Source organism: Emys orbicularis, chromosome 4 (genome assembly GCF_028017835.1).
Source record: "Emys orbicularis isolate rEmyOrb1 chromosome 4, rEmyOrb1.hap1, whole genome shotgun sequence".
NCBI lineage: Eukaryota > Metazoa > Chordata > Testudines > Emydidae > Emys > Emys orbicularis.
This window is the reverse complement of record NC_088686.1, coordinates 75147671-75424332: the sequence shown is the minus strand read 5'-3', so window position 1 is coordinate 75424332 and position 276662 is coordinate 75147671. Positions and strand designations below refer to the sequence as shown.

At 46.2% G+C, this 276662-nt stretch overlaps 2 protein-coding genes across 2 annotated transcripts; one reads left to right on the top strand and one right to left on the bottom strand.

Annotated features, from left to right (window-relative positions):
* Positions 1-3558: 3558 nt before the first annotated feature.
* Positions 3559-114191, bottom strand: LRP4 (LDL receptor related protein 4). Its single transcript, XM_065402622.1, has 38 exons — positions 113987-114191; positions 59891-60037; positions 41863-41979; positions 38418-38531; positions 37833-37949; positions 35410-35538; positions 34793-34912; positions 34540-34665; positions 31769-31894; positions 31158-31292; positions 30840-30965; positions 29675-29905; positions 29267-29423; positions 28452-28669; positions 27882-28058; positions 26659-26784; positions 25665-25873; positions 24876-24957; positions 24133-24238; positions 22794-22995; positions 22258-22447; positions 21872-22003; positions 20974-21114; positions 19896-19982; positions 19508-19679; positions 19246-19408; positions 18743-18968; positions 17183-17486; positions 16205-16423; positions 15677-15811; positions 15358-15466; positions 14891-15035; positions 12494-12607; positions 12028-12151; positions 10261-10328; positions 9588-9675; positions 5882-6023; positions 3559-3894 (listed from the first exon to the last, which is right to left on the bottom strand). Exons 1-38 carry the CDS (start codon positions 114189-114191, stop codon positions 3559-3561), a joined length of 5865 nt encoding a protein of 1954 aa, XP_065258694.1.
* Positions 114192-127890: 13699 nt separating this feature from the next.
* Positions 127891-270605, top strand: CSTPP1 (centriolar satellite-associated tubulin polyglutamylase complex regulator 1). The gene is made up of 9 exons (XM_065402688.1): positions 127891-127994; positions 148471-148573; positions 173579-173709; positions 254730-254814; positions 261422-261507; positions 263142-263337; positions 265114-265223; positions 269600-269663; positions 270425-270605. The coding sequence occupies exons 1-9, from the start codon at positions 127949-127951 to the stop codon at positions 270603-270605; spliced, it is 1002 nt and encodes a 333-aa protein (XP_065258760.1). The 5' UTR covers positions 127891-127948.
* Positions 270606-276662: the final 6057 nt, after the last annotated feature.

Genomic DNA, 276662 nt, shown 5'->3' with positions numbered 1-276662 from the left:
CCAACCGCAGTGCTCAGTGAGCAGAGATGAGGTTCTATGCAAACAGGGCCTGGAGCTCCTCGTCCTCCAGAGGGAGCCAGTATAACATGCATGAGTCACAACCCAAAGCCAAGCAGAGTGATTAAGAAAAGCTAAAATTTATATTAAATTATCAACTCCTAAAATACTGAACATAGTGGTTAAATAACTCCAGAAAAGTCCAATCTCTCCAGTGAGTAACATTAAAATCATTACACAAGAATGCAGGGGAAATCACTGCCATTAGCTCAGGACAGACAGGAGAGAGAAGTTTGCTTTTTACATAGTAAATCAGTGCTCAAGAGATCATCCCCCAGTTCTGGCCTTTCTACATTCTGTATAGCCCTTATGCAATTAAGGCCTTTTCCTCCCCAGAATGGGAAAATGCAACGCACCCGCTAGGCAGCATCTCACAAGGGCTGTTTGCTCACATTGGGGAATCTTATGTCTGCTCACATCAGTAGTGGAACTAGGGCTGTAGGAGATTTCACTGCTCCATCTCCCCAATGTAGCAGACATATGACCTCTGGCAGGGTTGGAGGGGAAGGGATGGGAAAGTTTAGAGAGTAGCTGTGTGAATGGTCTTGGGGCTGGAATGTACAGGTTTCCTTCCTAGGAGTAGGAATGTGCATAGTTTCAGGCAGAGTTTGAACACCAGTAGCTGTTGGAAAGACTGATTGAGCTTTTCCTTCTATTCTGCATTCTCAACTCAAGCAGCTATTATTTCCATAGGTCATTGAGTCCCCACTGAGAGGAATGGGTGGATGTTTCCAGTCCCTCTTCCCCACACACCTGGATGTTTAATATGCAGTGCAGAGTGATGCATTCACATAGCTCATCAGGGGAGAAGAGAGGTAGGGCTGTTCTCCCAAGATGTTAGAGCCTTTTCCAACACAGGCTAGTTCCCCACCCTACTTCTACTGCCCTCCCTAACCCCTACACACAGGCTCCCTCCTAACTGTGGTCTTCCTCCTACACTTGAGCCCTTGCTCTTGCCCCTGTGTGATGCAGCCTGGCTAGCCCAAATCCATGTTAGTGAGATGGCGAAGCTCTGGCTCCTGCTGCTCTTTCTCCCCACTGAATCCAGACCTTGGAGTCGCTGTCCCAAAGTGCATCTGCAGCTAGTACCACACAAAGCAATAGTGGCATCTAGACCAACAACTCCTAGTCTGGAGCCAATCAAATAAATTAAAATAGAATTTTAAAATATTCACTCTGGGAGCAGGAAAGAGTCCCATATTAACATGGAAATTCTCAAGCCCTAGCCCTAACTCACTTCCCACATGGAGTACACACCAGCCAGACTAATGGTGCAAGTTATAGATGGAGTTTCAGGCCAGGCTTGCAAATTTATGATGAACCTTCCCCTGCCTTAACTGCAGAGGTATCTCTGGGTGTAAGTAGTATTGCGAGCTTGTTGGTAACTGCCACTTTCTCTGGGCAGTACCAGGGTTTCTGGGATTTGAGCAAGGCTAAACAGAAGCAGGAGGGACTCTCCTCTGTTCACTAGATGAAAAAATATTGCCTGGGTATCCCATCCACAGCTGGGTTCCCCCTACACCATGGATGGGAATGCACATGGCCTTTCCACAGCAGGAGGCAAGGCTGGGATTGTCACAAGGGATCCCTCCTTGGGACAGTTCTGTTTCCAAACACCTGGCTTGGGATTTCATTTTTTACTTTAGATAAAATTCCTATGAATGAAATGTAGGGACTAAACCCTCTTTTGGAAGGGGGAGAAGTTTTTTTCCTTTAGATGTGGCAAGTCAAGAGAGCACTAGAGCTTCAAATGCTGCCAGGGATGTCTCTCTTGAAGCTCAAATAATTAGATGTGTGGGTTTTCCACACCCTGCCTTCCCTGCTCTCTCCTTCCCTCCTAAAAAATGAGGATTTGCAGAGACTAGTTCGTATGTGGTTTGTCTGTGGGTTCCCATGAGCCCTATTCCATGTGGATGTCTATGTCATGCCTGGGACACCACTCAGCACCCAGGCCCAAACACACCCCAAAGCTACCAGGGCCCAGCAGGAAACCAACCATGCACTGTGTATGGGAGCCAGATATAAGGGAAAGGCCTCATAGGCTGCAAAGCCAGAATAGAATTGTATCCTCATACAGCTGAGGGGAAGAACATAGACCGCTGCAAGAATTATTTGCCAGTAAAAAATGGAGCTTAAAGCACAGCTCTAGTTCAGGGGTTCTCAAACTGGGGGTCAGGACCCCTCAGGGGGTTACGAGGTTATTACATGGGGGGGTTGTGATCTGTCAACCTCCACCCCAAACCCCGCTTTGCCTCCAGCATTTATAATGGTGTTAAATATATAAAAAGTGTTTTTAATTTATAAGGGGGGGTCGCACTCAGAGGCTTGCTATGTGAAAAGGGTCACCAGTAAAAAAGTTTGAGAGCCACTGCTCTAGTTGATAAGTGACTATTCAAAAAGGGCCCCTAGAGCTCCATGGTTATTTTCTCTGATTCCATGTCAAATGGGCTCAGTTTACTAATAGAACGGTTTCCCCAATCATCCCATTTCACACATCACTAGTAATAAAAGGTTCTACCGGCCACAACAGACCCTCAGTGACATCTAGTCAGCCCCATGGCCTTCCATAGGTTTGCACAAGTGTAACTGGCTGGCCTTCTGATTGGAACTATATGAACAGTTTTGTTGATGATGTAAAAGAAGGAATAGACTCCAGACTCTCTCCCTCTGAGCTGAGTTTCCTCTCAGTAGGCCTGTGGAGCTAAGAGCAGTAAAAATATACTCTGTCCCCTGATCTGGCAGCTCTAACTCCAATATACACTGAAAGCAGTTAGGAGAGTCCTATCTGCATTCAGTTACTTTTTGAAGTGGGTGATAGCAACAAGGTGAATAGGAGCAGCCTCCATTGCCAGCAACAGACACAGTGCTCCAGCACCAGGCTTCATCACTCCTGTAGAGATGTGCCAGAATGTGGGGGAAGTGGCAGTGACATTCTAATGACATCAATCACAAGAAACATAGCAGCTGCAGTTGCTCTCTTTATCCCCTTAGAAGTGACCTGCTGCTACATTGTCCCCTCTTTCAGCCCTCCACCAATTCCCTAAAGTAGAGAGAGCAGAGCTGGCCTCTGAATGAATCAGGGGCAAGAGGTGCTGAGCCTGATGAGAAGCTGGCAGTGGAGAAGCTCTGCTCTCCCAGAGGCATGAATTGTGAGCTTGACAGTGCAGGACTCGCAGATTGCCAGAGGGGACATAATCTGAATTAGACTCAGCCCAGAGGGGTCACTGCAGAAGTTATCATGGCAGCTTCCAGGAAAAGGGAACATATAAATAAACCACAAAACAGTGAGAATGAGCCAAAAGGGTCTCTGGGGTCCATTTCCCCCTGCCATGAGGGAACAGTCTGGCCCCGGCTCCTTGCTGAAAGGCAGCCAGTCTCTGGGCTCCTTGCAACACGAAGGCTAGTCTCTGGGCTTCTCCCTGCATGGCAGAATGAGTCCCGTCTCATTCATATGGAACAGGGGCTGGGGAGGAGCTGGGCATCTCCAAGGTAGTGCATGCTTTAGACCTCACTCTCCGTGGAGGGCTTGCATTGGTGTTTCCAGCCTGTGTCTGGGAGTGAGCCACGTCGTTCTGGGGTGGCTGCTGCCGTGTTGACACTGCTGCACTCAGACTGCTCCTCCTGCAGCAGCTGCTCAGTTTCGGTGTCATCCAGCGAGCCAGAGCTGGCCTGGATAGAGACAGTGTCAGTCTTCATGCAGACATGGTCCCGGAGTATCCCTCCCCGGGAGCTCCGTATCTGCTTGATATCATCCCACTCAGACTCGTCACCGGACAAAAGGCATATCCCTTCCACAATCTTGATCTTTTCCTTGGTGTAGCAATGATCGTGACCAGCCTAGCAGGGAGACAACAGAATGCAAATACCCACAGAGCATCAGTCACTTCTAGCCAAAGAACAAAGCAGCGACTGGAATGAGGACAGGCAAAGAAGCAAGCAAAGGGATGGCCCTCAATGAAAAGAGTAACTGGTTGCTGCCATCAGGACAGGAGAGACCATTCTAGGCTCCCCCTTCACAATGCTCAGCCTAGCACACCAGCCCTCCCCAAAGGAATACCCATTCCAATCTCCAGGCTCCTTCAATCCATGGGAAAAGGTGAGGGAAGATGGCTCTTCTGCTTCACTTGGACAAATGGAGCCAATGCTATTTGGGGGCAGGAATAATACTAGAGCCAGAGCCTGAATAGGAAGGAGAAACCTGGGAAGCAGGAACAGCCAAGAGAGACTCGAGGGCAATAGGCAGGAAATCAGGTAGGAGTTTGCAATGGGATAAGGCTGCTAAAAAGGTTAATCAGTTTGGGAGATGCATATGCAGTGGCTTTATATCGCAAAGCAGGGAGAAGCAAGTTGCCCTCTATACACATCTTGAGACAGCTCACCTGGGCTACTGTGTTGGGTTTGAGCACCTCATTGCAACGAAAATAATGGAGGAAGTATAGAGAAGAACAACAGAAATGATCAGAGGGCTAGAGGGACAAAGTTATGAGCAGAGATTAAGAGTGAATTCTGTCTAGCTTGGCTCAGTGATGAGTAAAGAGGCATGGGTGTAGACATCTGATAGGTGTTTGTAACCCCCCCCCCCGAGGAGAGAAGAATTGTGTGTGTGAGACACATGGGTATATCTAAGCAATGGGACTAAGAAAAAAAAAAGGGAAAGATTTAGAGTGAATCTCAGGTAAACCATTCTGACAGTGGGGTATTGGAGGCTGGGAAATACAGAGGAAAGGTTGGGGGATCTATTTCTTGGGGCATTTAAAACAATACCACTAAAAATTGTCCTATATGGAACATCCTATCCTGGCCCCTGAGAAAGGGAGTCAGTGGTATAACAGGCCATATCCATCTCCAGGGTCTACAAGAATCATAACAAACGCCCCCAGGTAAGTTATTTTCTTTAAGTAGCATAAACTGCAAACCCTTAGCCACACAACCAAAGGACCTGTGCTAGAAAATTCCCTCTCCATCCCCAGCCCAGGGAGGTAGTTGAGCTAGTTCAAAGGCACAAAACAGAGACACATGGGAAGCCAGCCGAGCAGCAATTAGTACATGACAGTGTTAGAGCCTTTCAGTGCTGCAGAGTGAGGGAGGTGGGGGTCACTCACACATACACATACCCACATACAAACAGTGCAGTGATACCTGACGTGAGGATGTGAGCAGAAATCAGAAGAAGAAAGATGAGAAGCTATCAGGGGGATGAGAAAGTTGCTGAGGAAACAAAGAGGAGAAACTAAGTGCTACATGGTAAAATAGATACAGCCCTATATGGGGCCCATACCAATGCCCTGGTCATCAGCATTTTCAGTTCTCCTCTCCACCCTGCCCCTCCACACGGTGCATAGACAAGAGCTGCGTCCTTTCTAGCCAGACTCTTCCTGGTTCTCTCCGTGACTACCCAGGGCAGCGTTAGGGTGAGTAGGGAAGGACAGGGCTCAGCCAAGGAACGTGGGTCCAAAGGTAGAATTTTCCCTTTAAACCCAATAGCCTGGTGGCCAGCAACACTGTAAAAGGGACACAGGAGACTACAGGAATGGAGGGGAAAGTTGGAGCCTCAGGCAGGTATGTGCAACTGGGACACAATGAGGAACTGAGAGATGCTGCTAGTTAAGCCCTGTGAGTCTTGCTTGGTAGCTTACTGCAGCTGCCCTCACCCATCCCAGGGATCTTCTTGGGACAGATGGTGGAGAGCTCTGGGGATGGGGATGTTTTTGGGGTTCAGGCACCTGCCAAGAACCAAGCACAATTCTCTCTCACTATTTACATAGATTTGTAATGTTAGGACAGTTTGAAGTTGGTCCTTGAGGCCTCTACCAGCAGCTCTTACCTCCTTCTTATAGCACAGCTGGTTGTACAAGGTCGGCTTGGGAATAGTTTCGATCTTCACCTCTTGGGTAGATGTCCGGTATGACGGGTTACTGTAAGTCAGGTTCCCCAAGCCAGAGTCTGTGAACTTAGACTTCTTGTGTCTGTAGGAGGAGAAACCAGGAGGAGGTGGAAGAACAAATAACAGAAATATCCAAAACACATGACCTGGTAGTAATGGGAGACTAACTACCCAGATATCTGTTGGCAAGGTAACACAAAATGTCCAGTAAGTTCTTGGAATGTGTTGGGGAGAACTTCTTGTTTCAGAAGGTGGAGGCAGTAACTAGGGACACAGCTAGTTTAGACTTGATTCTAAGTAACAGGAAGGAATTGGTTGCTAATCTGAAGGTGCAAGGCAACTTGGGTGAAAATGACCATGAAATGATGGGCTTCATGATTATAAGGAAAGGAAGAAGTGAAAGCAGCAGAATAAGGATGATGGACTTCAAAAATCAGACTTTAACCAACTCAGAACTGGTAAATAAGGCCCCAGGGGAAGAAATTCTAAGAGGAAAAAGAGTTCCAGGAAGCTGGTAATTTCTCAAAGAGACAATATTAAAGGAGCAACAGCAAACTATCTTGATGGTAAGGAAAGACAGAAAGACTAGTAAGAGGACAGTATGGCTCCATCAGGGGCCTTTAATGACCTGAAAATCAAAAAGGAAACCTACAAAAAGTGGAAACACGGACAAATTGCAAAGGAGGAGTACAAAAGAATAGCACAAGCATGCAGGGACAAAGTCAGAAAGGCTAAGACACAAAATGAGTTACACCTAGCAAGGGACATAAAAGGCAGTAAGAAGAGGTTCCATCAATACACTAAGAGCAAGAGAAAGACAAATGAAAGTGTAGGTCCTCTACTTAGTGGTGAAGGAGACCTAACAGAGAACTCCAGAAAGCTGAGGTATTTAATGCTTACTTTGCTTCAGTCTTCACTAAAAAGGTTTATTGTGACCAGATGCTTAATAGAATTAATTTAACAACAAAGGGGAAGGAACACAAGCCAAAATAGAGAAAGAACAGATTAGAGAATATTTAGACAAGTGAGATGTATTCAAGTTGGCTAGGCCTGATGACATTCACCCTAGTGTCCTTAAGTAACTAGCTGAAGCAATCTCAGAACGGTTACCAATTATCTTTGAAAACTGATGGAGAACAGGTGAGGTTCCTGATGACTGGAAAAGGGGAAACGTAGCAACTATATTTTAAAAAGAGAAACACAGAGCACCTGGAGAATTATAGAGCAGTCAGCCCAACTTGGATTAGGAGAGAGCAGGGTTATAAGGAATAGTTAAAATGGATTTGTCAAGAACAAATCATGCCAAACCAAACTAACTTCCTTTTTGACAGGGTTACTGGTCTAGTGAATAGAGGGGAAGCAATACTCATGATATATCTTGATTTTCGTAAGGCTTTTGACACAGTCCCACATTATATTCCCATCAACAAAATAAGGAAATGTGATTAAATTACTATAAAGTGTACAACTTGTTGAAAGACCGTACTCAAATCGTAGTTATCAATGGTTCACTGTCAAAGTAGGGGGACATATCTAATGGGGTCCCACATGGGTAGTATCGTTCTGGGTCTGGTACTATTCAATATTTTAATTAATGACTCTCATAATGGAGTGGAGAGTATGCTTATAAAATTTGAGGATGACACCAAGCTGTGAGGGATTGCAAGCACTTTGCAGGACAAGTTTAAAATTCTAAATGACTGACAAATTGAACTGAAATCAACAAGATGAAATTCAATAAAGTACTACATTTAGGAAGGAAAAATTAACTGCACAACAACAAAATGGGGATAGTACTGCTGAAAAGGATGGGGGTGGTTATAGTGAATCACTAATTGAATATGAGCCAATAATGTGATACACTGTGAAAAACGCTAATATTTTTCTGGAGTATATTTACAGGAATGTCATGTGTAAGACATGGGGGTAATTATTCTGCTCTACTTGGTACTGGTGAGGCCTCATCTGGAGTTCTGTGTCCAGTTTTGAGCGCCACACGTGGATAGATTGGAGTGTGTCCAGAGGACAGCAGCAAAAATGATAAATGGTTTACAAAACCTGACCAATGAGGAAAGGTTTAAAAAAAACTGGGTATGTTTAGTCTTGAGAAAAGAAGACTGAGAGGGGCACCTGATAACAGTCTTCAAATATGTTAGGGGCTATTATAAAGAGGACTGTGACTGATTGTTCTCCATGACCACTGAGGGTAGGTGAAGAAATAACAGGCTTAATCTGCAGAACGGGAGACTTTGGCTAGATGTGAGAAAAACTTTCTAACTATAAGAATATTTAAGCACTGGAATAAGTTATCAAAGGAGGTTGTGGAATCCCCATAAGTGGAGTTTGTCTAACCCTGTTCTTAGAAACCACCTGTCACAGACAGTCTAGATTTACTTGGTCCTGTCTCAGTGCAGAGGACTGGACTACATGACCTCTTGAGGTCCCTTCCAGCCCTACATTTCTATAATTCTGTCAGTAGAGAGATAGGGTCCCATTGTCAAAAGGTCCATTTCTACAGACAAGGCCCCAACTCAGAGACCAGAAAGCGCCAATGATCTGTTTGTTCCCTCAGGCCAAAGGAGAGCCTGTTTCATCAGGTACAGGTGTTCCCTTCAGCTGCCTGTACAGCCACCATGCACCAGTGCAATGCAGTCAAGTTGTCTCTCGCTTATACCAGTATAAGTCAGAGGTGACTCCACCACTAGGCAATGAAGTCATATTAGTGTAAAACCCATCAGAGCAGAATCAGGTCATGGACTTGACAGAGATCAGTAGAAGGAAACAAGTCCCCCTTAGGAGAGGGTCAAGCTCTGAAAGAGCTTGAAAGAGCAGCTGGCTGAAAGCATTTGGAACTCAGAGATTTACTAGACCAGGATTTCTCAAACTGCAGGTCAGGACCCCAAAGTGGGTCACGACCCCATTTTAATGGGGTCGCCAGGGCTGGTGTTAGACTTGCTGGAGCCCGGGGCCGAAGCCCGAGCCCCACCGCCCTGGGCTGAAGCTGAAGCCAAAGGGCTGCAGCCCTGGGCGGCAGGGCTCAGGTTATAGGCCCTTTGCCTGGGCTTCGACTTTGCCCCCGCCATCCCCCTTCCCCCAGGGTGGTATGGCTTGGGCTTTGGCTTTGGCCCCCCAACCCGGGGCAGCAGTGCTCGGGTGGGCTCAGGCTTTGGTCCCCCGTCCTGGGATCATGTAGTAATTTTTGTTGTCAGAAGGGGATCGCAGTGCAATGAAATTTGAGAACCCTTGTACTAGACAAGGTCCAAAGCCATGGTGATACAAATTCCATCGCACTCCTGCATATGATTTTCTAGACTCTCTATAAAATAGAGCCAAACCGGATTTTGCAGAGCGGGGAGCAGGAGGGCTGGGTGGACGCGCAGAGGGTGGCTCGTCTCACATGCTCTTTATAGGGAGGAGGAGAACTTTAGGGCTGCCCAACAGTTCAGTCTGCTCCCCGAGGTCCATGTGGGGCAGGGGGCTTTGTAAATAAAATGAAGTAGTTATTATTACTGTTTCCAGATAATGAGATACTTGTAGCCTCAGTGATGAAGGACCTCTGTTGAAAGTCTCCTTCAACCAAAAAAGACTCAATTCACCAGCAACAGGGAAGAAGGGGACAGGATGGGAAGTGGGGGGGGTCAGATACCTGTATATAATTAGAGCAGCAATAAGCAGCAGAATGACCAAGACACTGAGGAGGCCTCCAATAATGTAGCTGACATGCAGCCCTTCTCCTGAAAAAGAACAGCAAGGGTGAGAGGAGGCCCTTTCTGTGCCACTGGACTATGTTCAAAACTAGTGTAGCTGTGTGTGCATGCGTGTACCCACCTATGTACTGGGGTTTAGCAGCCCAACTCTAGGGTGGAGCTTGGCACAGCTTGAGCCCATTCTCTCCCCCTCAGGGAATCTGGAGAAGACTTCTGAAGTAGGGGTGATATTATTTCTCAAAGATAGGGGCAAGTTAACCCCCTCCTGCTACCAGGTTACTCCCTGCTACGGGGTCAGTCTTCCTCACCAACCAGACTAGAGGGGGAAAGCACCCTATGGGAACTAAGCTTGTTCCGCCTGAGTGATGAATTTGGGGGTTGGGGAACTCTGCTGTCCTTCAAACTAAAATCCTCTCCTCTGGCCACCCAGGGAAGAGCCTGTTTGGGGCTGAAAGAGAGCATGACTGATTTTCATCCTTGGGATACTCCTTGTCTTGCTCAGAATGAGATTGAAGAAGGTCACATTTGAGTCCTCAACACCTTGGAGCGAAAGGCCCTGGCATAACCTGGAAGAAAGGTTCAGCTAGCAGAGGGTAAGGAAGAACAACTCACCTGTGGTTGCCAGTACTGCCTCATTTTTCCGGTTGCACGGGCCTTGGCCAACATCTTTGTCAGAGCAGCTGAAGGGCACAAAGATACAGAGTTATCATCTCACTGCACAGAGCAGCCAGTCATCTTCTGGGCATGGATGGAGCCATGTAGGATAGGGCAAGCTGCAGCTGGGAATGGAGGGTAAGCTGGGGGGTAGAGAAGGGGCACTATGACAAGAGCTTCCTTTGCCTACTCAAGTATACCCTTCTACCCAGATGTGAGAGGTTTCTCTGGACCCAACTCCGTAGATCCTAGAGTGTCCACAGTCTTCTGTCTCGCTACAAGTGAAGCTGGAATCTTTGGACAGCTTGTGCACGGGACATATTCAAGAAAGGGCATTAGCGCTGAGCAGTCACTCTTCCTCTTCCCTCTGCAGTGAGACTACGTAATGCTAATCTCTTAGGAAAGGAACAAAAAAAAAGCCAGCTCTGCAGAAAAAAAAAATTCTGCAAGGATTTTTATTCCCAGCAAAGAGAAAGTGGTATGTCTTTGCTTGGAGTTAATACCCCAATAGGCGATGGAAGAGGTCGCCCTGCTGGGCAGGGGGAGAAGTGGGCCAAGGGAGAATGGCAGAAAATACTTTCTATGCATTGAATCATAAAAGTAAGACCTGCAGACATGCTGTTTGGTCCCATCCTAGCCATCCCTTCAGGGTCAAGGCAGGACTGCTCCCAGGGCTCTGCCCAGTCTAGTTTAAAATGATCAAAGCAATGGAGCTCCCACCCCATCCCCTGGGAAACCATTCTCCAAGTTAAGAGTTCAGCAGTCATACATGTGAAGCACAGGGTACCATGGGCAGGTCCAAGAGGATTCCTGCACCTTGCACAGTCAATCAGGCTAGCAGGAACATTTGAATGAAGTGGGTAGCGAGGTCTATGCAGCCCATGCCAGCTCCAGAGAGATACAAAAATGTGGATCCGCATCCGAAAGAATCAACTTGTATCCAACCTGCAATCCGCACTCTATCTTGTATCTGCAGCCGCACCAGCAGCACGCTATCTCACAGTGCCTCCCAGGAGGAGTGTCTGTGTGCGAGTGTACTGTATACAGGATCTCAAAAGCGGGGAAGCAGCAGTCTGCAGCTCATAGCCTATGAGGCTGCTTCCTCACTTTCTAGATCCTGTATTCCTCTCCCCTTCCCGCCCCCATACAGAAAAAGGGGAGGAGATAGATCAAGAAGCATCTATCTGCAGCTCATAAGGCTTCCTGACTTACTTTGCAGAAGCAGCTGCCTCCTTCTCCAACTGACCTGATATGGCAATACTGAAGTCAGGAGTTTCCTAAATTGCTTGGCTGCTTAAACTCCGTCAATAGGAGCCTGGGGGATTTTGCTGGCTGCCTTGATCTATCACCTTCCCTTTCTCTGTATGGAGCGGGGAGAGGGAATATAGGATCTGGAAGGCAGGGAAGCAGCCTCACAGGCTATGAGCTGCAGACAGCTGCTTCCCCATCTTTGAGATCCTATATTTAGAGCTCTGCGTGAATACAAAATTTGTATCCGCATCCAATCTGCAAAAATGGTCCTCGGATATCCACAGATTTGCAGGGGTCTAGTGCGTGTCTCTGTCTTCATAGACAGGGTCTTCTGTGGCTATTTACAGGGTGCCTAGAGGTTGTATGGTCTCACTCCATCTTGGGGTGGTGTGATAGGGCGGTGGAAGGTGAAGGGGACATGCGCATCCTGCATTCAACTCTCAAGTCCAGATTGCAAGCTGCAAAGTCACTCACTTTCCTTCCGTTGCTTCTAGGGATGTGTGGGGTTTGGTCGTTGAGGAGCCTGATCTGCCAGGTGAGGTCTGGCTCCTCTCGCTCACACTGGTTGTTTCAGGAACACGGGGCACCATGCCAGGAACTAAACAATACAGACAGAAAAATAAATAGGAGCCCAGTTTAGTGAGACAGATGGAGAAGTCTGCTAGACCACAGATCATTTCCTAAATAGTGAGACCAAGAATTTGTGTACAGAGCTCAGACACCCCATGCCCATACTTTCCAGCAGGAAGCAATGTAAGAAAGATATTTGAAGCTCACAGCTGCTTGACTTACAGTATAGAACATTGTAGGGACTTTTGTAGGTTGTGGAGACGTCCCAGATACTCTGATTCTCAACAGGAGATGCTAAAGGCCAGGGTGGGAGTGCTGGCTGTGGTTCATATATGGATGCTATTACCCCAGAGAACCTCTCTGAACTCACCAGTGGAGCAGGGTCGTCCATCTGGTTCATCTGGACATGCACAAACAAAGTCAGAAACCCTGGCGAAGCAGAGATGGGTGCAGCCTCCATTATTCACTCCACAGGCATTTGTACCTGAAGGAGACAACCAAACCATTAAACCTGGAGCAGGTGATCAGGTGAGGCCTTGATGGAGTTCAGGAGCCTCACTTCCCTTTCAATCAAGATAGACTGCCCAGAAGGCCAAGGAATTTCTGTGCCACATGAACCAACCCCTCTACCCCACAGTGCTGAGAGAATGATGGAGAGAGTCAGGCACCAGCGGATTACAATAACCATGTAAAAAAGGGGCTAGAATCTTCTGGGAATCAGCAGAGAGGACCAACCAATGCAGCCAAACAGTAGATCTTAGGAATAGACTCTCTGTGTTACTACAGAGAATTCTTTCCCAGGTCTCTGACTGGAGGATCTTGCCCACATGCTCAGGATCTAACTGATCGCCATATTTGGGGTTGGGAAGGAATGCCCAGGCCAGATTGGCAACGACCCTGGGGCCTTCCTCTGCAACATGGGGCATGGGTCACTTGCTGGTTTGACCTAGAGTAAATGGTGGATTCTCTGTAACTGAAGTCTTTCAATCAAGATTTGAGGACTTCAATAACTCAGCCAGAGGTTATGGGCATATGGCAGGTGGGTGAGGTTCTGTGGACTGGGATGTGCAGGAGGTCAGATTACATGATCATGATGGTCCCTTCTGGCCTTAAAGTCTACGAGTCTAAACTGATTGTTTAATGATTTCTTCCAGGATATCTTCCAGGTATCAAAGTTAGGCTAACTGGTCTATAATTCCCCAAGTCCTCTGTTCCCCTTTTTAAAGACAGATACTATACTTGCCTTCTCCTGTCCTCTGGGAACTCCCCCTCCCCTCCATGAGTTCTCAAAGATAATTGCTTATGGTTCCCAAATTGCTTCAGCTAGTTCCTTACAGACACTAGAATGAATTTAATAAGGTCCGGCCAACTTGAATACATCTAATTTATCTAAATGTTCTTTAACCTGATCTTTCTCTATTTTGGCTTGCGTTCCTTCCCCCTGGTTGTTAATATTAATTGTGTGATGCATCTGGTCATAATTAATTCTTTTAGAGAAGACTGAAGCAAAATAGGGATGAAACACCTTAGCCTTTTTCCAGTTGTCTGATATTTGCTCTCCTTCCCTGCTAAGTAGAGGTCTACACTTTCCTTCATCTTTCCCTTGCTCCTACCCGGTTTATAGAACCTCTTCTTATTGCCTTTTATGTCACTTGCCAGGTATAACTCTTTTTGTTCCTTAGCCTTTCTGGTTTAGTCCCTACATGCTTGTGTTATTATTTTGTAATCATCCTTAGCAATTTGTCCATGTTTCCACTTTTTGTACATTTCTTTTTTGATTTTCAGGTCATTAAAGAACTACTGATGGAGTCATATTGGCCTTTTGCTATTCTTCCTATCTTTCCTTCACATCGAGATAGACAATATCAAAGGAGCAACAGCAAACTCTTTGAGAAACTACCAGCTCTCCAAAACTCCTTTTTCTCTTGAAGTTTCTTCTCATTGAACCTTACCTACCAGTTCTCTGAGTTGGTTAAAGTATGATTTTTTTTTTTTTTTAAGTCCATCATCCTTATTCAGCTGCTCTCACTCCTTCGACTCATGAAATCTACCATTTTATGATCACTTTCACCCCAGTTGCTTTCCACCTTCAGATCTGCAACCAATTCCTCCATTAGTAAGACTCAAGTCTAAACTGATTGCCCCCTGGTTACTTCCTCCACCTTCTGAAACAAGAAGTTGTCCCCAACACATTCCATGAAATTACTGGCCATTTTGTGTTACTTTTCCAACAGACATCTAGGTAGTTCAAGTCTCCCATTACTACCAGGTCTTGTGTTTTGGTATTTCTGTTATTTGTTCTGGACATGCTTCATCCTTCTCCTGATTATGGTCTGTAGTAGTCTCCTACCATGACACTGCTCCTGTTTCTCTCCCTCTCTCCCCCCCCCCCCCCATCTTCACCCAGAGACTTTCAATGGGTCTTCCTCTCACCTCCTTCTGGACCTCAGAACAAGAATATATATTCTGGATGTACAATGCAACTCCTTCTCCCTTTTTTCCCTGCCTGCCCTTCCTGAATGAGGAAAGACAGGCAGCTATAAGGAAGTTCTGGTGAATGGGGCTTCCTCAGCTGAAATCTCAAAGAGGCAGAGAATGTGCCCCAACAAGACTGAGGGAAGAGTCACAGTTTGTAGGGCACACAGAGAGGGGTGGGTGGAGGGTAAGGGCTCTCTGGGTAGACTCTGCACTCATTAAATATGCCAGGATACCTGCAGCCTGCTTGACACCAACTAGCAGAGGCAGCAATTAGGATCACCCCATATACCTGTCTGCCTCTGTGGGGAGACCACAATGATATCCATTAGCCCCTCAACATTGGCCAGGACAGTCTCCTTGTTTCGGCCTGAGTATTTGTCCACTCGCTGGATAGATTTGGTTTGCCAGTCAGTCCAGTAGATCCACCTGTCCTGCTGCTCAGAGGGAAAAATCAAATGCATTAGAGCACTTGGCCAAGTATATAAAAGAACTGCACAGAAGAGTATTCATGGGGCTTAGGGCTCCAGACAAAGCCCCTTCCCAGCTTAACTTCCCTCTTCTCAATGTCAATCAGAAGCTTCCCCCACCTCCTCGAGCCGCTTAGCCTAGGAACAGCCCTAGGTAAATCCCAAACCAGAGAAGCACACACCAGATCCCCCACTACCCCATATATACCCAAGAAGTCTGTACTATCCCCTAAGGAGCCTGGCTGTACAGCAGTCACTGCATTCACCACTACCCTGGGCTCCTCTTTACCTGTGTCAGGGCAAAGGGGTGCGACACCTGGCTGACCAGCACCTGGCGTAGCTTCCCATTGAGATCAGCACTCTCGATACGGTCAAGATGTGCATCCACCCAGTATATCCTGTACAGACAGGGAAAAGAGATGAGACCAAGCCCCATGGTTAGTCTTCCACCCATACTCACACTCCTCACTTCTGAGTCACTCACTAGCCCAAGATGCCTCACATCAGGCAAAACACTTCAGAGGATCGAGCTAAAAAGGCTCAGGTGCACTACATATCTTACTCAGTTCTCCTGAGTAGGACAGCATCACTCCCACTCTTGCACTGACCTTCTAGTATCATAGTCTAATGTCAGTCCATTGGGCCAGCCCAGGTCAGTGTTGATTAGAATTTTGCGCTCAGAGCCATCCAAGTTTGCCCGCTCAATTTTAGCGATGTGACCCCAGTCCGTCCAGAAGAGGTACCTGAACAGAAAAAACGCAGATGCAAGAGACAGGTAAGCCCCTGGGGGATGGGGGAGGAGGCAGAGGGACAGGTTTGAGACTTTGCATTATTAAGTCCACTAAAAGCTTTACTTGTGGACTAAAACAGCTGAGTCTACATTTTTCACTAAAGTTCCAGTTTTGTTCATTTACCGCACCCCATTTTCCCAATCTTGGGCCCCATCACTCCCAGCTGGACCTAACTCTTCCCCAGTTGCTATCATCATCCCACTCCATGCACAAGCAGCCCAGTCTCCGGAAACCTGCCAGACTTAGACCACACATCCTTCCTTTCTCCCAGATCTCCCTCCCATTGAACTGGCCTTGTACAACCTGACCTCCCCCATCTTCCCCTCCACTTGGGCCTAGACCTACCCCTTCTTGGGAAAGGCAGCAATTGCTCGGGGTTCATCCAGGCTGTTATTAATAAGCACTTTTCTGCAGCTGCCATCCAGTCTGGCCACTTCAATGGTGTTGCGACCTGTATCCGTCCAGTACAGGTTCCTGGCAACCCAGTCCACTGCCAAGCCATCCGTCGTCTTCAGCCCGTGACCAATGACCGTCTCCATGCTGCTGCCATTCAGGTCTGCCCGCCTGGGGGAATCAGTGCCAAACAGGATAAGGCATAAGAGGGCTCCTCATGATCCTTCAAGTCTCCCTGTGCCATTCTTCTCTATCAATGGGACCACCAGTCCCTACCCCCAGTTACTATGAAGGCTAAATGTGCCTCCAACAATTAGTTCAGTAACACAAACTGCTCTGTGTGCTCTCGGCAAGTATCATAAGAACATAACATAAGAATATAAGAATGGCCCTACTGGATCAGACCAAAGGTCCATCTAGCCCAGTATCCTGTCTTCTGACAGTGGCCAGTGCCAACTGATCCATCCCCTGTCACTCATTCCCAGTTTCTGGCAAACAGAGACTAGGGACACCATTCCTGCCCATTCTGGCTAATAGCCATTGATGGACTTATCCTCCATGAATTTATCTAGTTCTTTTTTGAACCCAGGTATGGTCTTGGCCTTCACAACATCCTCTGGCAAGGAGTTCCACAGGTTGACTGCGTTGTGTGAAGAAATACTTCCTTTTATTTGTTTTAAACCTGCTGCCTATTAATTTCATTTGGTGACCCCTAGTTCTTCTGTTATGAGAAATAGTAAACAACACTTCCTTATCTACTTTCTCTGCACCAGTCATGATTTCTCTGCACCATCACTACATTCCCAGCCCTTCAGGCAGGAACCACCTCCACCTACTGGAAAAGTCTAATCTATAAGAGCAGCCAACAATGCAAAAAATCTCAGCCTGAGAGGCTGCGTGCCCAGCAGCCACTTACCCCTGGGCACCTACCTGATGACATCAAGGAAGACATCTGTGTAGTAAATCTTGCCGTCCACACTGTCATAGTCCAGAGAGATGACATTGTTCAGCTCTGGGACAGGGACATGCACATCAGTGTGATCATTTGTGTCCAGTGAGATGCGTCGGATAGAGCCACGGCTGGAGAAGAGCAGATAGGTCTCTGGAGAGGGGTCACAGGTCTGCTCATCACTCTTCAGCTGGATGCCGGTGGGGCAGGCACAGGAGAAGCCAGCAGGGTGGGGCAGGCAGAGGTGGGAGCAGCCACCATTCCTTATGCTGCACTTGTTAAAGCCTTTGGGAAAAAGGGAGAGGAAAAATCAGCCTGACTCCATGTTTCCAGAGACCTAAGCCTTCCATCTCTTTACAGGGCATGAACACACAATTCACTGGCAACCTGATATCATTCCAAGCACATCCTTGCTAGGACTAGATTGTAGGGACATTTACCCAAAGATTCAACTGTGCTCTGCAGGGATCAGTGGATGTGGGGGGTCCAGTAGGGATAGCCCCCTGGCCTGTACCCCTTGATATCAGAATTTCCCAATGGAAGAAACAGTAAACAGCTGGTTTCCATTGGCCGGCTGAGGATCATGTGATTCCAGTTTAGCTCTGCTATTTGCAATAACAGCAACAAGACCCTAGCTGGGAAGAGTGCAGGAGTGGCATAATAAGCCACCCCTAGCCAGTCTGGCCCAGGAGTTTCCATTCTAAGTTAGACACATGCAGCAGGGGTGCTAGGTAGGCCCACATTAAGCTAATGGCTTCTTAGTGGGTTTGGATATTTAGTTTTAACATGGGAGTAGTCAGACTTTTTTAATTAATAAATCTATATATATTTAGTGTAAGGGCGGAAAGTCCAGCAGAAGCAAGGGGGAAGGCAACAGGTATGGGACAAGGGCGGTGTCAGGGCTGGAGTAAACATGAGGGAGTGGGGCTGGGATGCTGACCAAAAGCAGCACGTCTTGCGGAGGGAGTGGGGTTGCATACTGCACAGTGTTACAGAGGATGTTCCAGCCATGTGAGAAGAGGCCAAGAGCTGCCTGTAGGAGAAGGTAAGGAGGCACATTCCAGTGAACCAAGCCAGCAGAGTGAGGGAACAGAAAGGATGGGAAATGAACTAGAGACAGGGAATGGCTGTCCACGCCCCAGAAGGGTAGGGTAAGGAATTTTACACTGCCAAGGAGACATTGGAGGAGGAGGAAGATGTGATGAAAACAGCAGTTTAGCAGCAGTAGACTTGAGTATTTGCTGTGTCTGAGAATGGGCTGGACTGAGTGACAGCCTCAATGTAAGGAGAGCAGGGGAAGCAGGAGTCAAAAATGACACCAAGACTGTGCACCTGGGTAACTGGGTGGATGATGGAAACAGTCAGTTACTGTGGGAGGGGGTCAGGGGAGGGACTGAGGTTGGAGAAGGAATTTATTTTCGGCCCTGCGTGATCTCCCAATGAAACACCAGAAGATCCCTCTCAATGACAGCTTCAAGGCCCCTCTAGTCATTAAGGCCTGATGATGCTCCTGGCTCCAAGGCAGCCTGGAAACTCACCACCAAGCTGCCGTGTCCTGTCAACAGCTTGAATGTCCATCAGGCCGGGCAGGTTTGCCCTCACCAGGATGACGTTGGCACCGGTGTCCTTGTCAGCCCTGTGAATGCTGCGGGTTTGCCAGTCAGTCCAGTAGATGTATGAGTCCAGTAGGGTGAGACCATAGGGATGCTGCACTGGGGACAGCAGGGTGTGGCGGTTTGCACCATTTAGGTCTGCAGCCTCAATGCGCTAGAGAAGGGGCAAGAAGGAACGCCCTGCTCAGTCCTTTCCCTTAGATAATGTCCTGAGCAAAGACAAGCATGCGTGAAGCTGGGACTGGAGTCCAAGCAAGCAACATGGCTCTGGTCCACCATCCCCAACAGCCCAAGCCCACAGGAAGCCTCAGAGTGCTTCCACACAGTCCCCTTCTCTTCTGACACCTTACCCAGGGGCTTCAGAAACGGCCTCTAGGATACCAAGGCTCCAATGTTAATCCCATAGGAATCGTTAAAGAGAAGACACCAACCTCTGTGTGCGCATCAGCCCACAGCAGCTGCGATCCAGCCTTATCCACTGCCAGCCCATTGGGCCAGCCCAGGTTGTTGCTGATCAGCACCAGGCGTCCTGAGCCATCCATGCCAGAGCGCTCCAGCTTGGCGTTCTCACCCCAATCTGTCCAGTACATGTATCTAGGGAAAAGGGGAAAGCCAAGAACACATCAGAGAAACAGCAAAGAGGTTAATGCCTCCAGGCCTCCTCCCTCAAGACAGTTCCCTGCCAGCACTAACCCCATCTCGTGATACAATGCAATTGCTCTTGGGCTGTCCAAGTTCTGCCAAATCAAAACCTTCCTCATTGATCCATCCAGGTTGCCCACTTCAATCCGATTGGTTCCCGTGTCTGTCCAATATACCTTGCGGCCAATAGCATCCACTGCCAGCCCATCTGTGGTCAGCAGACCTGAGAAAGCAGAATTGTACTAAGGTAACTTCTCATCCTTCAACACCGATCAGATAACCCAGGAGATTACCCCTGCTCACCACTCAAGTCTGGGAGCGCTCCCCCTACAATACCTACAGGACTTCCATCTCTGACCTCTCTAGAGCTGGAAACCCAAGGAATCTCCCTCCAGGCTGCCACATGAAGATATGGTGCACTCTGCAAACCATCCCTCACCTGTGGTGATGATGTCCTCATACTGTGAGCCATCCAGGGCAGCCCTGCTGATTTTCCGCAGCGTGCTATCTGACCAGTAAACCTTTCCTGGTAGGGAAATAGGAAAAATTAAAAATCAGCAAACTCCTTCAAATAGCCCCAGGCCTCCTTGAGATTATAGGCACCTGGATTACTTCGAAGAGCAGCAGGGTCATGCAATCCAGTGGTCTGTCAGAGTCCAGCGACACAGGACACAGAGCCACGGTAATCCAGTTAAAAGGATAGAAAAGCCACAGCTCCTCCAGTTCCAGCCTCTCCCAGAGGGAGGTGCCATAGTGAAAGGTGAGGAGCACTGCCTCTGGGGAGCTCCCGGCTGCTCTTGAAAGGGTCCCTGTACAGAATGATGCAGTTTATTATTTAAAATGTTACTGACCAATAGTGTAATCAGACCCATGTCTGGTTTTCAGGAGGGTCCCAAAGGACAAAAGTCAGACATTCTAACCCACCACACAAAATGGGGTTCAACCCAGACATATAATGCCAGATACACAGGCCAGATCAATCCTCAAAATTTAAGTCAAACCAGTTAAATTGCTCAGGGGTGTGAAAAATCCGCAGCCCTGAGCAACAGACAGAATTCTTCTGTTAACTGAGCTACTACGCCTCTCAGCAAAGTGGATTACCTATGCCGATGGGAAAACCACTCCCATCAGCTGTGCTGCTGTAGCATTTTGAGTGTACACAAGCCCTCAGTGTAAACCAACAGCCACCAGCCCAGCTCTCTTTACATTAACAAGACTTAGATAGGAGAGCAAATTATTTAAATTCAGACTATGTGAGCCTGTCTCAGTGGACCAGCTAGTTGGGGTTTTAGCCCTGCATGTCAGCCAGCTGGAGCCTGTCTTAGAATCACAACAGTGGTGAAGGAAGGGAATCTATGCAGCATGCATTGGAGAAACTGGAGCCTACATCTGTCCACGTTTATGACACTGAGTGAACCACTGGCAGTGCCTTCCCTCAGAAAGACACTGCCAATTGAGAGCTGCAGCCCTGCAATAATCAGTGTTGAATGTGGTTAGATATACAAGGCAGTTCAGACCTTCCTGGGGATCCACCCCAATGGCAATGGTGTTTTTCATAGTGACATTGACTGAGACAACGACGTCTGCAAAATACGGGATATCCAAGGAGACCATGCGGATGTCCGTCCTTCTGGCAAAGATCAGGAAGCTGGTCATCCCTGCAGAAAGTTGAGGATAGACCAACAGTGTCAGTGAAGGGCAGGGAGAAGGTCAAGCCAACTGTCCCTGGGGCACCGTCTGCTGAATCATATCCTTGAGCCACCCAAGAGACAACTTCAGCCTTTAGGGAGAAGGGAAGATCTTAGATCTGAAATACCACAAGCAGAAAGACTCTTCCACTCCACTGAATAACACAGAACAGTTCTCTAGTTACCTGTGGGGTGGGAAGGGAAAGCCCTCATAGAAGTGTTAATTGTGCGGGAATGGAAACCAGTTTTCCTACTGAGGTGAACAAGATGGGACCCATGCAGAGTTATTGCTTCAAAGGCCTGAAGCCAAGACTCTTCATGGTACTGAAAGGGAAGGTGGCTGTGAGGGGAGGGGTAGGCTTTATTCAGCCGTACTAGAGAGTACAGCACCATTCCAGGAAGGGACTGAGCCCACTTCAAACTCAAGACAGATCTATCGGAGAGACTGACATACAGATGAACCATATGGCATCACATTGGTGAAGTTTTCCTTTTGGACAATTTAATCTCCCCACACCCCTCCCGGGGCACCCCAAGCCAACCCACAGATTTTTACCACCAGTCCTGAGGGCACAAGCACCACACGGGCTTCTCAAGGGGCCGAGGATGGTGAAGTCACACCCAAGTCCCCTGAGGAGTGGGTTCCAGTAATTTGTGCCAAGGGGCCAGGAGTGGGATGTGGGGCCTGAGATCCAACTGCAGTGAGAACCCTACAGAGGAAACTTACCAGATGAGCAGGTCTTGCCATCAGCTTGGAGGTTGATACCAGTGGGGCAGGTACAGCTATAACCTTTAGGGAGAGGAGCCAGGAGGCACAGGTGGCTGCAGCCACCATTATTAACTCCACATGCTGTGCGTACTGAAGGGGGGGGAAAGGAGAAAACCATCAGGCACAGGCACACACCTGAGAGCTCAGCATTAGGTTCGTGGAGGGACGGTCACTATCAAAGTGGGCAACAGCTATAGAAATGCAGGCTGGGGGTATGGGAGCACACTCTCTTTCAGAGGCCAATAGGGATTTATTACACACACTCACTCCCTCGCCAGATGTGCAGGGCAGCAGGAGCCTGGGTGAGTTCAGAGCTCCCCATGGGGGTGAGGCTGACTCTGTACCTGTAGGTCTGTGCCGGTGGAAAACATGGATGTCCATGAGGTTCTCCAAGTTATCCTGCAGTGTTTCACGAGCCTGCCCCGTCCTTCTGTCTGCACTCTGGATGCTCTTGGCTTGCCAGTCTGTCCAGTAGATCCGCTCACCATAAAGAGTAAGTCCAAATGGGTGGGGCAGATTGCTTCCAATCAGCACCTGTCAGCCCCCAAAACAAAAGTCCTCAGGAAATCACATGGTGGTGCTTCCACCCACACCTCCAATCATTCCCTAGAATGGATGGGGCTTGGAGAACAACAAAGGTGATATGTAAATGGCCTGGTAGCATCCAGGTGGGGAAAGGTTGGTGTGGGAGAGGTGGCTGCCCACATACTTTGCACTCATAAAGGGGGCTCTTTTCTCTCTGTACAAGTAGCTGACAATGTCTTGATTTGGGAACTTTACTTCCATTTGACCCATGCCATTCTTTCTTGCCAGCACTTTGTCCTCTAGGATAGGCACTCAGCATCCCAGCCTCCCCTTCCCTCTAGCCTGGTTCTCTTACCTTTCTCTCACTGCCATCCAGGTTGGCATACTCAATGGTCTTCATGCCAGCATCCGCCCAATACAGGCGCTGAGACTCGTAGTCAATGGCCAGCCCGTTGGGCCAAGTCAGATTGGAGGAGATGATCACCAGGCGGCTGGAGGCATCCATACCGGCACGCTCAATCTTCGGGCTGACTCCCCAATCAGTCCAGTACATGAACCTGAACACAGGGCCCAAAGGGAAGTGAGCTCCTGCACTCCTACTCCTGCTCCCACAGCTGCTCACCATTAGCCAGAGAAGTCAAGTGTCTTGGTGCCTTCAGCAGCCAGAGGGAAACAGTGTCAGGCTAACGTGATCTGTATTTCCATCTCTAGGGCCCTGCCATCTTTTTATACACATTGTCCTGGTCGAGAATTCATAGCCCCTCCTCTGCCAAGAACCTGGCAAGGAGGAGAGAGACGGTAAGACTGAAAGAGGATGCAGAAGCAAGTTGGCTTATTGTTGCCTTAAGAAGATATTTCTTAACTGTCTTCAAATCCCTGCAATCATGAGATGGAAGCAAAACTGCTCTGCATCAGCCTCCCAGTAAACACCAAAGAAGAGAACGGTGCAGATTTATTCCAGCCTTCCAGCACTTGGGAAGTAAGAGCTGCTGGGCTTGTGCCCAGCCACCCAACCTAGTCTGATGCTTGGCTCTGCAAGGTCCTGTGGCTCAAAGGCAGAAGCTTTTATTACAATTCACTTCCTACAAACCTGATATTTTGAGATTTTCTTTCTGTGGGAGAATGAAACCTTGGAGACACGCTCACTGGATATGATATTCCTGGGCGCATTGATTCTGCAGCTCACTTGGGACCAAAAATGTTTGCACTAATTTAGCTGGTGATATGCCACTGTAATTCACTTCTGTCTTCAGATTGACCTAATGGCCAAGCAGATAGCAGGGCCCTCACAAGAACTCAGCATCAACATGGAATGAAGAACACACTATATAAATAAATAAAAGCCCTCATTCTCTTCTCAAACTTATTTTACACTAGTGTAACTATATGGACTTCAGTGGGTTACTCCTGATTTACACTGTGTGAGTGGGATGAGGCCCAAAATAACAGCTATCACTCTGAGCTGCTTGTTCTAGAAGTGCCTGCTGCTTGTCTTGTCAATGCCATCAGCATCCACAAGTCAGGCTCTTCTTTTCAGACCTTGGTAGACCTGTTATGGAGGCCTTTCTAGGTGTGGGTCTCTCTAAAGCCCCAAGGTGTCCGATATAAGGGCAATGGCACAATGAATCAAAACCAAACAATTCAGAGAGACAGAATTTATTGCCATGTAATCCCAAGAGGAAAGAAGTTCTCACCCTCCAACAGGATCCACCACAATATCTCGTGGTCTATCTAGGTTCTCCCAGATCAGTACAGTCCTCATGGTCCCATCTGTGTTGGAGACCTCTATCCGGTCTGTTCCTACAGAGATCAGGAGAGGGGGGGTGAGAGAGAAGGAGAGAAAGATCAAAGACCTCTGGAACCTCAGGAGACAGAAGAAACCAACATTGATACAGTGATTCAGTTTCCCTGCCTGCCATCCTCTCACCTGACCTGAGAGGCCTGAAGTGAGTGCGGAACAGACTTACTCAGCAGAGAACTCTCACGTTCAACTTCCCAATCCCAGCAACTGCTGAAACCCAGTGCAGCTGGGAGGAAGTGCTCTACCAGACCATCACAGGCATCTGGCTAGGCCCCAGAGGATGTCTAGGGGGATACATTCCTGACATACCTCAGAACTCTAATTCTCTGGCAGAAATATCCTCCAGATTCTAACCATTCTGTCCTGAGGTACGTGGTTGGAAAACTTAAGTGAGAGCCCTCTGCAGCGAGCAGCTGTTGTCCTCGGACATACACTAGCAATGGGGTTAGAGCCCCAGTAGAAGTAACACAGGAAGCCAAGTTGGTTCCTGCTTCATCAGAAAGATGGGGAAGGAGGACCCATGTTTGCCAAATGGAGAAAGACAAAATTGAAACAGATCAGGCTGCCAAGCTAATACTGAGTTTTTATGAACAGGGAAGAAGATTACACCCTGTAGAGAGCATAAGACCCCAGTACCTGCATCAGTCCAATACAGCTTGTTGGTGACCCAATCAATAGCCAGTCCAGCTGGGCTTTCCAAGCTGGTATCCACCACAACCTGAGCAAGAACCAAAACAAAGGTCAGCAAACAAGAAACTCCCTTGAGAAAAGTCCTTGAGCCTGGCTCTCCGCCTGTCCACTGCCAGCAACACAAACAACTCAGGCTAGCAAAATCCAAGCAGGAAAAATCCACGAGAAAAAGTGTTGAGGACTTCAGAATTCAAACATGTCAGTTAAAGAATGGCTTTTGGACACCCCCATTTTCTACCTTTATTTCATTCCCCAACCGTCAAACTCTTGAGCTCTGTCAATGGCAGCCTGAGCATGAGCCAAAGGGGATGCCCAGAAAGTAACTCAAGGGAAAGCACAGTCCCTGCCACGCTCTCAGTTCCTGCTGAGCCAGGGAAAATGGGATTTAGAACCTTGTTCATTTGTGTTTTATTGAGACTCTGCCTGTGAAAAATCGAAGCCGTAGCTGGGTATTTACAAATCAGTTTTCTCTCTTGCCCTAACTGCAGGGAGTCCCAGACAAGGAGGTGCACACACAGCACACACAAGGGTCTAAGAGCTCACCTTGGATCACCAGTGATTAACACGAGCCAAAACTAATGTGGGCATGGACAGGACCAGGGTAGCAGACCCCCCAGAAGGCTGATACAGCCCCTATGGTTCATACAGAAACCTCAAGCCAGATTCACAACACAGAAGGCTGAGATCCCCAGAAGCTGCTTGGCCCGGTAACCTCACATCTACAGAATATTGTACCTTCTGGCCTGATCCGTCCCATTTTGCTCTGCTAATGGAGTCGGTGCTGACATCTGTCCAGTAGACATAGTCATCCTTTGAGTCCCAGTCCAGAGCCACAGCACTGCGCACATCAGCCAGGGGGATGACATCATCTGACAGGTCTTCTGTGTCGAAGCTGATCCGACGGATGTCCATCCTTCGGGCAAAAAGCAGGAACTTGTCAAGACCTGATCAAAGGTCGAAAGGTCTTCTTTTAATTTCTCTAAGTTCAACAACATAGTGACAAACACAGACAATTCTCCTGTTACATCGGAGCTCCACTGCATACACACCACTCAATGCTGATTCACAGGCCAGGCCCTCACTGCTGGGAATGGGGGGGGGGGGAGAGGGGGGAATATAGTAATGGGAATCTGTTTCCTGGGGGTGGGAAAGATCACACTGCATGGAACAAGCCCATCAGATCTGGAACCTACATGGAACACAGATCTGACCTACAGCAGGTAGCTTTGCCATCATCTGTGATTCCAGGAAACAAGGGGGCTCATTCTCCTGTAATTGAGCACACTGTAAATCAGGAGCAACTCCCCTGCAGTCCTTGGAATTAAGCTATTCATTGCTCACAAAGGCCAAAGGGTGCAGTTCATGTGGGAGTTTCCAGGTGACACACCCATTCAGCTGTGGACACACACTGTGGCATAAGCACTACCTCAGCTGTAAGCAGGCTGGAATGGATATGCAAAGCAAACACACATCTTGCACCAATCTGGTGCTCAGTAGGGGGATGCAAAAGGATGACAGGATCTTACAGTAGACCTCTTATGTTACCCTACCCTCCTCTAAAGGCTTTTTCTGCTGCACCCCTCTCACCCCGTGCCTGGAAGTGACACAGCTGCTGCTTACGCAGATTTCTGACCCACTTCTACACATGGGACGCGGGGCTGCGTGAGCACATCTGAGACTGGGAGCATTTGGGACTGTGACATGCAGGCTCCGATCCCACCCCACTTACTCTGAGCACAGGTGTGGCTGCTGGTCTTGCGGAAGCCTGTGGGGCAGGCACAGGTGTAATCCTTGCTGTTTGGCAAGCACAGGTGAGTGCAGCCCCCATTGTTGGCCCCACAGCGGTTTTTCCCTGCTCAAATAGCCAAAAACAAAAACAACCACGCATAAGGCAACCAGTAAAGAGAGCAAGAGACATAGCAGGGGTGAGGGCAGGTGGGAAGGGCAGAGAGGGACACGTAGGTGCACACGCAAGAGCTGGGAAATGTTCTACTTTGGGGTAGCTATTTGGACCTCCTGCCCATTCACATAGACCAGCCCCGCAGGGACATGGGCACAAACGGCTTGTCTACATAGGAAAATTATTCTGGAATAGGGTAGGGAGTGAATTTAGAGTGGTGTAACTATTTCAGAATAACTTGTGTGTAGACAAGCCCTAAACTAGTGGTCCCCAAACTTTTTTGGTCGCATTCTCCCCTTTCCTGGTACACATCCCCCCGCCAGGAGCTGCAGTTGGGGCTGGGAGCCATAGTCAGGGCTGGGAGCCATGGTTGGGAGCAGGGCCAGTGCTGCAGCTGAGGTCGCGGCCGGGAACAGGGGTGCGGTTGAGGCTGGGAGCCGGGGGCCACGGTCGGGAGCAGAGCTGTGGCCGGGAGCAAGGCCGCAGTCGGAGCTGCAACTGGGGCCAGGAGCGGGGCTGCGGTCAGAGCTGCGCCGTGGCCAGGAGTGGAACTGTGGTCAGGAGCCAGTGGCTGGGGGTGGTGCCAGAGTGGAGCTGGGAGCTGGGCGGGGCTGGCCCAGGCCCCACTGCACCCCCCCCCCCCGAACATTCCTCCGCACTCCCCTAGGGGGGTACACCCCACAGTTTGGGGATCACTGCCCTAAACATTCACGATCAGAAAGCAACTGTCCCCCTGTGCCAGCCGGGGGGGGGGGGGGGGGAGGGGGGAGGAGGGGCGGCTGTGGTACACCCATCCAACAACTGGAGAAAGAGCCTTGAAATAACATCAAACCAAAAGTTGCTGGATGGAGAAATTAGTGCTGGACTCTGGTAGCAGAGGTAAGCTTGGGGTTGTGCATGGGCCTCACGGGGGAGATAGTGAGTAGTGGATAGAACAGTATCCCTGAGTCACAGGCCTGGACTCTCCCTGCCATAGAAGCTGGGCAATGACAGGTCCCCAGCTGGTTGGCTTTCCCTCTGCAGATGTGTCTCCCTGCCCCCTCTGCAGTTACCTGCTGGCTGGCGCTGAGGATGCAGTGTGTGGATGTCCATGGGGAAGTGGAGCTTGTTGCGGATGATCTCCTGGTTCTTGCCGGTGAATTTGTTGGCACTATTGATGCTCTTGGTGTGCCAGTCCGTCCAGTACAGGCTATCCTCAAACACTGTGATAGCAAAGGGGTGTGGGAGGCCTGCAGCAAGAGTCCAGCACAGACATACAGGTTAATTCAGACCCCAGGAAAGCCAGACTAGCAGAAAAGCAGAGGAAAGCCCCTGAGCCTGTCCCTCTGGGGCGCTCCTGCACACCCAGGGGTCTCTGACCCTAACAGACTCAGCAGAGCCAAATCCAGCGTTCACCAAAAAGAACTTTGCTTCTCTTCAAGGGCTGGGAGGAGAGGGGCAGAGCCTGTCCCCAAGGGATGGGAGAAGTATGGCAGACTCACTCCATGGTGGTGTTTGGGGAGTTGGGGGAATGGAAAGTAAATGTAGCAGCCCTCATACAGGTTGCTCCAAAGCTCACTCTGTACTGCTATATCTTTCCTGATGCAGCATAGCTCTCCCCACAGCTGAAGCCTAGTTCTCACCTTGGCTGATAACAGCCTTCCTGTTCTGCCCATCCAAGTCAGCCCTCTCAATGACATGGTGCTTGGCGTCCACCCAGTACATCCGGTGCCCAGCATAGTCAATGGTCAGCCCGTTGGGCCAGAAGAGGTGCGTATCAGCAATGATGCGTCGATTGGAGCCATCCATGCTGGAGTATTCAATGCGAGGTGTGTTGCCCCAATCTGTCCAGTAGATGGTGCTAGAGGAGGGAAGGAGAGGCCTGAAGGCTAGGAAATTGAGGCCCTAAGAATGGCACCAGGCATCACTTCACAGCAAGGGAGAGAACAAGCTGGCTCTGTAACCTCAAGCCATGGGACTGGGTCTCAGTCACAGGGGAAGCGAGAGCAGCCCCAGCCTGCCATGCAACACTCTTTGGATTCAATTTGCAGTGACCCAAGGAAAGGGCAAGCATTTCCCTGGATGCATCCTGGCCTGGAGCCTCCTGCTTCGTAAGGCTCCCTAACCCTGTGATCAAAGGCAATACTGTGTGCACAGAGGAGGCCCTGGGCCAGGAAACAAGGAGAAGTCTAGATCAAGGATAGGGCCCTCACTGCTCAGTCCCATGTATTTGGAACAGTACTTAATTTGTAAAGAAAGAGGTGCCGGGGCTCAACCAATTAGGTGCCAGGGCTCAAGCAATTTTTTTACTCTCATAAGTGACGCGACAAGCCCAGAGATGCCAGGGCTATGAACTTCCAAGCCTAGAGGTGTCGGTGTCAGCCCTGGCACAAATTAAGCACTGATTTGGAGGGTTCCCCCAATAGTGGAGTTAGTGGAGCCCCATGCCCCCACTCACCCCTCCATGGGGTGGAGCGCAATTGCTCGTGGTTTCTCCAGGTTCTCCCACAGAAGCACCTTTCTGTGCGTGCCATCCAGATTCGCCACTTCAATCCGAGACGTCCCAGAGTCTGTCCAGTACAGCTTGTCATGGATCCAGTCAATGGCAAGTCCACCTAGCCAAGGGGAAGAATTAATCACAGACCAAAACCAAGAAGGGCAGATTATGCTGCTAGGAACAATTCCTCTTCTCCTTCAATCCCTCAGGCCAAGCCTCAAACTCCAGGAGGAGAGTACCCTCCACCATCCCCATTCAAGGAGAGCCATACACAGGGGACACATCCCAGCTGTCTCTCTCTTCCTCCACTCCCACATTGTGTGGTCTGGTCAACTTCCCATGCCTTGGCCCTGATTGCTGGCCACACACCTGGGCTCTCCAGCCCTGTGGACACCACCTCCTCTACGTTGCTGCCATTGAGGTTGGCCCTCATGATGCGGTCCAGTGTGACATCAGACCAGAACACTAGCTCCTTGCTGTGGTGGAAATCAAGGGCAATGGCATTCTCCAGGTTGTTCAGGAGCAAGGTGTACTCCGAGCGGTGAGGCAGCACCTGCCGGATGTCAATCCGATTGGCAAAGAGCAGCACTGGCTCTGGCCCTGAGGGACACACAGAAGAGAGCATGAGGAGAACCTGACGTGGTCACTCCCTGAGCCAACTGATGGGTGTAAAGGACTGGGAAGAGGAGACAAGGTGAGTGTTCCCACTAATGACACTGGGATGGGCAGCTTTGAAGCACTTTGCAAATGCTCACCAAGAGCTGATCAACCCCATCCCCTGCCTGAGCGTCTCACATCAGCCCCATCAGCCATTCCCCCAGACACAAGCACCTGACATCACAATCATATGGTGTACTCCGCCCTCCCCTTCTACAACACTGCTTACAGCCTGAAAGGACAGGTGAGACAACAGTTACAGTCAGTCCTAGACAGCCAGAGCAAGCTTAGCAGAGAGGGGCTGCCTTTTTTGTTTCTTTTTTTGGTTTTGTCTTGTAAGTAGGTGTACAACAGCACTTGCTGAGCTATGCTACATTAGGGGAGCTAAGGAACCAAGCTAAGGTGAAAACAATGTGTGTCTTTAAAAGCACACGTTGTCCACACTCAGAGAATGAAATATGCAAACATAAAGCAGAGTCTTGCCAATACAGAATCAGTGATCATGAGTCTGTTTCTATTTCTGGTTACAAAGCACAGTCCAAACCCATAGAGGAGCGACTGTGCAACCAGCATAACAGAGAAATTCTTTCTGCTGCAGGGTCTGGGACACAAGAGAGCCAGAAGGAGAGGAGCTGGGCTTGACTCTAGCGGAGAGAGAGTTGTGGCACTACACAGCTACCAACCACTGGGCAGTAACGGAGGGTCAATCTCTGTCCTAGGCAGATCATACCATCTCTGACACAGACTTGAGAGCCCCACCTCTCTTACATATTGGTAGGACTTATCCACCTAGCCAGGTTAACAAAGAATTACTGAACTGAGTTACCAGAGTATGCACACGCATGCACACACTCTAGAGCTGACAGTTCCTTCTTACCCAGAGCTTTGCAGCTGCGCTTGTCCGGGCGAAGCTCATAGCCTTGCTCACACCAGCACTGGAAGCCACCCTCACTGTTGGTGCAGCCCTGGCTGCAGTAACCCTCCTCAGCACATTCATTCACATCTACAAAAGGGCAACGGAACAAAGTTACAATTAGGTCACCAAGATCCCACCCCTACCAGGAGCTGTCCACATCTCCCTGCTGCTCTGTCTCTATGTCCGTATTCCAACTTCCATCCCTGTCATAGACCTCCAGCTGCAAGTACCTTATTGCTGCAGTGAGGAGAGATGGAATGACTGACCCTGCCTGCTCACCTTGACATGATCGGCCGTCCTCCAGCAGCCTGTAACCTGTGTGGCAGGTGCACTGCACCGTCCCTCGCACCATCTGGCACTTCTGGGCACAGCCCCCATTGTTGAGATTGCAGTTCTCCTCACCTGTCCGTGGACCTGTAGGAGCAGCATCATGTAAAGAGGACAGAGATGAGACAAGGCAGCTGCTATTATGCTCAGCTGTTAGACAACAGCAGGCTTGTGGAAAAGGCTAACCCTGAAGGGAGGAGACACGTCCTGCAGAAGGCTGCATCCCCTTAGGTGGCAGCAACATTCCACTCAGACAAAGGGTAACAACTCCTCCCAAGATCTGTGCATTGACAGATGGAGCAGGAACCTTTGGGATTCACTCTCTGAAAAAACATTCAGCTGTTTGACAGCACAGGATTGATCTTCCTATTGCTCCCCCCACTCCCTCCTCTAAGCCTGCACATCAATCACCCCAGAGACCATTGCTGGGGTCTCTTCCTCAGAACTCCTATTAAGATCACTAGGATCGCTTTCCCTAGGCACATGGCTCTCAATAACATCACGGGGGTTGACCCCCACCTTACCCAGCTCAACCATGAGGCGCTGGGAATGGGGAGACTTACGGCAGTTTTGGTGAGGACTCTCGTCGCTGCCATCTCCACAGTCATTCACACCGTTGCACAGCTTCCTCTGGCCAATACAGCGCCCGTTCCCACAAAGAAACTGGTCAGGGGCACACTGGGGACTCCCTGTGGGGGCAGAAGGGAAGTCACATACCCAGAACTAGGATTCAAACAAGTTCAGCTCAGCAGAGGTTTGCTGCACAGGACAGCAAGTCCCACGGCAGAAAGAAGAAAAGAGGAGTGCATAGTCCCCTTACCCCTTGGCTGTGCTACGTTACTGCATCTCCATCACATTCATTACAGTCTTCTCTTTTGGAATTAGATTGAACCTATTGTTTTATGTTTCTGTGGATCCTAGGAAAGCAGCTTAGGTTCACTTTACACTCCCCACTACTGCCTCCTCCCTTGTGTTGCTTCAGAGGACCTCAGATTCCCCTCCAGACTGTGCCAAGTATTACTCTATAAAGAAGTCCAGATATTTTATTTCTCTCAGATTGAGTGCAAGATCATGGTTTAATTCCTGTTAGTGCCAGATTCCACAAGCGTCCTGGGCCCCTTCTCAACATGTGTCCGAAGAGCTAGCCTCCACGCTTTCCTCCCACTTTAATCATGTGAGATGTCACCCTAATGCAATCTTACGTTTGTCAAAAACAGAGTTTTACCCTGTTCTAGATGGAAAGCTCTTTGATGGATTTGGACTAGGGTTTACACAAAGCCTTGAAAAGTCATCTGTGGAAAGAGGATTTCACAAGTGAGCCACACACTTCAGTTTCTGCTGATGGTAGGGAGATGCTGTGCAGTTTTATCCAGGACCTTCCTTTCTCCTTTTATTATCTGAATTTAATTTTTACTGTAAAAGAGCACTATATAAAATGGGATCATCTTAATCATCAGAGTCAGATCTGATGAGCCAAGTTACTAAAATATGTTGTGACTGCTGTTTACTCCAGTTAGCCTTGCAGAACCAACCCAGCTCAGAGGGAGGGAGCTGGAACCGATTCCTTCTTGTAAATCATCAGCATAATTGGTTATGGTAACACCTGTGCAAAACCATGAAAGGCAATGGGGCTCTACAGATGTACTGATGAAATAATTTGGCCTCCAGAACCTTTATTACAAGTGATGTGTGAGAAGAAAAAAAATCAAGAGACTATGGTGATGGGCACCAATACAAGATCCAGATAGAGACACAAACCTGGAATCCAACAATATATTTACAGAGTCGCTTTTCAGAGCAGAGCCACAGTTTAAATGAGCCATTTTGACATCTGAAACTTGTTCATTATAACTGACAGAAAGATGCCATATTATTTCTGGATTTGTGATTTCAAATAGCTGACTAGACAGACTAAAGCAACACCAACTGATCAGCTTTGTCGCACTGGCAATTACGTGTCTAGAAGGTGCTTGTGTCCTAAGTTTTTTTCATAGCTGGTAAGACTAATTCTCCACTGAGCCAAATTTCAGCACCAGTTTTGGACTCTTAAATGTCAACTTTACTATAAGTCGCTGAACATTAGGTAACATTCCTGGCCAGACAAATCCTCAGACATTTTACAGTGTGTGTTGTGACAGACCCAGACCAGTGGGGTACAGGAATCTGGTAGAGGGCAAATATACTGGTCACTGGATGAGTAGTTTTCTGTTCCCTGAGTGACCAGAGCAGGGACTGCACTAGAGTAATCAGGAACCTGCTAAGGCAGGCAGGCTAATTAGGACACCTGGAGCCAATTAAGAAGAAGCTGCTAGAATCAATTAAGGCAGGCTAATCAGGGCACCTGGGTTTTAAAAGGAGCTCACTTCAGTTTGTGGTGCTAGTGTGAGGAGCTGGGAGCAAGAGGCACACGGAGCTGAGAGTGAGAGGGTGTGCTGCTGGAGGACTGAGGAGCACAAACGTTATCAGACACCAGGAGGAAGATCCTGTGGTGAGAATAAGGAAGGTGTTTGGAGGAGGCCATGGGGAAGTAGCCCAGGGAGTTGTAGCTGTCATGCAGCAGTTACAGGAGGCACTATAGACAGCTGCAGTCCACAGGGCCCTGGGCTGGAACCCGGAGTAGAGGGCGGGCCCGGGTTCCCCCCAAACCTCCCAATTGACCTGGACTGTGGGTTCTTCCAGAGGGGAAGGTCTCTGGGCTGTTCCCCAACCCACATGGTGAATCTCTGAGGCAAGAAAATCCGCCAATAAGTGCAGGACCCACCAAGATAGAGGAGGAACTTTGTCACAGTGTGTATTGGATCCCATCAGTTAACTGTTATCAGCTGACCTTCACCATATTTATGGTAGGTCTTGGCTGTTTAATGAAGAATCTCCAAAAAGTTGGCTTTATTATAGTGTTGGATGTATCAATTCATCCTAACCCTGATATTTTATTTCAGGGGTACTGCAGGTTTGGTTTGGTTTCTTGGTGGTCATCATTCCTTTGACTTTTTGTTTAGATACTTTCATTACTGGGGTGAGGACCAGTGGTGTTATCAGACTCCTTGTAGTTGTGGTTACATGTGCAATTGCGTTTTCAGGATTAGCATCTCCTGCACAAAGGTACCTATAACAGCTGATAGCTCTAAAACAATCAGCATGGACACTTGAACTTCAGTCAGTATCTACAGGGATGTTATTGACTAATACAGTAAGTGCAGTCTCCATACCAGAAGTTGTTGCTGAAGGGAGGGCAAAGGAGGAGGTGGAGGAATCAATGCTTAGCTACCTATGATGTCTAATTCAGAGCCATTAGCTGTAACAAACAATGCAGCTTCCCCCTGCCAAGACCTACCTGTGTTCTCACAGCTCTCCTCATCACTGTTGTCAGAACAGTCATCCTCTCCATCACAACGCCATGACAGACGGACACAGCGCCCAGATTTACAGCGGAATTGGTCAGCTGTGCACATGGATGTGGCTGAAACAAAGGAAAAACAACGATACAGAGCAATTATAATCTAACCCACCAGCCTCATACCCTAATTCCCTTCCACTCCATAACACCACCACAGACCAGGCCTCTGCCTGGCATCCCAGGCACTCACTGCAGTTCTTCTCATCTGACTGGTCATCACAATCAAAGTCGCCATCACACCGCCAGCCTGCGTTGATACACAAGCCACTGTTGCACATGAATTCCCCGGAGCGGCACGGCTGGTGAGATGCTGCAGAGAGGGCACAGCACATTAGTACCAAGGCATTTCAATTCCCCCCCAGGCCATCCTCACGTCCAACTGGCATGAACGTGAACCCCATGCTCAGGGCAACCCTAAATCTTTGACTGCCAGAAGCAAGAAAGGGAACTTGGGTGGATCACTCCAGCTGCCCTGTTCCGTACACTCCACATGAAGCTCTGGTTCTGGCCTCTGTTGGAGACAGGATACTGAGCTAGATGGACCATTGGTCTGACCCAGTAGGGTCGCTCTTATGTAATTGACCCATTCAGGAATGCTTCAGCCCCTGTATCTAGGGCTCCTGGCTAGACAATGACCCTGCCACCCAGGCCAACAAAACCAACTTTCCTTCTAGGCAGTGTCCCTCCCCAACCAATTCCAGCCAGGGCACTGGGGAGGGACACCTTCCCCAACTCCAGCCAAATTCTCCCATTTGGATCAGCTACCGGGGGGACCCAGGGGATTACTCTCCCTTGCTGCTGACTCACAGCAGTCGGACTCATCAGACCAGTCCCCGCAGTCATCGTCTCCATCACAATGGTAGATGTCCAGAATGCAGCGTCCGTAGGCACACTGGAACTCCTCCAGGCTACAGGTTGTGGCTGGAACATCTGATGCTAACAAGGAAACCAAGAGAAAGGAAAGGCTAAGGGCAGGGACCAAGCCAGTTTATGCTTATGTTGGTGGGAACAAGAGGAGCCTGGCAGGCACCCAATGCAGCAGGTGCAGTGCATGTGCACAAGTGGCTCGCTCGCTCGCTCCCTCCAGCCCTCAGCATATCCACAGCACTGACAGGGACTCAAACACTTCACTGGAAAGCTGTTGACAGCTGCATGCAATGGAACCAACCCACTCAGCACCACCCGGAGATCCATCCTTATCTCCAAGCTTATCTCTGAGTTACAGATGGGGAACTGAGGCATGGAGAGGTGAAGCAACAGAGGGAAAGCCAGGGACAGAACCTAGAAGTGCTAACTCCCTCATTCTGTGGTCAAAGCACTAGATCATACTGCCCTATAATAAAAGCTTATATAATACCTCAAGGGGTGGGAGTAGGGTGAGGGGTGGATTCAAAGCAACAAGCCTGACCCAACCCTATACCTCTTAGAATAAAGTCAGCCTTTGTGGTGCGATGAACCTCACCTTATTGAGGTTCAAGGTAGGAGGTCAGACTGCAGGTCTGAAGTATGGCACTGTTCCTTTAAGGACTCAGAAATGTGATGGGAAGGTAAGCAGTGGAGCAGCAAGGTGCCCGGGTTTGCACCAGGCCTTTGAAGCGTTGCTTCCCCTGACATGCTGCCAAAACAAACTGCTCCAAATCGCTGAAATCCTTCCCAGCAGACTCTGACCCTGTGCAGGACCTGGCACATTCAGAGTCAAGAATTTGCCCGCTGCCCTGCTCTGGGACAGCCGGGTGCTGCACAGGAAGGTGCCCTCGCCAAGAAATTCTTGGAGAGTTCAGTGCAATGGAGACTGAATTCCTCTCTCACTCTGGGCAGGGAGCCGTGGGGCACTGTCCAGAGAAGAAAATGCAACATTTAAGCACATGGAGGCTGAAGAACCCAACTAATAACTTGGTGATCTCTGGAGTCATGGAGAGGCTTTGGGATGGGGACTGGACTGAAAGCTGCCACTGCTAGGAATTCATCGAGAACTGCCCCTCCAGCTGGGAGCATGGGGCAAAGGCAACAGACACCCAGTAAGAGCTTTATTTCATGCCAGTGTCTGATATCCAGATGCTGAACAGGAGCCCAGCTGACTGGCTCCAGGTACTCTTCTAGAGAGCTGAACAGGCAGGCAGTGGGGTTCAGGGAAGAGAGGGCAGCTGGCAGCCCGGGGGAGGGGGATAAAAGGAGAAAGGGTAGGAGACCGACCCTGCTATCCAAATAAAATGCTTATCTGCAAAACAGTTAGAAAGTAGAAAAGGGGACACCATTTCTACCCCATCCTGCCATGCAGCAGGAAGTTGGAGGTCTCCCTCTCCCTTCCCCAGGGCCTGTCCACGGCCAGCAGGGTAAGGACAGGCAGGGGAGCTGGAAGGAGGGAGGGAGGTTGGCTTCTTCTCAGAGCTCTTTCCAGGCTCAGAAATCTTTGCAGCTCTGGCTCCCTGCCAGCTCTCATTATCTGGAGAGATAAAAGACAACTCCCCCTCCCCCTTCCCCGCATACCCCCTCCCGCCCTTCAGGAGCTGGAGGCCCTGATCCCCCTCCCAGAGCCTTTTGAAGTTTCCTCCTATCTAGAACAAATTCTGCAAAATGCCCTTGAGAGCGGAGTGGGGGAAGGGAGCTCTGCAACTTCCCCAGACACTAACTGCCGCTCAGAGACTCAAGAGCAAGGGGGTGGGGGGAGTAACAGGATCCTGCCCCTGTTGCTACAGGCCCGTAGAACGGGGACAGCTGCTTCTGGCTCCCCCACACTCCTGAGAACTGCTCCCAGCTTTTCTATCCACTTAGCTAATACTGGACAAAATTTTCAACAAACTATCCCAGTAAACAGATGAAGGTCGGGGGGACCCCAAAGGGTGTGCAGGCATGGGGGGCTCCTTTAGAATTCTCTGCAGGAATCAAAGGAGGAGGTGAGGGGAGGGATCCTTCCTCTCCTTACCCACTTCATGATATGGCCCATCTGTGGTGCACAGGATCCCTGGCTCTGGCTCAAGGTCACACCAGCCTGGCAGCAGAAGGGAGAAGCAGCCAGCCCAGGTTACCACCCAGAGAGAGACATACAGTACTTGTCTGCACCATGGGGCTGATGATGGCCCCCAGCACCAGGGATGGAACACAGCAAAGCTGCTAGCACAAACAGGGCCAGTTCATTTCCAGCATATATTACAGAAGGCACACTAGGCCCCAGGTTTGTAGCAGGAGCAAGCAGCTAGCTCCCAAGGCTATGAGGGAAGGAGGATACTCACGGCAGTTCTCCTCATCCGAGCCATCCTTGCAGTCTGTATCGCCATCACAGAACCAGTGCTCGGCTATGCAGCTGCCATCGCTGCAGCGGAATTCCTTCTCTGAACATTTCCTCATGTCTGCAGGCCAGAGACAGCAATGCAATCAGAGCCCACGTCTCCCAGAACACCCAAACACGCCTGTGCCACCTACTGAATCCCCCAGGGCTCCCAAACACACCCATGCCCTCTGGTGCCTGGGCACACCAGCAGTGCTCATTCTGTTTAGCATTGGTTGTTGGATTAGAAAGGAATCCTCAAGAATTCAGAGCTCTATGTCAAGGAACAACAGGTCCCAGCATGGACAAATGAGACCAGGCTGGGCTGCTGGTTGGAAGAGAAGCCCCACAGCCTCAGGTCCCAAGCAGTAACCCTGGTAAGCATGTCCCCAGCTGCTCATCTCAGGCAATCCAACTATGTGGCCTTACCATACTTTAGGAGATTAGCACCCAGTGGATGGGAGTGGATGCAAGCCCCTTTGTAAGCAGCTGTCCTAGGCCGACTGCGCAGGCACCCCATTCATGGCATTCACATGGTCATGCCACTCACCACACTGCTCATCGCTGTTGTCACCACAGTCATTGTCACCGTCACAGTGCCACAGGCTGCGGATGCAATATCCATTCTGACACGAGAACTCATCCTCCTCGCATTCCCGTGGTGCTACAAGGACACAGCCAAGAGTGAGCTGAAGACAAGCTGATTTACCTTACAGAGCCAAGTCTTCAGCCCAGCACAAATGGGCCCTTTGGAACAATGCCCTCCAAGAGGGTGCCACCATGAAGGGAAAACTCGTCCCCCATCACACAGCACAACATGGGGTGGTTAGAAAGAGCCAAAGCCAGCCCAGGATTCCAAGTCATCGCTTCAGATCCCCTCCCAGAGATTTCCGTGCAGGACAATGAGGAAGGGACTGCAGTATCAGCAACTTTTCAGGGGGACCCTTCCCCCATTGAGAGGAACTGGATCCAACAGAACCTTTCAGCTAGGACAAGAATCTCCTGTACTGCAGACTGGGCAGCTCACCTCACTGACACAGCCCACACTTCCTGAGAGCTCACGCACGTAGTCAACTTTGTCCTCCTCCTTCCCACAGTTCTAGGGTTACCATACGTCCGGATTTCCCCGGACATGTCCGGCTTTTTGGTGCTCAAATCCCCATCCGGGGGGAATTTTCAAAAACCCGGACATGTCCGGGGAAATAGGGAGGCATAAGCCAGGGTCCGCCCGGCCCCAGCACGATCCGCCGGGTCCGCAGCGCAGCCCAGTCGCACCGGCTATATTGTAGCGAGCTCGGGTGGGGGAGGCTGCGCATCCGCAGAAGGGGCCGAAAAGCCGCTGCTGCCCCCGCAGGCCGGGCGGACCGCGCGCCCCAGCCGAGCCCGCAGGACCACAGGGAGGCTGGGCCCAGCCAGCGGTTCGGGCTTCCCTCGCAGGCGGGGACCCCCCGGCCACTGGGGGACCCTTCCCGCGGCCCCGGCGCCAAGGGAGCTGTTCCAGCAGGGACAGGCCGGGGAACGTGCTCGGCGGCGGCAGGAAGGAGGCGGTGGGGAGTGCGGCATGTGCTGGGGCTGCAGGGACCCGCGCCGCCTCGGTCGCCGCTGAGCCTCTGAAGCCCCCGCCAGGCAGAGGCTGCCGGGGGAGCGGGGGAGCAGGGCAGGCGGGGGGGATGCAGAGGCTGCAGGGCGAGGAGGAGTAGGGTAGGTAGGGGCATAGAGGCTGCAGAGGCAGGGGGGCGCAGGGGCAGGGCAGGCAGGGGGCACAGAGGCTGCAGGGGCGGGGGGGGGTGCAGAGGCTGCAGGGGGGGCAGGGGCAGGGCACGCGGGGGGGGGCAGGGGCTGCAGGGCGAGTGGGGAGCAGGGAAGCACTTAGCAACCCCCAACCAAGATCAGAGCGGGAGGGGGGAGGGGGAATGCAGGGTGCTCAGAGGAGGGGGCAGAGTTGGGGCAGGGACTTTGGGGAAGGGGTTGGAATGGGGGCGGGGGCGGGGAAGGGGCGGAGTTGGGGCAGGGCCAGGGCCCCCATGGAGTGTTCTCTTTTTTCAGTGTTGAAATATGGTAACCCTACACAGTTCCAAATCTCTCTCTTTCCCCTTCCCTACTCCCTGGAAAGGGCCTATCCACAGCCCATACTCCTCCAACACCCAACTCAGCATTTCAGTGGAGGGTGAAAGGTCAGCACAGCTCAGACCTGAACAAGTTAGCAACAGTACATGCCAAAGCCCACAGCAGAAATAATCTCAAGCAAGCTCTTGGCTTCAGGTCCAGAGAAGTCTGCCCTATTCCACAGCACTGTGCTCTGCATGGGATAAAGCTGCTTCTCATCAACACGTCCCTTTTGTGTGTTATCCCCATACAGGAGCAAGAGTTTGCTGCTGGATCCTGCACATAATATTGGTTTGTCAGGTCTCCTGTTTCCCCTAGATTTGCTGCCATGTAACAGTCATGAGGAAGGGTTCCTCTCAGTGACACCGGATTTGGTGTCAGAGTTCCCATTAAAATCACCACCCCTGCCTTGCCGCTCTGATCTCCCAAGGTGGGGTAGGGGGATGGAACCGGAGAATATTGCCATAAATGACCAAACACTTGCACCCCAAATCTATGGGCATCCCCATCTCTGTCTAGAGGAATGTCCATGTGAGCTGGCCCTGATTAATGAGCTCTATGGATTGAGAAAGGCATGGAAAAGATGCCAGAAAGCTGGACAGCCAAACTGTCATACAAAATCTTGAACCTACAGAGCCCTAATTCCACACTCCCCCACCCCCAGTCTATATACGAGGTAGAGATCAGAGTGTAGCCCACATTAAATAGCTACAGTCCCATGGGGAGCATTCTGAGGGCTGGCAAGAAGGCACTAGGTGGGCATGAGTTAAGCTCTGCAGTTGTCTGGGAGGTGGAAGGGGGTCATCAGGGAAAGCATCAAGTCAGGTGCTCTGGGAGCAGGCTCAGGAGCACATACACATGGATCACCCTGCACACTCCTCCCCCATTGCTCAGTGTACCTGGGGAGAAGTGTGTGTCGAGGAGCTGAGAGCACTAGCCTGACAGCACACATCTCAGCATCTAACAGCAGCCAGACACCAGCCCTAATGTCAGGTGCAGCTCCTGAGAGCTGTCATTGATGTGTGCTGCAGGAAAAGCTGGTTCTCTGGCACATGCTGACAGTCACTCAGATGGGTGCAATGAGGCAACCACAGAGCAGGGAGGGGCACTTTAATCACTTTACTTATAAAAAAAAAAAAAATCCCCAAGTAACCCCTGTCCCCAGCACGGAAGGAAGAGGGTGGAGCTGCAAGAGATCAGGTATATTTCCATTCACATTCTGTTAACTTTACAGGCATGACAACAGCCTTAGGTGCTGCCAGAGCTATTGTGGTACGGTAAAAGTGGATGGGCTCTCTCATGTGGTGCCAGGTTGCCATGTCTCAGAGCAACTGGGCCTCTGGCCAGGGCAATATCCCTGCAACACTCTCCTCAGTGAAGCTGTTTGAAGGGAGAGGACCCTCAGGATGGCCCCACACAGCAGCGGAGTCAGACAGTGGAACCTGAGGCCACAGGAAACCAGCCAGACAAACAGTTTAGTGGGATTTAGCAGAGGTTAGGCATTTCCATGAACAAGGAGCACACGAGCAGCTCGGCTCCCTGGGAAGCTTGGGGAAGTGCTTCATGGGACATTAACTAGCAGGCTGCAGGGCATAAACTGTTCTCCAGCTGGGACCGGGAAGCATCCCCTCCCCCAGGATAAAGAGCTACACAATTATCTGGCCAGGTGCACTGGGGGAGGGTCACCCTCCTCTGAAGCATCAGGTACTGCAGCATATGGAATTATGTGGGCCATTGGTCTGATTGAGTGGAAAAACTCCCATGTTCCTGTGTCAACAAAGTTAACACTGGTTAACCATTTGGGTGCCAGCTTCCCAGAGGCCTAGCAAGCCTATGTGGCACCCATCCTTTCAGCAGCATGTCATCCTCCCCTTGAAGGGTTAACTTACGGCAGTCCTGTTCATCAGAATCATCTTCACAGTCATTGTCTCCATCACAGACCCACGAGCGACGGATGCACTTCCCATTGTCACAGTGGAAATCCAAGGGTGAGCAAGTAGGCAGCACTGGACACAGGAGAAAGGAGTCAACTCACTATGTGCCTGCAGCAGCGTTCCTATAAAGACCATTTTCTCCCTCTCCCCCGCTAGCAAGGGACAAGCCCCCAAGCGACAATGAAGATGAGTTTCGAGTTATCAGTGAGAACAGACCCTGGGAACCTGTGGCTGAGCAGTGCTGCATCACCACAGGAGCACCAACCTTCCCAATACAAGGGCCGAGCCACATTACCCCATTCAGCTTCTCCCTTTCCCATCCCCTACACAAGGCAATTCTCCCCATTCCAGTCCCCTCCCTGTAGTTTCACATCCTTCCGGACGTTCGAAAGAGAGTTAGCAACATAAAAATATATCTAAATTCTTCCCCTCCCTGCGTGCTCCCCCAGTGCATCCTGTCCTCCCTTGTCTATTACACGGGAAGCATCTCTGAAGTGATGCTGTTGAGCAGTTGGGTTTCTGAGGCACATGCCCAGCCTGCCATAGCATGTGTGTGAGGGGGGCTCTCCCAATGAGATGTTGTTTCTAGGGCTCATAAAAAGGAGTTTAAGGCAGCAGATGAAGATGCTACCCCCTGCCCCAGGCACAGTATATGGCAGAATCCAGGCCCTGTAGGAAAAATAGGAGGATGGGGGAGGAGAGGAGGCACCTTTATGAGTTCAATAGAGTGGCAACAAAGTGGGGCTGCTGGACTGTGGCTTTAAAGGGGTCTGTGAGCATCCACAAGGCTGGAATTTGAGGTAGAGCATAAGCCCAGCCCTGCCCTTCCCTCACAGGTGAGAGGAACACTCTGAGCCCTGGGAGGTTCATGCTTTCAAGTGCTGCCAGCTGCTGTGGGAAGGAGGCTTACACAGGGCTCTGCTTCTGACAGGTGTCTTCTCCAAAGAACAATGTTACCTTAATGATACAAAGAGGAGCAGAGCAGGGAGAGGCTGGGTCTCTGAAACCCTTTCATCCCAGCCCAGCCTGCTGATAGCATCTCCCAGCTGTCACCAGCCAGGCCAGTCCTGCTCTGCTAGGCTCATAACTCCTCCCTTCCCTGCCAAACACTCTGGGTGGGGGGTGAATACAGCAGCAACACAATAGACAAGGGAAGGGGCAGATCCCCTGTGGGCTAGAGAGAGAACATACTGGATGGCAACACTTTCCGTTTTCCCAGCCCCCTCAACCCTCCGGTCCCCCACAGCTCAGAATTGTTGCCAACATCCTGTGTAACCAGTGCAGATTAGACGGCGGAACCCCAGGGGCTCTTTTACTTAATCAGACGCACCTGGGACTGTAACAGGATTAAACTCAGCATGGGAGAGCACCTCCTGCAGCTTTGCAGAACCCACAGAGCAAGTGCCTACACCCCTGGCTCCCAGAGCTTCACTAACCCTCCTAACAGGCCTCTCCATAGGACCCAATATTCTCCCTTCTCAGCAGGAATATTAGGTACCTAAGCCCAGAAACGTGCATGGCTCTCTACTATAGGTGGAAAATGGCAAGGAACCGAGCGCCTGTCCAGAGAGTTCCCAAGATAACAGCACAAAGGTGCAAGAGGTCTAGGGCCTGCTCTGCCTCACAGACACATGGTTCCCCCTTCCTAAGTGCAACTTCAGGTCCTTTTGCTAGGTCTTTTCTCTGTTTGGTGCATCCTGGGACAGGGTTCATCTCCTAACGCAGGGCACCTCTGCAGCTCATCCCAATTCCTCAGTGCATAGCCCCTCTGCATCCCAGCCTGTTTGTCACCCTTCTCTAGCTAAGGTAAGGCAGCTAGCACCCTGGTATTTAAGTGCTGAGTGTGCTTTTTTGACCACCTCTCAGGACTCCCACTTTCCATCCCACTTTTACTCTCTTAAATGAGCTAAATCACTACAACATGGTTTCACCCTTAAACACCATCTACTGAAATGCTAGCCCCTCCAGCTGACAATGCGGTTCCATGGAGGAAACTGAAAAGAAGAACAGTTCCCCCTTCCATTATAGCAAAAGCCACATGGGATGGCAGACTAGGCACAGGGCTGGAAGCTAAGAGGACCTGAACTCTAATCCCACCACAGCCACTGACTGGTCTTAGAGATACTTTGTAACTAAACAAAAGCTGTAGGTACAATACAACTTTACAGAAGTTTAGGGGACTCAAAACAAGACATCTGTTGAAAAGAACATTCACAATGGATATTTCATTCACCCCTATTTAGAGTGATACATAGGGATATAAGTAGGTGCAATGGGCTGAAATTAAGAGGGGACAAGTAGGCCAAATATGAAGGAAAACTTCCTGACAATGAGGTATCTCAGGGTATAGGATATTCTCCCCAGGGAAGGAGCAGAAGCCCCACCACACAGAGCATTTAAAACAGCACTGGACAAATCTCTACAGAATCCTGCACTGGCCCCAGAGAGACAGACTGGAGGATCCAAAAGGCCTTTTCCATTTTTACTGCCTAGGATTCTACAAAGACCTGTGTTCAAATCACACCTAGCCTTTTCGGATACATCTCCACAGCCCAGAGCAGCAAGTCTCAGAGCCCAGTCAATGGACTTGGGCTCACAGGGCTCATGCTACAGCATTAAAAATAGCTGTATAAATATCGTGACTCAGGCTGGAGCTCGGGCACTGATGCCCACCACCCTCTAAGGCTTCAGAGCCCTAATGTCAATACAGCAATTTTTAGCACTGTAGCACAATTCTGAGTCTATTGACCCAGGCTCTGAGTCTTGCTGCCGCAGGTTGCCTCTCCATGTGTCGACGTAACCTCCCACCTGTCTGAGGCCTGGATGGAGAGGAAGGCACACATACACGTCTCTACATTTACCAACCAGAGACTCATCAGCAGAGCAGGTTTTCTAGCTGCTGGTTTGTTTCCTTCAAGGCGGGTGCACACCTCCAACAACCTCCTCCTAGAGAATCCTAGTGCTGACTGAACATGGAGACTGGCATTCCCCTCCTGCCCCATGGCAGGAAGAAGGGGCCACACCCCCTCCCCAAATTTTACTCCCCAAAAAAACCCAACCAGGAAGTGCAGGTTCTCGGATCTTGAGAGACAAGACAAGCCCATAGCTCTGCCTCTCTCCCATCAATGCAGCCTCTGTAGACTGCACACAGACCAGACCCTTCCTGGCCTCAGCAGCAGTTTCAAGGCTAAAACCATCCGCCCCTCCCATCCCCCCCCCCAACATATGCATTACTGTCTGCTCTCCCCAGTTCCAGCATGACTAATCACCAAAGGGCTGCGCAGGAGCTGCCTGGAAGGGAATTTGCATACTGACTCTCTAGGGAAGAATTTTTCAGGCTCCCAGAGGTTTAGGCCATTAGCACTGGTTCACAGCTGATACCAACATCCCATTGAACTCCTGCTTCTCTTCATGAGGTAACTGCGCAAAATTAAATTCCACCCCTACAGGGAGCAGTTCAGCCAATTTCATACTCTCTTTAAATATGAAAAATAAGCTTGAGGAGCTAGGAAAAAGAAAATGACACACAGAAACTGCTACATGCAAAGAAGGGCCCCATTCCCACCCCAGCAGACAGCAAGTGTGTCTCCGAGCCCAGACAACACCAGGGCACAGATAGAGCCCGTCTCTTCAAGAGCCTCCTGTAAAGAAACCCAAGGCTGAAGTTTCACAGAACATAGGAATTGCCAGCTCAGACCAGACCACTAGTGTCCATCTAATCCTGGGGCTGGGAGAAAAAGAGAGTTAGCTAACATGGATTTAAAACAGCAGCAAAAACACAGCAACTGAACTTTCCACTCAGGTTAACAGCTTGAGTTCAAGCCTAAAAACTGAGTTGCCATATCTCCACTGAATTAGCCAACAGTAATGCTAGCTACTTACCCCGGTTAAGAACACCTTTTTGCGGTGTGGACCTATCCTGACAGTGGCCAGTAGCAGATGCTTCAGAGGAAAATGTAGGAAACCCCCCATGTGTGCCATTATGCAACAGCATCCCCAGAGGGTAAACTTATTCCTAAACTCACTCCCTTCTACCTCTCATCAGCTAATTTTATGCATTAATTTTATGTACTGTATTTGTAATCCTCTGTAATGTTACTGTGGATGTTCTCACTAACCATATATGGCTAATCCTTTTTTGAATCCTCCTTAGCCTCAGTTGGTACCTTGTGGTAATGAGTTCCACAGGCTAATTCTGCCTACTGCCAGTGACCAACACAAAAAGGCCTTTGAACTCCTGACCAATTCCATACTAATCCCTATTGCACAATCACACTGGAAGTCATCCAAGATTCCAGCAGAGCTAGATCTACCGTAGACATGTTGTATCCACTACTTCCCGCTGGTTTTTATGGTGCTGGGGGGAAAAAGTCATGAAAGATGAACCGGCTGAATCATGTCCCACAGTCCTTGGAATGCTCTAGCCCTGCTTTGTGCTGCTGCAGAAATCACCTGGCACCCAGGAAAGCAAGTGCCTCACAGTCCTTACCAGATGGGCTGTTCGCTTGACACCAAGAGAGAGGTTGCTTTTTATATTCTTCACAGAATCTACATTAACATTTCATAACACTATCTCCAGGCTGGGTTTGAGCCTCACAAATAACTCAACATGCTGCTCTCCAGCTGAGAGCCATCATCATCATCATCATCAGCTATCCCTCGTTACGAGGATGATGTCTGCCGGGGGGGGGGGGGGGGGTCATTACTTAGACGTAAGATGGCTGAGGAGTCCAATCCATGCTCTACAGGTTTTTCCACATATTTGACAGGTGGTTGCTTGGAGAGAGCACAACTGCTGGCTGGGATACTGTACCCTTTCCTTCCTCCTCTGCCATTTCTCAGCCTCTCAAGTAAGGCAATTCTCTCAAAACGGGCTGAGGCTTGAAGTATGATGCAATGCCAGCCAGCTTGTCCCAATTCATGGGGTCAACGCCTCCCTTCTGAAGATATACTTTCCTGGTGTCTTTGTAACATTTCTGGTCCCCGCGAGTCCTCTTACCATGACTAAGTTGAGAAAAGAGAACTTGCTTCTGAAGAAGAGTATCCCCCCATCTGCACATAATGGCCAGCCCAGCAAAATTGATGGTTCATAATCTTTGCCTCAACATTGGTGATGTTAGCTTCAGAGAGCGCGCTGGCATTGGTGCGACGATCTTCCCATCTGATATGGAGAACCTTCCTAAGGCAGCACTGGTGGCACCATACCAGACACTTAAGATGGCTTCAGTATGTCACCCATGTCTCACAACAAAAAAGAATAGTGGGGATAACTACTGCATTGTAGACAAGGATCTTAGTTTCCATCTGCAGCTCTCTATCAATAAAGCAACATTTCAAAGGACACGCTGGCATAATGGATCCTATGTTCGATCTGCACATTAAGATTGTCTGTCTGGGAGAGGTGGCTACCAAAGTAAGGGAAATGCTCAACGTTTTCCAGGAGTTCACCACCGATGACAATTGTGTGAGAAGGGAGGCAACCTGCACTGGGACAGGCTGGTGGAGAACCTTAGTCTTCCCAATGTTGAGGGAAAGTCTCAGGATATGAAAGGCCTGAGAAAGGCACCTGAGAAAAGATCTAGGATGGACTGCAAGTCAGCCTTGGTGTGCGCAAGGATAGCACAGTCTTCAGCATACTGAAGGTTGGTAATAACAGTCCTGCTGACCTTAGTTTTAGAATAAAGACGTCACAGGTTGAAGAGCTGGCCAGCCACGCAATATTCAATCCCAACTCCAGAAGAAAGGCAGCCATGAATAAGAATCAAGATCACAGCAAGGTAGATGGAAAAAAGGGTTGAGGCAATAACACAGCCCTGCTTAACACCAGTACAGATGGTAAACAGGTCTGTCTACAACCAATTACAAAGGACGGTGGCAGTCATCTCATCATGAAGTAGCCTGAGAACGTGAATGAACTTGAATGGACAACCGAACCTAAATAGCACTTTCCATAATGCTTCATGATTGATGGAATCAAAGGTCTTAGTTAAGTCAATAAATGCCATAAACAATGGCTGGTATTGTTCTCTTGGATCTGTCGTGCAACAAAAATCATGTCAGTGATGCCCCGAGACGGTCTGAAACCACATTGGGATTCCGGAAGGATATCTTCGGCAAGAGGGAGGAGATGGTTCAAAAGGATGTGAGCAAAGATCTTCCCCGCAATGGAGAGGAGGGCAATGCCTCGGTAATTCCCGCACATTGACTTGTCCCCTTTCTGAAAAACAGTCACAATATTGGCATTCTTTAGGTCAGGTGGAATTTCCTCATTAACCCAAATTCTAACAAGAAGTTGATGAAGTTTTTGCACGAGTGCTATTCCACCAGTTTTGAAGACCTCCATGGGGATACCATCTGGGCCTGGCACCTTGTTGTTTCTAGTCCGAGTGATGGCTCGCCAAACTTCCTCAGAAGATGGGGGTCAGCAAGAGATTCTATTACTGGCTGCTGGGGAACGGACTCAATGCTGGCAGCTGAGACTTTAGATCCATGGTTTAATACAGTCTCAAAGTGCTCCTTCCAATGTTGCTTGAGAGCTACATTGTCCTTAAGAAGGGTGGAGCTGTCCTGAGATTGCAGAGGGGTTGTGCCACTTGAGGTTGGCCCATAGATGGCTTTCATTGCTTGAAAAAAACTTCTCATATCATGTTGATCAGCGAAGTTCTGGATCTCCATGGGCTTTGCATGCCACCACTGATTCTTGATGTCACACAGCCTCCTTTGAGCTACAGCTTTAAGCTGATAAGTCTCTTGTTTTTGCTGGTTAGAGGGTTCATTTTGCCAAGTGCAAAATGTGCTTCTCATCTGAAGAGTCGGTGCTAGGATTTCCTTGCTGTTCTCATCAAACCAATCCTGATGGTGGTGAGTGGAGTATCCAATCGATTCAGCACATGCCTTGTGAATAATGGTCTTGAACTCCTCCCAATGTGTTTGGATATCACTGCTGTTGTCAGGTAGGTCAGAGAGCCTCTCAATGAGGCATTGCTGAAGGGTCTCACGACTAGCGTGATTTTGAAATGCCCTAATGTTAAATCTCTTCCACATTCCTTTCGGTTGTTTTGGTGTTGTGGTGCAAGCCACGTGTTCATAATTGATCTGACTAAACAATGCCCTGTCCAGCAGACATCCATACCTTTCATCGCTCTTATAATATGGATATCAGTACAATCATGGGCTCCAACGATGACATAGTCAAGAAGATACCAGTGTCCAGAATGTGGGTGTTTCCAAGTGGTCTTATATTTGTCCGTCTGTTTAAAGATGGTATTTGTGATAAGCAATCATGCTCCACGCATTTGCTGAGGAGGAGAATGCCCTTAGAGTTGACTTTCCCCACCCCTTCTTTCCCAGTGGTGCCTCCCCAGAGTTTGGGGGACCAGCTGAGAGCACATCACACAGGTCTGCTCCACGCACAGAGGCCAGGGACACCGTGCCTTTGTTAGTTGCTGATGCTTTCTAGCTAAAGGAAATCAGCAGAGTGTGCAGCAGGCCCAAGATAGAAGACTGAGACCCTTAATCCAGCCTTGAGCAGAAATCAGGATGCTCAGCAGGGGCCACTACATTTTGCTGTTATTTCTCCAGAAACCAAAATAGAAAATACTCCCTCTAGTGGTATCATTGAATTCGATGTTCAAATGTACTGTCAGAAAATCTGGACTCCCACACAAGCTGTGCAAAAGTGAGACAGAAATAGAAAGGGACCATCTGTGACAAGCACCAAATCCTTTGCAATCCTGAAGTGGCAAGGGCCAGTGCCTGGGAGCACCATATCTTCTGTGATGTGATTTGTCTGTTAGTTTCAGAGATATGAATTAAGCCAACTGCAAAGCCAAAATCCCCAAAGTAGGGCAGATGTGTGGCTGGTGTCACTTTGGGGTAGAGGTAATGTAGGTTGTGGACTTTATTTTGAATTTCCAGACTTTCAAAGGTTGGGGATTCTTTTAAGTTTAACCTGAACTCTTAACCATTGCTCAAAAATCAGGAATTTATGTAGTTTATGGAGTATGTGTGTTTTTTTATTTACACACTAACTACAGCAAAAGGCTGCTGTAAGAATTTTTACCCTTAGCATCACCTCACAGTTTTGGTCTGGGACAGATTAGTTTAGTAATCTCACACACAGCCCAGTTCTCATAGGTGAAAAGAGACACAGAGCCCAGGAAAAGGTCTCAAACAAAATGAGTTACACACTCCTGTGGCTCAAGAGAAGCTGTCTACACTTCCTACTGGGTTCAGAGCAGTGGAGTTTTATCCCATTTTCAATAACCTAGGACGAAAAGAGTAACCAGTCCCCCACTCTCCTTAAGCCCAGAAAGTGTGGCACAACAGGATGTTGGGTCAAGCAAGCAAGTCCCAAAGAGCCGACCGTTCAAAGGCAGAACGGGGCCAATACAAGCACAGGTGGAGTATGTTCATCAGAGCAGGAAGACTCCATGGAAAAGGGGACAGCTGGGATGAAACAAAGAAATCTTTCGGGAAGCAGCCAGTTTGTCAAGGCTGAGGCTGAATTTACTCAGTTCTCCTCCCACCTTGGCCTCATAAAGTGGTACCCACATGTACCAAAAAAAAAAAAAAAAAAAAGACAGACAGAAATATTCCCAGTGACTAGGAAAGGCCCAGGCTGCACTTGAAAGTGAATGCAGACAAGACCAGTCTTCTGCCTACACTCTGCTTTGGTTAGCAACAATCCCAGGCAGCCTCTGCTGGGCTAAGGTGTGTAGGCAGCTGAGCTGCTTTGGCACATGTAGCAAGTGGTTCCAAAACAGATGCTGTCATGGAGCCAAAGAGCTGACACCCGAAAGAAAGTCTATGAAGCTGGCATGACAGCTGCGAGGGTGCTTATTACTATTATTACTACAGCACTTTGGCTTCTAAACATGAACCAGAGCAGGAAGCAAATATGAAATGGACTAATTGGCTCCCGTAATAGCAGGGGTTCAGCTTTGGGAGGGAAGCAGTCCCTGCCACAGAGAGGTAGGCAGAGAACACATATGCTGGTAGAGGGTAGGTTCTCCTTGCCCAGGCCATTACTGATCCTCACGGCCAGGGAAATACCCTGTGCAAGTCAGATACACCAGTTACTCTGATGCAATAAAAATGAGCAAAGCCTCAAGGAAGCCAGGCAGGGGCTGGAACAAGAAGGAAGGGTAACAAGTGGGGAACAAAGGAAGAGTGACTAACCCAGAAACCATGCAAACTTGCTTCATAGATGGAAATGGAAAAAAAGGCTACTCCAACGCCTTTACTCACTGGTGCATTCATTCTCCTTAAACTGGAAATATAGGGGAGAAACTCTACACACACGCACACACACACTTTGGGTATGTCTACACTGGCAGAGTTACATCATCGCTCAGAGAGCACTGAAAAGAAACCGTGGTTGTGTGTTCACACTGTCAGCTGCCTGCACAATAGCGTGTTCACACTTGTGGCACTTGCATCGGTATTTGGAGCAGTGCACTCTGGGCAGCTATCCCACAGAGCATCTCTTCCTCTTCTGCCGCTAAGACTTGTAGGAAGGCGGAGGGGGTCGTGGGGCATCCTGGGTCCTGTCCCAATGCCCTGTGATGCATTGCTTCGTATCCCAGCAATCCCTGTGCTTCCATCTGCATTTGGCGCCATCTTTCTATGGTTTGTGTATTGCGCGCTCTGCCTCTTCAGTCTGCAGGAATGGATCCTGCAGTGGTGACCAATATGCTGCTCGATCTCACTAACACGTGACGAGTGGCAGTGGAGTTATTCCTTAAACTACAAAGGCAAGAGGAGTGCGACATTGATCTTGCCACGTATAGTAGCTACGACACAAGATTACTTGTGGCATTCACGGAAGTGCTGACCACAGTGGAATGCCGCTTTTGGGCTCTGGAAATAAGCACTGAATGCTTATTTGTCATGCACGTCTGGGCTGCAGTGGCTGCAGAACTTTTGGATGAGGAAAACCACATTTATGGGACTGTGTGATGAGCTCGCCCCAGCCCTGCAGTGCAAGGACATGAGAATGAGAGCTGCCCTGTCATTAGAGAAGTGCGTGGCGATTGCACTGTGGAAACTGGCTACTCCAGACTGCTACCGATCGGTCACTAACCAGTTTGGAGTGGGAAAGTCGACCGTTGGATTCGTGTTGACGGAAGTGTGCAGGGCCATTAATTGCATCCAGCTCCGAAAGACCGTGACTCTTGGCAACGTGCGTGACATTGTGGATGGTTTTGCACAAATGGGCTTCCCTAACTGCGGAGGGGCGATAGATGGCATGCATATTCCAATTCTGGCACCAGACCACCTAGCCACTGAGTACATTAATCTGAAGGGGTATTTCTCTATGGTTCTCCAAGCGCTTGTGGATCACTGTGGACATTTCACGGACATTAACGCAGGCTCATCCGGAAAGATGCATGATGCACGCATCTTTCGGAACATGGGCCTGTTCAGGAAGCTGCAAGGAGGAACTTTCTTCCTGGACCAGAAGATCACCGTAGGAGAAGTCGAAATGCCCATTCTGATCCTGGGAGACCCTGCCTACCCCGTAATGCCGTGGCTTATGAAGCCATATACGGGAACCTTGACAGCAAGGAGCAGTTCAACAACAGGCTGAGCAAGTGCAAAATACTTGTTGAGTGTGCTTTTGGCCGTTTAAAGGCCCCGCTGGCACTACCTATATAGGAGACTGAACCTGGCTGATGACAATATTCCTATGCTTATAGCCGCATGCTGTGCACTCCATAATATTTGTGAAGGGAAGGGTGAAAGCTTCACTCAGGGCTGGACCGCTGAGGCTCAGCACCTGGGGGCTGAATTTGAACAGCCAGAGACCAGGGCTATTAGTTGGGCGCAGAGCGGGGCCACAAGGATCAGGGATGCCCTGAGGTAGCAATTTGAAGCTGAAAGCCACTAATATTTGTTGCTATGCTTGGGAGTGCAGTGCTTGTAATGCTAGGAGGTGATTGTGATTGGTGCAGACGATGCACTGCGGAGATTTAAGAAAATTGCCTGTTGCTTTGCAGGGCTCTGTTTGGTTTCAATTAATGGAATAAAGATTGCTTTCAAACCAAAACAATTCTTTTATTAAAAAACAACAACAGGAGGAGAGAGACAAACAAAAAACACATCAGCACTGTGGGGGATGGCAGGGTCTCAGGAGGAGGTGGGGTCCCAGGACCGTTAAAGATTTGTGTATGTCCAGGTATCATACGCAACCTTCTCCTTTGGAGTACAGTGCAGCAGGTACTGTTCTTCAGCAGAGGGGCTGGTGTTGAGTGCAGCGGGTACTGGGAATCCGCAGGGCTGGACTGTGACTGGGCAGGAATGGAATGCAGCAGGTACAGACTGGAGCCAGGAGGTTGATAGTGTGTTGGCGGCGTCTGTGGGGGGAGGGGGGGGCGCATGGGAGTGTTTTGCGACAACAGTTGCAGGGGAGGGCGGGCACAGAGCTGCTCGGTTTGCAGTGCTAGTAGCGCCTGGAGCGTGTCCACTTGGCACTCCATAACGTTTAAGAGCCACTCCGTGGCTTCGTTCTGGCGCGCCACGTTCTCCTTTCGGTCCCTCTTCTCGCTGCCCCGCCACTCCATCAATTCTTGTTTTTCAGCCATGGAGTGCATCGTGACATCACGCAGAAAGTCCTCTTTAGTTCTTCGTGGCCACTTTCTAATTCTGCGCAGCCGTTCAGCTTGCGATAACAAAGAGGGAGGCTGCACTCCCAAGGTCATATCTGTGAAGCCAAAATGCAACATTTTACAGAAGCAGTATTGTTTCCAACACACAGACCACTGATTCAGTGATTTAAAACACAGCCACTATTCACGTACCTGTCACTAACTGGCTGACCCCAGGCAAGCACACATGAGCCACAAGACCCCCAAAATGGTGAGTAGCCGCAGGAGCGGCAGAGGAAATCAGTGTTCCAGGACCGTGCTGTACACTGGGCATGTGGCTCTTGGGGAGAGCCACCACTGTAGGTGGGGGCCTTATAATCATTACTGTCCCCATATTTTCCACAGGCTGTGTTAATTATGGAAGATAGCTCGCTGCTGAGGGTGAGCAGGGAATTAAGGGAGGGTCTTCTCCAAGACTGTGGCTTCTGCCCGGCCCTTATGCAGCTCGCCTGTGTGCAGCATTGGTCGTCCCCCCCACCACCCGCCAGTGACGGCAGAGTGGCGCAGGAAAGTTACCCTTAAGGGGGCAAGAAACAAAGCAGCTCTGCCAAAGAACCTGCGGCAGTGGATTGCCCAGTATCTCCATGAGAGTTTCCTGGAGATCTGAGGCAGATTCCCATGAACTGAGGGAGTCAATCAACACCCTGTTCCATCGCTCAGACTGGGCATGTGGTGGTACACGCATCATAAAGACAAAAGCCTGCTTTCTGCAACCCCCCTGCCCCCAATAACTTACTTCAGCAATTCCCAAAATCAAACCCACTTACCAGGGGCCTCCTCTCCTGTGCTTCACCAAGCTCCCATCGCTGTGACTGCTTAGCCTCCTCTGGGGTAGAGAAGAGCTCCTGGTTGCATGTATCTCTGACCTCTGAGTCATCCTCTGCGTCCCCCTCCCCCTCCACATCCTCGTCCAAGATTTCCTCCTCCTGGCTCAGTCCACTCTCAACTGGCACGTGAGCCACCGAAGTATCCACAGTGGCCTTCACAGAGGAGGCGGGGTCACCACCGAGTATCGCGTCCAGCTCTTTGTAGAACCAGCAGCTCGTGGACGCAGCACCAGAGCGGCGGTTTGCCTCCCGTGCCTTGTAGTAGGCGTTCCGCAGCTCCTTCACTTTGACCCTGCACTGCAGAGTGTGCCGGTCATGGCCCCTTTCTGACATGCATCGTGAAATCTGTCTGTAGGTATCATAATGCCTACGGCTGGAGTGCAGCTGGGACTGGACAGCCTCCTCTTCCCAAATGCTGATGAGGTCCAGCAGCTCGGCATTGCTCCAAGTGGAGGATCACCTGGTGCATGGAGCAGGCATGGTCACCTGGAAAGATGCGCTGAGACCACTGCACGCATCACCGAGCAAACAGGAAGGGGTCTTTCAAAATTCCCAAGGAATTTAAGGGATGGGGCTCATGGTTGATCACCTAAGGGCAGGGCAGTAGAGTTCAAACCGATAACCAGAGAGGCGAGAACAGGCATTGTGGGACACCTCCTGGAGGCCAACTGCAGCGCTGTAATCGACCAGGGTGTCTGACTGGCACTGCGACACTGTAGCCCCGGCGCAGAAAGCTGTACACCTCTCGTCGGGGTGATTTTTTTACAGCACTGCAACTGCGCCGTTTCTGCGCATTAAGTGGCTTGGCGGTGTGTACACCTCGGGAGTTACTGCGCAGAAACTTGCCAGTGTAGACATGGCCCTAGATTTGGGGTGAGAGTTAGATTTCCTGCCTCCGGGGGAAGATTTAACAGAAGGTTCGTAGCCACCATAGTTAGACAGAGCTGAAAACCTGAGACAAGGCCCACTCGTAAAGGATGACATGTTCTCCTCTGTGCATCCCTTTCCTGCACCCGCTTTGGGCTGACACATCCCCTTTCATTGCTGCATGTCTTGCTTTCTTGTTCACCTTCCATTTCAAGCCCTCCCCACAACAATTAGCACGTTACCACTTCAAAGGGGTTGACAAATGGCACTAATGTAAAATTAGTTAATTGCAATTAACTAGCTCAATTACTCCAGCATACACCACACTTTATCGACACAGATCCCATCTCAAGAGCTGAGACCTTTGGGTCTGGGTCACTGTTTGCCTTTGGGGTTATGAGTTCTAAAGTCCCCACAGTCCCCTGCCTCTCGGGAGTTGGGCATGACTCTCTCAGGAGCTCATCAACATTACTTCATTGATTGGCCAGAGGAGGAGCTATAGCACCATACCTTGCCGAAGGCTCGTCCCTGTACTTTCTTCTCCGTCTCAGATGGGAACACGCATGTGGCTGCATAGAACTAGATACATGGACCAAAACACATCATATGGCTCATTCCAGTCTGAATCCTAGTTCCATGGTTTTCAAGGAACCTCAATGATGTCTTAACTGGGTCTTTAACTTCTGGAAGGGAAGTGTGCAATCCTATCCCACTGCCTGGTACTTATGCCTATAAAAGCTACCTGGGAATTCAGGAGTTTTAAACATGGTGAAAATGAGCAGACAGGAAATAGGGTAAGTTCAGAATAGGAGACAGTGAGAGAGGGGAGCTGGAAGCAGACAAAATCCAACAGGAGGAGGAGGAGGCGGCAGTGGCAGGAACTCTAACTGGGACAGAATATGGATCTTGAAGAAGCTGCATGAACAGTGGGAAAATGGAAGGAAGGAAAGGGTTAGGCTGTGATGGGAGTGCTCTTAAAGGTGCTTTGCCAGGAGCTTGTGAGAATCCAGCACCTTCAGACATCTCTGGGAAGACTAACAGGTAGGCTAGGAAAGGGATTCAGCAATATTGGCTTTAGCAAGGAGCTTTCACCATAAGAATGGGAGATTAATAAAGAAAGCAGTCACCAGCACCCCACATCACAAAGCTGTCCTGTCCCGTTCCTAACAGGTTAGTAATATCACACAGCATGATGCATGCTAGACAGCCACTCAGACGACTCAGCAGCCTCAATGGAGCAGAAGTGTTCCAAGTGCCTCTGTAAGTCTGGCAACTGGGAATGCTCGGTTCCTTTCAAGTCCTTGTGAGAGTCACCAGCTCCTCAGCTCCAGCATCTAGCTCAGGGGTGGGCAAACTTTTTGGCCCAAGGGCCACATTGGGGTTGCCAAACCGTATGGAGGGCCGGTAGAGAAGGCTGTGCCTCGCTAAACAGCCTGGTCCCCGCCCCCTATCCCCCCCAACTTCCCGCCCCCTGACTGCCCCCCTCAGCACCCCTGACCCATCCAACTCCCTTCGCTCCTTGCCCCCTAACCGCCCCCCAGGACCCCACCCCCTATCCAACCCCCCCGCTCCCAGTCCCCTGACTGCCCCGACCCCTATCCACACCCCAGCCCCCCAGGACCTCACGCCTATCCAACCGCCCCTGTTCCCCGTCCCCTGACCCCATCCACACCCCCGCCCCCGAGACTCCCACACTTATCCAACCCACACACACGTTCCCTATCCCCTGACCGCCCCCCAGAACCTCCGCCCCATCCAACCGCCCCCTGCTCCCTGTCTTCCCACCGGGACCCCCGCCCCTTATCCACCCCCCCGGCCCCCTTACCATGCTGCTCAGAGCAGCATGTCTGGCTGCTGCACTACCTGGCAGGAGCGCGCAGCCCCGCCGCCCAGAGCACTGCCTGCGCGGTGGCGTAGCTGTGGGGGAGGGAGGACAGCAGGGGAGGAGCCGGGGGCTAGCCTCCCTGGCCGGGAGCTCAAGGGCCAGGCAGGACGGTCCCATGGGCCGGATGTGGCCCGCAGGCCATAGTTTGCCCACCTCTGATCTAGCTTCTGCTTTTGCCTTCCTTCCTACCCTGGCTGTGAGCTGAAGAATTCTTTCCCTTTATTTACCCTGTTTCCTTGTAGGTATTTATAGAGGCAGATCATTTTCCAACCCCTCCCCTCAAGTTACTTCTACCCTGTATAAATTTAGCTCCTTCCAGCTCGTCTCCCATTTTACCAGTTTTGTTACCCTTCTTTGTATGCTCTAGCAGTTTGTCTCTCTCCTTCTAAACTGTGGAGACCAGAACTACACACAATAGTCTGGCAGCAGGGGGTCTAATCACTCCTGTCTCAGACTTGCTGTTTTCCAGAGAGCTGCCCCCAGTTTGCAGCTGTGTTATCTCCCCTCCCTGAGTGTAAAGGGTCAGTCACTCAGACTGATTCATGTTGATGGCTTGAGATTCCCAGGCTTTATAGCTCACTTGGTTGCCTGCAACTGCCATGTTTATTTCTTCTCCCTCCCAATCATAGGGAGGTCAGCCAATCTGATCACAGATCAATTTTCCACCCCTCCCCAGTTTGTGTGAAGCCCAAGTAGACCCTGTCTCCCTTGTATCTCCATCCTGCCTCAGTAAGTGCACTGGAGGCCAGCAAGACCAATTTTCAAAATCAGCCCAGGGTGTTTGGTTATCAGATATTCCTGCCTCAGCTCCCCTATTCTCAACCTGAGACAGGCAACTGGTGGGTTCCTGTTTCTCTCCTCCCACCCTTTTCAGGGATCGAGATTTTCCCTGGCTCCCGGGCACCCACCCCCACAGCACATGAAAGTTCTTCTTGGAGGTTTTGTGCTTTTCTCCCTTGGGCCCAGTCCTGCAGGTCTAGGCAGATTCTATCCCCGTTGTTCCACTTCCTCCTTTGTTCTTGGACTCTCCAAATATTGTCTCAGATTATTTCTCTGCTTCCTGCACAGGGTTCTCAGGTTCTCTTCCCACTGGTCACCTTTATGTCAGAGTCCTGCTCCCTTTATTTTCCTGAGGGCCTATTTTCCCCCTGTGAGTTTCCCATGTTTCTAAATATTCTGTCCAGAGATGCAGGAACCAAGGTTGGGGAGGAAGGTAACTTCCCTACAGGAGTGCAGGATTCTCCCACACCTACGCAGAGAAGCAAAAGGGGGCAGAGAAACATCAGTGGGATTCCCCAATACTCCATTCCGCAAGGGGAATGAAATTTTCTCCTGCACAGATGTCAGAACAGCGGGAACCAAGGAGAGGTTGGGTAGGGACACACGTCTCAATGGAGAAAGATTTCCCCACCTCCACTAGAGAGAGGGGCCTGGATTCCCTTTGGATACTAGGTCATTTGAAGAAAAGTAATTCTTCAAGTTGAGCTTTTATCCTCCAATGGAATCTGTGAAATCCCAGGAGGTGAGTAAAGGAAGCAGCTGCATTTCCTTGTGGTCCTAGGGAGAGGACTTCTGCATTCTAATTCTTTTCCTTCCTGCTAGGCCCACTGGGAGCCCAGCTTTTCATCAGTTCTCATCTGTGCACACAGCTAAACAGACACGGACATCAGTTGTCAGATGATCTCGCTCACAGGATCCTACAGCAACAGGTGAATGAATGACAGGAGTGTAGCTTAGAAGGGCTGCTTTCCCCTCCCCTCACAGAGCACCCAGGGTGGGTAACATTGCAGCCCACAAGATGGAGGGAGGGCACACTTATCCAGAACATACTCACACCACACATTTGTTTATTTTCTCCACCTATATAGCTCAGCTACACAAACCAATTTACTGGGCAGCTGCCCCTTTCACATGAGGAAGAGGACACTCCCCCTCCCCCACACAAACACAATTCCTCCCACATGATCCCAACCAGTCCAGAAAGCAAGAATGGGCCTTGCACAATGCCCAAGGTTATTGGATTTTGGCTTTGTCAGACCAGGGAATATGGGAGCCTCAGAGTCCAGAGCCCCACAGATACTAGCTCCCTAGCTCTGAAATCTGATGACTATCATCTCAAGCACCTTAGTGAACCTCAGCTGTTGTGAATATAAATGGAAAAGCATCTCATACAGTCAAGGCCACTGGGGCTCCCAAAAAGGAGCCAGCTGGTGAAGGAGACACATTGCCCAAGGGCAACTGATTTGAAGGGAGGGTGGAGCAGAGAGGTAGGCTGATTGGGTGTGTGTCTGTCTGTTCACAGGTTTTACATTTTAGTTCAAAACTATTTTCACCAGCTCAAACAGAATTAAATCAAAGTTTGTTTGTTTGTTTGTTTTTAAAGCATGCTGGGGACTGAACATGGGCATAGTACAGAGCAAGCCTCCTCTTTGACTTCTACTCTGACTACAGCTGCCTCCTCTATTCCCATCCTGCGCTACCTATACACATAGTCCTGACCAATAGCTCTCTATTATTCCAGAAATAGGCCTCAGTCAAAAAGGACAGTTAGCACGTGGGAAACAAACCAAGACAAACTCATTGTAACTTCTAAATCAGACAAAGAGTTCTCAGGTCCATAGAGGAAAGTTAAAACCTTCATATTCAGCCTTCTCTCTCACACACACACACACACACACACACACACACACTCCTGCCTGCACATGCCCGCTAGCGTGCTCACCCACATGTACACACAAAAGGAGTTATTTCCTTACTGCAGCCATCTTCATCACTGTGGTCCCCACAGTCATTGTCACCATCACATTGCCACTGAGCCGGGATGCATGTGCACTCGCCAAAGGCACTGACTGCACAAGTAAAGTGATTGCGTCCACAGGAACAGTCAGTGCTGCTTGTTACACCTGCAGGGGGAGAGAAAGAAAATAATCAAATGGTCAGAGAGAGGGAGAAAGGACCCCATCGTTTTAACGTAAGTGCAACAGCTTCCAAACATCACAATTATTCCCCACATACACAACACACATGCACACGTGTGCATACACATATACAACCCATTGCAAAAAGAAAAACACCTTCCATCCTTGGTCTCAATTATGTGCACAGATTCCCGGAGTGACACTATGTGGAGGTAACAACACAAAGCAAGCAGCCAGGAAGAGGCCTAGGGATCAGCACAGCAGGCAGATATTTGGGCTTCCTTAAATTTAATTGTAACTGCCACCTTCTCACTGGTGCATCTTTGTTATTTACTTGAGTCTAGTTCATCTAAGAGCAGACCCCTACGGATCTAAAACGGTTCACTGTAATTCATCTGCTGACATTTGCTGTCACACCTCGTTGTGGAGTTCATGGAAACAAGAGAAGAACACAGGACCCATTTAAGAGAAAACGGAACAAAAGTTAACATGGGTGGAATCTTCCAGAAGATCTGTAACAGTGAGATGGGTGAGGCTGTGGCATCAATTTCCAAGGGATAAGGTGGGAGCCCTGTCACCTAGGACCACAGAAGGGAAGACAAAGGCCATAGTGAACAGACTACAGGGAATATTCCATCACTAGACCCAAAGGAATGGGTGGACAAGATGGCTTAATAGGTATTTGCATCTTTAAATTTCTATGATTTGTGAATTAAGAACTCTTCCAATTTTATCCCAAGTCTTGCGATATTGTCAGGGGTGCTAAACAACCATATGAGTTTCTGATTTCTGCCTTCAATCTTGTGAAGTTTTATCCTTATCCAAAATGGCCACCAGTCTCCCTGATGATAATGAGAAATGAAACCACAGACTGCCCTCAGCAAGTTGGCCACCATGTCTTTTTAATCTGTGCGTGCAAAAGTGAGCTGACTGTCCCCAGGAAAGATGGTCACCATCTCCCAGGAGGATGCAGAGGAGGCGGGAATGAAACTACAGTGACAGCAGGGAGGGCGAATCTGTTACATAACAGAGTGTTGCCTAATCCTGTAATATTTGATATTTTATTTAAAGCCCTCCTGGCATCTCAATTACATGAGTATCTCAGTTTCTAGCCTCTTGCGGAGAAAAGCGTTGACATGGGACTCAAGTGCATCCTAAGGGCTTACAAACCAGGAGGGAAATATAAACAAAACTTTTATTTTAAAGTCTCATGATCTTTAGGAGCCTGTCTCATGATATTGAACATTTGGGTTTGGTAATACTGGAAATGGGACCGGAAACTATGTGGAGTTGGGGAATGTGGGGAGCAGAAGGAACAGAGTGGTGTGCTTAGGGGAACATAACATGGCAGAGAAGGAGAATGTGACTGGTAGGAGGCTGTGAGGGGAAATGAAGCGAAGTATAGAAGGGGCAAGAGAATTCAGGGCCAGGTGGGGAACGCCAGACCGTGGGAGAGCAGGGAGGCAGAGTGAGTGGGACAGCCAAACTAGGGAGGGGGACAGAGTGGCAGTTCCCCACCCCCTCAGCAACAGAAGGGGATACGCAGAGCCCCCTTTGAGCAGTGAACAGGGAGAACTGTATTTGTGTGGGGGGGTGTATTTAAGGGTCAGTTTTGAACCTAAGTTGATGGCGCACAAATTGGAGAAGGAGCTGGCACTTCTCTTCAAGGCGAAAAACCAGAAGGGAGGCAAAAAACGACGAGTATTAATCTTTAAATATCTCAATTTTTAAACTAATCTCATGAATTTGGGGGGTCTGGTGCATGATTATTGAACATATGAGCTGGCAATACTGAACACTTGCTGCAGACGTTCCAGCCCCCCCCACACACATACAGAGCACTCCAGAATGACTCAGTAGGAAGGAAAACAAAGGAGGCCATCAGACCCAGAAAGTGCTGAGCTAGGGTTGCCAGGCTTCCGGTTTTCAACCTGAACACCTGGTCGGAAAGGGACCCTGGCAGCTCCAGTCAGCACCGCTGACCAGACCGCTAAAAATCCAGTCAGCGGCACAGCGGAGCTAAGGCAGGTTCCCTACCTGCCCTGGCTCCGCGCTACTCCCGGAAGCGGCCGGCATGTCCGGCCCCTAGGCGCAGTAGTGGCCACGGAGACTCTACGCACTGCCCCTGCCCCAAGCACCGGTTCTGTAGCGCCCATTGTCAGGCAGGCGCAGCGTGCAGAGCCACCTGGCCACCTCTGTGCCTAGGAGCCGGAGGGAGCTGCCAGTTGCTTCCGGGAGCTGCCTGAGGTAAGCACCACCCAGAGCCCGCACCTCTCACCTCCTGTCCCAGCCTGCACCCCAAACCCCTCATCCCCCAGCCCCACTCCAAAGCCCGCACCCCTAGCTGGAGCCCTCACCCGCTCCTGCACCCAAACCCCCTGCCTCAGCCCGGTGAAAGCGAGTGAAGGTGGGGGAGAACAAGTGACGGAGGGAGGGGAGATGGAGTGTGGGGGGCAGGGCCTCGGAGAAGGGGTGGGGCCTTGGAGAAGGGGGTGGGGGAAGGGTGTTCAGTTTTGTGTGATTAAAAAGTTGCCAACCCTATGCTGAGCTAATCAGCAACACCAGCAATGGAGGTTCCATGCTATCTGAAGTCAAACACCTACTAGTGCTCTACAGAGTCCTTAAAGGAAAAAAAAGAGGGTTGATAAAATCTGAACTTCTAGTGTATCTGTTTTAAATTAAAGCCTCCTAGACCTTCTTTAATAGAACATAAGGAGAGTTGTGGGGAGGAGGAGACGAGACATACAAGCTTTTCCCCTCTCCCCTGCCTCCTTTGCACATAACTTTTAAAAGACTTCATGAAAACATGTTCTGAGAAGGAATTTTAAAGAATAGAGAATAGTCAACATTTGGTGCAAAAAAGAAAGAAAAAATGCTTCAAGAGTGAAGGGCTGGGACAAAGGTGCAAAGATGAAAGACTGGGAAAAGGAGACCAAGGGAATCATAGACTCTAAGGTCAGAAGGGACCATTATGATCATCTAGTCTGACCTCCTGCACAACGCAGATCACAGAATCTCACCCACCCACTCCTGTATCAAACCTATGTTTGAGCCACTGAAGTCCTCAAATCATGGTTTAAAGACTTCAAGGTGCAGAGAATCTTCCTTGCCCGACGCTGCAGAGGAAGGCGAAAAACCCCCAGGGCCTCTGCCAATATGCCCTGGAGGAAAATTCCTTCCTGACCCCAAATATGGCAATCAGCTAAACCCTGAGCATGTGGGCAAGACTCACCAGCCAGACACCCAGGAAAGAATTCTCTGTAGTAACTCAGATCCCACCCCACCTAACATCCCATAACAGGCCATTGGGCATATTTACCGCTAATAGTCAAACACCAATTAATTGCCAAAATTAGGCTATCCCATTATACCATCCCCTCCATAAACTTATCAAGCTTAGTCTTGAAGCCAGATATGTCTTTTGCCCCCACAGCTCCCCTTGGAAGGCTGTTCCAGAACTTCACTCCTCTGATGGTTAGAAACCTTCGTCTAATTTCAAGTTTATGGCCAGTTTATATCCATTTGTTCTTGTGTTCACATTGGTACTGAACTTAAATAATTCCTCTCCCTCCCTGGTATTTATCCCTCTGATATATTTATAGAGAGCAATCATATCTCCCCTCAGCCTTCTTTTGGTTAGGCTAAACAAGCCAAGCTCTTTGAGTCTCCTTTCATAAGACAGAACACCATTCCTCGGATCATCCTCGTAGCCCTTCTCTGTACCTGTTCCAGTTTGAATTCATCCTTTTTAAACATGGCAGACCAGAACTGCACACAGTATTCCAGATGAGGTCTCACCAGTGCCTTGTATAACGGTACTAACACCTCCTTATCTCTACTGGAAATACCTCGCCTGATGCATCCCAAGACCGCATTAGCTTTTTTCACGGCCATATCACATTGGCGGCTCATAGTCATCCTGTGATCAACCAATACTCCGAGGTCCTTCTCCTCCTCTGTTACTTTCAACTGATGCGTCCCCAGCTTATAACAATAATTCTTGTTATTAATCCCTAAATGCATGACCTTGCACTTTTCACTATTAAATTTCATCCTATTACTATTACTCCAGTTTACAAGGTCATCCAGATCTTCCTGTATGATATCCCAGTCCTTCTCTGTATTGGCAATACCTCCCAGCTTTGTCTCATCACAAACTTTATTAGCACATTCCCACTTTTTGTGCCAAGGTCAGTAATAAAAAAAGATTAAATAAGATTGGTCCCCAAAACTGATCCCTGAGGAACTCCACTAGTAACCTCCCTCCAGCCTGACAGTTCACCTTTCAGTATGACCCCTTGTAGTCTCCCCTTTAACCAGTTCCTTACCCACTTTATCCACCTTTCAATTTTCATTGATGAGGTGGGAAGTGATAGCAGAGCAAAGGGGTGGGGGGAGCAGGGGCAAGGAAACAGAAATGTAGGCAGTAGCAGAGTATTACAGAGCCCTGAAGATGAGGCCAAGCTATGAAACTTGAGCATGATTCAGAAGGTGGGGAAAGCCAGTGACGGTGTTCAAAGAGGAAAGCAAGATGTCATCCATGGAACTTGCTTGACTATTGGAAGTTAATTATTTGGGGTAAATAATCAGCTTGCCAATTCAAAATTAAGTTTACAAGACCAAGCACCCCCTTCAAATCTCTTCACCAACCCACACTGAGACAGAAAAACACTCAAACTGGAAACTTATGAAAATTCTGGGCAAACCATCTTCTGCTGGGATCCTATCACTGCCTAGAAAGGCAGAAACCTATTGCATTTGGTCTCTGTGCTCTCAAGTTGTCCTTACCTAACCCCTTCCTATGGTCAACTTCACAAAGCACCAATTATTCTACCATTTTGCCCAACGGTACCTGGCCACTCATCTGAGCTAGTTTGAACTCTGACTGTGCTCTAAGGGAAGACACAGCAGCACCCCCAGCTTCCCCCTTCCATTCAGCAACAATCTGGGAGGTAAAGGAAAGTGGATGAGACTTTACAGTTTCAGTGTTGTCCCCTGCTCCACAAAAAAACAGAATAAAAATATAATTCAACAGAGGGCTAGGCCTAGAGCAAGTTTGAGCCAGTCAATTTGAGGTGGCACCTGCCAACAACAAGAGGTAAAGTGTCAAGACAGTCAACTCCCAAACTTGGGGGGAAACTTTTACAAATTATTTTTAGATGAATGGCAAATCAGAGGTTTATTTTTATGGGGCATTAGTTTTGCTGCCAAATATCAAGATGGTGGTGGAGCTTAGAGAGCTGAAGGGGAATAACTACAGCTGTCTAGTAATATTAAGAATTCACCGTGTGTGCTGCAACTTACTCTGCTATATTCCCAATTTTATTATCATCTTTAAAGTTAAACTCTGCTATTATTCATAGAATCGTAGAAATGTAGGGCTGGGAGGGACTTCGAGAAGTCGTCAAGTCCAGCCCCCCGTGCTGAGGCAGGACAATGTACACCTAGACCATCCCTTACAAGTGATTGTCCAAGTAAATGTACTTTGCGTGACCTAAACTGATACAGTACATAAAATAGTTAAGCCACATGCCTTTTATTATCTTCAGTGGCCTAATACTTTGTGGTCTGCGATCTTTAGTCTTACTGGCCTTGTGGTTATTTCTAGTAGTGTCTTTTATAAACCCTGCTTTACCCTGACAACACTGCAAGCTGAAGACACTGCACCCTTGTACAGATACTATAACCCCTCACTCCAACACTGAGAAATAGGCTTAAATTTTTATACATAACTAAATCGCAATTAATGTGTGTCAAAGAACTAACCACAGCTAGGTGGACCGTATCTCTCTTCTACAAACACAAAAGGTAAAATCCCCCTTCCCCTCCGAAGTCAATGAAAGTTTTGCCCTTGATTTCAATGAGGCAGGATTTCAGCCTCCTGTGTCCAACACTCTGCTCTATCCTCTCACATACAGCACACTCGGAACTTTATTGCTGCTCCCCTCTGTAACAGGAGACACCTAGAAGACTAGGGATTAGTCTCCCCAGAGTACCAAATTACCCTGAGGGAAAGTAGAAAGAGTGCAGTGGGTGTGAGGAGACTCAATGAAGCGTCATTCCTTGCTGGTGAGTGCTCTCTCTAAAAATAGGGCATGTGTGATAGGAAACTAACCAAGTGCACATCAATGTGGAACATGACCCCGTCTCACGTTTCAATCCAAATCAGCTAGAGGAATCTGGAAATGGGCCGGAAGTCAGGGTGTCTCCCCTCCGGGTAACTAAATAAGCAACCAGGCAGAAACATCCCCTTATAACCACATTAGAATGTCACTCACTTGGGCTACGGCAGACTCCTCTATAACAGGCACACACACTGGCATCCCCAATCTTGACTTTGCTACAACATTTATCTAGAATTTTTCATTGCCAAGGAGACCAAGACACTTTGCCTGTCTCTGAAGCAAAATGGAAGCTGTTTAACAGTGCACAAAAACTCCCTAGCCACAGAAAGATTGTAAGAATGTTGACTCAGTGGGCTAACTGCACCTCTGACCCCTCCTGCTCTCTTTGAGAGCACCACCTCAGGTCTTGGGCCTCAAGCTGTCACCTCTCTAGGGGTAGAATCACACAATTTTCCCACTCTCAGACCAGCCCCTGGGCTGCAGTCCCTGTGACCAACCGCAATTAGCTCAGCAGAACAGACTTTTCCTCTACCTGCAGTTCTGTTCCCTCCAGGAGCAATGATAGTGGTGCCCAGTAATCAAGCAGCCTTCTTAAAGCAAAATTTTATTTATTTAGAATGAAAGCATTATAGAGAAAACATATCTTAAAAAACAATCAACCATCCTATATGCAGGCCTATCTACCTAGAGTTTATCATCCAAAAAGCAGACTTTAACAAACTCAGAGAACTGGTAGGTAAGGTGCATAGGAAGAAAATTTAAAGGAAAAAGCAGTTCAGGAGAACTGGCAGTTTCTCAAGGAGCCAATATTAAAGATATCACTGCAAAGTATCCCAATGCAAAGAAAATGCTGGGATGAATAGTCAGAGGCCAGCAGCGCTCCATCAGGAGATCTTTAATGACCTGAAAAATCAAAAGGAAATTCTACAAAAAGTGGAAACCTGGATGAATTGCTAAGGAGTACAGAACAATAGCACAAGCATGTAGGAACAAAATCAGAAAGGCTAAGGCACAACATGAGTTACATCTAGCAAGGGAAATAAGGCAGTGACAAGAGGTTCTTTAAATACATTAGGAGCAAGAAAAAGATGAAGTTAAGTGTAGACTTAGCGGGGGAAAGGAGAGCTAATAACTGATGATATCAATAAAGCTGAGGTGTTTAATGCTTATTTTGCTTCAATCTGCACTAAAACGGTTAATAGCACCTGGATACTCAACACAATTAATACTAATGACAAGGGAGAAGAAACACAGGCCAAAATAGGGAAAGAACGGGTTAAAGACTATTGAGATAAGTTAGATGTATTCAGGATGGCAGGGCTTGATGAAATTCATCCTAGGGTACTGTGACAGACCCAGACCAGTGGGGTACAGGAGTCTGGTAGAGGGCAAATATACTGGTCACTAGATAAGTAGTTTTCTGTTCCCTGAGTGACCAGAGAAGGGGCTGCACTAGAGTAATCAGGAACCTGCTAGAACCAGTTAAGGCAGGCAGGCTAATTAGGACACCTGGAGCCAATTAAGAAGAAGCTGCTAGAATCAATTAAGGCAGGCTAATCAGGGCACCTGGGTTTTAAAAGGAGCTCACTTCAGTTGGGGGGGGGGGGGTGAGAAACTGGGAGCAAGAGGCGCAAGGAGCTGAGAGTGAGAGGGTGTGCTGCTGGAGGACTGAGGAGCACAAGCGTTATCAGACACCAGGAGGAAGGTCCTGTGGTGAGAATAAGGAAGGTGTGTGGAGGAGGCCATGGGGAAGTAGCCCAGGGAGTTGTAGCTGTCATGCAGCAGTTACAGGAGGCACTATAGACAGCTGCAGTCCACAGGGCCCTGGGCTGGAACCCGGAGTAGAGGGTGGGCCCGGGTTCCCCCCAAACCTCCCAATTGACCTGGACTGTGGGTTCTTCCAGAGGGGAAGGTCTCTGGGCTGTTCCCCAACCCACATGGTGAATCTCTGAGGCAGGAAAATCCACCAATAAGCGCAGGACCCACCAAGATAGAGGAGGAACTTTGTCACAGTACTTAAGGAACAAGCTAAAGCAACCTCAGAACCATTAGTAATTATCTTCAAAAACTCCTGGCGGATAGGTGAGGCCCCAGAAGACTGGAAAAGGGCAAACATAGTGCCTATCTTTACTTCATTTGAGAAAGAAAAATCAAATGCACAACTACAAATCAAGATAAATATGAGTCAACAGTGTAACGCTGTTGCAAAAAAAGGAAACATCATTCTGGGATGTATTAGTGTTGTAAGCAAGACACAAGTAGTAATTCTTCAGCTCTACTCCACACTGATTAGGCCTCAACTGGAGTATTGTGTCCAGTTCTGGGTGCCACATTTTAGGAAAGATATGGACAATTCTGAAAAAGTCCAGAGAAGTGCAACAAAAATTATTACAGGTCTAGAAAACCTGACCTATGAGGGAAATGGAAAAAAATTGGGTTTGTTTAGTCTGGAAAAAAGAAGACTGAGAAGGGACACAACAGTTTTCAAGTATGTAAAAGATTGTTACAAGAAGAAGGAAGAAAAATTGTATTTGTTAACCTCCGAGGATAGGACAAGAAGCAATGGTCTTAAATTGCAGCAAGGTCAGTCTAGGTTGGACATTAGGAAAAACTTCCTAGCTGTCAGGGTGGTTAAGCATTGGAATAAATTGCCTAGGGAGGTGGTGGAATTTCTGTTATTGGAGATTTTTAAGAGCAGGTTAGACAAACACCTGTCAGGAATCAATCTAGAGAATACTTAGTCCTGCCATGAGTGCAGGGGACTGGACTAGATGACCTCTCTATGATTCTAAAGTGGGGAATAACTGGCTATGTGGTAGTACTGCTGAAAAGGATCTGGAGGTTGTAGAGGATCACAAATTGAGTATCAGTGAATAATGTGATGACTAAAAGGCTAATGTTCTGGGGTGAATTAGCAAGAGCATCATGTGTAAGACACTGAATGTAATTGTTACATTCTACTCAGCACTGGTGAGGCCTCTGCTGAAGTACTGAGTCCAATTCTAGGCACCACACTTTAGCAAAGATATGGACAAATTGGAGAGCGAGTCCAGAGGAGGGCAAAAATGATAAAAGGTTTAGAAAACCTGACCTATGAAGGAAGGTTACAAAAAAATGGACATGTTTAGTCTTGAGAAAAGAAGACTGAGTGGGACCTGACTCCAGTCTTCCAATATGTTAAGGGCTGTTATAAAGAGGACAGTGATCAATTGTTCTCCATGTCCACTGAAGGTAGGACAAATAGTAACTGGCTTAATCTGCAACAAGGGAAATTTACTTTAGATATTAGGAAAATCTAACGATAGTGGTAGTTAAGCTCTGGACTAGACTTCCAAGAGGCCATAGAATCCTCATCACTAGAGGTTTTTAAAAACAGGTTGGAGAAACACCTGTCAAGGATGGTCTAGGTTTACTTGGTTCTGCCTCAGTGCAGGGGGCTGGACTTGACTTCTTAATGTCCCTGCCAGCCCTACAGTTCTATGATTCTATCCCTCTCATGTTAGTCTGGCAGGCCCAACTTCTTCAGAGCTTCTCAGTGTCAACTAGGGTTACCATACGTCCGGATTTTCCCGGGCCTGTCCAGCTTTTTGGTCCTCAAATCCCCGTCTGGGGGGAATTGCCAAAAAGCCGAACATGTCCGGGAAAATGCCGGCATTACTGAAGCAGCTGGGGAGGGGAGTGTTTGTTCCTTCATTCCCCAGGGGACATATTTGTGTCTCTGCATTTTCAGAGGAGTTGCGGGGAGGATTGGAACTTTCAACAGGACGCAGGTCTGGGGAGGTGGCATGTGATCATGGGAAAGCCAGGCGTGGGGGCGGGAGCAAAGGCAGAGATCGTGTATGCTCTGCTCGCCGGGACCTGGCTTGTCCAATTCCTCTGCACCTTTGGCACCAGCGGGGCCGAGATAACGTGCCGCGCCTGCCTGGCCCCGGGGAAGCCGCCTCGGCCGCAGCGGGGATTATTATTCATGCCCGGGTGGCCGGGCTGTGGGTGAAGAGGCGAGGCGGTTCCCAGCAGCTGGCGGGGAAGTGACCTCCCCGGCTGCTCCCAGCCAGCCCGACCCCAGCGCGCTCCGCTGGCCCTGGCCTGCCCCGAGCTTTCCCCGGGGGACTGCGCCCGCCCTGCCAGGCCGGCGAGGCAAAGAGTGGACCCCGGCTGGGCGTGCACCCCACGGCAGCCGGCTGAGAAGGAGCCAGGCGGTAACCCTAGTGTCAACCTGTCCCCTTGAACAGTCCCTGACAACTGATCCCCTCTTCCTCTCCTGAAAGAGCTTTTTAACTGTTTAGTGTCCTGTTGATCTCTAGTTTCCCAGCCTGGCAAAACAGCTGTGCAACATCAGGCTGAAGCCTGGAAGCATGCCATTGTCCTGTAATTGCACACCAATGTGTGTTGGTAGGTTTGCTTTTCTCTAGCTCCTATGTTGCTTTCCTGGTTGTTTCGCCTCCTCCACATCCCAGTTCCCTATTAAGCTAGATCAATACATTCATATAGGAAAGTCTTATAACCCAACATACAACAACTTTCCCTTACTGACCAGGTCACATTCAGCGTTCATAAAGTTATTACATTTCAGTAGTCTGAGATTATTACATAGCAGCTCCACATCAGTCACAAATATAACATCCATTGGAATTTACAGGGGAATTTAGGGAGTCAGAATGTAATCACCCAGACTGGACTTTGCAGCCCCCTGTTTTATTAGAGGTGTCCTTTTTCAGATGAGATTAAAATTCTTGCTTCATTTAACTTCCCATGGCCCTTTTCCTTCCAAGGGTAGGGATGTTAATTCCAATTTCAGCAAGAGCATAAGAATGGCCATATTGGGTCAGACCAAAGGTTCATCTAGCCCAGTATCCTGTCTTCTGACAGTGGCCAATGCCAGGTGCCCCAGAGGGAATGAACAGAACTACAGAGATTATGTGGCTATTCTTATTTCAAGTCTGTTGCTGGTTCATCTTCCAAAGACTATTGCTTAAAAAAGTTCCCCATCTGTGGAGGCTGGCCTCTGAAGTGAACAGCTAGTTGGCTGATCAGGATGTGGAAGCTCACTCTGGAATGGCGGCATTTTCTAGTAATCCCTGAATAAGGTTGAAGTTGCCTCAGTGGACATGGGCTGAGGGTAGCACATGTAATGATGCTGCTATGGATCCTAGGTGGTCCTCAGGAGTACCCACATTCCTTACTCCCAGACACACAGGACCAAGTGAGTAAGCAGGGTACTGCTTCCCACCCCCCAAAAAACACCTTTTGAGTTATCTATCTAAACCGAATAGGACTCTACAGAAACTGGCAGACAACAGTTTGCTTGTTGGGTAGGAGTGATGCATTTTCCCATGATTAGCTAACCATTATGTTCTGGGTACACATACATCTAGACCTTTCATAGTATTGCAAATTTGAGAGATTTTTGGTGAGGTGGGATAGGAGTACTGATATAATGCTCTGAAAATCCAGAGAAGACCATATCTGCCTGGGTTTACTGCCTGTATAAACTATTCAGTTTTGAACCACAAGAATCTAGGAAGAACAATCATTCTTTAGGTCCAGGACTGAGTGTCACAGATCTGGGTTATATATATATATATATATATATATATATATATATATATATATATATATAGACAAAGTTCCTTCTCTATCTTGGTGGGTCCTGCGCTTATTGGCGGATTTTCTTGCCTCAGAGATTCACCATGTGGGTTGGGGGAACAGCCCAGAGACCTTCCCCTCTGGTAGAACCCACAGTCCAGGTCAATTGGGAGGTTTGGGGGGAACCCGGTCCCACCCTCTGCTCCAGGTTCCAGCCCAGGGCCCTGTGGACTGCAGCTGTCTAGAGTGCCTCCTGGAACAGCTGCACAACAGCTACACTTCCCTGGGCTACTTCCCCATGGCCTCCTCCCAACGCCTTCTTTATCCTCACCACAGGACCTTCTTCTTGGTGTCTGTTAATGCTTATACTCCTCAGTCCTCCAGCAGCACGTCCTCTCACTCCCAGCTCCTTACACCCACACCACAAGCTGAAGTGAGCTCCTTTTTAAAACCCAGGTGCCCTGATTAGCCTGCCTTAATTGATTCTAGCAGCTTCTTGATTGGCTGCAGGTGTTCTAATCAGCTTGTCTGCCTTAATTGTTTCCAGAAAGTTCCTGATTGTTCTGGAACCTTCCCTGTTACCTTACCCAGGGAAAAGAGACCTACTTAATCTGGGGCTAATATATCTGCCTTCTATCACTCTCCTGTAGCCACCTGGCCTGACCCTGTCACTCTCTCTCTCTCTATATATATATATACACATATACACACACACACACACACACCCTATGCAATGGACAAAACAAAACTTTTACCTTCACTTGGTGCACTAGAGCAATAAATGTTAACGGCATACTGACTTTTGTTTGACACCTCATCACTAGAAACACACAAATAAATTGGAAGGAAGCTGAAAGAAAAATATTATGGGGGGGCGGGGGGGAAACTTATTATGTACAGTATAAAGTCTTTGGGAGAATGTGGGTGTGTATCACAGGCTGGCTGACCCATTAAGGAGAGTCAGGCTCAGCCTCACTTGTGATGGCTGAGATCCCCCACCCCACTGATCCTGATAGGCTAGAGATCAAATGGCCCTGTTCAATTATTAGGCCCAGCTGAGAAAGAGTCCTTTATTTCATATTTGTTTTGGACGGACTTTGGACTCTGCTACTCTGGATGGGGGTTGAACGCTTGTAATGACCTACCTGGAAGGTGAGCCACCAGAGTGGGCTGGTAACACAGTCAGGGAAACTGAGGCACAGCAACTGCAGTGCTGTGCTCACTATGAGGAGTCACGTGGGCACGACAGTGAGATAACACGCTAAAATATTTCAAGCATCTGAACCCCTTATTGGGAAACCCCAAAGTAGACACTGCAAAACCTGCCTTACAAGGGAGGCTATCCTTCTAGCAGGAATGTCTCGGACACTCCCCTCAGAACACAAAGTTGAGGCAGTAGTGCTTGAAGGCTTTGAAACTACTGGCCTGTCCCTACAAGTGGTACATAAAGAAGTTTGTATAACTTGCATTCTAATCAGATATCAAATCTCTGAAGGCCATGGTACAGGCAGGCAAAGTTAGTTCAGCTTCTCCCACTAGTTAAACATCTTGGTGGCCTTTATCAGTGAGCAGTGCCCCTTCTGACATCAGAATGTGTTGGTGTAATGTTCTTTCTCCACTGTCTGCCAGTAGAGCTCTCTGTTTAAACAATGGTCAGCAAATCCCTCTTCTAAAGCTGGATTAACTGTACTCTCCCTTCAGTGGAAAACTGCTATTTGGGGAAGAGAGGAAAAATCTACTCTGAAACCAAAATCTTCAGTTTCCCTCAAGATAGACAAGCAAAGAAAGTGTAGCCATTTGCTATAGAAACTGATTCAGGGAAGCAACTTCCTACAGACCAGGAAGGGAATTTCATTCCAGCCTAACTGTGCTCAGGGCAATTCAAAGATCAGAGAACTGCCCTAACCTCAAGAGACAAACTGCATGATGCAAAACCAAGCCCAGCTCTTAACAGGGGACAACTACAAAACTATTCTGGCACAGGCCTTGTAATTGCAGGCCCATTGGGTGCTACAAACACTGGTAGAGGGGCACGCTACAGAATTTACCCCAGAGTCTTACTGAAAACATGAATTCTAACCCATGCTTCAAATAAACTGTCAAGCAATTGTGGGATCTTGGAATAGAGAAATGAAAAAGGCCTTTTAGACCTTCAGCTGAACTTTTCTGGTGTCTTGTCAAGTGTAATTTTTATATACCTCCAGCAATGAGGCTTCCACACCTTCCCTGGGGAAGCAATTTCACAGCCTCTCATACTTTACTATCAGAACTCTGTTTTATTTATTTAATCAAAAATATTGCCTAATTTTTTTGACTTATCTTCAGCCTATTACTCTTAGTACAACGGTCATCCAGGGCCAAGTTCAGCAAATTCAGTAGGTCTGGGTTATAATATAAGGAAGACAAGTGCAATAAGATTGCAGTCAATTAAGATTTGAGAGCAGCAAAAGAACATAAGAGTTAATGCTAGCAAAAGGGATTCAGGGGAAGTGGAGACAGATTCTTATGAGTACTTTTAAGGGTAAATGAATATAAGAAAAACTGGTAAAAAACTGTGGAGGGAGTAGAATTAATGACTAAAGGGGAAAAGAGACAGGAGGCTTTTTAAAAATAGATCTTAAAAATAAAGAAGTTTGGACACTTAGGGCCCAATCCTGCTCTCACTGAATTGCCACCAACTTCAGTGGAAGCCAGAGCCAGCAGTTAGTGAATAATGAAGAGCTTATAGAAAGAGCTATTGGTAAAGAGCAGATAGGGGAATATTTGGAAAATGTGAACATAAGACTCAAGAACCGAATGCTCAAGAGGTGGGGCTGACTTAGAGTTGCTTTCTCCTCCCTTTAAGTTATATACTCACACCTTGTGAGAGAGAACACTGGAACTCAAGACTCCTAAATTCTAGTCCCACCTCTTCCACTGACTCAGTAGAATATCTTGGGCAAATTATTTCTTTTCATCTGTAAAATATATTACTTCAGCAGGATGCCTGCCTTAAGGCTTAATGCTTGTAAAGTATTTTGGTATCCCTGAATGAAAGATACTGTAGAAGGGCAGAATATTATCCCCATAAAATCCTCCTACTCACAAAACTAATTCAACTTGTCTTGGTTATGAACCCACATGATCAAACTCTGACTAAATGACTACAAACAAAGGGTAATGAGAAGTGGCAATATGTCAAGCTATGGGGGGTGAAGATGCTAGTAGATACCATTGGGAACAATGTTAGATTGAGTCTTATTAAATATCTTCATTCGTGATCTGGAGGAGAATAAATGGCATGTTAAAGAAGTCTGCAGATGATACCAAAATAGGACTTGCTGCAAATACCACTGAAGACAGAAAAGTAATACAAAAGGGACCTTAAAAGATTAGAAATATGGGCAGGAAATTAAGATTCAACCTAGAAAAAATGCAGCTAATGCAGCTGGTAGAAAATAATTTGAAACAGACTCTCAAATACTATGAGGGAAGTAAAAATCTGGAAAGCAGCAATGCTTAGAGAAACTAAGGCGAGACAATGGACAAGTTAGACATGGGTTTATAGTACAACACTGTAGCCAAATATATATATATGAGCTACATATGCAGAGGCCTGGCATCAGGGAGCTGAGAGGTCCCTCCCTAAATAGATCTGAAATAAAACATTCAATTCTAGGTACCTCAGCACCAGAAAAATGTAGAGAAAGTGGAGGGAATTCTGAGAATGAGATTAATCAGGTGCTGAAGGGGTTTCAGAGGGGAAAAAAACAACTCCACAGTATATAGCTTGGTTAAGTGACAACTAAGGGAAGACATAGCAATAACCATCTACAAATATCTGAAGAGGTTAATACCAATAAAGGAGAGGAACTATTCAGGGTGATCACAGGGATAAAATTATGAGTAAGGAAGTGCAATGAAGATAGGGAACATTTAGGCTGAACATCAACATTCCTATTCCTGACTGTGAGATGCATTAGGTTGTGGTATTGTCTCCCTAGGGAAAGGATGGAAGTCCCATTACTTGGACCACTTAACACTAAACTGGACAAAGCACCTGGAGAACAGACTGTAGAAAACAATTTTGCTTTGCAACGGCTCGCAGGGAAGTGTGAAAGAGGGATGGACTATATAAAAACCAATATAAGAAGTTTTCCATATCAGCTTGGCAACTGCTGAACCTGCTGCTCCAAATAACTGGTGTGGCAAGGCCCATTTATGTAGAAGAAAATTAAGTCACTCAAAAGTTCAAACAGTGCCATCTCCACACATTGCCTGGAAAGAGCTAAATCCAAGAGTCTGGACTAGTCTAAAAGAACCAAAAGAAACTCCTTCATTCTTTAGTTCCGTACTTCTCTTGGCTTAGGTGCACACAACTCAGGGATCTTTTCTCTGCAGTTAGTTGCCATTGGATGGTGGAAAATTTGCATTGTTATATGGATGTTATCAAGATATCTCACTTTGGTCCAGTTAAAAGGCCTTCACTGTCACTAACTGTGCCAAATACAGCTAAATGTCACACGAATCACAACCCCCAGGTCTTGTTAGCTGGCTCCAAGTGCTTGCCAAGGGATACTCTCCATCCAAGCAGTCCAACACAATACCAGCCTCTCAAACCAGTCTTCAAGCATCATGAGCTTGGAGGGTTATAAATCCAATGACAATATCAATGAGCACATCTTTGTTCTAGTACCAGAACCTCTATCCTTCAGAGAAGGATTTGGAATGCCTGAAATAGCCTAGTGTTCAAGGCTGCACTATCACCACTCTCTTCTCAAGAGTTTCTGATCGCATTAGATCCTAAATAAGGCAGTTTACATCCTTACAGTTTCTCTGGAAAATGCATCACTCGAAAACTTACACTGGGGCCCATTAATTTCTGTCTCAATATTTATTAATATTTTGTTTCGTACCTCCAAGGTACTCACTGGCTGGGGTCCAGCTTCTTCAATCTTTTATCACCACGTATTTGCACTCATTCACTGAGGCCAGACTCAGTTGGCCACTTGCTTCGTCCTACATAGAACCTTGAGTTCCAGAGAAAGGGCATTATGCTTCCTGCGTGTAGAATTTACTTCCTATTACTAATAGACATAGCCCTGTCTTGACATGAGGTTTGCTGCAGCTTTTGCCTTTTCTTAAGCATAGACCATTTTATAACATATAGCTCATACAAAGCACCCAGCGACTCTTGAAGGATACTGCAGAGAAATACCTTTTGCTTTAAGCCATGAGTGGCTTTTTCTTGCTTAGTTACAAGCTCCTATGAAATGCAACCAGTAACTATTTCCTACCACACAAACCCAGAGTTGCAACTAAACATCTCAGGGACAGATCTTATGTGGCCACCCAAAATGATAAATGACTTTCATACAGGACCACTCCACTCAGACACATTAATGAGCCACCAATTGGAAAGAAGTAAACATTAAAAGGTTGCTTGTGTATAATGTGGTCAGAGATGTCACCACCAGCCTCTGGAAACACCAGCCAGAGAACTCATAGTCAGGACATCACCTGCAAGACAGAATGTAAGTGATTCAATCCCTAAAAATTCAAACACAACTGAATGTCTCTAACTTTAACCCAGTACTAACTACCTTACAAGTTAGTCAGTCACCTCAGCAATGTGATACAATGATCATCTCTCTCTTCCACTCAGATGTTGTTTACGCAGAGCCTCCCAACCAGTATGGAACAGCAAACAGTAAAGTCACCCACTGCTCATTCCCATTCATGAAATGACAGTCAAGTTAAATTAATAGTTAACCATTCTTCCAACTTATACTACTAGGAGACCTTATCAGACATTGGACAACTGCTAAATCCCAGCTAGATGACTGGGCAAGAGGAGCAACATGCTGCTGTAACAGAAGACCAGAGCTAGGAGGTGTTTCAGATGTATTTCACTCCCTGCAGTGGGGAGTGTCCTAATTTCACCCCCTGCAGTGGGGAGTGTTCATTAATCACCCTCCTTAGGGAATGAAATTTGTTGAGCATTCAAACAGGGAGCCCCCTTCCTGCTTTACAACTCCTATTCTATGCCAACAGGACAAGTGCAGCACTTTGCTCCATCCCATATGCTTCCCTTCCCAGCTTGCCCAGTTACAGGACTTGTGGTGCCAAAGTTTCACTCCCAGGACCTTTCCAATTATCTACCCTTCAGAGAGACATTTCCCCTAATCCATAGGCAGAGGAACTCCTCCAACCTTACAAGTGTGCAGACCATTTCATGAAGGACATAGGCTCTCAGGCTTCAGTGAGATGGTTGTCCTATTGTGTTGGGTGGACCACTGGCTAGACACATGGTGTGATCTCCTCCTAGATCTCAGCTGCCAAACTATATTAGAAGCTAAAAATACATTAAAGACTCTTCTAAATATTTATTTCCCCTTGTAAACAACTGCTTTGGTTGCCAGAGGGAGGGTTATGGGAGCACCTATAGGAGAGGGGACCAGAGGTATCTCCAAGAATCTCTCTCTAGAGGTTCACATAATTAACAGTTTGAGAATCCTCATGAGTCAGGGCATAAGCCAATCACTAACTGCCCAGGGTTAAGAAGAAACTTCCTCTATAGCATTTGACACTGGCCACTCTCAGAGACAGAATATTGAATGAGATGGGCCACTGGTCTAATCAATTATGGCAAGACCTAAGACAGACCCAACTCCTCTCTACTTCCAGACCTCAAAACCTCACTACTTGGATCTCAACATTTCATTCACAAAGGGCTCTGCAGAACCCTGGAGATCAAACAGACTATAGACCAAACAGTTGGAGAACTGTTTGCTTATTATAGCACTGCCAAAAAGGGTCCTGGGCTTTTGGATTTCACTGATCTTTCTATTATCCATCTAGGGACTTAACCAGTGGTGGGCAAACTACGGCCCAGAGGCCGCATCTTCAGATGTTTTAATCTGTCTCTCGAGCTTCCGACGGGGAGCGGGGTCCGGGGCTTGCTCTGCGTGTGCCATGGCTCCGCGTGGCTCCCGAAAGCAGCGGCATATTCCCCCCCCCTCCAGCTCCTACGTGGAGGCACAGCCAGGCAGCTCCGCACGCTGCCCCTACCCCAAGTGCTGCCCCCACCACTCCCATTGGCCGGGAACCACGGCCAATGGGAGCTGCAGGGGCGGTGCCTGCGGACGGGGCAGTGCACAGAGCCGCCTGGGTGTGCCTCCGCGTAGGAGCCAGAGGCGGGACATGCCGATGCTTCCAGGAGCTGCTTGAGGTAAGTGCTGTCTGGAGCCTTCATCCCTGACTCCCTCCTGCATCCCAACCCCCTGCCCCAGCCCTGATCACCCTCCCACCCTCCGAACCCCTCGGTCCCAGCCCGGAGCACCCTCCTGCATCCCCAACCCCTCATCCGCAGCCCCACCCCAGAGCCCACACCCCAATCCCCTGCCCCCGGAGCCCCCTCTCACACCCTGAACTCCACATTTCTGGCACTATCCCAGAGCCCGCACCCCCAGCCGGAGCCCTCACCCCCTCCCACACCCCAACCTCCAATTTTGTGAGCATTCGTGGCCCGCCATACAATTTCTATACCCAGAGGTGGCCCTCGAGCCAAAAAGTGTGCCCACTCCTGAGGGGGGGAGGGATAGCTCAGTGGTTTGAGCATTGGCCTGCTAAACCCAGGGTTGAGAGTTCAATCCTTGAGGGGGCCAATTTAGGGATTTGGGGATTTAGTTAGGGATTGGTCCTGCTTTGAGCAGGGGGTTGGACTAGATGACCTCCTGAGGTCCCTTCCAACCCTGATATTCTATGATCAGGGGCGGCTCTGGCTTTTTTGCTGCCCCAGGCAAAAAAGCCTCCCGCCGCCCCCGCCCCCCCCCCCGCAGGGGAGGGCGGTGAGCCCCGCTGGGGAGAGCGGAGCCCCGGCGGCCAGAGCGTCGGGGGGGAGGGCGGCGAGCCCGGCTGGGGCTCCGCTCTCCCCGGCGGCCAGAGGCTGCGCCGGGGGGAGGGCGGAGAGCCCCGCCGGGGCTCCGCTCTCCGCGGCGGCCAGAGGCTGCGCCGGGGGGAGGGCAGCGAGCCCGGCCGGGGCTCCGCCCTCCACGGTGGCCAGAGGCTGCGCCGGGGGGAGGGCGGCGAGCCCCGCCGGGGCTCCGCTCTCCCCGGCGGCCAGAGGCAGCGCCGGGGGGAGGGCGGCGAGCTCGGCCGGGGCTCTGCTCTCCCCGGCGGCCAGAGGCAGCGCCGGGGGAAGGGCGGCGAGCCCAGTCGCGGACCCGCTCTCGGGCCGGAGCGCCGCGCCGCCCCCCTCCAGGTGCCGCCCCAAGCACCAGCTTGGTGGGCTGGTGCCTGGAGCCGGCCCTGTCTATGATTCTAAACCCACTCCCAGCAGCAGCTATTTTCTCTTGACCAAACAGATGACCAGCAGTCACTCCCCATCTCCATCCATTACTGAGTCATTTCTTGGATCTTTTCAGAATCAGAGTTTCAGAAGTCAGGAAACTTTACAGCTCTGCCTTACCACTGTTTGGCATGAGGTTTAGAACCCTTTGATATGTGTCACCCATACCAGTAGCATAGGAGACTGGCAGTTTGAGTTACATACATGAATTCCTCCCCCTTCTACCTCAACCTCTCTCTCTGTTTCTATCACTCAGGCATTAACTTTCAGAACAGTTCTAGAACTTCCTCCTGTAATGGCAATAGTATCACCATCCTGGTTTATCCGACTTGCCCTATTAACAGCATATAAGAGGACAAACATTCCAAAATGGACTCTTTCCCAAAAATCTCTATCATGTCTTTTCCAACCTGCCAGTCTCTGGAATTCACAAGTCACCTTGTTCAACAGTTGGGAGGCACTCCTGTCATCCCAGAATGAATACTTCTACTGCACTCGGAGTCTGGCTGGGCTCAAAGTTGCAGTTTCTCTTAGTTCTCTTGAGCCTTTGGAGGAATCTCCTCTGACTGGGGGTTGCCAGGATTAAATCTGGTAACATAATTTGGTTTTTGGAGAAGATCTTTTTGCAACCTATCTCCTACTATTATGAGAATGAAGGTGCTGCCAGACCAGTCGTTTTCTACCTTAACTTTTATCAAGTTGAATTGGCTCTTTTTCCGTGTCACATCCCACCAGCTCATTCACCTTTTGGGTAACAAAGGACTTCACTGCTGGTGCGTGAACACCCTAATATTTCTAGCACACAGCTGATTCTCAACCCTCTCAGTCCTTCATTCCACTTGTCAGCAGTTCCTTATTACACATTCTCTGAAGGATTTGGGTTCCATTTTCTTCAGGCTCACAGGCTTCTCACTTTCAGCTTCCTCTCCCCCTGCCCAAATCTCCACTCTCTTCTGGTCATCCCATTATCCAGTCCATCAGGGCTTGTTGGTACATTCCTGAGGGTCTCCTCAACAGAGGAAGAGCATTTTGCATTTAAGGTATTCAGGCCCTCACACTTCTCTATTTGCATTTAAAAAACGTCTGTAAGTTATATGGGCAGAGGGTGTTATTTTTTGATCAAGCTATCAAGCTTCCTGATGCACCGGTATAACGAAGTGGGAATTGTATGTAATATTTTTATGAATCCTATATGTGCCTTGGCTTTCCCTAAATTTCATGTGGCTACTCAGTGGGAGAAAAAGGGCTGTTTGCTTCAGGGCAGGCGAGGAGACATAGGTATGAATAAAGAACAGGAGGTACTTGTGGCACCTTAGAGACTAACAAATTTATTTGAGCATAAGCTTTCGTGAGCTACAGCTCACTTCATCGGATGCATGCAGTGGAAAATACAGTAGGAAGATATAGATAGATAGATAGATAGATAGATAGATACACACACACACACAGAACATGAAACAATGGGTGTTACCATACACTGTAAGGAAAGTGATCAGTTAAGGTGAGTTATCAGCAGGAGAGAAAAAAAACTGTTTGTAGTGATAATGAAAATGGCCCATTTCCAGCAACTGACAAGAAGATGTGAGGAAGGGGGGGGGGGGGGCAGAGAATAAGCATGGGGAAATAGTTTTACTTTGTGTAAAGGCCCATCCACTCCCAGTCTTTATTCAAACCTAATTTAATGGTGTCCAATTTGCAAATTAATTCCAATTCAGTAGTCTCTCGTTGGAGTCTGTTTTTGATGTTTTTTTGTTGTAATATTGCGACTTTTAGGTCTGTAATCGAGTGACCAGGAAGGTTAAAGTGTTCTCCAACTGGTTTTTGAATGTTATAATTCTCGATGTCTGATTTGTGTCCATTTATTCTTTTACGTAGAGACTGTCCGGTTTGGCCAAATGTACATGGCAGAGGGGCATTGCTGGCACATGATGGCATATATCACATTGGTAGATGTGCAGGTGAACGAGCCTCTGATAGTGTGGCTGATGTGATTAGGTCCTATGATGGTATCCCCTGAATAGATATGTGGACAGAGTTGGCAACGGGCTTTGTTGCAAGGATAAGTTCCTGGGTTAGTGTTTTTGTTGTGTGGTTGCTGGTGAGTATTTGCTTCAGGTTTGGGGACTGTCTGTAAGCCAGGACTGGCCTGTCTCCCAAGATCTGAGAGAGTGATGGATCGTCCTTCAGGATAGGTTGTAGATCCTTGATGATGCGCTGGTGAGGTTTTAGTTGGGGGCTGAAGGTGATGGCTAGTGGCGTTCTGTTACTTTCTTTGTTGGGCCTGTCCTGTAGTAGGTGACTTCTGGGTACTCTTCTGGCTCTGTCAATCTGTTTCTTCACTTCAGCAGGTGGGTATTGTAGTTGTAAGAACGCTTGATAGAGATCTTGTAGGTGTTTGTCTCTGTCCGAGGGGTTGGAGCAAATGCAATTGTATCATAGAGCTTGGCTGTAGACAATGGATCGAGTGGTGTGGTCTGGATGAAAGCTGGAGGTATGTAGGTAAGTATAGCGGTCAGTAGGTTTCCGATATAGGGTGGTGTTTATGTGGCCATCGTTTATTAGTACAGTAGTGTCCAGGAAGTGGATCTCTTGTGTGGACTGGTCCAGGCTGAGGTTGATGGTGGGGTGGAAATTGTTGAAATCATGATGGAATTCCTCAAGGGTTTCTTTTCCATGGGTCCAGATGATGAAGATGTCATCAATGTAGCGCACGTAGAGTAGGGGCGTTAGAACAACGCTTCCTCAGCTCTCATCCCCTAAGTCAGCCATAAAAATGTTGGCATACTGTGGGGCCATGCCACAGTAGCAATGCCACTGATTTGAAGGTATACATTGTCCCCAAATGTGAAATAGTTATGGGTGAGGACAAAGTTATAAAGTTCAGCCACCAGGTTTGCCGTGACATTATCGGGGATACTATTCCTGGCGGCTTGTAGTCCATCTTTCTGTGGAATGTTGGTGTAGAGGGCTTCTACATCCATAGTGGCTAGGATGGTGTTTTCAGGAAGATCACTAATGGATTGTAGTTTCCTCAGGAAGTCAGTGGTGTCTCGAAGATAGCTAGGAGTGCTGGTAGTATAGGGCCTGAGGAGGGAGTCTACATAGCCAGACAATCCTGCTGTCAGGGTGCCAATGCCTGAGATGATGGGGCATCCAGGATTTCCAGGTTTATGGATCTTGGGTAGCAGATAGAATACCCCTGCTCGGGGTTCTAGGGGTGTGTCTGTGTGGTTTTGCTCTTGTGCTTTTTCAGGGAGTTTCTTGAGTAGATGGTGTCGTTTCTTTTGGTAACCCTCAGTGGGATCAGAGGGTAATGGCTTGTAGAATGTGGTGTTGGAGAGCTGGCTAGCAGCCTCTTGTTCATATTCCGACCTATTCATGATGACAACAGCACCTCCTTTGTCAGCCTTTTTGATTATGACGTCAGAGTTGTTTCTGAGGCTCTGGATGGCACTGTGTTCTGCACGGCTGAGGTTATGGAGCAAGTGATGCTGTTTTTCCACAATTTCAGCCCGTGCACGTCGGCGGAAGCACTCTGTGTAGAAGTCCAGTCTGTTGTTTCGACCCTCAGAAGGAATCCACCAAGAATCCTTCTTTTTGTACTGTTGGTAGGAAGGTTTCTGTGGGTTAGTATGGTGTTGAGAGGTGTTTTGGAAATATTCCTTGAGTCGGAGATGTTGAAAATAGGATTTTAGGTCATCACAGAACAGTATCTTGTTCGTGGGGGTGGACGGGCAGAAGGAGAGGCCCCGAGATAGGACAGATTCTTCTGCTGGGCTAAGAGTATAGCTGGATAGATTAACAATATTGCTGGGTGGGTTAAAGGAACCACTGTTGTGGCCCCTTGTGGCATGTAGTAGTTTAGATAGTTTAGTGTCCTTTTTCTTTTGTAGAGAAGCAAAGTGTGTGTTGTAAATGGCTTGTCTAGTTTTTGTAAAGTCCAGCCACGAGGAAGTTTGTGTGGAAGGTTGTTTTTTTTATGAGAGTATCCAGTTTTGAGAGCTCATTCGTAATCTTTCCCTGTTTGCTGTATAGGATGTTGATCAGGTGGTTCCGCAGTTTCTTTGAGAGTGTGTGGCACAATCTGTCAGGATAGTCTGTGTGGTATGTAGATTGTAATGGATTTTTTACTTTCAGTCCTTTTGGTATGATGTCCATCTGTGTGCATTTGGAAAGGAAGATTATGTCTGTCTGTATCTGTGCGAGTTTTTTCATGAAGTTGATGGATTTCCACTCCATACGGAGTGGAAATGTTGCCTAGCTAGCTGAGCCTGAATGGGTCACTAAAAAAAGACTGCCTGAGGCCGATCCCACATCAATAGACAACCCAGTAACCAGGACATTAACACTTAGCAGCCAATGATCCAGAGGGAGATGGATTTCCCCACGTCTCAGCAGAGAAGCTGAGCAAAGATCCCAGTTTGAGAACCAAGGACTGGGAAGGTCTGAGGTGGGGGATAAGAGTTGGCTGCTGAATGTACCTGGACTCTCACCTGTGAAAAATCCACACCCGAGTGATGCAGTTAAACTGACCTAATCTCCAGTACAGACAGTGCTAGACTGACACGAGAATTCTTCCATTAACCTAGCTACTGCCTCTTGGGAGGTGGATTACCTACACTAATGAGAGACCCTCCCTTTCGCATAGGTAGTGCCTGCACTGAAGTGCTACAGTGTCACTGCTGCAGTTGTCCTGCCATAGCTGTCCATATGTAGACAAGCCCTGAGAGAGAGACCAAGCTTGAACATGGGAGTTCACTACAGCTAGGCTGTGCTCTGGGCTAACCAGAATGGGCTTGGACTATGCATTATCCTTCATTTCTCTGGGCTAACCACAGGAATTCCTATTCTTTGTTCCAGTTGACTAATAACCCCCTGTTTTGACAATGCTGTTTGCTTGATGAGGTGCATTAATCCCTGGAGACCGTACAAGTCTCTACCAGGAGTCCATCTCAGCTGGACTTGCTGAACACAGCTCACGGTGTGAAGCAGAAGTGCTGAAGCTCCAGAGGTTCAGTCTTAGGAGGCGGTGAGGCCGCGTGGCTTACCCTGATGCGGCCCGCCCGCCTCCCGGAATTCAATAAGGCCTACCCTGAAAGAAGAGTGAGACCCTTTGCGGGTCTGGGACACTGAAGGGGTTCCTCCAAGAGACTGTTCCAAAGCTGGGGGTGTAGCACCAATCCCGCAGATCTGTGAAAACTGGCTCCTTGGTGAATGCTAAGTCAAAGAAAGAAAAAAAAGAAAAAGAAATAGATGGATCTTACAGTGAGCTGACAGTAGTTAAGGTAGGTCTCTCTCTGATCTCTTTTGGGAGGGTGTTCCCAGGCATTGGGCTTGCTGTTAAAAAGGCTTGTGGGGATGTATCATCCTTACGCCAACCTAATGGAAAGTTCCATGAGAAGGTAAGGGTCACGAAGGGACACTTGCCAGGCAATGGCTCATGGCCTTATGTAAGGCCTCCTGGTGGTCTAGGGATTATATAAAATGAGGTAAACAAGGTAATAAATCATGGCCTTATGTAAGGAACGGTTGAACCAATCGGTGTGGGGCTATACATGTGATAAACACATGATTCTCCTTCTTGTCCAATCGGTAGATGTGTGATTATAGCCTAATTGTGTTATGTAATGTTGAGAAAAACTATAAAAGAAAGCTTGTAATAAACAGGATTCGATTCAGCTTGCAACCACATTGGTCGTGTGCTTTATCCGCTCTGCATGGGACCCCACAAATGGTGACCCCGACGTGATTCGGCTTGGACATCGAGGCAGCCGACTGAAGCGTTCGGTGAGAAAAGGCGGAGGTGGCAGCCACGGCAGGAGGTACCGGAGGATACCGGCTCCTGGTCGTCCGAGAGAGACGTTCGTGAGCTCACAGGTGAGCGGCTGCATTTGATAAAATGGGCTCTGCTTTGTCTGCAGAGGAGGAGACGGTGCATGATTTTTTATTACGCATCGCTGAAAAGCGGGGAGAGAAGCTTCCCTCTGACGCGTTGTCCCGTTTGCTGAAATGGGGACAAAGACGCGCGTTTTTTGTTACACCAAATACTGTCTTTGATAAGGCAGTCTGGGAGAGTCTAGGCTCTGACCTCTGGGAGTCGGTCTCTCACGGCAACAAGGAAGCCGTGTCATTGAGCCAAATATGGTGCAAATCTAAGAAACTGATAGAGACGCTTGCGGCAAAAGCCGAGGTCCAGTCAACCATTAATGACCTCTCTTGGCCAAAAGAGGAGCCGCCTTGTGTGTTGTCGGTGGGAGCCCGTGAGTTCTTTGGGGGTGAGGACACTATCATACCACTCATCCCCAGTGCACCCGAAGTTGATTCTAGTACCGTCCCGTTACCGGACGACCCCACGGATAGAATGGAGGTCTCAAGCCCAGAAGGGGATAAGTCACAAGAATTTCGGGCGGAAATGTACAAACAGGGCCTTCAGCTACAGGACACGCTGAATCAGTTGTCCCATTTGGCCGGTGAGAGCCATCCCCCGCAGTCCCACACATTGTGAGCCCTGAACCAGCCCGGCTTTCCTGTCACCAATAATGTTTGTACCCCAGAGTTCCGGGCGGAGTTCCAGGGGCAGGGTGAGCAGTTGCAGAATAGGTTGGAAAAAATGGCGGAACCGGGCTTATCTAGCTTTGAAAGGACATATAGGAAAAAACCACCGGATAAGATCCCTCCGGCGGATGATGTAGCTACCCCCAGTCAGATGGTTCGATTATACACAGCAGAAACGGAAGGGCCCTGTGGATTTACTAACCTGGGGACGGGGATATGCATGTGTTTCCACCGATGCGGGTCTCCGGTGGGTTCCAGCAAAGTGGGTCCGGCCGTGGCTCAAGACACAAATTGCTGAGGAGCCCGACGCCGCCACGCAGGAGCCGGACGACGACCCCGCGACACCGGACCTGCACTTGTTGTTTGTCACAGCCTAGACACCTGATAATGCTGTACTTCTATTTGTTCGGACTCCTTATTATAGGAGCTGGGGTCTTTGTATGTCCAAACTCTGTACCTTTTGTTAACCCACGACAAAATGTTTGGGTCACCTGGGCGAACCAGACTGGCCAAGAAGCCTTTTTTGCTTGTCCATGGCCACCCCATCGGATCCCTTTAGAAAATGTCTTATTGGCTATCCTTATTTACACCCCGATGGTTTTCGTGGGTATTTACATAATATTACGTTTCTTAATAGCTCCTTATTTAAGAAAAAGGGGGGAGATGTGGGGCTGTATCATCCTTACGCCAACCTAATGGAAAGTTCCATGAGAAGGTAAGGGTCACGATGGGACACTTGCCAGGCAATGGCTCATGGCCTTATGTAAGGCCCCCTGGTGGTCTAGGGATTATATAAAATGAGGTAAACAAGGTAATAAATCATGGCCTTATGTAAGGAACGGTTGAACCAATCGGTGTGGGGCTATACATGTGATAAACACATGATTCTCCTTCTTGTCCAATCGGTAGATGTGTGATTATAGCCTAATTGTGTTATGTAATGTTGAGAAAAACTATAAAAGAAAGCTTGTAATAAACAGGATTCGATTCAGCTTGCAACCACATTGGTCGTGTGCTTTATCCGCTCCGCATGGGACCCCACAAAGGCTTTGTCTTCTCTTTCAGGACATGTGACTGCCCTTTCCCCAGAGCCAGAACATGGAACATTCATTGCTTTTTGTACCCCGTTCATACCCCAAATCTAGTTCCACTGCCCTCACAAATACCAAAAAAAAAAAAAAAAAAAAAAAAAAAAAAATCAACATCACAGCAGTCACACCTCCTTTTAGAGAATCAAGCTCATTAGTGTTACAGGATCCTCCATATTGGGGGGTCTTATACACCAGTGGGACTGCAATGCCCAAGCCCCACAGGGTGAGGAGAGGACAGGGGCTCTCTCCCAAAACAGCCTATTTTGGCTTTTGCGGGTTGCAGTCAGACTCTTCCCATCATTATGGTATGATACAGAGAGGCCAGGCTCCCGGGACAGGACAGAGACTGTTCTCTTAGAGGGTTGGTTTAAGGGGGTTATTTTGGTGTTCTCTGAAGAGGCCATCATGTTGGTGGTGGAGCATCTGAGCTGTGTAGCTCCCCAGCTCTCTACCACACTAGAGACTGGGACACAAACCGCAATGGCTCAGCTTAGCAGAAGAGTTCTCTAGGGAAGGGATAGGATACACAGTGTGGTTTTGTGGTGAGAAGGAGGCAGAAACTCATTTTTGCAATCCCACAGACAGAGAGACTTCAAAAGCAAGAACCACAAGATAAATGGAGCTATCTTGGGAGAGAGAGTTGCTCTATAAAGCTTTAAAAAAATAAGCAAACAATTGGTATGATGTGACCCTCAGAGGGTGAGCAGCAAGGGGGCAATTATTAACTGCCCACACTGAGTTGGCTATGGCAGAGCTGGGCTTGGCCTGGCAGAAACAGTACCTCACAGCCACAAAGACATCACAGCAACCCTGCTGCCTACCAGAAAACTGGAAGAAATTAACTTAAAAGTAAAAAGAAACCATGACCAGTTAAAAAAAAAAATATTCAAACACAAATATGTTTTATGGGCTCAGATAGGACTGGCTCTTTCCAACACAACTGCCAGCAGGAAAAACCAAGAACCTCAGCAGTCGGGTTACAGCAGGGTGTCCATGGCCTGCATCCTGCTCTTAGCAGGAGATACCAGCCCCTATTCAGCCCATCCACAAGCGCTTGTCTGCTTTCTAGGCAGCTCACGAACTACCATCTTGAGACTCCCACTGCACCTGGGCTTCAGTCTCCTTTGCAATATTTAGAAAGGAGTTATTAAATTCTTCAGCTTCACGAAGCAAATCTCTCCAGCCTCGTCCCAGATCAGGGTCTCTGTGTCTACACACCTGCAAACTCTGATTCATTCTCATTCACACCTCAGAACCTCTTCCAATGCTAACTGAGGAGCACCAGGGTACCCTTAAAAGGCCACCTCACACTCCTCACATCTGTGCCCAGAAATTGGATTTCACATCAACTTGAAGGGAAAGAACAGCAACAGAGACCACGGAAGAAAAAAGCTGCCCAGTTACAGATCCAAATTTGACCAGGGGTCTATATCCTAGGTACTTCTATGGCCCCTGTCGTTGTAATATCAGAGGGCCTCACATATATTAATGAATCTATCCTCAATACCTTTGGGAGTTAGGGAAGTATTATCACCACTTTACAGACAGGGAATGGAGGCAAAGAGATTTAGGGCCTGATTTTTAGGATTGCTGAGCACCCATATCCATCATTGACTTCAACCAGCATCGGAGATGCTCAAAGCCTCTGAAACTCAAGTCCTAGGCGACTTGTTCAATGATGCACAAGGAATCTGTGCCAGGGCTAGGAAACTAACCCAGATCTTCCCGATTGCCAGTGCAGTGCCTTAACCACAAGACCATCCGTCCCCCACATGTAGGTCCGTGTCCCTAAACTGATGATTAAAACACAAAGTCTCTGGAAAACAAATCACTGTCATGCAGATGTGACAGGATTTACACAGTCCATTCAAGAAATCAAAATAAAGCCTCCTGCTCCACTTCAGCAATTGCAGTGCAACCAGTCCTCTCCCCTTATGCTCTCTGATCCAAATGAAATGGGATCTGCATCCTGCCAGAGTTCGGCTCTTGAGACACTCCTGGGGGTCCCAAGTTCCTATACTAGCCTTATAATTATTAAGAGGCTAGCATTAAAGCAAGCCCAGCCTTGAAGCCATTGTTGATCTAATAAACACTGGAGTTAGATTTCTTCTCAGTGAAGAGGCTGTCTGGCCTGCTGGCACGAAGCCAACACTTAAACGCTACTGTTGCTCAGAGTCCTAAATTGATTTTGGATCTAAGGAGTTTGTGTTGATCCACAGCCAAAAGAAACATGGAGGGAAATTTGTTAAATGTTAACAGAGCTACAGGAGGGGACTACTGGGGGTGTGGGGGAGGGAGGAAACCAGCTATCAGAAATGAAGAGAGCCATTCCCAGGTAGGGAGACCTTGGTATTGGGACTGAGAAGCAGGTCTCCGGCACTGGAGAAAAGGAACAGAAAGGAGGAACATTGGGGGATCAAGACTTCCCAGATCAGATTCTCTTGTAGCTGGCTGTGTTTACATGGATCTCTACCACCTACCTCTCTCCACATTTGCCATGAAGACGGATCATAAGTCAGAGGAAACTATTATTCCTGAATCCTTAACCATGCAGACACTGAGCTCCTGGGCATCCACGAGCAGGGTGGTTATTCCCAGTCTCTCTGACTGAGCGATGCTGCTAGTGATAGATCCTGTTCTCCTCAATCTCACTCACTGGGAGTTTATATTTCTCTTGGAGTGCACCTGCAGTGAGCTATACAGAAGAGTGTTTTCCAAGCATGGGGGGAAATGAGAGGCCCCTCTCTCCCAGAACATATTCTCACCATGCTATTCTCCAACCTACTGATCAGATGAACTGACCCAGGCTGAAGGGGGCCTCTCTGCCCAGGACCCTCCCCATAGCACACAAAGACACATTCTACAGGAAGTGCCGATCCAACTCACAGCAAATGGGATGAAGTGGAGGGGCAGGCAGGAAGACATTTCTTCTAGTCATTCTAGACATTCTTTCCTTCTCCCACTAGAAAAAAAGCTCAGTGAAAGAGGCTCAGCACTAGACATCTATCTACCTCCTGTGGAACCAGCTAGCAAGGGAGCAAGCTGCATTACTGCTTTTGGATGGGCAAGACCGGGGGGGGGGGGGGGGGGAGAGGGGGAATGGAATTGAACGGGGGAAGGAACAGCACCCACTTCAGAAACCACCATCCCCCTCCTGACTGTATCCACTTCCCCTCTCCAAGCAAGGAGCACTGGATACTGAAAAGCAACTCCTCAAGAGCAGTCCACAAAAGACCTTTGTTCTCCTCCCATTTGTGTTCTGCTCCTTTTCACCTTGCTACAGAAACATTTCCGAGTCAGTGGGCGTGCACGTGCAGGGGTGTCCTAGAAGAAGGTGAAATGGCTGGAGAACTTACTCAGAGTTTCTACACTCCCATCTCCCACCACCCCACTCCTCCATATTGCAAGCTGGGCAGTGATGGGGGGGCAAGAATGGCCTCTCTCTCCCTCCCTACACCAGAGCACAGAGACCCCTTTCTAGGCTCTGGGAGCCTGTGTGAATACATCAGCTGTGCTGCTCAACAGCACAAAAAAACCCATGACATTGAACAAGCAACAGGGTGAGTAGAAGGCACATATCAGGACGTCTCCAGACACAGGATCAGGGAGAAGTACCAAATACGTAACTTGTGGGGTAACAGGACAAGCAAGAGCCCCAGAACTATTCTTATGGTTAATTTTTCCTATTTGAATTCAGACTAAAAGGGGAAAAGGTTCAACAAGCAGAAGTGAAAACTCCCCAGGGTGCAATGGCAGGACAGATATACCATCTAGTTCCAAAGGACTTCTTGGAGAGCCCTTGGAACAGAGCCCCAGGTATGTCTACACTGCAATTAAACAGTTGATTCAAGCTCACATTGCTCAGGCTACAGGGCTATTTAATTGCAGTGTAGATGCTAGGGCTCAGGCTGGAGCCCAGGCTCTGGGACCCTCCCCCCGAACATCTACATCACAATTAAACAGCCCCATAGCCCAAGCCAGCTGCCACAGACCAGCCGCGGGTATTTAATTGCAGTGTAGATATACCCCTAGAGCCCAATCCCATCACTGAAGAGGCCAAGCCTTAGGACAGCCTAGACACTTGTTACCAGAGGCAGGAAGCTATGTTTCAAAAGGCCCTTCTGCAGTCACCCCCTCCCAACCAGAAGATTTAGTTGGAATGCAGCTTTGTTTTTTTTTTCCCATCTGAGAACACAGGAACAAACATACAAATATTTAACTAGGCACCCTTACAAGATACTAGTATGTGACCATTTTATGCTAAACATGCCACGGTAATATCCAAGATCATGGAGATGAGTCCTGAATTGGTCCCCTGTAAGGGACTGAAGAGGGATTTTTTTCCAAATCTGTCTATGGATTCTTACCTTTTGCATTTGTAGGGTTCAGGAGGAGACAGATATGGGCCCAGACTGCTGCACAGCTACTGAAACAAGTTCTCAGCAATTACCACCACAAGGGGAGTTTGGTTCTGAATTGCAGCCTTCAAGTGACGCAAAGGAGCCTTTATTCTGTGCAGCAGCCCTCTGCCCCATTTTCACTTCCTAGTGATTTGTCTTTCATAGGGTGGGAAACAGTTTACAGGTCTCCTATGGTGCATGCAGCCCCTTCCCCAAATGGTAGTAAGTCCTTCTCTCTCTCATTCAGACACACATCTCTTGTGCAATGCTGGCTCTCACAGCAACCTCCTCAGCCTGCAAAGAGTTAAGGCCTGGTTATCACATGCTGGTAGGCTGACAGTTTTATGTCTGTAATGGTCTATGTGGGTTTCAGAGTCTCCCTTTAATCAGGTTCCATTGCAGTTAATCAGCAAGCTGCTTTTTAAAAAATAAAATGAACGGCCAGCACTCTATTCAGCCCAATTCAATCCGGCTGGCCAAATCTCATGACCAGCTGGAATGCCCCTTTCCTAGCCTGCCCAGCAGGATGCCCAAGAATGGCGTGTGAACGTTTCTCTCTGCCCCTGCTCCAGCGTTAAAATGAACAATAGTCCCTGCCAGTGTCATTCTCCAGCAATTCATCTCCTCCTGTCGCCAGACTCTTTCGTTCCTCCTTGCCCCTTGCACCCTTTTTTGTATGAAAAGCAACAGCAGTTCAGCAGCAATACAACGAAATAAAATTGTATTTATTTTTGGTTGGGGGGGGGCTGGAGAGAAGAGAACAGTCCCCCTTCCACAGTGTAGCACTGTGAAGACACAAATCCCAAAAGTTCTCAGGCCCCCACTGACCTACCCCATTGCATGTCTGGTTTGCCTGCTGCAGGGAGAACCAGGTTTGAAGGGGTTAGGGGGACAAAACCTCTTTCTTCTTTAGGAAGTTGGAGCTATAAGTGCAGAAAAGCAGTTTCCTGGTGGAAATCCATATGGATCCCAACTCATGTTCTCTGTGTATTTCACGTGCAGGCATGTAGCCTTTAGCCCGCCCTCCCCCCTGTCTTTCACCAGGCCTCAGGTCAGAGAAGGGGAAGTAGGAGGTGAACACAGGGTAAGTGAAGATTCTGAACATTCTCTACACCCCAAAGCAGCAAAAATAGGGGGCAGTTCCTACAGGACAATTCAAAAATATCAAACAGGACCCTGAGAAACAACACCCCCACCACCTCCAGTCATCAGGATGGGAGCTGTCAGTGTAACAATCAGGCACCACTGTTGCTCCACTAGAACAGGCAGGGTAAGTTAGTCACCCAGACAACGGAGATGGTGCTGTGTAGGGAACAGCGTAGAAGAATCACTGGCTATGGAGCAGCTGTGAGCTCCCCAATACCAACCTCTCCCAGTAGAAGAAAAACTGTCAGGCTTGGAGTGCTGGCTAAAGAGCTCATTAGATTTTAAGAATAATTTTGCATAGGTGAGAATTAGAAGTGATGCTCTTTGGTACATAGAAATTGCCACGGCAGGACTGAGCTATAATTCCGCTAGCTTGGTCTCTTGTATTGCATGCTTCAGAGAAAACTTATATACACAATTGACAGCAAAGTGTATATAAAATTACATTAAAAAAAAGAACGTTAAAGCAGCAAAGTTAAGAAGGGATAGAATTAAGGTTGCCCGTGCAACCTTCATTGGCCTCCTTGTGTGTGTAGGTATTGTGATCATGTCATTAGACTGTATCATATATTATGTTTCCACTGCACTCCAGCCTCATTCAGTACATAGGACAGATGGTGCTCACGGAATAAGTAGCTATTGAATATTTCTTTTTAGCCTCACCATTCAATGGACAGCTCTATGCTATATTTACTGCACACCACCCAACTCTTGCAATGAATACCAAATTCTTACGTTTCCCCCTGAGCTTTCTGTAGCACTATATCTGAATGGTCCACAAACATTATGGATTTATCTTCACAATACCCCTGTGAGGTAGGGAAGTATTATTAACCCTATTCTACAGGTGGGGAACTGAGGCACAGAGAGATTAAGGCTAAGTGTCCACTACTGGGTGCCCAACTTGAGAAGCTTTGAGCATGATTTACATAAATGCCAAGCACTCAGAACTGCAACAGAAGTCATGGGAGCTGTGCTCTGAACACACAGAGTGCTATAAAAATGCTAAGCACTCTGAAAAAAAAAAAAAACTCTCATGCTGCATAGCTGTCAAGTTTGTTAGAAAGAAAAGAAAAACAGAAACAAAGATTTGTGTGTGATGTTTCTCACCAATAAGAAACTGGTCATTTATTCCTCCCCATCCCAGGATGCCCCAGGACAGTGGGAAAGATGTGAGAGGAGGCACATGCACAAGCAGAGTGATATGGGACATGAGGAGGGACTGAAGAGCCTGGAGAAGCTAGTGGGAAACAGGAGCAGACTGCAGAAGAGAGCCTGGAGGCTTTAGAGCAGGCCTGCACAACTCGTAAAGCGGCGAGGGCCATATTACTCCAAAGAAAACAGCTGTGGGCTGAACCCCCCCCCCAGCGCTGCCGACCCCCCCCCCCAGCCCCCCTGAAACACAACACTCCCCCCAGCACCGCCCGCCCCGCGGAAACAAACCCTCCTTCCCTAGCGCTGCCCCACCGAAACAGCAGTATTGAACCTTGGTAATATGTTATAGCGGGCCCCCCCTAAGGTAATATAATTAAGGTAAAAGAAAACTGTCTTTTTGCTAGAAGTAGAATAAGATCTTCCCCCCACTTTGTAATCAGTTGCCCTGTTGAATGAATGAGTTGTGAATGAGGAAGACATGGAAGGCAGGCACCTCCAGACAGCTGCAACCCTTGGAGAGGGGATGGGAGCCAGACCAGATCAGTAGAACAGGTCAGCCACCGACTCACCACTCGCCTCCTCAACTCCCCTCCCCCGTCGCCGGCTCACCTGCCCCCCCTCCCACTGCCCGCCCGCTCGCCTCCTCACCCCCGCCCCCCTCCTCAGCCCCGGCTCGCCTACTCACCCCCTGCCACTGCCCGCCTGCTCACCTCCTCAGCCGCCTCCTCCCCTGCCGCCGGCTCACCTGCCCCCCCCCCCGCCACTGCCCGCCCACTCGCCTCCTCAGCCCCACTCCCTCACCCGCTGCTTGCCTACTCACCCCCCGCGGGCCGCACAGTGAGCCCACCTACTCACCCCCCACGGGCCGCACAGTGAGCCCATGCGGGCCGCATGTTGTGCAGGCCTGGTTTAGGGGAAGAGGTTGAAGAGTATGAACTGGCCTCTCCTATTCTGTACCTGTTCCTCATTACCCCGCCTTTTGCCCACCACACACAGCCTAACCCGTTTTGCCCTGTCCCTTGTTTCCCTGCTTCCCCAACCTTGTCACTGTCCTCCACTCCTCCTATCCTCTCTGCCCCTACCATGTCCCTTCACTGCTCTCTCCTCTGTATTCAAGTCAGGCTGCAGCTGCTTCCTCTTCCAGCCTGGGTGGGTGTCAGCCAGGGGAATATTCAGCACAGGAGAGAAAGCCTCCCAACAATCAGTTCTAGTACACAATGCCACAGCAGCCCCCAGCTACCTGAACGAACAATTGTCACAAAAGTCTCGCTCAACACTGAAGCCATAGCCTGGAGCATGCTCAGTGCGGACCAAATTCCTGGAGATTTTTGCTGCCAACCTCTAACAAACTTCTACTGAGCAAATGCAAGTGGCAATTTTCAGATGTTTATAACTTGGCCAAATATGCGTGAATTTTCACAAGGGCAGCAAGACCCATCTCTTTAATCTAAAGGTGAACCCCAGCCTATTTCAAGTCCTTGCTGTAAAGCACGGAAGTCCTAGAGTTTCTCAATGAAAAAGTTGTACAATTTTAACATGGACTAAATAACATTTTCCCCTAAACTTGTTCTCAGAAATTACTGAACCATTTTCAGCTGAAACTTTCCAGAAAGATTTGACCTGACGCAGACACTCAACATGTAAAATTTCAGCCTGAATGGTTAGTTTTCTAAAGTTATAAGCAACTGAAAAGAAGGGTTTATAATGGAAAGTGTTAGACAACCTTACCTTCAGGTACTGCAGCAAGTTCTGCCTATAATGTATAACTAGAGGAAGTCACAAGGAGGGGAAGGCTCTCACCATGTCTCAGTAAAGCACTCATACTACAATGATGAGGGTCTTAAAAGAATCTGCATAGGTAGGTTCAACGTTTGGGCTTCCCTAGAATCCATTTCCTGTCTGGGATATCTGTATTTTCTCCCTAGCATTCACATCTTCTGATCAGAGGCAGCAGCTTCCCCCACAGAAACCAGTTATAAATGGAGAGATTTGTAAAGGGAGTTGCACATATGCATCTGTGCGTAGGCAGAACTTCACTAGCAGCCTTACTACTACCACTGTTCTCTCTGCACCTGCACACATCAGCGCTTAGAGGGACAAATGCATTTTGCACAGCCACCAAGGTACCAAGCCTGCCTCCTCTCACATCTCATAGAGCAACCCAAGCTTCTGAGGGGCTTGGCAGCAAAACTGCAAGCACATCTTAAACCACACCAAATGAAGTGAATTTACCCCTCTCTGCCACCAGGGGATCCATTAACCAGGGCAGTAGGTGTACAAGTCTTCTTGCTCAGTGACTATTACAAGACACAATAAAAAAAGGTAGGCAGCGTGCTTCTGACCATGGGAGTGACCCAAAAAACAAATGCACTGTTCACAGCACTCCAAGAGAAAGAGTCAGAGAGGGCACTTGAGTATCTGCAAAATATTTCTCTAGTATTATTTGTACTCTGGTAGCATTCAGGGACTCCAATCATAGTCCAGGCCCCAATGCGTGAGGCACTGTACAAACACAAAAAGAAAGTCTCTGTCTGAGGATCTTACAATCTAAATAATACAATATTCCTCACCCTTCATATTTAGGGCTCAGTCTCAATTAACAAACTCAGACTCTCCAACACATTAATTGTCAAAGCTGTTTGTCATTGCTTCCTTAGCATATTTCCCCCAGGACGAAATGGTATATACATGTGTACGTGAGAGAGAGAGAGAGAAAGTGTGTAGGCATGTTCCTTGCAGGCTCCCACCTCCAATCCATTTGAAACCACAAGTTCAGCTTCCTTCCAGAGGGCTCCATCAGCGCCAGCTCAGACAACACATGCACAAAGCATCAAACTTTACACTCCAAAGCACCTCCCAGGGCCTGGATGGAGGAAGATGGCACTCATATGCACAGCTCCTTGTTAGGTACAGGCTGCTTGTCAGGAATTCCTGGGGCTCTCTGGGAATGGAAAGGGAGCAGGGTTCCCATATCCAACACGTGGGTTCCTGGGTATCAAAGCTTCAGGGACAAGATGCATTTTGCTGTTCTGGGATTCAAGCCTGCCCAAAAGTCACAAACCTGCCATCCTCTCTCTATTTCTAAAGTGTCCATCAGCTTAGTATTAACGCATGTTAGTTCAGCTGACCAGAACAGACATCCAGAGTTAGAAAGGCGTTTGGGGTTTGTTTGTTTTTTAATTTAGTTACAATGCTGAAAATTTGAGAGTTTTTAGAGCCTGGGCAGGAAATCAACAACAATGACCTATTAGAGAGGAAGTGTCCATATGCAACAGAACCCTCTCCCCTAGCCACATGCCAACATTGGGCCAGGTAAGCATCTCCTGCTCAGGTATGGTAAGATATGTCAGGAGTGGAAATAAGCCTTCTTGCATCACTCCCACCATGTTCAGAGAAATAATTTAAAGAGACATTTTCATCTATAATACACAGTTCATAGAACATGCCATACAGAGCAGCCAAGGTTAGAATCCAGGCTAATATAATTTATATACCCAGCTTGTTATGACATGCTTCAAATGTTAGCCCCATTAGCCTCTTTTGGGATGCTAGGCAGAGGAGGGCTAACATGGAGGTTTTGTAGCAGCAAGAGTCCCCAGTTAGACTTTTCAGCTTTAGGATGGGGGCATAAAGGAATGGCAGTCTGTATTCACAGACTAGCCAGCAGGAAGCATTTGTGTTAGTCAGACCCCACCTGAAGGAAGGTGCTTACATGACAATTACAAGAAGGTGGTAATGGGGTAGAGGAAGAGTAAAGCTACAAAGGCCAGGGAACTGCCTTCAAATGGGCCAGAGCCACTCCAGGGCATCTGAGTATCAATACCACATTACAGTATAAACCTCAGCAGTTTACAGCTACACTGGAACCATTTGCTTTAAATATATAACCACCTTTGCTGTTTCTTCAGCCTCTGGAGCCTAGAGCCAAAGACCAAAAAAACCTAGGAATTGAAAAACAATTAACTAGGAGCAGAAGAGGTGGGAAAGTTGGAAGAATTGTGCTCACATCAGCATGGTAGGAGCAAGGCTTATATGATTCTCTATCAAGAGAGCAGGCTTTGACTTTAGAGCATACTCAACCCTTCTGCCCAAACTGCTCAAACCACAGGGCATCTCAGCTAATGCACCCTAGCAGAGCTAGGAGACAGGCTGGCCCAGAGCCACCATGTCCCAAAAACTTACTCACCCACTCCCCAAAAATCAACACTGAACGCAGATCCTCCAGCTTCAACACTGAAGCCAAGTGATAACTAAAGCCCACTTTAGAGGCCCACATCTCCAAAATGGTGGGGATAATCCCCTTCAGTCATTCCCACTGTCTCCTCCCACCCCCACAAATCTCCTCTCCCCTCTCACCTCCCACATACACACCCCTCAAGAGGGGTTAAGAAAAAGCTGTAGAAATATTTGCCCAATGCTGGAGCCTGTTGCTGGGCCCGACTGTAATGTTGATGAGAATACACACAGCAAACATGCACTGTGAGGAGCACTGCGGGACTCCAGCAGCTTCAGGGAGGCTTTGTGAGGCTAACTCTGTGTATGCTGGCCAGACTATTGCGAAAGGGAAACAAACAGAAAAACCGTTACAAACTCAAATGCTGGGCCCCCCCCCAAGTTTCCCCCCTTAGTATCTCCCACCCGCCAGTTGCCACCTTCCTCAAGACAAATCAAGACCGGAGGGGGCTGCTTCTAAAGAGAGAGAAAAGGTTTCCTCAGTTAGATTTAAGGCAACAAGTCAGAGCTGCAAGGAGTCCTTTATCCACCAGGGAAGCCTCCCACTGCTCCAGGGCTGGGCTGAGCTGGAATCCTGGGGGCCAGCTTTCTGAAGGCTTCCATTGATTTGTCACTGGTGATAAGTGAGGCCAGAACTGTTCCCACAATCCCCTGCAGAGGGGAAGATTCTCCCACAATGCTCAACGGGGGAGAAGCACAACAAAAAGAGAAAAGTACAGAATGTAAAGGTCGAAAAATCTGGAATGTTTCTTTTCTCTAACAAACAACAACAAAAAAAGAGTGACTATTCTGCAATCCAAGCAGGGGAGAGGAGACAATGGTTCAAAAGGACAGCATAGCAGCTCATGAGAGCACAGGCCCTCTCCAATCAAGCAAAAGCAGACAGGAATTCTTCAGCCCCTTGTTTCCGAAGGGCCTCCGAGTGCCAACTCGGTGCAACAATATTCCTTTAAAAATTCCACAACTGCTCCTTTGCCAATAGCAGGACCCTTTTAAATCTTCTCTATTTACACACAAACACACTTCCTCCTCCAAGCAGATGCTGCTCAGAGTTAATTCTTCTGCTTTCAGAAGGACCTTTTCTCACAGTATTAAACAAATGAGAGATTCTAAGAAAGCACCAAGCCTGGAAGGTGAATTCCAAAAGCAACAGAGACCCTGAAGGGGCAACACACCACCCCAGTGGGAAGATAGATAGACCAGCAGCCAATACAACACCAGACGCAGATGATGACTCGAGGAAGCAAGTAGTACCCTGTGCTAAAGTAAAATACAGCAAATCAATCATGAATAGCGACAAAGCTTCACTGTCTTTTATAACTGGAACACTCAATAGGAGTTCAGGGAAGACCACCTTAGATTTGGTTTCAAAATGTGCTCGTCTAAGGCTTTGAGCCCAGGCAGTCTTAAAACTACAGATCACCACATAGGAGCAGTGTTTAGGGTGGGGGAAGGGAAGAGAAAAACTCTCCCATTTCCCCAACAAAACCTCTGAACCAGCATCCCTTCTACCCAAAAAAAGGCTGAGAGAGGCAGGCCTATGGTGACCCAAGGATCAACCAATTTAAGCTCCTGTAGGGAAGATAGTACCCTGCCTTCAGCCTTCTCCCAATTAAATCAGGGCAATGTTCAATCCAGTGACTCTGATGATCTCAACAGCCACAGTATCACTTGGGAAGACTAAGGTGACCAGGTCCCTCGGATAACACCGTGATGAGAACAGTGTAAGCATTTAAATAGACATATAAGATCCAACCCAATTAGAGCTTTACAGGTTAAAATCAAACATCTGAATCCAAACCAGCAGCCAGTAGAGCTTTTTGTAACTGGAACAGTACAGGTCTTAAAGTGGAGCCACTTTTGTGGCATGGGAATCTAGAAGCACCCAAGTATCCAGCAAGCCCACCAGCTTGCAAACCTGAGTACCAAAGGGCAGGCAGGCACCCCTAATGGAGAGGGCCAATATCACTGTGGTGGGAATCTCCCTTTTAAAGAGCTCCAGGACTAATCTAAAACCTATTTAAATCAATGTTAAGACTCCAGTTAACTTCCATAGACACTGGATCCAGCCCCAAGTTTCTTCACATTTATTAAACTATTTAACCTCTTCTAGTTACAAACCTTTTCAGAGAAAATAAAGCTCACTCATATCTGCAGACATACCTATCACCTTGTGTTGCAACCTCATCAGACCCCACACATTAGACTGAGTCTGTCCGAGTCAATACTTAGGTGGAAAGCCTTCAAGAAACAAAGTGCTACAAAAAGTGGTGTTGGTGATTTAACAGATTGCACTCCTGTAATTGAGCCAAGAATGACCCATGGCACTCCCCCCTTCCCCCCCCCCCCCAAGTGTTATGGGGCACTGTACTCCTGGATGTACCATCTTTCAAAAGGAAATGAAACTGATTTGTGGTCATTAGAGACCCTGTGGAACTTTTCCCTACTCTAGTTGGGGTGTTAACTCTCATGTCCTGGCAAAATTCCAACTCCAGTAATTAGATTCTGTCTCTCTAAATCTTTCTTGCTTTTTCAATTGGATATGGATTCTTCTTCACTTCCACTCTTAACACTGCCATGTAGCTGTTAAAAAAGCTGTTTTGTTTCACTTAGAGGCAGCTGTATTTCCATGGTGGGACAGAGACCTCTATGTGCAGTTCACATCTCAGTTAAGTTTGTGACGTGCTTTTGGTGCTACATAACTACAGCTCCTCTCATCCCAAAGTGTGATTGGTTCTAATTAAGGCAATATATTTATAAACTAATTCACAACAGAAAAGAACAGGTAAGCCTAGTGCCTTCTGTTGTATAAGAACATGTGCAATGGCTGGACATGCAGGAAGTGAACCTTGTGAGGTCAGGGTCAAACCTAATGAAGCAAAGGGATGCCACTAAACCAGACACAGGTAGGATCATGTTATCGCCCCTTTCTTCAAGCTGCGGCACACATTCCTTCTTAGTGGCTGAACTCAAGCAATTTTCCCCTGATCCCAGTTTCTTAGACATAGGCTCAATTTGGTAACTTAATCCCACTTCAAATTGTATTTATTTTTTCTAAATGCAAGTACTAAAATGACACTGAATTACACAAACTAATTCTTAACGCTGCCTGGACATCATCGTCATGACTCCTCATACTTCAGATGTCTCATCCCCCCCCCAAATATAAATGCTCAGTAATTTGAAAAATTAACTGGGATTTGAACAAATATAAGAGAAAAATCAACTCTCCAGTCACCAGAATTGTGCAGATTTATTTTCTGTGGCCAAGGAACAACCTCTACTCCTTACTCCATAGCCCAGCATTTTGTTTCTGTGCAAGGTATTGTTCCATGACAAACCTCCCTATATCCTCCCAACATTGATTTGAATGTGCTTAAGTGACAAAACAGCTCTCAGGTCACCAAAAAATGCAGTGTTTAAATAGAGGGGGAAGGGGGCTGTCAGGGAGCAGCACTTTATGCAGAAACTAAGTGCAAGGACAAGGAGCAGAGGGTCATTTCCTGTCCAGGCTTTCACAGATGTGTTTCTGCAATGACTCAAGAGCTATTTTGTTTCTTATATACTGTTTACCAAGTGTTTGTGCATATCGGGAAAGGGGTGTGTGTGTTGTAAAGTCAGATATTATTATGAAGAGGAACAAACAGTGTGAATCAGTTCATTCTATACTTCAGTACAATAAATATTTTAAAATGTAACCTCCTAATCTGGGAATATACCACCAACTTCAGTACATGAATAAAGAGCTTTGAGGAAAGCAACCAACTTCAGTTCCACAATTCCTTACCCCTGACTGGGAGAAACTCCAATATCCTCCAAAATAAAGCCTTCTGCTTCTCTGTATGCAGGGAAGAGACTAAACAGCCTGGGGAAGATCTAAGCATAAGCCCCATTCACAGCATCACTGAGCCAACAGCCCTAGAAGACCATGAAGTCAAAAATCTGTAAATAGAGCACTCTCAAAATAGGTCTTGCGCAGATAATCCTCAGAGATTCCAGAGAAAGGCACTTAAATTATTGAGTAAATACGGCTGCGAAGGTCAGTCACATATTTACTGAGCTCTAAAGTAGAAATTTAGTTTAATGCTACAAAGAATTGAAGGGGACATCTAATGGTTATTGTTTGAAGTTTGCTGAAGCCAGAAGATTCCAAGTTAGGTCTAACACTTGGAGTCTACCAAGCGAGTCAGACAATTTAGCCTCCATTCTCAATTTCCTGCCCATCCATAATCCATTCTACCGGAGCCATCATAGCCAGAAAAGAGACTTTAGCAATGAGCTGGATTCACAGACCGGATGCCCCATTACAGCCAATTGTCAATGCCAATAAGTTAATGAACATACTGGCAGAAAACAAGGAAATATAAGGGTCCACAGGATTACTCAGAGGAATAGGAGAATGCCATCAATAGGATAGCAGCTTTTTCCCCTCCTATATAAATAGTAGTGAAAGACCAACACTTAAATAGGCCATGATGACTGAATTCCCCCTCTCTAGCCCTTTTAGGTTAAGGCTGAGGCACACTGTCAGTTGAGGACATTCGCATGGCTATTGGCAATGCTATATGTATTCCAGGGATTTAAAAAAACCAGTTCTCAGCAAAGTCAGCCTGGCACCCTCACCACAAGAAAATCACTTTTTAAAAATGTAGAGTCAGACATCAGGTATGTGGTAGGGGAAATAGAATAGTGTTCCCGTCACTGGTCCCAAAACATTGGACTTGTGCTATTCTAAATGTGTATTTTTAAAATACATCAGCCACAACCTAGATTGCACTAAACCCCAGTTGTGGTGTGCCAGCTAGACCTTGTGCCCGTGTTGGCAGTCAGTCACACAAGTCATTTGCAATTTAATTCCATAATTACCTGAGCAGCAACAGTAAGGTATGAGCTAGGCAACTGCAGAGATAAAGACCAAACCCCACCCCTCCAAATAAACCTCTTTGAAGATCATATACTAGACTCTTTTTAAAGTGTAACTAACAAGACAACACCATGGAGGGGGTCCAAGCAGGCAGAGATCAAGGGATGGGGGCGAGCACAGGTGTGATTCATGATCTGCTGCACGTCATTTCTCCTAGTGCCCCTGAAAGAAATGGGGACCTGAAGGAAGGCAGACAGGTTATCATTACAGCAAGCTGGGAACATTGTTAAGGGGAAGAGGGGAAGCAGTTTTGGCTTCCAAGGATAAATGAAATTTCCTTAAAAGAAGGAAAACATGTTGGATAAACCATGAAACAGAGGACTTGGGGAAGGGAGGGTGCTGATAGAAAGGGAAGGAGCCACTACAGCAACAAGAATAAAACCTCCAGTAATTTTTGAAAAAAGCTCTCATCAAAATCCCCCCTCACCAACACTCTCACATTGTGTTAGAATTTGCACCCTCATCCCACCAAACGCCATTCAAAGATATTTTATTGGCATGACAAGCTATATAAGTGCTGCCCACATATAAAAGGCAGAACACTGGGATTCTGTCAAAGATTCAATACACGGAGCATCTGCCCAGGCCAGTGCTCCAATGTGTTTGGGGTTTTGCTGACAGGGAGGCTACATAGCATGATGCCATTGATTCTGACTCCATTAAAATGTGATAAGGAAACACTGTTCAGAACCCAGTCTAGGGGAAAGGAAAAAGTCTTATTTCTGATAAGGTAAGGAAATCTCTCTCTCATGCCTACTCCTTCTGAACACAGGAATAGAAAGTCTCTCCATCTCTCCTGTCATTTCAGCAGCACAGTCATTTATTGCTAGGTTTATGAAGCTTCCCCCTGCTTCCAATTCTCATTTACAATGGCCAGTTCTGTATTTGGTTAGAGACTGCCAAATTGGTTGTGCACATTTCACTATGCTGAAGTATCTGCCAGTGTGATTTTTGTGTATAAGAATTTGTCACAATCTAGGTGGCTATTGGTTTTGATCTGTTCCTCACAGCTGGGGTAGGTTTAGCCTGGAGTCTTATTCAGCATTGTATATTTCTGGAAGAAGTTGTTTGCTCCATTGACCTGGAGAGGAGTGCTAAATCCCAGGTGTGATGTTTATATAAGAGGAGAGGATTACTTTTTCTTTTCATTTTAGTTTGTAGTCCTCAAGTATTTTTACGTGGTGGGAGTATTTGCTGCTTTGGCTGAGGTAGTACCAGAAACAAATCTCTTTTTATGCAATCATCAGGAACGGGAATCATCCCAGTTCTGTTTTGCAGCAATTGCCATTGAAATGCCTGTGTACATATAGTTCTGGGGGAAAAAACAGTGTAAATACAGAATTTTGCCACAATTAGTGTAGATGGCTTGGAGCCCCAGACTTCACTCTCATACAGGGGAATGGGTTGAATTATACTATGAAATAGATATAGCAGGATTATCAGTGTGTTGTATTCATATAGCTGTTCCTTTATGGCTCAGAGGACCTTTTCTCCCTAGTAATACTTAAATAACCAGTTTGAAGCTCCCCACCATATTTAAAGCCCTGGAATGTAGGGTGTAGATTGTGTAACTATGATATAATTTGAGTTTGTTTTGGGCTTTTTCTCAAAAATATCACTTTTCTCTTTTACGGGTTAGCCTTTAGGACCCATGCACTGAAGTATGTTTCTAGCAAATGTAGGTGTATTAGCAGCTGTCACAGTCATTTAATATGAGCCCTCAGCTCAAAGGCTGCTTTGCTAGAGGAGTAAGCCATGATGTACATACTGAAGCTGTTATCCCTGTCTCACTCCCCTTCCTTGCTTGAAAACCTGTTTGCATATTGTTTATTTTTATCCTGCGTTTGATGGATTGGTACGTGTATTCAGTGGTGCCATGATTTCCTAACAGGTTCTTTCTGTAGCATGGTAGGGTTCAGTCCTGGGAGACACGCTGAGTCAAATAGGTTTTTTTAAAGTTCATAGAGCAGGCAAATATCTACCATTGTTATGATTCCCCCTTCTCCCACCACTACGCACACATATCTGTTAATGAGCATCTGGAACATAAAGATGTGGTCAAGGTTCATTTCTCAGCAAGAAGACTCCTGAGCTTCCTCTTTTCCTCCCACAGCACTAGCACCACTGATACTATCTGTCCATTACCCCACCAGAACCAGCTAATACCAGAGGAGTGTGTACCCATGTCAATATCATGTTTTGTGGTGACTTTACCCTAATCTTATGAACACTCGTGCCTCCAATATAAGAGCACTGTAGATGAAAGTCCTGGGGCGTTATGGCTGGAGCTAGGACCATTCAAATTGGTAGGAGTGGAGAGTAAACATTTTCTAGAGAGACAGTGACTGGAAGGTGCAGCATCCTGAGCTACAGCAAATCCCAAAGTAGCAGAAAGAAAAAACAATCACAGAGACAAGCAGAATGAAAAAACCTCTCCCATGCTCTGCACTGCCAAGACCAGCTCCTGCTCCAGCCTTGCTCCTCTTTTTCCTCAAGTGCAAGCCCTTCACTTCATGCCATCAAACCCTGGTTTGTTCAAACCCTGGATCAGGGAGACCATTAATTGGCTTCATCAGAAGACTCACCCCTCTGAGGGAATTTCCCTCTCTCCCCATGCATTTGAAAAGCTACAGGCAGAGTGAGTATTGTTTGTTTAGAGAGTTTGTTCCCTTGGCAGATCACTGGGTGAGCACCCAATCAACACAGAGAAAGGGCACAAAGCACAACAGCAAAGCAATGGGGTGGGGGGCACAGATGCTTTTGTCTGCAAGTGATAAGTGTTCCTAAGTGCCCTTGTTCATTCAGGCAGGCAGCCCAGAGGGATGTGGGAGTCAGCCAACGCTCAATGAGGGCCACTTCAAACTCTGAATAACCTCCTACCTACCAACTCCCACTGTAGACTTCCAAGGAGTTCCACAGATTCAGCACTTGGGTAAGGATCCGTGGCCACACTCTATGCACAGTTCTTGCCATTGCTACTTGCCCAAGTCTATACTTTTCCATCTATCAGAAGTTTCATATTTTAGTCCCAGGAATGGCACCCTACCCCCAACCTGTTCAAACTTCTGTCCTGGCAAGCGGAGCCAAGGTTCTCATCATATTGATGCTTAGGGCCTATGATGATAGGCACCCTAAAAACACCTAGGAGAAACAGGTTTGGGGGATGCCCTCAGAGCAGTAACGATGCACACTCAGGCATTTTGAGAACAGAAACAACAGATACCAAGAACAGAATTAGAGAACAGAAACTGTGAGGCCCCCATTTACAGATGCTGCACAAACAGGTATAAAGATGCATTCTCTGCCTAGTTGCCAAGCTCTGTCACTGTTTCCTTTAAAGCATTGCTGAAATCAGCTCTTTCTCTCCATCCCAGCAGCTATCATCATTCACATCTCAGTCACCTCTCACCTTGCAACCTCCTCTTCTCTGTCCTCCCTGACTCCAACTTTGCTCCCATATAATCCTTCAAAATGCTGTGGCTAAATCACCTCCTCCTTCTGCCACTCAGAGCCCTTTATCTCCCTAAGGTTGTATCTCCCTGACTGATTCCCCACTTCACTCCTCATCATGCTCACTTTCTGGCCCTCACTTTCACGACTGCACACATCCTGGCCCCTGCCTACACCCTCCATTCTTGTTCCCACCTAGGACTCCTCTCATTGCTTGTGCTGCACCGGAGCCTGCTTCCTAACAAAACCCTCCATCTATCTACTTCTCCCACTCTCAGCTTTGTGCCATCTTCCATGTCACCTCATACCCTTAGAATCCCCTCCTTCTCCTTGCTCCCCAAAGGAGCACTCTCTTTCAATTCCAATCCCTCCCTAGAATACAGCTCCCATTAATCCAAAACCCAGAGAAAAATTAGAAGGCTGTGCTATTTTGATATTGGACCTTATCTCCCCTACCAGCATCCTATGTGTTTGATCTGTATCATCTCTCTAATTTAGAACAAAACCACTTTGGGGCAGACACAGCATCTTCCTCTGTATTGTGCAGTGCCACAGCATTCCACCTCATCTGCTTGGTGAGAAAAATACACAAGAGACGCAAACACCTTATGCTTTGCCAACACCAGTTTCATCCTGAACCGGGTTTTGGGGATGGGAGGGGGAGGTAAAGAAACTGGCTTTTCCAGTAGGTCCAAAGACAGGTCCAAGAGTAGGTTCCCTGCCGAAGGCAGTTTCCCCTGCAAGAGGAGACTGCATGAGTGGGGAAAGGAGGTGACTGAGACTGGACTTTTTAAATACGTTTTTTCCCTTGTGCCTCCCCAACTCCCAGTAGCAGGATTGCAGCCACCACTTTTCCCTCTAAAGAGTAATCAGAATCACTTTTTCTGTCTTTCCAGAAGCAGCACGGACCGTGTGTGATACATTATACAACACCTTTGTGTAGCTGCCTTTTGGCCAGATGGAAATTTTTTCTCCTGAAGACTTTTGTTTCCAGCTTTGATCCCAGTTTTGGATCTGCTCGGTTCACCACTCCCTCTGCACAGAGGTGAAGGGAGAGCTGACAGGCCAAGTCACTGCAAGTCACAGTCATACCTTCCATTAGGTTGGTTCCTGGCTCCCCTCCCCCTTCCAACCTGGAACTGTCCTTGACTTTGAAAAGCTCCTATTAAACATTTTTCAGAGGGCCTTACAGAGGATACATTATTTTGATGGATGCTGGGACTAAAGAGGAGGATTTCTAAGCACAGGGAAATAATGGAGTTTGTTTTAATGGGTTTAAGAGATGCCCAGGGGCAACAAGGAGGTTTGCTTCTCTGTAAATCAAAAACACAGAAGACCAGAAAATGGAGTCAAACAACTGAACTCCAGGAAGCGGGGAAATCAGGCTCTATTTAACTGCGGCTCTTGGTTACAGCCAACTTCAGGCTGCTTGGAAAAACAGCACACACACTAACTACATCACTGGCACAAACTTAACAGAGGAAAACAAAGAGACAACAGGGGTCAGAGTGGGGGTGGCAAGTAGAAGGAGGCACCCACCCCCTACCAGAGAGTCGGATCAATTATCCCTGAATACTAACAAGTTTTCTGATTAAAGAACTGCTGCAATGCAATAAGGACAGAAAGCTCCAGCAGTCAGGAGGGGCTGTCAGGCAGTTACAAAAGGACACAGAAAATTATGCCTTGCTTGGGCATACTAAGGAATTCACTACACAAGTAACCAGGAGAGGGGTCTCCACTGCCTACAGTCCCAGTCATTCCTCATTGCTGATAACTTTAACCCCAGAGACAAGACTCAGTCAATTGCTATAGCACCTGGAATTTGGTTTCATGCAAGCTTGTTACCTCAGCACAGCTTCTAGCAGAGGCCTGTTCCGGGAAACGTCCTATTACCACAGGTCAGTAAGGAATCAAAAATAATCCACTGCATAACTTATGGTGTGAGATAGCTGGACACTTCACTTAGCCATGAGTATTACCATCAGAGGTGATGGATCAGCGAAATCCATTTAGATGTAGGAGTATTCGGGGAGCAAAAGCATACTGTCTTTGGTCATATCTACATTTTAATCTAAAACTAGATTGCAATTTACAATCCAAACATTTAATACAAATATACAATGCTAACCATTAAATGAACACCACTAGACTGTGGATCTCCTGGTTACCCATAAAGCCCACAACATCAAATATCTGAAAACTGCCAGCCCTACATGAAACAAAGTTTAAATTTCCAATACTATTTATCAGAACTCTAAGGTTGCACTCTCATTCAAACCCTTCATGCAGGCCTGTATCTGCCCTGTGACATAGTGTCCCATTTAAAAGTCAGGCTCATGGGAGTTCAGAAACCCTAATGTTGCTAGAAATTTGTCAGATTTGGAGAATTTCAATCACCTGAAATATTGCAAGACTAGAGTCAAAATGCACCAATTCCATTTGATACTAGTGAAGTGTCTTTCAAAACTTCTCTTCATACCCAGTGCATGGAACCTCCTTCCACCTGGATTTGTAACATTTGAAAAAAGTTCTATTAAGAACAGAACTAATTATCTGGGGCCCAAAGCTCTCAGAGGCTAGATGTGCAAACTGGAGCACCTCAGCATTTAATGGGTAGTGCTGTGTGATTAAAGTAAAGAGTATGTGTGCAAAAGCTCAAAATTATAGACTAATCCACAGCAAGGTGAAAATCAATCACCCCCACTATAACACTGTCCCTGAACCACCAGACCCACAGACCCATTACCCTATGGGATTGAAAGAATTACCTGACCTACAAATTCTCTTCATTTTTGCCTTCAATATTGGTAAATGCAATTCCTTGCAGAAGGGACGAAAAGAAGGGATTAAAGAAATATTACTGCACCTAGTCTCTGGCCAGTGCAGACAACAAAATCCCATAGGAGAGTGACGCCTAGCATAACAGCTGTGTCAAAGAACCAAAGTCACTGCAAACCCAAATCTAAGAGCCTATTGTCAGGCACATTAAATTCATGGATGGCAGCTATGGTTAGTGTTCTTTGCAAAGGTCTCTGCGAAATACAGCCAGCCACTAAATACAGCATGCCAATTAATGCGGTGGGTTTTCTGCATGCCAGAACTCCTATTCTAGATTCTAAAACAAGGTAAAGAGAAAACACTTTAAAGGGAGACCATCAACTTAAAAAAAAAAAAAAATCTGTCTGAAAATGTTTTACCTACTACAAGCAATAGCTAAGGAAAAGATAAAAGGAAATTAGAGAAACAAATTATCTATTTTTGTAATCTACTTTCTGTAGTTGACAGTCACTTAGAGTCAGGTTCACTGTTTTCCCTGTACAGTCAGTCAGTCAGTCTTCCCCTGTTTCATGGATATTTTTTTACTAGTAGCTTCCAGGTTTGAGCTGCAGACACAACTGGAGAATGCTTTTCTTTTTAAATTTCCAAGAGATTGCATGGAAACACTTACATCACTCTTGGGGTTTTGTGAAGCCTTCTTTTTATAGAATCTAGTTTGGGGCCTGAATTGATCTGACAATGCCCCTTTTAAAATTAAAATACTTAGTATCGTTAAAGTACTTTTTAACATAGTTACAGTATGCACCCTAATTTCCATGGTATGAGCTTAGAGAAAGGGGGAATCTCCATTGCAGAAAATGCTAGTGAACACACAAAATTAAATCCAATTCAAAATGTTTGTTTAATGTACTCAGGCTGTGGTCTCCTGTATTATCTGACCAACCATATTCATTTCACCATGGAAATGTAAGTTTCTTTGCTACTGTTGGCAAGTTTTGTTGCTGGCAGAAGTACATAAAAATAGACCCCCCATTCTTCTATCTGCAGCAGCTAGTCTTCATTTGGAAAGATCTGGGGTAGAAATATTTTCATTGTACCTGCAACTTCTTCATTACTCTGGCAAGAAAGCAGCAGCACAGTGTCCTACACCAGCTTTTATAAACAGATTTCTTGCCTCAGGAAGGTCACCTCACAACCTCCAGTGCCAAGGTAATGGGGTCAACAGTAATTCCTATGGCCCCTCAGCACATCCTGTGGGTGAGGTAGGTAGGTAGGTAGGTAGAGTCGTGTTCAGTGACTTGCCCAGGATCTCAAGTCAGTAGCAGAGCCAGGATCAGAACCCAGGGATCCTGACTCCCAGTCCTGACCACACTTCTTCTAATGGAAAGTTTAGTTTTAGTTTGGGATTCTAAAAATGTTATCAGTTTGTGAAGTAAAACTTTGAAATAAAGATGTTATTCTACTGGCAAAGATCTCAAAGATAAACCCACAGGCACAACACTCAGAAAGATTCTGTGACCTTGCAGACAAACTCTAATAGACCATCACTCCATCAACCCTTCCTTCCCCACCAACACCATTAACATTAACTTGCAAGCATCTCTCCCTATGCCTCACCTCTCCACATGTGAGCCAAACATATGCACGCTCTTCTTTGGCACAAGCTTCCACAGCCACTCTCCATTAATAGTGGGTCAAAGTTCAATCTGACATGCTTGTTGTTTGGATAAGAGCCCCTCTTCTTGTCCCTGAGCTGAGACACAGCAATAAATGTGCTGTTTTAATGGCTGTTGTACTTTGAACTAACTGTGTGGCACCCTGGGCACCTCAGGTATGGATGCTTTGTAAATAAATTGATTAAATCCTAAACCTTCCAAACAGATATTGCTAAGATGCAATGGTGGTAAGAGACTACAGAAGCAGCAGGGCAGACACCTGAAAAGTAGGCATTTGCACCTTCCTTGACACCCACCCCAAAAAGGGGGCAAAATATTTGGGAATTATTTCCTTATTGAAACAAATCTAGTTTATGTTTGTGAAGTAAAGAGGATACAGTTTCCCATAACAACAGTTGGCACAACCCATCTTAAACCCCAGCATTCAGCTACATAGGGAGACCCAGGAACAAACACTGGCATGGAACCTCAGGCATAGACAAACTGCCATGAAAAGCTTCCCATGGACATCAGTGTACTATCGCTTAGAGCAAACACAGCAATTCACCTGCACTTTACAGTGAAACATCCCCCACCAGGTCGGTCGTTAACAGCCAAGACACATTAACTAGGAGCACCTTGGTAACAGCCAAAATAAAATTCCATTCAGTTTTTTACCTGCACAAATCTCTATAGTTAAGATTCCTTCCACTCCTTCTGGATTCCAATTAAACACCTATATGGCAATTCCAGAGGCACTTCTATCTCCTCTGGTTACTAATACCAGATTCTCTGAGATACAAAGCTACAGCCCTGTTTACCTAGCATTTTCAAACCATTTTAGCACCTTCTTCAAAAGAGTGTGCAAATACTATTCTTGATAGAAAGGGAATAACACTGCTTGAAAACTAAACACAATCTGGTTGTACCCCAGAGGCAATGCTTGCACAATCATGGAGATCAGTGCAAAGATTCCTTACAACTTCAAGCCAGCATCTGAGAAAAATGCATTGTATCAGCCAAGAGCGGAGGAAGAGAAATAAGGTACCATAACCTCCAGCTCACAAAATGTCAACTTCCCTTGTAAACATTATTGAAAGATGCTCAACAGAGGCCCTTTCCTCCCTATCACTACCACCACCCAATTTTTTTTTTTAAATACATCACTGTGTAGGGGGCGGAACTAGTCATGAGAATTTTGTCCTTCTGTTCGCTAGACTGGACTTAAACAGAGCAAATAGATGGACACAATTCTCATGACTAGTTCTCAAGCTGCTCTACTACCTCTTATTACAAAGAGGTTATTACACACACACAGTTTTGTATCCACTATTTTTGGCAGTTCCCCTCTGTTGACATTTCTATCTCAGGGAGTTCCAAGATGGCATGTGGGGAGAAAAACACCTTCATTCCTTCAAAAGCAGAGAGGGTAAGTTAGGAGATGTTTTACCAAAGCAGGACTGTACCTTTAAGGGGCCGTGTAATAGGATGAGTAGCTGCATTCCTGCTCAGGAAGGGCTGCTGTCCCAACATGCAGGAGAGGCTGAAAATAACCTGCACACATACAACCTTCTAGCTCAGAACTCATCCTCTATGTCACAGTCTCTCAAAACACAGAGAGCAGAGGAAACAAACAGAGGGCGCAGCAGAAACAAAGAGCTAAATCCATTAGAGACCAAACTTCAGAGAGAGGAGGAAGGAGGCTGCATGTGCAGCCGAAGGGAAGGGGCCCTTTGGAAAACCGTGAATCATACAAGAATAGATCAAGGGAGCGGGGCTCCTTTTCTGTGGCTTTGTGAAGGGCCTGGCCCGATTGCTGCAGCATTATCTACTCGGAAAGTTGTTCAGTGATCTTCAGGAATCCCTCCAGACCCCCACCATTAACTCGCCAGTCTCTGGGGCAGGGGGAAAAGCGAGTGCCCGGGGGCATGGGGTGAGGACAGAGCAGACAAAGCCCAACTGGGGAGAAGGCAACGCGAGGTTGCCCAGGTATCTAACCCCGCGGGATGCCTCCAGCGCCAGAGCGAGGCAAACTCTCAGCCATCTCCAGCCCACTACTAAATCAACAGATTCCGCCAGCGCGCCCCTTCCCGGGGTGCCGCGCTCGGGGGGAGCGCTCTCCCCTCCTTCCCCCCCCCCCCGAGAGCCAGCCAGGTGCGCGGTACCTGACACAGCGCTAGCGAGGGACTCACCCCGCGTTCGGGACGCGGCTTTGGAGGAAAAGGGGCCCAAGAGTCCGAGCAGCTGCTGGGGGCTCCAAGCACCAAGGCCCGGGGGAAGGAGCAGCTGCTGCCCCCAGCTCTCAGCCGGGTGAGTACAGCCCTCCTGGCCCGAGAAGCTGGGCAGTGGGATCCTGCACCTGGGCTGCCCCGCAGGGGGAATCCCGCACCCCGACAGCGCTGGAGGAGCGGTACCGCTACTGTCCCCGGCCAGGGGCCTTCAGCGCACGGCGGGGGCTGCGGAAGGGGACTGCCCAGGGAAGAGACGATCCTGAGGCAAGCGCTTACCTCGGACGCAGAGCAGGGCTCCCAGCAACAGCGGCAGGAGGGAGCCCCCGAGCCGCCTCATGCTGGCAGCCCCCGCCGCAGCTCCAGCCCTGCACCGGGCTCTGAGGCACAGAAAGTTCTCCGGGTCGCTCCGCAGCAGCGGCCGCTCCTCCGACGGGCTGGGCGCTCGCTGCAGCCCCGGCCGGCCGAGCTCCGCTGGGACCATGCACCAGAGCTGGGGGTGGCTCAGTGTCTAGGGTGCATTAGCTCGTGCAGCTTTCTCCAACGTGACCGCAACCGAGGGAGTCCGCTGCAGGCTCAAGCTCCCAGCTCAGCCCGCCCAGGCCCTGCCCCCAGAGGCGGAGCCCTGCCGGGGAAGCCCCCGCCCCAGCTCTCCCCAACCAGAACCCCAGAGCTGCAGCGCTGAGGCAACTTCTTAAACTTCCCGAGTCCCCAGGCACCGGCACTGTCAAACCCAGTGCAGCCCCCATTACCCCAGGCTCCTTCCAGTCATCCCCCAGGAAATGGCAGTGGGGCCGCCCCAGCCTCCCTCCAAGGCAGGCCCCGGTGCCTCCGTTACCCTTCTAGTGCGCCCCCCCCGACCCCACCAGCATCCCTACCATCACCCTGTATCCAACCAGAAGGGCAGCTCCACTGCTCCCACCAGGGCACTTCCCAGCTAGCCCCGGTCTCCGCACCAGAGTAGCAGGCCTTAGCCTCCGGCACCGCCCCATCACACCTCCCAACCGGAGGTTTGCCCTAGCCTAGGGCATTTCCCTAGCCTGGGACAGTCTCCATCCACCCTTATCCCTACAGGGAAGCGCCCAACTCTACCTGGATAACCCCCATTCCTTAATCCTCATTCCCTCACCCTCCTGAAGTATCTCCAGTCCCCAACAGCTCTCTGACTAGTTTATTCGTATTCCCTTTAGTCCTCCAACAGTGCATCCCTCAGGACAATCCCCTCCTCCAGAGCACTGAGCCATCTGCAATGCATGGTGCAGTCTGGCAGCCCATCCTACTAGATCTTCCACAGGGCATCTCTGGTTTCTGAGTGCATTGCCATGTATATCTCCATCCCTCAGAGACCTATCTTAGTACCAGAGCAATATTCCAATTCTCTGAGATTTCTGCATAGTTTATAGTACTCTTGAACACTCTATCTGGGCTATTTTGCAAAGTCCTGCCCCTTCTCCCTGGAGCATCCCCCTTTTGCCCCTAGTGTATCTCACCAAGCTTTGTGCCATCTGTAAGGTGAATACTCCCCTCCAGCCCTTGCTCGTCCATCCCTTTCCTGAACCCATTACTCAGTGCAAATAGAGGAAAGAGTAAACAAGGGAGATGTCCATTTAAGAGCTAGCAATGGCACTCTGAGAACTTAGTTTGAAGGATGGAAGTCCAACTGTCCCTAACCTCCCAGACTTATGCATTCAAATGTACGAGAATAAAGTTGGTCTCCTAACTTCAGTGCTGAGCATCTAGAAAAGTGGTTTGATTTTTCTAAGGAGTTGAGCACCTACAAGTCTCTTTGATTTCAGGCTACTGATTTAGTTTGTAAATGTTAGTCACAGTGTTAGGCTGAGAGGCTAAGTGGTGGAATTCCATCACATTATATAGAGAGGAGGGGATTGTCTTATCCTAAACAAGTGTCTGAGGCAGGGTGCTCTTGTGCCTGATGAGATAAGGCTCCCCATTCCTGAAACACTGATTTGTATGAATTGGGTCTCAGAGGGAAGCTGTTGCGCAGCAAATCCTCATGGGAAGGAAAGGGAAGTGAAAGGCACCAACATATAATTCTCTCAGGCCCACAAACCTGCTCAGAAAGAGAGATAGGTCTCTTGTTAGCCAGAGCTCAGCTACTATGGTGATGAGGGACATGTAAAAATGTAGACAGAAATATGTGGGTGTTTGCTTTCTTGGCGATGAATCATTCCTTTTACTTTTTTGGCATGGTAGGCTAGGCAAGGGCTGCCAACATGTAAAAGACAGAACCCTTAGGTCTGTCCGATAGAGATATAGCATGTCAAGCTTCTGCCTCCCTATCAGATGGCTGATTCAGAGATTCCTCTTCATACCTCTCCCATTTCTCACCTTATCTCTTGATAAAAGTGGTTGAGAGAAGATTGGAACCAACTAATTGCTTCTTGCCTGCACTAAATTGGAGATGCATGAAGTCACAGATGAGGGTAAATTACACAGTTGCACACACCCTCTATGTCTCCACACGTGTCTGAGATCAGCCACCCTCCCCACGCATCTAACCTCCCTCCCAGCCATATATACCTGCATCCAATATGTTCATGCAGGTCGCTGCAGAGCTGGGACTTCATTACACACAAACATTAGATCACTGGGTTGTTTTTTAATAGTAAAAGGTCTGATTGTTATTATTTAAAATATTATACTTGAGTTTAGTGGTCATGCAAGGCACCATCTAGGTAGTCCTAGAGATGGAATCATCTGCTTATCCACAGAAAAGGCAGTACCAGTAGTGCATGTTTTCTCACATCTACCGCCTGCCAGTGAGCCTAAACCCTGACAGAGAGAGGTCCCACTTCTAATGGGGGAAGAAAAAATACAATCTCCATGTCTCATTCTGTTATTTGTCTCTCTGCAACAGGAGGGCTAAAATGTTGATTGTAATGGTAAGATTTTGTGATTGGGCTACCAGTCCAGTGGGAATCTTTTCTCCTGCCCCCCATAATTTCATACAGGCCACTGAAAACAGATAAGATTTGGTTACTACCAACATGGGCTAACTTTGAACTGGTGACCTGGGGTGAAAGACTAAATATTGCATTGCCAATAAAACTATTATGGGGAGGGGTAATACTAATAAATCTGAACTCTCTCTTCTGTGTTTCTGGCATTTTCTCTATGGCTGTGAAGTTTGCCTGGCCTCTGCATCAGCCAAACAAATCCTTTAACTTAAAACTCAAAGTTGGAGAGACAGCAACCATTATAGTTAAGGATACAAATGGTTTCCATTATATAGCCCTATTTTAGGCACTCATCAACTTGCAAAATATTCACATTTTGTGTTGAAATTTTCCAGATTTGGTCTCTGCCCAAGGGTGAATTTTCTGGATTGTTTAAGCAAAAATAGTTGATCTGCTTTTGCTAATGAGGAGAGTGAAAAAATAATTCTTCACATTATATTTTTGTACAACCTGTTTGTGAAATGGCTGGGGGTGATGGGGAAAGCTGTATATTTAAAACGTATATTAAAATTCTGACAATCTGAGGCAGTGTATGTGTGTGTGTGCTGCATTGTTTATTTAGCTCCTGATCCTAAACCAGTGAAGTCAGTGGGAGCTTTACCATTGACTTTAATGGGCACAAGTTCAAGCCCTTAATACAAACTGCCAGTTCTAGAGACAGTATCTTCTGTTTTGAAAAACACCAGAGATACTGATCAGCAGAGTCAGGGGAAGGTATAAGCAAACTAAGCAATTGTTTAGGGCCCCGAGTAGCTCCAGGAGGCTCCCTAGTATGTGGGGTGGGGGGCCAGAAATATTCCTGTTTAGGGCTCCCAATGGGTTAGCACCAGTAATGCTGATCAGTAAATCATAGAAACAGACTCAAGTCATAAAGTTTAGATCTAGATCTGAGCTTCCCCCAAGTTCAGGGCTCTTCATTAAGGAATAATAATTCTTACCTCTGTTCTTATCACTGTACGACATTTAACAAAAGACGAATAAACTTTGGATTGACTTTTCACCCCTATAGAGGTTTCTTTACTATTTTGTATTTCACTCTCAATTTGGGTAGGGAATTGGACTAGTCAATTTCATGTTCTGTGTTTTAGGAGCTATCTTAATGGTGCAGTTGAGTTCACAAACCATAAGGAGAAATTTAAATACAATCTCCCAAATTTTTCATTTTAATTTTAAATAGGCCATAAAAACATTTCTCTATTTCATTCTGGAAAATATGTTTTTCCCCTTCCATTTTAGAATTATTTGCCAGTGTCTCTTTGTCTTTGTTCCCTTCCATTTCACTGTAGTTTCTCTTCTCAGTAATTCATTTATCTACAACTTCTTCTTTCTTGCATGTTGTGACGTTCTGTACCTCATGGGAACACCCTACACCCCCATGTTCATCCTTATAAAATGATTGTGTGGTATCCAATGCAAAGTTTGTCATGTCGGGTGTCTTCGGAAGGCTCATGATGCACTGAGCATTGTTGTTATAGTGATGTTATAGTAATTGTTATTACAGTAATGTTATTGGTTGTAATTTCATGTATATAGTTATGAGGCTGAAAATGTGTCCTCATGGCTTAAAACAGGCCCAGGCAAAACTCTCCAAGAGCAGAGGGGCAGTTCACACCTCATCAGGGCATGTATGGGAAAACCCAGCCCAGCCTCACAGGAACAAAGGACACTAGCCTAGGCAGCAAGGAAGGATCTGTTGACAGGTTTCAGTGGTAGCCATGTTAGTCTGTATCTGCAAAAAAAAACGAGGAGTCCTTGTGGCACCTTAGAGACTAACAAATTTATTTGGGCATAAGCTTTTGTGGGCTAGAACCCACTTAATCAGATGTATGAAATGTATATAATGTAGGAAATGTATGTATGTATGTATGTAAGTCCTCGCTTACAGACAGCTCCCCAACCTGAAGCAAACACTCACCAGCAACTACACACCACACAACAAAAACACCAACCCAGGAACCAAACCCTGCTACAAACCCCATTGCCAACTCTGTCCACATATCTATTAAAGGGACACCATCATAGTACCTAACCACATCAGCCACACCATTCGGGGCTCGTTCACCTGCACATCTACCAATGTGATATACAGGGCTGCCCAGAGGATTCAGGGGCCCTGGGGTAAAGCAATTTCGGGGGCCCCTTCCATAAAAAAAGTTGCAATACTATAGAATACTATATTCTCGTGGGGGCCCCTGCGGGGCCCGGGGGCAAATTGCCCCACTTGCCCCCTCCTGGGCAGCCCTGTATATGCCATCATGTGCCAGCAATGCCCCTCTGCCATGTACATTGGCCAAACCAGACAGTCTCTACGCAAAAGAATAAATGGACACAAATCTGACATCAGGAATCATAACATTCAAGAACCAGTAGGAGAACACTTCAATCTCTCTGGTCACTCAATAACAGACCTCAAAGTGGCAATTCTTCAACAAAAAAACTTCAAAAACAGACTCTAACATGAAGGTGCAGAACTGGAATTAATTTGCAAACTGGATACCATCAGATTAGGCCTGAATAAAGACTAGGAGTGGTTGGGTCATTACAAAACCTAAATTTAATTTCCCCAATACTAATTTCTCCCTACTGTTACTCACACCTTCTTGTCAACTGTCTGTAATGGGCCACTCTCTTATCACTTCAAAAGTTATTTTTCCTCCCTTGGTATCCTGCTGTTAATTGATTTATCTCGTTAGACTGACCTAACACTTGGTAAAGCAACCCCTATCTTTTCATGTATTTATACCTGCTCCTGTATTTTTCACTTCATACATCTGATGAACTGGGTTCTAGCCCACGAAAGCTTATGCCCAAATAAATTTGTTAGTCTCTAAGGTGCCACAAGGACTCCTCGTTTTTTTAAAAGGATCTGTTGGACTCTCGAGTGAGTCACCCCCCCCCCTTCCTTTGGTCAGTTTGGGACTACAATGAGGTAATGCTCACCTGCCTCTGAAGGGGGGGCGGAGTGGGGGGGCAAAGCCAAGAGGGAAGAAAGGACATGATAAAAGGGAGAGGTGTTTGCCATGCTCTTCCTCTCTCTTCCACCTCCATCTACAGACATCACCACCAAGTGACAGAAGCATTGATAAAAGGGGAGAGCCTGGCTGAAGGGCAACCAGCCAGCCTGTGGTGAGAAGCATCTAAGTTTGTAAGGGCACTGAAATTATTAAATATTACATTATTAAATATTCTCCATTCTGTATACAGAAAACAGGCTTCTTTTCCATGACAGGCTGCATAATCCATCAGAATTATTACCTGATTACAGCCCAAGAGGCTGCATCTCTCTCATACATAGTCACACTCAAACTCTATCTATATCTCTCTTTTGTGTGCACAGGCACACACATACACAGTGGATAGACACAGTCCTGGCTGCTGAGGGTTACAGGGAATATTCAACAGTCAAGAATGAAGAATGAAAAGCACAGGCCTTCTTGGGTTACCCCCCAGGATGAGCTAAGCGTTGGCCGTCAGAAATGTTTCCCATGCCAGAATTTCCAAGCAATATTTATTTTTACCAGGCGTTTTAGACTTTTTTGTTTGGCATGAGAGAGCCTGTAAACTCTGCCAGAAATGGCTGTTTTTCTTCTCTGCATCATTAGCAGGGCGGCATTCCAGCAGAGAAGGGTTTCTCACTTGGTACTTAAGTACTTTTAAAGATGTTGCCTTTTCCTTTCTGAAGAGATAATGTGAACTATTGAGAGATTATCCTCCAATTTACCATCACAGAAAAAAGCCAATTTTCCTTGCTGAGGCTTAAACTCAAGGATGGCCAGTGTTTGGGCTCTATTCTTAATGTAGGTTAGAGATCTATAATGCAACTTGCAGCCACCCTCAACTTTGAGATAAAGATGCAGCTTGCACAAGCTACACTCCCCAGCATACAATGCTTCCTCTTGACCTAAACAGATCACACAGATTTTAAAAGCTATATCTATGATCTGGGGTAAGGAAAAATGTTTCAGGATTTGTTTTTAGCAATTTATATTTTGAATGTAAGAACATAAGAATGGCCCTACTGGGTCAGATCAAAGGTCCATCTAGCCCAGTATCCTGTCTTTTGACAGTGGCCAATGCCAGGTGCCCCTGAGGGAATGACCAGAACAGGTGATCATCAACTGATCCATCCCGTCGCTCATTCCCAGCTTCTGACAAACAGAGGCTAGGGACACCATTCCTGCCCATCCTGGTGAATAGCCATTGATGGACCTATCCTCCATGAATTTATCTAGTTCTTTTTTGAATCCTGTTATGGTCTTGGCCTTCACAACATCCTCTGGCAAGGAGTTCCAGAGGTTGAACTACTAAGAGTGACTAAGCTATGGGTTGTGTCCAGTGTGATCTAGATGTTTCCTGCAGCTTGAGCAGGCTCAGACTGAGATGAGTGCAGTAGTTAATAAAAAGTACCAATCTTTCTCTGCAACCAACCTGTCTCCTGAGAGTTCATTAATACTACAGGGTAGGGATTTTCATAAAGTCATTTCACTGGATTTTTGGCTGAATCCTTTAACTGACATGAAGTCAATTTGCTCATCTTTTTATTATTTAGTGAATGTGCTTAGGGAATGTGGTAAGCATATTTATAATTTCAATAATTAAATCAGTAATTCCACAAGGGTTTCTAGGCCATTTCCACAATGCCTCTCATAAATTAATCACCCTGCCTCAGCTAGTACGTATTCCTACAGTGCACAGAACAATGGGACCCTGATTTCAGTTGAACCTTTTAGGTACCACTTGCTGACCATTAAGCCAAAAGGGATTATTGCTAAGTAATGACCTATTGTTAAGTAAATCAAAACCCTAGGAAGCTTTGGGAATAATTTGTAATAATGATATAAAGTTGTTTAACCTTTATTAAGCAACAAAACTTTCCACTCTTAATGTTTAGTATAATATCCTGTTGATCAGAATAAGTGTGTTAACCACAAATGCACTAACCACATTCGTATGGAAAGTCTGGATGATATTTCAATATGTGCTTGGAAATCTGCAACACGTAACAGACAAAATGGGGTATGCATAACTGTCTTGTAGGTTTTAAAAAAAATGAAGTTATAGGCTGTCAACAATCTATCTATAAATAACTGTAAGTTTGAGTTATTGGTTGAACCAGACAGAACTGGGATCAGACTATCTATTTATCTATAAACACATTGTAATACAAATAATAAATAATAGTTTGTAAAGCCACAATTCTCTGCTGCTTCATATCCCTCCTCAAGATTTATCTCTGCTGCCAAGGCTAAAAGAATAACCAACTGATAAAGTTAGTTGATTTTTTTTAATAGATTGTGTTTTACCCCTCTTACCCACCTTTTGTCTGTTTGCCTTTTTAGACTGGAAGCTGTCTGGGGCAGGGACTGTTTTCTTGTGTGTGTGAACAGTGTCTGTTACCTTGTCTGTCCTACCAGAATACTGTTGTGCTCCATGGTGTTAATGTCTGCCATCAGTCACAGACCTGGTTAAAGCTCATGGGTGTACTAAGTACCTTTCTATCAGGGTAAACAGAAGGAGCAATTACATGCCCCTTTGCATAGTGATAGCTGAAACAATACAAGTAATTACCCAAGTTACTGGCCAGCATGGCAAGGTTTGAGCAGAAACGAAACTATGTAGGCTGAGGGGTTTCTGTGGGGACTGATTGCAAACACAGAGAATGGAGGACCGATTGACTCCTTCTGGGCATAGTACTCGCTGGAAAGGCACACTTGGATTTCTGAACAAGGAAACCACCTCCATTTGTTTGTTCCTATTGTGTTTAGAGGAACAGCACTTTATGTACATTTTTTGTAAATAAACAGGATTGTACCAATGAAATACCTGACTTTTGTCATCAAATTCTCATCCTAACTAAAACAATCCAAGGCCCCACATATTGGCTAACTGCTTGGGTCAAGGAGTCAACAATCCAAATAAATATTTTTTAATAATAATAAATATTAAACATACAGTATGAGCCCAAACAACCCAATAAAAATAATCAAAGAGCTGAAAAGCCCTCATTCTGAGAATGTTCCAGTCCAGTGGCTCTGGGGCTCTTCATATCTGCATTTACGGTGCAGATGCCCTTCCAAGATCACTCATAATCCAGATCACTATGAGGCAGCTCAGCCCTTTTGATTGGGATTCTAAAGGATTACAAAAGAAGAACATTTTCTTTATGTGGCAAATACTGAGTCTGGGGGACTAGAAGCAGAAGGAGGCAGATTTTAGCTGATGGGTTACCTGAAATAACCATTTCTTTATCCCTGCAACTGTACCACTTTGGCCTGTCACCTTGCTAAATCTCACATGCTAAGTAGAGCTGAGTCAATATTTAGATGGGAAACCACCAAAATTAAGTGGTGTAGGAGGTGAGGCCGTAGCTATGCTCATCGGAGTGGGAGCTTAAAGGTCTTATTAGAGGCAAGAGACTTGTTCCCAAAGTTTCTTGTGAACCTAGTTTACAGTAATTTAATAGAAGTTAGAGCCAAAGCAGGATTGGAGACTGCCTACAGTGTATTCTCTAGTTCTTTGTACAATTTAGTTGTAAATGTTTTAAGCAAGGGGGTTTCTATCGCTCTTCTTGCTTCAAGACTATTCCACAGACCTTGGGAGTTCACTTAAATTGCTCCCTCCAGCATAGTTAGGGTTTATGTAGTTATTGTAGAAATAATTGCCAAAGTCCTAGGCAATTAGAATGTTTTAATCTGACAGGAAGATATGGGAGCCAGATGAAACATTTCCAATGATGGAGCCTGTTTAAAACAAGACATTTCCCTTGGAAACTTTTCTTGATATCTGTTTCTATTTATTATTTTTTATAAGACACACAGCCTATTTTTTCTGAATGAGTAGCTCCTGTTTAGGAGAACTTTAATGAGGGGAAACAGGTTTCTCTTTAGCTATGATAACACGAAGCAAAAGGCCAAAGAGAGAAACAGTAAGGAGAAAACTAAGCTGTGCACCCAAAATATGTTTGAATGAATGAAAGCAAAGGAGTCTGATCTAAGTCTGATCACTAATTTGCTGAGAGACATTTATAATACTGACATAAAATTGAGGATATGTATTCTAAGATATCAAGGAAATTATCTATAACATTTATAACTCTAGGTACTTGGATAATGACTTTAGCTAAGAAGTTTAATGTACCACTGACAACTTTTCTTTAAGTAATTAAGAGCTTGGGAGGTACTTGCAGATTGGAGAAGAGTAAATGAGGTACTGGTTTTCACAAAAGGGAAGAAGAGTGATCCTGACAGTTATTATCTCGTAAATCTAACTTCTATACCTTGTAAAATAGTTGAACATATGGGATGGAGAAATTCACTGACCAGCTAATGGAACCACAAGCAATAAACAGCATAGGGCATTTATAAAGAGTAAATGTTGCCTAACAAACTTGATTGCCTTTTCTAACAGAATTAAAACATGTGTGGATGAATAGAAAACAGTAGATGCGATATTAAATAAATTTGGATTTTAGTGAAGTATTTGATATGGCAGCTCATAAACCTTACTCTCAAAATTAATTCAAGTGGTTTTAGCTATGAATATTGTAATTGGGATTATGGTCCATTTGACTGATGAATCACAAACAAAAGCTAATGATAAACAACAATATACTGAGTTTAAGTCCAGAGGGGGATATTGCAGGAATCTCTGTTAAGTCTGAGCTGCTTTCATGTTTGTCTAAAAGATGATTAAATGGGCATGCAGGGAAGACAAAAATCTACAAATATCTAAAGGGCACAGAAATCGAGAAGAGAGGAATTACTGGGGTAGGATACAGGGAGAAAGAAATTATTGGGGTAGGATGCAGGGAGAAATTAAGAAAGAAATAATGTAGGATGAACATCAGAAAAGGTTCCCTGGGAGATGTCAGAGGCTAATGTGTGATGTAAAAGTCTCCCAAATGAAGGGATGAAATCCTACCACAGTGGATGATTCAAACTAGTCTGAACAAAACACTAAAAAATATAGTCATAAACAATCCTACTGTGATTTTTTGGGGGATCTCCCACACCAGTGAAGGGTTCTCTCACTGCCTGCTTTATAACTTTGGGTGCCTTAATGCTATGTTGCTATGTCTCAGAGGCTTGACACCAGTAGCCAGCCTACAGCTGGCTTCCACCAGCCTCATTACTCCTGGCAGGGTGACCTCAACATCCCTTCCAGTCCCAACTCGCCCCAAATCTGTCTACCCTGAGTTCTTTACTACCAGGAACCTGGACTTTTTCCCTCACGATTGTCATCGCTGAAGGAGTGAACACTGCTCACCAGTTTTCAGTTCACTTTGCAACACACAGTTTGTACAACAGAGATCTGTTTGGGGTAAAAATAAACAAAGGGTTTATTTAATAGAAAAACCACACATTCAACAGTGAAATAGCAAGGAAATGGACACAGAGAAAATAAACAGAAAGACAACTTCAGGCGCTACACTTCTGTATTAGACAAATTGCCTTTTCTAATGCCAGTTACTATTGCCTCTGAACAGTTTCCCAGTGTGCCCGCTAGCCCTAAAATGGGATCCAGTGTTCACTGCCTTCGAGACTGTCCTTCAGTTTGGGACATAAAATCTCAGCCAATTGCCTGCTTTTAAAAGGATTTTTGCCCTTTTTTCCTCTTTCTCCTGGCAGGATGACTCATGGTTATTCAGAGTGGGGGAAACTTCCCCCTTTCTTAGTTTTCCAAGACTGGGGTTTTCTTTTCAGTTTCAATGTCTTTCCATTAACTGTAAAGGTCCATCATTTGTCTTTTCCTGCATTGTAAAATGCTAGATTCTTGGAGCTAGTCTTGTATGTTTGGGGAGGCAGCCCTTACCCACCTGGCTGACCACATCCCTGGTGTGAGGTGGAGCTGAATGTTGCAGCACAAATTAAGCACAGTTTTATATCTACACAAATATATACATTCACAACCACAGTCTGTATACATATCTCATAATAACCATTACTTGACATATCTGTATACATAATAATGTTGTATACAACCAATTGATTCAACTGCTTATTCATTGAGGGTTCAGACCCATATTCTCCCTTTGGTGTGTATGGACCCTGATGTCACACCTACCCTGCCTGGGAGATGGACTGTGTGACCCAATAGGTCTTTTCAACCTTTAATGTTTGTGACTCTGTAAATAGAAACCAAGCTACAACTCCCAGAATCCTCTTATAATTGAAGTTCTCTGTCATCTCATCTCTGCATGGGACTAGCTTCAGTGTAGCAAAGTTATTAATGAACAGAAATTATTATAACTCCTAATTCCTTAAATACAGTGACAGCAAAGAAAAAATAGTATTGAAGCACAAGAGATTTCTCTTTATAAGGTTGTTCATTCTCCAGAATGGTTTAAGTCTCCTGCTACCCGACTGGAGTCCATTACAAATTCCTTCAATATAACTGTGACAAGTGACAGTCCCAATAGTTGCTTAATATAGAGGGATCTTTGTGTTTATTTATTGACCTTTGTTTCAATTTGAGCCCATCAGAGTTCTCCAAGCTCAGTATAAAGTTAAAATCACATAATAAAGAAACCGGTCCCAAAGACATTGCAACCACAAACTAGCTTCAAACATCCACAGCCCTAAAAATAAGCTCTATCTCAGTAACTCTCTCCCCTCACCAGATAAGCCTGGGAGAACAGGTGAGTCCTACAGCTGGTCCTATGGGTCACCCGAGCCAGGCTCCAGCAGGACACGGGGAAGTGATAGTACTTAAGGGAAACTCTGTGAATGGCTCCAGAAATGACATCTTGTTTTTATTTAGTTTTCTTTGAGTCATTAACAGTCAGGCGCCACTCGTGCTGTAACATATCATTATTACAACCACAAATGTTCTTAGTGTCCAAAAGGAAGATTTATTCCCTTAGCTAGTTAAAAAAAGAAAAAAAATCCAATCCATAGAGACCAAAAAGTAACAGAAGAATCCCAGAGAATTAGAGAAATATTAGAACATAACATTTAAACTGGATTTAAAAGGCCTCTCATAAATGAGGGCTCCAGATGTTGACAGAAGAACTTGTGGTTTACAGAGAATAACCAAGGATCAGTGTACAACTCATAGAAATTTCCTCCTGGCCGAGTTTATTGGCAGCTGACGGGAGGCAAGTCTTTCAGATTTGGCTTTTCAGTGGCAGCTAAATTGACTTGCTCTAGTAGCAGATCATTTTAGCTGCTCTTGACAGTAGAAATCTTTGCCAGTTTTAAGAACATAAGAACTGCTAAATTGGCTCAGACTAGGGGTCCATTTCACCCACTATCCCATCTCCAATTGTGGCCAGTACCAGATGGTTCAGAGGAAGATGCAAGAAAACCCAAAGTGGGCAGTTATGGAATAACTTACTCATAAGGAAAAATTATATTCCAAACCCCCATCAGCTAGATAACTGGCCTGTGTCCTGACACACAAGAGTTTGCATTCCTTCCAAATTTCTGGCTTTTTTGGTTTTATTTTAATTCATAGTAATGCAACTCTGTATGTTCTCATTATCCGAAATATCTGATCCTTTTTCAAACTGGGCTGAGCTCCTGGCCTCAATGCTCTCCTGTGGCAGTGAGTTCCACAAGCTAACTGGCACTGTATACAAAAGTGTTGTTAGTTTTAAATGTGCTGCCTTTCAACCTCAGGGCCTCTCTCCTTGTCCTTGTATGATGAAAGGGTGACTAAGAGTTCCTTCTCTGCTCTGCCCTCTCTACACCGGGCATGATACGGACCCCCTCACCATGCCCCGTTATTCGCCTCCCCGCTCCCGCACGCAGTGCCATTCTCTTCAGTCACAGCCTCCTCCCGGTCCCGCCCCTCATCGCCCAGATCGGGCCCTGGCTGCTGCTGCTGCCGCCGCTGCCCCGGGTTGACCAGAGCTGCGCACACTGTACAATCGTTCAGGTCTGTCCCCGCCTTACAGCGTCTCCCGCACTGGGCCCGCGCGCGCGACTCCCCCCTCGGAGCTTTCAGCAGGGCACATCTCGTCCCTGTCAATCAACCGGCAGTGCGCGCGGCCCGCCCTTCGTTCCTCCAGCCCCTTTGTGGGGGCTGGGGGCGGGGCTTCTGGGATTGGCAGAGGGCGCTGGGCGGGGCAAGGAGCGGTCCCCGGAGGGGGCGATTGCCTGGTGTGACGCTGATACCTTTCCCTCCCCGCGGAACCTGAGTTGTGCGGGTCTGTTTCCAGACGGAGGTAGTTTCAAGTCATGCCCCCTCCCCCACCCCGCGACGGCGGCTGGCGTCCTGGAGACGGACGGAGGCCGGGAAGGAGCAGCCGCGCGCTGGGGAGATGCTGAGCCCCGAACGCCTTTCCCTGCCGGGGCCCGAGTACCTGGGTAAGGGCAGTGGAGGAGGGAGGCTGGGCGGTGTGGGGCGGGGCTCTAAGCCCGCTGCGGAGCCTGTGCGAGGGGCAGTGAGCGCAGCTGCTCCTACAGCCTCTGCCCCAAGTGTCAGGGGAGCCGGTGGGGCAGAGCGGGGAACTGGCCTCCCGGGCACAGGCCCCACGGGAACCCCACTGTCGGTGCCTCTGGGCAGGGCTCCTTTTGCCCGTGCGATGGGCTCTATCCGGGCCTGGCTCAGCCTTGTCTTCAGAGCTCGGTTCCCGGGGGCCTGGCGCGGTGGCGCTGGGTGTCAGGAGCGGGCAGGGGGCTGCCGAGGGAGTCTTTGTTCTGGGGTTTTGTTTTGTGGCTTCCTAGTTGGAGGGGCCGAGTTAAGGTGACCTCAGCTGTCTGTCACTTTATGTTTGGGAAAGTAACCTAACTTCCAGGCTTTCTAGCCTGGAAAGTGAATAAGGAAGTGTTATTTACACCTTCTCATAACATAAGACCTAGGGGTCACCAAATGAAATTAATAGGCAGCAGGTTTAAAACAAACAAAAGGAAGTATTGCTTCATACAACACACAGTCAACCTGTGGAACTCCTTGCCAGAGGATGTTGTGAAGGCCAAGACTATAACAGGATTCAAAAAATAACTAGATAAATTCATGAAGGATAGGTCCATTGATGGCTATTAGCAAGGATGGGCAGGTGATGATTCTGTTTGCTAAAAGCTGAGAATGAGTGACAGGGATGGATCAGTTGATGATTACCTGTTCTGGTCATTCCCTCTGGGGCACCTGGGATTGGCCACTGTCGGAAGACAGGATACTGGATTAGATGGACCTTTGGTCTAACCCAGTATGGCTGTTCTTATGTTGTTTTTGTGGTTTTGGTATGTATAAATGATGCTACTATTATGAGTAATCCCCCAAGATTTGTTTGATAGTCACAACTTTCTCTCCAGTTAACCATGTTTTTTGTTTTTTCATACCAGTGTCCTGTTGTTGTTTTTTAAATGTGTAAGAAATGACCAGTGAAAGGAGACTGGGTGTTTGCAAGCTGAGTGGAGATATAACTGGCATCTTGTCCTCCAAGGCTAGAGTCCCTGACTCGCTCTCTTGTGCCTGCTGCCTCCATCTTGGGAAGAGAGCTCCACTGGTGTGGGAGTAGGGGGGCATTTGAAGCATATAGTTGATTTTTTTTTTTTTTTTTTTTTTTTTTAATGGAAGTGGACTCTAGATAACTAGATGGGCTCTCTGTCTCCATTTCTTGAGTGTTCTTTGAAACCTGGAGTGCTCAAAGATCAAATATTTCTTTATCCATGTACGATACTCAGTTTTTGGGTGACAAGATTGAGTAACAGAAGGTTTTATTGCTGGGAAAGAAAAACAACCAGTTTCTATTGATCTGTCAGGGAAGAGTCAAGAAACACCATGTTGTGGTTCTGGGCATTTCTTGTTTATTTTTAAAAGTATGTACATTTCTTTGCCCTTGGGTGTAGCCCTTGGGTTACTGGCAAGATGCCGCTGCAAGCCACAGTTAAGGAAAGTGTGGTCTCCCCTTCTCTAAATTCAGTTATTTATTTTGTAGGGTAAGTAACAAATGTTTTTTACTGCTTTCATACTATGACAAGGTGGAACATAAAATCCACGCAGCCTATTGTATTTCTTTATCTACTCTGCATACAGATTCCCTTTCTTTGCTCATTGTTGATTCAGGTGTCTCCACATTGAAGTGGGAGCTGCAGGAGTTGGCAGACATGGCTTGAAAGAAACTTTCATCCACTACTGAAATGAAACTCAGTAACATTCTTCTGTGATTCTTCCTTTGTCAAATATAACAGAGATTACAAATCTCTTGCAGCAATGCTCCAAGGAACTGCTTTTTCTCTTTCCCCAGCTGTGGGTGTTGGTCCTCTCTAGACTGAGCCTAGTATGGTCTGTGGTACTGCTTAATGTTTCATTGGACTAAAGAGCAAAGGGTTCTGGCATCAGTGTGTTGAATGGAAATAACTTTGGTAAAATAAAGTCAATGTATGACTTCACTTAATGATTAGAGAGAAGCTGGGATGAGAAGGACAAAAGGAGGTTGGAAAATGTTGCCTAATGTTTGAATCCCTTATGATTTTTACATTCAAAACTCCTTGGCTTGCTGCCCTCAGATGGTTAGGGCTGTTCTGAAGTCAGGGTAACTTTGTATAAGTATCAGGGGGTAGCCCTGTTAGTCTGTTAGTTTGTATAAGTAGCTAGTGTGCTTGTTTGTCCAGAGAACAGAGGCTTCTTTTATACAAAAGGGCAAGAATCAGAGTGATTTTGTTTTGACCACTGGACCCATCATCATATTCCCAGCCCTGGCAAGTCACAAGGTATTGGTCCTTAACATCACAATCTTGCATTTAAAAAAAAAAAAATCAGTTCTGACATGATTTTAGCAGTCTGTGCCCCCCTCCTAACCACCAGTGTGCCAAACATTCACAAAGTATGGATTGGATTCTATCCCTAGCAGTTCCCAAGGTAGCAACTGCTAAAATTGTGTTGGAACTGAACTGAGAGGAAAGTAGGATGGTAATTTTTAGGACTTAAAATCATATCATGCTGTCTTGTGAATACCCAAGGCTAGATAGGAGCATAAAAATTGCCTTATTGGATTGGAGAATCTTGGTCCATCTAGTACAGTATCATGTTTGCAACAGTGGACAGTACCAGAGGCTTCTGAGGAAGATACAAGAAACTCTGTGCAGGCAGATGTGGGATAATCTACGTCCCTCTCCCCCTGGATGAATCTCTTTTTAACCCCTAATAGTAAGAGATGGATTTAACCCCTGAAATATGAAGTTTTATAGTCCTGCCAAAACTTTTTTTTAGTATTTTCTTTCATAACTCCATGTTCTTGTTACCCATATAATTATCTAGTCCTTCATTGAATCTTGCAAATTTCTTGGCCTCAACAATTTTCTGTGTCTGTGAGTTTCAAAGTCTAATTATATGTTGTGTGAAAAGTATTTCCTTTATCAGTTTTGAATGTGCCACCTTTTAGTTTGACTGTCCCTTTGCTTTTTGTATTATGCAAGAGGATGAATAGAAGTTCCTGATGTATGTTCTAAACACTATTCATTAGTTTTGTATGCTTTACCTTGTCCTTTCTTATTTGTTTTCTCTCTAAAGTGAATAGTTCCAGTCTTTTCAATCTTTTTTCATATGAAATGTTTTCCCTGTCCCTAATCATTCTCACTGTTAGTCTCTGAACTCCCTCTAATATGGCAGTAGCGTTTTTGAGCTAGGCTGACCAATACCGAAAACAGTATTCCCGATGAGGCTGCTCCATTGATTTTATATAAAAAAATTATATTTTCCATAGTAAACACTAAACCATTCCTTTTGTACTCTAACATTTTGTGTGTTTTTTGACCACAGCTACGCATTGAGCAGAAATCTTTGTCTACAGCAATGCACGGGTCTTTTCCCTGAGTAATTATAGTTAATTTAGAAACCCAAGGTGAACGAGTAGTTCTAGTTTTTCTCTCTAATGTATATTACTTGGTATTTATTAACATTTAATTTCTTCTGCCATTGTATTACCCATTCACTTTGCTTGGTTATGTCCTTTTGAAGTTCCTCACAGTCCTCTTTGCAGTTGATTAACCTAAATAATTTTGTGTTTTCTCCAGATTTTGCCAGCTTACTCCCTTTTCTGGATTTTTAATATCTATAATTAATAGATTAATAGAGTTTAAAGACAAAAGGGACCATTAGATCCTCTAATCTGACCTCCTTTATATCACATGCTATTACAGACCCAACTGGGAGAAATGTAATGGGCCCAGTAATTTGTGTTTGGCTAAAGCATATCTTCCAGAAGGCATCCAGTCTTGATTAGAAGACATCAAGAGATGGAGAATCTACCACTTCCATTGGTAGTTTGTTCCATTGGTTAAAAATATGTGCCTAACTTCTAAGTTAATTTTTGTCTAGCTTCAGGGTTCAGTCACTGGTTCTTGTTGTGTTTTTCTCCACCAAATTAGTTCTTTAGTACTGGATATTTTCTTCCTTTGAAGGCGTTTATACACTGTAATCAAGTCACCTCTCAATCTTCTTTCTGATTGACGACTTTAAGTCTCTCACTGTAAGGCATCTTTTGTATCCCTCAAATAATTTTTGTGGCTCTTCTGCACCGTCTCCAATTTTTGAACATCCTTTTTAAGATGTTGACACCAGAACTGTACCAGTTATTCCAGTTATGGTCTCACAGACGCTGTATAAAGGGGTAAAATCACTCCCTACTCGGCACTCTCCTGTTTATACAACCAATGATCTTTTAGCCCTTTATACCACAGCATTGCACAGGGCGTGCGTTGAGTTTCTTGTCCACTATGACCCCTAAATCCTTTTCACATCAATGCTTTCCAGATACAGCCCCCCATTCTGTAGATATGACCTGCATATCTTATTCCTAGATGTCTATCTTTGCCTTTGGCTGTATTAAAACACATTTTGTTTGAATGGGTCCAGTTTGCCAAGCAATCCAGATCACACTGTATGACTGCTGTCTTCTTCATTATTTATCACTCTGCAAGCCAGTCTTTATGTTATCTGCAAATTTTATCAGCGGTGATTTTAAATTTACTTCCAGACTGTTGATGAAAATGTTGAATAGCACTGGGCCTAGTACCAATCCTTGCAGAATCCCATTAGAAGCACTTCCATTCAGTGATGATTCCCCATTCTTTTGAGATCTGTCAGCTATCCAGTTCTTAACCCATTTAATATGTGCTCTATTTACATTGTGTAGTTGTAATTATTTAATCAGAAAGATGTGTTACTAAGTCAAATGCCCTACAAAAGTCTAAATAATACTTCTGCACAGTTACTTTTATCAACCAAATTTGTAATAAACTCAAATAATAACAAGTCTTGTTTGAGAAGATCTGTTTTGCATAACATCATTTTGACTTGCATTAATTATATTTCTAACCTTTAATTCTTTATCAATTGAATCCAATATCAGCTTTTCCATTATTTTGCATGGGTTTGGTGTCAGGGTAAAATATTTATAGTTAACCCAGGCCTTATTTTATTGAATTTTTCCAAATATATTAGCACTTGTATTTAGCTCTGTTAACCTCATTTACAAGGTAGTGTGCCCCCACCCAAAAAAAGTCTTTAATTCCTTGGTTTAACCATACATTATTGGCACTTGAGGACCAAATATGGCTGGCCCAGAACTTCGGTTCAATATAGCTTTCAGTACTTAGTTATTTCAGTCCTATTGGTTGTGCACTTAAGCACAGATAGATGTGTTTCTCAGGTAGCATACCTTAGCTCAATTGTGTGCCATAAATTGTTTGGTTGTTTTTTGGGGTTTTTTTGGGGAGGAGGATCTTCTGATATAGTTCTCCCTTTCAAAGGTTTAATGCTGCAGGAGAGCCCTCTCTTCAGCCAAAGAGATATGGATGTAGCTCCTACAACCTGTGTCCATCATCCAGAGGGATTCAGTAGAGCAGGGGTAGTCAGTTATTTTTGTCAAGATCCAAATTTCTTGGTCAAGATATGGTCAAGGTCCAGATTCCAGAGAAAATAATAAAAAGTAAATAAAAATATTTTGGGGTCTGTTCAAAAGTGCCTAGTGGTCTGGATTTGCCCTGTGGCCTGCCTATTGACTACCCCTGCACTAGAGTGGTGTGTGGTGCTTCCTCTCATTAGGGTATGCACATGTTATCTCTGCAGCATTTGGAGCCTCTTCAGGTCTGGGAGGAAGTGACTGAATACGGATTCCTGCTCACATGGAAGCTCATTGTGCCCTGAAGCCAGCTTGCTGGTTGGTCACTTTGCTTTTGTCTCATTTCAATGTTTTCAATCTAAGCCCTTCTGGAGGGGATTTATAATTCTACTCCAAAGAGGGGTTCTAAGATGAAACTTGAATAACAAATTTTTTAAGAGTTAGCAGGCTTTAATTAATTTTTTTAATGAGCTAGTGATTGTTGGACAAGTGTATTCAAGAAAATTAATAATAGTTTCAAGAGACTAAACCAACTAGTTTTTACATAGGATGCATGCATTAAAAATGGGGGGGGTGGGAGGGAAGGTGTAAGAATAGGGTTACCATAGTTGAACTTTCAAAAAAGAGGACACTCCTTGGGCCGGGGTAGCTCTGCCCCCTATCCACTCCCTACCACTTCCCGCCCCCTGACTGTCCCCCACAGAACCCCCAACCCATCCAACCCCCCCTGCTCCTTGTCCCCTGATCTCCCCCTCCGGGACCACTGCCCCTAACTGCCCCCCGGGACCCCACCTCCTATCTAAGCCTCTCTTCTCCTTGTTCCTGACTGCCCCCTCCTGAGACCCCCGCACCATAACTGCCCCCCTAGGACCTCACCCCCTACCTGTCCCCTGACTGCCCTGACCCCTCTCCACACCTCCGCCCCCTGTACACCCCCCCCCCCCCCCCGGAACCCATGACCCATCCAATCCCCCCTGTCCCCTGACTGCCCCCCGGGGCCCTCTTCTCCTTCTCCAACCCCGCAGCCCCTTTACCGTGCCGCTCAGACCAGCGTGTCTGGCTCCACGTGGAGGCAGACAGGCTGCCGCGCTCCCCCGTGGAGTGCACAGCCCCGCCCCGCCAGAGCGCTGCCAGAGCAGCCCGCTGAGGCTGCGGGGGAAGGAGGAGCAGGGGAGGGGCTCTGCCTCTGGAGGCCACGATGCAAGCGGCTCAATCCGGCCTGGCTGCTCTGTCAGCCGCGCCGCGCTGCGCTCTTCATTGAGAGGGAAATCCGGGACCTTTTTAGATATTTACAAAGTCCTCCTGGACGGCTATTTAAAACCCCAAAATCCAGACATGTCCGGGATAATCCGGACATATGGTAACACTATGTAAGAATCAATACTTATCCCTTTAAGGGGCACTTGAAAATGAATGAGTACTTAAAAAAAACCCCACAATTATTCTGAAATTACCAAATATGCTTTTCGCAAAAGCTATTGATGAGTTTTGTTTGCCTCGTAGAAACCTAGTACAAGTAAATAATGCTTTAGAAAGCACCTTTGAGCCTTTTTCTCTTTTTTTGCATTGACCTAGCTGTGTAAAAGCCTGATTCTTTAGAGAAGATAACCTTTCTCCAGCCCTATTGTGTGTTTCAGGGTCTTGTTAATACCATTATCTGGTTGTGAGATTACAGGTAATTGTGATTAAAAACAAACAAGATTAGGTTTCTCTAATCCCATTCAGAAGTCTGTGTTGCTCCAGGCAGCCCTATCAGGTGTTCTTTGATGAGAATCTGAGATCAGCCTGCTCTCTGCTTTTTTCTCATCTGGGATAGGCAAGCTGCCTTTAAGCCCCCCACTGCAAACAGAAGTCTGACAGGTCAAATGGGTGTCCAGAGCAGCATTATGTGCCATGTATTTTTGGTGTCTCAATGTTTTTTCATATTGAAGATCATTCTACTATGTCCATCTCGTGCTAAGAGCAGTACAGTTTAAATGTATATTCTAAAGAGAAGTATAGCTGCTCAGAGTTAAATAGAAAGTAACAGAGAGAAAGAAATTAGGCGTTTGATATAGAGAAAAGTGATTTCAAATAGAGTATTCAGTAAAAACAACAAGGAGTACTTAGACAGTTCCAGGGAGACAGCCCCAGATGGCAGGAGCTGCAGATGTTAAGGCTCTTGCTCCAGTGATGGTGATGTGTAGAGGAGCAGAGGAGGCCAGAGCTCAATGAATGGGGATGGGTTTAAACTAGGAAGATGAGGCTTTCGTTTAAGTGCATGTGAGTCTGTGATGAATTTTATAACAAGTAGGACATTTTAAAAACTGGATCCTGCAGTCAATGAGAAGCAATTTGAAGTTGAGGATGAGGTCCTTTGGGTGTAATTAACATTTTTTGACATTCTGTAGGGCTGACACTCTGGGAAACCACAGAGGAGGTAACTATAGTCTGAATAAGTCCCTTCCAACCCTGATTTTTATGGTTCTGTGACTGATAGTTGTTTAATATTCTTTGTTTATAGCTGATAAAGCATACCCAAAAGTCTGAGGAAGATGATTAGGCATTTAGAATATTGTCCATGGCAGCTTCAAACGTAGTGGAAGGCACTCTTCTATTATAAAGGACATTTAATGGATTGTAGCACTTTGTGATATATATATTATCCATTCTTCCACCCCCAAAGCTCTTTCCCTTCACCCTTAGCCAACTGCAGGCATGTGAGAACATGAACCCTGTGCCAGGGGGAATCTGCACCTTGTAAAACATGGCCCTGTTTAGTGCTAGACACACAGACCTCTCATGACAGAGCAGTGGTGAGAAAAGAGAACCAAGAAGTGATGAGGAGCGAGAATCTTTCTGTTCTTGACATCCAGAGAGCCCCCAGACTCTTGCAGCACTGAAACACTTTTTTCAGAGGAAAACTGCAGTTATGTGAGTGTTTTCTGACAGCCAGGGCTCCACCTCCCTTCTACACAGTCTTTGAAGTATTTGGTTGGGGGATGTAGGTATAATTATTTTCTTTAACTGAAATATTTAATTATATTTGTGTTACAGAAGCAACTAGAGACCTCAAACAAGATTGGGACCAATTGTACTATTCGTGGTATAAATGCATAATAAAAGATGATTCCTGCCTGGAAGAGCTACATTCTATATAGAAAAGAAAGGAAATATTATCCCCATTTTACAGATATGGAGCTGAAATGCAAAGAGAGTACGTGACTTGCCCAACATTACATAGGAAGTCTATGATGGAGTTAGGAATTGAATCTGGGTCTCTTGAGTCCCAGTCCAATGCTTTAATCACAAAGGCATCTTTCATCTCAGAGCTGTGGTTGTATTACTGGAACCACCATCCCAGCTGGAAAGGTTTCAAGAGAACCTTAAATATAGCTGCTACCATAAGGTCAGGGTGAGTGGATGGGAATAGTTCCTTATTTTCAGAAAGAGATGTTTGCATTTCAGTGAGCAGTTCTTTCCCTGTGCCTGCCGTATCTCCTTACTCATCCTCCTTTTGTACAGAAATATGGGAGTCTGGAGAGTAATGGAGCTCTTGCATTACAATTTGAATCTGAATAGATAGGAGACAGGCACACTTGAAATATGTTATTAGAACACAGTTCTCTATAACATTGTGGTAGGAAACTCCACACAGGAAGCAGAAATAACAGCCAAATAGATGTTCCTCAGCTTAGAGCATGTGAACATCAATATGACTATCATGCTCGTGTGTGTTAAATATGTGAATGACAATAAGAGGAATCTTTCTGTCTTCTTGATAAAGTAAAACAAGAAATCTTCCCCTGAGAAGGTAAGCCCAATTTGCTGCTCTTCCCATGTTCTAGGTATGCTGTTACAAGCCTGGTGTCTTGGTTTTTTTGCTTCCTGCACCACTGCTAGAATTCTGGAGCAGGCCAAGCCAAAAGAACCTGACTCTGGAATTACTCTGCTTTGTTAGATAACTATTTAGCTTACTTTATTTCTAAGGCTTCCCATCATCTTAGTTCTGCCTCTGCTTTTCAAATTCCATCACTGTGCAACATAGTAAAAAGAAAAATACCATCCCACCTTTTAATTCAGTGAGTTTGGCGTTACCTCTCTCTAGGGACTGATGCCTGAGAGGGAATTTTCTGTTAAAGGACCACAGTCACCTTAAAATTCACACGTTTGTATGAAAATTATTTACTTTCCATTGCTACTTGTAACATTTAAGGTTACTATAAATGAAAGAGGTTAAAGGAAAATATTTTTTTGTTTTTCAACCCATTTGTTTATATCTTTAACTGCACTTCGTTTAGAGTGTGTTGTTCTGTTTCCTCTGCATGATCAGTGACTTTCCCTTTTTGTGCTGGATTTCCACACAGAAATGTGGAAGGTATTTTTTTTAAATAAGAAAATGTAATTGGCTAGATTTTATGATGACTGTGTCTCTTTTAAAAACAAACAAACCACCCCAAGCTAGTTAATGTAGAATGCTGGACAGTAATTTTGTCTGATTGTATGAATGAGCGTTATTAATGAGGCAGTTCAGTACTCTACATTAATCAGCAGTACAAATTGGTACGAGTATTATTTGTGATTGTAAAAGTGAGGGACTGGATAGCATGGAATGGCCAAAGTCAATTAATAATGCAGGCAGGCTTTCTGCAAATTTAAACCACAACTTTTCCAATGCATGCCAAACTTTACCTGCTGGCTGTATCCACCTCTGACTCCTTGCAGTCCTTGCTCTTTTGAGGAAAACTGTCAGTTTTGTCAAATCACGCACTGGCTTTGTCATGTAGACAGACATTTTTTGGGGTCTAGATTGAGATGTTAAAACTTGTGTGATGTACAAGTGATCTCAGATCTCTAGGGTTGAACAATGGATGCATTAATCCATTGTACCAGTAAGCCTCCCCTCCAGTTTATTCTTCTGGCAGGTATTTAAATGCGTGGTCTTCAATGTGCTGCTTCCTAAGGGAATGGACTAATATTGATATTGCTTTGACATAGCAGTGCACTTCAGAGGAGTCTCACCCCTGCCAGCTGCTGTGCTACTGTCACATCAGAGGTGTGATACCTGTTGGAGAGCATTAGACACTAAACTAAGAAGACACAGAGGCCAATCTGTGTGCAGGATTGGAATAGAGTAAATGCTGTACTCTGTAATCTGTTATGCTGTCTTATTGTAAGAGTGTTTGTTCTCAGTAGTTCTCAAGACCAAGAAATGTTTTGATTCTTAATTTAAACTGTTTGTCCCAAGTGGTTTTGAAATTGTAAGTGTTAAAAATATTTCACTGTTGGATTGTGTAGCCTTTCAGTACATCTCCCTGAGCAGCCGCAGCACATGCCGTGCATTGTAATGCTATCTGTGGTATGACCCCTTGTACTGACGTATTGTGCCACATGGTAGGGGAGCTTTGTTCCTTAACAGTAAATGATATTATGATTAATAAAAAAATTACTCTGTCAAAAAATCATGCAGGGCTCTGAGTGGTGCGAGCTGTGTGGACAGTGGTTTAGCTTTTGGTTTAAGGCATGTCTGTCTTGTTTAGGCTGCTCTATAGCGATGTTTAAAGTGGTTAAAAGAATATCTTGGAATGATCTACTGATGTTGAAAAACTACAGAGAGAAACTCAGTGGATAAAAATGGATGATTTAAAAATCAAACACAAAAAAATCCCCAATTTTTTTTTATTTAAATTGGATTTTTTATGTAAATTAAAAACAGATTTTTTTTTTTAAAATAGATCTATTTGAAAATAACCTATGTTCAGGGCTAAACTTACTATAAACGATTAAAATTAAATACAAAAACTATTAAGCAGCACATGTTTGCCCAATTTTAAAGAAAGTCAAACCATTGAAATGGTGGAAGTCACTGGATAGAGTTTGTAGAAGTGCTAAACCAGTTTTTAACAGCAGTAGCCTATTATGCAGGTGGAGAAGGAAAATAATTTCATTTCTTCAATGACTAGTTCGTTAAAAGTGAAGAAAGCAGTTGTGAGTTGAAAAAGCAGAAAAGTTTGTATTGTATTCTTTGCTTTCTCCTTCTAGTCTATGAAAAAAACAGATGTGAAAGGGTGAGATCTACTAGTTCTAAAATCTTGAAAGACATGGTGACCAGAAACAATCAGCTCAATTCACTAACTATACTACACTGTAAATCAGTGCAACATGCATCTGACGAAGTGGGTATTTACCCACGAAAGCTTATGCTCCAATACGTCTGTTAGTCTATAAGGTACCACAGGACTCTTTGTTGCTTTTTACAGATCCAGACTAACACGGCTACCCCTCTTATACTTGTAAATCAGTGATTCTTAACCTTTACTGCAGCCTGCACCCCCTTTGGTTCTCAAAAAAAAAAATCATCGAAGTGGGTCAGTTCTTTCAACCTAGGTATATCATAACTATAGAATGAAAGAGAGAGAATTATATATTTATTTTAATTTCGCCATTAAAATTTAACGCAGTAATTGTTAAAAATTTTATAATGTTAATAAATACATAGGTTTGATGAAACAAAGTAGTCGTACTTACGTGCCTGTGCTTAATTTGTGTTTTCGATGATTTACCTTCTAAAAAAATCTGGCATGTCTCATGCCCCAGAAAGGGCATCTCGCACTGCCAGTGGGTGTGTGCACCCCAGGTTAAGAACCACTGCTGTAAATAAATAAATCAGTTAATTTTAAATGTTGTGATAAACTTTTTCTTCTGTATCCAGCACTTTTAAGGTACTTTTATTTAATAAAAAAAATTAAAATGCTGATTTTGTGCATTTTCATTCTATTTGAATTTCCATCTAAATAGAGCTTAACATAAATCACAAGTAAAAAACTAATAATCATCTAGAAAATAAGAAATACACCAGTCACCGTTTTCTAACATAACACAAAATATAAAAATTAAGAATCTGAATAAATTAAATTAAGCTATATATTTGCTTAAATGTGTATAGGCATAGTGTATTGTTCTTGTTGCTAACCAGAAATACCCAATTTAGTGTAAAGGCTGTATTTAATTGCAAATCAACATGTTTTGATGGATACCAACTGACAAGATTGAACCTTTCTTTAGGAAAATAACTAAAAAGTACAAATCAAAACACAATTAAAATTGATTATTTACAACAATATTTCATGCTTTTGGTGATTTAAATAATGGTTAAAATTGCATTGATTTTAAAACCAATCCATCCTGAACACAGTTCTGTTCATAGTCTGTAAAATGTGTGCATGCATGCTCCTATTGCTGTGGCTCTTCTGTGCAACAGAGCCTTGTTATGCTCTCAGCATAAAATGTGGCTTATCTAAGTATTGCTTCCTAGGTATATGTTCTCTTACCTCTAGTTTATTTTGGAGATATTTATTTATCTATTTTAAGGTCCACTTTGCAGTACTTCTAACATTAACTAACTCCTGGGAGTTGAAACAGAAAGAAAACTTGCTCTATAGTCTTACTCTGCATCAAATATTTATATTCTCAACACTTCAGTTAATAACGTGGCAAATAATGAACAAAGATCAGTCTGATGATCCAGTGTAGCTCACTCCTGACTCTCAGCATCCCTTGCTGTGCTGTAGTGGTGGACCCCCTGCCAAGAAAGGTCTGTGTCGCATTCGTTTGCCTTTATATTTTTTATTTTGTTTGAGAATAGGGAAATTCAGTGCAGAAAGAGAAGCTCCCTGTTAATGCAGCTTGAAGGTTGTGTATTTAAATGCATAAACATAAAGAAATTAATTCTTGCAGTATGGTTAACTTGGTCACACAATGCCCACATATTTTAAGGTACTTTAACAGTTCTCTGCCTAGGTACTTACATGGCCTTTGTCACCATAGCACCTGAGTGCTTATAGTAATACAAAATATACTCTCTGTGTGTGGCCTTTGTCACCATAGTACCTGAGTGTGTCTAGTAATACAAAATACTGTGTGTGCAATGTGGCCAAGTGAAAGGTGCTGTGGGATTTTTCTGAATGTCCTGATTTTTCATGCATTTAAATTCTCAGTCATGCTGTTTCATGACCATATGTACTTTTTGCATTGAATATCCTTTTCATTCCAAGTTGCTCAAGTATCAGATTTCCTTTTTACAATCGTAACCAACCCCACAGATCTCAGCATCGACATCTATCATACTAAGACTGAAATACAGCTTCCATCTGTTTTAACAGCAATATTTTTAGGCCTTTGTCTGTATAAACAAAGGTGTGGTGTTGGGGGTGAGAAGAGTTAGCTCAGTTTGGTGCAGCTTCTCTGGAAAAGGCTATGTTATAACCAGATTAAAACCCATCATGGAGTAGAGACCAGGACTAAACCATATCTTTTTAACTTTAATAATCCAGTTTAACGCTATATTTGCGGGCTGTCCAAACTGTCGTAACCTGTTGGCCATCCCTAAATTCAACAGATGTTGCTAAATTCTGAGTTGGTTGGAAGCCAAAGTGTACCAATGCCAGTATTTGCTCATGGCCCCCTAAGGGGCACACACACCAGGGCATGTAGAGGCTAGGCGCAGCGGGAGGGGCCGCGTGGCAGCGCCCCTGCTGTAGCCCTGGCCGCCCCCTTCTCTCTCTCTCTCCCACCCGCTCCCTTCTCCTCCTGTCCCCCCCAGCCGGTCCCCCTGTAACCGCGCTCCGAGCAGGTTTTTTTTTTTTGCTTTGCCGTTCTGGCCGCCCCGTTTTTTTTTTTTTTTCTTTTTTTTGCCTGGGGCGGCCAAAAAGCCAGCGCCGGCCCTGTCTGTGGCCATGAAATTTTCACTCCTTGCTACAGAATTGTGCTCCAGAATCTTTTAATTTTATTCAATATGTATATATGTGTGACGGGTTGGACCCCCAATTCTGTGATGCCACCTGATGTACTGGGGTTTCACTGAGCCCCTGCTGCTCCACCAGCCTGGATTCCCTCTCCCTGTTTTGCTGAATTTGGCTCTCCAGCCTCTTGCAGCACACGCACACAGGTAGGGCCACACCCAGCTGCAGATGCAGACTGAAGTCAGCTCTTTGAGAGAATTCACCCAGCACTCACGTGCACACCCCTTTTGGTCAATAAACCCAAAATAATACTGTCTTGCGCTGTATAAAAAGATCTGCACAGCGCAAGCTCATAAAAATTAGCCCTCTCCCTCAATGTGAAGAGAGATACGCACAACTTCTCTCCCCCCAGTTAGAAATTGCACAAACTGGGTTTAATAAATAACAAAGCAAATTTATTAACTATAAAAGACAGATTTTAAGTGGTTATAAGGGATAGCAAACAGAACAAAGCAGATTACTGAGCAAATAAAACAAAACACGCATGCTAAGCTGTATTTTCCACTCCATACATCTGAAGAAAGCTTATGCCCAAATAAATTTGTTAGTCTCTAAGGTGCCACAAGGAGTCCTCGTTGTTTATACTAAGCTTAAGATCTTAAAGAGACTGGTTTCAAGAATCAGGGGGTAGCTGTGTTAGTCTGTATCTACAAAAACAACAAGGAGTCTGGTGGCACCTTAAAGACTAACAGATTTATTTGGGCATAAGCTTTCGTGGGTAAAAACCTCACTTCTTCAGATGCATAGAGTGAAAGTTACAGATGCAGGCATTATATACTGACACATGGAGAGCAGGGAGTTACTTCGCAAGTGGAGAACCAGTGTTCACAGGGCCAATTCAATCAGGGTGGATGTAGTCCACTCCCAATAACAGATGAGGAGGTGTCAATTCCAGGAGAGGAAAAGCTGCTTCTGTAATGAGCCAGACACTCCCAGTCCCACTCCCCTGTACAGACAACCCCCCCAACCTGAAGCAAATACTCACCAGCAACTACACACCACACCACAGAAACACCAACCCAGGAACCAATCCCTGTAGCAAACCTCGTTGCCTACTCTGTCCCCATATCTACTCTGGCGACCCCATCAGAGGACCCAGCCACACCATCAAGGGCTCATTCACCTGCACATCCACTAATGTTATATATGCCATCATGTGCCAGCAATGCCCCTCTGCCATGTACATTGGCTAAACCGGACAGTCCCTCCGCAAAAGAATACTTGGACACAAATCGGACATCAGAAATGGTAACATACAAAAGCCAGTAAGTGAACACTTCAATCTCCCTGGTCATTCTATTACAGATTTAAAAGTCACTATCATTGAACAAAAAAACTTCAGAAACAGACTTCAAAGAGAAACAGCAGAACTAAAATTCATTTGCAAATTTAACACCATTAATCTGGGCTTGAATAGGGACTGGGAGTGTCTGGCTCATTACAGAAGCAGCTTTTCCTCTCCTGGAATTGACCTAAGGTGGGAAACCTTTGTTTGATCCCCATCCTCCTACAGAGGAAAAGTACCAGCAGTGTCCAAGGTGGTATTTTGTATCAGGTGAGCTTATCACCTGACCTGGTAGTGTCACAGCTATGCCTCTCACAGTCTTATTGTTTCTTTCTAATGGCCTATCAAGGCTGTGATGGCCGGTTGTTTGGTGAGTGTCTCCCAAATACACACACAGTTGTAATTGTTACATAGTCAATATTCTGAACTTTAAATACAGAAATGATAGATGCATACAAATTGGATAATCACATTCAGTAAGACATAACCTTTCCAATGATACCTTACAAGACCCATCTTGCATAAAATATATCTTAGGCCATATTCATATCACAGTCATATTTCTATGAGGAATATGGGGTGTAACGTCACAGTGTTTCTAGCCCTTGTGGTTGCAGAGAGAACCTTGAACATGAGAGTAGTGTAAATTGATGCAGTATTACCTGATTTTTCAAAGAGCCTGAAACAACAGTCCTAAGAGGTGTGAACTGTCCCATTCATCTCAAACAGGGCCTTATGGGACTCCATAATCCTGTGCTTTAGAAACCTTCAAGATGGAAAATTCAGCATTTTATCATGGAAATCACCATTTTGCTACTGCCAGGAACCTGGCATTTTGTTTTATCTCCCTGTCCTGCTAGGACCTGCTTGCAATTGCAAATTGCTCTCCAGTTTTCCCCCACAAGAAGGAGTTAATTGGATTACAGTGCAAGCACCCCGCATTGTTCTGTGGAGCCAGGCAGCAGCAGGTCAGGGAGCCAGAGCTAGAGTCCAGTTTGCAGCCAGAAAGCTGTGGGGGCTGGTAGCATAGGCTGGTGAGCTGGGCAACCTGGAAAAAAGCACAGCAGCTGGGGAGTTAGGGAGATGAATCTCAAAAACAAACCACAAGCACCCTCCATCCCCTTCCCTGGCACACATGGGGAGATGCTGTGCTACGGCACTTAGACAATATTCTGGGAGTCAAATCACCTGAGGAGTGTAGCAAAAAATCTCCTCTCCAGAAATGACCATTGATTAATTTTATGTCAGAGACTGTTTTCAATGTTGAGCCATTTGTAGCTCTGTGTGTTTGTGAGGAGATGGGAATGGGAGGCAATTTAGTGTATCATCATGAAACAACTTTCACCTGGAATTTAAAAGTTGTTGCCATACACTCTAGGTCTGCTTGCTATGGAACTTGGTCTCATTGCACCATGGAGTATAAGGGGCCCTGATAATACCTACAAATCTTATGAGGGTTTAGGTGTGGGCGGTGGGAATTAATTAATATTTGTGTAGTGCTCTGACAAGGGAAAGTGTGATAGTGTCTGGGAAGATGGTCTCGGAGCACAGCATGGGCCACATAGTGAAGAGGGAGGGATGGGATGGGATAGAATGAAAAACAGTCTTTCCCAGTTGCTGTTATCTTAAGAGTGTGACTGAGCTGCACGGACTTATTCCTCCCTCAGGGGACACAGGTGCGCAGAGCTATTTTTCTTTAATCACTCACATAAATTAAAATGTGTTCCTTTGCATTAAAATAATTAAATAAAGTTACACCCTGTATCTTTTATTGCCAGATAATATCTTTGAACCTTTGGCTCACCATCTTACTATCAGCTGCTAGGTATTTTTCAGGGTATGCTTAACCCATTCTGCCATTGTACTGAATCTGAAAAGCGTCATAGGCGGAGAAATCCCCTTACAGCAGTTAGTGCTAGTGTGAACTTTTTATCATTGTACCCATTCGGAATAATGTTTTCCAGGCATCTTTTGAGCTCCACCTGCCCCACACCAAGATGAAATGTACCGAGTATGGGTGGGGCATGCTTGATACTTACCAAGGGCTTGAATTTGTGTTTAAGTGGATTGTTGAACTCTGATGTGGTTCTAAAGCAGATTGATTGCTGGTGAAGGAGAGTCTGGAACAGATTGGTAAAGAGCAAGCACAGCCTCTGCCATCCCTACCCTGAGGATATTTTCCTGCTCTTTTCAGGACAGGCTGCTACTTGCAGCGGTGCTATAATGTACTTGTTTGGGATAGGAGTGTGTGCATTGGGAACAGGGTTCATGTGCGCTTTAGGTTGGGAATGGTTCTCCTTTGTTTGTTGTGGTTTGTCTCCTGATTGTTGAACTCATGGATTTGGCAACCCTTCCTCTTGCTAGGTGGAGCATCAGCCCAGACTTTTTGCTGCTCTGGTTCACTTCTAGCCAACATCAAAGAGGTTGAGTGACAGATCCACACTATTTCCCTTTGGTATCTGCACTGCTTGTGCTCTCCTTGCCCTTTGTGGAAGCAGTGAGATGATTAATGTATTGTACCAAGTTGTCTCTGCCTCCAATGTTTATCACAGACAAGTAGCAAGCATTCTTTTGTTAGATAATGACAGATCCAGCACTCCTGTCAAGGTGTGTAGATATCACCCAGCACTACACCCAATTCCCTCAGAACATCCCTTTTGGTGCTTTCAGGAGGACAGAAGTGCTTTGATTTGTATCTTCCAGAAATTTTTTTCTACAGACCAGCATTTAAAACAATGCACAGCCCCTGAAAGGTGAGGTTGGAGGACCTTGGTAAGCTCTGCAGCAACCCTACTAGAGTCCTACCAGTATGGTATTCATAATCTGTGTAGGGAAGGTTGTTGCAATACAGGCTTCTAGAGGGTCCCTACCAGGCATTTAATGGTGCACGGTTTCAAAACTGGCAGTGCTGCAACCCTCATCTGCCCCCTTCATCTCCAAAACCTAGAAAGATTAAAAAAGGGTCACCAGTGCATAAATGAGTAACTTTGTGTAGCCAGAGGGGAGAAGCAGAATTTAAGTCATTTCACCAACCATATTTATTCTCCTGAGGGAATTTTACGCTACTGTGCATGCGCAGAATTCATGACCCCTGCTTATTTCTTTGCTTCCCCGCAGAAAAATTACTTTCTCTGACAGGGAAGCAAAGGGAAGCTGCAAGAGCCATAGGCGCCAACTTTTCCCGGCACCGATGGGTGCTCGCCCCCAGCCCCGCCACGACTCCACCCCTGCCTGCCCCCATTCCAACCCCTACCCCAAAGTCTCCACACCAACTCCGCCCCCTCCCTGCCCCTATTGGACTCCTTCTCCAAATCCCTGCCCCAGCCCCGCCTCTTCCCAGAGCGCGCCGCGTTCCCGCTTCTCCCCCTCCCTCCCAGCACTTGCCACCGTGAAACAGCTGTTTCATGGCAGCAAGCGCTGGGAGCTAGGGGGAGAAGCGGGGATGCAGTGCGCTCAGGGGAGGAGGCGGAGTAAAGGTGAGATAGGGTGGGGGGGTGGTGAGCTGCACCCACCAATTTTTCCCCATGGGTGCTCCAGCCCCGGAGCACCCATGGAGTCGGCACCTATGGCAAGAGCAGTCATGCACCACTCCCTAGCTACACAGGTACATTGTTTCATGCACTCAGAGCAGGCGGAGGAGAGGTAAATCACTGCAGGGCTGGGGACACCCAGCCAGTGGCTCCTACCCTGAGCCGGGATCAGCTGCTAGTCCTAGCTGCTCTGGAGGCAGGAGAGGCTGCTCTGGAGGCAGGAGAGGATGGGATTTCCCCTTCCCCTGCAAGGAGTGGCTGGGGCTGTGTCAGACCCACTCCCAGAAGCTTCATCCAGCTGCAGGAAGCTCAGCATCCTCCCCCCTGCTTCCTGCTCCCGTCGCTCTTCAGCTGCAGCGGGAGGGGTCATTGTACAGGAGCTGCTCCCCCATCCACCCAACCCCCGTGCATCCAGACCTCCCATACCCAGACACCCCTGCTAAGCCCCTTACCCTGTACACCCAGAACCCCTCGAGCCCTCCATACCCAAACCCCACCCCATTGAACCTCAACCTCTGCATTTGGAGCCCCCTGCACCCAGACCACCTTCCCACTGAGCTCCCTGCACTCAAACCCCTACCTTGACGAGCCCCTCCTCCCTGCACCACCCTGAGCCCCCACATCCAAACCCCCATGCCACTGATCCCCAACTAGCTGCACCCAGACCCCCACCCCACCAAACCCTACTCCCCCAGCACTCAGACCCCCCTGCTGAGACCCCCACACCTAGACCCCTCTGCTGAGCCCCAACCACTTTCACCTGGAAGCGCCTGCAGAGTCCCATTGTCCCTGCACCTGGAACCCTCCCAATGAGCCTCTGTGCATCCAGATTCTCTCCCCCCTCTTCCCCTCCCCCCCACGGAGCTGCCTGCACCCAGATTGTCCCATACAGAATCCTCTCACCCCACACCTGGATCCCCCCACACTGAGCCCCTCCACACGTGGATTCTGCCTGGTTGAGCCTGCCTGCCCCACACCTGGTGTGCCTGGTGCAGAGCCCCAGGGTTTTTCTGGGGCAGGCCCAGGCCTTGTGCTGTGTCAGGGTCGAGTGCAGCCTCACCACTGAGTCTGTGTCCCGGGAGTGGGGAGGCTGCAGGGTGATCCCCCACCTTCGTACAACCAGTGGCCTGTGCTTCCCACTACTATGCTGGAGCCTCTGCATTTATTTATTGAAAAATAAAACGCACAGAATTTTTTATTTTTTTCTGCAGAATTTTTAATTTTTTGGCACAATGCCCTCAGGAGTAATACTTAACAGAATGAGAACCTCTGCTTGTCTCTCTCTACGCGGCGAGAACAAGTGCTAATAGCCAGGCAAGGATGTACACTAATAGCCTGGCCTGGCTCTGGGCTTTGCAAGCCCCTTGTATTCTAATCTCTCTCTTGCTCTTTTGTTTGTAGCTCAGAGACATGTCCTCACGTACATGGAGGATGCAGTGAGCCAGCTGCTGGAGAACAGAGAAGATATTAGTCAGTATGGCATTGCCAGATTCTTCACTGAATAGTAAGTACATCAGGAGTCTGCCAATAGGACCACCCTGAGGGAGGCTCTTGGAAGCAAGCAGGGTACATGGAGAATGGAACTGGATACATGCTGATTATGTTGTGGCAGTGAATGTTGGAGTTGAGTAGGTTAGCCAAGGGCTGCCTGAGCATGTTTCAGAGACGTGCTTATTCAGGACAATGGGTCAAATTCAGACCTGATTTAAAAGCGGGGCATCTCCTGTTGGCTTCACCAGTTGTGCTTGCTTATTCTGAGGCTGAATTTGGCCCAGATAGGACTTCTATTCTCTGTTTTACTAGTGTATCTGGGTCATCAAATAATATCTATCTTTGATAGCAATTTATTTTTTAATTCATGCTCTCGTTCACAGACAGGGAAAAAGGGGAAGTCTCTAGTTGTACCAGCAATACACTCTTTCCCATTGAAGACTGTATTGGGCCTGGGCAGATGTTCTGCAAGAAAATGGATTGGGACAGAGAGAGGAAGGTTGCATTTTAATATCTTGAGACTGACTCTTGCTGAGCTGCCAAGCCAGGTCTCTAGGCCCTCTTCTTTTTCATAATCCCAAACAGAGGAAATGGGATATGGGACATATTTCAAGGCCTCTGTGTATAGTAGCTCTCTTTAGTAGATGAGTCTATGGTAAAAGGACTGGTTCCCTGTGGTACCTCATCCCTCTGATTCCCATCAGTGTCCTTGCTCTGGTACCAGCTGTCCTCCTCTCTCTGTGAATTATACATTGTGCTGTTCAGTCTTGTCCCAGCTGTTCTTTTTGTTTTGTGTCTGTGATGGAGTACACAAACCCCACTCTGTGTACTCCAGAGGTTAAGGAACTGCTCTGGACTCGGACAGCCCTGGCCTGCCACATATGTAGGAAATGCTCCAACTGGAGTTGGAGTTAACAGGCAGGGGAGCAGCTCATTTGGTGGCAGACCAGGGAAGAGAGCAGACCTGCAACCCCAGCAGAGGAGAGCTGAGGGAAAGGCAGAATCTCTCCTGAAGACAACTGCCGAAAGGTCCCTCCTGAGGGAGGGGAGGACCTGCTAGAGAGAGAGCCTGAGAGGGAAGCATTCCCCCCTCCCTCTCATATGGACTCAGAGTTTTGTTAATTCCCCTTTACTTTGTTTGGACTACCTCAGCAGGGGAAATCCATAGGCCTGAGCTGGCCCAGGAGGGTGGGCCATACTTCAGAAGGAGGCAATTGCTGCCCAAGAGAGGAAGAGAGCTACCATGGTACATGCAGCCTCCAGAAGGTACCTTGTGGTGAGAGGATGCCCTTCATGATGCCAAAACCCAGACGGTGACTTTGGGACAGTTGCAGGGAGTGTGATAGGAAGTGGCCCAGGGAGGGCAGCCTTAATCAGCCCCTGGCTGTCAGATCACTGATAGCCCTCAAAGGGCTGTGGGTTGGAGCCTCGTGGAGTGGGAGGGCTTGGGTTCTCCTACTAACATCCCCCCTGCAGGTCACGGGCCTAAGCCCTGACCACTAGGGAAAGCTACCAACCAACTTCCAAGCAAGGACTGTCACAGTCTGGTTCTTGTAAAGCTCCCTTTATTTGCTTGGCATGCTGTTGCCTGGCTCTTCCAGACCCAATAACTATTATATATGGCTCAGCATAGCCACAATGGTGATGATCACTGATCTCAAGCGACCCCAAAAACCCAGATTAGTAGGAAGAAGGTGAGGGGCTGCACCAAAATCTCTGCATTTGTGGAACATTCACTTTTCAAACGTAACAGCTTTATTCTGTAGAGAACCTTTAGTACAAACTGTCTCGGAACATACATCCCACAGCAACACAATACAAATGTGGGTTTGGTTCATTGGGATGCCTCCTTGTAGTATAAGCTGATGTGTTCTGGTGGTATAGATGACTGCTAACTGTGTTCTGATTGGCTAGACAGCAGTTACAAGCTTCCCTGTTTTGGCCAAGATAGTATCAATTCAGAAACCTCATCCAAAATCACATAATTGATTTGGACAGTAATGCTCCTCTGTCTCAGACATTGTCTGATACCAGATGCCTCCGATAGAAATGTAAAATACTGCATAGTGGATTATTATAAAATAACCTGCCTGTAGGGTAAATTTCTTTCTAACCCATATCAGCTTGTAGTTGGTTTATGCTCTGAAGCATTTGGATTTATATCGCTTTATAAAATTATCTTTCTTAACGTCACTGTGGATGGTCTCCTTATCCATGTAGCTGTCCAGCCCTTTTATGGAATTATATTTACTTATAGCTTCACTGATATATAATGGCAACGAGTTCTGCAGGTAGATTATACACTCACTGCAGTCATCCTACTAGTAATTACTGTATTTATAAAGCACCCTACCAAGGTGGCCTACATATAAAAACAATATACAATTCAATAAAAACAGGTGATCCTTAAAAGTCCAGCCTCTTAAAAATTGAAGTAAAACTAACTGAGATGTAGCAAAATGCAAGACTTAAAGGGGACAAAGAGATATACATGGAAGATATAAATATGGAATCAGCATGACACATACTAAAGACACATAGGAAAGAAGATTTCAAGATGTTTTTGAAAGTAGTGTGAGGAAGAGAATAAGAAATGTCTGGAGGAGGGATTTACAGCCTCAGTTAATGTTTGGTTTCTTGCTGACCGAAGATGTTATGGTGGAATCCCTAAAAGACAGCTGGTACCAGAGTACAGACATTCTTCATGGTCAAGTTCAACAAGGACGTCTAGTATGTGTCTTTGTCCTCCCATTCTGGGTTTTAACAAACAAGTGGTGCCAGCCTCTCCTCCCTCTGCCAAAGACAGTAGGTTTGGGGTTTAAAAATCAGGCAAAATTAATGCAAATGCAATTCCAGGGGGCATTACAAGTTCTTGCATTGTGCTCAGTAGTATAGAGAATAAAGAAGACATGAACCCTGAATTCAAATTGTCTGTCTTGATTCTAAAATGGAAAAATAATTTTTATCTTATTTGTGTATTGTGATGTTTCTTAGAAGTTGATTTCTCCAAGGGAGGGAGAAAGAGAAATTAAAATCCATTGTTAGGTGCTGTCATTGGATTCAAACTAGTACATAGTGGGAGGTGATGGGGGAACCTTGGCTTGCTTTGACAGGAGCTCCAGCAACTTCTTCATTGGTGGTGAGTCTTTAGTGGCCAGTTGAAGGCCTCTTACTTGCAGATTGACTGACAGAAAGCAAAGAAAATTTGAGCCATTGGCCTTTTTGCTGGGGGTGTGGCTAGGTTGTGCCTAGATGTCTGAAGGACACTTTTTTCCCATTTTTTTTCTTTCTCCAGGCCTAACCCTGATTCTGAATTTTGGTTCGGTGAAAGGGGTTAACACTTCCTCCCTCTCCCCCCCGGGTTGAACCCTAAAAATAGTCCCTCTGTATGAACAGCCAGTGTCAAGGATACAAAGTGCCCATAACACGATCATGGGTACTTCTGTGTCATGATCAAGTTGCTGTGATGGAAGTATGGTGCTTCCTATGGATACCCAAGGTTGTGAGGCACTTCACCACCACCTACCCTTAGCGTGAAGAAGCCTTGTCTGTGCCTGCCATCTGTCAGCTCCCTGACTTTATTGGTACCTGGCAACACAAGCACTTCCCTGCATGCCTCTGCAGGTCCCACTTTCTCTTTACTGGTTAGCAATAGGCACACTCCAATCCCCGAGTCCTCTGAATGTCTCCCTGCAGTGTCCAGACCCTGATCACTGGACACACACACAGTTACCAGATCTGCTGATCCCAAAGGAACAATACACCACAGCTTACCAATTACACCATAGAACACAGCTCCAATTAACACACAGCCCTTAGATTTGTTTATAGAGAGAAGTAGTATAAATTTAAGAAAGAACAGAGATTCAAATGATAGAAAGCAAGAATATTGGAAACAAAAGGTTATGTATAAAATGAAATCACAGCGTGCATACTAGAGGCTAATCTTAACTATCAAGACACCCCTTGTCTAATTAAGTTTAGCTCACCCCAAAGTGTCTTCAGCCAAGCCTGGCTGTGATCTTTTTTCATGATGCAAACACAATGTCAGTTCACTTCCTAGGTGGAGGACCTCAGGTGTCTCCATGCCTTCTCCTGGTATATCAGACTACTTCTTGGATCTTAGTCATGAATTGGACATCCTCCTGCTGTGTATTCCTTCCTTCCTGTAGATTTTGTGATCTCCTTGACTTCACAATCTTGATTAGCTGGTGATTCCATATGCAAATAGATTTCCATTGTAAGACACACAATGGTCAGCCAGGGAGATAAGTGCCTCCTATTCCTTGTCTGAATAGAATCTGTTTATCACCTTTTGGTGACTTGTCTTACATACTTTAAGAACACGGTTTGTAGACTGTGTGTGTACACACACACACACACACACAAATCCTTACATATTATCTGTACATACATTTCACAATGGTTATGATAATCCATGTGACACAGGCTTTCAGTAGAGACCTTACGTGACCCTCTTTGACAAACTAGTATGTAGCTACCAGACCCAGGAGATCCCTGTAACCCTTCTGCATGCCTGTGCCCTCTGTTAGTCGGCATCAGGAGGTCCTTGGATCACAAGTAATCTCCTGCTAAGAGGGGATTGCATGAGTGGATCCATGTCATAAGGTTATTGGGACAAATTTAAGGTTTAGCCTGTGCAAATGATACAGGTAGGAGACACCATACTGTGACTGATGCATATGGCTTTCTGTGAAAAGTGATGTTCAGATTGTTAACCTTCCTCATCAACTCTGAATAAGTTCCCTTAATAAGCAAGGACTTGAAGGAAGAGAGAGTGAGCAAAACTATGACCTTCGCTTATCAACCAGACTTCTGTTTTATCAGGGTTGAGAGGGAGGAGGCTATGACACATCCAGCTGGCATTATCCAGGCACTCTTCCAGAGCAGATTTGGTTTGCATCTCCTTTCAAGTTCACTCCTCGGGGCCCTTTTAAACTTCTTTTGGTCACCAGTAACTTAAAAATTGAATGACGATGAAAGAGCCCCTCCCTACCTCTTTGAAACTGTTCTTAGAACGTTTCTCTGCAGTATTTCTTCATGTTGGATCCTGCTGCCCAGACCCTCTCATCTCCTCCCATTCTGCTCTTGTCCCACCCTTGCCTACGGTACTCTTTTGGTTCTTGGTATTTTCAAACAAATATGATTTGTGCCTGTAAATGTGAAGCCAGTGTAGAACATGAGTGTTTGCCAGTGTGTGCAGCTCTGAAAGATCAAGATGCCCTGAGCTGAGTTCATGTTTCCCTGATACTCCTGAAAAGGGGATATGAAATACCAGAGGGCTTTTGTGTTCATGTTGAATTCTCCATAGAGCTGTTGACTGTTTCCATAGGACAGGAAGAAGTTCTCAGATGCTTCTGTCCCTTTCTCTCTGGTAATTAAAGTAGAACTTGCCATTGTTAGCAAGCCATATTCAGTGCCCCAGTATCGGAACAGAAATAGGCTAAGAAGTAATTCTGATAGTTGTGAAAGCTCTCAATGTAGGATATATGAAATGTGGGAGATTGCTCCTTTAAAGTGGAGAATAATTGATCAGAAGGAGGGACCTAGATATCAGCAGTGTAGGGAGCTGCCTATCATGGGAAAATAACTTATTCTGGTTCCCCAATCTCACTTGCTTCCCCTGCCCTCTGGAATCCCCCATGGAGCCAAGGTCAGGTTGTGCCCAGTGGTTTACGCTCAGTGTATGTCCACATTGAAATTGGGAGGTGTGTTTGCAGCATGTGTGAACATACCCAAGCTCACTTAGATCTATCTAGACCAAAGCTAGCTTGAGCAACAATAGTGGAGTTGAGGCAGCATGAGTGGGGGGCATGGGCTAGCCATGCCTGCCCAGGATCCTGAGTAAATACTCAAGTGAGCGCCGCCTGTACTGCCCCCTGCTATTCTTACTCAAGCTAGCTTTGAACTACATCAAAGCTAGTTCAGATATATCTATACGTGCTGCAGTCACACTCCCAATTGTAGAGTAGACCGTCCCTTACGTGCTAGGGCTCTGCCAAGCCGGTCAGTTTGATAAGGAACTCCAATATCTTTGAGCTTAAATAGAATTTGTGCCAATCTGAAAGACTTGTTTTTCCCTCCAGTATTATCCTCCCTTCCAATGAACCTCCTATTGCTGTAACTTCCCCTAGGTGAGGGGACTGGCAAACACTCCCTTTGAAACGTGTGCACACCATTTAAGGTGAGATGGGAGGACTCAATACTGTGTGGCTTTCTGGCCCCTTTTTCCCACTCCTCTTAGCCTTCCCTACTTTAGCGTGGAGAGTGAGAGACAAAGCCAGGGTTTTGTAAGACCAGCAGGGTCAGTCTGGAGAAGCAATGGTATGTGTGTTAAGTGCCTGGGTACTGTGTTCTCCAGTTTGTAAATCCTAGAGGAAAAGAATCAAGTGAGTGTGGTGAGGAGGAATGAGAGATACAGGATTACCTCACCGAGCCAGAAGTTCCCAAACTTTTTTTTGAGTGTGCACCACATCTTAGAGTGTGCACCATCCTCTCATTTGCCATGGCACAGCTCCTAACCATCCCCTTCATGATCACATGATGCCATTTACAGAAACTGCTTACGTGACCAACTAATATCAGGAAAGCATTTAATGTATTTTTAGCATGTTTTAGTGTTATTTAGAAGCTGGAAACCATGTGACCAGCCAGCTCTCTATATTAACCATCAACATGTGCTCAACAGACCTCTAGTGGTTCATGAACCATAGTTTGAGAACCATTTTCCTGGAGTGAGAGGAAGTTAAGTGATGTGTATTCCTCTGCTATCCATGGCCTAACAGTAACTGCCCACAGGAGAGAGCTAACCTTTATCGCTCAGAAATATCTTTGAAATAGCCTTTGAGGATGTTTTTCTCCCCTTTCCTTCCCTAGTCTCATTTGTCCCAATCATATGGACATCTGCTTTCAGTCTTGAGAGTTCCCTGAGGCTCCTGTTCTAACACACTATTGGCTATTACAGGAATAGGGCTAGTTCATCCTTTTGCAAATTAATCCACCTGTCTCTCATAGCTTTAAGAGCACAGCTCTGCCTCTCTCATGATCAGCCCTGATTTTACTGATCTTCTGAGAGGCTACTGGTATTTATTCATTAAAAATCCCAGAAATCTCTTTGATTTTGAATCTCCATGAAATGCAGACTTCCCTGAAACCTTCCATGCAATTAGGCTAATGCTATTTTACTTCAACAAGCTTGACTTCTATGCATTTTAAAGAGACTTTTTCCTTCTATACATTATTGTTCATGTCATTTCTTGATCTCGACTTTCCCTTGAAATTTAAGGCACTGCAACGAGGGGAAAGAAGCCCCCTCAACACATCAGATACATACAACCTACCTATTTGCTGACATCTCTTTATATATTGCCTTCTTGCCCATCTCTGGCTCCACCAGTGATGCCAGTGTTGATTGCTCATGTTTTCTCTTCTCCCACAAATGGCTTTCTGCTTTCTTCCATGCTGCTCCATGCATGGAATTAACTGAACTAATATATAAGAACACTGCATTCTTCCCCTTTAGATGCCTCCTCATAACCCACTTTTGTTGTGTTGCCAACAAGAAATTAGCCATAAATTGAGTGGCAGATGGGGTCAGCTGACTTAATTTATTTATAAAAGGAAAAAAGAAAAGCGCTTTCAGCTGACTTGGAACCATTAGTCTGTGCATGTCATTAACCTATATAACCATGTGTTCTTATAACTGTCACTGTCATCTTTCCTCCCCCTTCCATCACTGATGTCTTCTGGCTTGTTTGAGATTAGATTGTAAGCTCTTCAGGGCAATGACTATGCCTTCCTCTGTGCTTTACAGCACCTAGCATGATGGGGCACCAATCCTGGTGAGGGCTTGTCTGTGCTACTGTAGTACAAATAATTAAAAACAATAGTGGTGGTGGGAAATCTTCAGGGCACTGATGATCCACTTTGGGTGGGAAAGAGAAACCCTCAGAGCTGAACAGCCGGATTGCTGTCATAATTAAAACTATTTAGTGAGATTGGAAGCTTTGTTTTAAATTTTGGTTCACATTTTCAGGAGTTGATGAGGCTCTTGAATTTCTCCCACATGATCTATGCCAGGGAGCCTCAAAGCAAATACGCCTAGTTTTTCCTTCTCTCTCTCTCTCTCTCTCTCTCTCAAATATAATCTCTTCAACTATTGCAAAGACGACAATATTCACTCAGCGCCTCAAACACCCACCAGGTCCCTGCATCTCTTCTGCTCTAGTGAAGAAATGACAGGGTTATGACACGCGGACTGCCTGGCTGCAGTGAGCCATGTGACAGATGTGAAACTACTGCTGTCAGCAATCTGGTTGTGAAACAAGCCTTTTGGCTAGAAATCTCCACTGGGATTGTGTGCTGCTGATTCTTGACAGGTCTGTTGCTGTGTTAGCTGTGGTTCGCTGCTCCCTAAGGGCACCGCTGGCTGGCAGGAATCTGCCACTTCTTCATTCCAGTTATCGGTGGAAAGAGGCTGATACATTCGCATGAAGACAGGCAGTTCTGCTGTGTTTAAGGTGTCAGAGTAAGGGTGGATCTTGCAGCACATGTGAATAAGTCACTCAGAAAGAGAGGATCTAATCCAGCCCTTTGAAAATCTTGCCACAGAGTATGGTAGAGGAGGGGTTGCAGGGCTCTGCAATGTACTCGTGTTACTTCCAACGGTTCCAATAGAGAGAATACTTGCAGTGGAATGGGAAGGTCACTGTATCTTTGTCTTGCTTAAAGATGGGGGAAAGTTATTTGCTTCCTTCAGAAACTGAATTTCAATTCACCACCTCTGCTTTTTGAAAACATTTTTCCCAGTGAAGGTTTGTTTATACAAATGTTCATGGAAATGGATTTGGGGTTCATAGCTCAGATTCACTTTGTGACGAAACTAAACTAGTTTCAGGCAGAAGGAGTGGATTTGCCATCTGGATGGAGACCCATATGCTATAGGATAGTTTGATAGCAGCAGCAGCAGCAACTTGCACATCCCACATACAGGGTGATGGAACCCTCATTTCACTTTAGTGTTGCTTCCTCCTTAGCAGCCGTCCCAATAAGTACTGGCCTATTAAACTAGGCAAATACAATGTCCTTTTCTTTGGCAGATTGCTTATGTTCATGGGACTAACACCCAGCAATTTTCCAGTACAGATTTTATTTCTCCAAAATATATTTACAAAATATTGGAAAACGGGGCTGCTACTTCCCACTTATGTGCAGATTTTATACGTGAACAAACATCCAGATGAATCCAGCTATGTGTAATCAAATAAATCAAAAAAGAGAAATTATTCTGATTTGTTGATTGTGAGTGCTAGATTGTCAAGTCTCATTGTCCAAAAACTAAGGTTAGTACTCCAGATCTGTCTGCGACCCCTCATTTATTAACTTGTGTTTTCTATGTAAAGATAACTGCTGAAAGGTGTGCGCACATGCGCTCTGTCTCCCACGTTGTTTTTCTGCTGAGAGAGACTCTCACTGCAAATAAACCTTCTTTTATGCATGCATTTATTTCATCATCTGCATTATTTGTGGAATCACATCCAGTATGTGAGGCCTGCTACTGGTATCCTGTAACTCAGTACAGGCTGCTGTGGTTTGGGTGTTTAGCGACTATACCTGCTGAGTGATGGGGGGGTGCCAGATACCCACTGGAAAGGAAAGCAGTATCCACAAAGGAGAAACTCTGTCTGGCGCTGTTACCTTGCAGCTAGTTCTTGGCTGAATAAAGGCAGGGGAAGAAAACCCTGAACCAAATTTGCTGCAACTCAGCTCTGCCCTCCAGCATTTCCTGCATCTGTGCTGTTTCCAGATGACTCCAAGCCTTTGGGCCTCATCAGTACCACAGAAGGGGATGTTCTGGTCCTAACACAAACCTCTACCTCCCTATTTTTTTTCTGCCTAGGTGTACATGCCAAAAGTTTGGGTACAATGGTTGCCTTCTTTGAACTTGTTTGTTGGAACGTGAGAACAATATGCACTGGTATATCAAATGATCTAGAGGAGTTCAGTGACTTAGGAAGTCTGCCATTATTGACAGAGAGCTGGAGAAGCTTGACATCAATGTAACTGCTCTCTGACACAGGCTGCCCACACAAGATGCATTACACCTTTTTCCGGTGTGAAAAGGGCAAACAAGACCCCAATGAGCATTGGTTAGGTTCTGCAGTCAAAAATGTATTAGCACGGATGGTTGAATGTTCTCATGCGACATCAGAACATATCCTATCACAAGAATATCTACCACAGGTGGCTTTGCCATAATCATCAGTACATATGCCTCAAAGTTCTTCCATAGCTGAAGAAAAGGACTTGTTCTGTCAGCAACGCGAAAGGGTCATCAATAAGCTAGCACTGAGAGAGTGACTCCATCTATGAGGAGACCTCAGCAATAGAGCCAGCTCAGATTGGCCCCAAGGAGTAGGAAAAATGAATGAAAAGGGGCAAAGACTCCTGGAGCTATGCACCCACCTAAGACTGTGCATTACCAACATCTGCTTCCAAGGTGGTCATCACCAGAAAGTCTTGGAGGCACCCCAAATGTGGACGCAGGCACCAACTGTATTTAATTGTCACCTGTAGAAAAAAAACTACAGAATGTTCTACATACTCTGTTTTCAAAGTGCAGACTGTGATGCAGACCATGTGCTCATATGCTGCAAATAAGCCTTTCACTATGGAAATTCCATCATACCAAACAAAACTGTTGCCTATGCATTAACGGCAACAACACAAAAGACCAAGGAAGGTCTCTCCAATTCATTATGAATCTCTGGAAAGCTGTGTCATTGATTTGTCTCTCCCCATTGAATGCAGATGCATCATGGAACACGCACAGAATGAATATCTACATACTGCAACTTTAGCTCTTGGTAGAAGCTCTGTACAAGATAGATTGGTTTGCAGCATACTCTGAAGAAATGCTTGCAGGTGTTGGTGGAGATATGCTGTGCATTTTGCTTCACACATGAACCCTTCTCCTGATACGTGTGGTAACTGCAGATTGGCTAAGAGTGCATTGTCACAAACATCAAGTCAATGTGCTCAATCATACTGGCTCAATCTGTACAAGAAGGTTCAAACATCCATTGAAATCTAAGAGGTATGTATGATGAAATCAAGAAAGAAATAGGTCCTTCAGTCAAGAAGGCTGTCCCACTCAAGTCACTTAATGGAGACATCATCATTGAAGAAGCAAACAGACGCAACGTTGTGTGGAACACTATTGCAAACTCTATTCATGTGAAAACACTGCTTCAGAAACAGTGGTAAATGCGAGTCCCAATGCTCCTGACTGTCGAAGAACTTGATATAGAACTATCTGTAAATGAGCTTGAAAAGGCACTTGTCTCCCAAGCACTGGGAAAGGCTACAGGAAAAGATGGAATTCCAGCTAAAGTACTGAAACAAAGGAGGACAGGTTGTGCTTAACCATCTGCGTAATGTCTTGCTTGCTTGCTGAAGGGAAGGACGGGTACCAGAAGATATGAGGATGTCAACAGCATAACGTATAAGAACAGAGACGATCAGAGTGATTGCAACATCTACAGAGAAATCTCCATCCTTAATGTTCCTCCTGGTAAGGTATTTGCATGGATCACTCAGCAAGAACTTGCAGTCTTTTGAGAATGCGTATATCCAAAGAGTCAGTGTTGCTTCTGTGCTGGTAGATCAACGATCAACATAGTCTCTGCACTTAGTCAACTTCAAGAAAAGTGTCAAGAATAAGGAAAACTTCTCTACATGGCCTTCATAGATCTTATAAAGGTTTTGACCTAGTCATCAGGAAGGTCCTTTTCCACTTCCTAGAGAGAATTGGTTGCCCCCAAGTCTTCCTCAGTCTGATTCGATCCTTCAGTGATGGCATGAAGGCTACAGTCCAGTATGATAGTGATCAATCTGACAGCTATGAAATCTACAGTGGTGTCCAACAGGGATGTGTTTTGGCACAAAAACACTTCAATGTATTCTTCTCTCTATTGCTTTGTCATGCTTTCTCAAGTAGCACCGAGGGTGTACATCTCCATACAAGATCATGCATGTTCTGTTTATGTGGTCACTTCTCTGTAGTGATTTATTGCAGAGTTTGATGCAGTCAAACATTTCATAGACTAACACCTTGTCTTCTCTTTTTAGCTTTAAATTGGATATTTGTTTCATTACTGTCTTTGTGAATATCCTAGTGGTCCTCAAGATCTGTGTATTGGAGGGTTCTTTCTCTGTCTTGCAATTCTGACTGTAAAGCTCTTCTTTCCTTCAATTTGTGATGTTGGAGAAGTGAAGGAGCTCTTGGGCCATAGATGGTGAACAGCAGCTATCTCAGTTGTCCTCCCTTCACTGAAGAAGTACAGTGAGGAACTCATCATAATGCAAAGCAAAAAAGACATTCCACAGTGAGGTCATTGCTCAGCAGCATACCTCCATGCTGGCAGCTCACTCTGGGAAGCCATTTATCTCTGTTCATTTTCTGTACTAATGGAATGAAAGAAAAATAGGATGACCAGATAGCAAGTGTGAAAAATTGGGACAGTGGATGGGGGGGTAATAGGTGCCTATATAAAACAAAGCCCTGAATATTGGGACTATCCCTATAAACTGGGACATCTGGTCACCCTGTAAAAAAACCAAGTGGCAAAAAGGTAAATAGATACACATGCTTAACCAGACGTGGTGAGAATATTTTACAGCCTTTAACACACAATTTGTACTACTGTGTGTAAAGCAATAATCTTCCCTTTGTATGCTCATCGTGTTTCTTGGGCCTCCCACTCCTATTTGTTGTTTGCTATTTCCAGCCTTTTGGCCCTTGCTGCTATCTGCAGTCTTTGGATCTCCAACTTGACCATTCTGAGCTTTATGGCTGCCTCTCTGGAATAGGTACCGGACTGGTTCTATAAGTCTGCACTTCCCTTGGTCTCAGGCTCTGTGGATGGATCATTCAGATCTTCTTGCTGTTTATGTTCCATGAGTTGAGATCTCATCCCATGTTTCTCACTGCAGCATTCAAGCCATGAGCTGTGCACAGACTTTCTAAATACTTCCTGTTAAGTTTAGTTTGTCTTTGGTTTATTCATTCTGGCCTCCTTTTGTTCTGTTTCCCTTATCTGGAATGAACAGAAAATAATAAACCGTAAACGTTTGCATTTTGTTTCCAACCTTCTCCCTTGTTAATCTCTCAGTATCTGGTATAAAAGTAGCCAGGGTGTGACACTTAGCTAACCAGCAGATTTGGGCATAGATCCTACCGACTAAGCCACTTCCCATGGATACCTAGGGTTGTAGGGCACATCATTACCACCTGCCCTTAGCATGAAAGCCTTGTCTGAGCCTGCCAGGGGTCAGCTTCCTGACATCACCAGCCACAGGCAGCACAAGCGTTTGCCTCTCAGCCCACATGGGCTCTGCTGTTCCTCTGCAGTTTAGCAATAAGCACAATCCACCCCCTGCGTCCTTTGAGCATCTCCCTGGAGATCAACCCCTGATCGATTGGACGCTCACAGAACTACATATCCTCTGCTCCCAAAGAAACAGTACAGGCTACCAGTTATAGCGTAGAACATAGCTCCGTTTAACACATAGCACTTAGGATTTGTCTATAGCAAGTATAAGTTTATTTAACAAAAAAAAAAAAAAAAATTCAAATGATAACAAACAGGAATATTGGAAACAAAGGGTTACATATAAAATCATCACACATACTAGAACCTAAACTTAACTAATAGGACATTATGTCATAAGATCAAAAACTATACCCAAATCCTTCCAGTATATTACAGCCAACCTTGACTGTGATCTTCCATTCATGAAGCAAGCCCAGTGACCGCTTACTTCCTAAGTGAAAGATACAAGGGTGACCCTTTGCAGCCCCTGACATATCAATGCAATCCTTTGATTTTTCTTTACTCATAAACTTGACACCTTCCTGCTGTGTTCTTTCCTGTAGATTTTGCAGTCTCTTGTTAATTTCTTAATCTTGATTAGCTAGTGGTTTAGCATTCAGATAGGTATCCATTGTGAAGTACACGATACTTAGGCCTTGGCTACACTTAAGAATTCACAGCGCTGCCGTGGCAGCGCTGTGAAGCGCGAGTGTAGTCGCGCCGCCAGCTGCAAGTACTCCACCTCTCCGAGGGGAATAGCTTGCAGTGCTGCGAGCGAGCGTGCAGCGCTGCAGGCGCTGATTACACTGGCGCTTTACAGCGCTACGCTCGGGGGGGGGGCGTTTTCACACCCCTGAGCACAGCAAGTTGCAGCGCTGTACAGCGCCAGTGTAGCCAAGGCCTCAGTTGCATATAACCAAACAGATAAGTGTCTCCTGTCTGTGTGAAAGGAACATGTTTTGTCACCTTCTGGTGACCTGCTTTAACTCTCAGACCTTGAGAACGTAATTTCCAGTAGAGGTATATAACTCCCTTAAATATTATCCTTACATACATTTCACAATGGTTATGATGACCAGTGTCTCACTGCCTCTCAGTAGACTTCACATGCCACCTTTTAGTGAATTATTATTCATAAAACTGATCCAGGGGTCCCTGTAAATCTGTATACATCCCTGTGCTGTCTGCCAGTTGGCATCAAGAGGTTCCTGGGTCACACTCGCTCACATGCTGTATGGAGCGGATTCTCTACAGTTGTCTGTATGTATGCTCTGAAGGACTTCGCCATTAAGCCACCAAAAGTATATTCAAATCCGCAGCACTACATATGAAAAAGTAGGAGCAACAGGTAATTTGATACAGTTTTTTTAATCATGTGTTTAGGATGGCTTTTGCGTGATTCTTTAGAACATGTTTTATTGTTTTCTGGGAGGGAGACATTGTGGAACACATTGACAGGGTTTTTCTTTCTCTCCATAAAAAAGATTGTTGTCCAGAGCTGTGTGAGACCGTTGTTGAATACCTCATGGCTCCTGCATTGGCCTATACGTTCCCCTGTCTGGGACCAGAGTAGAATTTTTCTTCCAATTTGAAGTGCATCAAGACAAGGGATTCATGAATTAATGCACCCTAAAAAATATATGTGTTCACCAGAGTCCAAGAAATCTACCATTTTGTTGCCAAGATATAGCCAAAAAACAGAAAGCAGAAAAGAGAGAACTTGGTTTCCTGGGCTTTTCTAGATGGAAATCTACTGTTCAGTACCAAAGATTAATTCATTCAATTTTGAAAGTTTTATATTTTGAAATAACATCATGGTGGCATTTTACTGATGGCGAACTATTTTTGGCTCACTGGGAATTTCACAGGCTAGGTGAGAGAACAGCAGGAGATGCTATGCAGGGAGGAGGAGTTTGCTCCCTGGGTCACCTGACTGAAGGGAAGCAGAAAGCCATTCTGTAATGTTTATTTTTCTTTAATAGACATTTTTATGGAGTTCACCATTATAGTTTCTGAGTACATTGCAAACAAATCCTCTTAACTCCCTGCAAGGCCAGGAAGTCTCCTCTTCAATTCATAGATGAAGAAACTGAGGTACAAAGGCTATGACTTGTCTAAAGTTGTGCACCAACTCTGTCCTGTGCCTCAACCACAAGAGTGTCTACACACAGTGAAAGTCACTGTACAGCTGAAGTAGAAACGGTCTTCTCTTTCCAGTGTGCCCAATTATACCTGTATATTAAACAAAGCATCAGATACCTGGTAGGTAAGGGTTAGAAGCCTTCAGTGTTTGCAGTACAATGGCAAATTTTGATTAGCCTGATGCTTTTTGGGGAGGAGTAAGGAGAGTGTAAGTTATTGTGGGGAAAGTTGGGTAGTAACTTGCAGTGACCACCATAAACTGTGTGCACCAGTACTCAAGCGGCCCACTCTCTCTGGTGGGTGATTTACCACCGAGTTTCAATTCTTTGCTACTTACTTTTTAAAAATCCTGTCAGCCAGTCCCTTCTGGTCTGTGTCGCTAGATTACCACATGGCCTGGAATTGCACCTTATCAGTCTGAAAGTATTAGTGTTTAATGATTGATGCTTATCTCTGAAGCTCCCTTCCCTTTTCCTTAAGCACTTTCAAACATTTCTGCATGGCTACTCACCCTTTTCTATTATACCCCCCCCCATCTCCCTGAATACTGGATTTCCCAGCTTATAACTCTTAGAAGAAGCTTTATTTCAGAGTAAAAAGGGTCCCCCGTATGTGGCCTATTATATCCATATCGGCTTGCTTATCCTTTTCAAACAGCTATTGTCTTTTAATAGGGTCTTGCCTGGTGGGGGGAGTCCTTAATTCCTGCTATATAAGAATGGCCAGCTTGAGTTACAGCTAGCTGCAGTATGGTGCTCTGATCAAAAGGCTTCTGTTGTTTTAGAGGTTTTTCTTTTTTTTTTATAATACCCTGGGCTAATAATTCAACACAGCAAGGTCATTGCAAGCTTTGATTTGAGAGCCCAGGGTGTTAAATTACTGACCTAGTATAGGAAAGGCAAAGGGGAGGGGGACCTTTTTAAAATCCTCCCCTTCTTTAGAAGCCATAACCTTGGCTTGGAGGGCTCCCTCTGCTAAAAAGCAACATCAGGAAGCTGGCTCACTGCCTACTCTGAGCTGTGTCACAGGTGCGGCTGGTTCATTTCCTCTTGAAACATTACTTGGGATCATCTCCATGCCACCTATGTTCTCTCTGCAGAGTCAAACCCTATCGTGAGCCCAGGCCAAGCAGCGTGAAAAAGATTTTTTACTTTTTGAGCCATGTCCCTTTTCAGATGAAATAAACTTGTGGGTAGGTGAGACAAGGAAAGATATTTGGAAGCCTGATTTCTGCAGTTGCAGTGCAATGTGGTCCAACCATGCTAGAATATTCAGTGTGTTAATTATCACCTCACATCTACCCACAGTTGAGTAAGGATTTCTCCTTTGTTAAAGCTAATTGTCAGAAATAAAGCCACAGTAACTGTTTCATATATTCAAAAACAACATATCTTAACATTATTGCTGAGTTTCAGAGGAATTCCTCAAAATATATTGTTAACTGTATTAAAGGAAGATGTCATTCTTTCCTGAGGCTGACTTCATTGTCTTTAAGTCATGTGGGATGCTGAAGGAATAAATGCAATTGATGCAGCAGTTTTTTACTGCATGGTTGTGAACATGCCACCTCTCTTCTCCAGTATAGGTAACTAAATGAACATTCCAGTGATTGGCTACTTAGTATTATATTTAGTTCTAATGATTTAACAGCTATAGAATTGAGGCCTTAAATAAGAATAGTGTGTGTGAGAGAGACTATTTCACTACCTTCATCAGTGAATAGGAATGTTGTCTCTCTCAATGGGCGCTGCCATCTTAATAATACTTCTCCACAGGAGCTCGTTTGGGTGATGCAAACTAGGGCTGAAAAGGACCAGCTTTGCCATTCTAAAGCATTGCAAATTGGAAGGCTTCTGATATGTCATAAGGTAATCACTGACATTTTAACGCTAAGTGTGGATGGTTAACAGTTTTTGACTACATACACACATTTTTTTAAATGGCAGAACATGCCTGAGTTTTGAAACCTCGAGATTCCAATGCTTTCTATTAGCAGAGCTAGTTTTGTCATACTTTTCATCATCAAATCATCAAGATGAAGCTTCCTGCTTGCTTCTTTCTATTCGACTCTTAATTTTGTTTTAATGATTTACTCTGCTTTGTAATTAGGTGTAGTGATTAATCTTTCGTCTTACACTGGAGTTTCCCTTTAGAGAGAGCTTGCCGCCTTTGCTTTGTGCTCTTGGTGAAAATGAATGCAATGCTCTGTGAGTCAGGGAGCCACAGTCCATTTGCCATGCTTCTCTTTTGATAGGGGTGGGGGTCCTGTGAATTAATTCAGTGCTTTACATTAGTAACCAAAGGGGGGCCACCTGCCAAGCTCTTCTGTCCTTCTCTAGGACATGAGGTTCTCTTTGCTTAGTGCATTTTGGCTTTGCCTGTTTCCAGCAGGCAGAGAGTAACCAGTGTGGTGGGTTTCTATTGGGATGTTACCATAGCATCCCGGGACTTTTGCAATCTATTTAGAAGTCCAAAGGTTTGAAAAGAGTGCTTGAAAGTTTCTGAACTCTGGCAGGATGCCGAAATGTAATTACACAAAAGACAAAGCCCCATTGAAAGCTGCTTCTGTTCAGAAAAGCAGCACCTGAGTGCTGGAGTTCCCAGCACAGCCTTTTGTGAGAGCTTTGGCTGTGTTATCACCATGTCCTTCTGAACCCTCTTTCTTCCTCTTGTGCACATCCACATGCCCATCCCACAGGCATAGTGAGTGCGCTGCAAGATGCATCATTCTCAGTACTGGCATCTTAAGGAGATTCCTTTCTGCAGTTTGGCTGCTGTGGGGCATGTAAAGACAAGGAGTGAAAATGCACAGATCTCTGCTGAAGTCCTCCCTGCAAAGGCCTTTCACCACTTCTGGAGCCAGCCAAGATCCTGGGGTTTATTTTTCTCTCCTCGCCCCAGTTCACTCATTGCAGTGGTGGGAAAGGCAGCTTTGCTAATGCAAGGATTACCCATCTACCTAACAAAACTTTGGCGTGAAGCACAAGTGCTTACAGTATATTAGAGTGAACTAATGAGGGCTGTAGTTTAATTTCTGGTGCAACTAAACAAATCAGGAAATGCATCCATGGTAACTTCAGTTAATGTGCTAATTTGCCTGCCTCCCATGAGGGGGTGTTTTTTTTTTTGTTTTTTTTGTTTTTTTAAACCAAGCAACTTTGAGCTTCTTACTAGGTCTGAAATCAGTGGTTTTGAAGCATATAGAGCAGGGGCAGGCAAACTATGGCCTGGGGGCTGCATCTGGCCCTCCAGATGTTTTAATCCAGCCCTCGAGTTCCCACTGGGGAGCAAGGTCTGGGGCTTGCCCCGCTCCAGCCAGGGAGTGGGATCAGGAGCTTGCCTCGCTCCACGCATAGCCCAGAAGCAGCGGCATGTCGCCTCTCCGGCTCCTACACATAGGGGCAGCCAGAGGGCTCCACCTGCTGCCCCCGCAGCTCCCATTGGCCAGGAACCACGGCCAATGGGAGCTGCAGGGGTGGCGCCTGCGGATGGGGCAGCGCGCAGAGCTGCCTGGCTGTGCCTCCGCATAGGAGCTGGAGGGGGGACATGCTGCTGCTGCTGCTGCTTCTGGGAGCTGCTTGAAGTAAGTGCCTCTCAGAGCCTGCACCCCTCCTGTACCCCAACCCCTTGCCCCACCCCTGATCCCCCTCCCTTCCTCCGAACCCCTCGGTCTCAGGCCGGAGCACCCTCCTGCACCCCCAACCCCTCATCCCAGAGCCCGCACCCCCAGCCGGAGCCCTCACCCCTGCACTCCAACCCCCTGCCCCAGCCCGGAGCTCCCTCTCGCACCCTGAACTCCTCTTTTCTGGCCCCACCCCAGAGCCCGTACCCCCAGCTGGATCTCTCACCCCCTTCCACACCCCAACCCCCAATTTCTTGAGCATTCATGGCCCACCATACAATTTCCATACCCAGATGTGGCCCTCAGGCCAAAAAATGTGCCCACCCCGATATAGAGTTAGCATAGTTCTTTTTAATTCCACAGGGCCCACATGAAGGTGGCTACACCACATAGTAGAGGTGAGAAGCAGTACTTCATGTAGCTAAAGGAATAGATAGTGTTTTCTGTTTTGCTGCTTTTCAGTAAACCAAAACCTCTTCTTATTGGCTGCTTGAGGACAAAATGACTGGGTTTGAAATAGCCTTGTTTACTAGGATGTGTTGATTCCCTGACTGCTCACTTATCTGGATATAAGGGAGGGGGATTGGCCCATGGAGGAGACTCCTAGGGCAGGGGTAGTCAATTATTTTTGTCAAGGTCCAAATATATTGGTCAAGGTATAGTCAAGGTCCAGAGTCCAAAGAAAATAATAATAAATAAGTTTTCAGGGTCCATTCTAAAGCATCTGGCAGTCTAGATTTGGCTTTCAGTCTGAGTATTGACTACCTCTGCTCTAGGGTGTGGGCTGAGCAGTAAGGGAGGAACCTTAGCAGTTGCTAAACCTGGAGAGAAGGTTTGAGCTAAGCTTTGTTACCTTACTGTTGATGCAGAGGCGCCGACTTTGAGTTCCTAAGGGGGGCTCGACTCCTGCTCTGCCCATTCCCCCAAGGCCCCACACTGCCCCACCTCTTCCTGCCCCATTCTTCTAGTTGTCTCAACTTACAGCTAGGCCTTCTTTTCCACATCAAGTTCAAGCTTCTCATACTGATTTTTCAAGGCTCTACAAAGTTATGCTCTTGGCTGCATCTCATTTCATTTCTTATTTCTCCTGCAACTCACTCTAAGTATTGCATTATCCTTCTCATATATTGCCTCTTGTGCCTTGAAGCTTCTTTTCTCTCCTTCCTTTCTATCCACCTCCTCTTCATTCAATTCCTTCATTAAATTCATGCCTGTGTTTTCTTCCATGCAGGCTGCCACCCTAATTCAGCAACAAAGCATTGGGAAAGGAAGAAGGACTTTACAGCTATGGTTTGGGGCTGAAAGATCTGGGTTCTGTTCCCAGTTCTGTCACTGGCATCCTCTGTGACTTTCAGCAAGTTACTTCCCCTCTTTTTGAGCCTAAATATTATTGTCTGTGAAATGACCAGCACCACTCTGATACTCCAAGCTGGGGCCCTACCAAATTCATGGTCCATTTTGGTAAATTTCACAGTCATAGGATTTTAAAAATAGTAAATTTCATGATTTTAGCTATTTAAATCTGAAATTTCACAGTGTTGTAATTGTAGGGGACCTGACCCAAAAAGGAGTTGGGGGGGGGGGTCACAAGGTTATTGTAGGGCGGTTGCGGTACTACTATCCTTATTTCTGCACTGCTGGTGGTGGTGGTGCTGCCTTCAGAGCTGGGCAGCTTGAGAGTGGCGGTTGCTAGCTGGGAGCCAAGATCTGAAGGCAGAGCCACTGCCACAGCAGTTCAGAAGTAAGGATGGTATGGTACGGTATTGCCACCCTTACTTCTGTGCTGCTGCTGGCGGGTTGCTGCCTTCAGGGCTGGGCACCCGACTTGCTAATTGCACCACTCTCCAGCTGCCCAGCTCTGAAGGCAGGGCAGAAGTAAGGGTGGCAATACTGAGACCCCCTTAAAATAACCCTGTGAACCCCTCTACAACTCCCTTTTGGGTCAGGACCCCCAATTTGAGAAATGCTGGTCTCCCCCATGAAATCTGTATAGTGTAAGATAAAAGCACAAAAAAAGACCAGATTTCACGGTCCATGAGGCGTTTTTCATGGCCACGAATTTGGTATGGCCCTACTCAAACCTCAGCTTTGTCTTTGACATGGTCTGCTCTTTTGACTCTCATCTCCAGGCTGTCTAAAACTTGCTGCTGCTTCTTTCACAGCGTCTCCAAGATCTGACCTTGTGTCTCTGCCTATGCTGTCAAAACTCTTGTCCAAGTGCTAATTGTATCCTACCCTGACTACTGTAAACCCTTTGGCCTTAATGCCTCCAACCTTGTCCCAACTGTACTGGATTCATCCACCTGTTATATCTTTTTTTCTGTCTTTTGAATTGTAAATTTTGGGGAAAGGGAATGCTATTTACCATGTTTGTAGAGTGCCTAACCCAAGGGGGCCTGGCTTGGCTGAGGCAGCTGGGCACTAACACAATAAGAATGTCAATTATTTCATTAACATTTGTAAAGTATGTTGAGAGCCTCAGATGGCAAAGTATTTATTTATAGTTATTTAAAATCAAAACGGAGTTGCAACACTTTGTTAATCTATCTTTAGTCATCTAAAGCAGGGGTTCTCACCAATGTTTTGGTGCCTCAGAGTGCGGCCACCAACTCTTGCTAGTGGCCGCTATGACAATTTTTCTTAAAATACTTAATTAACTTTAGGAAAAACAAATAAATATGCACATATACATGTCCAAATCATTATTTATTTATGTTGGGGTTTTTTGCAGACTCAATAATAAAAATAATGTACAGTTCTCTATTCTTTATTAGTCTTAAACATAATAGAAACACAAATAAGGTGCTTTGCTCATTCTTGTCTTTTTTGTTGTTTCTTTTGTGTTTGGTTGCCTTTTTTTAAAAACTTGCTAGCTAGTAAGTCTGCTGCTGCGAAAAGTAATGTTTGTATGTTTGTTAATATCATTTTTCATAGCAGACTTCCTAGCTAGCTGGGAGGCTGTGAAAAGTGATATTAACAATCGAACAAATAACAATTTTCACAGCAGACTTACTCAGCCCTGGCAAGCCAGGGGACAAATTAAGCACTTGATGTACAGGTGGGTAGGGTGACAGTGGGGGCGGGCGGTGAGCCTAGGGTCCAGGACCAGAGCCTGCCACCGCACGGCCAGAGCCCGGGGCCAGAGGAGGCTGCGGGGTCCAGGGCCAATGGGTGTGAGCCAAGAGCCAGCACCCACCGCCATGTGGTTGGGGTCCAGGGCCAGAGCCCAAAGTCCCATGACCAGAGCCTGCCGCCCCCTGCCCCAGGCTGAAGCTGGAAGCCCGGGCCTCACCGCCCCCGGGAAGGTGGGGAACTCACTGGCTGCTTGCTCATCCGGTGTTTGTGGCTCCAGATGGGGGGGAGGGCCCAACCCCTTCTGGTGGCCCTGGGGGAGAGGTACTGTTTTACGCCCCCACTCGAGTCACTGCCCAGGAGGCTGTGGCCTCAAGAAAACCCCACGGTGCCCGCATTTGAGAAACGCTGATCTAAAGCATGAACCAAAGTCTGGTGAAATCAGTGAATCAGACCCCTGATGTATTGTCTCTTTTTTGGGGGGAGCCTGTTATGCTTATAAGCTCCTTGGAGCAGTGACCATGTCTTCATCTGATTTGTACAGCACTGAGCACACTGGCAGTGCTCAATAAATATGTAATAATAGTTAGGCCTGTAGAGTTTGCAGAAACAGTACTGGCAACATTAAGAGTTCAAAAATCATGAGTCAGGCCCCCAAAATCAAAAGCTGGTTATTTGAGTTCCTTTTATTTGCCTTCTGGTTTACGAGCCTTTGAAGTACGCTTGAGTCACATTTTCAAGGTTTTTCTTGCAACCATGAGGATGAGAAACTAATTTATTATTTTAATGAAATCTAAGATTCCCATGTATTCATATGCCTCCAGGAACTAAAGCATTTAAGAGAGAGACCAAATATTGTGAGACTTGCAATAAAATTGAGATTTGTCAACACTGCTAAAGTTCAAGGTAACTAATGAAAAAATCATATTGGACCGCTTATGTGCCTATATATTTCTATTTATAGGGCTTCTAATTCTTGCGCTCAGAAATCTCCTGATGGCATTGTCACTTGATGTATTGCTAGAGTTAATTAAAATTATATCAATAAAGTAGGAAATCTAAAGAAATCTAATGAACTTTAACCTGAAGATCATAGTAGTAAAAGCCTACTCTATACCCAAACAGAGACTTCCTACTCCTACGGCAGAAATGTAATTCTTATTTTAAATTTTTAAAAAGTACATGCTACTGCTGTTCTACAAAAGAGCTCTGAATGTCTGGTTGACTTACTGACTGCCTTTCTGTCACAAAAAAGACCTTTCCCTATCCTCTGAAGGGAATTTGATCTGTAATCAAGTGATTTGAATATTAAGTTATAATGCAGGATATGTTTTTAAAAATAGCTAAATAACTAAGAGGTTCCCTGCTGACCAGTGGATTTTGGCTCTTGTGGAGAAGTTACCTGTGGAGAAGCTCTGCTGTGATCAAGAATAAACTTTGAATCTTTTCATTAACTCTCCTGCAGGAGATGGACTAAGCTGCTGTCCTAGGGGAATCCCTTAATGATCTCTCTGGAGTGTATGAAATCTTTGCCCTGCTTGTAAGAAGCACAGCAAAATGCATGGATGACTCAATTTTCATTAGAGGAGACCTTATCATTGTGACTTTGGTTTTAGTGTTGTTTGTATTCTTGTTTCTATTTCCTTCACATGTTGATCTTTACTGCATCTTAAAAGGGTATTTCCAAACCTTCACAAAACCTGGGGTCAATAAAATGTTTCTTAAAATCTAAAAGGAAAAAAGAGAAAATCAAATGAAAATAGTTAATTAAGCCAATAGATGTCCTACGGTGTTTACAACGTAAATGTTGGAGTCTTGCACCCGAGTATTAGAATCTTCAGGAAAAACTGACTACTTGTCATGTAAAGGCTTATATTTGGCTTGAAAGGTGGAATATAATGATGCTCCCTCTGTAGTGCTAGTGTCAGTGTCACTCCATGAATTGCCACTTACATCACATCCAAAACTGAAATAGATTCCAAATCCACAATATGTGCAAATTCCAGTAACCTGGAAATAAAAATCCAAAAATCACTAATTAAGTTGCATCTTGGGTGGCTGCAGGGAGAATTGTGATAGGACAGGAAGTGCAATTCAACATGAGCTAGAGGGAGATGTATTTTCTGAATAGACAGGCAACTGAAAGGCCTGGTCCACACTAACCCCCCACTTCGAACTAAGGTACGCAACTTCAGCTACGTTAATAACGTAGCTGAAATCGAAGTACCTTAGTTCGAACTTACCGCGGGTTCAGACGCGGCAGGCAGGCTCCCCTGTCGATGCCGCATACTCCTCTCACCGAGCTGGAGTACCGGCGTCGACCGCGAGCACGTCTGGGATCGATCCGGGATCGATTTATTGCGTCTAGACAAGACGCGATAAATCGATCCCAGAAGATCAATTGCTTACCGCCGGACCAGGAAGTAAGTGTAGACCTACCCTAAGACTCACCCATTTCCCAGTGGGCAAAGAGAAGGATTATTCAGTCTTTCAAACCTTCCAGTGACTCTTGGGTGCCTGGGATCTGTGGATGTTTTAGAATAAATTTATCTGAGTTTCAAGAGCCCTTGAATCACAAATTTGAGATTTTGAGATCCAATTCATGCAACTAGACTTCTGTCTAGAAAACCGATGGATGTGAACTGTGATATGGTTTAGAGATTTGTTTCACAAAATGTAACTTTGCCTGTGGTTTCCTTGTTGTTTATAACAGCTGGCCCCAGGCTTCCATATTGAATTCAGTTTCCTAATACTACATCTAACTCTCATTTTGACTTTATCTCTGCAGTTTTAACAGTGTGCGTCAAGGAACTCACATTTTGTTCCGAGAGTTCAGCTTCATCCAAGCCACACCCCACAACAGGGCATCCTTCCTACGGACCTTCTGGAGATGCTTCCGAGCAGTAGGTAAAAATGGAGGTAAGCGTTCCAAAATAATCATTGTGAGAACCTAGTGTCAGTGTGCATTATTAAAGCCGCCCTAAATTGCAGACTCCCTTCATGTATAATGGACACATATCCTCCACCAATGAAAACACCACCATAGTGGCATGTTGGAGTTTAAATTCTACCAGCTGTTCCATATCCACAAGCTTATCTCCGCCAGACACTGGAATAGCTGTTTGATAGAGGTGGTGTTGTAGGTTATAAAGAACAGAGTAGTGTTACCTAATAATGTTGTCATTCAAGCTCATGAAGTCTCACTTTTACTCCTAGCAGCTGCATGTAAATATTGAATAGATCAGGGAAGAGAATAAAATCCTGTGACACTTCAAGAGTAGATGTGTGGCAGAGGCTCAGGTGCCCATTAGTACCCTTTGGGTGTGTCCCTCAAAGAGTTCAAGAACTTTTTTTCCTGATTGAGAAAGTCCCAAATTATTAGTGCACTTTATGTACCCTTGTACAGACAAGGGTTTGTTAAAGCAGAGAGGGAAACACAGCATGTTGGAATATGCGCTGCCAATAATTCATCTAGCCACTTAAAAAAAAAAAAAAAAAAAAAGGTTCTTCAAACTTTTATACTATTTTTCCTAGACAGAAGGTAAGCACTCTGTTTTCAAGCATCTCCATCCTATTTACTAGAAACTTCTTGTCCTTAAAGAGGCAATCCAAAATACATCACAGCCCCTGGCAATGTTCTCTAGGCGGCTTACTTTAATTTCCATTCTATGCATCTGCAGTGAAATAGCATCCTCTATGAATGTTTCACAGGAGAGTTCAGAACATCACCCAGTTGATTCTCCACCAGGTCCAAACTACCGATCAGAAACTGCCAATTCATGCAAACACCACAGTGGGGCATGAAGGACTGGCTGTCTTCACACTCAGATAGTCTGGGACTGGATTTTTTTTTTTCGTGAATGTAGGAGGAACTCAAGGTGTATTGAAGATGCACAGCAAATTGCAGTGGTCAGAAACAAGACCTTCAATGACTTAATGCACAAAACATCTACAAAGGGTACAAGTACCTAGAGCTGAGAAATTTAAGTGATGCCCAGAGCAAAAGATACTTTGACTCAGGAGTTCCTTAAGTACAATGGCTAAAGTGATCAATAATGTGGTATTTCTGATCTGGGCTTTTTAGATAATTCATAGTTTTTAAACTGTCTTCCTTACAAAAACTACATTTAAAGAAGAGTTTTTGTATTTTTGAAACAGTTTAAACAGTATCCATGAGATCCAGGCTCTATTTATATAGTCTGCATCACTATAGCACCTGGGTTCATAGCTGTACAAGTTATAGAAAGACACCATCCCTGCCCCAAGGACAGACAACTCAAATCAGACAGGAAACTTGGTGGAGACCAGAGGGAGGTTCTGTCTGTGCAGGCTTGATGCTTTTGTAATGAGTGGGTCAAAGTATAATTGCCTCTAGATTTTTGCATGGAACTCCTGTTCATTTGAGCAATAATTCCACATACAGAATTAGGAAAGGATATGTCCTTTTTCATCTAAACTGGGATTCCATTCTTTTGGTTTAGTTTCCTCTCCTTGGTTTCTATTGGGGCAGGGCTCTACTCTGTGGTTCAGTGCCTTGGCCTAGGTCTCACTCAGCACAGGACCTCCAAGCTATTCTCAGCCTTTCCTAGGTCAGGACTGCGTTCCCTATTTCCTCTGTGTCCCCGATGCTGTTGTCTAGCTATTGTTTGGAAGTGAATTCTTTTCTGACAATCATTGTTCTCAATTTTACATTCCATTCAGCCTTTGAATTTCTATCTTGGGGTAAGCGGTTATTATTTTGTAGCACCCACAAATGCGGTAGGTGCCGCTGAGAAACTACATAATACTCCCTTCTCTGCCAGTAATGGACTTGACAAACAAATGAGAAAATATATATAACATACGCCGTGGAAGAGTGAGGCAAAGAAGAATGAAGGTTATAGATGTAGGATAATGTAGTTCCTAAGTTTATGCAAATGCAAATTTGAGATCAGAAAAAGATTTTGTTTGTGTTTTTATTGGGATTTCAGAGCATTAGCTATCTCTGTACAGGAAGTGGGGTTTCCACTGAGATTTTAGAAGCTCAGCAAAGGACTGAATCAACAGTTTAACCAGCCTGCCTGCAGCTCCCACTGTATAAAGAAAAAACCCCAAGTAGTATTTGCTATTTGTCTGTCAGTCTTGCAATAAACATGCCGTCACTTGGAGAATGCGTGTGCCTCACTCTGAGTTTTCCCGGCTCAGCCAGCAGACACATGTAGCCATGCATTCAGAAAGCTATATGTAGCTCCAGCGAGGGAGAAGTCTCCCACTGATTAGGAGTAATTTATACTGGGACTTAGGTGAACCTTTTGTACACTTTGTGTATTTATTGACAGGAAATAGGTGCAATAAGAAGATTTCTCTTGGGAGAATGCTGCAGGCACCACCTCCTCACTGAGTTTCCTTTTACTGCCTGTTGACTTGTTAGGTTTTGTGCAGAGGTGCAGTTGGTTAGACTCAAGCAGCTGCTTTTACTTTGTGTTATTCAGTGTCCTCACGAAAAGCATTACTGACTGCCAGTTATGGGTTATATTGCCTTCATACCTCCTTTTGCTCTGGAATTGGTGGCTTTTGGGTGGGCCAAGTTTCTTAGTCTTATGAAAGAGTGGCTCGCAACAGGTCATCTTTTACCATCTGAAGAGGTTTTGACTGCCAAATCCTGAACAAAAAGGGGTTTTGTTTGACAGTGATGTACTGGGTGTGTTTTGTATGGGACTTCCAACTATCTTTAAAAAAAATTAGCTGAGGTGCAGTTATAAATGTAAGTGTGCATAAATCTGGAATTCCACACATTAAAGGAAATACGACAGGGTTTATTTCAGTATGTGATCTAACAACAGCATCAAGAGTGTCAAGTATGCCTTGTTAGGTGCTCCTCCTTCCCTTAAGCACTTACCAAACAGATTTGGTTAGTATTGTACTGGGGTCAATATAGCTCCATTAAATAGCCAGTTTAATACACACAGCATCTCCCATGGTGGGTGTCTGGCTCAACTGCTGAGTACTGTACACAGAAACTATGTATTAACAGTATATTAAGGAAGGTAGAATAACCAGGAGTCTTGTGTTTCCTCTACATATACTTAAATTAAGCTTTTGGAATCTAGGTAATCTACTCCTTAGGTTTTTATTCCCTAGGACTGTTTATACTGAGAAAGCACAGTTTTAATTAAACAGCCCTTGCAGAGATCTGCTGTGAAGTTTCATAAGGTCAGCACGTGCCTCTCCCAACTGCTATGACTCTCACGTTTTGGTGACTCTCTAGTTTTGATTAAAGGGTTTTTTCCTTCAAATGCTCTCCAGCCAATTAAAGGCATTTTGTTCTGAGGAATCTGCTTCAGGCCCGGCATGTGTGGAGGAGGCAGGCCCAGTCAGGGCCATCAGCACACATACATGGAAAGGTGCAGAGCCAAACTGTCCTTCCAGAGCTCCCATTCTTTATGGAGCTTTTCAGCAGCTGCTGTCACTGCAATGTGAAATTGCCTCCAGTGAAGATAGAAATTGCCTGATACTCTAGGCATACCCCTGTAGATAGATATTCAAGACCAGATGTAGGATGCTGTCATTCCAGACAGGAGGGGAAATTGGTTACTTTAGATGCTTGCAGCCACTGAAACAGGAAACTGCTGCAAGCATGAGGAAAAAGTTTTCTGTTTTTGGTAACTTTCCCCCTACCTTTCAGTCCTCTTCCCCGCCCCCATCTTTTCACACATGTGCATGTGCACGCACAAGTGCGGTGTGGGCTTTTGCCCATCTCTTTATTTTAGGAATCATCATTTTATATCCCCTTTTTAATTTTTTCATATTTCACATTTTGTATCATCCCCACCTCATGCTTCCTTACTTCCAGCTGGGAAGGCAAAAGCCTAACTGCCTTTGAAATTGCTGTCATGGGGGGTGCTTTGTTCTCCTCCCTAGACCAAGCATATCACCTCTATAATGAGCTTGTTATATGGACTGACCTATTGAGAAGGGCTGTGTGTGGCCTGTGGACTGTTCTTGATTACAAAGAACTTCAAGAAGATTAGAATATTAACAAAAACTAGGGTAGCACCAGTTCTGTATGATTCAGAGGAAGTTAGAAATTGAAAAGACCATTTCAGTTCCATAGCGTCTCCTGGGAAGACTTTCACAGCCAAATACATTTCACTGTCAGGATTTTCTTGCAGTTCAGCCAACATTTTCTTTCTTATTTTCATGCCATTACCCCTAGTTATATCTCTGTATACTAAACTAAATTCCTTTCCCCCCCCCCCTCTCTGTTCACACCTTCAAATACATGTAGTGTTATCGTATCCCCTATATTTGTTGCTTAGTCAGGCTATGCATATTTATCTTTTTGGGATTCCTGAATTCAGTCCCTCCCATCCATGATAATTTGTATTGCCTTTCTTTGAACTGTGTATCTAATTTGTCTAATCAATTAGTTTTCTATAACACCCATCACCATAGCCTCTAGGCACTTCCTAGCTACATGAGAGCTATATAGTGAGGACCCTAGTGGATATCATGGCATCTTCTGCTCTCCCCCTTCTCTGATTACAGGAAGATCTATTTAGGCTTTATATTTATAATTTGTTTTTAATATCATTCTAGGTATTGTGGGAAAGCTTTTTCAAAAGGCAGGGTTTTACCACATGCCCTAAAGGTGGTCAGACTCTGGATTTAGTATAATCTCTTTTGGAAGCTCATTCCGCAGCCAGACGCCCTCAACTGAGAATACTTGATCTCCATCTCTCACACACTTTAATTTATTCATTACCCTCCTACACCCCTGCTTTTGTAATGTATATTATTGCTGTTTGGTGTATGGCATTATTTAAGTCTGCAGATCCTTTTTGTGTAATTTGTATGGAAGGTGTCATACAGAATGAAGTTGTTGTGTTTTCTGCTGTTCCAAGATTCTCTGCAGAGACTCTCCCCTGAGGTTGAAATTAGGAAAGGAATTTGGGGCAGGGGGAGCCACTTTCTGCAACATGAAGATACTATATTCCCCTCCCTGGTAGGCCATGAGATCTTCAGGAACAGTCGCCTGCTACAAAATTGTACTTTAGGTGTTGGTGTTAAAGGTGCTCAATAGGAAATTGGTGCTTACCTGAAATCCTTTTTTAAAATCTGTAGCCTGCTTCCCAAGTGCAATCCAGTCAAGGAGATATTCTATCAGCCGTACATATCTGTAGCTCTGACTGCTGCATTTCATTCACTAAAGTGGCAAATTTCAGAGTAGCAGCCGTGTTAGTCTGTATCCGCAAAAAGAACAGGAGTACTTGTGGCACCTTAGAGACTAACAAATTTATTAGAGCATAAGCTTTCGTGGGCTACAACCCACTTCTTCGGATGCATATAGAATGAAACATATATTGAGGAGATATATATACGCACCCATACAGAGAGCATGAACAGGTGGGAGTTGTCTTACCAACTCTGAGAGGCCAATTAAGTAAGAGAAAAAAAACTTTTGAAGTGATAATCAAGATGGCTCAGTACAGACAGTTTGATAAGAAGCAAGTGTGAAAATACTTACAAGGGGAAATAGATTCAATGTTTGTAATGGCTCAGCCATTCCCAGTCTTTATTTAATCCTGTGTTGATTGTGTCTAGTTTGCATATCAATTCCAGCTCAGCAGTCTCTCGTTGGAGTCTGTTTTTGAAGTTTTTCTGTTTTAAGATAGCCACCCGCAGGTCTGTCATAGAATGGCCAGACAGGTTAAAGTGTTCTCCCACTGGTTTTTGAGTATTATGATTCCTGATGTCAGATTTGTGTCCATTAATTCTTTTGCGTAGAGACTGTCCGGTTTGGCCAATGTACATGGCAGAGGGGCATTGCTGGCACATGATGGCATATATCACATTGGTAGTGCACAAACCTCAGTGCATTTGAGTGGTTTCACCCTGAAGGCTGTGGAAAGTGAGGTGAAAGTAAAGAGAATTAAGGAAATAAGTTTGCTTAGGAATCAGAAGGCATTCAGTCAGATACCATGTTGATGAGAGTAGTAGAAGAACTTGAACAGACTAGAGCAGTCAACTAAAATTTACTTAGTGTTTTTAATAATTTAAAAAAAAAAACAGATTCTGCTCAGGCAGAGGGGAATCCCTAATTAGCACGATAAAAATGTGTTAGTTTTCTGACTTTGACATATGTAGACTGTGTTCTTCTGAACTTATTTGTGGAACAAATTGATTTAAGTCTCCCTCAATGGGGAACTGAGCATGACATAAAATCTCAGACATTTGAACAAGAAACCACCTGTGAGCTATAACATCTAAACCTTTTATTCTTGTACACTAATGAAACTTTTAATTAGGGAAGCTTTCTCTCCAGGGTGGGTGGGGTAGGTGCTCTCCTTTCTTCTCTGAAAAAAATCTTGATGTTTGATTTTGCTGATTGCACTGTATTCATAAGGAGAGCCAATCTTTCAGCTGAGTATGAGAGAAGGTTGAAGGGCTGCATGATTTATATAATTATTGCACGATATTTTCCACCTCACCCTTTTTGCTTGTGTGTATTAGGAAAAACAGAACATGATTTATTTACTTTTTGAAAAATTAAATCCAGGAGAATTGGGGTAGAAATAAGTATGAACAAAACTCAAAAAAGAAAACTTTTGTTAAAGTATAAATCTCCCTGGAATAAGTAACACACATCCTTCGCTGCCGTCCCCCGTTTCCCTCCCACCACCACCCAACTCTTAGCAGGTTTCCCTGTCTTTTGGTGGTCTCCAGCAAAATCTATTGCAGGGGCTCAGCAAGTCTGTCCGATTCTGCTGGACTAAATACTGTTTTTAAATCTTGCCCACTATTAGGCTTCCCTGGATTAGAAAATCCCAGAATGTGAAACAAACCTCAGATCTAGGCCCTGAATCATGGGGAAACTTTGACAGCTGCGGACTCAACAAACTGCCAGACCTTCAGCAATGAAATTGGTGGGATATCAATAGTGGCAGTGAGGCATAGTGGTGGTTTTGGCCAGGCAGAAAAGAATTGGAGGAAAGGGGAGTCACCATAGGTCCAAGGAAATACTTGGCCAGAGAGCTGATTGCACTGTATTCATAAGGAGAGCCAATCTTTCAGCTGAGTATGAGAGAAGGTTGAAGGGAAATATTTGGTTTGGTTGGGAGGTATGGGAGTGTGGGGAGAAGGGTGAAGAGACCTCAGAAGGCTTGTATGAGCATGCTTGTTTTTGTGGGGGCTGTCGGAATGGAACCTTTAATTTTTCTTTTATTTTCTCCTTTTTTGGTTTCAATCCCTGCTCTTAAAATACAAATTTCATCGTGTGACATGTACATCCCACTCCTTTGATTTTCTTTATCTCTTCACCCAGGTGCTTCCCAGCATATACAGACTAACACGGCTGCTACTCTGAAACCTAGCATCTATTCTGTTACTTGATCTCCTCTTCCTGACATCATCCTTCTGGGTTTTCTTTCCACATGTGTATTTGTTTTTGTCATCTTTCTTCACACATTTGTTTTCCTCAAACAGTGCTAGCTAGTCTACCATGCCTTTGTCTTCTCCTCCCCCTTTGAGCCATCCCAGATGTTTTCTATTGTTCACCCGCATCTCTCCTTTTTACCCTAGCCACATCTCTCCTTATCTCCAGGACCCCTTTCATCTCATCTTAGCAGTAATTAAGTCAAGCCACCAACAATCTTAGTGTGACACTGTCTGCATCAGAAACTTGTTTCTGTTAGGCACAGTGAGTTTACTTTTTTTGTTTGCTGCTGACCAGCATGTAGTTTTTCATGCTACCAATGACAGAGGGAACGGTTGTTCTTCAAGTAGTGTTCAAGTAGTGTTCCTATGGGTGCTCCACTGTAGGTATGCTTGTGTCCCTGCGCTGCTGATTGGAGAACTTCGGTAGCAGTGTCTGTTAGTCCCACACATGCGCTGTCTCTCCTTGTGCCCCACAACGTGCGCAGGCTAACTCCCCTCAAAAAGAACAGGAGTACTTGTGGCACCTTAGAGACTAACAAATTTATTAGAGCATAAGCTTTCGTGGGCTACAACCCACTTCTTCGGAGTGGGTTGTAGCCCACGAAAGCTTATGCTCTAATAAATTTGTTAGTCTCTAAGGTGCCACAAGTACTCCTGTTCTTTTTGCGGATACAGACTAACAGGGCTGCTACTCTGAAACCTAACTCCCCTCAGTTCCTTCTCAATAGAGATGGAACTATTAGCAGTCCATTAGCAACTATTACCTTTGTTTACATTTCTACAGCTTGTTAGTTGCCCCAGTAGTAGTTGTAGTTTTTCTTTTTACTTTCTCTCCTCCCTCCCTCTCCCCCACAAAAAAGGTTTTATTGTCCCACTTTTTCATACCCCAACAGGTATGCCCAATTCACCAGGCTTCAAGAAGTGCCTCTCCTGCAAAGAGGCTATCCCTGCAGCAGGCAAGCACTCCTGCTGCATATGCTGCCTTGGGGAAAGCCACATTCCACAGAAATGTGGTCTCTGCCAGCAACTCAGGCACAGGTCTCGCAAGGACAGGGAGTTGAGACAGAAGATCGTTTTCATGGAGGCGATCCTCCCTGGACCCGTGCTGAAAGTCAGCTGGCAGACATGAGTCTTCCCCACAGCCCTCGATATCCAAGGACGATGGGTTGACACTGACCCCTCATCAAAAAAGATAGTGTGAAGTCCCCAGAGTGAGTCCCGAGCCACCCGTAAACGATCTCTGTCACTCTTGGTATCCTCTGTACTGTCAGCACCAAGATAATCCCAGCCCGGTACCGATGGCTCATGAAGATCTGGGGCAGCAGGTGCCATTGACAAGCCTACAGACCCGATGGGCATGGGCACTGAGTCAATGGCACCGAAGGACAAAGGCAGGAGCCAGCACTCCACTAAGATGACGCTACCGGTGCGCACTGCTCCACCAGAACCATCATCAATGCCCCATTCAGCCCTGGAGTGATCAGTTCGGGCAAGATCTCCAACCCCCCTGGTACTGCCAGTGGCACCAAGTTGGTCGATATCACTGGAATTCCAGCACTAGAGAGACCTCCGTGTAGCCAATGTACCGGAGTCTCCACTTCTTGGTATTGGGACCTCGGTGCCAAGTCATCTTCAGGCACAAGAGTCTTCCCTGCTGCCCTTACATGCTCCCCAACTTTCTAGTGCAGACTCAGACAGCAAACCAGAGGAAGCTGTTTTACAATACTCCTCCCAGGCTTCCTATGTTGCCCAATATCAACAAGGCCCCTGAACATACCCTCAGATGGCCCTACCACCACAGTCTTGGTACAGCCAACCATGGGCACCACTACTGGGCTCTATACCACCCCCCCAGTAGCCATACTGGGATCCTTAGGCTGCATATTGCCCTCATGCTTCTCGGGCTTCTAGCCTCACCCAAGAACCCCCAAGACGCTCCCCTTGGCCACAGCATCCCAAGCCTCAGAACCTCCAGAAGAGATCATGGAGTAAAAGGAAGACACCATTGAAGAAGAGATGACTCTGAGGACCAACAATATCCTCTTCCTCCCCAGATGAAGCCATCCTGCCTCCGCCACCATCCTTGACCAATGACTTCCAAAGAGAGTGGCAGATACTCTACAGATACCATTAGAAGAAGTCAAGGACACCCATCCCAAGCTCCTTGACATTACAATCCTCCTTGTCCTCCAAAATAGCCCTCCCCATAATGAGGCTCTCCTAGACCCCACAAAAGCCATATGGCTGAACACAGCATTGGTGGTGCCTACCTGCAAGTGGTCCGATGATAAAAATATATATATATATATTATGTCGCAGTGAAGGAGACAGAGTTCCTCCTCTTCTGCCCTCCACCCAACTCCATTGTGATGTACGCTATCAACTCTCGTGACCGGTTGTGAAGTACCACTGGATTTATCTCCCACTTGTCATCCTGTAGGAATTTGCGACTGAGACCCATCTGCTATCGAGGTTTGAGTGGCTGGGAGGTAAGCCGCTGATAGTGTGACATCGTGGGAAATGCACCAGTTCCACAGTCTCATTACTTCTGCACAGAAGGAGGGCAACCTGGCTCCCCCTTGTTGGATAATGTAGTACATATACGTTATATTGTCTGTTAGGACTCTCGTGTGTGATCCCTTGATCAGCAGGAGGAAATGGGCACAGGCATTCCTGACCACCCTGAGTTTGAGGAAGTTGATGTGGAGGGATATCTGTGTGGATGACAACCTGCCTTGTGTTGTGAAATCGTTTAGATGTGTGCCATCCTATGCATTCGTGGTGAGGAAAAACGACGGGGAGGTTTGTGAAAAGGGAATTCCCCTTGCAAACATTTACTGGGTCTTTACTCTAGTCCAGGGGTAGGCAACCTATGGCCCGTGTGCCAAAGGCGGCATGCGAGCTGATTTTCAGTGCCACTCACATTGCCCGAGTCCTGGCCACCAGTCCGGGAGGCTCTGCATTTTAATTCAATTTTAAATGAAGCATCTTAAACATTTTAAAAACCTTATTTACTTTACATACAACAATAGTTTAGTTATATATTATAGACTTATAGAAAGAGACCTTCTAAAAATGTTAAAATGTATTACTGGCACGTGAAACCTTAAAGTAGAGTGAATAAGTGCAGACTCGGCACACCACTTTGGAAAGGTTGCCGACCCCTGGTCTAGCCTGTCTCTGGTCTGTAAAGTGAACTGAACCACATCTGGTGGCATTGCATGTGAAGCCTGGCATGTGGTATTACCACTGTGCCTGCTGCCATATGCCCCAAGAGTTGTAGGTAGTGTCTGGCTGATATTTGTGGGCTGTTTTGAATGGTCTCTGAGTGTGGCCAAAGGAAGGAGTCTGTGTTGAGATAGGAAAGCTCCGGCCTGTAAAGAATTGAGGTCGGCACCTATGAATTCCAGTTCCACTGCACTGGAGCGAGGGTCGATATCTGTTCGTGATTTATCTGAACAAGAAATGTTCATGCTACTGCTCGAGAGCAGGGATGGGGCAACGCTCTCTGGGCAATGCTCTTCTTTTCCCTGGGGCAGGGACCTTCTCTATGCCTTTCCTCCATTTTCCCCCTACTGGTGAAGGTCCTATTAAAAATAAAAAGGGAAGGCGCATACGTCATACTGATTGCTCCCACTTGGCTGACACAGACTTGGTACCATTACCTGTCACAACTCACAACATGCCCACCGATCTCTCTCCAATCCACTCCAGAACTGCTGTTGCAGAACGAAGGATGCACTCTACATCCCAACCTGGGAATTTCTTCGCCTCAAGGCTTGGCTCCTTCATGGTTCCAGTGTATAAAGAGCTCCTGCTCCAAGGAGGTACAAGAGATACCTCTACACAGTAGAAAGTCCTCAACACGATGGACTTACCTAAAAAAAATGGTCCAGGTTTTGGATTTGGTGTACTTCCCATCAAATCTCCCAGACATCCGTGACTCTTCCAAAGATCTTAGATTATGTACTGACTCTAAAAAAAATTTGGGACTATCTCTGAGCTCCCTCAGGGTCCACTTGGCAGCAATAGCAACATTTCACTGCCAAGTAGAGTGATACTCAGTGCTATCTCACCCGATCACGAAATGATTCCTTAGGGGTATAGTAAACTTTCCCCACAACCCTGATATCTTACCCCCTTTCGGGACCTGAACCTGGGATTGAGAGGCCTGATTAGACCTCCCTTCGAACCTATAGCCATCTGCTCGCTTACACACCTTTCCATGAAGACCGCCGTCCGGATAGCAAACGCCTCGGCTAGGAGAAAAAGTGGCTCTGATGGCACATTTTCCCCCTCCCACCCACGGTATTCTTTTGGGACAAGGTTATGATCAGGCCACATCCAAAATTTATCCCTAAAGTAACCTCCCTGTTCCACATGAACCAACAGATGCACCTTCCAATTTTCTACCCCAAACCTCACCGTGACATCAGGGGGGCTATATTACACACACTAGATGTCAGGAGAGCCCTAGCCTTTCCCTGGATAGGACAATAGCTTTCAGGAAGTCTCCTAAAGTTTTCCTCTCTATTGTGGGAAGATCTAAGAGCTCAGCAATATCAGCCCAGAGACTCTCCAAGTGGGTTTCAAACTACATTAGACAATGTTATCAGATCCGCAACATGACCCTGCCAGATAGCATTTGCACAAACTCCACGAAGTCGATCTCTTCATCTGTCACCTTTTTTAAGAATCTCCCTATCTCAGTATCAGAGGGGTAGCCATGTTAGTCTGGATCTGTAAAAAGCAACAAAGAGTCCTGTGGCATCTTATAGACTAACTGATGTATTGGAGTATAAGCTTTCGTGCGTCTGACGAAGTGGGTATTCACCCACCAAAGCTTATGCTCCAATACATCTGTTAGTCTATAAGGTGCCACAGGACTCTTTGTTGCTTTTCCCTATCTCAGGAATCTGTAGAGCAGCAACATGGATGTCACTCTGCATCTTCGCAGAACATTATGCGATCACTGGAGACTTCACCTCAGATGCCTTCTTTGGCTCCACAGTATTGTCATCTGTAACTGACCTGACTCCAAAGCCTCAGCCCTCCAGTAGAGATAGTGATCGGGGGTCACCTACAGTGAGCACCAATAGGGACGCTACTCGCAGAAGTAGTAGTTACTCGCCCTGTGCAGTAACGATGCTTCTTCAAGGTGTGTGTACCTATGGATGCTTCATAGCCCACCTCCTCCCCTCTACTTCGGAGTTCTTGTCAATGATTCTATAGTAGAGAAAGAACTGAGGGAGGTTAGCCCACGCACACTGGCTAGCCTCGTGGCGGTGCACGAGGAGAGACAGTGCATGCATGGGCCTAATGGACGCTGCTACTAAAGTTCTTCCAGAAGCAGTGCAGGAATGCAAGCACACCTACAGTGGAGCACCCATAGGGACATACCTCTCGAAGAATCATTGTTATTGCACAAGAATCATTGTTACTGAACTTCTTTCTTATAGAAAACTGCAATGCAAAGCACATACTAGACAACATAATTAGGATAATGAATAGTTAATATTGCAGCCTTTTCCTGAAATAATTTAATTTTGCTGTTTGCTCTGATCAAAAAAGTCTTTTATCAAACTCTTGAAATGACTAACCCGGGGTAATCATCTTTAAGGCTTAAAGGGGTTGAGGACTTGTATCACACAGAATCTCAAGTGTGAGCCCTATTCTAACTTCAAATTAGAATTTGATTAATAACACTTTTCCTTCTCTAGCGTCTGCCATCCAAAAATCTCAAAGCATTTTACAAGTGTTAAGGAATTCTGTGTCTCACAACTCCTATCAATATTATTCCTGTTTTACATTTTGGGAACATGAAAAAGTGAAGTGACTTGCTTAAGATCACACAAAGCCTAGAGCAGAAGATAGATCTCTGGACTTCTGGTCTTGTGCTTTAGCCACAAATCTAGTAATGTAAGTTGCCTTTGCTATTAGACCAGTAGAAAAACACACACATTACTGTTAAGCAATATTGCAAAGATTAAATTATTTTAAGGACTTTAAATGCCCACTCCTTTTTCTTTCTTTTAAAAAGCTTTCAAGTGATCCTTGGCTTACTAAGATTTGCAGATGGTTGTGCGTGATCTGGATAGAATGATGTAATATGTGTTTTGGCTCTGGTGAGGAAGCAAACTTGTACAAAGCTAATCTCAGAATTTTCCTGTTCTAATTTTAGTCCCTTAGACATTCTAACACATTTACCATCTGCCTGCCGGGCCTTTAAAAATCTCCATCATCCAAACAAGGCACAAGTCAGGATAGCTGTCCTGTTTGCTATCTCTCCAGTAGCCCCACTTTGTCAGTCCGTACCAAATTAATGATAAAGCTCCTCCCCTTTTTTGCATCCCTCCCATCCATATGGGAATTCTTTGCCATGCAGCAATGGATTAGTGATATAAGCCTTTTCCATTTCTAAAGGTGTCTTGGATCAAGATTGACTTTATCAGCTAACACCAATATGGTAAAGATGAAATTACTATAAGGGAGTGCAAAACTGGTTGAAAGACTATACTCAAGGAGTAGTTATCAATGGTTCACTGTCAACTGTGAGGAATGTATCTTGTGGGGTTCTGCAGGGGTCTGGCCTGGGTCTAGTAATAGTCAGTATTTTTGTTAATGACTTGGATAATAGCGTGGAGAGTACGCTTGTAAAATTTGCAGATAACACCAAGTTGGAAGGGGTTGCAAGCATTGCGGAGGACAGGTTTAGAATTCAAAATGATCTTGACTAGGGCTGTCGATTAATCGCAGTTTACTCACGCAATTAACTCAAAAAAATTAATCTTAATTAATCAGTTTTAATCTCACTGTTAAGCAATAGAATACCAATTGAAATTTATTAAATATTTTTGCTGTTTTTCTACATTTTCAAATACTTGATTTCAATTTACAACACAGAATACAAAGTATAGTGCTCACTTTATATTATTTTTTATTACAAATATTTGCACTGTAAAAATGATGATAGTATTTTTCAATTCACCTCATACAAGTACTGTAATGCAATCTCTATCATGCACTCAAAAACAAAACAATATAAAATTTTAGAGCCTACAAGTCCACTCAGTCTTATTTCTTGTTCAGCCAATCGCTAAGACAAACAAGTTTGTTTACCTTTACGGGAGATAAATCTGCTCGCTTCTTATTTATAGTGTCACCAGAAAGTGAGAACAGGGTTCGCATGGCTCTGTTGTAGTCAGCAATGCTAGGTATTTACGTGCCAGGTATGCTAAACATTCGTATGCACCTTCATGCTTTGGCCACCATTCCAGAGGACATGCTTCCATGCTGATGACACTCATTAAAAAAATAATGCATTAATTAAATTTGTGACTGAATTCCTTGGGGAAGAACTGTATATCTCCTGCTCTGTTTTACCCGCATTCTGCCATATATTTCATATTATAGCAGTCTCGGATGATGACCCAGCACATGTTGTTCATTTTAAGAACACTTTCACTGCAGATTTGATAAAATGCAAAGAAGGTACCAATGTGAGAGTTCTAAAAATAGCTACAGCAGTTAACCCAAGGTTTAAGAATCTGAAGTGCCTTCCAAAATCTGAGAGGGACAAGCTGTGGAGCATGTTTTGAGAAGTCTTAAAAGAGCAACACTCCAATGCGGAAACTACAGAATCCGAACCACAAAAAAAAAAAATCAAGCTTTTGTTGGTGGCATCTGACTCAGATGATGAAAATGAATGTGCGTCAGTCCGCACTAGTTTGGATTGTTATTGAGCAGAACCCTTCATCAGCACAGAAGCAGGTATTCTGGAATGGTGGGCAAAGCATGAAGGGACATATGAATCTTTACCATATCTGGCATGTAAATATCTTGCAACGCTGGCTACAACAGTGCCATATGAACGCCTGTTCTCACTTTCAGATGACATTGTAAATAAGAAGTGGGTAGTATTATCTCCTGCAAATGTAAACAAACTTGTTTGTCTGAGCGATTGGCTGAATAAGAAGTAGGACTGAGTGGATTTGTAGGCTCTAAAGTTTTACATTGTTTTATTTTTGAATGCAGATTTTTTTTGTACATAATTCTATATTTGTAAGTTCAACTTTCATGATAGAGATTGCACTACAGTACTTGTATTAGTATTTTTCAGTTCACATTTTTTTCTTTTTTACAGTGCAAATATTTGTAATAAAATAAAGTGAGCACTGTACACTTTGTATTCTGTGTTGTATTTGAAATCAATATATTTGAAAATGTAAAAAAACATCCAAAATATTTAAATGGTATTCTATTATTGTGTAACAGAGCGATTAATCACGATTAATTTTTTTAATCGCTTGACAGCCCTAATCTTGACAAATTGGTCTGAAATCAACAAGATGAAAGTCACTAAAGACAAGTGCAAAGTACTACACATAGGAAGGAAAAAATCAAATGCACAATTACGAAGTGGGGAATATAACTAGCTAGACAGTAATACTGCTGAAAAGGATCTGGGGGTTATACTGGATCACAAATTGAATGAGTCAACAATGTGATGCAGTTGCTAAAAAGATTAATATCATTCCAGGGTGTATTAACAGGAGTGTCATATATAAGAAATGGGAAGTAGTTGTCCCATTCTGTTTGGCACCACGGCACCTGGAGTTCTGTGTCCAGTTCTAGGTACCACACTTTAAGAAAGATCTGGTCAAATAGGAGAGAGTCCAGAGGAGAGCAACAAAAATTATAAACGGTTAGAAAATCTGACCTATGGGAGCAGTTAAACTGGGCATGTTTAGCTTTGAGAAAAGATTGAGATGGGACCTGATAAGTCTTCAAATATCTTAAGGGCTGTTATAAAGAGGACAGCGATAAATTGTTCTCCATGTCATCTGAAGGTAGGACAAGATGTAATTGGTTTAATCTGTAGCAAGGGAGATTTAGGTTAGATATTAAGAAAAAGTTTATAACTATAAGAATATTTAAGCTCTAGAACTGGTTATAAAGGGAGATTGTGGAATCTCCATCACTGAAGGTTTTTAAGAACAGGTTAAAGTGTTAGACAAACACTTGTCAGGGATGATCTAGGGCAGTGGTTCTCAAACTTTTTTTCCCATGGCCACTTGAAAATTGCTGAGGGTCTCGGCGGACCACTTAATGATCTTTCCAAATGTTGTTTGTACCGTTAGCCAACTATTGTAAAGCGCTTTGGATAAAAGCACTATATATAAAAAAACCTTAATAATAATAAATGTTTTTTTGTTCTATAAATAAAAGCACACAACTCATATTTTAATATCAATAGTCTTACCTTTCTAATGCAATGGATGTGCTCTCTCTCCCCCACCGCGGCAGCTCCCAAGCTGGGGCTGGGAAGGAGGGGGGTCTCTCCCCACCAGCCACAGCTCCTGGAGCTGGAGAAAGTCACCTCTTTCTCTGGCCGCCACAGCCCTGCACATCCCAAATTCCCCCCACCCCCTCTTCTGACCCCACTGACCCCTTTCACCTACCCTCTAATTCCCCCAAGGCCACCAACTCACCTTACATGTGCGTCTTCTCCAGGGTCCAGGCACCTAATTAGTGGAGCCACACCTGGGTGGGTGGCCTTTCATTTTCTTGTGTGTGGCCGCCCAGGCATGCACCTTAAAGGGAACTATCTGCGGACCACCTGAATGGAGCTCGCGGATCGCAGTTTGAGAACCTCTGGTCTAGGTTACTTGGTCCCGCCTCAGCACAGGGGACTTGATTTGATGACCTCTCCAGTCCTACATTTGTATGATTCTATAAGTTACTCATAAAGTTCCACCTCCTAAAGGTGGTCCCTCAGATCAGTACACTCCCTGCCTTCTATCAAGGTTGGTGATAAATTCCCCTTTCTGAGGGAGCCCAAAGTAGCAAGTACTATATATGCTTCTTGGCTATCTGATTGTTTATGCATCTTCCTTCATTGTAAAACGAGAACAATTCCTTTTGTGAAATGCTTCTGTTTGCATATTCCTTGCCTTATAATCGGCATAGTCTCACTAAAGCACAGCTGTCCTCAAGAGACAACCATATGAAACACTGTTTTCCCCTCCCATTAGGGCCAATCCACTTGCTGTTTCTCACTTAAATTAGGGACTAGACAAAGGATTCCTAAGCAAGTCTGTTCCCTGAATACCCATCTTCTGAGTTATTTTTCTTAAGTCACAAGATGTAGAAAGCCTAGAGCCTAAGCTGGGTGTGTAGTGCAGTGCTGCTTACTTGGAAAAGCAGATTTAAGGGCAGGCTTTGGGTCTCAAGCCTGATGAGATGGGATTTTGGAGCCCTCTGTAAAGAGACTTTCATTATGTTGGAGAGCAGCTGCACTGATACAGCTAAGAAATAGCAGTTGTGGGTATCATACCTGTTGGCGCCTCTTCTGAATTACTGGAAAGGTGCCTCTGACAGGAGGAAGAGACGCAATTTGGAGAACAAGGTACTTATTCCAGCTCCCCTTCCCCTTGGACAGGTGCTCAGGGAAAGTCTATGAGAATAACTACCTGGGAAACAGAGGAGGAGAATACCTGATTCATAGTACTGCACTGAACCCTAAGCAGGGAAAGTCTTTCTGGTAATGCTAAATTCTTTCCTTTTTGTATTCCCCTCTAATCTTCATGAATTAGCTTGAGCAAGATACGTTGCTAAGATGGCTTTCTTCCCCTGGTGAACTTTCCTCCATTTTACAGTTTTTTACAATAGCAATTTACCAGAGGAAACAAGGGGGAATGCCCCACTGTACCACATTAAACAGGAGGAGTTAAAAACCATCAGTAGAGAGGTGTTAAGATCAAGTTATAATCTCTTGAGCTATATCCTTTGGAAGCCCAGTTAAGACATCTGTGGAAAGCCTGCAGAACTAATGTTATGGGAAAAATTCCAGTTAAATGCTATCCAGCTATTTCTCAGATAATGAACACTACCAGCTTTAGCAGATGCAGCAATTAGACATGGTTACTAAGGGAAACAGTCCATCTATAGTACATATTTGCACTAAAAAGTAAGGGTTATTCTCTTTTTGTTTCCCTTGGCCTGTTCTTATTGGAAGAACGGTGCTTTTTATCTGCATTGCTAACTCACTGTGGTTTGTGTTCTTGTTGTAGTGCAAGAGAATTCAAATTAAAGTAGACTAGAGATTGCATGCTCTGAGGGGAAATTCTGTTTTCAGTGAGGACATAAATTTGATAAATTCAGTCCATCTGAAGTGAAACAAAGTGTAGAGAGCTGGTGCCTAAGTTTATGACACAGATTTTAATTTGAGAAGCCCAAGATGTCAACTTTTCCACTCTGTGGCCACGGGATGATAATATGTGGAATGAGCAAAGGAGTGGAAGTTGGGAACTCCTATAGTCTAATCCTGATGCCCTCAGCAGCTTTGGGCATACCACTTAAACTTGACATGCGTCAGTTTATCAATGTGTAAGCTGGGGAGGATGCTTGCTCACTGTTGTATTGAACCAGCTGGGCTCTGAACCCACAATTTTGGCTCAGGATGCCGAAGCTGAAACCACCTAATGATGCCCTATAAATTGTGCTAATAAAAACCCTGTTTTACTGTAACAATTGTAGCTAGGGATTTGCACAAAGCTTCAGTTGGCTTGCCTCCATAAAAATATTTTAACCCTTTATAAATACACACAAAAAGCAAGGGGAAATGATTAAAGCATTTGAAATAGAAAAGATAAATAAAACTTAATTTATTTTGGTTTAATCATTTAAAGGGAAAATCCCTAATTTTAACAGTTATTCAGATGGTATTAAAAGCACTTTTTGGGCAAAGGAAAGTCAGTTATAAATAGTAGTCCTTGAGGTCCAATCCTGTTTTTTTTAAATCAAAACTAACCAAAACAGAATTGACAAAGATGATGAAAGTACAGCTTCTGTCTGTTACTTGCAGCTCAGCTGCAGGAACATTGCAGCGACACTACACAGTCTTATTAGCCACTCTTAGGGTATGTCTACACTACGAGACTAGTTCGATTTTATTTAAATCGATATTACAAAGTCGAACGTGTGTGTCCACACTAAGGACAGTAATTCGACTTTGTGAGTCCACACTAACGGGGCAAGCGTCGACATTGGAAGCGGTGCACTGTGGGCAGCTATCCCACAGTTCCCGCAGTCCCCGCTGCCCATTGGAATTCTGGGTCGAGCCCCCAATGCCTCCTGGGGAAAAAAATGTGTTGAGGGTGGTTTTGGGTAACTGTCATCATCCAACCGTCACTCCCGCCCTCCCTCCCTGAAAGCGCCGGCGGGCAATCATTTAATTTTGCGTGCTTTTCTGGTGAGTGACAGCGCGGACGCCACAGCACTGCGAGCATGGAGCCCGCTGCGACCATCGCTGCAGTTATGGCCGTTGTCAACACCTTGCACCTTATCATCCACCTTTACCAGAGGCAGATGCTGAGAAATCGGGCGAGGAGGCTACGGCAGCGCGGTGAGGACCTGAAGTCTGAGAGTGGCACAGACCTGTCACAAAGCACGGGACCCCGCGCCGAGGACATCATGGTGGCAATGGGTCATGTTGATGCTGTGGAACGGCGATTCTGGGCCCGGGAAACAAGCACGGACTGGTGGGACCGCATAGTGCTGCAGGTCTGGGATGAATCACAGTGGCTGCGAAACTTTCGCATGCGGAAGGGGACTTTCCTGGAACTTTGTGAGTTGCTGTCCCCTGACCTGAAGCGCAAGGACACCCGGATGCGAGCAGCCCTGAGTGTCCAGAAGCGAGTGGCCATAGCCCTCTGGAAGCTTGCAACGCCAGACGGCTACCAGTCAGTCGCGAACCACTTTGGCGTGGGCAAATCTATCGTGGGGGTTGTTGTGATGCAAGTAGCCAACGCAATCGTTGAGGTACTGCTGTCAAAGGTAGTGACCCTGGGAAACGTGCAGGTCATCATAGATGGCTTCGCCACGATGGGATTCCCAAACTGCGGTGGGGCTATAGATGGAACTCACATCCCTATCCTGGGACCGGACCACCAGGCCAGCCAGTACATTAACCGAAAGGGCTACTTTTCAATGGTGCTGCAAGCACTGGTGGACCATAGGGGACGTTTTACAAACATCAACGTCGGATGGCCGGGCAAGGTTCATGACGCTCGTGTTTTCAGGAACTCTGGTCTGTTTAGACGGCTGCAGGAAGGTCTTTACTTCCCGGACCACAAAATAACTGTTGGGGATGTGGAAATGCCTATAGTGATCCTCGGGGACCCAGCCTACCCGCTACTGCCCTGGCTCATGAAGCCCTATACAGGCGCCCTGGACAGTAAAAAAGAACTCTTCAACTACCGGCTGAGCAAGTGCACAATGGTGGTGGAGTGTGCTTTTGGACGTCTCAAGGGGAGATGGAGAAGCTTACTGACTCGCTCTGATCTCAGCGAAACCAATATCCCCATTGTTATTGCAGCTTGCTGTGTGCTCCACAATCTCTGTGAGAGCAAGGGGGAGACCTTTATGGCGGGGTGGGAGGTTGAGGCAAATAGCCTGGCTGCTGATTACGCCCAGCCAGACAGCCGTGCGATTAGAAGAGCACAGCGGGACGCGCTGTGCATCCGGGAGGCTTTGAAAGCTAGGTTCCTGAGTGAGCAGGGTAACCTGTGACTATGAAGTTTGTTTACAGAGAAGCTGAACCTGCCCCCGTTTCTTTACCCAGTGAATGTTCACTATCCTCTCCAGTCACATACCCCGTTCACCCCCTTCCAACACACGTTTAAAGATAAAATCACTGGAAATTTGTTAATGAACACCGTTTTCTTTATTACTGTTTTCGCGGTAAAGTGTTGAAACTGGGACGCAGACTGTGGTGGGGAGCGGGTGTAGTGTAGTGATGCAAAGGACGCTTCTAAACTCGAGGAATGACAGGCTCCTGCTCCTAGAGTGGTCCGCACTGGTGGACTGGTTGTTTCAACGGAGCCTGCCACCCCTCCTGTTCGGGACTCTGTGTGTGGGGGCTATGTGACTTTGTGGCAGGGGGAGGACGGTTACAGATCCCCTGCTTCGTGTCTCTGTGATCCAGGATAAGGACCGCTGCATAAGATCTCTAACCGCCCTCCCCCGCCACAAAGTCACATAGCCCCGCCCCCACAGAGAACACGAAAACCACCTCCAAGACTGACCAGGGTAACTAGTGACTGCAATGTGTGTGTGCCCTGCTGCTGAACCTGCCCCCGCGTCTGTACCCTGGTAAAGGTGACTGTCCTGTCCAATTACCAACCCCCTTCCCCCCCTTCAAACAGACTCTCCTCTAAAAGAACATGATGGAAACAGTAATTAACAGAAACATATTTTTTATTAGCAACTACACATGAAACTGGGGGATGAAACTGGGACGGGGGCTTGGGTGAGGCAGGAAGGAAAGGACTTATCAAATTTTGGGGAATGACAGCCTTCTGTTACTTGAGCAGTCTGCAGGGGTGGAGTGAGAGTTTTCACGGACTCTGCCGCCCCTCCTTCTTGGGACTTTGGGTGAGGGGGGTATGGGACTTTGTGGCGGGGGAGGGCGGTTACAGATAGACTGCAGCGGGGCTCTGTCCTCCTGCCTCCGGTCCTGCAGAACATCCACAAGGCGCCGGAGCGTGTCCGTTTGCTCCCTCATTAGTCCAAGCAGCGTTTGAGTCGCCTGCTGGTCTTCCTGCCACCACCTCTCCTCCTGTTCAATGTGTGATCGATGGATTTGGGACAAGTTCTCCCTCCACTGGGTCTGCTGGGCTGCCTGGGCTTGGGAGCAGCCCATAAATTCCGAGAACATGTCATCCCGTGTCCTCTTCTTTCTACGCCTAATCTGCGCTAGCCTCTGGGAGTGTGATGCCAGGGTAGGTCGGGAGACAGTCGCAGCTGTGGGATGGGAAAAAGGGAGTGAATTCCTCAGAAAGATAAATTTTGTTGGGAACAAAGAACATAGTCTTTCTCTGTGAACAAGACCATGCACAGCACCTATCACATGCGCACTCAGGACAAGGTCGAATTTTCGGCCTTCGCTTTCAGTGCCTGGGGTCTTGCAGTGCAGACCACACAAGCGGGGCAGGACAGCGGAATTTTGGTAGCAGGCCGACATGGTAAGCCGTAGACTTGTGGCTGCTTAAAACTTTAATAATAGCAGTGGCCTCCTTTCACGTTCAAAGCAATGCTCCCAGCGTTGGCCAGTTCCTGCTGCCAGCAATCCGGCAAGCATGAACTCTGCCCCTGTCCCACCCCCTCGCGGCTGTCCCAGGGAAAGATCCCTGTATGCTGCCCCTCTCCCGCCTCCACCGCGTGGCTGTAAACCGACGGTTACAGTTCTGTAAAGGAACAGGCAAGCAGTCCCAATACTAACATTCCCCTACCTAATTCAAAGCAGGTCACCATGAGCGACATCACTCTGATGAGGATTTCAGAGACCGAGAAAGAAAGGATGCTTCGGGAAAGCCTGCAAAGACCAGGGCCGTATGCCGCCATGCTCTGCAAGGCAATGATCCCCGAGTACTTGCTTATCTCCTGGCGCGGAAACGTTTCATACTACGGAGGACACAATAAGGCCGCTCTCCCAAGGAACCTCATGCAAAGGCTTTCCAATTACCTCCAGGAGAGCTTCATGGAGATGTCCCATGAGGATTTCAGCTCTATCCCCGGACATATAGACCGGATTTTACTGTAGCTGCACTGGCAAGGACTAAACAGTAGAGCGCCTAGGGCAAACCAATCATGATAAACCGGACATTGTTAGATTTTTTTGCAGTAGTTGCACTGCCAAGGACTGAAACGTTAAGCGCCTAGGGCAAACTAATCATGAAAAACCCATTGTTAATATTGTTAATATTCCTGTTCTGTTCAAAATAAATGTTTACATGTTTAAAACACTTACCGACTGATCCTTCCCCTGATTCTGGGTCCGGGTTAACGCCTGGGGACGGTTGGAAGGGGATCTCTGTAAGGGTGATGAAGAGATCCTGGCTGTCAGGGAAATCAGCATTGTAAGCGCTGTCAACTGCCTCGTCCTCCTCATCTCCTTCCTCATCTTCCCCGTCTGCTAACATCTCCGAGGAACCAGCCGTCGACAATATCCCATCCTCAGAGTCCACGGTCAGTGGTGGGGTAGTGGTCGCGGCCGCACCTAGGATGGAATGCAGTGCCTCGTAGAAACGGGATGTCTGGGGCTGGGATCCGGAGCGTCCGTTTGCCTCTTTGGTCTTCTGGTAGCCTTGTCTCAGCTCCTTGATTTTCACGCGGCACTGCGTTGCATCCCGGCTGTATCCTCTCTCTGCCATGGCTTTTGAGATCTTCTCGTAGATCTTTGCATTCCGTCTTTTCGATCGCAGCTCGGAAAGCACGGACTCATCGCCCCACACAGTGATCAGATCCAAGACTTCCCGATCAGTCCATGCTGGGGCCCTCTTTCTATTCTGGGATTGCATGGCCATCTCTGCTGGAGAGCTCTGCATCGTTGCCAGTGCTGCTAAGCTCGCCACGATGTCCAAACAGGAAATGAGATTCAAACTGGCCAGACAGGAAAAGGAATTCAAATTTTCCCGGGGCTTTTCCTGTGTGACTGGTCAGAGCATCTGAGCTCAGACTGCTGTCCAGAGCGTCAACAGAGTGGTGCACTGTGGGATAGCTCCCGGAGCTATTACCGTCGATTTCCATCCACACCTAGCCTAATTCGACATGGCCATGTTGAATTTAGCGCTACTCCCCTCGTTGGGGAGGAGTACAGAAGTCGAATTTAAGAGACCTCTATGTCGAACTAAATAGCTTCGTTGTGTGGACGGGTGCAGAGTTAATTCGATGTAACGCTGCTAAATTCAACATAAACTCCTAGTGTAGACCAGGCCTGGGTATGTCTACACTGTCTCCTCCTGTCCCTAGGCCTCAGAGCCCAAGCCCAAATGTCTGCACAGCTGCTTGAGCCCAAGTCTGTAGACCCAGGCTCTGAGACTCACTGCTGAGGGTTTTAAAATGTAGTGTAGACGTACCTCTGAGACCTGGCAAACTTTACCAGAACTGGGATAAACCATGGGGGGGGGGGGGAGGGAAGGGGGAGAGGGGGATGTTTTCTTTTTAAAGCAGTGTTGTAAGGAGAGACTTGTCCTGGCTAGCTAAGCTGAACTCTTATAAGACACAAGCCAGAGAGAGGTAGGACTTAGGTGGGGAGGAAATTAATACGTAAGAGAGGGAAGTAATCAGCTGTTGCTAGGGATTCAGTTGGCCAATGGAAAGAATAATGTTGGTGGCTTAGAGGCCTGACTATCTATCACAATGCGAGAGATCACATGTTAAAATCCAGAGTAGCTCTGGTGGCAGAAATAAAAAAGGAAAGATGGTCCAATGGTTAGGGTGGTAGCCTGGAACTTTGGAGATCAGGTTCTATTCTGTGTTTCAGCTACTTCCTGTGTGACCTTGGGCAAGTCACTTAGGCTCTGACTACATGCAGTGTGTGCCTGCGACCTGGATCACGCTTTAGCCAAGCCTGTCTACACTATTCCACACTGCAGAGCCACATATGCCATACACAGTGTACTCTTGTTCATACTGACATTACAGCTATACTTGTTTAATGCTTGGATTTCTGGGGGCATATCCCAAGGTTCTTAGTGCCTCACCAGCTTGAATTGCTCTAAGAATTGGTTCGTGTTGTGTTGTGGGAGAACTTGTCCTTCCCAGACCCCTGTGCAGAAGTGGTTTTAGCCCGCTACTTTTAAGCTGAGGCACTTCTGGCTCTGCACGCTCCTCACTTCTGTTCCTTTTAACTGGGGGACAAGCCATGGATCCACTAGATGAGCTGCTTCTGCTTGTGGGTGAGTACCAGAGTCGCTGTCAGGCAAGATGCCGGACAACATTTCAGGAGCACTTTCTGAGATGCAGAAGGGACTTGGAGGGGGCTCATTCATGGCAGCAATGATGAATGCTGCAATTTCTGTGTAGACTGGTGCATGGGGTGCAGGACAACCAGCACAGCATGGTGGGTCCACATCATCACACAGACCTGGGAAGACCAGTGGTGGCTCCAAAACTTCCACAAAAGGAAGCAGACCTTCATGGAGTTGTGTGAGCTGCTTGCCTTGACCGTCTGGTGCCAGAACATTCGATTTAGGGTGGCTTTACCAGTACAGAATCGGTTGCAATTGCACTCTGGAAGCTTTCTACCCTGGACAGCTACAGGTATGCTGCAAACCATTTTGGTATTGAAAAGGCAACTGTTGGGGTTGTGGTAATGGAGATTTGTGAGGCAGTTAACATTGTGGGATACCCATGGGTGGTGGGCATTAAAAATGTGCCTGAAATAATTGCTGGCTTTCAGAGGATGAGATTTCCAAACTACGCTGGGGCCATTGATAGCATACATGTGCCCATAATTTGCTTGCAAGAAGGGGCAAGTGACTGTCAATTACAAAGGGTAGTACTCCCTGATTCTGCAGGCCTTGATCGATCAGAAGCAGGTTCATGAATATGTACTGTCAAGGTGCACGAGGCCTAGGTGCTTAGGAGATCTGGTCTACCTGCTGGGAGAAGCAAGGACCTTATTTCCTCCTAATGACATTATCAGTGGGGTGTTAGTGTCCACTGTTGTTTTGGTAGACCCCACCTATGCACTTCTGCCATGACTCATGAATCCATACCCTGATATCAGAGGGCCTAGCAAGACAAGGTTCAGTTACACACTTGAAAGTTGCAGGATGGTAGTGGAGTGCACATTTGGCAGGCGGAAGAGAAGATGGCACTGCCCACCGAACCGTTTGGATGACATTGTGGCCAATGCCATCTGTGTGATTATGGTCTGCTGCAGCCTACACAACAAATGCAATGTTAAAGATGAGTATTTTTCTGTGGAGTGGTCTCAAGGCCTTGCTGGTTTGCAGGTCTGATACTGTCAATTAGAAAGTGCACCTGTCATAGCTGGGGCTGGGTCCAGGCATTCAAGGGAAAAAGGGATGCTTTTTGTCCCCCATCTTTGGAAGGCAGGGTGGTGTGAATGAGATGTGATGCTGTAAAAGTAACCTGTAATAGTTTTGTAACCTCCTTCCATCAAAACTGACCAATCAAAACACATGTCTGTTACAAGCAGAGACAAACTTTATTCTAGAGTACAGCCCCCAGCACGTTGCCTTCTCTTAGGAATGTTGTGCTGACAGATTAATGTTTGTAAACTGCTTTGAGGATGAAAAAGGGCTTAGGTAAGTGCTAAATATTCTCTCTCATATTTACAAAAACATCAAACTATTGGACACTTCATATGCTGGCAAGTTAGTCCATCTTAGGAAAGTGCTTATTGCACCTGTGACTTTCCATTTGTGTGTAATATGGTAGCAAGCAACACAAGGAGTCAAACTTGGCAAAAGGTATTTATATTAAAATACATCCTCATTCAATAATGGTCAGTTTAAAATTAGATTGCACCAATAAATGAGCTGTAGGAGGAAATCCTGAATGGACAGGGAATGAATTCAATGATGTATTAAGTCTCTTCTACTTCTGATTTCTGAGATGAGTTTGCTCTCCACTGAGTAGTGGTTCTGGAGCTGTGAAACCACATCTTTTCTAAGCTCCTCCTTTCAGGTTATTACAGATTTTTGAAAAACACTGATTTTTAGGCTGAAATATCTCTATTGTGTTTGCAAAACAAAGACTATTTGAAAAAAATTCTTGAAACGTTTGAAGAAAACTGAGCTCCCAGTGAGACGCTGTGTCCAAAAGCACAAATGTAATCCTGGGGTTTGGTGAAGAGCCGTAAAAATGATTAAAGGTTTAGAAAACATACCTTACAGCATTAGACTGAAGGGGCTCAATCTATTTAATTTAACAAAGAGAAGGTTAAGGGATGACTTGACCATAGTTTATAAGTACTTACATGGGGAGTAAAAATTTGACAGTGGGCTCTTACTGTCTAGCAGAGCAAGGTATAACAAGATCCAATGGGTAGAAGTCAGAGTGAATAAAAATTGAAGATTTAAAAATATATATTTAAATTGGATTTTTTATTTAAATTAATACTTAAAAAAATAAACGTGTAACTTATAAATCGATTGAGCTCTTTCAGTCTATTGCTGTAAGGGATGTTTTCTAATCCTTTAATCATTCTTGAGGCTCTTCACCAAGCCTAAGGATTACATTAGCGCTTTTGAACACAGCCTCTCACTAGGTGCTCCTGTGCATCAGGCAATACATTTTTCTTGGCAGTTTTGCAATGCTGAATTAATATAAATTATAATTGTTTACAAAAAACAAAACGTCATTGTGCCCTGCAGTTCCCCGGACTTGGGTTTTTGGTGGCCCCTCAGAAGGAATGAACTACTATGTTGTGTTCTTTCCACTGAAAATGTCACAGAACATAAGAACGGCCGTACAGGGTCAGACCAATGGCCCATCTAGCCCAGTGTCCTGTCTTCAGACAGTGGCCAATGCCAGATGCTTCTGAGGGAATGAACAGAACAGGGCAGTTATCGAGTGATCCATCTGCTGTTGTCCACTCCCAGCTTCTGGTAAGTAGAGGCTTAGGATACCCACAGCCCAGGGTTGCATCCCTGATCATCTTGGCTAGTAGCCACTGATGGACCTATCCTCCATGAACTTACTTAATTATTTTTTTAACCCAGTTTTAGTTTTGCTCTCCACAACATCCCCTGGCAATGAGTTCCACAGGTTGACTGTGCATAATATAAAGTAATACTTCCTTTTGTTTGTTTTTAACCTGCTGCCTATTAATTTCATTGAGTGACCCCTGGTTTTTGTGTTATGTGAAGGGGTAAATAACACTTATTCTCTACACCATTCATTATTTTATAGACCCCTATTTTATGCCCCCTTAGTCGTTGTGATGGGATTCCCGGGATGTGACCTGGACTGTCGGACCACTAAGCCCTCAGTCCCATGAACCTGAGGTATCCTTCTCACTCTATGATGCTGTGTCAAGCCACAAACCTCTGGCAGGTACTGCACGTACACAGACATCTACAGGCAGGGACATACCCAACTAAGTTACATGAATGCTTTCCCCAGCCACCCATGAACCAACGCTAGAGAGGTTCCAGCCAGTTCCCCCCAGCTTCCCAGTCTTGCACCCCAAAACTGTACCATATTGCACTGATCAGAAGCCTGACCACCATAAGTTCGTTATCCAGTTCTCCACTTCTACAAAGGAAAGTGGAGGTGTACCTGCCTTTGTAACCTGAGCAGATTTCCCAAGCGCTTCAACCAAAACACACTGTTTAGATAAAATATAAAACAAATTTATTAACTACAGAAAGATAGGGATTTAAAGTGGTTATAAGTAGCAAGCATAGAGATCAAAGATGGTTACTTAAGAAATAAAAGATAAATTTGCAGTCTACAAACTAAACAGGATTTGAATCATGCAGAGTCTCACCCTGACAGATGGTACAAGCAGGTTATAGATCTTCAGTAGAACTGCATTCCAGCCCAGGACCACCCTCTTCCAGTTCAAAGTCTTTTGTCCTCCAGATGTGTTTCCAGGTGTTGAGTTATGGGGGAATGAGGCTAAGTGATGATGTCACTTCCCCTCATTTATAGCTTCTTCCAGTTTGCTGGAAAGACCTTTGCTCTGACATGGGAATCCAGCAGTCCCCCTTGGTCAAGCAGTCTCCATTGTCTACATGTTCTTTCTGAGGCCTGGTCTACACTATGAGTTTAATTCGAATTTAGCAGCGTTAAATTGAATTAACCCTGCACCCGTCCACACAACGAAGCCATTTATTTTGAAATAAAGGGCTCTTAAAATCGATTTCTGTACTCCTCCCCGACGAGCGGAGTAGCGCCAAAATCGATATTGTCATTTCGAATTAGGGTTAGTGTGGCTGCAATTCGATGGTATTGGTCTCCGGGAGCTATCCCACAGTGCACCATTGTGACCGCTCTGGACAGTAATCTGAACTCGGATGCACTGGCCAGGTAGACAGGAAAAGCCCCGCGAACATTTGAATTTCATTTCCTGTTTGCCCAGCACAGGAGAGCATAGGTGACCACAGAGAGCTCATCAGCACAGATAACCATGCAGGCCGATAATCGAAAAAGAGCACCAGCATGGACCGTACGGGAGGTACTGGATCTGATCGCTATATGGGGAGAGGATTCAGTGCTAGCAGAACTTCGTTCGAAAAGACGAAAAGCCAAAACTTTTGAAAAAATCTCCAAGGGCATGATGGAGAGAGGCCACAATAGGGACTCAGAGCAGTGCCGCGTGAAAGTCAAGGAGCTCAGACAAGCCTATCAGAAAACAAAGGAGGCAAACGGTCGTTCCGGGTCAGAGCCGCAGACATGCTGCTTCTACGCTGAGCTGCATGCAATTCTAGGGGGGCCGCCACCACTACCCCACCTCTGACCGTGGATTCCGAGGCGGGGGTAATCTCATCAGCTACACCTGAGGATTCTGCGGACGGGGAAGAGGAGGAGGAGGAGGAGGATGAGCTTGCAGAGAGCACACAGCACTCCGTTCTCCCCAACAGCCAGGATCTTTTTCTCAGCCTGACTGACTGAAGTACCCTCCCAAGCCAGTACCCAAGACCATGACCCAATGGAAGGGACCTCAGGTGAGTTTACCTTTTAAAATATAAAACATGGTTTAAAAGCAAGCGTTTTTTAGTGATTAATTTGCCCTGAGGACTTGGGATGCATTCGCGGCTAGTACAGCTACTGGAAAAGTCTGTTAACGTGTCTGGGGATGGAGCGGAAATCCTCCAGGGACATCTCCATGAAGCTCTCCTGGAGGTACTCCAAAAACCTTTGCAGAAGGTTTCTGGGCAGTGCAGCCTTATTCCGTCCTCCATGGTAGGACACTTGACCACGCCATGCTAGTAGGAAGTAATCTGGTATCATTGCATGACAAAGCCTGGCAGTGTGTGGTCCCAGTGTTTGCTGGCATTCAAGCAAGATCCATTCTTTATCTCGCTGTGTAATCCTCAGGAGAGTGATATCGCTCATGGTAACCTGGTTGAAATACGGGAATTTAATTAAGGGGACAGAGGTGGCTGTTCCTACTGGGTTGTTTGCCTGTGGCTGAAAATAAATCCTTCCCTGCAGTTAGCCAAGCGTGGGGGGGGCTGTGGGGGGGAATTGGCGCTGAACTTTTCGCCTTTGGCTAGCAGGGATCTTCCCTGATACCAGCCACGCGGTGGGGGGAGGGATAAAGCGATCATCCCAGAGAATTGGATGGGGGGGGGGGTTAGTTTGTTTTCTGCTGCTGAAGGTTAACAGGAAAACCGCAGCAGTCAACGGGCTTTGCTTGGTATGTGGGAAAGGAGGGCGCAGAAGCTGAAAGACAATGGCTTACCATGGCCGCATGCAAGCCGAATTCTGTTGCCCGGACCTGCGTCTGTGATCTCTAACACCAAAGCCACAGGCACTCAATATTAAGATGGAAAATGTGACCTTGTACTGAAATCACATGTGCTATGTAATGTGAATAGTGTTGTTCACCGTGAAAGAGTATAAGCATTGTTCTGTAAAATGTATCTTTTTTAAAACTTCTCTCCTTTTTTCCATCCCTCCAGCAGCTGCAAATTTTTCAAGCCTCCCTCCTCCGTCCCGAAGGCTATCTCAGATAAGGCGGCGGAGAAAGAGGACGCGAGACGAGATGTTCTTGGAAATAATGGAATGCACCCGCAATGAAAGAACTCATTTGAATGAGTGGAAGGACACGGTATTTAAGTACAGGAAAGATGCCAGTGAACGTGAGGTCATGAGGGACGTTCGAGATGAGAGGTGGCAGGCTGCAACGCTGGGGCTGCTGCGTGATCAAATGGCCATGCTCCGGCGTCTGGTGGAGCTTCAGGAACGGCAGCAGGATAACAGAGTGCCGCTGCAGCCGCTGTATAACCTCCCTCCCCCCTCACCATGTTCCATAGCCTCCTCACCCAGATGTGTAAGAACGCGGGGGGAGGCTCCGTGCACCCTCCCACTCCACCCCAGTGGACAGCCCAACCAAAAGGCTGTCATTATATTGAATTTTTTCAGTGGCCTTTTACTTCCCTCCTATCCTCCTCCCAAACCTCACCCGGGTTACCTTGTCGGTTCTCTCCCTATGTTTATAATCAATTAATAAAGAATACATGATTTTTAAACGATAGTGACTTTATTTCCTTTAAAAGCAAGCTGTGATTTAAGGGGGGAGGGTGGTTTGCTTACAGGGAATGAGTCAATCAAGGGGGCGGGTTTTCAACAAATAGAACTTTCACACCGTAGCCTAGCCAGTCATGAAACTGGTTTTCCAAGCTTCTCTGATGCGCAGCGCTTCCTGGTGTGATCTTCTAATTGCCCTGGTGTCTGGCTGCGCATAATCAGCAGCCAGGCGATTTGCCTCAGCCTCCCACCCCACCATAAAGGTCTCCCCCTTACTCTCACAGAGATTGTGGAGCACACAGCAAGCAGCAATAACAATGGGGATATTGGTTTGGCTGAGGTCTGACTGAGTCAGTAACGAGCGCCAGCGACCTTTTAAACGGCCAAATGCACATTCTACCACCATTCTGCACTTGCTCAGCCTGTAGTTGAACAGCTCCTGACTCCTGTCCAGGCTGCCTGTGTATGGCTTCATGAGCCATGGCATTAAGGGGTAGGCTGGGTCCCCAAGGATAACTATAGGCATTTCAACATCCCCAACGGTTATTTTCTGGTCCGGGAAGTAAGTCCCTTGCTGCAGCCGTTTAAACAGAGTAGTGTTCCTGAAGACGTGAGCGTCATGAACCCTTCCCGGCCAGCCCACGTTGATGTTGGTGAAACGTCCCTTGTGATCCACAAGTGCTTGCAGCACCATGGAAAAGTACCCCTTGCGGTTTATGTACTGGGTACCGTGGTGCTCCGGTGCCAAGATAGGGATATGGGTTCCATCTATCGCTCCACCACAGTTAGGGAATCCCATTGCAGCAAAGCCATCCACTATGACCTGCACATTTCCCAGAGTCACTACCTTTCGTAGAAGCAGCTCAGTGATTGCTTTGGCTACTTGCATCACAGCAGCCCCCACAGTAGATTTGCCCACTCCAAATTGATTCCCGACTGACCGGTAGCTGTCTGGCGTTGCAAGCTTCCACAAGGCTATCGCCACTCGCTTCTCAACTGTGAGGGCTGCTCTCATCTTGGTATTCTGGTGCTTCAGGGCAGGGGAAAGCAAGTCACAAAGTTCCATGAAAGTGCCCTTACGCATGCGAAAGTTTCGCAGCCACTGGGAATCGTCCCACACCTGCAACACTATGCGGTCCCACCAGTCTGTGCTTGTTTCCCGGGCCCAGAATCAGCGTTCCATGGCTATAACCTGCCCCATTAACAGCATGATCTCCAAAGCACCGGGGCCCGCGGTTTGATAGAATTCCATGTCCATGTCCTCATCGCTCTCGCCGCCGCACTGCCGTAGCCTACTCCTCGCCGCCTGGTTTTGCAGGTTCTGGTTCAGCATAAACTGCACGATAACGTGCGAGGTGTTTACAATGTTCATGACTGCTGTCTTGAGCTGAGCGGGCTCCATGCTTGCCGTGGTATGGCGTCTGCACTGTTCACCCAGGAAAAAGGCGCAAAACGGTTGTCTGCCATTGCTTCCCTGGAGAGGGGGGAGGATGTACCCAGAATCACCCGCGACAATGTTTTTGGCCCCATCAGGCATTGGGATCTCAACCCAGAATTCCAAAGGGCGGAGGAGACTGCGGGAACTATGGGATAGGTATGGGATAGCTACCCACAGTGCAACGCTCCGGAAATCGATGCTAGCCCCGGTACATGGACGCACACCGTCGAATTAATGTGCTTAGTGTGGCCGCATACATTCGACTTTATACAATCTGTTTCCAAAATTCGAATTATATAAATTCGGATTAATCCCGTAGTATAGACATACCCTGAGAAGTCTCCATTGTATACAGTTCCTGGGATAGTGGATTCTTTCCTTGATGAGTGTTGATGAGCCATTAACCTCTTCTTGGCTACTCCATTGTTGTACCTGAAAGGTGTTCCCAACCTCACAACATATTTCAGTTACAAACAGAGCAATATTTTAGAACCTCACATACAATGATAGCACATACAATCCAACAGGATATTAATGTTCAACAGAACATAACATATATTACAGAGGTGAATATGGGGGTTCCAGGATGCTACTCTGAGGTACAGAGTGTCACGGTAATCTCTTGTCCAAACTGAAAAGTCCCAGTCATTTTAATCTCTACCCATATGGAAGCAGTTCCAAAACCCTAATAATTTTTGTTGCCCTTCTCTGTACCTTTTCCAATTCTAATATGTATTCAAGGTGTGGGTGTACCAGAGATCTATAAAGATTAGTGCTGTGAATGTATTTCTTCTGGATCAAAGCCTGATGCAGCACCCTATTGAACTAAATAGGCTGCCGTTGTCTTCTGTGGACATTGGATCAGGGTCTGTCAGACCATTTTCTGTAAAATCAAGGCTGGTGGATTAGCTGATTGGGAGGGAGTTTGTTATCCAAAACGTCATGTGGTCTAAGTTTGAAAGGCCCTGAGCATTCACAAATCCCACCAACATCAATGAGAGCTGTAGGTGTTTATGACCTTTGAATATCATTACAGTTGTTTTCTTGTTAGCTTTACATGGACAGGATGAACTATTACTTGAACATAAACTATTTTGCTTTCTTCCAGACATGCCGGTGAATGCAGGAGCCCTTTGAGGGTGTATTCTATCTGCAACATTGCCCTTTTTCTTAACTTAGTATCTTTTTCATAAAGGACCCATTCTCTTTCTTTACCCCATTACCATAGGCTGTGCCTTTCATATTTCTATGCCAGAAGCTCTAAGAAACACCTGCCACTGGGAGATTAGGACAGTAATACAATGGATTGTTTAATTTCTCATGGATTGTGCATTCATTTCTCAATTGTGCATAAATTGTTGCACACTCACTCACCTAATTTATCCCAGAAGAACTAGAATATTGAACCCATTAGCTTTGAAACAGTGCCCGTTAATGAGAGAGAGAAAGGAAGGGCTGAAAGAGATTCAGTGAAATTGATAAAGGGGTGGGGCAGAGGCAGTAGATGGGGAAGCATGCTCATTGGCTTACCTTCCTTGGCTCTCATTGGACCCTGCCAGGATTTTAGATTTTTGTTTTGTTTGTTTCTCAGCCTGGGTGATGAGACCAACTTCCAGGTGTCTCTCGCAGGCTGAGGAGTCCTTTTGTAAATAAATGATTTGCATTTTCTTTGTTGCTTCTTAGACTTTTGGCTAAGATCAAATGTAGGATTGTCTTTGTCTGGCATGCAGACTAATTAATACACAGCTGGGAGTACTGGTGCTGTGCATAAAGACCCCAGACCACACCATCATCACCCCGACCGCCAGAACGATGCTGGGAAAGGACCCTGAAAGTCGCCATCCTCTGCCACTATGCCAAGAACCTCAAGTGGAAGCTGGATCAGGGCAAGGTGTTTGAGGTGTCCAGCAACCACTTCCTCCCCGGGGGCAGCTTCACCAGGTTCGCTGACTGGTGTTTCGTCCACCAGGCCCGGCTCAACTGCGTCCCCCTCAACGGAGCCATCCGCCACGGCAACCAGGACAAGCACTGCAGGAAGTGCGGCTACGCCAACGAGACTCTGCCCCACATCCTGTGTGGATGCAAACCGCACTCTGGAGCCTGGTGGCACTGCCACAACACCATCCAGAACCGGCTGGTGAAAGCCATCCCGCTGTCCCTGGGGAAGATCACCGTCAACTCCGCCATTCCTGGGACAGACAGCCGACTGCGACCCGACATCATCGTGATGGGCACAGAAAAGAAGAAGGTCCTTATGGTAGACGTCACGGTGCCATTTGAAAACAGGTCACCGGCCTTCCATGAGGCCCGAGCATGGAAGGCATTGAAGTACACCCCGCTGGCCAACATCTTGAGAGCCCAGGGCTATGAGGTCCAGATACACACCCTGATCATGGGAGCCCTGGGCTCGTGGGACTCTCACAATGAGCCGGTACTGAGAGTGTGTGGAGTCGGGCGACGCTACGCCCGGCTCATGAGACAGCTCATGGTGTCCGACACCATCAGGTGGTCCAGAGACATCTATACGGAACACATCACAGGACACCATCAATACCACGTTGAGTAATCAAGACCACTGACCAGGGAAATAACCCACTTCCTTCCCTGACGAACCATGGGACGCACCCCACCCATGTACTTATTCGCTACACGGATACTGACTTGGACTCTTTATACATTCCATGGGTGGCATACCCAAGCCCACTTATCCACTGATGCTTTAAAAACTCCCGCACCCCAGTCTGGGTCTATGCTGGTTATGTGATACGTATGTATCTCGTGATCCTTGTAACTGATACCTGTAATCCCTCATAACTCAAGCCTGACCCCAGATGTACAGTACCTTCCCTCTTAACTTGTGTATATTTAATTTTAAACATTAACTTTAATAACATTTTTAAGTTTGTCTTTGGTATGCAGACTAATTAATACACAGTAATAGAAATGTTTTATGCCAGTTTAAGTTGTAGAAAAAGCAGTGTAATGTATTATTTAATGATGCAATTAAAGATACAATATCAAAACACAAGGTTTCAGGGTTAAAGGTGGAAAGCGCTACCTCTTTATCCTGGAACTTTTCTGACACTCTTATTGTTTGCTTGATAGAATAACATCATATTGTGTAAAACGTAACAACCTCTGAATTACTAGCAGCTTGGTCCCTCTCCCTGTAAAATTGCAGACATTCTTTTCACATCATTCTGCCTTCTCCAGCATTCCCTCTCTTTGGCTGCAATCCCTCACTGAAAACTTCTGTTTCAAGGGACAGTTTGCCAAGGATATGCTGGCAAGAGGAGTGAATTCTCTCCCCTCTTTGAAGATCTGGTATCATTCATTAGCATATGAGAAGAATGGTTGTAAATAAGCTTCAAATGGTATAGAGTGCTGCATAGTATTCATATTAATAGTCTCCTCAAAAAGCTACTGCTGGCTGGGAAAGGTGCTGCACTTTTGTATCTGCGAGTAGATTTAGTAGTGACCTTGCTATTAGATAGCAAGGGTTAATTCCTGGGCCTAATGGAATATTTGTCACTTGATCCTAGAACCTGGCAATGCTTCTAATGTTCTCAGATTACTGGGTTTGTCTCAACAGATGGAAAAAAGCTGTGGGGTGGCCAAAGCATATCCCATATTGTCCAATATCCATTGTATCTGCTCCTATCCTATGATTCTACCCATGACCCCACTTTTTCTATAATATGGATGAGTAGACCATGAAGACTGTGTATTCCAATAAGCAATGGGGATAAACTGCTCAGACCAGGATGGAGTACTGCACGCTGAGACCTGTTCTCTTTGCTGACCACTCCTTCCTTTCTTTCTTTCTTTCTTTCTTTCTTTCTTTCTTTCTTTCTTTCTTTCTTTCTTTCTTTCTTTCTTTCTTTCTTTCTTTCTTTTTTTCTTTCCTTTTCTTTCTTTCTTTCTTTCTTTCTTTTCTTTTCTTTTCTTTTCTTTTCTTTTCTTTTCTTTTCTTTTCTTTTCTTTTCTTTTGAAAGAACAGCTAGTTCAAAAAGGCCCAACTGGGTTATTGACCTTTGGTTAGCTGCCAAGCACTTGTGGTGATCAGCTGGAATGCCCTCTCAGTGAGCTTTCCTAATTCTGCAATGAAAAAACTTCAGTTTAACATCAGTGAAAACTACCAGGTGTTACAACCTGCTCTCATAAGGGCAAGGAAGCCTCTCTGAGGCTGCTCCATAGGATAAATCACAAACATTTGTAGCCTAGAACAAACATTTGGGGAGTTCCAGATGAGCCTTTATAAATCTGTTAACTACCTCAGATTAACTGGTAATTTGTAAAAACTCTAGTGTAGACAAACTGATAAGGGGTAAACCATAATGTTGTTGAGAGTGTTGGTAGATACTTTGTACCAGCAGAGACTTTGGCCCACTGTCTCTAATTAGTTCATCATGTAATGTTTCTCACATAGTACAATATATTCATATATTTTCTTCTAAACCCTTCAGAAGAGAATCTGGGGATTTGGTGAATCTATGTACAATTTATGAATTCCTGTTGATACGAAATTATATCATGATATGCCTCAGTGTGAATGTGGAGTCAGCCATCTGCTTTCAGGGCTGTAGCATTCCTTCCCAGAACAGCTAGCTACAGTGATCAAGTATCAGAGGGGTAGCCATGTTAGTCTGAATCTGTAAAAAGCAACAGAGGGTCCTGTGGCACCTTTAAGACTTAAAGGTGCCACAGGACCCTCTGTTGCTAGCTACAGTGATGTGGATCACCTATTCAGATGGAAGCACTTTGGAACAATAGGGTGGCTGAAGACTAGGGAAACCAGTTCAACCAAGTTTCTCTGCAGGGGCTTGGGAAAACATGGAGTAGAACAGAGGAATAGAAGTGACAAAGCAGGGGTTTAAAGCTGACTTAGAGGCACAGAGGAAGCTTGAGCAGAGAAGTGGAAGGGCACCGATTGCAGAGGTGTGAGGGAGAGAGAAACACCATGATTCTGGAAAGAAACCACATTTAGGAGGGGGATCCTGGACTCCTCAGAGGACTCTGACCTAAGCTCAAAGAATTCTCCAGAATGGTAAGGAAATTGAAGCAAGGAGGTGCATAGCAGTGTATTTATTCTATCTAGATCTATATATTTTTGTGCTACCTGAAGAGTAATTTTTGGGGGGAATCTGAAGGCACTGCTCCTGGAGGGCTGGGCTACTGGACTGTGTGCTCTCATTTCCATGAAGTAGTAACAGACACAACACTTATGCCCAGACTGTTGCAGCCTACTCTGATAGAGAGAAGCTTTAAGTACACAGGGCCTAGTCAGTGAAGTGGGCCCTAAACACAACCGCTTGGTCAATGCCCAACCATGGGGGAGTACTACTAGGGCTGTGTGTCTGATAGACAATAATATGTTCATAGAGATTAAATCCAGAAAGGACCATTACACCATCTAGTCTGACCTATTAAATTTCACCCACTTATGCTAGTATTGAGTCCAACAATTGGTGTTTGGCTCAAGCATAACTTGTGTTTGACTAAAGCATATCTTCCAAAAAGGCATCCAGTCTTGATCTGAAGACATAAAGATATGGTCGTTTGTTCCAATAATTAATCACCCTCACAGTTAAATTTTTTTTTGCCTCATTTCTAACTTGAATTTGTCTGGCTTCAGTTTCCATCCATTGGTTCTTTTTATGTCTTTCTCCACTAGATTACAGAACTCATGCATACTCAGCATTTTCGCTCTGTGAAGGTACTTATATACTTACTTCTCAATCTTCTTTTTGATGAGCTAAAGAGATTGAGCTCTTTAAGTCTCTTGCTGTATGGCATTTTCTCCAGCCCTCAAATTATTTTTTTGTGGCTCTCTTCTGCATCCTCTTGAATTTTTCAGCATCCTTTTAAAAATGTCGACTCAGATTAAAAATCAGAAGGGATAATCTAGTCTGACCTCTTACACTACACAGGCTATAGGACTTCTCTGAATTAATTCCTGTTTGAATTAGGGCATAGAAAAACATCCAATTTTGATTTAAAACTTTCCAGGGATGGAGAATCCACCACAACCTTTGCTGAGTTGTTCTAATGGTTAATTACCCTCACTATTAAAAATGTGTATCTTATTTCCTGTTTGAATTTGTCCAGCTTCCAGCCATTGGGTCATGATATACCTTTATCTGCTAGATTGGAGAGCCCATTATCAAATTTTTGTTCTCCATATAGATTCTTATAGACTATGATCATAGAAATGTGGGGCTGGAAGGAGCCTCAAGAAATCATCAAGTCCTGCCCCTTGCACTGAGGCAGGTCCAAGTAAACCTAAACCATCCCTGACAGGTGTTTGTTTAACCTGTTCTTAAAAACCTCCGATGAAGGGGGTTTCACAACCTCATTTAGAAGCCTATTCCAGAGTTCATTTTCCTCATAGGTCAGTTTTTCCAAATCCCCTTAACCTTCTCTTTTGTTAAATTAAATAGATTGAGCTCCTTGAATCTATCACTGTAAGAAATGTTTTCCAATCATTCTCTTGGCTCTTCTCTAAATCCTTTCTAATTTCTCAATATCCTTCTTGACTTGTGGACAGAGTATTCCAGTAGTGGTCATACCAATGCCAAATACAGAGGTAATAACTTCTTGATGTTGTTTTGTTTATACATCCAAGGATTTCATTAGCCCTTTTGGCCAAAGCATTGCACTGCGAGGTCAAGTTCAGCTGAATGTCCATCTTGACCCCCAAGTAAAATGGTTCTGCTTCCCAAGATAGTCTTCCATTCTGTAAATATGTCCTCCATTCTTTGTCCCTAACCATATGACTTTACATTTGGCCATATTTAAATGCATATTGTTTGGTAGTGTCAGCTTACCAAGTGATCCATATCTCTCTGTATCAGTGACCTGCCCTTTCCATTATTTACCACTCCACCAATCTTCTTGTGATCTGCAAACTCAGTCAATAATCAGAGGGGTAGCCGTGTTAGTCTGAATCTGTAAAAAGCAACAGAGGGTCCTGTGGCACCTTTAAGACTAACAGAAGTATTGGGAGCATAAGCTTTTCGTGGGTAAGAACCTCACTTCTTCAGATGGCATCTGAAGAAGTGAGGTTCTTACCCACGAAAGCTTATGCTCCCAATACTTCTGTTAGTCTTAAAGGTGCCACAGGACCCTCTGTTGCTTTTTTCAGTCAATAATGATTATATAGTCATGATACAGGTCATTTGTAAAAATGTTAAATAGCATAGGGCCAAGAACCAATCTCTGCGTGACCCCACTAGAAATGCACCTACTCATTGATGGTTCCCCATTTACCACTACATTTTGGGGCCTATCAGTTCGCCAGTTTTTAATCCATTTAGTGTGTGCCAAGTTTAATTTGTATTCTAGTTTCTTAATCAAAATGTCCTGCGGTACAAAGTCAAATGCGTTATAGAAATCTTAGTATGTCAGCACTGTTACCTTTATCAATCAAATTTAGAATCCCCTCAAAAAATATTAGATTAGTTTGACAATATCTTGTTACCAGATGTACCCATTACTTTGGGGTATGCTCATTTATTCGGGTTACTCCTCTGGGGAAGGAGGTTCTGTAATCCTGTCAATGTACTGCTTGTGTCACTTGTGTTTTCATATGGAGCTCTACTTCTCCCTTCTGCAAGTCCCCTCCCAATGGAGCTATCCTGCAGAACCTAGGGTTCCTAGGGCTGGGTTACACCCGCCCCAGAACCGGATGAACACCCACACCCCCACACGTACATTAACAGAGCAAGTCTGAGTGGACCGGGTCAATCAGCACTGTCAAGCTGACCCCTTATATGTCTCTGGACTCACTGGGCTGGAGGAAGCAGCACAAGCTGACTCTCCTTATATGCCCCTGGGCTCCATGGACTGGGTCAAGCAGCACTTTCAAGCTATTACCCTTATGTGTCTCAAATTCAGCACGTCCCTATCCCCACTCCCCCAACACAATTGTACTGGCAGTAACCTACTCGATGAGCAAACCCCACAGTATTTTGGGCGCTGCAGGGATCTTTAGCTTAGGTAAAAGAAGCATTGCTGTAGAGTGAATGGGGGAAGCTAAAAACACAAACGAGTAAAGTTCAGCAAGAGAGAGAGAAGCAACCAACTTAACCATAGAAGTTATTTATTGAATAATAGTGATAACTACACAAGGAGGACTAAACCAACCTAACATACATGATTAAAGGTTAATACCTAAGGTAGAAAGGAAAACAGAGAGAGAGAAAGAGGGGGGGGGGATCTCACCCACTCCATGAGGCTTGAACTGGTCGGGGTTCCCAGGTGATGGTGGTAGCTGAGAGTCCTGAATGCTGGAGACAGGCAGAGCCCCCAGCACGATCAGTCAGAAGATGGAGTTCCAGTGGAACTGATGCATAGTTTGGATCTAAGTATCAGAACCCTGACTAGAGGGTGAGTAGGGATTTTTGTAGAGAAATTACAATGGTTCAAGGGAGAACACTAGATTTGTTTTAGGTAAACTGATGACTCAAGGGTTTTCTTTAGACTAGACAATAGGAGCTGATCACTCTTGGCTATGGGTGGTGTTTTCTTCCAGGGAGCTCACAATGCAACTAGGCTGCTTCAGTATTTGGATATCAATTAAGGCTTCATTACTAGAATTGGTCTGATAACTGCTGAGCTGGGTGTGTGTGCAGGCATAGGTTCATTAGCATCTGGAGCAGAGATTCCCAGGATGCAGTGCTTCCCTGCTTTTTCTGGTCCCAGAATTCAGTGTGGTTCTCTGTCCTCCATTCTGTATGTAAATTGAGATGTCTCCCTGTCCCATCTCTCATGCAGATGAGGCTAGGGGAGTTGTCTCTGCTCTCCATTCTGTATGCTAGTGGAGATGTCTTAATCTTGTCACCCTTGTCAGGAGGGGTCTAGGTGTGTCTCCCAACGCCCTTCACTGCTCTCTGCAAGTTTTCTTTTTCTGATGGGTTTTGGCTTAAGCAGAGGCTGGGGGGTGGGGGTGGTGTCTTTTATGAGTCAGGCTGGATACTGCACCCTGGTTCCCCAAGAACACAGAGGTGTCTGGTATCAATCTATTTTCCATAAACCTGTGTTGGTTGGCATTGATTATATTACCATCCTTTAATTCTCTGGGACCTTTATCAGTGTTCCATTATTTTGCCTAGGATTGATGTCAGGCTGGAAAGCCCATTTCCCCTTTTTAAATAGTGACATACTATTAGCATTCTTCCATTCCAGGTTTCCCCCTGTGTTCCAAGACTTACTGAAAATCAACATTAATTGTCTAGAACAGTGGTTTTCAAACTTTTTTCCTGGCGACCCAGTTGAAGAAAATTGTTGATGCCCGTGACCTAACGGAGCTGGGGATGAAGGGTTTGGGGTGTGGGAGGGTCTCAGGGCTGGGGCAGAGGGTTGGAGTGTGGGGGTGAGGGCTGCGGGGTGGAGCCAGGAATGAGGGGTTCAGGGTGCAGGAGGGGGTGAGGAGTCTTGGCTGGGGGTGCAGGCGCTGGGGTGGGGCCAGGGATGAGGGGTTTGGGGTTCAGGAAGGGGCTCTGGGTTTGGGGGGGGCTCAGGGCTGGGGCAGGGGATTGGGGTGCGGGCTTACCTTGGGCGGCTTCCGGTCAGCGGCGCAGTGGGGATGCAGAAGCAGCCTTCCTGTCTATCCTGGCACTGCGGACCGCGCTGTGCCCTGGAAGCGGCCAGCAGCAGCAGGTCCAGCTCCTAGGCGCCACCCCCAACCCTCTCCGCTCCCACTGTCCTGTGCTTGGGGCAGGGGCAACGTGTGGAGTCCCATGCCCCCTGTCCACCCCCACCCCCCGCCTAGGAACTGGACCTGCTGCTGGCCGCTTCCGGGGCGCAGCGCGGTGTCGGAACAGGTAGGGACTAGCCTCCCTTAGCTGGGCAGCACCACCCTCGGGACTACTAACAGCTCGGTTGGCAGTGCTAACCAGAGCCGCCATGACCCAGTCCCTTCCATTCTGCGACCCAATTCTGGGTCATGACCCACGGTTTGAAAATCACTAGTCTAGAATATTGCTTGGTTACCTCTGTTAAAACTCTTGGATACAAGTTATCCAGACTTGCTGATTTAAATATGTCTAACTTTTTAGTTGCTGCTCTTTTAACATCCTTCTGAATTACTGTTGGAATTGAAAGTATTTCATCATATTATATGAATACATCAGTCTCCTTTTTATACAGAACAGTTTTTTTTAATACTTCTGCCTGTTCTGCATTAGTATTGATAGTTTTACAATTTCTCTCTAGTAATGGACCAATACCAGTGATAAGATTCTTTTTCAGAGTGATAGCCGTGTTAGTCTGTATCGGCAAAAAGAACGAGGAGTACTTGTGGCACCTTAGAGACTAACAAATTTATTTGAGCATAAGCTTTCGTGGGCTAAAACCCACTTCATTGGATGCATGCAGTGGAAAATACAATAGGAAGATATATATATACATAGAAGACATGAAAAAATGGCCCTCTGCCATGTACATTGGTCAAACCGGACAGTCTTTATGCAAAAGAATAAATGGGCACAAATCAGAAGTCAAGAATTATAACATTCAAGAACCAGTCGGAGAACACTTCAACCTCCCTGGTCACTCAATTACAGACCTCAAAGTCGCAATACTCCAACAAAAAACCTTCAAAAACAGACTCAAAGGAGAAACTGCAGAATTGGAATTAATTTGCAAATGGGACACCATTAAATTAGGCTTGAATAAAGACTGGGAGTGGATGGGTTATTACACAAAGTAAAACCTATTTCCCCATGCTAATTTCCCCTCCCCACTGTTATTTGCACCTTCTTGTCAACTGTTGGAAATGGGCCATCCTGATTATCACTACAAAAGTTTTTTTTCTCCTGCTGATAATAGCCCACCTTAATTGATTACTCTCATTATAGTTAGTATGGCAACACCCATTTTTTCATGTCCTCTTTGTATATATATTTTCCTACTGTATTTTCCACTGCACGCATCCGATGAAGTGAGTTTTAGCCCACGAAAGCTTATGCTCAAATAAATTTGTTTCTCTAAGGTGCCGCAGGTACTGCAAGATTCCTTTTGTTCCTAATATACTGAAGGACAATAAGAAGGAGGTTAATATATAATAATTAGTGATTGGAGCAGGGAGACTCGACCTGGAGTCTCCTGCCACCCAGGTGAGTGGCCTAACACTTGATTACAGAGTCACACTCTCTCTCTCTCTCTCTCTCTCTGGTCCAATGACTGTTTAAGTATTTATCCACAGTGGAATAGTCATTGGGCCAGAGAAAGAGAATGGGAATGACTATAGTTCAGTGGTTAAGGCGTGCACTTGGGAAGTGCAAGACCCCTGATCCAACCACTCTTTAATCATTTATCCACAATGGAACAGCTTCAACAGGAGAGATTGCGGAAGCCCCACATCAGAATGTCCCATAACTCAGTCGTTAGAGCAGTCTCCTGAGAAGTAGGATTTGAACAGGGGTTTCCCTTCTCCCCCTCTGGCAGAGCAGGGGGAATTGAACCTGGGTATCCCACATCCCAAGTGAATGGTCTAGCCACTGGGCTAAAAGTTATAAAGTGGTGACCAGCACCCCATCCCCCTCCTGATGGTTTTTGAATGGGCCTGAATTCGCTGGGTGACCTCTGAGCATGTGTACTGGATTAGCCCCTGGACAGGACTTAGGAAGCTGAACACCTGTCTTCCCCTGGTTCATGAATTGCTCTGGGGCTTAGGTGGGAGATAGGTGTCCAAACCCCTAGAAGGAGGCAGCAGTGCACATGCTCAGAGGCAGAAACATAGGTACTTAGGGAACTTTTGCTCTGGAAAAACTTAGTAATTGAATGAGTTTAACTGCCTACGGGGTTTGGCAGGAGTTTTGTGAATTGCAGTGGTCAGAACTAGGTCCTAGCCACCTAAAAGAGATGTAGGCACTTAAATATTGTGGATCTCACCCTTAGAGTCTGGAATCTTTGTGGCTGACACTTTAGTTGTAATGTTTTGGTTATCTGTGTTGAGGGGGCTGCCTGATACTATAGTACCTAAGGTCCCTGTAAACAGTAATGGAACCTGACCATATCTGAAAAGTATGTCATGTATTAGTATGTCAAACCAGTTATGGGTGTATACTCAGAATTTTGGTACACTTCAGCTATTAATAACCAGCTCTATACAAAGGAGTTTAGAATCATAGAAATATAGGGCTGGAAGGGACCTCAAGAGGTCAACTAATTGAGCCCCCTGCCCTGAGGCAAAACCAAGTATACCTAGCCCATCCCTGACTGGTGTTTGTCTAACCCAGTAGTTCTCAACCCGTGGCCCAATTAGCACACAGTTGTGGCCCAGTCGTGTGCTAAATACCGCCCAACCCACATGGTGTGGTCTCGGGTCCTGGCTGCCCAGCGGGGTCGGGGCTGCCTCCTGGCCCTGCAGGGTTGGGGCTGCCCTGCCACTCAGCCATGCAGAGTGCGGGGTCGGGGCTGTCCTGCCCGGCCTGGCCCAGCGCAACGGGGTCCAGGATCGAGGCTGCCGCCCGGCCTGACCCAACACAACGGGGGTCGGGGCTACTGCCCGGCCCAGCAGGGCCTGAGGCCCCTGCCACCCAGCCCTGCATCGGGGACTCTGCTCCTGGCCCCACTTTGGGGAGAGGTCTCTGGGCCGGGGCGGTGCTGGGCAATGTTCTCTCTAATTTTTTATATCCATGTGCGGAATGAATTTTGTTATGTGCACTAATATGGAAGTGATGTGTGGTGGGGTAGGGCCGAGGGGTTCGGCGTGTGGGAGGGGGTCTCAGAGCTGGGGCAGGGGGGTGAGGGCTCCAGCTGAGGATGCGGGCTTTGGGGTAGGGTGGGGATGAGGAGTTTGGGGTGCAGGCTGCCCCGGGGCTGGGGCCAGAGGACTCCCCCTAGCCCTCTTCCTGCTGGAAACAGCAGCTCCGGGGGAGAGGCGCCTCTCTTCCCGCCGGAAGCAGCAGCTCCAGGGGAGAGGCCCGTGGCTGCCCTGCATGTCCCAATTTGCTCCCCTCCCCACCAGGCCCCTGTGGCTGTGTTCCTGCACGGCCCTTTATAGCCTGCTGCGTGGCCGCACAGCTTAGAGGGAACTTTGGCGCTGGGCATAGGAATCTGGGGGGAGGAGTTTGGGGAGTACTGTGGTTCTCAACCTGTGGCCCACAATGATAAATAGGTCGAGAACCATTGGAACCTGTTCTTAAAAACCTCCGATGACAGGGATTCCACAACTTCTCTTGGTAACTTGTTCCGGTATTTAACTGTCCTTATAGTATGGAAGTTTTTCCTAATATCTAACTAAATGTCCCTTGCTGCAGATTAAGCTGATTATTTCTTGTTCTACTTTTCCTGGACATAGGAGACAACCAATCACCATCCTCTTCATAACATCACTTAACATATTTTAAAACTCTTATCAGGTCCCCCTCAAGTCATCTTTTGTCAGGATTAAACATGCCCAGTTTTTTTATTCTCTCCTGTTGATGTTTTCTAACACTTTTATCATTTTTGTTGCTCTCCTCTGGACTCTCTCCAAATTGTTCCCATCTTTCTTAAAGTGTAGCTCCCAAACCTGGATACAGTACTCCAGCTGTGGTCTCACCAGAGCAGAGTGGGACAATTACCTCCTGTGTCTTACATACAATAATCCTGTTAATTCACCCAGAATTATATTAGACTGTTTCACAGCTACATCATGTTGACTAATATTCAAATTGTGATCCACTATGACCCCCAGATCCTTTTCTGCAGTACTACCGCCTAGCCAGTTATTCCCTAAGGTTTATTTGCACATTTGATTTTTCCTTCCTAAGTGTAGCACTTTGCACTTGCTTTTACTCAATTTCATCTTGATTTCAGACCAATTCTCAAACTGATCAAGGTCATTTTGAATTCTAATCCTATCTTCTGATGTGCTGGAATGTTTTCCAGCTTGGTGTTGATATTTAAACAAGTGGAAGAGAGAATCTAAGGGCATGTCTACACTTACCACCGATTGACGATGCACTGGGGGTCAATTTAGCGCAGGGGTGGGCAAACTTTTTGGGCCGAGGGCCACATCTGGGTGGGGAAATAGTATGCAGGGCTGGGGCAGGGGGTTGGGGTGCGTGAGGGAGTGCGGGGTGTGGGAGGGGGTGCGGTGTGTAGGAAGGGGCTCAGGGCAAGGGATTGGGGCAGAGGAGGGGTGTGGGGTGTATGAGGGGGCTCAGGGAAGGGGGTTGGGGTGCAGGAGGGGTGCGGAGTGCAGGGGGGCTCAGGGAAGGGGGTTGGGGTGCAGGAGGGTTGCGGGGTGTGGCAGGGGGCTCAGGGCAGGGGATTGGGGTGCACGGGTGCAGGGAGCTCAGGGCAGGGGGTTAGGGTGCATGAGGGGGCTCATGGCAGGGAGTTGGGGTGCAGGGTGCAGCAGGGAGCTCAGGGCAGGGGGTTGGTGGGCAGGAGGGGTGCGGCGTGTACGAGGGGGCTCAGGGCAGGGAGTTGGGGTGCAGGAGGGGTGCGAGGTACAGGCAGGGGGCTTAAGGCAGGGAGTTGGGGGGCAGGCGGGGTTTGGGCTCCGGCCTGGCACCGCTTACCTGAAGCGGTTCCAGAGTGGCAGCAGCGCACACCGGTGCCAGGGCAGGCTCCCTGTATGCCTGCCCCGTCCCCTGCCCCACGCTGCTCCAGGAAGCGCTGCGCCCCTGAGGGGTTGGGGCGGAGTGCTCCGCGTGCGCTGCCCTTGCTGCGCCTCCAGGTACCTCCCCCGAAGCTCCCATTATCCGCGGTTCCCTGTTCCTGGCCAATGGGAACTGCGGGAGGCGGTGCCTGGAGGCAAGGGCAAAGCACGGAGCCCTCTGACCCCTTGCCCGGGGGCCGCAGGAAAGTGGTGCCGGCTGCTTCTGCAGAGTGGTGTGGGGCCTGCGGCGCCACGGGGGGCAATCCCGCAGGCCGGATCCAAAGCCCTTAGGGGCCATATCCAGCCCGTGGGCTGTAGTTTGCCCACCTCTGATTTAGCGGGTCTAGTGAAGACCTGCTAAATCGACCGCAGACCGCTCTCCCGTTGATTCCGGTACTCCACCGGAACGAGAAGCATAAGGTAAGTCGACGGGAGATCGTCTCCTGTCGACGCAGAGCAGTAAGTCGACCTAAGCTACATCGACTCCAGCTACATTATTCATATAGTTGGAGTTGTGTAACTTAGGTCGACTTACCCCCGTACTGTAGACAAGGCCTTAGGCTTGATGGGAGCAAAAGTCCCTTGATGCTTTAGAGTTAATCCAACTTTAAAGAGTGGAATATCAGTGAGCAGTAACCTTTAGTAAATTTTGAAATTACCAAGTACAAAATATGAGCAAAATGTATAATGACTAAAATTGTCTGAGTAAGGGGATAAACAATGACTAACCACCAGCTCTTAAGATAGTCGGAAAGTTATAAGGGAACAGAAAGATCAGGAAATAACCTAAGAAGTAGTAAGTACCAAAAGGAGGAGGTAGATAAGTGTTGCCATGGTAAACAAGAAGGGGTAAGGAAGTTATAATTGCTCTAAGCATTTGTGGAGTGGGGGGAGACCATCAGTAGACTGGACACAAGCTGCCAGGGACAATGACAAGGAAAGATTTTTTTAACAGCTGTGGGTAGTTGCCTCTCTGTGTAATGTGCTATCTTTACTAATTAATAATCAATAAATCCAGTCAAGCTGATTTAGCCAAGTTTGGTATTAAGCTAATCCACATTTGAGAGAACCTCTCTAACTAAACATATATTCTCAATTAAAATGTATTACTGGTTATCAATTAATTGAGTATTGATTATTGGCAAATTATTAGTTATAGGTTATTATCAATATTGGTGTCATTCACAAACTTTAGAAGTATACGCTCCGCTCCTTTATCCAAGTCATTAATGAAAATATTGAATAGTGTTGGACCCTGGAAGAACCCCTGTGGGTCCCCATGAGATACATGGATCTGGTAATTTCAAAATTAATTGTCTTTTTTCAACTCCCTGATAATCATAAGCAATTCTTTAAAAAAAAAAAAAAAAAAAAAAAAAAGAAGAAGAAAAAATCTCTAAGAACTTCAAAGGAATAAATAGTGCTGTTATGCAAAATAAAATTTTGACTCATTTTTCCAAATGAAAACTTTAAAGTAGACATGGCACTTCTGAAGGAGGACACGCCTCTCCCAGTCAGAAACCCAAGCGCTCCAGAGAGGCAGGGTGTGACTGGTTAGATCTAATGCTTTTTTGCTTAGGGCCAGGGGTGTTCCTATATTATTTAATAAAAACATTCTCAGATTCAGGATACTACAAAAGATAGAGAAGGTCATTTGTTGTGGAATATTAAAGAGAATGATTCAAAGATAATAATTCCTTTACCCTTAATTAAGAAGATCCTGAATTCATTCACAGGTTGGCTATGTAATAGGAAGCATAGGGCACTCATTCAGTAAGGAGTTTTTACCCTTGGAGTAGATCCTTTGTTAGATATATATTGGTAGGGCCCTACCAAATTCACAGCCATGAAAAATGCATCATAGACCGTGAAATCTGGTCTTCTGTGTGCTTTTACCCTATACTATACAGATTTCACAGGGGAAACCAGCATTTCTCAAACTGGGGCTCCTTACCCAAAAGGGAGTTGCAGGGGGGTCATGGTATTGTCACCCTTATTTCTGCGCTGCCTTCCGAGCTGGATGGTCGGAAAGCGGTGGCTGTTGGCTAGGCACCCAGCTCTGAAGGCGGCGCCCTGCCAGCAGCAGCGCAGAAGTAAAAGTGGCAATACCATACCATGCCATCCTTACTTCTGTGTTGCTGCTGGCAGCAGCGCTGCCTTCAGAGCTGGGCTCCCACCCAGCAGCCACTGCTCTCCAGCTGTCCAGCTCTGAAGGCAGCGCTGCCGCCAACAGCAGTGCAGAAGTATGGGTAGCATTACCACAACCCCCCCTTACAGTAACCTTGCAACACCCCCCCCCCCCACACACACACACACACAACTCCTTTTTGGGTCAAGACCCCTACAATTACAACACTGTGAAACTTCAGATTTAAATAGCTGAAATCATGAAATTTACTATTTAAAAAATCCTATGACTGTGAAATTGACCACAATGGACCGTGAATTTGGTAGGGCCCTACATATTGGGAATGATTTACCCCTCTAATTCTCTTGCCACTGTAGCCCTATACTGCCTCCTTAATGATTTAGGATTGCATGATGCAGCGGACGGTTAAACTGACATTTCCTGCTTTTCACTGGTCCATAACACTGTTGCTAAGAGTATTCTTGTATTTCACATGATTTTTTTTTTTTTTTTTAAACTGACAGTTACCATGTATAATGGAACCATTGAAATATCAGATCATGCTCTGATAACCTTGGGCATAATCCACAAAGAAACCCTAAATATGGATGAGTTGATGCCGCCCTATCCCAGAGTCCTTCTTTAAAACCCTTTCTACCAATAGAAAAACACATTTATTTAGAAGCCAGTGCTCAAACACACACTTTCAAACCACACTAGCAAAAGCATTCGGCCTATTTTCCAGGGAAAATAACTTATTCAGTAGTGAAAAAGAGAGTCTGTCAGGGCAAACTCACTGATGGTTTTGTCTAACCATTCAGACTTCTTTATTTAGATTTTGGTCTTACATAAACTCCACTCCAAAGAGCATCCTTGGTATATATTTAAGAACACAAGAACATAGAAGATATGAAGTAAATATCAACCAAAGCAGCATCCCACCCTGCTATAGCAATTGCTTCCCATTTCAAAGAAAAATGACATAAACCTTGTATCTGCTGTCTACAAATTTAGCAAATTATGGACAGCTCAAACTGAATTTGTCTTGTCTAGGTGCTACTGATCATACTGGGAAAGCAGGATACAAAGCAGAAAGACAGCATACTGGCTCTAGGTGCAATCTAGAATCAAATTGATTTCAGAAACTGGAGACTTTCACTGCACTTTATATATGTTCCAAGGTGTTATCAGTTCTTAGTTCACAGATAGAGTTCACATCATACAGGATTTTTTAACTATCTTCTTGTCAATTTACGGATCCACTGTTCTTCCCAAAACTACTAGAACAATGTAATATTTCAAGAACCCATTACAAAAAATTCAATAGCCCATCAGTCATTGTAACTCTCAAGAATATTGTGTGTCTATATTTTCATCCAAGTATCAGCTGTATGTTAAAATTTACAACAGGAATATGGAGGATTTTGGTCAAAATGTACCATGTATTTTACGCAAGCTCAAACTGTGGAAATCTTCGGCTGCTGTTTAAGGCAACTTTATGGTCTCTTTGCATTTCCTAAGTTGTGGGAAAAGAGCTTTTTTGGGACCAAGGATGTAGCCATATTTACACCATCCCAAAATGTCTAAATATACCCACAGACGAAAGCCTAAGAAAAGAGATGGATCTTACACTGTGTGCTCAAGGGCAGCAGACTTGGGCTGAGCCACACCAGTGAGCCAGTGGGAAAAGCAAATTCCACTGCCAAGGTTTCTTCTAGAACAACCTGGTTTCAGATTTTTAAATCTAGGGACTGATAGCAAAAGCACTTATGCTGATTGCAACTGCAGTGGCACAGTACAGGGCAAGAGGCAGCTTCTCAGAGTGTGTCTACATTGGAGCTAGAGGAGGTGTAATTTCCAGCTCGGGTAGGCATACCCATGTTAGTCTGAGGCCTGGTCTACACTAGGAGTTTATGTCGAATTTAGCGCCGTTACATCGAATTAACCCTGCACCCGTCCACACCACGAAGCTATTTAGTTCGACATAGAGCTCTCTTAAATTCGACTTCTGTACTCCTCGAAAACGAGAGGAGTAGCGCTAAATTCGAAATGGCAATATCGAATTAGGCTAGGTGTGGATGGAAATCGACGGTAATAGCTCCGGGAGCTATCCCACAGTGCACCACTCTGTTGACGCTCTGGACAGCAGTTCGAGCTCGGATGCTCTGACCAGCCACACAGGAAAAGCCCCGGGAAAATTTGAATTCCTTTTCCTGTCTGGGCAGTTTGAATCTCATTTTCTGTTTGGACAGCGTGGCGAGCTCAGCAGCACTGGCAACGATGCAGAGCTCTCCAGCAGAGATGGCCGTGCAATCTAATAGAAAGAGGGCCCCAGCATGGACTGATCGGGAAGTCTTGGATCTCATCGCTGTGTGGGGCGATGAGTCCGTGCTTTCCGAGCTGCGCTCCAAAAGAAGGAATGCAAAGATCTACGAGAAGATCTCTAAAGCCATGGCAGAGAGAGGATACAGCCGGGATGCAACGCAGTGCCGCGTGAAAATCAAGGAGCTGAGACAAGGCTACCAAAAAACCAAAGAGGCAAACGGACGCTCCGGATCCCAGCCCCACACATCCCGTTTCTACGAGGCACTGCATTCCATCCTAGGTGCGGCCGCCACCACTACCCCACCACTGACCGTGGACTCTGAGGATGGGATATTGTCCACGGCCGGTTCCTCGTCGGAAATGTTAGCGGACGGGGAAGATGAGGAAGGAGATGAGGAGGACGAGGCAGTCGACAGCGCTTGCACCGCTGATTTCCCCGACAGCCAGGAGCTCTTCATCACCCTTACCGAGATCCCCTACCAACCGTCCCCATCCGTTACCCCGGACATTCGAATCAGGGGAAGGATCAAGCAGTAAGTGCTTTCAACATCTAAACATTTATTTTTAACATAACTGGAATATTTATATTGTTAACAATGGGGTTTTCATTCACTCATTTAAACATAGAAACTTTTATTTATAAGACAACAGGAATATTAATAATATCAGCAATTGGGTGTTCATGATTTCTTTGCCTTAGGCAACTATTTAGTCCCAACTATGTAAAAAAAATCAAATAATGTCCGGATTTTCATGATTAGGCAACCACAGGACGCTCCACTCTGTAGTCCCTTCCAGTGCAGTTACACCAAAATACGGTCTATATGTCCGGGAATTGACACAAAGTCCTCCTGGGAGAGCTCAGCATAGCTCTCCTGGAGGTACTGCTCAAGCCTGCGCATCAGGTTCCTTGGCAGGGCGATCTTGTTAGGTCCACCGTGGTAGCACACGTTCCCACGCCATGACTCTATCAAGTAGTCCGGGATCATAGCACGGCAGAGCATGGCGGCATACGGCCCTGGCTTCTGCATGCTCTCCCGAAGCATCCGTCCCCTGTCGCTCTCCGAGATCCTCATCAGCGTGATGTCGCACATGACGCCCTGCTTTGAATTAGGGAGGGGAATGTTAGTATTGGGACTGCTTTACAGCCACGCGGTGGAGGCGGCAGAGGGGCAGCATACAGGGACCTTTCCCTGGGACAGCCGCGAGGTGGTGGGACAGGGGCAGAGCTCATGCTTCCCTGATTGCTGCCAGCAGAGAGTGGCATTGCTTTCAGTGCGAAAGGAGCCCAGTGCTACTATTAGTTTTAAGCTGCCACAAGTCTACGGCTTACCATGTTTTCCTGCTACAAAAGTAGAGGTGTCCTGCCACTCTTCTCAGATCGCAACTGCAAGACCCCAGGCACTGAAGGCGAGGGCCGAAAATTCGACCTTGTCCTGAGTGCGCATGTGAAAGGTGCAGTGCATGGTGTTGTTCACAGAGAAAGACTATGTTCTTTGTTAGCAACTTCATTTATCTGTCTCAGGAATTCACTCCCTTTTTCCCATTCCCACAGACACATCTGCGACTGTCTCACAACCCAGCCTGGCATCACACTCCCAGAGGCTAGCGCAGATTAGGAGGAGGAAGAAGAAGACGCGTGAGGACATGTTCTATGAACTTATGGACTGCTCACGAGCGCAGGCAGCCCAGACGACACAGTGGAGGGAGAACTTGTCACAAATGCACCGAGCAGTCATGGAACGGGAGGAGAGGTGGCGCCAGGAAGACCAGCAGGCTACTCAAACCCTGCTTGGACTAATGAGGGAGCAAACGGAGACGCTCCGGCGCCTTGTGGATGTTCTGCAAGACCGGAGGCAGGAGGACAGAGCCCCGCTGCAGTCTATCTCTAACCGCCCTCCCCCACCACAAAGTTCCACACCCCCCTCACCAAAAGTCCAAAGAAGGAGGGGCGGCAAGGGCCGTTAAAACTTTCAGTCAACCCCTGCAGACTGCTGTTGCACTAGAAGGCTCTCGTTCCACAAAGTTTGAAAAGTCCTTTCCTACCCATCTCACACAAGCCCCCGTCCAAGTTTTCTCCCCCCCCTTTTCATGTGCGGTTCATAATAAAATATTTGTTTCTGTTAAGTACTGTTTCCAAGATTTTCTTTTAGAGGAGATTCTGTCTGAAGGGGGGGAAGGGGTTTGGTAATTGGACAGGACAGTCACCTTAAGGAGGCTACAGAGGCGGGGGCAGGTCCAGCATCAGGACACATACACAGTGCAGTCACCAGTTACCCTGGTGAGTCTAGGAGGTGGTTTTCATGTTCTGGGGGGCGGGGGGGTTGATCTGTGACTTTGTGGCGGGGGAGGGCAGTTAGAGAACTTATGCCGTGGTCCTTATCCTGGATCACAGAGCCACGCAGCAGGGGGTCTGTAACCCTCCGCCCCCTGCCAGAAAGTCACTTGGCCGACACATACACGCAGTCTCGCCCAGGACTGCTGGCAGGCTCCGTTGAAATAACCAATCCACCACTGCGGAGCCTGTAATTCCCGGAGTTTAGAAGCATCATTTGCATCAGAACACTAAACCCGCCCCCCGCCACAGTCTGCGTCCCCGGTTTAAAACATTCCCGCGAAAACAGTAAGAAAGAGAACGTTGTTCATTAACAAAACGGAACAGATTTTATTTGTTGGGAAGGTGGTGAAGGGGGTATGTAACTTGGAAGGATAGTCAACAGTAACTGGGTAAAGAAACGGGGGCAGGTTCAGCATCTGTGTCCACAAACTAAACAGTCACTGGAGACCCTGCTCAGTCAGGAACCTAGCTTTCAAAGCCTCCCTGATGCACAGCGCGTGCCGCTGTGCTCTTCTAATCGCCCGGCTGTCTGGCTGGGCGTAATCAGCAGCCAGGCTACTTGCCTCAACCTCCCACCCTGCCATAAAGGTCTCCCCCTTGCTCTCACACAGATTGTGGAGCACACAGCAAGCTGCAATAACAATGGGGATATTGGTTTCGCTGAGATCACAGCGAGTGAGTAAGCTTCTCCATCTCCCCTTGAGACGGCCAAAGGCACACTCCACCACCATTCTGCACTTGCTCAAACGGTAGTTGAAAAGTTCTTTTTCTGAGTCCAGGGCGCCAGTATAGGGCTTCATGAGCCAGGGCATTAGCGGGTATGCAGGGTCCCCGAGGATCACTGTAGGCATCTCCACATCCCCAAGACTTATTTTGTGCTCCGGGAAGTAAAGACCTTCCTGCAGCCGTCTAAACAGACCAGAGTTCCTGAAAACACGAGCGTCATGAACCTTGCCCGGCCATCCGACGTTGATGTTTGTAAAACGTCCCCTGTGGTCCACCAGTGCTTGCAGCACCATAGAAAAGTAGCCCTTTCTGTTAATGTACTGGCTGGCCTGGTGGTCCGGTCCCAGGATAGGGATGTGAGTCCCATCTATAGCCCCACCGCAGTTTGGGAATCCCATCTCGGCAAAGCCATCTATGATGAGCTCCACGTTTCCCAGGGTCACTACCTTTGATAGCAGTACCTTGACGATTGCCTTGGCTACTTGCATGACAGCAACCCCCACGGTAGACTTGCCCACACCAAAGTGGTTCGCGACTGACCGGTAGCTGTCTGGCGTTGCAAGCTTCCAGAGGGCTATGGCCACTCGCTTCTGGACAGTCAGGGCTGCTCGCATCCGGGTGTCCTTTCGCTTCAGGGCAGGGGACAGCAACTCACACAGTTCGAGGAAAGTCCCCTTCCGCATGCGAAAGTTTCGCAGCCACTGGGATTCATCCCAGACCTGCAGCACTATGCGGTCCCACCAGTCCGTGCTTGTTTCCAGGGCCCAGAATCGCCGTTCCACAGTATCCACAAGACCCAGTGACACCGAGATGTCCTGGGCGCAGGGTCTCGTGGTTTCTGAGAGCTCTGAGTTACTCTCCGACTTCATGCCCTCACGGTGGTGGCGTAGCCTCCTCTCCTGATTTCTCTGCAGCTGCCTCTGGTAAAGGTGGATGAGAAGCTGCGAGGCGTTGAGAACTGCCACAACTGCAGCGATGGTCGCAGCGGGATCCATGCTCGCACTGCTGTGGCGTCCGCGCTGTCACTGATCAGAAAAGTGCGCGAACTGATTTCCCGCCGGCGCTTTCAGGGAGGGAGGGAGGGCGGGAGTGACGGACGGATGACGACAGGCACCCAAAAGCACCCTCGACACATTTTTTTACCCAGAAGGCATTTGGGGCTCGACCCAGAATTCCAATGGGCAGCGGGGACTGCGGGAACTGTGGGATAGCTGCCCACAGTGCACCGCTTCCAATGTCGACGCTTGCCCCGTTAATGTGGACTCACAAAGTCTCACAAAGTCGAATTACTGTCCTTAGTGTGGACACACACGTTCGACTTTGTAATATCGATTCCACATATTCGATTTAACTAAAATCGAACTACTCTCGTAGTGTAGACATACCCTGATTGAGCTATTATGCTAAAAATGGCAGTATAGCTGCAGGTGCACAGGTGGTGGGGAGGGCTAGGTGCCCTGAGTATGCATATTGTTGTATTTCAAAGGTCAAAAGAGTTAAAGGTGTTAAACTCTTTTACTGTCCAACATAAAAACAGCGATACAAAGAGGTCTGGGGTTCTTACAGCAACCTTAGTTTCCTTAATTTCTTAAAACACCCAAAAGCATTTATTCGAAAGTTGGAAGTTTATTGATTAAAAAAAACCCCCACAAGATTTAAATTGCAACTGAAATTGATTCATTATTCAAAACAAACAATCAAATCCTGTAAAGTCTCTCTCCTTTTGAAGGCAAAATATCAGTCTCTTATTTTCAAAACAACATTTCTGGGATAAAAAGGGCTAATTTTATTCTTAGTCCTGATGTGTAAAGGGTATTTACTACTTCTGTTTCTAGCAGACTGACACAAGGTGGAGGAGAGAGGGGATAAACAAGAGGAGGAAATACAGCTTTTGTCTTTGGAACATTGGATGGCTGGTGAATGGATAGATGCTTTGGCTGGCTGGTGGACCACAACAGCTATTGCTTGGACCCTGATTCACTTTCCAGTTAGGGATGTCATCTGGTTGGGTTCTTTCTCCTTAGACGAGGCAGGGTTCAGTGGATGCAGTTGAGTTCATTTTAGGATTCAATGAAAAGCCAAGAGAGAGGGATAGGATAAGAGGAAAGAAATACTGAGGCAGAAAGTAACACAACAGGGGAAGGGAGGCAAAACAGGATTGTACATGTCTCTGTGATGCTGGCAATTAGCTATCCCCACTGATTGGCTGAGGACTGGATGTCATGAGGATATGATGATTTTCTGCACTCACAGGTTAAAATAAAGTACCTTAAACAAGAGCAAGGCCAGAAGGACTTTCTCCTGGAAGAAAGTCTTTCAGTCTGGTCTGCTCCTTCTATCTTGAGGTCAGGGACAATGAGCTGAGATGAGATGCAAGGAGGGATGGGAGATGATAGATTAAAATGTTTTTTTCGGTGTCTTTTTAAGAAACCCCCTAAAGGGAAATATGTGTGGCATTGTTCATCCCCCTCATTATTTTGTCCAATTAGGCCTAATATCTGTCACACAATTTTAGTCCATTGTGGTCCCCCATTCTCTGTTTTACCAAGCAGTCATTGAGTCATAGCAGTAGGTCTTTTTTGTATCGACTAATCCATTTTCTTTATCTAGTTCTCTTGCACCTGTTTAATATTCATTAATTGAAAACAACCCAACCTATTTTTCATGATTAGTTTCCAAGTAGGCAAAAATTACAGGTTATTGTAACATCTTACTAACTTTCACTTACTTCTTACATTTGAGCTTACAGTAGGGGTACATTTTGTAGGCCCAATAGTCACAACAGGTCTTGGATGGAATTGTATTCAGCATGGCTAGACTATCCCGCTACCAGTGCAGCTGCAGCTACGCTGCTATTTTTAGCACACTAGCTCAACTAGAGCTAGTGTGGGTATGTCTGCCTGTAGTGAAAATTACAGTTCCAGTGTATACATAACCTCAGTTAGCCAGGGCACTAGTCATATAGTTCACCTGCCGATCATTTCAGACTCACCCAAAACAAAATTGAGAATGTGAAGCAAACAAAATTGCTACGGGCTGCCTCAGCCCTGACGCTGCCACCAGCTGAGAACAGACTTGCCTAATGGCTCTTCCACTTCACTAGGTAACATTACATTGCTCGTGTTTATCTCGGGACTATCTGGTTGCATCAAAGTGCCTTCATGTGGCAACAGAGGCTTCTTTGCATAGTATGTTCTGATGGAGCACCTACATCAAAATCATTCCTGTGTTTTTCCCCGTAAGTAACTTCATGGTGGGGAGAGAAGCAGCTTTGCATTGCGATACAATAGTTGTAGGCAAGAGGTTTGTTTATTCTTCAGCATGTTCATCAAATCAAAGGCGCTGGATTGCATTATTAAAGAACTTTTGTGTGGCAAGCCCGGAACTTTCCTTATTGGGCTCCACATGAAAAACTATTGCTTTTCGTCCCACACTCATTATGCGGACTGGCACAGGAGCACGGTTAGATGCAGCATCACGCACTATCACTTAAAGGCTCTCCTATGCAGTTGTTATTGGGCTTCAGCTCCAGTGGATGCTAATTTTCTATTCTGAACTATTTCTTGAAATAGAAACTTGTATGACTTTATATATTAAAAATTAGAATATTCAACAGTGTAATAAAAGGAGATTTTGTTTGGTGTTCCACTGGTGTCTGTGCTTTATGATTTTCTCAGAACTCCTCACTGGAATTCTGTCAATTTATTGCATAGTTTCTTCTCTGTTCAGTCAGTGATAACATACAATTAGCCTTTCAATGATAATCGGCACAAGAGATGAAGAGGAAAATAATTCAACGCTGTTTTGAGGGTGAACCCATAACCTAAGTGTCTGAAGTGTTCTGTGTGTCTGCCTGTGTGGTTATGCCCCATGGATATCTCAGACTTCGCCGGTAATAACACATAGTCAGGCCTGTGGCTACAATGGATACACTCGTGCCTTTGGTGTGCTGTGAAGCAGAAGCATAGACCTCTTGCAAAACAACACTTTCTGGAAAATGTGTTGCTTTGATTAAATGTTTTGGTAACAGTTGGCTGAATCATAATCCCATGCAGTTATAATCAAGACTGGCACAGTCAGGACCTTTGTAAGGCAGTCAGTGCATCTTCCCTCATGCCCACGTTAGAATATCTGCGTAAACACATCTCTCACTGCTTGCCTTCTACAGATGATGTATCCTAGTTAATGGAGGGTAGCTAATCAAACCTCCCAGTTCCTAGAGAGGCCTGTTTCTCATATAAGAGTTGGGAATTCACAAAATAAGTTTAGTCTAGACCCATTTAATAGTCCATGAGATTGTCATTCACAGAGCAAATGAATCATGAAAACACTGACGAGCCAGGACTTGACCTAGAGTCCATTGCTTTAGGAGAGTTTCTTTTTTAAAAACTAGGTCAAGGTTGTGCTCTGGTCCTATGTAGCCATGCAATGGAGTAAGGGGAGGTAAGTTCCAATCCCCACTCTGCTCAGCCATGTAGGACTTGCTCCAATTCTGGCTGGGGTGCTGAGGGGTAAAAAGGAATGTAAACACAGTATGCATGAACAAGTTGTCAGAAGATGAGGAGATTCATCCTCTACCCCCTATGTGCAAGGCAGCAGAGTTTGGGTAGGCACTAAGAGTGAATAAGATTCTGGGCTAACTGCACATTTAACTCCTCCTAGTCCTGCTGAGTGCATCCCCCCTCTCAGATCTAAAGCCTCTAGCTTCATCTGGCTCAGGGGAGGATTGAACAGTTCTCCCACTCTCAGATCAGGCCCTGGATCACAGTCAGCCAGTACTAACCAGGACTACCTCAGTAGGTCTGATTTAGGCTCAGGTCCTGCAGTTCTGTTCCCTCTGAGAGTGATGGCAATGATAATCAGTGACCAAACAGCCTCCTTACAGCAAAGTAGTGTTTATTTAGAACTAAAGTATTTCAGGGAAAACAGATTTTAGCAACAATAAACCAGCCTACCACATACCTGCTGACCAGGTATCTACCTGTCTTCCACCTGGACTTAGGCTCAATATTGCAAGACTTAATTTTAGGTGTCCTCCTAACCAATGGAATCCTCATTCCTGAGTTAAGCACCCAGGTTCCCTATACTGTGCATGAGGAAAGGGGATCTAAGAATGGGATTCATAAAAGACAACATAGTGAGATGGTGCTGTTTAAGCTAACCAGTAGGAAATGCTGAGGAGAGGAATGGGACCTAAGTTCTGCCCCTCAAAAGGCGTTATATGCTAAGTCCAAGTGTGACCGGAGTCCCGAGGGGAGCCAGCTGAGGTCACTCAATTAGGCTGAACTGCAAAGAATGGGGCAGACAATCCCCAAAGCTGGTGGATATTCCAATACCTTTAGATTTACCAAGCCAGCATAAAACAGTTTCTTTATTACCTTACTGGTTACCCAGAAGTCAACAACACAGTTCCCTTCAAGTAACCCAGCCTCAGGCCTCCACTTAGACACCCAAGTCAGATATTATAAGGATTAATGAAAAACTTATTCATCATATAAAAAAGTTCTACCAATCCCAAAGGATCGGGACACATTACCTCCCAGGTTAATGAATATCCCAGATCTTACCCAAATACTTGCTTACAGACAATTCTTATTAACTAAACTAAAATTTATTAAAAAAGAAAAGAGAGAGAGTATGGTTAAAAGATCAATATACATACAGACGAGTTCAATTCTTGAGGTTCAGATTCATAGTAGAGATGGTGTGCTTTGTAGTTGCATAGAGTTCTTTTAGAATTTAGTCCATAGGTTATAGTCCAATGTTCAATATCATATTCAGGGTGTTCCAGCTTAACTGGGTTCTCAGTCTTGTGACTCAAGCTTCCCCTGATGAAGCTTAAGCAGACCTGAAATAACAGGATCAGGACCCAAGGGTCTTATATACAATGTTTTAGCATCCACTTGACCATTCAGTCCTGGGTAAACAATAGGCAATCAGGGCATCTTTGAAGTAGGGTTACTTCCTAAGCATGGCCCGGTAATTATTCACACAGATTAACATAAGGCAATTGCCTGTGCTTCCACCATTCGCAGATGATTTGCTATACATTTCAAAGAGAGATGAATACAGCCACATCCTATGTTTACAGTTCATTTAAATGTTAAGATGTTCTTTTGATCTCTGAATTAACAGAATACAGCATAGACAGGAACTGTTGGTCACATTGTTAACCACTACCAATATATATGTAAATACACAAAAACACAAACATTATCTCCCCATATGTCTTTAAGGGTTGAATTTGAGTCATTCATCCTTCAGGATGCTTAACTCTTTCTGGTCATGGGTCACACCAATCTAAATCAAGGTACCTATCTCCACAGGGGATTCACAGCCATGAACACTCTCCTAGAGTTAAGTGTCTAAGTGAGTTCAGCCCTTTCTTGAAAAAACAAACAGGCAAAAAACAACAAACCGTGATGCTGCTTCTCTATCCTCACCCCAGCTCCAGAAGCTAGTAGTTAGCACACTCACCTCAGAGACCTGGGTTCCAGTCCCTGCTCTAGTTAATAGTTGTCGTTTATACAAAGTGGAGCAGCTTCAACAGGTGACATTGAAAGACAGCTCTACCTTAGAATACCTTATACCATGCTAGAGCAGGCACTTTTCTGTGATGTGGGAGACTTGGGTTCAAGTCCCTACTCTGACTCAGAAAGGGTGGATTTGAATCTAGGCTCCCACATCCGGGGTGAGTGCTTTAACCACTTGGCTATGGGGATAGCTCATCTGCTTGTATTTTGGGCTCCACACAGCAAAAGGCTGTCCTAGTTGCATCTAAGACAGTCACAGCTGTGTATATAGATTGACAACAGGCTGTATACACAGGCTTTCACCCTACTTGCCTCTCCATCTCTCTGTTTATTCATTGACAAACCCCAGAAAGCTTCCTCCTAAAAGGAAAACGAAGTAAATAATGAGAAGATCTGTTTTTCTCCTGATAAACATCTAATTAAACAGAAAATGATTTTCCAAATGTGTTCCATGTAGTACAGATAACCTGGCAGCCTTGATGCCAGCCTCAGACTGCAACACTGTTATCTCAGTGTTCATTGCCCACCAGCCTAGGCCCTCAGGGCTCCCTGTGCCTATCACCCTGGGATCTCAGCATTCCATTGGTCTAGGAAGTCAGAACCTATAGCCCAATGTGCCAGCCCAGAAAATCACTTCTGTATCTCTGAAACAGCTGAATAGCTTTGCTGTCTCCTTTCAGTTCTAATTGTTCATTGAACTGTTCAAAGCTCATGGAGGGGGGGAGGGGACATATTTTCTCCATACTTTCAGGGTCAAATATCTGTTACTAACACTATCTTTAAAAAGGGGAACAAGGAGAACACAGGGAATTATAGACCAGTGAGCCTAACTTCAATACCTGGAAAACTATTGGAGCAAATTATTAAACAATCAGTTTGTATGGAGGATAATAGAGTTATATGGAATAGTCAGCATGGATTTTCCAAGAACAAATCATGCTAAACAAACTTAATTTCTTTTTTTGATAGGGTGGATAGTGTATAGATCCTAGTGGATAGAGGGAAGCAGTAGATGTGATATACCTTGCTTTTAGTAAGGTTTTTGACACAGTCCTGCATGACATTCTCATAAGCAAACTAGGGAAATGTGGTCTAGGTAGAATTATTGTTAGGTGGATGCACAAGTGGTTGAAAGACTGTACTCAAAGAGTACTTATCAATGGTTTGCTGTCAAATTCGGAGGGCTTATCGAGTGTTCCCCCACAGGGGTCAGTCCTGGATCTGGTACTATACATATAAAATGATGAGATCTAAATTAGCTGTTACCACTCAAGAGAGATTTTGGCATCATTGTGGATAGTTCTCTGAAAACATCCACTCAATGTGCAGCGGCAGTCAAAAAAGCTAACAGAATGTTGGGAATCATTAAGAAAGGGATAGATAATAAGACAGAAAATATCATATTGCCTCTCTATAAATACATGGTACGCCCACATCTTGAATACTGCATGCAGATGTGGTCGTCCCGTCTCAAAGAAGATATATTGGAATTGGAAAAGGTTCAGAAAAGGGCAACAAAAATTATTAGGAGTATGGAACAGCTTCCATATGAGGAGAGATTAATAAGATTGGGACTTTTCGGCTTGGAAAAAAGAGAACTAAGGGGGGATATGATAGAGGTCTATAAAATCATGACTGGTGTGGAGAAAGTAAATAAGGAAGTGTTATTTACTTCTCATAACACAAAATCTAGGGGGTCACCAAATGAAATTAATAGGGAGCAGGTTTAAAACAAACAGAAGGAAGTATTTCTTCTCACAATGCACAGTCAACCTGTGGAACTCTTTGCCAGAGGATGTTGTGAAGGCCAACACTATAACAGGGTTCAAAAAAGAACTAGATCCGTTCATGGAGGATAGTTCCATCTGTGGCTATTAGCCAGGATGGGCAGGGATGGTGTCCCTAGCATCTGTTTGCCACTTGCTGATTACCTGTTCTGTTCATCCCCTCTGGGGCACCTGGCATTGGCCACTATTGGAAGACAGGATACTGGGCTAGATGGACCTTTGGTCTGACCCAGTAGGGCCATTCTTATGTTCTTACTATTCAATATTTTCATTAATGACTTTGATAAAGGAGTAGAGAGTATGCTTATAAAATCTGTAGATGACACCAAGCTGAGAAGGGTTGCAAGCACTCTGGATGACAGGTTTAAAACTCAAAATGTCCTTGACAAATTGGAGAATTGATCTGAATTCAACAAAATGAAATTCAATAAAGACAAGTGCAAATTACCTCACTTAGGATGGAAAAGTCAAATGCACAACTACAAAATGGGGAATAATTGTCTGGGATGGTGGTAATACTGCTGAAAAGGATCTGGGGGTTATAGTGGATGACAAACTGAATATGAGTCATCAGTGTGATGCACTGCAAAAAAGGTTAATATGATTCTGACTTATATTAACTGGAGTATTGTATATAAGACACAGGAGGTAATTGTTTCGCCCTATTCAGCACTGGTGAGGTTCCAACTGGAGTACTGTGTCCGATTCTGGGCAACACAATTTGGGAAAGATGTGGACAAATTGGAAAGAGTCCAGAGGAGAGCAATAACAATGATAAAAGGTTAGAAAACCTGTCCTGTGAGGAAAGGTTAAAATAACTGGGCATGTTTAGTCTTGGGAAAAGAAGACTGAGGGGGCACCTGATAACTTGTTAAGGGCTGTTATAAAGAGGGTGGTGATCAATTGTTCTCCATGTTCACTGAAGATTGTACAAAAAGTAATGGGCTTAATCTGCAGCAAGGGAGATTTAGGTTAGATATTAGGGAAAACTTTCTAACTATAAAGATAGTTAAGCTCTGGAATAGGCTTCCAAGCGAGGTTCTGGAATCCCCATCATTGGAAGTTTTAAAAAATAAATTGGACAAACACCTGTCACAGATGGTCTAGGTTTACTTGGTCCTGCCACAGCACAGGGGGCTGGATTTGATGACTTCTTGAGGTCCTTTCCAGACCTACATTTCTGTGATTCTCTTGAATCCTATGTGTTTCATGGGCATCACTGGCAGATACAGAGGCCCAGATCCTGCTGGTTGGTGGGTGACTCAAACCAAGGAAGTGTGAAGTAGATCTGGAATGTTGGTGGACGGTGGTGCATGTGCACATTCAGAGATGGACAGTTGGAAGAATGGATGTTGTGTGAAAGTGAGAGGGATAGGAATGAAAGAACTCTTATTTTTATATAGCACCTTCCGTTAGCAACTACTTCACTAGCTGCACACAAAGAACATCCTAAAAAGCAGCAAGCAGTGAAGCATGCTAAACAAAGCACATGGGGGAAATTTAGGCCAAGGATACCAGGATGTAAATCCCTACTGTAATGGAAAGTGCCATGGGATCATTAAAATTTGTATGAAGCAGGTCGAACCTCAGCTTTTAAGGTCTGGTTTGAAAGCCTTCCTCAAGGATAACTATTGACATTTCAACATCCCCAATGGTAATTTTCTGGTCTGGGAAGAGAGTTCCTTCTTGCAGCTTTCCGAACAGCCTGAAGTTCCGAAAGATGCGAGTGTCATGCACCTTTCCCGACCATCCCATGTTGATGTTGGCGAAATGGCCCTTGTGATCCACCAGTGCTTGCAACACCGTTGAGAAGTACCCCTTGCGGTTTATATACTTTTTGGCAAGGTGGTCCGGTGCCAAGATAGGGATATGTGTTCCGTCTATCGCCCCACCACAGTTAGGGAACCCGACTGTAGCAAAGCCATCCACTATGACCTGCACATTTCCCAGAGTTACTACCCTTCTTAGCAGAATGGTATTAATTGCCCTGACTACTTGGATCACAGCAGCCCCCACCATAGATTTGTCTACTCCGAATTGATTACCGACTGATCGGTAGCAGTCAGGCGTTGCAAGCTTCCACAGGGCTATCACCACTCACTACTCAACTGTCAGGGCAGGTCTCATCTTGGTATTCTTGCGCTTCAGGGCGGGGGAAAGCAACTCACAAAGTTCCATGAAAGTGGCTTTACGCATGCGAAAGTTTCGCAGCCACTGGGAATCATCCCATACCTGCAACACTATGCGGTCCCACCAGTCTGTGCTTGTTTGCCGGGCCCAAAATCGACGTTCCACTGTATCAGCGTGCCCCAATGCCACCATGATATCCCAATTGCCACATCCCATGCTTTCAGTAATGTCCGTGTCCATGTCCTCCTCACAATCTTCCTCGTGCTGGCGGCTCCTAGGTAGGCTCTGCACATACTGCAGGATAATGCGCGAGGTGTTTACAATGCTCTCAAAAGCAGTGTGCAGCTGAGCAGGCTCCATGCTTGCCATGCTATAGCATCTGCACAGATAACCCAGGAAAAAAGGTGCTAAATGATAGTTTGCCATTGCTTTCAAGGAGAGAGGGAGGAGACTGACAACATGTACCCAAAACTACCCGCGACAGTGTTTTTGCCCATCAGGCATTGGGAGCTTAACCCAGAATTCCAATGGGCAGCGGGGACTGTGGGAGAGCTATCCACAGTGCACCACTCCGTGAGTCAATGCTAACCATGGTATTGAGGATGCACTCTGCTGACCTAATGCACTTAGTGGGGACACGCACGATCAACTCTATAAAATCGGTTACTAAAGATCGACTTCTATAAAATCGACCTAATATCGCAGTGTAGACATGCCCTTAGTTTCAGTTCAGGATCTTCACCTCATTGTGTGGGGGGAGATTAAACTACTGAATACTATCTGTTTGCAGCCTGCAGTAGCAAGGACTATGGGGGGAGAGGGAGGACATTCATCTCCACATTTTCACTGCAGTAGATGGCCTGTGCTTTCTCTAGGAAGGCTCTCTGGAGCAACAAGAAGATATCCTAGAGAGCACATTCCTTTCCACTCTCAGAGTAGGAGGCAGTCTGTTCTGTCCAGGTTTTTATATTGCCTTCATCAGCTAGTATCTGAGGTTCTTCTGTGCTCAGGGTTTAATGCAAAGGAAAGTCCAGAGTATCTGCCTGTATTGTCCTCTGGAGCTTGAAGCAATGCTACACACTTCACTTTCATTAGCACAGACATTCACTGCAAAAACTAAATAAAGTTATATTAAAGAATGTACCTACTCTTCTGAAATGCAGAAGGAAAACTCATTTACTTCTCTGTATTGTTAGGGCAAAACTGTACTTACTGTAATATCATAAGAGTTGAAAGCAAGAGAGAGATTAAAGAATCTCAGCCAAAAAAACATTCCCTTAGAAGGGGGTAGTTTTGCCTGGATCCTTGTTTTGTTTTATTTTCTGTGTGAATGTATTCATGCTGCTGTGCCCTCAGGCTAATTCTGCAGTGTGTAATCATTTATAATCATTACCCGAGCTCATTGATATTGTAATGGGCTTCAAGTATTCTCTACACAGCTTACATGCTCCATAGCCTTTGCTCCTAGATAATTAATGATTCCTCCATCAGTTTTGTCATGTATCCTATCTCAGCTTCCTCCATTCAGTACCCCATCCAGTTCTACTTTCGATTCCTTTGGTTTGAGTGTAGTTTTCTTTCTTACTATTTTTTTACATCCGTATATAAAGGTGACCAGGGCCATAGTATCTGAATGCACTTTACATGGTTTATAGTAAGAGCAAATATAATTTTCTGAATATAGGGACAGATTCTGCAACATTTACTCGTGTGAGTTGTGCCATTGACTATTGATTTAGAGGCCCATACGAAGTACATAGACTACATTTCTCTCCCTTCCCTGCTCCAGCACTGAAATTGTTTAAAAGTGAGATGGAGAAACGTGGCCAATAGCCTAGGTGCCTGGTATTCCAGTGCCCATGGCTAGTGGGAAAGCTGTACAGATATATTTTTCAGTTCATTCTAAAAGTGGTCAGGTTCAGACTTAGTCACATAATTGGCCTCCATCTCCTGCAAGAGTGTTCACCTTTGGGTCAGATAACAAGTGTTCCAGATGAACAGAGGTGCACAAAAATGTATAGGCTATCTCTAATGTATCAAGGACCTGGGCCATTTAGGTCATAACCAGCATCTTGAATTTCACCCAGAAGGGAATTGGAAGACAGTGCAGAATGCAGCACATAGATGTAATCAGCTCTTGGTGGTCCTCCTTATCCAAAAGGTGAGGATCCTCATTCTGTAGTAGCCAAGACTTCTAAGTAGCTTTCATGATTGGGCTTGATAGACTTTGTTGCAGTGAATCAGTCTTAAAGTATCCAAAGCATGGATAACTATGGTAATGATTCAACCCTGAATGACTCTTCAGATGAAAGTCCTTGGGCAAGAGGAGCAGTCATCCAGCACCACCCTTTGGGACTGCACTGAGAGAAATGTGTGGAACCACACTAAAAGTGAATCACTGCACTTAATGCTGTTTACATGCCATACTCAGGTCTAAAACAGGTCTGGGTGGCGTCCAAGGAGTTTGAGGATATTGGATGCTGTTGGAGTTGGTCTGCCACAACCTTTTTATTGTCAATTCCTGGAAAAGGCAGGTTAGAGACTAGCTGTTAGTCATTGAACACTTTAGGTTGAGATTTTCAAAGCAATCTGCAAGATTTGAGTCATTAATTCAAATTAAAGCTGTATGGCTAATACTCAGATATTATGGTGAATGAAAAGAATACGCTTCTAGTCAACACCATATTTACAGCAGAAGTAGGGAGTGATTTTACCTCTGTATGCAGCATTGGTGAGACTGTAACTGGAATACTGTGTACAGTTCTGGTATCCACATTTTAAAAAGGATGTTGAAAAGTTGGAGAGGGTGCAGAAAAGAGCCACAAAAATGATTTGGTGACTGGAAAAGATGCCTCACAGTGACAGGCTTAAAGAGCGTAATCTCTTTAGTTTATCAAAAAGAAGATTAAGAGGTGAACTGATTACAGTGTATAAATACCTTCATGGGAGAAAATATTCAGTAATAATGAGCTCTTTAATCTAGTGGAGAAAGACAGAACAAGAATAAATGGCTGGAAGTCAGAGAAATTCAAATGAGAAATTAGGCACAAATTTTTAACAGTGAGGGTGATTAGCCATTGGAACAAACTACCGGGGGAAGTGGTGGATTCTCCATCACTTGATGTCTTCTGTTCAAGATTGGATGCATTCTAGAAGACATGCTTTAGCCAAACTCATGATATGCTTTAGTCAAACACAAGATATCTGCTGCAATATGGGGTAAACGGGTGAAATTTAATGGCCTGTGTTATACTAGAGGTCAGACTGGATAATCTAATGGTCCCTTCTAGCCTTAACTCTATAAATCTGTGCATGAAGTAGACTAAGATTATATTTCGGTAGTCTGTGATTTTTCAGAAATGATAAAATAGTAATAATAATTATTTTGTATTTTATTAGTGATAATGTCCACTATGTGTTAGGCACGTTCTAATAAGCACTTAAGGAGGATGTTCCTTACTCCGAGGAGCTCACAGGCTTAAGACAAACAAGCAGACAGAGGTCAGGGGAAGAGAAATAACAATAAGCAATTTAAAAATACAAGTTAACTTGAATCATTATAGGCAGAACAGCAGAAGTGAATAATTAAGAGGAACTTAAATATGGATAGCATAGGGGCCTTGCAGATGAGCCCAGAGAGGCCATACCATCGATAGGTACATAGAAGAAGGTATGGAGGTGACTGAATGAGACTTTGACAGATAAAATGTGTTTAAAACATTTGGTCCTATCATGCATTTTTCAGTGGCGGTGACATACTTCACTCCAGATCTTCACTGACGGTTGGACCGGCAAAACCATGTCACTGGAAAATTAGGCCACTTGGATAGTCTGAATGTATTGCTTATCCATTGGTGGAAAATGTTCATTTAACTTGAGGGGTCATTTCCAGCAGCCTCAGCATATGGGAGAAAGATGAAGAGCACCCTGTATACGGGAGCTGCCTTCAAAGAGAGATGTCCACATTCATATCCTGGCTTGAACTGATGTTTACCTAAGAATAAACAGGCGTCTGTTATTATTGGAGTATTCCTGGCAATTATTCTGAAACAAAGATTAAACAAACCCCAGAACACTGTAAACAAATAACATTCAAGTTCTGATGCAAAATCCTAGCAAAGCCAGAAAACTGCACCATGTCCATGACTAGTACTGTCAGGCAGCAGTCATGTTATTAGTGCCGCAGATAGTGATGCAACACCTAGGCACAACAGGGTGAGTCAGGATGATGTGACAGCTTGCAGGTTCCTGGCTTTCGTGAACTTTAACTCACACTCATCCTTAATGTTAGAAAGGAAGATATTGTTCTGTCTAATGTGCCCTTTAAAGACCCCTGAAGTGCGTGTTTGCTCTCTAGGCCAAAGGCAATATCCCAGACTAGAGGGTTAAGTTTTGAGGACTGGAGGAATTGTATCACACAGTTGCCCGTAATGACTGTTAGGCTCTTGCACTCAGCCCACTTGTTATTGTGCAGATCTTTGAATTACTTCTCAGGCCTGGTCTATACTCAGGTCCGGCTCCAGGGTTTTGGCCGCCCCAAGCAGCCAAAACCCCCCCCCCAAAAAAAAAAAAAAAGCCGCGATCGCGATCTAAAAAAAGCCGCGATCGCGATCTGCGGCAGCAATTCGGTGGGAGGTCCTTCACTCCCAGGCGGAGTGAGGGACCGTCCGCCGAATTGCCGCCGAATACCTGGACCTGCCACCCCTCTCCGGAGCGGCCGCCCCAAGCACCTGCTTGAGAAGCTGGTGCCTGGAGCCGGCCCTGTCTATACTACAAACTTAGGTCAATGGAAGATGCCTTATGTCGACCTAATAATGTATGCGTCTACTACCAGATCCTTTCTGCTGACCTAACTCGCCTGTAATGTTGACTTAATTACTCCACCTCTGCAAAAGGCGTAGCACTTAATTCAGTGTTGATGGGTTGACAGAGAGGCAGTGTAAATGCAGCGTTGTGTAAATCGACTGAATTAACTTCCAGGAGGTGTCCCACAATTCTCTGCTGTGACCACTCTGGAAATCATTTTCAACTCTGCTGCACAGCAGCCAAGTACACAGGAAACAGCCCCTCCCCTGTTAAAGCCCTGGGAACTTTTGGATTGCCATTTCCTGTTTGATCAGCATGGAGAGCTCGCCAGCCCAGCTGATCGTGGCAACTCAATGCCCCAAACGTGGTCCAGCCTGGAGTACACAGGAGGTGGTGGAACTTATTCGTCTGTGTGAAGAAGAGTCTGTGCAGGCACAGCTCTGATCCAGCTAAAGAAATGTAGACATCTACGAAAAGCTTGCGTGGTGCATGGGGGAGAAGGGCTACAGCAGGGATATGCAGCAGCGCTGCGTGAAAATCAAAGAACTTCGGTAGGCATACCAGAAGACCCAGAGTCTTCACTGACAATGGTTGCCTTGTGCTTTGCATGCCTTGCAGTGGAGAGCTTGGCCTTCAGCACATCCTCCACACAGGCAGAGAGGCTTTCGCAGATTAGAAGGTGGAAAAAAAGAATGTGTGATGACATGTTCAGCGAGATAATGAATGCCTCTGGGACAGCTGACATGGAGCAAATACCCTGGAGAATTTCATTGTCTGAAAAACTGGACATGGACATGGAGAGCAGGAGAGCATCTGAGGAGCATAAGCGTGCCACGCAGGATGAGATGCTGCGGATTATGAAGGACCAATCAGACATGTTGAGGCATCTGGTTGAGCTTCAAGAAAAGCAGCTTGAGGCTAGATTCCCTCTACAGTCCCTGCAGAACTGCCTGCAAGCATCGCCCTGTTCCCAATCTCCCTCACCCCAAATATTCCAGGAGGCGGGGGTTGTGGTTGGGGAGTTCAGTATCCCTTCCACTCAACACCCGGAGAGGGTACTAAGAACAAAAGGCGGCCATTCAGAAACCTGTGATGGGTAAGACTACTGTGCTTTCACAGACAAGCTGACTTGGTTTCTCCCCTCCTAATTTTATCACACTGTTTGTGCAAGGTTAAATTATTTTCCTGTTCTTTCAGTTTCTTTATGTTTGTGCAATAAAAGTCAATGTTTTGAGAATGAAATGCTCTTTATTTATTCCAATCATGAGGCCTTGGGGGTGGGGGAGGGGTAATCCAGGGAAACTAATGCAACGGAGGGGATGGTATAGAAAGGCATAATGCAGATAACCAGCACACTTTGCTGAGGCTCATTACTGAAATGGGTTTTCAAAACCTCCCAGAGACGCAGAGCTCCTTGCTGGGCTCTTATTACCCTGGTATCTGGCTGCTCAAAATTAGCTGACAACCTATCCGCCTCCACACCCCACCCCTGCAGAAACTTGTCTCCCTTTGCCTTACAGATATTATGGGGCACACAGCATCCAGCAATAACAATGGGAATATTGCTTTCGCTGAGTTCTAACCTACTCAGCAAACTGCGCCAGCGCCCCTTTAAACGTCCAAAGGCACATTCCACCATCATTTTGCACTTGCTCAGCCTATGATTGAACCGGTCCTTACTTCTGTCCAGGTGGCCAGTGTACGGCTTCATGAGCCATGGGAGCAAGGGGTAGGCTGGGTCTCCCCGGATCACTATTGGCATTTCAACATCATCAATGGTTATTTTGCGATCTGGAAAGAAAGTCCCTGCTTGCAGCTCTCTGAACAGACCTGTGTTCCTATAGACACTCACATCATGCAACTTTTCCTGACCATCCCATGTTGATGTCGGTGAAACGCCCCCTGCAATCCAGCAGTACTTACAATACCATTGAAAAGTATCCCTGATGGTTTATTTAGTCTTTGGGTAGGTGGTCTGGTGCCAAGATAGAGATATACGTGCCATCTATTCTCCCCTCCCTCCCCCCCCCGATAGGGAACCCCATTGTGGCAAAACCATACACTATGTCCTGCATATTGCCCAGAGTCACTACCCTTCTTAGCAGAAGTCAATTAATGGCCCTGCACACTTGGATCACAACAGCTCCACGGGTGGATTTACCAACTCCGAATTGATTCCTCACTGACCAGTAGCAGTCTGGCATTGCAAGCTTCCACAGAGCGATCGCCACTCACTTCTCCACTCTCAGAGCAGGTCTCATTTTAGTGTTGCTGTGCTTCAGGGCTGGGGAAAGCTCTGCATAAAGTTTCTGGAAAGTGACCTTCTGCATTCGAAAGTTCTGCAGCTACTGCTTGTCATCCCATAGCTGCACAATGATGCAGTCCCACTAGTCAGTGCTTGTTTCCTGGGACCAGAAACAGTGCTCCACCGTGTTCAGCTGCTGCGCAACTGCCAGCTGCAACTGGGAATTGTTTTGTTCTGTGGCTTGCAAAGAGGGCTGCTTGCATGACATCGCAATGTTCTGCACAGAGACTCCTGTCTCGGCTCTGGAAATACTGCAGGATAGTGTTGGACTGCTAATGTCTTTCCATCAACCATAACTCAAATGTAGCCAGAGTTGGGGATCTCTTCGACTCTCCCTTTTCCAGTTTTCCTTTTCATTTCCCTAGACCAGTGGTTCCCATACTTCAACAACCTATGAACCTCTTTCACTAAAATGTCAAGTCTCGCGAACCCCCTCCTAAAAATGAATATTTCCAGGGATTTTCTCCTTTATCTGAGTATAAATTATAAAAGCAGTGATCTGGGAAATATAAAATTTGTTTTTATGATATGCATATTACACACTATTTATTATTTATTATTATTTATCATTACAGTATTTTTATTACATTATGAAAATGGCGACACTCTTCCAATATCTCACTTTCGTAGCTTGTATCACTTTGAATAAGCCTGTTATAAGACAAGGCTCCTATGTTTCATCAAGGAGTATCAGATGTGAAACATCATGAAGGTATTTAAGAAGCCAACTCAACGAGTTCCTCCTACACAAGCATTCAGGTCTTGAGCAGTCCAGGCAAACAATGCACATTACAACTAAGCTTAAACTTGTTCTTCATAATAATTAAAAAAAAACAATACTAGCTGCCTATTTAATTTTAAAACACCAAAAAATATCCACCTCCCTTTCCATTTCTTAAAAGGAGTCTTGAAGTTTAAATCTCCTCAGTGTGACAGATATGCTTGCTTTGATCTGCTTAGCTCGTGGAAGTCCAGTGGCTCCGTGCTGCTGGCCCTGTGCTGCCCAGGGTCCCTAGGGACAGCTCTGTCCGCCATTATGGAATTTTTTCCCGAGAACCCCCTGTAACATTTCGCGAACCCCCAGGGATTCACGAACCCCAGTTTGGGAACCACTGCCCTAGACTCTTAGGTTTTTCCAGCCATTGTGGGAGTTATGCGTGAGCATCAAGTTCATAGTGGACCCTTGTGTTTATATGCGCTGACACACACACACGTACACACTTTCAGGCAGAACTGTGGATGTTTATTCTTCATTTTTTAGTTTGTCTTTGTGTAACCTTCAGTCTCAATGGTGGGAATAAGTATGTGAGCTGCTGTTACTGTTTTTGTTTGTTTGGAAAAGGAGGAAGATCAATTTTTAAAGTAAGACAAATGCACATTCTGGCCCTGGTTTCTATTTATTTTATAATTGTTCTTGTCAGTGGAAAAAGCAGATTAGTCAAGGAAGGAACACTTGTATGATTTTATTTTCTTCAGAGTTCTTATTTGAAAAAAACCCCACATCTAACAGAAACAGTTCTATCATCTAATAGCTCATAAAATGTTTCAACACAACGCTTTATAAATAATAAAGCGTGGAGGGGGGATTAATATTAACCTTTTTTCAAATTAAAGCTTTTTTAAAAACACAAATATGTTTTGCTTTTTAAGTTTAAGGCATGGAATCTCCTAGAATTTTTGGTTTTCAGATTGTTGTTTATGTGTAAATTTACAGAAGGCTGGGGAGGCCATGCTGCAGCCTTCCTGTGAACCAGATGTGTCCAAAGAGTAGCCCACAGGCCAAATGTGTCACGTGGAGTAGCCAATGTTACCATCTCTCATTAATTTATCATGATATTGATGCTTTTCTTGAAGCCCCAGGTTCTGGAGGCAGCTGAGTACAAGACTATCTCATCTTTCATTAAAAAACAAAGTTTCTAGCATTCATGGTTGTGAAAAAAAGCTGAAAACATGACTTAAGTGCGCCCTAAAGTTTCAGAAGGCAAAGGAAAACCCCCAAAAGTATTATTTTAATATCTCATTATCTTTAAGCCAATCTCATGATTTTTTGGAGCTTGATGCGTGACTTTTGAGTGTTTGGGGTTAACAACGCTGATTATACTACAGAAAGTTGGCCTGCAGAAACTCTCCCAGCGTGCAAAGCTTCTCAATCCATGCTTTCATCTCCTCCCCCACCCCCTTGGGTATGCACAGGTTTACACGAGGCCAGAGACCCACAATATTTCCATTGTGGGATCACTGGCCCCCTTGCTCTCCCTGGTTCTGCAGCCCTGGAATGTTATTGTGTTCTATTGTAACTAAATATGGTTAGCACACAAAGTTCAGTATCTCTTGTTCTCTCCCTGGGTATCTGGGATTTCAGAGGCCATATCAGTTTGGGGGATATGGTAGACTGCATATGTCTGAAGACCATGATGTAGTTTGTTTGTTACTGGAATATCAGATACAGTACTTTGTGGTACCAACCAAAGTGGCCCTTGGGGATTCCAGTTTTCATTCATTCTGACTATTACCTTCCTTCCTTCCTTCCATCTTCTTTGTCTTTCCTCATAGCACAGCAATGAAGACTATTTACTCAGCTGTGGCCTGGATTTGAGCCTTTGTACCCTGGAGACAGGAAGGAGCAATGTGGTCATGGACCAAAACTGCCCTTGTTTATTCTGAATGGCTCTTGGCAGACAGGATGGGTGCATGGGCAAGTGTCATTTTTCCGCATGGTACTCAGTGATCCCATTACAGTGAATAGGAAAACAGTCATCACAGCAAACTGCAGACACCTCTTAAGGCCTGTGGTGATTCCTTTCCTGTGTAGTGGATATCCATCTAAGTCAGTGAAATTGATATGCTCTGTTAGTCAGTCCCCTGAGATGTACCAATGCTGAGCTGCATTGCATTCCAAAAGGGTCTGCTCAGACTGATCCCCACTTTGATCACTGGGTTTGCAGTGCTCCTTCTCCTGGCATCACAGGGAATTCAGTCTTTTTGCTTCTCAGACACCTGAGTTTCTCTGCACTCTTCATTGCATGCAGCCCTGACCTAGATGGGCCACTTGCTCCTAGACTGAAACAATAATTTCTTCTCATTGGGAATAGGCGTCTCTAAGAATGGCGCTGATCTCTTCTAGTTCAGTTTCTTTGCCAGCATGTTCCCAGAGTTCTTCTGAGCAAAGATTCACAATTGCTATACATTGTTCTTGATGGTTTCCTGATGCAGAAATGATGAAACTGCTGTCACTCAGCATTAGGCTTTAGGGAGAAAAAGGTGCAGAAATTATGAACATATTAAAAATCTGGAGAAGGTTCACTCCTGCAAGTTAGAGGGTTCACTTGAGGCATACGTAGTGCTCAGTCAGCTCCTCAGGCCGCCTCGTCTGGGGATCATTGGTGCTGTAGACAATTCCAGCTTCCTCTGCTGTGCAGGAAACCTGCTGCTGCTATAATTCCTTGAATTTTTGAGAAAAAAATTGTTAAAAAATACAGAATTTACAAAATGGGGATGTTTTGCTCTGACTCCCCAGTGAAGATTTTTGGCCTGCATGGGAAGAAGTATCCTATCCAAGGTTGACAGGCGATCCTCTCTATGTATATGTACATGTCTGCTGTGAACAGATCTTAAATACTGTGTGCCTCTCCTGGCACCTCAGTACCAAAAACTGAACAGAGTTCAGAACAATTGGGGGGCCAGAAAGAGAGAGGCTTAGGAGGAGAGATTAAAAGAACTAATAGCTTGGCTAACCTAAGGTGTGTATAGATAGAAGACAGAGTTATAATAGTGGCCTACTAATATGTGAAAGGGAGGAACACCAGAGGGCAAAAGAAAATATGTAGAGTGATATAAGACAGTGTAAATGAGAGGAATTTGAAACTAAGCAAAGGAAATGCAGGTTGAATATTAGGTAAAGCTTCCAGATAGTGCAATCTGTTTAGATTGAGAAATAGTCTTTCCAGAGAAGTGGTGGGAACTCCTTTGCTAGAGTCATTTAAAACTAGACTGGACCAAGCCCAGAAGAATAGTCTCTAGAAACCATTCCTGGCCTGGTCACTGAGGAAGGAGAATGAACTAGATCTTCTTCTTCGAGTGCTTGCTCATGTCGATTCCATTCTAGGTGTGCGCGGTCATCGGAGACTTTTGCCATAGTGGTATCTTTAGGGTCGGCAGTGGCACCTTCTGGAGTGCCGTGCTCATGCCACGGTATATCAGGTGCCGCTGGCCCTACGCCCTCTCAATTCCTTCTTACCGCCTGTGGTGGTTAGTCGGAGTGCCTCTCTCCCTTGCCTTGCAAGTGGTTAGCAGTTTTCTGTCCTTGTGAAGAGCCATTCAGCCTTAGGGCTTTGTACATAGGGTTCTTGATAGTGACTTATAGTTAGAGTTAGAGTCCCCAGTGGGACTTTGCCCCAGGCGGGGCATGCCCCAGTCCCCCGGGTTCAAGCCCCGCACGGACTGTAATAGGCCTATGCCTGTTAGCGATCCCCACAGCAGTTGTCTCAAGTGCTTGGGCGAATTGCACGTCAAAGAGAAGTGCTGTATTTGTAAAAACTTTTGGCCAGGAACTCAGAAGGAGCGGGATATCCAACTCGGAGCCCTTCTAATGGAGTCAGCCCTTTGCCCGGCGTCCAAGCCCTCCCACCAAGAATCGGTGAGCACCTCAGCATTGGTGCATAGCACACCCCCAGCATCAGGCTCCGCCCAGCACCAATCAACGTCTCTGGTGCCTAGGCGTGGAAGCACAGCTCCTCGGCACCAGGCAAAAAGGCCCAAGGGTCTTTGGGCCAGGAACCTAGTTCGGCCCGCCCGGCCACACAGGAGTCATGAGTGCACGCCTCTCCTGTTGGGGATCTGAGCCCCTTGAAAGGTCCATCACTGACTCCTGTTGAAGGAAAAGGCCCAGGTAGGGACTGTCGAATTGTGGAGGTGAATGCGTGGAGAATTGGAAGTCCTGGAACAATCAAAGAACTATGACGTGATTGGAATAACAGAAACTTGGTGGGGCAGTTCACATGACTGGAGCACTGTCATGGATGGGTATAAACTGTTTAGGAAGGACAGGTATGGGACGAAAGGTGGAGGAGTTGCATTGTATGTAAAAGAGCGGTATGATTGCTCAGAGCTCCAGTTTGAAACTGGAGAAAAGCCTGTTGAGAGTCTTTGGGTTAAGTTTAGAGGTGAGAGCAGCAAGGATGATGTCATGGTGGGCGCATGCTATAGACCACCGGATCAGAAGGATGAGGTAGATGAGGCTTTCTTCGGACAACTAACTGAAGTTTCCGGATCACAGGCCCTGGTTCTACTGGGGGACTTCAATCACCCTGACATTTGCTGGGAGAGCAATACAGCAATGCACAGACAGTCCAGGAAGTTTTTGGAGAGTGTTGGGGACACCTTCCCGGTACAAGTGCTGGAGGAACCGACTAGGGGCCATGCTCCTCTTGACCTGCTGCTTACAAACAGTGAAGAATTGGTAGGGGAAGTAGAAGTGGGTGGCAACCTAGGCAGAAGTGACCATGAGATGGTTGAGTTCAGGATCCTGACAAAAGGAAGAAAGGAAAGTAGCCAAATACGGATCCTGAACTTCAGAAAAGCAGACTTTGACTCCCTTAGGGAACTGATGGGCAGGATCCCCTGGGAAGCTAATATGAGGGGGCAAGGAGTCCAGGAGAGCTGGCTGTATTTTAAAGAAGCCTTATTGAGCGTGCAGGAACAAACCATCCCAAAGTGCAGAAAGAATAGCAAATATGGCAGGCGACCACCTTGGCTTAACAGAGAAATCTTCGGTGAGCTTAAACACAAAAAGGAGGCTTACAAGAAGTGGAAACTTGGACAGATGACTAGGGAGGAGTATAAAAATATTGCTTGAGCATGCAGGAGTGTAATCAGGAAGACCAAGGCACAATTGGAGATGCAGCTAGCAAGGGATGTGAAGGGTAACAAGAAGGGTTTCTACAGGTATGTTAGCAACAAGAAGGAGGTCAGGGAAAGTGTGGGAACCTTACTGAATGGGGGAGGCAACATAGTGACAAATGATGTGGAAAAAGCTGAAGTACTCAATGCTTTTTTCACCTCGGTCTTCACAGACAAGGTCAGCTCCCAGACTGCTGCACTGGACAGCACAGTATGGGGAGGAGGTGAGCAGCCCTCAGTGGTGAAAGAACAGGTTAAGGACTATTTAGAAAAGCTGGACGTGCACAAGTTCATGGGTCCAGATATAATGCATTCAAGGGTGCTGAGGGAGTTGGCTGATGTGACTGGGGGAGGTCCCGGACTATTGGAAAAAGGCAAATATAGTGCCCATATTTAAAAAAGGGAAGAAAGAGAACCCGGGGAACTACAGACCGGTCAGCCTCACTTCAGTCCCCGGCAAAATCATGGAGCAGGTCCTCAAGGAATCCATTCTGAAGCACTTAGAGGAGAGGAAGGTGATCAGGAACAGTCAACATGGATTCACCAAAGACAAATCATGCCTGACCAACCTGATTACCTTCTATGATGAGATAACTGGCTCTGTGGATATGGGGAAAGTGTTGGACAGTGGTGATATATCTTTACTTAAGCAAGCTCCCATTGGCCGGGAACGGGGAACTGCGGCCAATGGGAGCTTTGGGGGAGGTACCTGGAGGAGCAGCAAGAGCAGCACATGGCACCATTTCCCCCTGCCCCCGGGACTCCGGCTGCTTCCTGGAGCGGAGCAGAGCGGAGCGGGGCCAGGGGCCAGGGCAGGCAGGCAGGGAGCCTGCCCTGGCCACGGTGCGCGGCGCTGCCACCCCGGAGCCGCTCTAGATAAGCGGCACCGGGCCGGAGCCCACAGCCCGCACCCCTCCTGCACCCCAACCCCCTGTCCGGAGCCCCCTGCCACATCCCCCACACCCCCCTGCACCCCAACCCCCTGCCCTGAGCCCCCTGCCACACCCTGCACCCCAACCCCCTGCTGCACCCCTCACCCCTTCTGCACCCCACACCCCAACTCCCTGCCCTGAGCCCCCTGCCATACCCCACACCCCTCCTGCACCCCCTGGGGGCAGGGAGGGGGCAGAGTTGGGGTGAGGACTTCGGGGAAGGGGTTGGAATGGGGGCAGGGAACAAACCCCCACCCCCAGTAAGGGGGAGCTAAGGGAAAAGGTTGGGATCTGATTTTGCTGAGAGTCCCCCAGCAATGTGTCTTTAGTCATTCTTGAATATAGGAAAATATCCATTTAGTTATCTGAGGCACTACAGTGAAACCACATCTGCCTCTTTGATGTCCAGTGAATCGGTAGAATTTTCCCTTTGTCTCTCTTGCTCTTGTGAGGCTGTCAGGCTTTCCGGAGTCTTTGATGAGGGAGCTTGGGGCCATCATCAGGGATAAGGGAGAGGCCATTTATTAGAAAATGCATCAGCTGAATATTTGGATCAGAAGTTTTGTGGGCTACAGAGGGCTAACAGCTAACTGTGCTAAAAGAGCCCAAGCCCTGTACTACAGGGCTCCTGCCTTTGCCCTTTGGATTCCCTTCCTGACTGCTGCTTGGCTCTAATTCTACCACTGGCTCTTTCTTCCATACTTCGCATACTTCTGTAAGTGGAAATACTGTAAAATTGCTGTTGTTCAGCTAGTTCTCTCCTTAACTTTAGTCCACAGCCTTTTGGACTGTGAACATACAATCATGTAGAGCTTTTTGACATCACTGTGTTTCTAGTCCCTTGGGATCCTATAAACCTCCTTGAGAGTCACCTCTCTCAATCTCCTTCTGCTGAACCACAGAGGCCATTTTTGACCAGTGTCTTTCAAAGCAGCTCCCTAAAACATGAATCGTTTGGTTGCCCTTCTTGTATATTTTGGATCTTTGCTCTGTGCGTCCTATAATACAGTGACCAGATTTGTACATGCTATTCCTAAAGAAGCTATCCAGCTGCATTATTGGATGCCAAAATAATAATGTCTGTGGGTTTATACTCCATAGCCCTCCATACTGCTGCCAGATGTTCTGTGGATGGTTTTCAGGCATGTTGTGGTGAATGTTGCCATGCCAGTGAATTTCAGCAAATTTAAGCAGCTTTGAAATGGTTCTCTTTTCCAGCTAGTTATACACAAGTTAAATGAACTTGAGTTGACACTTGAGCTTCCCCTGCTTTATTACCCCTTTTCTCCCTGAATTACTACCTGTTACCAGTTCTGTCTGCTGGATTCACTTCAGTAGCTCTCTCCTTTTGCCATGCCTCTTCCTGACTGCCTGCTTTGCTGGACTCTCCATCTAAAAGGCATCTCTACAAAAATAATGGCAGTTCCTTTGTCCTGAATACCAGCCTTATCAATCTTGACTCCTGAAGAGAATAAGAGCAGACATATTGCCTGGGCATGGAGGGAGGGAGGGGAAGGAACAATCTCAGAAAAGATTCTGATGCTCTCCTGTCTGTTTCTGCTGCAGATTTGCTGACAGCGAAGGAGTACCATTGTCTGCTGCAGCTGCTCTGCCCTGACTTCCCAATGGAACTTACTCAGAAGGCAGCAAGGTGGGTCTTCATCCATTTCTCTCTTGATAGGTAGATCAGCCCTACAATGGCTTTAGTCCCTGGTGCTGAAAGGGTTAAAATGTGAGTAAGGACATTTAGCGTATGTCTACACTGCGGATCGATGGACTACCAAGCCACTGCAGCTGGAGGTATAATTTCCAGCTCAACTAGAAGTACACGCGATAGCCTGTGCCACCGCAGCTACACTGCTACTTTTAGCGCACTTGCTGTATCTAAGCTAGTGTGTGTACATCTGCCCAAGATGGAAATTACACCTTCAGCTACAGTGTAGACCTACCCTTAGAGATAAGGTCAGAATCTTTTAGCGCAGAGAGGTACCAAGATTTGTGATTGAGAAGGGGAGCTTTCCTTAGCAAATAGAAGTGGTCTGTTGTTATGATATGCTAGGAATGAAATACCAGCGTGATGCTAATATATCAACATTGCAGTCTCTGACTTTGTCTACACTCAGAAAATAAGTTGTGTATAAAGCAGTGGTAGCTAACACATTTTAACTAACACGATTTTAAACATTATTGTAGATGGCATTTAACATTTTTTAAAACGTGTTTCTACCCCTTCTAAGGTTGATCACAATCAGCTACACATTATACTAAACCCTTTCTGCAATATTATTTAAAATCATGTTAGTTAGAAACATGTTAGCCAATCTGGTTTAAAACAATTTATTTTCAGACCCTAGACAAGGTTTAAAGGGGGCAGATGGCTCAGGACATTGGTAACATGATATGGAGCCCTTCACCTCTCAGTCACTGATTCCAATCCAGCCCATATTGTTGGTTTATTAACCATCTGATGGCAAAGATGGCCTTTCTAGGTGAAATGGGGTGGGGGTGTCAGTCCAGATCCCAGTGAGCATATCTACATGTTAACAATAAGGTCAAAGAAATAAATGGTCTCTTTGCTGGTTGTAACAGAGAGAGGTCAGGGAGGCTGAACTCTCTTCCCTGCCCTTCCAGGTCAGAGCATAGGCACACTGGCAGGACACTGGCTGTTGCCTGTGTTGTTTCTGGTCTGTGGATGAAGAGGTGTTCAATCTCTACATGTCAGTCTAGTGCCTTTCACCAGCATCATATTCCCATGAAAAATATATATACCTCTCCCCCCCAAAAAAGAGAGAGCGAGGAAGCAAGAGATGTGTATTCCCATCTGCCAATATTTCCATACTGCTGGGCTCCTTTGAATGCCTCCCTGGCTCCCAGGGTGCTGCTGTCACAATTGAAGTGCAGTTAATGCTGTGTTAGGTCCAGTTAAAACTAGAAGTAGAGCAGCACTGCTCCCTCTGGCTCATTGGTGAGGAATTCTGGTTTTCCTGGCTCCCCTGAATGCAAGTCCCTGGCCTCCAGCATTAGACCATGATGGAGCACTAACTGTAGAGCAAGGACATATCTGCTGCTGCTGCCTTTCATGGAGGTGCAAAAGCACTGTCCTATGCATGGGCCTGTATTCCACAGATTCCAGCTGAGCTGAGCAGGGATTTGGGACAGTGCATAAAAGTGAGATTTCAGTGTGTCTACACATGTTATGATGTTTGCGAAAAGGAATTTAATCCGCAAGGCTGTTGTAAACTAGAGGCCCCATTCAGGGGCAGGCTTCCCACAACTGCACTGTTCTGTGTATGTCTTAGAGACAGACAGGCTGGGGTTTGGGAACAGGTGTGCAAGAGAAATGAGATCTCTGTCTGAGGCACCCAGGCTCAGGTGGGGATGACCTCACTTCCTGCCTGACTAGAGAACTGCACACACACACATTAATATTATTTTGTTGTTACACGCTAATCTAGTTAAGTGAGTGTAATAAAACTTGTTTTAAGTCTAAAACTAACTTCCTCTTTCCTCCACATCTGCATCCCTTTTTCCTGTCTCTGTCTGAATTCCCCTCTAGTTATGTCGCTCTACCCACTCTCCCCTTTAGCTTCTATGGTTTAAAAAGACAAATTTCAGTGGGACAAGGTAGGTGAGGCAATATCTTTTATTGGACCAACTTCTGTTGCTGAGAAAGTAAAGCTTTCGAGCTTACATGGGGCTCTTCTTCAGGTCTGGGAAACTAATTCAGAATGTCATGGCTAAATAAGCTTGTCTCTCTCACCAACAGAAGTTGGTCTAATAAAAGATATTACCTCACCTACCTTCTCTCTAATATCCTGGAACCAACACTTTTACAACTACACTGCATACAAATTTCAGTGAGTTATTTCTCCTATCCCATTTGATTGATTCCTTGCAGGGTGTGGGTGTCACAGACAGACCTATGAGATTGCCCCCATTCAGTCTGAGCACCCAGACAGCTCTGTGATTGCTTTGCTTTGAGAAGAGGAGTGAATACAGAAGTGGTGGTGGCAGTAACAGCATTCATTGATAAAGCTGGGGACTGTGAAATCATAGGCACTGTTAGTAAGAGCACATCCTCATGGTAACCTCATAGCTGCATGGCTGAGATGATCTCACGGCACTGCACGCTCTGCTCTTCCAGGAGCTGTTGCTATGCACTGATAACAAACATTGGAAGGGAAAGAGGTCAGGACAGAAGAACAGAGGCAACAACAATACAGGTTTTATTGGCATCAAAACACAAGGAACACAGTTCCTCTGTTCGAGGTGCAGTGCAAATGCCTCTGGCACATCCAAGGAAGAACCAGACTAGTGGCTATATACCTTAGTCAGATGCCTTGGATGTGCTGGTGCTCAGCAGGGCATTAGCCACCTGCAAGTTAAAGGGTTTTGTCTTCAGAGGTGTTGTCTAGTTTGCAGAGTCTTTGACTTGGAGAAAGGTGTGAAGAAGAGGGATTTTCTTGTTTGAGATCATGAGCCAGGGACTGTATCTGAGCCCACACTTCCCCTCTCAAAAGAGAGGCATCAGATCCTATGCTTAATTTAAAAAAAAAAGTCTCTCCATTTTGGTTTTTGATATTTTAGGATGCTCTATTTATTTTAAGGTCTTAACAGCAGAAAGCAAACCTAACCCCATGAGACCCAAGCCCTCTCTGCCTTAGGCAAACTTGGTATGTCTACACTGCAATTTAAGCCCAGGGTTATCAGAACTCAAGTTAGCAAACCTTGAGTTTGTTAACTTAGGACTTGAGGATCTACATTCATTTGAATCCCAGGTTAGGAATTGTTGAACCCTGGGTCCCAACCTGGGGCTCCAGCATCTACACTGCATTATGTGGGCCTGAGTCCAACCACCCATATCTTAGACTTCTTAGCACCCTTCCAAAATGTGGCTGCTCTAGACCTTTTTTTGTGGTGCAGTATGGGAAAACTTGACTGTCCAGAGGACAAAGAAAGTTGATTGTGGTATACTTTAGGCGGACTCCCAGGACATGAGTCCAGTGGGGCTACATTTACACTGCAAAGCAACAGGGCTTGAACCCTGGGTCCCAGTTTGACTCAGGCTGAGACTCTCTGCCCCCAGGGGGTCCTGGAATGTTGGGTCCAAACCCTGAGTTAACGCAGTTTTGTGTAGCTGGAAGGGGGGTGTTAGGCTTGAGCCTGAGTTCGGACCCTGGGCTTACTCTACAGTGTAGACCAACCCACTGTGCCTGTTAGTCTTTAATAGCTGCAAAGATAAGTGCACAGTCAAAACTGAGAGGAATCCTCCTTCCCACCAGTCTGGGCTAGAGCCCTTCCTGGGCCTCACTGACTGGACTGGGCTTCTGGGATCCTAGCCACAATCAGCAGGTCAGAGAGTTCCTTCATTGGCAGAGTAACAAGGCCCTCCTACCCAACAAACCCACTTGAACCTTGATAGCCTGGTACACCCATCACAAGGTCCCTCAGTTGGAGGCACTTTTCTTCATCCCTTTCCAAAGAGTTTGTTCCCTTGATCTTCATTATTGTGGTTATTATTATTCACTGAGGGCCAGATCCACAAAGATATTTAGGCTCCTAACATCCATGGAAATCAATGGGAATTAGGCACCTAAAATCTGAGGATCTAGACCTGAGTTCTCTAAAGTGTGCAAAGTACCACCCACACATGTAAAAAGCCCTGAGGAGTTTACAGTCCAGTTTAGACAACAGGAAGGAGCGAATGAAGAATCCCCCTCCAAAAAAATAACCCCCAACAGAGCTCCCGGGAGTCCCTTTTTCAGTCTGTCAGACTTGGCCCTAAATTCAGGGCATGCTGCCTGGGTTGCAGACCCTTTGTGGCTGGGATTCTCCTCTCATCAAGCACTTTAGGAGAGATGTGCGGACATGTTGCTTATGGTGCTTTCCTAGCTTCCCAGCTGTGCAGTCAGCTGGTTGTTTGGGGACATAGCAGAGCTGCAGGCCAGTAAAGTGATTGTATTGGATTTACACATTTCTCAATCTCTCTGGATTGCAGACACTATGGACAACTGGAGTCAGTAACCCAGCACCAGAGTGCACCTGCTTCCAGTCAGACACTTCCCTCTTCAGATTCAGGCAGCAGAATTTTATATCCTGGCTTTGTGTCCTTATTTAACAGCTACAAACATCTCAGCAAATTCCCAAACTAATACCAACTCCCTGCTGCTCTTCTGTAAGTCGGGGAGAGAGTCTGGCTGCTGCATGGGCTCAGGCACTGACACTGCAGCTTTAGATTTCACAAGTGAAATGAGTTGGATGTCATAGAGGTGATGTGGTATCCCCTCTCCACAGAAAATATGCATAGCATACTCCTACCATTGCCCACCTTGTGCAGGAAGGAGAACTGTATTGGCAAAAGCGATGGTGTCGGGGTGTTGAGGTTGTCTGGCGAGAAGATCAGGATGTGAAGGGAGGGAGTCCCACTTCTAAGTGATGTGGCCTGTAGCATTTCCAGTGCTTGAAGAGTGGTTTGAAATGCCAGTGGCTGAGCTGCATTGCCTGGGAGATGAAGATGCTCTGCCTGCCAGCTTCAAAGTCATCTCCTTGATGTGGCCACTGACAATCTCGGGAACATGCTTATTAGTGAGAATTAAGAACTGAAGCTACTGCTGCTCTAGACAGGAGGAGGTTTCTGGGACATAATAAATAAATCAGAAGCACTTTGACATCTTCAAAGGGTTTTGTTTTAAACAGTGACTTTTCTCCTGGGGACCCTCTTAGCCCCAGTGTTTCTTCTTTGAGGTAATTAATTCAAGCTGCTCTGCATGCTTGTTATGCCACAGTGAATTGAGCGGGTCCAAGTGGCAGGGAGGAAAGCCTCTTGCACAGACGGGTCCTATAGCTCTTTTAACTCAGCCTCCCACACAGCTTCCTAGAGCCTCTTCCCCGAGCCCCTTAGCACACACTGAAGGCTCACAGGCCTACCTGGGTACCGGAGCTTAGGTTTCCCTCCTCTTCCTTTGCTGGGTTCCTCTCCCTTTGTCAGACCCCAGCTTCTACCTTCCCACCTTCAGAGTCTGGCCTCTTCCTCCTCCCATAGCAGCAGTGGTCAGAGTATTGTTCCTGGGGTTTCACCTCTGAGCCCCTGATGGCCTTTGTTCTTGCGTGGCTCTGGAATCCAGAGGTTCCCCCAGAACAGAGGTGTCCCTAAAAGGAGTTGACTTTGCTGCCATTTCAGCCCCATCCTTACAGCCTCCATGGCCTTGGTTGATATTACTTGTATTTATGATGTATGGTGCAACATGTGGTGTATATAGCTCCATAGCTGTGCCTGGTGCTTTGCTCTGCCCAAAGAGGTGGTCAGTCTCCAAGAGACCTGTCATGACGACATTCAGGGAGAAACAACCTCATGCATGAGGGAGGGAGGGTAGGAGGTTTTCAGACACAGTGCAGTTAGGCGGCTCCTTGTGCCAGGTGCACATCATGTTACACCGCTACCTCGATATAACGCGACCCGATATAACATGAATTCGGATATAACGCAGTAAAGCAGCACTCCGGGGGGGGGGGGGGGGGGGGGGCTGCGCACTGCGGTGGATCAAAGCAAGTTCAATATAACGCGGTTTCACCTATAACGCGGTAAGATTTTTTGGCTCCCGAGGACAGCGTTATATCGAGGTAGAGGTGTATTTCCATTTTTATAGAAATGGGATTTGCTTGACCTGGGAGTGGGAGTCACTCATCGTTGTCATCTTCACCATGAAATGGAAAATGGCCTAATTTGGAGCACTCTTTTACACATACAGGGCCTGATTCTCCTTTGACTTACACCAATTTTACACCAGTGTAACATCATTGTCCTTAGTTCAGTTACTCCTGATTTACATTAGTTTCAGATCAAAACCAGGCCTGCAATTTTTGTAAACCTGTGTGATTGCCAATATGCGTTCCACCATGTCCATCATACTGTTATGCAATTTGAATCAATTGCTGTTTGGTATTTGTTCTGCTTTGTGAGACAAAGTCCCTGTTCACAATCATTGAGGCTGAGCTACTAGCAGTAATAGACAGGAGCCTTCCCCTGAGTCTGAGTTACCAAGCTTTCCTAATCTGACACCCCGGGTCACCCGCACAGATCTGGGAGTTCCCAACTCTCCTTGATGGGCTTCTTCCCACTGGGTTTGGGAAGTTCCCCTTGAGTGACCACCCTCTTCCAAGGTCTGAACTTTCTGACCTACTGTAAGGAAAAGGAGCTGGTTGCAGAGTGTTGTCTCCTTGTGTTTGCTGAGTTCTCTCTCTCCTCCTCTTGCTCCCAGGATTGTGCTCATGGATGATGCCATGGACTGCTTGATGTCTTTTTCTGATTTCCTCTTTGCCTTCCAGATACAATTTTACTACTCAGGTGAGTCCAGTCTGCTGGGAGGCTGGTGCCTCCACCATCTGCCCTAGCCTGTCTCTTTCTTTTGCAGCTTCTCAGCCCCCAAGTGTCTCTTGCACTCTTTCAAAACTAATAAAAGGAAATACTTTTCACACAAAACACACACGCAGCCCAGGGAACTCATTGACACAGAATATCACTGAAGTCAGGAGCTTGGCAGGATTCAAAAGGAAATTATACATTAATATGGAGAGTTATAATGGTAAATATGTATATATTTAAAAGAGCCTTATGAGGGATATAAACTGTTAAGCCTTGGGCCATATGTCAACCTCTAACTATTCGGGCTTAGGGGGCAGATTTTCGTATAACTGTCTACTGCAGGGTTTCTTTTTCTGAAGTAGCTGGTACTGGCCCCTGCTGGAGACAGGATACTGAACTAGATAGCCTGCTAGTCTAATGCAGTATGGCAATTCCTATATTCCAAGCTGTGCAGTTAGATTCAGCCCCTGTCCATAGTACAAACATCTGTATTTCTCTGCATACTTACTGATGAAGTCTTTCCTGCTGTGAATTCCCTCTGTGAAGCCCAGCATTATCCATGACCATGTCATCAAGGTGAAGCAGCTCAGGGTACTAGTTTGTGAGAGGTGGACTGAAATAAGTTTGGAGTGCCCCGAGTCAAGGATGGGAAAAGTCTGAGAAATGGCATGTGGTTGGAAAAACTTTCTTTGATACAGCAGATATTTCCACAGTGAGCTACAGAACCTCAACACAACCTCAGAAGTCACCCCACTGCCCCCCCCCCCTCACATGGTCTCAGTCTCATTCACACATGCATTTCATACACACACCCAAAACACACCACCCCATTTTTGTTCGCACATGCACACCGTGCACGCACACACACTCGCGCACACTCTCCCACCAACCCACACACATGCAAACCACTCCAAGTGGAATCTAGATTTGTAAACTGTTGACCACATCCATAAACAAACTTGTTTAAAATTAGACTCTTGCAGTAAACAGTGGGCAGTACTGGGAGCCTGAGGAAAGCACTTTCTGCCAGCTCTAGCTCTGGCCCATCCTGGCCTTTCTTTTAGATCCCATGTTGTATTTACTTTGGAGCTGTGCTGAGGCAGGCTGGGATGCAGACTGGAGCCTGGCTAACCCGCTCCCTCGGCTCCTACTGCAATTCCTAACATTCAGTTCCTAACTTGGGTGATGTTTCATTCAATGGAAATGAAAGGGGAGTGGAGATTTTTGTGGTTTAGAAACTAATCTGGCAGGGTGGCATTGACATTAGCCCCCACACCCTACTTTTTTACCCACATGTAGCTTCCTTTCCCTCTTAGATGAACTACATAAGAGTGGGTGGCTACCTGCAGTAACTTTGGGTACCTCCCCTTGCAGCTCTTCAAGCTTGCAGTTTATATGGAAGATGCCTCTGTGCAGCACATGGGCCTGTATGGTATGTGATGTAAACAGGTAGGATGCCTCAGTGCTGTACATTTGTTCAGGTCATACCGGTCTTACATACAGCTGCAGATGACACTTTAGTCCCAGCTCTGGCCAGAACCTGGTAGATCAAGTGAATGTTCTAATTGTCAATCCTATCATAGTCCTGAGTGCTAAGCCATCCTCCTGCTTTGCAGAGTTCCTGGAGAGTGTTGCTGCCATTTATCAAGATCTGTTGACTGGTAAGAATCCGAACACTGTGATTGTGCCAACATCATCCTCTGGGCAGCACCGTTCACGCCTGGCTCCGAGTGAGTGCAGCCCACTTGATGGGGTGGAGGCATCTCTGTTCTACCACTGTCTAGAGTCCCTGTGTGATAGGTCAAAATACAGGTAAGGAGTGGGGGCAGACTCACAGCCAGTACCTGGAAGATTGTCTTAGGAAGGGTGGAGCTCTGAGGAACTACAGGGCTTTGCATCAGCTGTGGACCCCTCTAAGTCTCCTTCAATGGGTGTGAAGGGAGAGAACTCTGTGTAACAGGCCTAACAAAGAAAGAGAAATTATTTCACAGACATAAGCATTGAGGGGGTTAGCTGATCATCGAGGTAAATGGTTCCCATTGGGGTTATGCTTTCCTTTGGAGATTGTTCTTCTGCCCTGACCTCCTTGCCTATGGAAGAGGCTCAGTGGGCAAAGTGTGTTCACAACAGGGAATGAGCAAAACACTGTTGACTTCCTAGAGGTAGAAGTGGTAGGAAAGGCCTCTTAGCATCAGAGTAGTTTGCAGAGGTTTGTATAGGTGCAGTAGCTAGTCACAGTACAGTATAACTAGGGCCCTACCAAATTCACGGCCATGAAAAACGCGTCACGGACTGTGAAATTTGGTCTTTTGTGCGCTTTTACCCTATACTATACAGATTTCACAGGGGAGACCAGCATTTCTCAAATTGGGGGTCCTGACCCAAAAGGAAGTTGCCGGGGGGGGGGAGGGGCACAAGGTTATTTTAAGGGGATTGCAGTATTGCCACCCTTACTTCTGTGCTGCCTTTGGAGCTGGGCAGCCGGAGAATGGCAGCTGTTAGCCCAACTCTGAAGGCAGTGCCCCGCCAGCAGCAGCGCAGACATAAGGGTGGCAATACCATACCATACCATCTTTACTTCTGTGCAGCTGCTGGCAGTGGTTCTGTCTTCAGAGCTGGGCTCCCAGCCAACAGCTGTCACTCACCAGCTGCCCAGCTCTGAAGGCAGCACCGCCGCCAGCAGCAGCGCAGAAGTAAGGGTAGTGGTATTACAACCTCCCCTATAATAACCTTTTGACCCCTCACAACTTCTTTTTGGGTCAAGACCCCTACAATTACAACACCGTGAAACTTCAGATTTAAATAGCTGAAATCATGAAATTTACAATTTTTTAAATCCTATGACCGTGAAATTGACCAAAAATGGACCGTGAATTTGGTAGGGTCCTAAGTATAACACCAGGCAGCTTGTGGGGAAGCAAAAGGCTTTCAAGCAGCAAACTAGCACTGCAGGCTACATCTCCCAAAGATGCCTGTTAGAAGGATGCTTTAATTATGGAAAGTATTTCAGTCGTACCCATTGTCTTGGTATCTGAGCACCCAGGCACATTAATGAAGTTATTCTCACAACAGCCCCAGGAGCTTGGGACTATCATTAACCCATTGTACTGATGAGGAGTTCAGGCACAGAACAAACAAGTGATTTGTCCAAGGGAGTCTATTAGAGGCAGCAGTAGACCCATAGATCACCAGAGTCACAGTCTGGTGCCCGGTCTACAAGACTATCCTTCCTTCAGCACAGCATAGAAGAACACCAGACCTTACAGATACAGATTTCTCTAGCCTCATCTGCTCAGGTTCCTACATGTCTAGGTAGATGGAATGTGCCCTGCCAGAATGCTTTCTCCTCTCCTTGGACTGGAGGCAATTATGGATGATTTGGGGGATCTACCCTAGCTTGAAGGTCTTGCTTAGCAAAAGGCAACAGGTGGAAGCGGGTTTACTTCCCCCAATCCATTCCAGGAGGACACAGTCAGGGAGCACAGCTAGGGCTGCTTCAGGGTGGTCAGACATCAGGGAGTTAGAAGGAGGAGGATGTTCTATGACTCATGCCAGGTTTTATTTTCCTCTTTCTTCTTCTCCATCTAGCTGTCCCCCATCTGCCCTTGTCAAAGAGGTACTGAGCAGTGTACAGAGACTGACCTTCTATGGATTCCTTATGGCTCTTGCAAAGCATCATGGGATCAACAGAGCCCTAGGTAAGAGGAGGAACAGAGCCCTGTGGATATGGCCCTAGGTTTTTCCTCATTCTGCATTTTTTGTGGAATTTGCTGTAGAATCATGCAGCAGATTTTAAATTGTCTTTGAAAATAAAGGTCTCCCTCCCTTGTGGTCACAAGTGAAACCTTATGAAACAAATGAAAACATAGTCCAATGCAGCAACATCTGTCTGAGTCTGCAGAGTGCCTGAAACAGTAGGTCTAGGGAGGTATTGAGATTTGAGATGTTGACATTGACACCCATAATAGCAATATTGTTAACTATTACTGATCATTTTAACAGAAATATCCATCTAATTTAATGTGTTTATCCATTAATGTTGGAAGGCACGGGTATTGCGTTAGGGGGCAAGTAAGACAGCTCATTGCTCTCAGAAGTTGCTAGGGTGGGGAACTGAGTTCAAGTCCCCTTTCCCCCAAATGTTAAATGATCTTCGTCCTTGGCTACAAGTGAAAAGGAAGAAAAAAATGCATCCTCATCCCCAATACCTCCTTGGGGCCAAAGACCAAACTGCCTCCCCGACCTTCCTAACTGTCTCGCAACCCACCTGCCTAAGCCTACAGCTTTCCCAAATAACCCCTCCAAGGCAGTTGTCAGTACAAAAACCTGTGCCATATTGAAAATCTGGGGCCAGTGTAAAATACATTGAATTTAATATCAGAAAAAGGCACAAGGGAAACCGAACTGGTTGGCTTATTCAGGGTCATATTTAAGGTTGTCACGTCCTCCCATTGTGAACAGATGTGAAGCTGCTGGAGAATTCTGCACCAGACTGGGTCCGAACCCTGGGGTGGGAGGGGGTTGGCTGTAAAATGTCAGCTCTGGGTGGTGCAGAGCACATTGGCTCTCCCAGCTCAGTCCCATTCCTCTGTTGCGGAGGTCAGTGTTATCCAAGAGCAAGGGAACTGGACTGCTCCTTGCCTATGCCTCATTTTTATAGATTTCAAACCCTTCATTCCATGCAGACCCCCTGTGCCTTGCTTGTGCTTCCCCTTCCCTTCCTGCAAAAGCGAACAGACAGCTCACTTGTTGGCTGAGTTGAGCAGGGCTGAATCTGTAACCCCAAGGCTGTCTCAGGGCCTAGGAGGAATATCTGGATGCCTGGGGCTCTCACTTCTTAGCCTTCACAGGGTGAGACCCAATCAACAGGACTTCCATCCTATTGGACAGTTTCTCCCACTAGTTCTAGGGCTGAGTCTCCAATAGTCCCCATACTTCAGAGACGAGCCTGGGGGGAAAGTAGCTTCCCCTACCTGAAATGCCTTCTCACAGGTGTGTGTTTTGGCAGAGAGCAGAATTGTCCTCTCCCTGGTTGAGCCTCCACCCTCTACAGACCATTTGAGCTGTGAATACTCCTCTCAGGCAGGGCTGTTTACCCAGCAACACAGAGATTATATATCAAAGGGACATGAATACAACCCAGCAATCCCCTCTGCAAACAGACTTAGAAAACAGTGTATTCACTGGTTTCAGAGTAGCAGCCGTGTTAGTCTGTATCTGCAAAAATAACAGGAGTACTTGTGGCACCTTAGAGACTTACAAATTTATTAGAGCATAAGCTTTCGTGGGCTACAACCCACTTCTTCGGATGCATATAGAGTGAACCATATATTGAGGAGATATATATACACACACATACAGAGAGCATGAACAGGTGGGAGTTGTCTTACCAACTCTGAGAGGCCAATTAAGTAAGAGAAAAAAAACAAAAAACTTTTGAAGTGATAATCTTGATTATCTGATAATCAGATAATCAAGAGCCATCTTGATTATCACTTCAAAAGTTTTTTGTTTTTTTTCTCTTACTTAATTGGCCTCTCAGAGTTGGTAAGACAACTCCCACCTGTTCATGCTCTCTGTATGTGTGTGTATATATATCTCCTCAATATATGGTTCACTCTATATGCATCCGAAGAAGTGGGTTGTAGCCCACGAAAGCTTATGCTCTAATAAATTTGTTAGTCTCTAAGGTGCCACAAGTACTCCTGTTATTTTAGTGTATTCACTGGAGAAGGTGATGCCTGGATTGCACCAAGCAAGACTTTTTCCCCTTAGCTCTATGAAATCCATTTCCAGCAAGGTGGAAAGAAAACAGATGGGCTGAGAAATCCCTGCCCACAGCTTCCATTGTACCATGTTCAAAGTCTCTGGGTTTTCCTTTCCATTAACACAGCCCTGGCCCCCTGCCAGCCTCCTGCTGAGGCCTCTCACGGGAGGGGTAGCAGCCACAAGTCTAACAGGTACAGCATCTTGGCAAGGAAGAATGATTCTTCTACTGTCTTTTAAGCTTGCTTGCATGATGATTTGAATAGTCTTTGGGCTGCAGGGGATCACAGGCTTCCCAATGCCCTGCAGCAAGGGCAGTTCCAGGCAAGAGCTTCAGAGGCAAAGGAGCTTTCAATCAGGGCCCTGTGTTCTTTAGTCTCACTGGGGCCTCGCAGGATGCCCAGCTAGTAGAATAGGGATGGGGATTAGAGTGGTTTATTCTGGCTGGGGCACCATTAATGAGTTTGTCAGGCAGATTGGAATCTGCAGCCTAACTCCAGTGTCAATATTGATTCATGAATCCCTTTGAGTGTTATTTACCAACTCTCCCAAGTAATTCAAGTGCCCCAGAGACCTCACTACACGTTCTACAAATGCAGAAACAAACCCAGGCTTTATCTGATTTATTCTTCTAATTAAGCCCATGGCAAGCCGCAGGTTGGAGCACTCCTGGGCTTCTCGGTCATGGTGACAGGCGCACTAGAGCATCTGGCTTCTCTGGTGGTTGTGGGGGGCCCAACACTGGAATAAGTCGAGGGTCAGCTGTCTGTTGGTGTGGATTCTTATTTGGTGCCTGTCACTGAAGTAGCTGAATGCCTCTCTCAGGGCTCCTGTATAGGAGTGCATGAATCCCCAGGCCCCACCTCCCTGGGGAACAAGAAACCAGGGCCATTAACCAAATCCAGATCTCCCACATAGTAGTATAAAGCACTTACCCCAAAGACACTGACTGTGGCTTCTAGGTTTCATGCACAGCAGAGCACTCCCCATTGAGCCATTGGTCCAGCTCTGCAATTGTTCTGAAGCCTTGTTTATACCTGGGGGTTTGCTGTGGCAATGTCCTGGCCAGGGCAAGGCAGTTCCTATCCTCTTTGTGTTGGCCTGGCCCACATCCTTCCTGGATCTGTGTACAGGGGGGAGTTAGCCACTGATTTAGAAGAAGGGACTTCCTAACAGGCTCCTGCCCTCCTTCCCAGTGTAACTCAGTGTGAACCCTGAAGTATCAACAGGCACAGTCACCTGACCACACTGCACATCCCTCATCCTGAATAGGGATATACCAGCCCCAGTTAACATGCCCTAGTCAATATCCTGGTTTTACAGTGAGAAATGGGGGAGATGATCTCTGACCCATCCTACTGGGCCCATCCCTCTCACACCCTGGCAGCAGTTGCTGACAGAGTGTGGCCCATCCACTTATCTGCAGTTTCTCAGACCTCATAGAAAACCAGGGTTGGGCCTGACAGCCTTCCTGTCCCTGGGAATATACTAGAGGTGCTGCCTGGGGTGCAGAATGGTTTAGCCCCAGGCCTGAGCTCAAAGCTGCCACGAGCACCAACAAATCTGCTCTCCTAGCCACAAATTTCTGAGTCTCAGATTCAGCCCTGTCTGTATGCTGTAACTGCTAATTGAGTGTGTAACCAGTCAGTGGCATACTTTGCTCTAAAGCTGGTTTGTGCCCACAGAACAAGGTCAATGCTCTGATAGTGACCAGAGCTGCTAACCATGTGCTGCGTTTGTCAGTGGACCAGGCTCTTGTACTGTTATTTTGCAGAGTGACTGAGTCCCCCAATCATGCCTGTGTAACTTGTTTGGCTGGTCCTCTTTTCTCCAGCTCTCTGTGTGGTAGGACATCCCAGAGTGCACTGCCCCATGTACTGCTAGTACTGCTCTCTATGCATGTCCTCTGAGTATTCTGTCCCCTGCTGCAGCACTTTGGGGTAGCTGCCTGGATTTTCTCAGAATGCTCTGATACCAGTAAAGTCAGGCAGCCTGGTGAGTGTGACTGTGCAAACACATTTGACACATGGCTGTACTGTGAAAAAGGCTGCTGTGCCGCATCAGTGGAGTGTGCCATGCACAGGTCACAGAAACTCCTATGCCTTAGGCAGACAACGCCTTACATTCAGACTGAGCTGGGCTGAACAGTATACAACTATAGACCAGGTGGGAAGGAGGGCCTCCTCTCTTTTGTAGATCTGATACTGAATAGCTCTATGCCATAGAGTCCTTGAACTCTATTGTGCATGGAGCCTGTTCCCACATGGCCACACTCTGCATTGAGTGTTTTCTTGCTGCTGTTTTCCAGGGGCTCTGCCAGATAAAGGAGACCTGCTTCTCGACCCTCCCATGGATCAGGAATTGGAGAAACTGTAAGTGCAGTTGTCCAGAGTGGGAAGGAAGGTGGCAGATCTAAGGCAGCATGATGGGAGCCTGGGTTTGGGAGCTGTCCCCTTTCCTCTCACCCAGCCGTATGACAATGGAGCAGTCCTTCAGCCTAGGCAGCAAAGGCCCTTTTGTGGAGTGTTCCTAGGTGTAGCAGACTAAGTTGTTGGGATGGTCTTCAAATGCAGAGAAGAGACCTGTCTGCAGGGAGACACAGAGGCAGTGGAGAACCCCAAGTGAAGGACCTTTTATTGTGGAGGATCAAGTCTCATACAGTGGTGAAAATAGCAGGACAGTTGGGGTAGTAGAGGCTGTGACTTGGGGAGAGGGACCTAAGAATGGCCATACTGGGTCAGACCAGTGGTCCATCTAGCCCAGTATCCTGTTTTCTGACAGTGGCCAGTGCCAGATGCTATGAACAGAACAGAGCAATTATTGAGTAATCCATCCCCTGCCATCCAGTCCCAGCTTCTGACAGAGATTTAGGGACACACACAGAGCAAGGGGTTGACCTATTGAAACATGAGGAAGGAGTCACAAAATCAAAACCCAGACAGGGTCCATCTGCCAGGTGCCACTGCAGAGCATTCCCTGGTCTGCTGTAAGAATCTCTCTCTGTGTTAGAGGATAGTTCTGTGAGATCAGCTCTGGATCTGTGATCCTATCCCGGGCTTGCTCCAGACCTGCTGCTGGGTAAGGGGTGAATATGACAGTCTAGACCACCTGGGGTTTGTCATTTCTCTTTCAGACTATCTCAGGTTTCAGGGCTCTCCATCTCCACTCCAGCCGGCTCCAGTGGGGACATTGCCAACCTGCCTACCCGCACCTCCCCAAGAATCAGCTCTCCCTGGAAACCTCTCCACCACCGCCAGAAAGTGAATACAGAGAGCGATGGCTCCACCGACGAGACAGAATCCTCTGAGAACTAATCCTCCTCCTGGCTCCCACTAGACTGATGGGGATGTGGTGGAACAGCACCTCATTCCAGATGCTGAAAGGTGATGGGCATTGCCTCTGAAGATGGATCCCACCCGTTCTGCACCTGCATCTAGGTGCAGGTACATCCACACCATTCCCCATTACCAGGACCACCAATCCCATCCAAAACAACACCATTCTCCTATACCCTAATTAGCTGAGGAATCTCTCATCCGGAGGCCACTTCCAGCTGTAGAGTTATGCTGCCCTCTGCTGGCAAAATGGACAAACCAGTGGAAGAATGCTTTGGGAAGACCTCTCCACTCAATCTTCCTCTACTCAAAGAGTGGTAGGAAATTCTCCTACTGTTGGTCTCAACCTGGTGCAGTTGGACAGGTGCTAGCAACAGTGGGTGTTTTGTTGTGTAACTGCTCAGACCTGGTGTAGACAATCTGGTGATTAGAAGCTGGTCTACACTAGTGCTTCTACTATAATTACTCCTGGCAGAGCTGCACCTGTGCTAGAGCAGTGGCAGAAGTTCCTAAAATTAGAAAAGACCTAGCTGTTGTCCTCTCCACACCATCTGTGTTTTTTCCTCAGAGGGAGTGTCCAAGAGATGCCAAAGTAAAAGGACACAAAGTTTCAGTTAATAAGTACTACACCATTGTAGTACTCATGTTGTAGTTGTAGCATAGATGTATGGCTCGTCTGTTGTATTAGGTTATCCTCTCGAAGGCCTCTCTCTAGAGCCTGTCTCCCTGGGACCACCCTCTCTATAATTACATCATCTAGGGAGAAGAACACAGCATATAAATTCCCTGGCCACAGACCTTGTGGTCCACAAACATAGTGTCCTAGCTGCTGTGTTAGATAGGATGGAGTGGTGGGGGTGGTGGGGAAGCAAGGGTGAGGGTTATCTTCACTAACCCTCAGTTATCGGTTGTGAGAGTGCAAGCATTAATATAGCAGCAGTGGAGTCAACATCACTTGAATTCTGCCCCTACAAGAATGAATCCCCCTCCCTTATGCATTATTACTGGATAATCAGACTATTATGGAACTGTAGCAGTTTGGTCTCCACTGCCCTGGAGGCCTAAACAGGGGGAGCAGAGTTTGGCGTTTCATAATTTGCCTTGGTCTGCCCCACAGGCCAGTTGTCTCCCCAGGGTTTCACTCTCCTGATTCTCAGGGAGTCTTTCCCCCTTCCCCTAGGTTTGTGAGGTGCAGAACACCTGGAGCAGTTCATCTGAGGTTTGGAGCTAAATTGGGCAATGCTATACAGCCAAAAGTTAGGCTCCATTTAATGGAACCAGGATGGACTTGGCCCTAGAGCGATCTGTTATAAAAATAAGCTTGCTCAAATCCTCCCGAGCCTGTGCCCCTGCACCAGCCCCAGCTGAGAAGAGCTGGTAGGTAGGTTATGTATGTATTGTAATTTATTTTATTTAAACTGCTGTAACGGTCCTGTCTGTCTTTGAGTAAAACTACACAATCCAGGGAATAAAGCACTTAGTGCAAGGTGAATACTACGTCTGGGGCTCCCACTTTGCTGTGTCATCTCTGAAGGAGTCAGCACCCCCAAACACATTAGCTGATGCAGCTCACAGCACTGTGTTTGCTGAATGGAGGAAGGTGTCAGAGCACCCAACTAACCTAAGTGGTAGTGTATAACCTGCAAAGTGGCAATAAAGGAGCCAATGCGTGTGGAGATCATGTTCCCAAGGAGAGCAGAAAATATGGGAGGGTGTCCACATTCTCTGGCTGTGCAGTGTGAACAGTCTTTGGACTATTCTCTCTGTGTCAATTCGATACTAGAGAAGGCCCATGTCTTCCGCTATATTCTGTACTGGATGAAATGCACTGACAGCGCTCAATAAACATACTTCTGAATACCAAAACTTTGTTTCAAAAACCAGGTAAAGTTTCTGAGAACAATGTACTTACCAACCACGAATAAACCGCACAGTTAAAAGCAAGGAAAGGCATGAGTAATAAGGGTCTTACACTTCCTATATAGTAAACACATGATTCTTATCCAGCACAAAGAGATGCATTGTTCATCACAAGAACCTTAACTCTGACCTATAGATTAGTTTTTATGTATTATTTCTGTTAGCTTGGCTTTGGTAGCTACAGATTTAAAGGAGGCTGTGTCATTGATATGGACACATATAGGGCCTGAATCATCACTACTCTATGGCAAGAGCACAAGCACAAGCAACCTCCCTCTGTCCCTACAGTGGCCCTAGCACTACTGCAGGGATGAATCTGCCCCTTATCCTTTTGTTTCATGTTATGCATGGGTCTACAATGTGTTTATATTCAGCGCTCACTAATGAAAGACTAATTTTGAGCCTGTGTTATGATGCATTGGCCATTCCAGCAAAACCACCATTAGCGGCTGGTCTGGCGCTTCACAGGGCCTGCCAGAACACTCTGCACTGCCTGACCACAGCTGCCTCAGATACTGCATGACTGCTTTTCAGCAGCTCCTAAGGAAACCTTGCTCACCAAGCATGAGCTCAGCATTCACTCTAGCCTCCTTTTGGGGGGAGGGGAGAAGCTCTAAGAAATGGTGGCAGTACATTAGGGCTTACTGTGCTTTCCTCTGGGAATTATGGGAGTTTCCCTAGAGTTTGATCCCTTTTCCCACAATTCCCCTGCGTTCCCAGGAGCCTTTCAGAAACCACCGCTTTAGTAAGCTGTAGCAGGGACTGTGGGACTAGACCCCCAGAGGATAGTGTAGTAATTGTTATTCAGTACTAGCACCCAATCAGCCTGGGTGGAATGGACACCCTGTCTCTAGTGGTAACACTGAGGCTAGTCCACAAGCGTAGGTCTCTAGTAACCACACAGCCAAAGTCCAGCTTTCTCTTTCAACTCAGGCCCAAGTTCTGCTTTGCTTCAAATGCCCTGACTTATTGGTTTGCCTATAGGGTGCATAAGGAGCAATTGTTGCAATACCCAGGAAGGCCTGAACTTTTGCCTCTTTTCAGTACTCTGATGAATCACTTCACGCAGCATGAGCTGAATCCTTAGCAGGTGGGGTGAAGGAGATGTCTCAGGCTGGGAGGGGAAGAGGTTCAGCATTGTTTCATCAACAGGATCCGTGTGAGGCAGATATCGAAGTCTTCAAATAGGCGTCCTGGGCATTCTGACCCTCCACTACCACAGCAGGGAAAGAGATCAATGAAGAGCCATGGGGTTTTTTTTTAGGGCATGTTTACACTTCAGTATAAATCCATGGTTCAAACTCAGGCCCAAGCCTAACCCCCCTTTCCAGCTACATGCAAATTCTAAGCCAGGGCTCAGAGCCAGCATCCCAGGACCCCATGGGAATGGAGGCGTCCAAGCCTGAGTCAAGCCAGGATCCAGGGATCAAGCCTTTTGCTTTGCAGTGTAGATGCAGCCCACCCTGAACTCATGCACTAGGAGTTATGTCTACATAGCAATGTAAGTCCAAGGCTAGTACAACTGAAGTAATCAGACCCGGAGTTTGTTAACCTGAGGCTTGAGCATCTCCATTCATTTGTAACCCCAGGTTAGGAATTGTTGAACCCTGAGTCCCAACCTGTGACTCCAATGTCTATATTGCATTATGGGGAGGGCCTGGTCCAACCACCCATATCCCAGACTTTCTAGTCCCTCCCAAAATGTGGCTGCTTTAACCCTTCACTCATGGTGCAGTGTGGAGAAAAACTGGACTGGCCACCAAACTTGACTGTCCAGAGAACAAAGGAAGTAAGCCTGTGGGTTTGTGGGATACTTTTGGCTAACTCCCAGAACACTAGGCCAGTGGGCAAAGCAATAGGGCATAAAGCCTAGGTCTCCACTTGACTCAGGCTTGGACCCTCCACCCCTGGTTCCAAGCTACTCCTGGGAGAATTCTGTGCCAAAAAAATTTTTTTTAATTTGTGCTCAGTATTTTAAAATTCTGCATATTTTATTTGTCAAAATAACAAAACAATCACACCAGTTTCAATTATTTTGGTAGTTTATTTCAAAATACCTGTCAGCAAGTATGTCTGTAACAATATAGACACCAAAAAAAGATTCAGGACATGTTTTTTGACAAATTCCTTACTAGGCATATTAATATAGAACTTTGAGTAATAATTAATTTAAACTACAATACAGAAACATATTTCCCACACCCCTCAGAAGCAGAGCAAAGGCTTGGGGGAGTCAAGGGTAACGGAGGAGCTGAGGGAGAAGGAAGTAATTGCTGGGAGCCTGGGAGCGAACCTGGAAGGTTGTTGGGTGGCTGTGGGGGAGAAGTATGAAATAGTTTTTTCTTTGAAGTGGTGGGGAAGAGATTGTTAGGGAATTGAGGAGCCTCCCCATGCACACCTTAGCTGACCCCTAGCCTCTCCCACGCATTCAGGAACATCTGCCTCATCCCCAACTTGCCTGCACCACCCTCCCCCCATGTGTCCCTACACCCCGCTCCCATTCAGCTCTGGCGCAAAGCTATCACCCCACTAGCTCTTGTGCCCCCACCCCGGTATCCCCCACTAGTCCTTCTGAACCCTAATCTATGTGATTTCCCCCAGCATCCCTGTGTTCCCCACTCTGTCCATCCTCCCCATATACTGTCCCCCCTCACCTGGTCCTGCAGTCATGTCACCATGAGAAAAGCAGTCTCTGCTCTTTCCCTCTCCATTGCTAGCTGCTCCAGTGTGTGAGCCAGCTGCCCTCTCTTCTGGTGCCACAGCAGACCCTGGTGGGCAAAAGGTGTAATTGCAGTGCCACTCCAGGAGAATAGATTACAGTAACTCTTCACTTAACATTGTCCAGGTTAATGTTGTTTTATTATTAGGTCGCTGACCTATTAGAGAACATACATTTTTAAAGTCCTGCAATGTTCCCTTATAACACTGTTTGGCTCCCCCGACTCCACCTGCCCCATACTCCTGCTGGGGACAGAGTCAGGGAGCGGGGCCTTGCCCAGTTCTGCCCACCTGGCACTCCTGCCAGGGAGCAGGGTCACGACATGGGGACTTGCCCTGCTCCACCTGCCTGGCATTCCAGCCGGGGAGCGGGTAAGGCTCCGTACCCCAACCCCGCTACGCCCCTGCCTCAACCAAGCTTCACAATCATTGGTGAGTACAGTATTAAATTGTTTAAATGATTTGAAATGTATACTGTGTATGTATATAATGTCTTTTGTCTGGCAAAAAAAATTCCCTGGAACCTAACCTCCGTTATTTACATTCATTCTTATGGGGAAATTGGATTTGCTTAACATCGTTTTGCTTAAAGTTGCATTTTCAAGAACATAACTAGGCCCATTAAGTGAGGAGTTACTGTATTCTATACGGGGGGAAAATCTGCAGGGGACATGAATTCTGCACATGCTACAGAATTCCCCCAGTAGTCCAAGCCCTGAGTTAGCATAATCTGTGTGTAGATGGTGGTTGGGAGAAATTAGGTTTGCACCTGAGTTCAAACCCTGGCTTTTCCTTGCAGTGTAGCCACCCCCAACACACATATTCCACAACCCCACGGGGAACTCAGGGTATGTCTATACTGCAGTCACTGACTGTGGCACTGCCAAGGCTGGCCCAGGCCAGCTGACCCAGGGTGGGGGCTCTAAAGCTGCAGTGTAGACATTCAGGCTTGGTCTGGAGCCTGGGCTCTGACTCCATGAGGGGGAGGGTCTCAGAGCTGCTACCCTGCACTGTTGGCGCCACAGCCCGAGTCAGCTGAGCCAGGGTAGCGCAGGGGCTCCCTTAGCCACAGCTCAGTAGACGCCGATGGGCCGGGCGCTAGCTCACTGCTGTGGCGCTGGAGGACGCCAAGGATTCCCCGTCCACTTGCCGCAGTAACTGCGCCCTGGGGCGTCCTCATAGCCTGACCCCGGGGGCGCAGCCCAAGAGCAGCGCGGCCCCATCCCGCCCGCCGCGCGCCTAAGGCGCAGCGCCCCCAGCTCCCGACTCACGCGGTGCCACAGTCTCACTGGCCCATGCGCAGGGACGGGGTAGCTGCCGCAGCAGCCTGACACTGCGTTCTACAACTGCGTGCGCGCGCGCCTCTGCCCCAGCCCGGCCCCGGCAGCGCGGCAAGGC

Bases quoted from the DNA above. Each gene is read 5' to 3' on its own strand.
- LRP4 (XM_065402622.1), bottom strand. From the start codon at position 114,191: ATGGTCCCAGCGGAGCTCGGCCGGCCGGGGCTGCAGCGAGCGCCCAGC. The intron at 38,532-41,862 runs GTAAGTTAACCC...GTGTCCTTGTAG, and splicing joins TTCTGATGAACAGGACTGCC to CACCACGGGAATGCGAGGAG. The intron at 28,059-28,451 runs GTGAGAACTAGG...CTCTTGCTGCAG, and splicing joins GAAGGCTGTTATCAGCCAAG to GCCTCCCACACCCCTTTGCT.
- CSTPP1 (XM_065402688.1), top strand. From the start codon at position 127,949: ATGCTGAGCCCCGAACGCCTTTCCCTGCCGGGGCCCGAGTACCTGG. The intron at 173,710-254,729 runs GTAAGCGTTCCA...TTTCTGCTGCAG, and splicing joins AGCAGTAGGTAAAAATGGAG to ATTTGCTGACAGCGAAGGAG. The intron at 265,224-269,599 runs GTAAGAGGAGGA...GCTGTTTTCCAG, and splicing joins TGGGATCAACAGAGCCCTAG to GGGCTCTGCCAGATAAAGGA.